We start from the raw sequence: 288,358 nt of genomic DNA, 5'->3' as shown, positions 1-288,358 counted from the left end.
GACAACTTCTAAAACACCCCACAGGACCATCTGTCGATGGTCCTGGTCAGCGATCATTGTGATTGGTCCCTGTGGACCAATCACAGTGAATGAGCTGACTGGGGGGGTAAAGTTCATTTCCCCTGCTCTGCCCGCCGCTAGAAGTCTGGGCACAGCAGGGGAAGATGATGCAGAGAGCTACGGCGGGGACCGCGGCACTTACCAGAACGCTGGAGGAACACGGGTTGGCGGCGGCGGGTAAGTGGAGGCGGCGGCGGCATCTGCATCAGAGGCAGCAGTGAAGCTCTTCACTGCTGCTTCTGGTAGTTTCAAAACTACAACTCCCAGCATGCCCAGACAGCCTTTGGCTGTCTGGGCATGCTGGGAGTTGTAGTTTTGCAACATCTGGAGGGCCGCAGTTTGGAGACCACTGTATAGTGGTCTCCAATCTGTGCTCTTCCAGATGTTGCAAAACTACAACTCCCAGCATGCCCAGACAGTCCAGGCATGCTGTGAGTTGTAGTTCTGTAACATTGGTCCTTCAGATGTTGCCGAACTACAATTCCCAGCATGCCTTGGCAGTCTGGACATGCTGAGAGTTGTAGTTTTGCAACATCTGGAGGACTACGGTTTGGACACCACTACACAGTGGTCTCCAAACTGTTCTCCTCGAGTTGTTGCAAAACTACAACTCTCAGCATGCCCTTCGGCTGCCTTGGCATGCTGGGAGTGGTAGTTTTGCAACAACTGGATGCACACTGGTTGGGAAACATTGTCTGTTTCCTAACTCAGTGTTTCCCTACCTGTGCGCCTCCAGCTGTTGCAAAACTATAACTCCCGGCATGCACAGACAAACCGTACATGCTGGGAGTTGTAGTTTTGCAACAGCTGGAGGTGCACAGGTTGGGAAACACTGAGTTAAGTAACAAACTCTCAGTGTTTTGCAACCAGTGTGCCTCCAGCTGTTGCTTAACTACAGCCCCCCCATGATGGGAGTTGTAGTTTAGTAACAATTGGAGACTACCTTATTATGAACACGCTGCATAAAAAAAATTTACTAACCCATATTTCTTGTTTTTCTTTTCTTCTCATTTCAGATACGTGAATGCGGTGGACTACGTCGGATTCGGTGGACTGCGACGATGACCAGCATTTTTTTCTTTTTATTTCAATAAAATGGTTAACGAGGGCTGTGGGGGAGTGATTTTTTTTAAATAAATTTTTTTTTCAATGTGTCCGTGTTTTTTATAATTGAATTTTCAGGGTTAGTATGGAAGCTGTCTTATAGACGGAATCCATTACTATGCCAAGGCTTAGCGTTAAGCCCCAAAAACAGCTAGCGCTAACCCCCAATTCTTACCCCGGTACCCACCGCCACAGGGGTGCCGGGAAGAGCCGATACTAACAGGCCCGGAGCGTCAAAAATGGCGCTCCTGGGCCTAGGCGGTAACAGGCGTTATTTAGGCTGGGAAGGGCCAGTAACAATGGTCCTCGCCCACCCTGGTAACGTCAGGTTGTTGCTGCTTGGTTGGTATCTGGCTGATACTGAAAATAGTGGGAACCCTATGCGCTTTTTTTTTTTATAAATAAATAAAAAATGGGTGTGGTTCCCTCATTTTTTCAGTATCAGCCAGATACCAACCAAGCAGCAACAGCCTGACGTTACCAGGGTGGGTGAGGACCATTGTTACTGGCCCTGCCCAGCCTAAATAACGCCAGCCTGTTACCGCCTAGGCCCAGGAGCGCCATTTTTGATGCTCCAGGCCTGTTGGTACCGGCTCTTCCCGGCACCCCTGTGGCGGTGTGTACCGGGGTAATATTTGGGGGTTAGCGCTAACTGTTTTGGGGGCCCCGGCTTGGTAATGGATTCTGTCTACTAGACACCTTCCACTACTACTAATTATAAAAAAGACACAACACATTGAAAAACATTTTTTATTAAAAAAAAACACTCCCCCCCCATAGCCCTCGTTAACCCTTTTATTGATATTTTTTTTAAACGCTGTTCATAGTCGCAATCCACCAAACCTGACATAGTCCTCTGCATTCACGTATCTAAATTTCAAAGAAAAAAAAAAAAGTTTAGTACATTTTTTTGTTTCCACACACCAGCAAAAACGCAAGTAAAAAACACAAGAAAAACTGACAAAGCACAGGAAAAAGCTGGCACAGTTTTTCTGGCGTTTTTTATGATGCATAAAAAACCTCAATAGAATCCTGGCCTCAAACCAATAGAACAAAATCCCTGTGTCCACTTTTCCTGTGAGGTAGAGAAGGAGTGTACGGTAGAGCGAGGGGGGCGATTCTATATTTGTACAAGATTTATCATAGGAGTGCACAGCCTTAGTAAATTCTGAGAAAGAGTGTACAATAGACAAGCAGTGTAAAGGGGTAGAACTGTGTCAATTAATGATAAATTGACAAATAATGATAAATTCCCCCCATGGTGTCTGAGCAATAATGTTCCTAATGTTTTAGTGCTTCCTGAATAGCTGATCATGTATGTGATTCATTACAGTGTATGGCAGTGGCCTTTCTTCTTGACTTTATGTTTGCCTACTGCTTGTTCAACATTTAATCTCCAGTTCCCAGCCACCAACTATATCAGAATAATTTTTAGAGTTAGCGACCTGGTATCCCCCTGCATTACAGATCCTTGTAAAAAGGTTGAAGCATGAAAACCACAGGACCACTTAAACAATTCCCCTTTAGGAGTAGTCTAAAGCCAAACTGGTTAGGTGGCACAGTAGGTTAACAGCTATTGGCCATTACAGGGTAATTCTGTTATTCTCTTTGGCAGCTCCTATGAGGAGTTGGTATTGTGGGTTGGTGCACTATGTGGATTCTCTAATGTACATAACTCTTATCCAGATTTTTTTTATTACTAACTGTGCTACTATTGCAGTTTACTGTCTCTTAGTGGTGAAGGCACAACTCATTTTTCACTAGAAGCTTATGAACTCTAGGTATGACCCTACTATCATTAATTTACCAGGACTATAAAAGTTATTGTGTTGCAATGACCCAAAAGACAATGATCTTAAGCTCATGCAGGTGGTAATGATGTGTGTATAAACATTATACACAATTTTTTTGCAGTGACTATACAGTTCCACGTATAAACCTGACACTCTTTGGGGATTCTAAAGGCTATGGACACCTTTTAACAAAATATTTTCATTCTTACTTTGAACTTATGGTGCAAACGCATTTTCTCCATAGGTCTTTATTAAAAATTTTGCTTATGTTTGCTTCTACAGTATCTGGTGTGTTGAATGGTCTCTATTTTTCACAGCCTATATGAGTCTCCCTAGCAGACTGTTTTGTATCTGCTCTCCACTCTCTCTCCAGCCGGAGTGAGGTTTCCTTTCCTCTGTCTACTAGTGCTGCTGCTCAACCTCTCCCTGCTGTTATTTCTAATACTAAGAGACAGCAGAAAGTCCAGTTACACTTATGTAACAGCTAAATGACAGGATATTTAAAAAAAGATACTGTTTAAAAAGTTACTTAATTTGGTATTTAGAAAACCAATCAACATGAAAAAAACTATGCAAAAGTGTCCAAAGCCAGGTTCAGAGGGAAAATAATTCATCATTACGAGAGTAAGAAAACAAAAATGTAATATGAATGCAAACTAAACGTTGGAAGAATAAGCACATCATTATAGGCTCCAAGTTACCAATATAAACTGTGACATCATGTATCTGTTTCATCTCAGTCTGGCATATCAGCATTCATTTGGTAGATTCAGTGTAATGGTTGGCAGTTGTCATTCCAGCTCCATGTATTTATGTGTTTAGCCCATCAATTATCCCACTCATCCATCAGCACTGCTAACAGTAAGCAGGTGTGACTGGACTATAGGCTGCTATTTTAACATCAGCCTCCCATGTGGATATGTAAATATGTCTGAACTGGTGCCTAATGACATATTTCCAGAGCAGGTGTCTAAATAGAGACAGTTCACCAAATTGGAGTTTTAGCAGAGGGTCATAAATGTTTGCTTTTTGTTTCTGAGTCTGGCTTGTATGCCTACAAATCTTTTCTGTAAACATGAATTTTCTCCTTTTAACCCTTATAGAACAGAACCTATTTTAACATTCACTGAAGGTTTTTCTTTTGTGTTTGTGTTTCTGCACTCAGGGAGCCATAACTTTTGATCAATGTAGCTGTTTGTGGTTGTTTTTTGTGGGATGAGTTTTTTTCTTTCAAAAAGATCATTTTGGGGTACACATGCGTATTGTAACTTTTAGTATCTGTTTCCTGAGAGAACATTGTTGTGGTTTATTTATTTATTTGGTTTTTACCATGCAGCTTAGTTAGCATGTTACTTTCTATTCTTTGTTATCACCGTTCGAAGGGACAGTGAATGCAAATCTTAACACATAACATGAAGTCATTACAGTTATTGTCATCCCTGGATTAAAACAGTTAAAGCAGTTAACAAGTACATTGAACATTACAACAAAATAAAACGGGCTTATATCACTTCCCCTCACCTTCATTCACCCATACCCCTTCCCTTTACCTCCTTCGTTGAACTTGATGGACATATATATTTTTTCAACCGTACTAACTATGCAACAATAAAATGTTACTTTTCTTCTGTCAGCCAGTACAATTATGGCAGTACTCTACTTAATAGCACACTTCAGGGAAAAGTTTTTATGGCACTGCATAACAAGAGATGTTTTTTTTTCCTTTAATGTAGCAATATAAGCTTGCTTTGTACTCATTGTGCTTTGTACACTATAAGTACAAAAAAGCAAGGAGGAATATATACATTATTGACTAACATTTATAAATTTTTGCTGGAGGGATAGGGGAAAAAACATTTGCTTATTAAGTGAAATGTGTTAGGGCACGTTCACACATACTGGATCTGCTGCATGTTTTTTGGTGCATATTTTCTGCAGCTGATTTTGCTACCCATTAAATTAATGGGAAGCAAAATCAGCTGCACAAAATATGCAGCAGATCCTGTACGTGTGAACATATCCTTAAAGTGTAAATCCAATACTTCAATCTAATGTGATTTTCAGCTCCAGCGTGGCAAGAAGCAGGCTATGCTGGGCAGTACAGCTGCATAGGCAACCCTACCATGCTCAGCTGAGTTCCTTTCATCAAGAAGAGGGCTGCATATAGTGGGGGATTAAAAAGATATGATTGGCATTATCATCTATTTAAAGGGGTATTCTGGGCAAAAATATTTTATCCCCTATCCAAAGGAGGATAGGTGTCTGATCGTGGGGGGCCCGCAGCCCGACAGCCATCACGCCCCCTCCCATAGACATGAATGGAGGGGGTGTGGCGTGACGTCACGTCCCCAGTCCCGGAAACCTGGAGGTTTTTCCGAAACTGGAGATTCAGCACTCGCATAGAATGTGGGTGCTACAGGGAGATCGACGGGGGTCTCAGCACCGGGCCCCCCCGCGATCAGACACCTTATCCCCTATCTTTTGGATAGGGGATAAAATATTTTTGCCCGGAATACTCCTTTAAGATTTTGTAGTGGCACGTCAGCTGTATATGGCAGTTACCTGCTGCTGATAGCACACATACACCTCCTGTGCTTGTGCCATTGAATGAACATACTACTACACTCTATTGTGTTTATAAGGCAAAATCAGGACACAATGGTACATCAATTTATGAGAAGAGCTTAGAAGAACAACATAAATAATTATTATTAACCCAAATAGAATTAAAATGCTTTGTGTATCTGGAGAATTCATTATTATTTGAGGAAATACACAGAATATTAACTATGTCCGTGCACCATTTTAGTATGAAATGCTGAAAAGATTTTTTTTTTTTTTTTCCAAGATCTCAAAATATCTCGGGCACTGCTAAAAATAAAGTATGGGTTTTTAAATCCTAGAGGGACGGCATCAAAGCTTTATCAAATAAACCTCATCACTTCCTTTGTATCCATGAGGGAAAAGGCAGTGGAAAGCAAACAGAACTGGAAATATTACTTCTTTTTGAATGATATTTGGACAAAGAGGCTCTCTGGAGTCTGAGTGCATAGTCAGTGCTAAAGGGAAGAAACATTTCAACAAAAAATGCATGAAAGGAATTGTGATGTTAAATCAAGCATAATGGCCAATGGTGGAACTTACAATTTTTGCTGAAGTACATGAAAGAAATACATATATATCTAAAAGAACTTCAAGGTGCACACTATTGTACATGAAGATAATAAAAGGGAAAATAATATCCAATGCTTAAACCACACACAGTGGCACTGCAGCTTGTCATGCCATTCTGGAGGGAATAGCAGTAGTAGCATGTTACTAGAATGTTACCTGCCCTGACAACTAAAACTAAAATAAGATTTTTTTGTATTTAGGATATTACAGGAAATATACACATGAGTTAATTTAGAAATACATTTTTATATTCCAGGAACTGTAGTATTATTTTATTTGCAGATGCTGGTAACCACGGATAGTTTTTGAGAAGTAGATACATCTTATAAGTTTTTAAAAAAATGTTCTAGTTATAAATAAATATAAATGTAACAGATAGTCCTCTTTACATTGTTAGACTTGGTTTGCAAAGTGTTTCGACCACAGGTTAGTGTATACTTTTAAAAGAAGTGAGAAAAGAAGAAAGGCGCTCCCTGTGGAGTAAAGCCAGCACGAGGGCGGGGAAAAAGAAATGGAAAAATTTCCGTGCTGATCGCATGTGATTTTAGGATCACAATCCTGTAGTCTGCAGCCTTCCTGAGAGATGTGGAATAAATACAGGACTTCAAAAGACCAGGATTTTCAGCGCTAACCACGGAGAAATGAACAAAGCCCAGGTAAAGGAAAGGAGGTTTAATAGCAACGCGTTTCACCGCATGCATGGCTTCCTGATAAAGCCGCACATGCGGTGAAACGCGTTGCTATTAAACCTCCATTCCTTTACCTGGGCTTTGTTCATTTCTCCGTGGTCAGCACCGAAAATCCTGGTCTTTTGAAGTCCTGTATTTATTTTAAAAGAAGTGGCATTGATCCCAAATAGATTAATATCCATTAAACAGATACCATTATAGCCCATGGGTGTCCCTGTTTGGATGTGTTAAACTAATGCCAAACAGCTGTATCCCTTTTGAAAACAGAGGGCACTTGTAGCATAGTGGGAATACTTTTAAAAAGCTAAAATTGGGAGTGTGCAAGTGTGCGAGTACTTTTGATCCCTAGTGTTATTTTATCTTAAAGGGGTTGTCCTATCATGTGAATTGGCTTTTTCCAGCCACCTTCAAAGGTGGTTGGGAAAGCCGAAAGCAGTCGAAGCAGGGAAGTTACACAATTTGCAAAACTCCTATTGACACTAATGTGAATCATGCAAACAGCGTAGCCCTACGAGCCTCAAAGTTAGAGATCTTATTTCAAGGACTTCAAAGGTATTAGTGTCCCAAATACTTCCTGTACCATGTGCCACACCAGAGAGGCAGCGAAGTAGCATAGTCAACTACAGTATTACATTAACGTTTTTTGATCAAGCTAAAAGGAACACTCTTTTGGCTTCTGTGCATCTAATCAACTCCTATGGAAATGGTAAGAATGTATATTGGGAGCATTATAGACATACACACTAAGGGAGGGTTTATCAAGAACAGCATCTCCGATATTACTCCCCCACCAGCGCACAAAGGCAGACACCTCTATGTAAATCCCTGTGCATCAGGGCTGTCAGTGAGGCCTTCCTGAAATCTCAACCACATTTTACCCATGCAAGCTGGCAGAGGTTTTAAGTATCTCAATGAAGAAATAATCTTGCTCCTTTTGTCTCATTGTTTAATTCTCATTTGTTCTTATTTATTTTAACACATCACTTGATTTACTTGTTTCTCCAGCTGTAAAACACTGCAGAATATGTTGGCAGGAGCTATAGAGAGATTATTCTCATTATTATTATTTAGGTCAACCCTCACCCATTTCTGATGGCATAAGCCAACTTTAATGACATTGTTCTTTCCAGTAAACCACATCCACACATAAAATAACATGAGAAAATTATCCTAGTAAGTCAAAGCAGCAAAGACAGTAAACAGTTGTGAAAGGCAGTATGACTTTGTAATACCCCAATAAAAATATTTTCTTTTTTTTACACCATATAAAACGTACACACCGGTTTACTGTTTCTTGCTAAGACCTTTCGTTCCTGAGATATATGAATATACTAGCTGAGTACCCAGCGTTGCCCGGTTTTTCCTTCCTAATCCTTGTTGGGGAGGAAAATAAACAAAGGAGGAAGCTTTTGACTTCATATGCAGTCCTCATATATTGTTGCTATATCCCAACCTCCTATCCCCTCCTCCTATCTCGACCTCCTGTCCCGACCTCCTATACTGTCCTCCTATCCCGGCCTCCTATCCCGATCTCCTATCCCGTCCTCCTATCCCATCCTCCTATCCTGTCCTCCTATCCCGACCTCCTATCTCGACCTCCTATCCCGTCCTCCTATCCCGTCCTCCTATCCCGTCTCCCTATTTCGACCTCCTATCCCGTCCTCCTATCTCGACCTCCTATCCCGACCTCCTATCCCGTCCTCCAATCTCAAGCTTCTATCCCGACCTCCTATCTCAACCTCCTATCCCGTCCTCCTATCCCAACCTCCTATCCCGACCTCCTATCCCATCCTCCTATCTCGACCTCCTATCCCGACCTCCTATCCAGACCACCTATCCCGTCCTCCTTTCCCGTCCTCATATCTCGACCTCCTATCCCGACCTCCTATCACGACCTCCTATCCAGACCTCCTATCCTGTCCTCCTATCCCGTCCTCCAATCCCGACCTTCTATCCCGACCTCCCACCCGACCTCCTATCCCGACCTCCCATCCCGTCCTCATATCCCGACCCGTAATATGTGTACCAGGTATTGAAATAGCTACAGCCGTACTGAAGTTATGTGGGAAAATACATTTCCCTTTGATTTGCATGGGACTTTAAACAAAAACCCTGACCCTCACAAATGGGGGTAGTTGAGGGTTAAATTAACTATCCTATATTTTAAGTGGACATATAAGTAACATGTGACCAAGTATTATTGAAATATCTCCAGCCGTTTGGAAGTTATGAAGTAACATATATTTCCCATTGACTTGAATGGGACTTTAAACATAAGCCCCGCCCCTGGCAAATGGGGGTGAGTAAGGGTTAAATCACCTATCCTATGTTTGTTGTTGACATATAAGTAACATGTGTGCCAAATTTCATGTTATTATCTTTAGCCGTTTGAAATTTTTTGTGGAACATACACCCATACATACATGCATACATATATACATACATACATATATACATACATACGCACATACATACATACACACATACATACATACACACATACATACACACACACACGTTGAGTTTTATATATATATAGATAGGGGGAGATTTATCAAAACCTGTCCAGAGGAAAAGTTGCTGAGTTGCCCATAGCAACCAATCAGATCGCTTCTTTCATTTTTCAGAGGCCTTTTTAAAAATCAATGAAGCGATCTGATTGGTTGCTATGGGCAACTCAGCAACTTTTCCTCTTTACAGGTTTTGATAAATCTCCCCCATAGAGTCTGACAACACAGGAAACAATTTGTTCTTCCAGGTGGGTCAAATGGGCTTCTATAGGTTAGTTGTTTAAGTATATATATATATATATATATATATATATATATATATATATATATATATATATACACACACACACACACACGCACCTTCTCACCCCCGTCTCTCACCATTTCTTGAATAAAGCCTGGCCAGCAAAATGCGTCAAAGGACTGTCGTGTTGCTTGGGTAAGTCCTGATACACTGTTTGCACCTGTAGTTTATGTTTTGACTTGCACTTTCGTTAATAGCCGGTTACACAGTAGGAATATGAACATTATATTCCCTGTATTTGGGCACCTTTTTTGCTTCTCAAACTCTCTGCTTGCACTTTATTTGTGGGGCTGTTGCACAGTGCTTTGAGTAGTGTGTTTACTACACATGTCGCTTATGTATTACATCTTCATTATTTAGCTTTATTTTGCTGTGTAGCCACAAATTTAGGTGTTTTCCATTAAACATTGTATATTCAATTAAGATTAACGCTATTTTGCATAACTTTGGTTTCCAGTGACAGGGAATCAGATGGGCGTTGTTAGGGGTTATGTGCAGCCAGACATGCTGGCCGCGAGCGCCCTCTGTTCTGTCCCCTGATGCTGGCGGCACCGCTGTCCTCACCTCGGGATGCGGTCTCAGGCGTTCGCCAACCCATAACTTCCTCTGTATGCTGGTGCCCATGGCCGCTTTCTAAGGCACGCGCGCTGGCTCTCGGAGATTTAAAGGCCCAGTACACCCTTAATTGGTTTTGCTAATTAGTGAAGTTATAAGTTCCAGAACTTCCTATATTGCCTTGATGGATCTTTGTGCCATCATTACCTTAGAGAAAGCCTTCATTTGTGTCTGCCTTGCCATGTATCTGGCCTTTGCTACGTTTCCCGACCTTGCTCCTGTGCCGCCTGCCTTCTGATCTCTTGCTACATGACCTGTCCTTGCTACAAGGCCATCAGCCCTGACCTCCTGCCTGTCCCAAGTTGTCTCTTCCTTCCTGTGCCATGTTACACCTTGGCAGCCTATGTGGACGAGTTGTATCAGGGGTAGCGACCTGGATGCTGCCTGCTGCAAGTCCATCCCGCTTTGTGGTGGGCTCTGGGGAAAACCAGTGGCTCCTTAGACGCTGCTCCCTGGTATGGCCCACGTCATCATCCACACAGGTACAGCAGATCCACTTCACCTCAGGCGTAACAGCAAGATCCGGCCATAGATCCCACCAAGGTGCCACTGCCAAGTGTCGAGGATCTCTTCTCAATTGTGGCTCAACAGTCGCAACAGCTGGCTCAACAGGCTCAGCAGCTGAATCAGCTGTCCACCATGATGCAGCAGCTCCTCCTAAATTGTGCAGAGGCTTCGTTACCCAGTGCTCACTACACATGGAACTCTTGTCTGATCAGTTCCCATCTGAGCATGCTAAAGTGGCTTTTGTGGTGAGCCTTCTTTCCGGTAAGGCTCTGGCCTGGGCGACCCCTCTCTGGGTCAAAGGAGACCCTGTGATGTCCAATCTGCAAGCTTTCCTGTCGGAATTCCGCAGTGTCTTCGAGAATTCTATACCCTAGCTTCTGATTTGGACTGCAATCATGTGGCCCTGTGTGCCACCTTCAAGAAGGGACTATCTAGTAGAGTAAAGGATGCCCTGGCCACGCAGGACCCACCATCTTCTCTGTCTGAATTGATTCTGCTGGCTTCCCACATTCATGTGCATTTTGCTGTGAGGCAAGAGGAGCTCCGTCAAGAACGTTAACCTGCCCGTCCATGTTGTCTTCCTCGTTTGGCTCTGGTCTTTCAGCGGCCATCTCTGCCTACTTCTTGCCTGCTTCAGAAGAGCCCATGCAAGTGGATCGAGTTAACCTTTCTCCACAAGAGAGGTCACACCGTCGAGAAGAGAATCTGTGCCTGCACTGTGCCAGCCCAGAGCATTTTCGCAATGACTGCCCTCTTGGGCCTCAGCGGCCATGAAACACACGCACCTAGGGCACTTGGGAGTGGCGTCCCCAGGTGTGCATACTCCCTCTTTTCACTTATACATGCCAGCCCAGCTCTTTTGTGGACCCAGGTTCAGCAGGGAACTTCACAGATGCCTCTCCAGTACATAAATATCATCTTCCAGTCACACAGCTTGCAAGGCCTCTGTACATCTCTACTAACAACGGAGAGTGCCTGAATTCCGCAGTGAGGTTTATTACTGAACCTCTGAAGATGCAAAAAGGCGCTATGCACAAGGAGTGGCTCAAGTTCTATGTGCTTTCTCACTGTTGTACCGCGGTTCTCCTTGGTCTGCCGTGGCTGTAACACCACGTCCCGGTTCTTGATTGGCATTCCGGGGAAGTCTCCCGTTGGGGTCAAGATTGCTGGAACCGCTGTCTGGTGAATATTCAACTGAGGCATCCTATTCCTTGTCCCTCTCTGCTGGATCTGCCAACCATGTATCAAGACTTCGCTGATGTGTTTTGCGAGAAGCAAGCATAGAGTTTTCCTCCACATCGATCCTACGATTGTCCAATTGATCTTCTGCCTGGTTCTTCGCCCCCTTGGGAAAGAATCTATCTTTTGTCGGCTCCTGAGACTCAGGCCATGTCAGAATACATCAGTGTGAATCTTCTGAAGGGCTTCATTCGGAAGTCTACCTCTCCTGCCAGAGCTGTATTTTTATTTGTAGAGAAAAAGGATGCCTTCAGAGCAACCGCCTCTATGCGAAGCTTGAGAAATGCCTCTTCAAGAAGACCAGTCTGCTGTTCCTCGGCTATATTGTCTCCAACCAAGGTCTCCGGATGGACCTTGACAAACTGTCTCGGTCCTAAACTAGCCACAACCTTCGGGCCTGCGGTCTATTCAACGTTTCCTTGGCTTTGCCAACTACTATCAGCAGTTTGTTCCTAACTTCTCTACACCGGTAGCTCAGATTGTGGCACTTACCAAGAAGGGTGCTAATTCTAAGTCCTGGCCATCTGCAGCGGAAAAAGTATTTTCTCGGTTGAAGTCTGCTTTTGCCACCGCACCCATCCTGACGATACCTGACCCTGACAAGCCCTTCTTCCTCGAGGTGGATGCCTCTTCTGTAGGGGCTGGAGCAGTCTTAAACCAGAAATCCTCCAAGGGCAAAACGGTGACCTGTGGATTCTTCTCAAAAACATTTTATCCTGCTGAGAGGAACTATACCATTGGAGATCGCAAACTCTTAGCCATTAAGCTCGCCCTGGAAGAATGGTGTCACCTGTTAGAAGGGTCAGCTCATCCTGTCAATATCTATGCGGACCATAAAAATCTTCTCTATTTACAGTCCGCACAATGTCTGAACCCCCCGGCAGGCCAGATTGTCACTTTTCTTTTCCCGGTTTAATTTCCTCATTCATTTTCTACCGGCGCACAAAGAACCTCAGAGCCGATGCATTCTTCAGAGCCTCCGATGTGGTGGGCCAGGATTCTACGCCTCGTCATATTGTGTCTCCTGATCAACTAATTTCGGCAGCTCTGATTAATTTTCTGCAAGTTCCCCCAGGAAAGACTTTTGTACCAACTCGCCTCAGAGCTAAGGTGTTGAACTGGGGACACTCTTCTCTTCTGGCCAGGCACCCAGGAATTCGAAAGTCTATTTTGCTCATCTCCCGTTATTACTGGTGGCTGAACCTGGAGTGTGATGTTGCTTACTTTGTCCGTTCCTGCGCTTTCTGTGCCTGTGGCAAAACCCCTCTTAACAAGCCGGCGGGTCTTTTACATCCTCTGCCCGTCCCTGAGTGACCTTGGACCCACATAGCAATGGACTTCATCACTGATCTGCCGTCCTTCTCCAGTTGCACAGTCATTTGGGTGGTCGTTGATCGATTCTCTAAGATGGCTCATTTTATTCCACTGCATGGACTTCCCTCGCCTGCATGGTCTACTGCTTAACATTGTCTTTGACAGAGGGGTTCAGTTTATCTCAAAATTTTGTCGGGCCCTCTGTTCTCGCCTTGCACCAAATTAACCCGGTTTCTTACCAACTCCATCTGTCTCCTTCCCTTAGCATTCCGAACTCCTTCCATGTCTCCCTCTTTACGCCATTGGTCCTCAACTGGTTCTCCCCAAAAAATTTTGTTTCTACTCCTGTAACCGGTGCTTCTGACATTTTTGAAGTGAAGGAAATCCTTGCCACCAACACCGTTAAGGGAAGACGCTTTTTCTTGGTGGATTGGAATGGTTTTGGGCCTGGGGAAAGATCCTGGGAGCCGGAAGAGAACATCCTACATCGGGGTCTGGTTCTAAGGTTTTTGCAGCCTAAAAAGAGGGGGAAACCTAAGGGGGGGGTACTGTTAGAGGTTGCACTACGGCCAGACATGCTGGCCACGAGCGCATCCCTGTTCCGTCCCCCAGTGCCGGCGGCGCCGCTGCTGTCTGCACCTCGGGATGCGGTCGCAGGTGTCCGCCGACCTGTAACTCACCCTGCCTTGCTCCTGCTTCCTCTGTATTTTGGTGCCCATGCGCCGGCTCTAAGAAAGTTAAAGTGCCAGTATGCCCTTAATTGGTTTTGCTAATTAGTGAAGTTATAAGTGCCAGCACTTCCTCTATTGCCTTGCTGGATTTTTGTGCCATCGATGCCTTAGAGAAAGCGTTCATTTGTGTCTGCCTTGTCGTGTATTTGGCCTTTGCTACGTTTCCCGACCTTTCTCCTGTGCCGCTTGCCTTCTGACCTCTTGCTACCTGACCTTGCTACAGTGCCGCCAGCCCTGACCTGCTGCCTGTCCTGACTTCGAGTTGTCTTCCTGTGCCATGTTACACCTTGGCAGCCTGTGTGGACAAATCATATCGGGGTAGCGACCTGGGTGCCGCCTGCCACAGCAAGTCCATCCTGCTTTGAAGTGGGCTCTTGTGAAAACCAGTGGCACATTAGACTCCGCTCCCTGGTACAGCCCACGTCTTCATCCACACAGGTACAGCAGATCCACTTCACCTCAGCGGTAACAGGTGTAAACGTAATTTTAATAATTGGAGTGACTATCAGGTCATGGGAGGGATTATACAGTAAGGGAATGTATATTAGGCATACACGCCCCTCAATGTACAACATACAAACTCCTTGATAGTATTATCCTGATCATCACATGATATGCGCTCCCATTATTAAAATTAAGCTCACCCTCATTTAAAATATTCACTGAATTGTCAGACAGCCTATAAACCCTTGTATCTCAGGATTGGGACAGCGTATACATCAACCGTAAACAGATGTGCAATAAGGGCACCCTTAGCTATTTAAAGGAGTAATCCTCCCCTAGACATCTTATCCCCAATCCAAAGCATGAGGGATAAGATGTCTGATGGCGGGGGTACAGCGACGGAGGCTCGTGACATCATGGCCACGCCCCCTCAATTCAAGTCTATGGGAGGGGCGTGCCGGCCATCACTCCCCCTCCCATAGACTTGCATTGAGGGGGCATGCCCGTGACATTACGATCGGAGCGTGACTGAAACATCACTAGCCTCCGCACCGCATTGCCAGTCATCCGGCACCGAGCGAAGTTTTCTCTGTGCACCGGATGTCTGGGGTGCCGCAGCAGAGATCGGGAGGTCCCCAGCGGGGAGACCCCCGTGATCATACATCTTTTCCCCTATACTTTGGATAGGGGATAAGATGTCTAGGGGTGGAGTACCCCTTTAATGATAGCAAAATCTCACTTTTTTGGCTTGGACACATGTCCTCTTTAAGGGAGATGCTACAGTTTTGCAGGAATGGAGATTATGTAAATCCTACAGAAACGATATGTGCTTATACTGTAATGTTTCATTTACCACTGCAGCACAGTACTACCAGGCACACAGATGTACTACCTTTTAACAAATCTAGAAAGATATATTACTTTTGTACAAATCTCGGATTTAAGAACTACCAGCTGAAAAATCTGAAAGACTGAATTCAATTTTTAGCAGCTGATAATCTCCTTGCCCCAAATATGTATGGCCCTTCAGGTTGGAATATTAAATAATATAAGCCTCTTATAACATGACATACAAACTCCAGTTACTAACTACATCCCACCTTTGGCACATTTGAAATATTACATTAACTCTGTCATGTCTTGATCGGCTTATATGTGCTAGCAAGCTAATACACAGCACACCGCTATTTTATTCTGAATGACAATAATGACCATTAATGCTCTGACTGACCAATAGTGTTGGGTATTATCAAGCTCATCTTCTGGTATAGTACATTATTTACTGAATAAAATGCATGCAAAATATTATAATAAAATTATTAAGTCAAACCTAAAGGTTTTTTTTTTACCACGCATTGTAAGAGCATCATCCATCGTTCTGGTAATAAAGATATTGGCAATGAATGCACATTAATTGAAAATATAATTTAAGTGAAAAATGAAGCCAGTTATGTAGTGAGTATAGGCCCCTCATCATCCTTTTCTTAATTTAACAAAAAAGATAAGTCTGTATCTAGCAAAAGGAGCAGTGCCATTATTGTTGCAGTGCATAACAATGAAGGAGTAAGATGACATACTTTCCATTTTCAATATTAAGACACAGTACATGTCACCGGCTTCATTTCACACTAAAGATGCCACTTACCAAGGGTAAGAAGTTCATAAGAAGGACATTTTAAGATCCTGTTATTTGGGGAACTGTCTAAAAAACAGCCATTAGTAGCAAAACAAACTTTTTTTTATAAATTGATCATTGTCCAGATCATAGAATAACACTATACCTGACTTATTAAAAATAAGTGCAAATAAGAAAACTATCAATACAACTGAATATCAGAATCCCATACTCAATGGGTATAGTACAGTAAATAACATTAATAGCATGTGTGATAACATTCATCCTTAACCAACAGTCTTATCATCAGTTAAAGATGCTAAACTACCTAATGATATCTTCATATTAATAAAAAATAAAAAAAAATAGGTAAAGAATCACAAATTGATGTCATATTGGCAAATCAGAAAATTTCATTTTTGGGCAGAACCACTTAGTTGTATACTGTGCCCTCCTGGCTTTGTTTTTGTCTGCAGTGGTGTATAGGCTATGCAACAACAAAGATAAGAGATGTACAGTGCTTGTGCCCTTTGTTCCAGATATTGATAAGGGCTTAAGCAGTTTTGCTTTTTTTTAAACAATAAATACCATTAAACACATTGTCTGCAATGTTTCCCAGTCTTGTGTATTCTTTTACAGAAAAATTTAAACATTCAAAAAGTAAAACAAGACAATAAAGTAACACAAAAACTAGCAAAGATGTATGTTTAAACAAACGCACACATGCACTATTAACAGAACGGTATAGTAAAGCTTTAAGCACAGAAAAACGCAACAATAAACTCATATGTCAGTGGAATCCATGTTGACAGCATGGCATTAAAAATTTAAATGTAATATAGGTCCTAAAGCATTTCCACCCAAGCATAATTAAGTTGTAATTCCATCAAGTTTTAAGACCAAAGTTGAGCCATGTCTACCTGGAAATTACAGATCTGGGAATACAGAATTGCTGACAAAATTCACGACAATAAAAATGAACTCAAACTGTAGTTTCCACCTATAAATAGAGCTCTGGAGAAGCAAATTGTGATGATATTAAGAAAAAAAATTGCTGGCTATATCGAGATACTATGTAGTAGAAGAAGCAATATTATTGCAAATTGGATTAAATCAAAACCTAGTAGTAATAAAATATTATTTTATAAAAATCATTATGAAAGAGAAAACCACAAACCAGACACCCAACCCCAAAACAAAATGCACCAGGAGCTGACAATAGAAAGCACGTCTCCATTTTTCTATTTTTATTTTACAATGACATTTAATTTTGAGAAAAGTTAAAGCATTTAGGAACTACAGCAACTAAGCTACAAAAAAGGAAGACCATCTAAAATTACAGAGTGGAGTCTCTGAGTGCTGTGACACATTCATATAGGTCACCAATGCTCTGATGACACAATAACGGCAGATTTCTGGGGTTAGCCTAGGGCTCTTAGTTCCAGTGAAAGAAAATCTTAATGCTTTCGGAAATCAAGACATTTTGGACAATTACACGCTTCCAATGTTTGGGAGAGGCCCTCTTAAAGGGGTACTCCAGTGGAAAACATTATTATTATTTTTTTTAAATCAACTGGTGACAGAAAGTTAAACAGATTTGTAAATGAATTCTATTAAAAAATCTTAACCCTCCCAGTACTTTTTAGCAGCTGTTTGCTACAGAGGAAATTCTTTTCTTTTTGAATTTATTTTTTGTCTTGTCCATAGTGCGCTCTCTACTGACACCTGGTGCCCATATCAGGAACTGTCCAGAGCAGATCCCTATTGCAAACCTATGCTGCTCTGCACAGTTCATGACACGGACAGAGGTGTCAGCAGAGAGCACTGTGGACAAGACAAAAAAGAAATTAAAAAAGAAAATAATTTTCTCTTTAGCATACAGCTGCTAAAAAGTACTGGAAGGGTAAAGATATTTTAATAGAAATTATTTACAAATCTGTTTTACTTTCTGGCACCAGTTGATTTAAAAAAAAAAAGTTTTCCACCGGAATACCCCTTTAAGTTCCAACATGACTGTGTTCCAGTGCACAAAGTATATTGTGGAAGAACGTAACTGGCCTACAGAGAGTCCTACTCAACTCCATCAGACATCTTTGGGATGAAATAAAATGGAGATTGGGGTCCAGGCCCTCTTATCCTTCATCATTTTGTGACCTCACAATTGCACTTCTGGATGAATGGGTAAAAATTCTCACAGACACATTGCAAAATGTTGTAGAAATTCTTTCCAGAAGAATAAAAGCTGTTATAAAAGTTCTTGTTTGGTGTCTAGATACTTGTATTCATATAGTGTATTGCAATGGTTGCCCCAAATTTCAGTGAAAATATTTTATTCTGCCCCATATCAAAACATCTCCGAATGGTAACCAATCAGATATCAGGATTTGTTTTCAATGTTGTTCGAAAGAAAGAAAACTGCTATAGGAAAAAAAAAATCAGAACACAAAAAAAGACAGTGTGGCTCATACAGGCCAATGCACAGCTTCAGATCAGCCACTGTTAAAGGGGTTCTCCACTGCTCCCTGCTGCACGCGGTGTTCATAAGGTGCGGTGGCAGTGGCTGTGACATCACCCACGCCCCCTCGTGATGTCACGTCGCGCCCCCTCCATTCATGTCTATGGGAGGGGGGGCGGCGGCCGCCACACCCCCTCCCATAGACATGAATGGAGGGGGAGTGACGTGATGTCACGGCCACCACCGCACCCAGTGTTTAGATACATAAATTCTGAACCCCGTGTGCAGCAGGAAGCAGCGGAGCACCCCTTTAAAGGTTAAGCAACTATACACAGATCTAGTAATAACCACCACATATATCATTGTCTTGCTTAGCGTACAGGTATTTTAATAATAAATTATAACTAAAGAAAACCGTACAATTTACAAATGAAAATGCCTGTTCATGTTTTCTATTCTGAAAGTCTAGTCACTCTTTGTCACTGCAATGGGGAGAGTGGGTACTGAAGTGTGAGCCTAGTGGAGGTTTCAATGGCAGAGAGAGTTTATATTGTAATGCAATATTAAATAGTAGAAATTTTAATTAGTCAATAAAGTTCCTGGTGGAAAGCGTAAGAAGCCTCAGAAGGATTGCAGAAGCCTCACCGCACCTGAAGAAGAGATAATTACTATCAATAACCGTGGAGCTGATTAAGGATTTCATTACCATTGTAAAACTTCCAAGAACTTTTTTTTCCACATAAGATGTCTCTTGGTGATCTCAACCTGCCAAACGGTAACTGTGACTATGATATTTGTTTAATCTTGAGGAGGACAAGGAAACTAATTAACTCTTACATGAGAGGTTAAACACAGTTCTATAAAAGCAATGTATCATCAAAAAACTGAACTATTGTTGATATCAGGTTTTCAGATTAAACTTTTTTTTCACTTTTGGTGATGTTTTATTTTTTATGACACTAAACTTCCTAAACTTTTCATTATGGGCACTGAGCCTTATAATAACCAACCATTGCCTGTTAGGTAGATCACTTATCGTAATTCTTCCTCTTATCACAGGAAAGAGTTTAAAGGGGTACTCCATTGCTAGACATCTAATGTCCGATCGCAGGGGTCATGCCATGCCATCTCATGATCGTGATGGCTGTCACAATCCCTTCCATAGACATGAATGGAGGAGGAGTGGCGTGATGTCAGGGGTGTGGCTTGACATCACAACCACGGCCTCCCAAACTCAGCCTTCTGAACATAATGTTCAGAACGTCGTGTGTCTGCACTGACATTGTGGGGGCCCCATCGGCAGGACCCCTGCGATCAGACATCTTATCCCCTATCCTATGGACAGGGGATATGATGTCTAGCAAAGGAGTACCCCGGTGCTTACACATCTTATCCCCTATCCAAAGGATAGGGGATAAGATGCCTGACTGCGGGAGTCCCGCAGCTGGGGACGCTCGCGATCATGCATGCGGCACCCCATTTGTAATCAGTCCCCGGAGCGTGTTCGCTCCGGGTCTGATTACGCTCAACCGCAGAGTCGGCAGCGTGTGACGTCACGCCCCCGCCCCTGTGTGACGTCATGCTCCGCCCCTCAATGCAAGCCTATGGGAGGGGTCATGATAGGTCTCACTGTTCTTACAGTAAAGAACCCCTATCTGTGCTGTGTAGAAACCTTCTTTCCTCTATTCGTAGAGGATGCCCCCTTGTTATAGATACAGTCCTGAGTATAAATGGGTCATGAGAGAGATCTCTGTAAGGCCCCCTGATATATTTATACATAGTTATTAGGTCACCCCTAAGCCTTCTTTTTTCTAAACTAAAGAACCCTAATTCTGATAATCTTTCTGGGTATAGTCTCTGGGAAGAGAACCCAGGGAGAGCGATGGAGGCAAGTGAGGGGACCTCTGTCCCCCATTTTGGATGATCAGATCCCTTTGGCCATGCTGTGGGCAATGCGATCATCAATCAGAAGGCCCGCATTGCCGAAAAAAATTTAATCTGTATTGATAACAGCATCTGAGTGGTTAATGGCGGACATCAGTGTGATCGCTGATGTCCGCCATTACCAGCGGGTCCCTGGCTATTAATAAGAGTTGGGACCTTGCGTGCCTGATGCAAGCACCGGTCCAGTACTCGCATCATGTACAGGACATAAATGTACATCATGGTGCATTAAGTCCCATCGCATCAACACGTACATTTATGTCCATTGTCCTTAAGGGGTTAAAGTTTACGATCTCTTAACCCCTAGATGCCACACAGCGCGTACATGAAGGGCCAAATCCTAAACATACCGACATGCAGTCTAGTGTTTAATGTCTAAAAGCTGTGCTAGTTTCATAGAATGACACAGTCAATGAAGGACATGGGCAGACACAGATTAAATCAGTAGTGTCAATGTCACCGTACAAAGCTATGCAATAATCAATGGAATTCAATGATTGCATATTACAGTGGCTTATGAAAATTTAAAAGTATCAAATAATTTGATTTTTTTTTATACAATATAAATGCCGCTTCCCTAATAAAAATTTCAAAAACCTTTTTTTTTAAATAAATAAGTAACTAAATTTGGTATTGTCAGGTGTAGAATTGATTGAACTATTAAAATATAATGTTCATGATCCCACATGGTGAATGGCAAAAACGTTAAAAAAAAAAAAAAAAGCCAGATTTGCTGATATTTGGTCACCTCATTTATATCAGATAAAAAATGAATAAAAAGTGATTAAAATATCCCATCAAAACAAATGATACAATGATAAATTACAATAGACTCCAATGACAATCTCATAAGCTCCCCTTCTGGACCCACAAACGCATGGGCTCCGCTTCTAAGCCCATAATTGATCTGTGGTGCTCTGTTAGGTACCTCTATGATGGATATACATGTCATATAGCAGAGAGTTAAAGGGGTTCTACGTTTGTAATCAGTCACCGGAGCGTGTTCGCTCTGGGTCTGATTACGGGCGACTACAGGTGTGTGACATCACGCCTCCACCCCCGTGTGACGTCACGCTCCGCCCCTCAATGCAAGCCTACGGGAGGGGGCGTCCTCCCGTAGGCTTGCATATCATGCCCCCTCCCGTAGGCTTGCATTGAGGGGCGGAGCGTGACATCACACGGGGGCGGAGGCGTGATGTCACATGCCGCCGGCCCTGTAGTCGCCCGTAATCAGACCCGGAGCAAACGGGGTGCCGCGTGCATGATCACGGGCGTCCCCAGCTGCGGGACTCCTGCGATCAGGCATCTTATCCCCTATCCTTTGGATAGGGGATAAGATGTGTAAGCACCGGAGAACCCCTTTAAGTACCATTATATTTTCTTGTAGTCTTTCAGTGGTTGACTCTCCCCACTGAACAACCTTGCAGCAATAAAAGGTGAGACAGCCTCACAGAATGCTTCTCGTAAAACAACAGCTGCATGCCCTCTTTAGAAGGTTTATAGGAAAAGCAATAATCTCTAAGGGCCCTTCTGAGCACTAAGGGCCCATTTACATGGCGAACACCTTGTGGGAAGCAGGTGTCATGTGAATGGGCCATTAGCGTATGACCAAATATGGCTTATGCATGCTGCCGGTTTTCTGCATGGCAAATGTGCAGCATTTGCAGTAAAAGCACTGTGGATGAGAAAAGAAAAGCTATTGAAAAATATGAATCCGCAGCATGTCAAGACATGGTGTGGAAATGCTGCAGATTTATTGCACATTCTGCAGCATTTTTTCTAGGTGTGGTGACAAATGTAAGTGTCTGTTTCAAAGTTATGGTTGCCTTATAAATATGCATCATGTAGACTAATGCTAATCCATCACTCATTTATTAATATACATTAAAAGCACCACATCAAGGCAGCACGCAGAGAACATCTTACAAACATGGAAACTGCAAATGATTGATATGTGTTGGCCTTTTGGGCCCTTGGTCATACATTATGTAATCTATTGTCAAGAGAGCAATAATGTACATATAGTGATGACTATATAAACTACAGGAAACCTATCTATACACTGAGAGATATTTGTTAACGTTTGTGTAGAAAAAGTTGAATTTTGATTTAAAAATATCAGCTAGAACACAGAAAATTAATCCCAATAGAATTTTACTTCTTTGATACATTTTTGGCTTTTATTTATCAAAGGGCTTAGACTTTGAAACTAGTCTATAAGAAGTTCAAGAGTTTTCCATTTGTGAATATTTCGCTTTGATTACCACAACTCGACAGACACCATACACAGCTGCTATGTCCATCAATGATCACTCACAGGCCATCGAGAGCAGAGAGCCAACGGCAATCTACTGCACAAGAGCCGAGGTACAGCATGAAGGTCACATTCATTCCAGTAATAGCACTGAATGATGTACATTTCCAATGATGGCATTCAAGAGTAGTATGAAGATTACAGGAAAGGCTTTTCTTTTGCTTAATGTTTTTTTTTAGTTTAAAGGGGTTATTCACCATAAGGTGATTTTAGTACGTACCTGGCAGACAGTAATGGACATGCTTAGGAAAGATCTGCGCTTGTCTTGGGGCTAAATAGCTATGTTGTGAGATTACCATAACACTGTGGCTAGCTTTTTGTGAACTGGTATTTCCTGTTTGACTTTTCTTTTTTTGACTACAAATCCCACAATTCCATTTTCCTCCTTCCCACACATCAGCCACCCCACCCATTGAAACATAAATGAGCTGCATCCATTCAAAGAACCGTCTCCCACCAAGCGATTCCTCCACCCATTGAAGCAGACAGGCTCCCTGTCATCAGCTGACTAGTGAGTCAGGTCTCCTATCCTGACCTCATATCCCGTCCTCATATCCCAACCTCATATTCCATCCTCATATCTCGACCTCCTATCTCGACCTCCTCTCTTTGTGAGATGGGGTGTGGCTTGCCAGCTGGATTGACACATTCACCAGGAGATGCAGAGCGAAGCTTGTGGAGTAAGGTACTGGAAGTCCCATATACTCACATGGGACTTGAAACAAAAACCCATCTTTTACATAAGGGTGTAGGTAAGGGTTAATTTAACTATCATACCTTTTTATTTGACATATAAGTAATATGTGTACCAGGTATTATTGAAATATCTCCAGCCGTACGGAAGTTATGTGGGAACATGCATTTCCCATTGATTTGCATGAGACTTTAAACCAAAAACCCAGACCCTCAAAAATGGGGGTAGTTAAGGGTTAAATTAACTACCCTATATTTTAAGTGGACATATAAGTAGCATGTGACCAAGTATTATCGAAATATCTCCAGCTGTTTGGAAGTTATGCAGTAACAAATATTTCCCATAGACTTGTATGGGACTTTAAACAAAAACCCTGACCCTGGCAAATAGGGGTAAGGGTTAAATCACCTATCCTATGTTTGTTCTTGACATATAAGTAACATGTGGGCCAAGTTTCATGTTAATATCTTCAGCCGTTTGGACGTGATGCTGGAACATACACACAGACACACATACACACACACATTGGCCCTGATTTACTAAGAGTGGAGTGTAGGTTTCTTTGTGGGTTTTAATTCCCTACAATTTATTTTCCACGGTATTTACTAAGGTTTCCCTACATTTTCCACTTTCCCTACACTTTGCTTTTTTTTTTTACACATGCTCTTATCTGTCTGGTTTTCCTCAGCTCAAATCCACCACATTTTATGTGGAAACCTTAGTAAATATGTCATTCTTTTGTGAAAATGTCAGGAATACGCCCCTTTTCTTAGACCATGCCCCCTTTTCCCAGTGGCCACGCTCCTTTTTCGGGGTTTCTTAGCAAAATGGAGAGTTAGTCGGGTTTTTCAATTCTGGCGCAAATTCTGGCGCAGACAGTTTCTAGCGCAATTCGACAGATTCTGGCGCACAACCCGACCAAACGTCGGGTTTGCAATAGTAAATGAGGGCCATTGAGTTTTATATATATATATATATATATATATATATATATATATATATATATATATAGATTAGTCAGGCTGGACGTGTTTCATGACCGCCTTAGGTCCTTTCTTCAGCAGCAGATAATAAAATACTGAAGTATTAGATTGCGAAGGCATCCTGCACCACGGATCAGAGGTACCTGCTAATGGTGAGAAGTGCCGTGCACCATTCTACCTCTACCTTACAGTTCAATATTTAAATGTATTGAGGATGAACTAGCATCATTTTACTGAAAGGATAACATAACTAAAGCTATCTATCGGAGCTTTTCTGTTCACATTACCATTTGTGGCCATATCGGGACATTGCTTCCTAATCAGACTACACCTCACAGCATGCCTTTATAGGTATTACGGGCAATACAGAACTACTCTAAGATGCACTAGCAACTTTACTACTTTAAGGATGTTTTATATTCTAAATATATTTTATTTATGTGGTTAAAGTGAGTCACAAGGGCCCTGTGACTTCACAGAGGGCGTTCTAAATATCTGTCATTTATTGTTTTTATACTAATAAATATACATTTTTAGACTACCGGTATATATCCAGTTGTCCCTTCAGCTCCCTACCATTTGTTTTATAATGTGAGCCTTTACCACTTATGTCCATATGTTTCGGCGCTCAACACTTTTTACCATTTGCATGAACACAGAGCTCTGCCATCCTGTGTTCCTCATATAAAAGTAGCATACATGTAAAGGATATATTACAACCAGATACTGAAAACTCAGCACAGAATTGTGCCATTAGAACTAAAAGTTGCACATCCAAGTTTTGTTGAAACTAAAATGTTTATCTACCATTTTCTGTTCTACTGTTTTTAGACTGGTTTTATAATGCAAACACTAGTTCTCCTTTGAAAACATTTCTGGAGAATGGATTAAAGTATGCAGCAAAAACAAAGTAAATAGCGCTCTAGGACTTAGATGGAAAATGGAAAAAAAAGATACTAGTGGTGTTCAAGGTATATAATGATTCAAGATATTTATTAATTAATATATGTAAAATAAAAGTATTCAAAATTACATGCATATATGTCAGGGCATAACACAGTGTTTACCAAGCATATAAAAATAACAATAACTAAAAGATATCAAGGGAATAAAAATTCAACTCTGTTTAATATTTGTAAGATGTATGTACAGTGAGTGACATAAGTATTGAACACGCCACTATTTTTCTCACTAAATATATTTCCAAAGGTGCTATTGATAAGAAATGTTCACCAGTAGTAGGTTATAACCCAAGTAATCCATATATACAAAAAAAAAAAAGTTAAATAAAAACAAATAAGCTTGGAAATTAGGTTATATGTAATAATATGAAATGACACAAGAAAAAAAAGGATTGGACACATGAAAACATTTTGGATTCTGATTGTCCAGTTGGATATAGAATATAGACTGGATTGTGGCGGAGTGAAAATATAATAAAATAAAACTAAATAAATAAATAAGTGATGACAACAAAATACATAAAAATAGCTTAACCCCTTAAAGGGGTATTGCGCCCCTAGTTATTTTATTTCCTATCCAAAGGATAGGGGAAAAGATGTCAGATCGCTGCGGTGCCGCTGCTGGGGACCCCGGGGATCCCCGCTCCGGCACCGCGCTATCATTACAGCACAGAGCGAGTTCGCTCTGCACGTAATGATGGGCGGTACAGGGGCCGGAGCATCGTTACGTCACGGCTCCGCCCCTCGAGATGTCACGGCCCGCCCCTTTCAATACAAGTATATGGGAGGGGGCGTGGCGGTCATCACGCCCCCTCCCATAGACTTGCATTAAGGGTGACGGGCAGTGATGTCACGAGGGGCGGAGCCATGACGTCACGTTGCTCCGTCCCCCGTATCGCCCGTCATTACACACAGAGCGAACTCGCTCTGTGCTGTAATGATAGCGTGGTGCCGCAGCAGGGATCCCGGGGGTCCCCAGCAGCGGGACCGCGGCGATCTGACATTTTATCCCCTATCCTTTTATTCCCTTAAGGAAAAATCATAACGCTTAAAATTTTGCACCTAAAATTCCATATAATGGCTTATGTTTTGCACCACCATTTCTACTTTGCAATGAAATTAGACATTTTACCAAATTATCCACTGTGAAACAGAAAAAAAAATTATTGTGCGACCAAATTAAAGAAAAAGTGCCATTTTGCCACTTTTGGGGGGCTTCCGTTTCTACGCAGTGCATTTTTCGGTATAAATGACACCTTATCTTTATTCGGTAGGTCCATACGGTTAAAATGATACCCTACTTATATTGGTCTGATTTTGTATTACTTCTAAAGAAAATTCATAACTGCATGCAGGAAAATGTATATGTTTAAAATTGTCATGTTCTGACCCCTATAACATTTTTTATTTTTCTGCATACGGGCCAGTATAAGGGCTCATTTTTTGCGCCGTGATCTGAAGTTTTTATCCGTACCATTTTTATATTGATCTGAATTTTTGATCGCTTTTTATAAATTTTTTCATGATATAAAAAGTGACCAAAAATATGCTATTTTGGACTTTGGGATTTTTTGTGCGTACGCCATTGACTGTGCGGTTTAACCTGTTGGGGACGAAGGGCGTATGCATACGCCCTTGCGTCCTGGTACTTAAGGACGAAGGGCGTATCCATACGCCCGTGGGAATTTCGGCCCCCGCCGCGCCGGGCGGGGACCGGGCCGGGGTGACTGCTGATATCTATCAGCAGGCACCCCGTGCAAATGCCCAGGGGGGTCATTAGACCCCCTCCATGTCAGCGATCGGCGCAAATCGCAAGTGAATTCACACTTGCGATTTGCGCCGATTCCAGGTCATTACGGGTCTATGGTGACCCGGAATAGAAGGGGGATCGCGGGTGTCTAAGACACCCACGATCGCCCTAAAGCGATAGGAGTGAGGTGGCATGGGTGCCACCCCTCCTATCTCTGCTATTGGTGGTCTAGACGCGACCATCAATAGCAGATCTGGGGCGGAGGGGTTTACTTTCGTTTTCCCCGTCCTGCCCTCCCACAATAGGCGGGGCAGAACGGGGAAAACGAAGAGGAGCGGCGCCGGAGTCCACTTACCCCTCCGGAGGCAGCGGAGCGACGGGGATCGGCGGTCGGCGAAGGAGATCTGCGGCGGCGTGCGGCAGAAGAGGACGGCTTCCGGATGCGACGGAAGCCAGTGAGTAGTTGCCTAGCAACATCTAGAGGGCTACAGTCTGAGACCACTATAGTGGTCTCTAGACTGTAGCCCTCCAGATGTTGCAAAACTACAACTCCCAGCATGCCCAGACAGCTGTTTGCTGTGTGGGCATGCTGGAACTTGTAGTTTTGCAACAGCTGGAGGTCTGCAGTTTAGAGACCACTGCACAGTGATCTCTATACTGCCCTCTAGATCTTGCAAAACTACAACTCCCAGCATGCCCACACAGCTGTTTGCTGTCTGGGCATGCTGGGAGTTGTAGTTTTGCAACATCTGGAGGTCCACAGTTTGGAGATCACTGTTCAGTGGTCTCTAAATTGTAGCACTCCAGATGTTGCAAAACTACAAATTCCAGCATGCCCACACAGCAAACAGCTGTCTCGGCATGCTGGGAGTTGTAGTTGCGTACCTCCAGCTGTTGCATAACTACATCTCCCAGCATGCCCTTCTGTGATCAGACATGCTGGGAATTGTAGTTTTGCAACCGCTGGAGGCACACTGGTTGGAAGATACTGAGTTAGGTAACAGAACCCAACTCAGTATTTTCCAACCAGTGTGCCTCCAGCTGTTTCAAAACTACAACTCCCAGCATGTACTGACAGACCGTGCATGCTGGGAGTTGTAGTTTTGCAACAGCTGGAGGCTCACTGGTTGGAAAATACTGAGTTAGGTAACAGAACCTAACTGAAGGTTTTCCAACCAGTGTGCCTCCAGCTGTTGCAAAACTACAACTCCCAGCATGTACTGAAAGACCATGCATGCTGGGAGTTGTAGTTTTGCAACAGCTGGAGGCTCACTGGTTGGAAAATACTGAGTTAGGTAACAGAACCTAACTGAAGGTTTTCCAACCAGTGTGCCTCCAGCTGTTGCAAAACTACAACTCCCAGCATGTACTGACAGACCGTGCATGCTGGGAGTTGTAGTTTTGAAACAGCTGGAGGTTTGCCCCCCCCCCATCTTCGCCGCAGCGCAAATTCCTAGCGGGAAACTCACCGTAACCCGCCAGTGTGAATGTACCCTAAAAACACTACACTACCACCTAATAAAGAGTAAAACACTACATATACACCCCCTTACACTGTCCCCCCCAATAAAAATAAAAAACGTACTGTACAGCAGTGTTTCCAAAACGGAGCCTCCAGCTGTTGCAAAACAACAACTCCCAGCATTTCCGGACAGCCACTGATTGTCCAGGCATGCTGGGAGTTTAGCAACAGCTGGAGGCACCCTGTTTGGGAATCACTGGCGTAGAATACCCCTATGTCCACCCCTGTGCAATCCCTAATTTAGTCCTCAAATGCGCATGTGCTCTCTCACTTTGGAGCCCTGTTGTATTTCAAGGAAACAGTTTAGGGCCACATATGGGGTATTTCCGTACTCGGGAGAAATTGCACTACAAATTTTGGGGGGCTTTTTCTCCTTTTACCCCTTATGAAAAGGAAAAGTTGGGGTCTACACCAGCCTGTTAGTGTAAAAAAAATTTTTTTACACTAACATGCTGGTGTTGCCCTTTACTTTTTATTTTCACAAGAGGTAAAAGGAAAAAAAGACCCCCAAAATTTGTAACGCAATTTCTCCTGAGTACAGAAATACCCCATATGTGGGCATAAAATGCTCTGCGGGCGCATAACAAGGCTCAGGAGTGAGAGCGCACCATGTACATTTGAGGCCTAAATTGGTGATTTGCACAGGGGTGGCTGATTTTACAGCGGTTCTGACCCAAATGCAAAATAATAAATACCCACATGTGACCCCATTTTGGAAACTACACCCCTCACGGAATGTAAAAAGGGGTACAGTGAGCATTTACGCCCCACAGGGGTCTGACAGATTTTTGGAACAGTGGTCTGTGAAAATGAAAATTTTTATTTTTTTATTTGCACAGCCCACTGTTCCAAAGATCTGTCAAATGCCAGTGGGGTGTAAATGCTCACTGCACCCCTTATTACATTCCGTGAGGGGTGTAGTTTCCAAAATGGGGTCACATGTGGGGGGGTCCACTGTTCTGGCACCACGGGGGGCTTTGTAAATGCACATGGCCCCCGACTTCCATTCCAAACAAATGATCTCTCTAAAAGCTCAATGGTGCTCCTTCTCTTCTGAGCATTGTAGTTCGCTCGCAGTGCACTTGACGTCCACATATGGGGTATTTCCATACTCAGAAGAAATGGGGTTACACATTTTGGGGGGCATTTTCTCCTATTACCCTTTGTAAAAAAGTAAAATTTGGGGAAAAACCAACATTTTAGTGGAAAATTTTTTTTTTTTTCATTTACACATCCGACTTTAACAAAAAGTTGTCAAACACCTGTGGGGTGTTAAGGCTCACCGTACCCCTTGTTAAGTTCCTTGAGGGGTGTCGTTTCCATAATAGTGTGCGATGTGGTTTTTTTTGCTGTCCTGGCACCATAGGGGCTTCCTAAATGGGACATGCCCCCCAAAAACCATTTCAGAAAAACTCACTCTCCTAAATCCCATTGTTGCTCCTTCGCTTCTGAGCCCTCTAGTGCACCCGCCGAACACTTGACATACACATATGAGGTATTTTCTTACTCGAGAGAAATTGGGTTACAAATTTTGAGAGGATTTTTTTCCTTTTACCCCTTGTAAAAATTCAAAAACTGGGTCTACAAGAACATGCCAGTGTAAAAAATGAAGATTTTGAATTTTCTCCTTCACTTTGCTGCTATTCCTGTGAAACACCTAAAGGGTTAACACACTTACTGATTGTCATTTTGAATACTTTGAGGGGTGCAGTTTTTATAATGGGGTCATTTATCGGGTATTTCTAACCAGAAGACCCTTCAAATCCACTTCAAACCTGAACTGGTCCCTGAAAAATTCCGATTTTGAAAATTTTGCGAAAAATTGGAAAATTGCTGCTGAACTTTGAAGCCCCCTGATGTCTTCCAAAAGTAAAAACTCGTCAATTTTATGATGCAAACATAAAGTAGATATATTGTATATGTGAATCAATACATAATTTATTTGGAATATCCATATTCCTTATAAGTAGAGAGCTTCAAAGTTAGAAAAATGCTAAATTTTCAAATTTTTCATGAAATTTTTGCATTTTTCACCAAGAAAGGATGCAAGTATCGCCGAAAATTTACCACTAACATAAAGTAGAATATGTCACGAAAAAACATTCTCGGAATCAAATTTATAAGTAAAAGCATTCCAGAGTTATTAATGCTTAAAGTGACAGTTGTCAGATTTGCAAAAAATTCTCCCGTCCTTAGGTTCATAATGGGCTCCGTCCCCAAGGGGTTAATTAACAAAATATTTTTATAGTTCGGACATTTCCACACGTGGTGATACCACATATGTTTATTTTAATTTACACCGTATTTTTTTTTTCTTAAATGGGAAAAGGGGGGCGATTCTTACTTTTTATTTGACTATGCTACAGGGGCTGTAAAGTTAGTGCAGTCCATAATATAGTGTCTGTACCTGTGTGTGACGGTTTTCTCACAATTCTTCTGTGATTTTCACTCCAATATTTATTTTTAAAAGCATACAAAATGACTGTTGTCTCAGATTTTTCCCAGCTTGCAATGTGTCCGAGACCTGACTCACTAGTCAGCTGATGACAGGGAGCCTGTCTGCTTCAATGGGTGGAGGGATCGCTTGGTGGGAGAGAGATCAATCTGCAACTAATGCAACAGCTGGAGGCACCCTGATTGAAAACCACACTGATTTGAGTGGATGCAGCTCATTTATATTTCAATGGGTGGGGTGGCTGATGTGTGGGAGGGAGGAAGATAGAATTGTGGGATTTGTGGTAAAAAAAAAGAAAAGTCAAACAGGAAATACTAGTTCACAAACAGCTAGCCACAATGTTATGGAAATCTCACAGCATAGCCATTTAGCCCCAAGACAAGCGCAGATCCTTCCTAAGAATGTCCATTACTGTCTGCCAGATACGTACTAAAATCACCTTATGCTGGATAACCCCTCTAACTTTTTTCACACTTTTTTCCCCTGTGTTATAGCCCCCCCTAGTGGCTATTACACTGCACACACTGATCTGCTACACACGACATTGACAATGCAAAGATCAGTGTTATCGGTAGTCGATTGCTCGAGCCTGGATTTCAGGCTTGGAGCAATCAATCACCGATCGGACGCGACAGAGGCAGGTAAGGGGACTTCCGCTCGCGTTCTAGCTGATTGGAACATCGCTATTTCACCGCGATGGTCCCGATCAGCCTGACTGAGCAGCCAGGAAGCTTTTAGTTTCACTTTAGATGCAGTGATCAACTTTGAACGCCGTGTCTAAAGGGTTAATAGCATGTGGCACAACGATCGGTGCCGCACGCTATTAGCCCAGGGTCCCGGCTTTCATTAGCCACCGAGACTGGCCCGGTATGACGCAGGGTTACGGCGTGACCGCGTTATATGCCGGGACAGGGCGCAGGGAGTATAGGTACGCCCTGCGTCCTTAAGAGGTTAATCTGTGTAGTCATACAGAGCAATGATTAAAACTGTAGATAGATATGGACTAAAGAAGATTAAAGTGTGTAGCAGAAGATTTTCTTGGGGAATGCTACCCTTCTTCTTTATGTCGTCTTTACAATTTTAATCTTTTTTTTTTTATTAAAAATGACATATGGAAGTAAAGATCTCTTAAATGAAGAAACGTGCCCTTACAGAAAAACAGAGCCATTTTTTTGATAGCCCCAATGTTTACAACTCTCATTCTTGTGTGTCTTTTTTTGTCTTTTAGGATTTAGTCACATGTACAGTATCCTGAAAATATTTCTTGCACAGGATTTGGAGCTACAGATTTTATGCTGCAGATGGGGTATTCCAGGATTTTTTTTTCTTATTTGACTGTGCTACAGGGGCTGCAAAGTTAGTGTAGTTCATAATATAGTGTCTGTATCTCTATTTGATGGCTGGTCTCACAATTCTTATGTGAGCTTTGCGGTGATGTTAATTTTTAGCCGGATACAAAATTAGTGTTCTCTCATGTTGCAGTGTGGCCCGAGACATTACATCACTAGTCAGGTGTTAAAAAGGAAGCCTGTCTGTTTCAATGGGTGAAGCGACTGCTGGGTGGAGGGAGGATCATTCTCCACAGAGCTGCATGGAATTGTAGTTTCATGACCAGCACACATAGCTCAGCTGTACGGCAAGGGTGGGTTGACTGATGTGGACTGATGAAGGACTCACGGCACAGCGATTTAGCCTCAAGACAAGCACAGATCCTTCCTAAGCATGTCCATTACTGTCTGGCAGGTAAGTCCCCTTCAAATCTGCACTTCAGAACTTTTGCATCAGATATGCACAGAATACTGTACGTGTGAATAGACTATTAAACAGTCCTTCATGTTCACCGAAGTTCAATATGCAATTCTAATAAGCTGCATTAGTTTTTCTTAGTTTTTTTTTGATCAGTTAATAACAGAAGTTACATGTTAACATAAGTGGTTTCATCTCCTTGCACTTAGAGGACATACATATATATCGGCTTGTTTATGTTCCATTAAGGAGAAAGCACCTATTATAGCACATCTATATTTTCTGCTAGATCGAAATTTAAAAAATAGTAAACATGAAAAAAACATTAAAAAAGGAAAGGGTAAATACCATGTCCATGGAACCAGACATTACTCTCAAGCCACCAGTTAAGTGGCAATTCATTTAAAATTACCCATAGTGATTCCATATATTCCTGTTATAATTTAAAGACAAGTTTATAATGAATGGCTATTTAGCATGGTTTGAGTTGAATGAGCGCCTTGTGGAGCACTAATTATTGCTGCCACCCTACACTCTCTTCCAGTTTACAGTGCTGTCCATATGTTCATTGGTTAAAAAGTACACCCAAATGACAAAGGAAAGTGCAAGTCACTTTATCATCTGATCTTAACCTTTTTGTAAAGTATCTAAGACAGGCTTAATTGTCAAACAGCTGTTACTGGAAATACATCTTAGATATAAAAACAAGACATGAACTACCGGATGATCACAATGAATTCAGCAGTTGAAATATGTAAAAAAAAAGATTTATGAAATGAACGAACAGAAGACACATTTTCTTGAAAAATGTTAAAGTGGGGAACTCTGGTGGAAAACTTTATTTTTTTTTTTTTATCAACTGGTGCCAGAAAGTTAAACAGATTTGTAAATTACTTAAATTAAAAAAGTATTAATCCTTCCAGTACTTAATAGCTGCTGAATACCACAGAGGAAATGAATTTCTTTTTGGAACACAGAGCTCTCTGCTGACATCACGAGCATAGTGCTCTCTGCTCTCTGCTAACATCTCTGTCCATTTTAAGAACTGTTCAGAGTAGGAGAAAATCCCCATAGCAAACATATGCTGCTCTGGACAGTTCCTAAAATGGACAGAGATGTCAGCAGAGAGCACTGTGCTCGTGATGTCAGCAGAGAGCTCCGTGTTTCAAAAAGAAAATAATTTCCTCTGTAGTATTCAGCAGCTAATAAGTACTGGAAGGATTAAGATTTTTTTATAGAAAGTAATTTACAAATCTGTTTAACTTTCTGGCACCCGTTTATTTAAAAAAAAAAAAAAAAAGGTTTCCACCGGAGTACCGCATTAATTTCATCTACTCAGATTTACAACATCAATGTAAAATTAATGTTGTGTGCCTATCACGTATTATTAAATGATGACACTGCAATAGTAACCCAATATACGTCTAATTATTATTAGTTTTCTAAATATTTTTATTTGAGCCCAAATATTCTATGGTGACTTTCAGACAGTGAGCTTTCTACATTTTTGCCGACACAGGAGGTGGGATACAATTAATAAATAAGTATTCCTTTGTATGATAGCAAAGTAGAGTACATGACCAACTTAACCAACTATAAAAGAGTACATATATTTTCAGAATTTTTTTTCTGAATAAGCTTTCATATCTGTGTATAGAACTTAAAGGGGTACTCCGGCCCAAGACATCTTATCCCCTATCCAAAGGATAGGGGATAAGATGTCAGATCGCCACAGTGCCACTGCTGGGGAGCCCCTGGATCCCCACTGCGGCACTGCGCTATCATTACAGCACAGAGTGAGTTCGCTCTGCATGTAATGACGGGAAATACAGGGGCCGGAGCATTGTGATGTCACGGCTCCGCCCCTCGTGATGTCACGGCCCGCTCCTTTCAATACAAGTCTATGGGAGGGGGCGTGGTGGTCACCACGCCCCCTCCCATAGACTTGCATTAAGGGGATGGGCCGTGATGTCATGAGGGGCGGGGCATGATGTCACGCTGCTCCGTCCCCTGTATCGCCCGTCATTACGCACAGAGCGAACTCGCTCTGTGCTGTAATGATAGCAGGGTGCCGCAGTGGGGATCCCGGGGATCCCCAGCAGCGGGACCGTGGCGATCTGACATCTTATCCCCTATCCTTTGGATAGGGGATAAGATGTCTAGGGGTGGAGTACCACTTTAAATAGTAAGTGCCGTTTAAACAAAAACAAAAAAAATCCTCCTTTGATAGGTCATGTGATTCCTTAAAGGGGTACTCCGGTGGTCAACGTGTTTTTCCGTTTTTGACTTACCCTATTTGTTTTGTTTCATTTCTATTCTCGTTGTTTAGCCTACTCTATTTCCGTTCTTTGTTGTCTTTTTATCCCCTACTTTGTTTTCCTATCTTTGCTTCTGTTTCCTGTTTCTTGTTGTGCTGAAAACTACAAATCCCAGCATGCCACATGCCTTGCTGGTCTGGGGCGGCTCCTTTTTTTTTTTTTTTGTTTGTTTGTTCTGCCCTTTACCCACCCTACTATTTTCCCGGGTCATCCCCCTTATACACAGCACACGAATATAATCAGCCTTGGTTGGGATACACTGTCATACACACACAAAAGGGACTACAACTCCCAGCATGTGTCATTCAGGAGTCTTCAGTCTGTGGTATAACACCAGCATGCTGCCTCTGTAGTCTCCTGGGGGCTGTAGTTCACCACACCTCTGTAGGGCATACACCAGTTTTTCCCAGCAAGGGTGCCTCCAGGTGTTGCAAAACTTACACTCCCAGCATGCCCTGACAGCCTTTGGGCATGCTAGGAGTTGTAGTTTTGCAACAGCTGGAGGCACACTGGTTGGGAAACACTGGTCTAACATGATGTTTATGCTGAATAGGCTAGAACAGTGTTTCCCAACCAGTGTGCCTCCAGCTGTTTCAAATCTACAACTCCCAGCATGCCCAAAGTCTGTCAGGGCATGCTGGGAGTTGTAGTTTTGCAACAGCTGGAGGCACACTGGTTGGGAAACACTAGCATACATGCACATAACAGGGACTACAACTCCCAGCATGTGTCATTCAGGAATCCCCCTCCCCCTTCACATATGGAGATCATTCCCAGTATGAGATTTATTCCCCTGCAGTCCATACATCCCCAGCCCGTGCACCTTCTCATCCTCCCCTTCAGATAACACTTATCTTCTCTGTGTTTCTTCTCCTGTGCAGACCTGCGTCCTTAGAATACAGAGCAGGGGGGAGGGGAGGTGAGGAGCTGTGTACTCAGCTGGATGAGATGAGGGGGTGTGGCTTATTCCTTTCATGCAGACAGAGAAAAAAATTAAAAATAAAAGCTGTGGCATCTTGTCCACAACAGACTCAGAACTGTGGACAACAGTAAAAGAAAACCCTCTGAACTACAGAACTTCCTGCTAAACAAACAGGTAAGAAAAACACATACATGCTGCCAAAACATATAACACATGTATATTGCAAAAAAACTAAACTTACAAAGAAGATGCCATACAGTCAAAAAAATTAACCACCAGAGTACCCCTTTAAAGGTTTTAACATCACTTTATCACTTTACCAAAAGTGACTGCTAACACCAGAAAAAAAGGTACATAAGCTTGGAAACTTCCCTGCAAACTGCCAAGGTGGAACACAGAAAGTGGGGGTGAAGTAAAATATGTTCTTCACCCATACCATTGGGCCTGATACTCAAAATAATACTATACCAGACACAGCAAAGACCCTATAACACAAATGGCATCTCCTTTATGATTTTACACAGCTGTCTGCCTCTCTAAAAGCAACCTTTAAAAAAAAAAAAACTGTAGCTCTTAGGATTTCCCAAAAAGCTTAAAAAAATGTAACTTTAATATATTCACTAAATAAGCAACTGTGGATACTTAACCATCACACCCCTGTATAAGTTTGACAAAGGACCGGTCATCACACCCCCTCCCATAGACTTGCATTGAGGGGCGGGGCATGACATCAAGAGGGGGCGGAGCTGGGGCGGAGCTGGTGCGGAGCTGGGGCGGAGCTGGGACATCACGATACTCCGTCCCCTGCACCGCCCGTCTTCAGCTACAGAGCAATCCCTGTTCTGTGCAGCTGAAAAACGGGAGTGCTGCAGGAGAGATCAATAGGGTCCCCAGCGGCGGGATCCCCGCAATCTAAGATCTTATCCCCTATCCTTTTGATAGGGGATAAAATATTTAGCGCTGGAGTACCCCTTTAAGTCGAAATCAGACCAAAATTAATTTAGTATCCAAACTAGGCAAACAATGAAGAACAGCCTACTTAGCCCTAAGACCTATATTGAGGTCAGGCATTAATATCAACACAAAGGTTTGGCTCTTATTGGCCATATTATTCATTAAGGTGTTTGACAGGGTTGATGTCAAAGCTCTATGGAGGCCACTGGAGTTTCCCCATACTAATATTGTCAGACCATGCCTTTATCGACCTAGGGACAGTCATGCTGGAAAAGAAAATTACTTTCTCATAACTTGCTGTGTGAACCATAATTTTGCATATAAGGCTGCTAGATAGTAAAACATGGTTTATCCCTCAATAATGGTGGGTGTCAACATACGTTTGTCAATACATAGCAACATAGTTCATAAGGTTGAAAAAAGACCAGAGTCCATCAAGTTCAACCTATATCCCTAATGAGTCCCTAACGAGTTGAGTTGATCCAGAGGAAGGCAAAAAAAACGTCATACTAATACATAATACTCCATAGGAAAAAAATGTTAGTTTATATTTTTATCAAATTGTGTAAACCCACTAGCAATGGCAAAGTGACCTCACTTAGATAGAAGACTACAGTAAACAGACTCTTCTCTCTCCCTTGATCAGGCCCACACAACAAACCCAGGATGAAAAAGGAACCAGTTATTCTTTGATGTACTCAAAAACAGTCCTGGTCAGATCAGGAGGAGTACAATACCAAGATGTACTGTGATGTACACTCCTGTTTTTGATTAGCAGAATGTAGTTAAAATGTCTGCTTATATCATGATTCTTTTGAATCCTTTTGTTTGCATTGCAGCAGATATGCGCCTATACATTAATTTCACTGTATTATTGTTTTGCATTGCACAGCAAAACTCCCCAAAAACATTCCCTAACCCAGATTTAGTGCCCACCATCATGAGTTCAGTATTGCAACATCATGGTATCAAACGTGCCAGTGTACTTCAGGTGTGAGCCAGACAAATGTGTACATAAGCAAAGATTTACATAATCAAATATGCAAAAGATTTCATTCCACTTGGTGAATGTAAATGTACGTGAATGTAAATCATGGGGAAAGTGAGGGAGCATAGCACGGGCATGGGAGTTGGGTCCACGTCATAATTAGCAGATGCCCACTGCTATTAGCACCTGACATCTGCCAGGAATGGTGGATATCGAAAATGGCTCCAATGTTGGTCCTTTACCTGTTTAAATGCTGCGATCAATAGTGATAACAGCATTTAAACATTAAATCCTGCTCATCCCTGGGTGTCTAGTGGCCCCATTACCTCCCACCCCCTGCACTGACCTTAAAGGGGTATTCCAGGCAAAACCTTTTTTTATATATATCAACTGGCTCCGGAAAGTTAAACAGATTTGTAAATTACTTCTATTAAAAAATCGTAATCCTTCCAATAGTTATTAGCTTCTGAAGTTTTCTGTCTAACTGCTCAATGATGATGTCACGTCCAGGGAGCTGTGCATGATGGGAGAATATCTCCATAGGAACTGCACAGCTCCCGGGACGTGAGTCATCAGAGAGCAGTTAGACAGAAAACAACAACTCAACTTCAGAAGCTAATAACTATTGGAAGGATTAAGATTTTTTAATAGAAGTGATTTACAAATCTGTTTAATTTTCCGGAGCCAGTTGATATATAAAAAAAAGTTTTGGCCTGGAATACCCCTTTAATGTCTATATTTTAATATTGCCTCTATCCACCATGTCTAAAGCTGCTCATTCCTTTACAGTATTTTGTATGCAGAGCTCTATGGCATGTGATGGCTGCAATATAAATAAAATCACTTCAAAATGTTTAGGGTTGCAAAAGGGGAGACAGAAGCATTAAAAAAAATTATGTAACAGAAGTAATTTGAATTTAAGATAGGACATTATTCTAACAATGAATGTCCAAGATCCTGCCAAAAAATTATAATTAATCAACAAAACTGAATCTAAACAGTGATAAAAAAAAAAAACATAGAAAATATTCATAAGGAAAAGTGAAGGGCTTCATAAAGAATTAGAATGACAATCTGTGGTTTTTAGCATTTACTAACTTAAGCAAATTGAGCATGCTTCTGCAAATTATATGCAAATCAATCCAATCCTTCTGGAAACAAGACCACATATCTTTATTTGCCACTAATAGCTCAGCAGTTTTAAACACTAAATTAGCACTTTTCACACCAGATTACCAATATGTTACAAATGAAGGTTTTATATTGTAAGTTTTACATTTCTTTTATTAACTGAAACAGCTAGTAAGGCTATAGGGCAAATCATTGCATTTCTGTAATTTTGTTCACAGGCTACAGATAATAAAGTTTAAAAGTCCAATCTTCATGTTATGTGATTGGATATACCGTATATACTCGAGTATAAGCCGACCCGAGTATAAGCCGAGACCCCTAATTTCAACCCAAAATCCCAGGAAAAGTTATTGACTCGAGTATAAGCCTAGGGTGGGAAATACCTCATCCCCCCCTGTCATCATCCAGACCCGTCATTAACATCCTCATCATCCCCTTGTCATCATCCCACACATCCCCCCTTCATCATCCCCTTGTCATCATCCCACACATCCCCTTATCATCCCACACATCCCCCCTTCATCATCCCCTTGTCATCATCCCACACATCCCCCCTTCATCATCCCCTTGTCATCATCCCACACATCCCCTTATCCCACACATCCCCCCTTCATCATCCCCTTGTCATCATCCCACACATCCCCTTATCCCACACATCCCCCCTTCATCATCCCCTTGTCATCATCCCACACATCCCCTCTTCATCATCCCCTTGTAATCATCCCACACCCCCCCCCTTCATCATCCCCACCCCCCTTCATCATCCCCACACCCCCCCCCCCCTTCATCATCCTCTTCTCATCATTCGCCCTCAGTGGTCTTCAACCTGCGGACCTCCAGAGGTTTCAAAACTACAACTCCCAGCAAGCCCGGGCAGCCATCGGCTGTCCGGGCTTGCTGGGAGTTGTAGTTTTGAAACCTCCGGAGGTCCGCAGGTTGAAGACCACTGCGGCCTTCAACATGCGGACCTCCAGAGGTTTCAAAACTACAACTCCCAGCAAGCCCGGGCAGCCATCGGCTGTCCGGGCTTGCTGGGAGTTGTAGTTTTGAAACCTCCGGAGGTCCGCAGGTTGAAGACCACTGCGGCCTTCAACATGCGGACCTCCAGAGGTTTCAAAACTACAACTCCCAGCAAGCCCGGGCAGCCATCGGCTGTCCGGGCTTGCTGGGAGTTGTAGTTTTGAAACCTCCGGAGGTCCGCAGGTTGAAGACCACTGCGGCCTTCAACATCATCCAGCCCCCTCTCACCCCCTTTAGTTCTGAGTACTCACCTCCGCTCGGCGCTGGTCCGGTCCTGCAGGGCTGTCCGGTAAGGAGGTGGTCCGGTGAGGAGGTGGTCCGGGCTGCTATCTTCACCGGGGGCGCCTCTTCTCCGCGCTTCCGGCCCGGAATAGAGCCGTTGCCTTGACAGCGACGTATCTGCGTCGTTGTCAAGGCAACGTGACTATTCTGAGGCCGGGCCCGAAGCGCTTAGAAGAGGCCTCCCCGGTGAAGATAGCAGCCCGGACCACCTCCTCACCGGACCACCTCCTTACCGGACAGCCCTGCAGGACCGGACCAGCGCCGAGCGGAGGTGAGTACTCAGAACTAAAGGGGGTGAGAGGGGGCTGGATGATGTTGAAGGCCGCAGTGGTCTTCAACCTGCGGACCTCCGGAGGTTTCAAAACTACAACTCCCAGCAAGCCCGGACAGCCGATGGCTGCCCGGGCTTGCTGGGAGTTGTAGTTTTGAAACCTCTGGAGGTCCGCAGGTTGAAGACCACTGCGGGTGGGGGAGTTCACTCGAGTATAAGCCGAGGGGGGGGTTTTCAGCACGAAAAATCGTGCTGAAAAACTCGGCCTATACTCGAGTATATACGGTACATTACTTATTTTAATAAGCTTTACTGTAAATACAGCAGAGAACAGGATTCCTGCATGATGTGCATATTCCTATGTAACTTCTTTAATTAGTAATCAAATACTGCCATTTTGGATGAAAGGACCCAAAGGGCTATTTGTAATTGCCTGGCTAAATATAAGCTCAAAATAGGATCATTTATATTAAATCTCAAGAGCATCATACTTTTTTTTGTAAATTTAGCAAATTCATGTAAGATAGTTTACCATAGATCACCATCATCACATTGAGGAAATCATCTTAGAAATTAGTATTCCACAAAATGGATTATATATATATATATTATTTATAGATATTAAAAAGTGGGAACTATGTGGATTCCATGGTGGAAGATCTATTTAATGGATTCTACTTAAAACCTTCCACCATGACAATTACTCAATGAACTTATGCCCTAATTTAGAGAAGAGAATTCTAAGAGAAAAGGGGTTTCCAAGAAAATATAAGTTATTCCTCCTTCGCTGTTCTTCCGGTCCTCACTACACTCCTTTTTTCTTCCCCTTTAGGCTATGTTCACATCAGCATTGTGGAGCTCTGTTATAACTGCTGATATCGGAGCTGGGACATAGGTTGTGACAACCGACATCAACAGAACCAGACAGGTCCTATTCCCTTTTAATGGGGTCCATCGGGGGTTCTGTTAGATGACCGATATTTTACAAGATTTTAACGGAGAAAAAAACTGCCATGCCTTTCCCCCCGCTAAAGTCTCACCATTATAATGGAATCAGTGAATGGAGGTCCATAACGGAGCTGCGAACGCTGATGTGAACCCAGTCTTAGGTAACGTTTTGCTCCCTCGGGCGTGAAGTCATAAGAATGAAAAAAAAATTAACCAGAGCAGGGACCTAAAGATTTGACAGCTGGAATTTGTTTCTTTAACGCACAGGGAGGCGGTAAACAACATAATAAAACCTAATTTATGTTCAGGATCCTAATAATTTGGTCAGAGGTTATAACAGTTAAAAAGGCATCTCTAAGTGTGGAATACGCACTTTATTTCTGTGGAAGAATGATAAAGTGCAACATTCAAGGCATGACCTGTAAACAAGCACCGATCTCATGGATCCCCTCTTTATAAAGCCTAAAACAGGGCTTGATAACTGTGTGGGCAAAGCTGCACAAATGCTTGTTAGATAGTTTATGCAGAGCTTCCATCAGTTCTTGGCTGCACATCCCCTATTACATGGAGATTTGCTGCTGCCAAATAATGTTTTTTACCTGTCAAAATTAAGCAATCCACTAACGTACATGCAATTGCCCATTCACTGGCTGATCGCTGGCCCTATTACACAAGGCCATGGGACCTTCAATGGTGAATACTTCAGATACTTTGTTGTAGGAGCTCCAAATGGGGGATCAGATGACTTTTCTTTAGTATATTTTAATAAATCCAGGAAGCAGTGATAATGATTTAAATACTCCCGCAGGGAAAGTGTGATGACCAGATTTAATAAATCTCAATCACTAAAACTTTGAAGGAGAAAATGTGCCTTGTTGGCCACAGCAGGCAGCTTAGATTTACCTCAGCAGTTTAAGAAATTAAAGTTGAGCTCTGATCGCTGAATGTATGCTTTGGTATATTCAGTATAACAAAGCATTATTGTCTGTCAGTAAAAAGCTAAAAGGCATAGTCTAATAGACATAGGTGTCCCAGAAAGAAAGGGAGGGGGGCTCAGCTAGAGAGATATACTACAACACTACAACAAACCCAGAAATAATGTACAAATGGAAGAACACCAAAAATTATTCAATTAATGCAAAATATAACAATCTTTATTAGGAGCACATGATTGACATAGCAAAAAACACAACACAATAATAACAGACACAAATAAATATGATTAAAACCATTTAAAAAGGCCCATGTCGGGCCACACCACACAGATGAGACATGGTATATGTCTCATCCGGACATGGGCTAAAGAAATATGACTCTCCTACCACAAATAAAGTGATTGCAGTACACTATGCCCCCGTCTGACCTATATCACACAAGCACATAATAAAGTGACATATGCAAAATACGCAAAATGAACCTATATACAGAGGTGTCACAATGAACATCAGAGATGACAAGGAATCTCTAGAAATAAATTGCCAAGCAGTCAATAAATGTAAACAGATGAACTAGAGATGCCAGCAAAGGATGCCTAGATAAGGTCAGATAGGAGGCAAGGCCTACACAAGGTGGGAGCAAATATCACCCATACGCCCAGGTCCGAAGAACCTCCACGCGTTCAGTAACTGAGTGACTTCCTCAGGAGTGTGGAGATGTAAACTAACAATGTGTCTTATATACAGAAAGTAAATCACAAAAAATATAGAGAATACCTTGCAGGTGTGACAACGGAGACCATGCCGGGGACGCCATCTTGTAATAATAGACATAGGTGAACTGGAGCCCATTGATGGAGACATAGAACCCTTTCCTGTGTCTAAGTGCCTAGATGACCTTCGTGCTAGTGATTGTGACAAGGAGTGAAAGTTTGGGCAGTTATGGTGGGAAGCTGGCTGTCAGGTACAGCTAGGCCCATGTGGTGACGACATGGGCCAGCTACTGTGCCCATGCATGCAATGATGAATGCATTCTGCAGGAACTTCATTCATCCTGCAGATAATGTACATTATGTGTACTTTGTGTTACATTAATAGAAGCCAAGGAAATTCAAGGCAAACCTAGAACCTTATCTTGTACAGTGAAGGTATATTTTAACGTGACAAAATCTGAATGTTGCTTCCAGAAATCTATCTGGTTGCAGACATTGAAAAACCCCATTTCTAAAATTTCTAGGATAAAAATATTTTTGGGTGTTTTTAACATAAATAATCACATAAAATGTAATGTACAACTTTATCATGGACTAATTTAATAGTTATTAGCAATATAAGAGATACCAATAGAAGATAAAATGATATAAGGCTTGTTCCGCAATTCAGCATGTTTTTATTCCATTTGAATGATTCGGCAAAGAGACAAATAAACTGGCATGAACTTATCCTGTTGATAATTGCCATTTTTGTGATAATCTCAGTTTGATTCAATTCAGTTTTCAGTCAGCTTTTTGGCTGATCAAAAACCATAGTATGAGCTATTGTTTTGCATGCCCAAAAAAATCCTGAGTACAGAGGGCAGGGCCGGATTAACGTAGGGGCAGATGGAGCGGCAGCTCCAGGCCCCTGCGTTAAAATAGGCCCAGCGGCCCGCACAAACGGCCCGCACAGACCGATCAGCGCAACTCCCTACTCTCCCCCCGACTGCAGGGAGTGAAGTTTAAAAATAAAACATTTCCTTTGGGCCCCAGCGCTTCTTCCGACCAGCCCCTGCTGCCCCTTTAAGAGAGGGGGCTGATGGGGCTGGTCATGTGCCAAAGACACTGGAGCTTATTAGTAAATAGTCCCTGCCCGCCCGACCCCTCCCCCGGCTGCTCACCACAGAGCTGAAGAGACGGCAGAGAGAGAAAGACACACTGCCTCACAGCTGTATGGCCTCTGCGGTCTGGATCTTCCCTCCATGTGAGCTCCGTCCAGTCTGACAGTCTCCGACCTGCAGAGGGGCCATCAGTGCGAAGAAGAAGGTCAGAAGGTGACAAGCTCTGTTGATAAGTCCCAGTGGCCGGGCCTGGCTCGGGCAGCATTCAGTCACTAACTGTATACCAGTGACTGTGCTGTGTCCTCTGCCCTATATATATGTATATATAGTAGTATATGCTGTTGGGCCAGCCAGAGAACACAGCACAGTCATTAATATACAGCAGTGTTTCCCAACCAGGGTTCCTCCAGCTGTTGCAAAACTACAATTACCAGTTTGCCATAGTTGTAGTTTTGCAACACCTGGAGGCACCCTGGTTGGGAAACACTGATATACAGTGACATAATACTGCTGGGCTATATACATCAGCTGTGCTGTGCTGTTCCCACTGCCCTGGCTGCTATACATATATATATATATATATATATATATATATGCGTGTATACAGTAGACAGGGCAGTGGGTACAGCATAATTAATGTATATAGTCCAGCAGTATTATGTCACTGTATATCAATGACTGTGCTGTGTTCTCTGCCCTGCCTGGCCCATATTACGTACATAAGATATATATTAGTAACCAGGGCAGTGGGTACAGCAGCACAGTCACGGTATATAGCCCCGCAGTATTATGTCCCTGTACTCGCTTCCCTATACTGCCCGGCCTACACATGGGGACTAAAAAAGTGTAAAAAAATAATAATAAATCACATATATTTACTTTTTTTAACACGTTCCCTAATAAAAGTTTGAATCACCCCCTTTCCTCATTTTTCAAATGAAATAATGTAAAAAAAAAAAAACACTATAAACATATGTGGTATCGCCAGGTGTGCTAATGTCTGAAGTAATAAAATACAATGTTATTTAAGTTACACAGTGAAAGGCAAAAGCGTGAAAAATATCAAAGTCCAGAAGTGCGTATTTTTGGTACAAAAATTAAAACACGGCCAAAATGTGTCATAAAAAAAATGGTCCTGATAAAAACTTCAGATCACAGCACAAAAAAATGAGCCCTCATATCACCCTGTATGCGGAAAAATAAAGGGGTTATAAGGGTGAGAAGAGAGACTATAAAGCATACTTATTTTTGTACAACAAGAATTTTTTTAAAGTAGTTAAATAGAAAAAACCTACCGTATTTATCGGCGTATAACACACACTTTTTAGGCTAAAATTTTTAGCCTAAAGTCTACCTGCGTGTTTTACGCAGATAAGCCGCTGCAGTTCAATGATTTAAAGCGAGCACAAGGATGCTTCTCTCCCCCTGCCTTTCCTGGGGGTCTAGAGCCCTGCTGCCAGCCCTTCTCTCCCCCCTGGCTATCGGTGCCACTGCCCGTTCTCTCCCCCTGGCTATCAGTGCCACTGCCCGTTCTCTCCCCCTGGCTATCAGTGCCACTGCCCATTCTCTCCCCCTGGCTATCAGCGCCACTGCCCGTTCTCTCCCCCTGGCTATCAGCGCCACTGCCCGTTCTCTCCCCCTGGCTATCAGTGCCACTGCCCGTTCTCTCCCCCTGGCTATCAGCGCCACTGCCCGTTCTCTCCCCCTGGCTATCGGTGCCGCTGCCCCATTGCCGGCGCCGATAGCCAGGGGGAGAGCAGCGGCGCCGACAATGAGGCAGCGGCGCCGACAGACGGGGAGAGAAGGGGCAGCGGCACCGGTGCCGCTGCCCCGTTGCCGCTGCCCCGTTGCCTCCCCCATCCCCGGTTGTATAATTACCTGTTGCCGGGGTCGGGTCCGCGCTGCTTTAGGCCTCCGGTGTGCGTCCCCTGCGTCGTTGCTATGCACTGCGAGACACAATGACGTCACTCGTCATTGCGCCGCGCCGTGCAGTGCATAGCAACGACGCAGGGGAAGCACACCGGAGGCCTAAAGCAGCGCGGACCCAACCCCGGCAACAGGTAATTATACAACCAGGGATGGGGGAGGCAACGGGGCAGCAGCACAGGCAATGTCAGGGGGACAGAACAGGCAGCGGCGCCGATAGCCAGGGGGAGAGAAGGGCCGGCAGCAGCGCTCTAGACTCCAGGAAAGGCAGGAAGAGAAGCGGGCAGCGACAGCCTCTCTCCCCCTGCCTTTCCTGGGGGTGTATCGGGGTATACACGCGCACACACGCACCCTCATATTACCATGGATATTTGGGTAAAAAACTTTTTTTACCCAAATATTCTTGGTAAAATGAGGGTGCGTGTTATAGGCCGGTGCGTGGTATAGCCCGATAAATACGGTATATAAATTGTTATCATTTTAATCGTATGGACCTACAGAATAAAGATTAAGAGTCTTTTTATTGAAAAGTGCACTGCATAGAAACGGACGCACCCCAAAAGGTGCTAAATGATATTTTTTTTTAAATTTTGCCCTCCTTGTATACTGGTATTATTAGTGATTGTGGTCTCGATGTACTGGACAGAATTTGCCATCTCACAGCCGATCGGGTCATGTGACGTCTGCAGAAAATGATGCCGGGGCCTCACAAATTCTAGAGCCGCCACTGATTAACAGTAAAAGAGGGCTGTCCCTGCGATGTCCCAGGCCCACAGGCTTACCTACGGCCGTGGTGGTGACGTGGCTGCGTAACCTGCTGACTTGCGTGCCCCACATGACATCAGCGTATGAAACGCCTCCCCCCCCCCCCATTCTGCCAGTGCCTGCCAAGTTTAAAAAACTACTGTGTGTGCTGTAGCTGCCACCTGCCTGAGGTCCCGCCCCCAGCGCACATTACTCTCTACCTCTGCCCCTGGAGTTTCTCCCAAAGGTATCACTAGTCCACCAGGCATGAACTGACTTGCCATTCAGGTGCACAGAAAAGCTAGGTGACAATGTCTCACCCAGCTTTTCCATGCTCCTGAATGGCATTTCTGTTTATAGTAGCTGAGCTATTATAAGAAGATATGCCACTCAGGAGTATGAAAAAGCTAGGTGAAACATTATCACCTAGCTTTTCTGGGTTTGTGAATGGCATATCTGCTTATAATAGCTCAGCTATTATAGACAGCTTTGCCTATAACATATAGTCAAAGCTGTCTATAATAGTTGAACTATGATAAGCAAATATCCCATTCAGGAGCCCAGAAAAGTTAGATGACAATTTCTCACTTAGCTTTTTCATGCACCTGAATGGCATGTCTGCTTATAATAGCTCAGTTGTTATAGACAGCTTTGACTATATGTTATAGGGAAATATGTCTATAATAGCTGAGCTATGATAAGCAGATATGCCATTCAGGAGCATGAAAAAGCTAGGTGAGAAATTGTCACCTAGCTTTTCTGGGCTCCTGAATGGCATATCTGCTTATCATAGCTCAGCTATTATAGATAGATTTTCCTATAACTTTTAGTCAAATCTGTATAGAATAGATGAGCTATGATAAGCAGATATGCCATTCAGGAGCCCAGAAAAGCTAGGTGACAATTTCTCACCTAGCTTTTTTATGCTCCTGAATGGCATATCTGTTTATAATAGCTGAGCTATTATAGACAGCTTTGATTATATGTTATAGGCAAATCAGTCTATAATAGCTGAGCTATTATAAACAGATATGCCATTCAGGAGCATAAAAAAGCTAGATGTGAAGACCTTTTCCTTGTTTCTGAATGACATATCTTCTTATAGCTGTACTACTTAATGCAGTGTTGGGTAATTGCTGCGCAATTGCTCCGAGCGAGATGGAAAATAAAATACAAGAGGACGACGCTGATGAGAGAAGATATTGCCTGTGAGTCCCACTAAGAAATGGCATTACCATTTGGGCACTATAGATAGTATAAATTGTTTAAAGTGCATCTGTCGTACGTTAGTTTCACACTGCCATTGTGCCCCGTCCTTAAAGGGGTGCTCTACTGCTCAGCGTTTGGAACAAACTGTTCTGAACGCTGGAGCAGGAAGCTTGTGACGTCATTGCCTTACCCCCTCATGACGTCACACCCCGACCCCTCAATGCAAGTCTATGGGAGGGGGCGTGGCGTCACGAGCTTCCTGCGCCGGCTCCAGCATGCGGAACAGTTTGTTCCAAACGCTGAGCAGCAGAGCACCCCTTTAAACGGCCATTAGGCCCTTTTTTTTTTCCAGCCTTTAACAGCAGTTTTTTTTAGATGGGGCATAACGTGCAATAACGGGGTCGATGGCTCCCATTTACTATAATGGGGTCCGTCGGGCGCTATTATTTTGTAACAGGACTAGCAGGAGAAGATGGTGCAAGCAGTAATTTTTCTCCCGCTATTCCCCCAGGCTCCCTCGATGGCCGTCATACTGCCGTGTGCTAACGCAGTGTGAAAGAAGCCTTATACATATGAAATTGCTAGCATGGCCATAAAAGATGTTGGTGTATGATACTTTACATATCTTCATAGATGTTGTTTGATCCTTTATTTCACTAAAAAAACAAAAAACATTTTTTAGGGGTGCATTGAGTGTGAAAGAGGTGTGGCTACAGGGCTGCAACACTTCTCCGTGCCTTCTTTGACACATGCATCCCCTATGCGCCGTGAATGGGGATTGTGATGCCTGAGCAGTCTGACAGGTTTGGACTCAGACCAGACATCCTGTGCATGCACCATGAATAGGGATTGTGGTTCACAAGTGGCAACACGTCACTGTCAAGCGAGCCCAGCGTGTTACCCAAAGAAGCACCAGATGTGACGTAAAATCGTAGGTGATACAGTCTGGGGGCATAGCAGACCCTCTACCACACCTCTTTGACACTCTGGGTCCCCATAAAAGTGAGTTGTTTCTTTTTTTTAGCTAAAGAACAGATTCTATAAAGATATGCAAAGTTTCCATAGACTAATATATATCCAGCTATCCTGGTAATTTAATGTGCATAAAACATGTGACAAAACTCCATTGTGTAGCGTTTTCATTTTATATACTTCGATAAAAAGGCCCATCACAATCTTCAGCACCAGGCCCATGATGCTCTTAATCCGGCCCTGACAGAGGGACTGTAAAAAGTAACATGTCTATGTCAGTAGGGGATCAGTTTGCATCAGTTGGCATTCGTATTTTTTTTATACTTTTCAGTTACGTGATTTTCAAACTGATCATGCTCAGAAGAAAGGGAACAGACAAAAACTGATGTAGTCTGATCAAAAAAACTGAAGTAAACTGATACAAACTGTCTAGTTTTCTATAGCTGAATATGCCAACTTTTCAGTTTTTTAAAGGATCAGTTTGCATCAGTTTATCATCCTTTCAAAATATAATCTGTTCAACCACATAAACTAATCATGCCTAACCGGATCACAAAGGATGATGTGGTCCTAGCCTATGAGCTTGTTCACATTGCTGGCATGATCTGCTAAAGGGAGCTCTGTCTCTGAGTTTGTTGAAAGGACAGGAGTTGAGCGGAGAAAAAAATAGTGTTCAGAAAAAAAAAAAAAGGGGGGGGGGGGTGTCAGAGCACAACAGTACCTAGCCTTAGCTTTTTTTTTTTTACTTCGGTTCATCCAATAAAAAAAAAAAAAAACAACTGAAAAAAAATTAATTAATAAATAAATCCCCAAAAAACATATTGCTCCAGGTATTCAAAAATTCTATTTAATCATAAAATGCTTTTAATTTTCTCGGAGCTCAGAATACAATTTTTAAGCAAACAGTTTTTCTAGTTTTCTTTTTCATATGATCAAAGATTATCAGTTTGGAACATGTTTGATTTGAGGTTGAAATGTACAGTGAAGCATAAACCCACCTTGTCATTGAAAGGAGCTTGCTATTATTCGAGAAACTTTATAAACCTCCCCACAGATTTCAAAGAATGCAAAACTAGCATGCTGCAAGTTTAATTGGACTACAGTAACGTAAATGGACAAAAAGAAATATCCAGGCTTAGAAAAAAAACATTTAAATGCAGTACAATTTTATTCTATTACATTATTAGTGCTTAACAAAAGAACATAAGGAACAATGAATATGATATTCTAGAATGCTCTGCTAATTGTGCAATGATAGGCATTATTACATTGTTATCTAAAGAAGTACAAGCCATTAAAGTAAAAATACTATTACGTATTATTTTAGTAAGACTGATTGAATAGTAATTGGGCCATAAAATACCAAACAACTGAAGCAAAACATTTTTGTATCTGACAGTGCCCATTTAAAGGGGTACTCCAGTGGAAAACATTTTTTTTTAATCACAACGTAGCAAGATACGTACACCGGCACCGCCAGACACAATGAGTCTCCTGTCGTAATTAGCAACCTTATGGTATGAAGCACCTGTGTGCATAGACTTTCCCCTCTTCAGGCAATACTAGGTAGTGCTCACGTGTCTGAACAGTTCCATATAAATATAGTAGCTTCACAGAAATGAAGAAAAGAACGGAGCACATACCACGTTTATGATGCTTTCATTATCTTTACATCGGGGTGAGCGGTTCAGGGGCCAGGAGGGTGGACGGGTGCTTGGGGGGAGCCAAGGGCCCAAGCACCCATCCACCCTTCTGACCCCTGCACCGCTCACCCCGATGTGAAGCAATAAAGATAATGAAGGCATCATAAATGAGGTATGTGCTCCGTTCTTTTCTTCATTTCTGTGAAGCTAATATATATATATTTTTTTTTTTAATCAACTGGTGCCAGAAAGTTAAACAGATTTGTAAATTACTTCTATGTTCAAATCTTAACCCTTCCAGCACTTATGCTCCACAGGAAGTTCTTTTTTTTTAAATTTCCTTTCTGTCTGACCACAGCGCTCTCTGCTGACACCTCTGTCCATGTCAGGAACTGTCCAGAAAAGGAGAAAATCCACATAGCAAACCTATCCTTGCTCTGGACAGTTCCTGACATGGACAGAGGTGTCAGCAGAGAGTACTGTGGTCAGACAGAAAATAAATTCAAAAAGAAAAGAACTTCCCTGGGGCATACAGCAGCTAAGTACTGGAAAGAATAAGATTTTTATATAGAAGTAATTTACAAATCCATTTAACTTTCTGGCACCAGTTGATTTAAAAAAAATAAAATTCCACTGAAGTACCCCTTTAAGGCTATGTTCACTTGGTGGATTTTCCAAGCAAAATTCCACAGAAATATTCTGCTCAGAAATTTCCGCTGCAGAAGAGTCCTGTTGAAAGGGACTGCTGCACACGGCATGGCACATATTTCTGCTGCAGAAATCCCAATTTCGGCATCTGCAGAAACAATGAACTTTTTCATTGTTTCTGTGGATTATGCTCATAAATGTGTTGCTGTCTATGGAAACAACTGTTATGTTATGCGCTCCGGCCGCACACGCTGGTTGTAAGTGCATGGCCCTGTTACTCGCTGCCGCCGGCGGGGTTGGAATTTGCATCGCGGGACGTGCCCGCATTCAAGTCCCAGACCGTCACTCACCTGCTGCTTCTACTGCCCCCACTCTGCCTCTCTGCTCCAGGACCCGTGTACATGTTGCATAGGGCGCGTGCTTCCCTCCGTTGTGGTGCGTCAGTCTCAGCAGTTGGCCTGACAAGCGCAGCAACTTACACAATTGTCTACTATGATGCAGCAACTTCTAGCCATACAGCAACAGCAACCGCAGCAGCCACCGCAACCTGCCCCAGTGTCTTCACCTGTTCTGAATCGTCTTCTGGCTCCAAGTTACGCTTACCTCTACCCTCTAAATATGAAAGTGATCACAAGCTGTGTAGGGGCTTTGTTACACAATGCTCCATGCATCTGGAGCTCATGTCAGACCAATTCCCTACGGGACAAGCTAAGGTGGCCTTTGTGGTCAGTCTGCTATCCCAAAAAGCCTTGGCTTGGGCTACTCCTCTTTGGGACCACGGTGACCTGGTTACCTCCAACTTCACTGCATTTTTGCCCGAATTTCACAGCGTCTTTGAGGAACCCGCATGTGCTTCTTCTGCCAAGACAGCTCTCCTTAATCTCTGTCAGGGGAATTCCTCTGATGGTGACTATGCGGTTCAATGCCTCTGAACTGGCATGAAATGATGAGGCCTTGTGTGCAACCTTCAAAAAAGGACTGTCTAGCAGGATAAAAGATGCTCCATCTTCCTTGTCTGAACAGAGAGACAGGAGGAACTTAATTTGGAGAGAGAACCTGCCCGTACAAGGCGGTATCCTCATCTGGCACCTGTGTTCCAACGTCCTCCTCTACATTCCCCTGAGCCTCTTGCCGAAGAGGTTATGCAAGTGGATCGTTCTCCCTTGACACAAGAGGAGTGATCACGACATCGCAGTGGGAATTTGTGTCTGTATTGTGCTAGCCCAGAGCACTTCCTCAAGGACTGCACTGTTTGTCCTCAGCATCTGGGAAATGCTCACACCTAGGGTACGTGGGAGAGGCATTTCTAGGTGTGAATTCTACCTCTCCTCGCTTAAACATTACTGTACAAGTCTTCGCTTCTGCCAAGTCTTCCTTCAGCGCTACAGCATTTTTGGATTGTGGATCTGCAGGTGACTCTATTGATGCTTCTTTGGTCCACAAATATCATCTTCCTGTTACTAGGCTTGCCAAGCTTTTGTTCATGTCCTCAGTTAATGGACAAAATCCGGACTGTATGGTGCACTTCCGCACCGAAACTCTCATCATGCAAGTGGGAGTGTTGCATAAAGAAAATATTGAATTCTATGTACTGCCACACTGTACTTCTGAGCTTCTTCTTGGCCTTCCCTGGCTACGACGTCATTCTCTGCATCTGGATTAGAGATCTGGAGAAATTATTCACTGGGTACAAATCTGTCAACATTTTTGTCTCTTACCAGTTCAGTCTAAAGTTGTTTCTCGTCTTCCTCCTTTTCCTGGCCTGCCGCCACCTTACCAAGATTTTTCTGACCTATTTTGCAAGAAGCAGGCTGAGTCTCTGCCTCCACATCTTCCTCACAACTGCCCTATTGATCTTCTGCCTGGTACCACTCCTCCTCGTGGAAGGATATATCCTCTATCGGTTCCTGAGACCAAAGCCATGGCTGAGTATATCCAGGAGAATCTCCAAAGGGGATTTACGCGTAAATCCTCTTCTCCTGCTGGAGCAGGTTTCTTCTTTGAAGGAAAGAAGGATGTCTCACTCTGTCCATGCATTGACTACAAGAGACTTAACAAAATCACGGTCAAGAATTGTTAACCACTACCTCTTATCTCTGAACTTTTCGACCGTCTCCGTGGAGCCAAGGTCTTCTCCAAGTTGGACTTTCGTGGAGCGTATAACCTCATTCATATCCGCAAGGGAGATGAATGGAAAACGGCCTTCAATACTTGCGATGGACATTTTGAGTATCTCGTAATGCCTTTTGGTCTCTGCAATGCTCCAGCCATTTTTCAAGAGTTTGTCAATGATATCTTCCATGATCTTCTCTACACCTGTGTTGTCGTATACCTAGATGACATCCTGATCTTCTCTACCAACTTAGAGGAGCATCAAACTCATGTTCGTCAGGTTCTTCAGTGTCTACGGAAGAATCATCTCTATGCCAAACTGAAGAAATGCCTGTTCGAGAAATCTAGTCTTTCATTTCTTGGCTACATTGTCTCTCATCAAGACCTGCAGATGGATCCAGATACATTTTCTGCAGTATTGGATTGGCCTCATCCTTCTGGCCTATGTGCTATCCAACGCTTTCTGGGTTTCGCTAACTATTATCATCAATTTATCCCACATTTTTCTTCTTTGGTTGATCCAACTGTGACCCTCACCAAAAAGACTTCTAATCCTAAGTCTTGGCCTCATGAGGCCAAATTGGCCTCCTCCCGTTTGAAGTCTGCATTTGCCTCTGCTCCCGTGCTTACAAGACCTGATCCGGAGAGGCCCTTTGCTTTGGAGGTTGGAGTCGATGCCATTCTCACTCAGAAAAACGCAAAGGGCATGACTGTAACTTGTGGGTTCTTTTCCAAGACCTTCTCTCCTGCTGAGAGGAATTACTCCATTGGAGATCGTGAACTCCTCGCTATTAAGCTTACTTTGGAGGAATGTCGACATTTATTGGAAGGATCAACTCATCCGGTCAGCATCTACTCCGACCACAAGAATCTTCTATACCTTCAGTCTGCTCAGTGTTTGAACCCCCGCCAGGTAAGGTGGTCACTGTTCTTTTCTAGGTTCAACTCTCTCCAGATCCTCTGCTCTCTTCAGGTCCTCTGACATCATAGGTTTGGACTATACCTAGGCATATTATTCCCCCTGATCGATTGATTTCTGACGCTCTTGCAGAGATTCAGCAAGTTCCTCCTAGAAAACCCTGCCAGATTGAGAGGAAAGGTACTAAAATAGGGCAATTCTTATTTGACTGCAAGTCATCCTGGAATACGTAAGACTCTATTTCTTATTTCCCGGCACTACTGGTGGCCCCATCTTGAACATGATGTTTCTGATTTTGTCCGTTCCTTTGATACTTGTGCCCATGACAAAACTCCTCGGCAGAGACCTGCTGGACTCTTACAGCCTTCAGCTTTTACGGAGACTCCCTGGTTCCATATCACTATGGATTTTATCACCGATCTGCCACCATCTCGTAATAACACTGTCATTTGGGTCATTGTAGATCGGTTTTCCAAGATGGCTCATTTCATTCCTCTACCTGGTCTTCATTCTGCCCCACAGCTGGCTAAGTACTTCTTGCTGCATATCTTTTGTCTACATGGTCTTTCTCAGCATATCATTTCGGATCGTGGAGTTCAGCTTGTCTCTAAGTTCTGGCGAGCTCTTTGTACCCATCTGGACATCAATCTGGACTTCTCCTCAGCCTACCACCCTCAGTCCAATAGTCAGGTGGAGAGGGTTAATCAAATTCTTGAGACTTTTCTCCATCATTTTGTTTCAGCTCACCAATTCTCATATAAACATAAGGATTCCGAGTCTACAAGGTCGTCTCCCTCTTTTGTTGTCTAAGGACTCCCTCCCTGTTCTCCTCTTCCACTCCCAATTTTTTTATGGTTGACTGGGAGGGTTACGGTCCTGAGGAGGGATCTTGGGAGCCTGAGGAGAATATCCTGGACCGTGACCTTATCAGGAGTTTTCTGTACCGTAAAAGGAGGGAGAGACAAAAGGGGGGGGGGGGGTACTGTTATGTTATGCGCTCCGGCCGCACACGCTGGCCGTGAGCGCATGCTAAATGTGCAACATTTCTATGCCTAAAAAGCTGTCTTAAAGGGGTACGCCACTGGAAAACATTTTTTTAAATCAACTGGTGCCAGAAAGTTAAACAGATTTGTAAATTACTTTTATTTAAAAATCTTAATCCTTCCAGTACTTATCAGCTGCTATATGCTCCACAGGAAGTTCTTTTCTTTTTGAATTTCCTTTCCGTCTGACCACAGTGCTCTCTGCTGACACCTCTGTCCATTTTAGGAACTGTCCAGAGCAGGATAGATTTGCTAAGGGGATTAGCTCCTACTCTGGACAGTTGCTAAAATGGACAGAGGTGTCAGCAGAGAGCACCGTGGTCAAACAGAAAGGAAATTCAAATAGAAAATAATTTCCTCTGGAACATGCAACAACTGACAAGTACTGGAAGGATTAAGATTTTTGAATAGAAGTAATTTACAAATCTGTTTAACTTTCTGGCACCAGTTGATTTAAAAATTTTTTTTTCCAGTGGCGTACCCCTTTAAGACAGCCTTTTAGGCATAGAAATGTTGCACATTTAGCACACAAAGTTGTGAAGCTGACCTGTAATACCAGATAATAACCCACATATATCTGTGCTCCAGGAGGAATGGAGCAATGTTTTGTTTGTTTGTTTTTCAGCTTGAACAACCAATGTAGGCTTTCTTCACACAGAAAATCGACAGCATTTGATTTTGTGGCTCATTAGTTACTTTAAGCTGTTTTGTGGTGCTTTTCCAAAAAAAATATGTTTTAGAACATATATTTTTGGTTAAATTTTTTGTGCCATTTTTCCATAACAAGTCACTGGGTTCATTCACTCTCACACTAATACAACAGAAAAGCAATGAATATTTACGTGTGCATTTATTAAGCTGGAGGAAACCAGTGGAGGCCTATGGGAGAAAAACACCATCAACTGTGTGATAAAATGCCAAACCTAAAGCTTGCTGCATTTTTAAAACTGCCTCTGATTCAAAAAATCTAACCTAAATGAGAAAAAATGCAACCAAAAAAGCATTGTAGAATCATATTTTTCTGTTGAATTTCAGTTAAAAGTGTCCATGTTGTTTCACCCCCTAAAAAAATAGAAATATCAGCAAAAACTGATTTTGAAGGAAAATGCCATGGGTGACACCAAAACATGTTCACTCTAACAACAAACACAAAACAACATGAATTTGCCACAGAAAAAAAACAAACAGCTCCAAAAACTGTTTTTTTTTTAGTGTGTTTTAAAGGGATTCTCTGGAGGAAAATAATTTTTTTTAAATCAACTGGTGCCAAAAAGTTAAACAGATTTATAAATGACCTGTTAGGAAATCTTAATCCTTCCATTACTTATCAGCTGTTGTATGTTCCACAGAATGTAATTTTCTTTTTGTCTGTACACCTCTGTCCATGTCAGGAACTGTCCAGAGCAGGAGCAAATCCCCATAGCAAACCTCTCCTGCTCTGGACAGTTCCTGACATGGACAGAGGTGTCAGCAGAGAGCACTGTGGTCAGACAGAAAGGAAATTCAAAAAGAAAAGAACTTCCTCTGTAGTATACAGCAGCTGATAAGTACTGGAAGGATTACAATTTTTAAATAGAAGTAATTTACAAATCTGTTTAACTTTTAGTTAGTTTAGGAGTACACCTTTAAGGCTTATATGGAATTTTGAAGTGGTTTTAAACTGCACACCCATGGTGGAGGTCTCAAACAATTTAATGTTTTTGGAGCCATTTCACAGCAGTTTTTTTACTCAGTTTTTGTGCCAACGCCAGGAGTGAATTCAAAAGAAATGGTAACTGTAACAAGAACATACATTTTTTTTCCACCTGAAAAAGAATTGACAACTTCTTTGGTGAGATTCTGTCTATAACCAGTGTGAATTTCTTCCACTAAAATCAATGGAGGATTGTGGAAGCTATTGTTTTTGTGCATGTTGGCATGGTTTTTAGGCTAGGTTTCTACAGAGGTTTTTTCTGGCATTTTTTGGAAAACTACCACTGCAGGTTTTGAGCCAAAGACAGAAGTGTATTCAAAAGAAATGGTAAATATAAAGGAAGGAGTTATACCTCTTCTTGATGGATCCACTTCTGGCTTTGGCTCAAAAACAGCAGTGGCAGTTTTCCAAAAAACACCAGAAAAAACCTGCAGTGGCCTTTCTCTGAAAACCAAAAGCGTGTGAAACCTCCCCCCATCTAATACATAGCATTTTGTGGCAGTATTTTATTTTGTAGCCTTATGTTGGAAATAGGAAATATATATAGAAAGCACTTATCTTTCCTGCTTGATCTATATCTAGCTTTGCTTTGTTTGTTTGTTTTTACAAATTCTCTAATCCTACATATTTCCAGAGTAATAGGCTAAGAACACTCAGCTCTATCCAAACAAGCCATTACTGAGCACTTTATATATATATATATATATATATATATATATATATATATATATATATATATATATATCTTACTAAACCACTTTACCTTTATACTAACTTTAGGAAACGTGCCTTTATTTTAGCTAGGAATGTATATATGAGTAAACAAGCGGATGAGTTGTATGAATCCATGAATCCTATAATTAGTGCTGACAAAGTCAAAGACATTAAGTTGTCACCAATTCCTGCCTTTTTACGAAGAATAAATGTTTACAAAGGAGTCAAGATCTTAAAGCCTTCTCGCAGCCATCCAAATTTGCATGTTTCCACATATTCTTTGAGACATTCAGACTGCTAACAGTCAAATAGCTCTTGCTAAAATTGCCAGCTATACAGGAAGGAAGCGATAAATGAATTTTGTGCGCATAAGCAAGTTGGTATACTGTCTCTCACAACAAAGAAATTAGTATCGCTAATTACATTTATCCCCAGTACTGTTAACTAAAGAACCAGAAGCGTTTTGCCGTAAATTAATTAGGATGTGAGGAATACAAGCGAACACTGGAAAATCTGCTTTTTACGTTTTCGTTCCATTGGGATTACACAGAACTACAGTAGAAAGAGAAAGTAAGTTAATCTTTTAGAATTACCTGGATTTCTGCATTGATTACTGTAAAGCATGGCCAGGTTGTTATGTTCTTCACAAATAAACTAATAATATTAAAGAGAAACTAACACTAGCTGTACTGGGTTATAGTGTGGGGGAATAGCTTTAAAAAGAGGGGTTACTCACATTATTACATGAAGTATTTCTTAAGTTATTGCACTCCTGTGCACATTGGAGCCGGGGAGCTGGCTTATTCAGCTCCCCTGCCTCCGTAATATTCACTGCCCTGCCTGCGCCTCTCATAAGTCTGCTCTCTGGCACCACTGCCTCGCTACACCCGGAAAGCAGTGGCACCTGTGCTCTTCTCAGAGAGCAGAGCGCTCACCCCTAACGGCATGATAGTAAAGAAATTTGCATATTTATGAGAGAGACACGATGGGCAGTGAATATATATCTCAAGGAACTGTTGTAAAAATAAAAAGCACATTGTTGTACATTGTACAGAAAGAGTTTACCGCATGAGTGCTGCCAAACAATAGTTCAGGAAGTGCACCCATGAAGGGGCGTGCAGACTGCATCAATAACGCCACCAAATTAGAGGTGAGTTGCGTTTCTTTGTGATGTACCATTCCCAATCTTCAGCAGACAGCATTATGCATCCATATTCATACAACCAACACTGGAGTCAATGTGATCAGTATAAATATGTATCAGGTTCCCAAAAGCCACGACTGAACTTAGGTCTCCACAAAGAAATATCAAGAAATCAAAAATTACGAAAGGGCGACTGAGCATCCATAAGGATGTTTCTGGAAAAACTTTCTTTTTTTCTAATCTATGACAATTCCTTAAAGATGACTATTATTAAAAAATGTAAGCAGTTTAAATAAAACTCAAAAGTGCAGTTGGTAAAACTTAGAGCATCAACAACACTAAGCAATATATTGTTAAATATAACTTTTTCTATTCATCTATAAAGATTTACAGAATACCTACAGGTGGCAGACTTATATTACATATGTTACTGCCAAAACACTTAGTATGCACTTCACATTATACCTCAAAGTGTTTAACCCCTTAAGGACAAAGCGTTTTTCTGTTTTTGCACTTTAATTTTTTCCTCCTTACCTTTTAAAAATCATAAACCCTTTCAATTTTGCACTTAAAAATCCATATGAGGGCTTATTTTTTGTGCCACCAATTCTTCTTTGTAATGCCATCAGTAATTTTACCCAAAAATCTACGGCAAAATGGAAAAAAAAATCATTGTGCGACAAAATTGAAGAAAAAACACCATCTTGTAAATTTTTGAGGATTCAATTTCTACGCCGTAAATTTTGGGGTAAAAATGACACTAACTTTATTCTGTAGGTCCATACGATTAAAATCATACCTTACTTATATAGGCATGATTTTGTCGTACCTTCTGAAAAAATCATAACTACATGCATGAAAATTTATAAATTTAAAACTGTCCTCTAATTTTTCTGCGTACGGGGTGGTATGAGGGCTAATTTTTTGCGCTGTGATCTGAAGTTTTAATCTGTACCATTTCTGTTTTGATCAGTTAATCACTTTTTATTCCTTCTTTTATGGTATGAAAAGTGACCAAAATACGCTATTTTAGTACGCCATTGATCATGCGGTTTAATTTACAATACATTTTTATAGTTAGGACATTTACACGTGGCTATATCATCTATGTTTACTTTCATTATGGTTATATATTTTTTTATATAGAATTTGGGAAAAGGGGGGGGGATTTAGGGGTTAATATGTGTGTTTTTTTAATTTTTTTTAACTTTATCATTCTGAGCACCGGAGATGCCACAATAGGAGAGGTAAGCCCTCAGGCTACTTCAGTAGTGGATCGCCCCCCCACAATCGCGCTGCGGGGGGGGGGGGGTCAGGGGTGATCCACGCCACTGGACCTCCAGGGACTGGATACAGGCACCTTTAGAAGCCACTGTCAACTTTGACAGCGGCGATCTAAAGGGTTAATAGCCGGCCGTGGCGATCACTGCATGTCGGCTATTAACGCCGGCCCCCAGCTAAAGGAATCAGCTGGGGGCCGACCGGTATGACGCGGGCTCGAGTCGGGAGCCCGCGTCAAACCCTGTTAACGGCCATTGGACGAGCATAGACGTCCATAGTCGTTATCGGGTTAAATAGACTCATATAACAGATTGTGTTGAGGATCTTCACTATTTTTTCTATTTTAAAGTACTGTTTCTTTGTTGTAATACAACGACCTTTATGAGTAATTACCAAAGGGATATCCGAAGGCTGTTCTGTTCTGCCAAAAAGATGTCCAGTTTCTAGTGAATAAAGGTCAGTTGATGGCAATCAAAGAAATAAAAAATGTACTGTTGTATAGCCAGTGCTACAAATTGACATAGTGTCTTCACTACAAAAACCACTACTGTCTTGTCTATAGATAATTGAATATATGCAAGTTGTAGCACTGTAATCATTATAGACATGTATATGTTATGTATGCATCCCAACATTTGAATTGTCTATTAACTATTTGCATAGTTGCAAAATTTTTAAGACAATTGAGTGTACAAAATGGTTAAAAATGTATACACAAAAATATATATTTGCATGCCGTATTTATCGGCGTATAACACGCACCCTCATTTTGACAGGAAAATTTGAGGGGAAAAAAATAAATGTAAAATAAATTACTTGGAAGCTCTGAACTAAATGCCTCATCATCCCCCAAGTTTGATTCCCCCTGCTCCTCAGTTTGGTGTCCCTCCATGCCACATCATTCCTCCCCTTTTATCAGCCCCTCATTTCCCTCCTAGCACATCATCCCCCCTCCTGCTCATTATTTCACCCCCTGCTCATCATTACCCCCCTCTGCTTCATCATCCCCCCTGCTCATCATTAACCCCTCCTGCTCATCATTAACCCCCCCCTCAGCCTCATCATCCCCCCTTGCTCACAATCGCCCCCTCTTTTAAATATTTTTTATAATTCCCTTTCCTGGCCACGCTCCGGCAGGCTCAGGTCAGGCGGCGGGTCTTGTGGGCTGTGGAGATAGTAAAGTATGACGACTGACGTCCCCTGCCACATCAGAGACGTCACTCGTCATTCCCTGCAGCCCTAAAGACCCCCCGCCTAACCGGAGCCTGCCGGTGCACGGCCAGGTAAAGAATTACAAAAAATATTAAAATCAGAAGTGTTGGTCCGCAGGAGCTGCCATTGGTCACTGTTTTAAAGTGGTAGTGGCCGGGCTGCTGATCTTTAACAAGCAGCCGGCGCTGCGGCCACTTTAAATCAGTGACCAGAACATTTATCGGTGTATAACACGCAGGCAGGATTTTTGCCCTAAATTTAAGTTTTAAAAGTGTGTGTTATACGTCGATAAATACAGGACCTGCTTTGAAGTCAGTCTTGGACAAGATTAAAGGGGTATTCTGGGCAAAAATATTTTATCCCCTATCCTTTGGATAGGGGATAAGGTGTCTGATCGCGGGGGTCCCGCTGGTGAGACCCCCGCGATCTCCCTGCAGAATAGAATGCGGGTGCTGAATCTCCAGTTTCAGAAACCTCCAGGTTTCCAGGACTTGGGACGTGACGTCACGCCACGCCCCCTCCATTCATAGACATGAATGGAGGGAGCGTGGCGTGACGTCACGTCCCCAGTCCCGGAAACTCTGAGGTTTCCGAAACTAGAGACGCAGTCCCCGAATAGAATGCGGGTGCTGCAGGGAGATCGCGGGGGGCCTCAGCAGTGGGCCCCACACGATCAGACACCTTATCCCCTATCCTTTGGATAAGGGATACAATGTTTTTGCCCGGAATACCCCTTTAAGTGCTACAAGTAGGTCGAAACGCATCAGCGTTTAGCCTTCTATATTATATCACTTTATTATTTATGTCCATGATTTTTTTTAACACATATCCATAAAAATTTTATATTTTTACTGCTATGAAGATACGCTGGCTGCTGAAAAGAGCTGGAGGCACATGCTCCTTTTCTCTTCAGATTTACTCCTGGGATACCACCTGCTCTCCACACACATTTGTCCAGTAGCTTGGATAGACATGAGCTGAAAAACAAACTTTTATATCATAATAGGGCCGGAAGCCCTGTGCCGCTCATTGTATAGTGGTGGCGTCTGGTAACTGCAATTCGGCTCCCATTCAATTCAATGAAAAACGACTGCAGCTATCCGAAGCTAATCTAATCTAGGCAGGACAGGAATGCTAGCCATATAGTGTAAAGTGCTAAACAGCTGATCGGCGAGGATGCGTGGTGTGGATATGCCATCATTCAAAAAGTCCTGGAAGATCCTTTTAAAGAAGCACTCTGGGAAATTACTTTTTTATACTTATAAAGTGTGGCATAGGCTATTATTAGAGAACAATGGAAAGATTCTTGTGCATGCTTTGTGCTTATCTGTTGCAGTAGGCAAGACAATGACAAAGTGGTTCTGTAATGCTGCCTACATTTCCCATGACTCATCTAGCTGAGGGTGCTGTGTTTGATCTTTGCACCTGATTATCTAATTAAACAGCTAGTGTTGAAGTTCACTGAGGTGAATTCAAAGGTGGGTTAAGGGCAGTTAACATTATGGGCAGTTTTTTTATGCATTTTATTAGTAAAAGTACATTTTTAGAGAATAAGGTGAAGCAACTTGACCTATAATCATAATTTAGTTGTTTTATAAACATTTGAAAACATATTGGAGTATCTGAGCTAGCAAGAGGGAATTGGAAATGGTCAAGATGACATCATCCTGTAGTTCACAGGAAGATAGCTGACCCAGGACAGAACACTTACTCTGACACACATGAAGCCAGGTAACTTTGTGTGAGTTAGGCTTGTGATCACACGACCAAGTTATAATAATAAAACACATTGATGCAGTAGGGATGTTACAAAAAAAAAAAAAGGCAGCTTCTTTAAGGTTGTATTTATTCAATGCATTTTGATCCTTATTTTGGTTAGCAGTTTTAGCCAAACCAGGAGTCAAACAGACACAGAAAAACTATAATGAAAAGATTTGATGGAAAGATCTAATTGAACGTTTTGGATCCACTGGTAGTTTTGGTAAAACTACTGACCAAAATATTCGATTTGGTCATATATCAGTTTAGAATTAGCTGCAAACAGACCTGCTAAGACAACTTATTTGATGGATTTAACTGTGAACAGGACACAGCAGCCAGCACGATATGTGAATACAAGGAGACTAAAAAAAAAAAAAAGGGACGGAGAAATTTTTTTTAATACTGGCCAATGAAGAAAAAATTTTCTGTAACTTAATGTGAACATAGTCTTCAAGTATTTCAAATGTTGACATATTCCAATATGTTATCAGTTTTCTCTTTATTTCAGCATATTTATTTGTTTGAGATCTTGTAATATGAATACAAAAATGATCAAGCAATCCTCCAGATAAACATTTTACACTACTGTCTGGCTTTTTTTTTTTTTTTATCAACTGGGGCCAGAAAGTTAAACAGATTTGTAAATTACTTCTATTAAAAAATATTAACCCTTCCAGTACGTTTTAGCAGCTGTATGCTACAGAGGGAATTCTTTTCTTTTTGAATTTCTTTTTTGTCTTGTCCACAGTGCTCTCTGCTGACACCTCTGTCCATGTCAGGAACTGTCCAGAGCAGCATAGGTTTGCAATGGAGATTTTCTCCTGCTCTGGACAGTTCCTGATACGGGCATCAGGTGTCAGCAGAGAGCACTGTGGACAAGACAAAAAAGAAATTAAAAAAGAAAAGAATTTCCTCTGTAGCATACAGCTGCTAAAAAGTACTGGAAGGGTAAATATTTTTCAATAGAAGTCATTTACAAATCTGTTTAACTTTCTGGCACCAGTTGATTAAAAAAAATAAGGAAAGAGAAGCGGGGGCACTCACGTATCAGTGATCAGGTAACAGGCTTCTTTATTTCAACGGTGCAGGTACAATCGTACAATAGCGGGGCGTCAGGAGATGATAGCTATTTCTTGCCGCTCCCGGCACTTCTTCAGGTCACGTGTGACCTGAAGAAGTGCCGGGAGCGGCACGAAATAGCAATCGTCTCCTGACGCCCCGCTATTGTACGGTTGTACCTGCACCGTTGAAATAAAGAAGCCTGTTACCTGATCACTGATACGTGAGTGCCCCCGCTTCTCTTTCCTTATGTTGTATTAGAAGTTGCTTCTTCTCTGCGGGTAGTAGCACCAAGGTGTGACGGGAAGAGGGCCTGAACCGAACCTAATCGCTAGGCTGTACCGTGGATTGAAGTGCTTAACTACACAGGACCAGCGCCAGCCATCTGCTGCTACTCAGTCTTGTGATTTAAAAAAATGTTTTTACAGGAGTACCCCTTTAACTTTGTGGCTCTAAATTTTTACTAGTCTAGTCCTCAAATGATCTTATTGTATGTACCTTCAAAGGTAATAACCTAACAGACAAATGCAATACATTCTTTGCATCGTACAGTTCTAGAAAAAGACCTATTACACACTAAATACCCATAGACAGTGGTGTCCTGAAGCTCCAAATGACACACTTAGACTCATACTACTTAGATTTAATGAAAGATCATTTATTTTGCTCCCTACAGTACCTCATATGCAACTCATTTTATCACAGTACTTGGCTGGAATCTACAGGACATCTTGAGCAATTTTAGATGACCTTCTTCATATAGCAGGAAAACTTCAGACAAATTTATAAGGTTGTGAAAGACCGGATTTAATTTCTATGTCCCAATGTAGATTACATTTGTGCTACCTAACGTATGGAAATATTATAACTAATCATGAAGAATTCCAAATAGCTCATTATGATCAGCACTTTGGTGATGAATTGGGTACTAATGCATAATGATGGGATACTGAGTGCTTTGCCCCCTAAGAACTCCTATTGTACAGCAAGTGATTTTCTGAAAGTGAATTACTGCTGAAATACTTACCACATAGGAAATTGCTAACACAATTATTCTCTGCCTCAGGAAAATCTAATTCTATTACCTTCAGGAAACAAAGTCAGCTGAATTAAATGACAAAAAATATTACTTTACTTCACAAAGAATCAACAAGGTGTGCTTCCAACTCAAACAGCAAGCTATAAATATGTCGTAATGCAAGAGATTAGCTTATTATCGATTTTCCCCGAACATAACAGTAACAATGACAAAAGTTTACTGGATTGTTCATACCCCTACTAACTATCTAATTTGACTAAATTGAGTAAACTTGATGAAGTAACACAATTGCGCTGCATGCTGGACTATCAGTATTATTTTCCAAATAAAGGCGAGCACAATTCCTGAATACTTTGCAATCAACAAAATAACCCTGAGCAAAATTACCATTTACGATATCGGCTGTCGCTCACACTTATCCCCTACTCTTGTTGCCAGATAAACAAGAGGAATTGCCAGAGTTGAAATGAGGATAGTGACTACACTTTTAACTCTGCATAAACTGAGAAATTGTTAGAAAATACAGTAAAAAAAAGATACTCATACAAAACCTACAAAACCCTTTAGGAACCTTACCCATGTTGTCTTCCATGTTTCAGATATATTGGATTTGTCTCAAGGTCACATTACAGTTTTTACTCCTCTTCATTCCTTGTCAGTATGTTACCCTCACACTGCAGAGACTTTTTCCTTGAATACCGTATTTTTCGCAGTATAAGACGCACTTTTTCTTCCTCAAAACTAGGAGGGAAAAGTTGGTGCATCTTATATGGCGAATACACACCTATTGCGGCGGTCCCTGCGGCCATCAACGGCCGGTACCCACCGCTAACACAAGACATCACCAATCGCGGTGATGCCCTGTATTAACCCTTCAGACACGGCGATCAAAGCTGACCGCCGCGTCTGAAGCCAAGGTGACACTAACCCGACTCAGTCGGGCTGTTCGGGACCTCGCGTTGAAATCGCGTTGTCCCGAACAGCTTACAGGACACCGGGAGGGAACTTACCTGCCTCCTCGGTGTCTGCTCCGTGCCGGGATCCCCTGCATGGCCGGCGCTCTCCTTCGACGCCATCACGTCGTCGCGCGTTCAGCGACATGATGACGGCGACGAAGAGCATCCAGGGAAGATGTCCGGAGCGTCGGGGACACCCCTGGGACGCGGCAACAGCGAAGGAGCGGCATCCAGGGCAGCGGTGACGGGTCCGGAGCGGCGGGGACACGTGAGTATTACCTCCTATACCAGTGGTCTTCAACCTGCGGACCTCCAGATGTTGCAAAACTACAACTCCCAGCATGCCCAGTAGTTTTGCAACATCTGGAGGTCCGCAGGTTGAAAATCACTGTTGGGTGCAGAATCTTTTTTTTCTACATTTTGCACTTTCAAAATTGGGTGCGTCTTATATGCCGGTGCGTCCTATAGGGTGAAAAATACGGTAATCGCAGAAGCTGCTGTAATCACAAGACTTTATTAACTTGGAACTTCTATCTACAGCAGACACACAGTTTGTAATTCTCCATTTGGGTAAGAAATTCAAGTTATTCTGGAAATACAAAAATAGCTATCGCATATTAATTTCTAGCAATTTTATACCCGAAACGAAGGAAGTACATTTAAGAGTGTCATTTTCTGATAATATATTTAAGTAAAGGCAAATATAGTCTCTATCTGCAGATTCCTTGCCGGTCTAGGAAATATTAGTTAAGATGATCCATAGTCCCAATGACATGCTCATCAACTTTACAGTTATAAATCTTATTGAACCTTGTCCAAGGTTAAAATCTGAAATACTTCTAGTATGAAATGAAAAAAAATATCATATGCTTTAGAACTAAAATATAGTCCTAAAATGTACTGTCTATACAAATTGAGAGGAAAAATGTATCGTGCTTAATAAACTGACCTTTACCCTTAAATCTTATCACTATTACCATATGTTATTGCAGGAGAAATAAATCGCTGACTTAGCTGCAAGCAAATAATTATTATGCCTTCAATGAGAAATGAGAGAAAGTTGCTAAGCAGGATATTTGCCCTATAGGCAAACAGTGGAGCTGAGACAGGCTGGCGTGTTCAGATATGGGTTTACTGCACATATTCATGTATCATTCACAGCATGGTCAATAACTGTGTATTCTACATACGTTTAACCCCTTCATAGTAGAAGTATTTAGAATCTTTAATGACCAAATTGTGCTGGTTAACTGACAGTCAACTACCAAGAGAAGAGTGGGTACCACTAGTCAACAGGTATAAAAACAATTATACAAAAAAAAAAAAACAAAGCACCATGTTGAGCCCAAACACCTCACTGCACTTTTGTTTACTGTACCCTGGTCGGTACATTTTCACTAATGTGTTTATTTAACTTTTCACCACTTTTTTTCCCCTAAATGTACTAACTCATTTTTTGTTTTTTACTTCTCATTTCAGATCCGTGTATCCTGTGGATTACTTTAGATTCGGAGGAGTACAATGACCAGCGTTTTTTGGTTTAATGTTAATAAAATGGTTAACGAGGGCTTTTGGTAAAGTGTTTTTTTGGAATAAAATATTTGTTAAACGTGTTTTTTTTATTTTTTTATTTACTTGACAGGCTTAGTAGTGGAAGCCGTCTTATAGACGGAGTCCATCACTAAGACAGGCTTAGCGTTAGCCACAAAAACAGCTAGCGCTAACCTCCAATTATTACCCCAGTACTCACTGCCACAGGGGTGCCAGGAAGAGCTGGTACCAACAGGCCTGGAGCATCAAAAATGGCGCTCCTGGGCCTAGTTGGTAACAGGCTGGCGTTATTTAGGCTGGGGAGGGCCAGTAACAGTGGTCTTCGCCCACCCTGATAACATCAGGCTGTTGCTGCTTGGCTGGTATTTGGCTGAGAATAAAAATAGGGGGGACCCTATTTTAAAAAAACAAACAGGGCTCCCCCTATTTTTATTTTCAGCCAAATACCAACCAGGCAGCAACAGCCTGACGTTACCAGGGTGGGCGGGGACCATTGTTACTATCCCTCCCCAGCCTAAATATTACCAGCCTGTTACAATCTAGGCCCAGGAGCGCCTTTTTGATGCTCCAGGCCTGTTGGTACCGGCTCTTTCCAGCACCCCTGTGGCGGTAGGTATCGGGGTAATAATTGAGGGTAAGCGCTAGCTGTTTTTGGGGTTAACGCTAAGCCCAAGCTTGGTAATGGACTCCGTCTATTAGACAGCTTCCACTACTAAGCCTGTCAAATAAAAAAATAAAAAAAAACACGTTTAAAAAAAATTTATAAAAAAAAAAACACTTCCTCACAAGCCCTTGTTAACCATTTTATTAACATTAAACAGAAAGAAAAAAAAAATGCTGGTCATCGACTCAGTCCATCAAATCCAAAGCAGTCCACAGGATACACGGATCTGAAATGAAAAAAAAATTAAAATCAAGAAAAATAGGTTAATACATTTATTGTCACCCGCCTGAGCATCTTCTGTTCCGCACAACTACAACTCCCAGAATGCCCTTACAGTAAGGACATGCTGGGAGTTGTAGTCATGTGGTGCGGGAGATGTGCAGGTGAGTGACAAGCTTGTCACCTACCCCCTGCTGCAAGACTACAACTCTCAGCATGCCCTTACTGTAAGAGCATGCTGGGAGTTGTAGTTGTGTGGTGTGGGGCTGGTGACAAGCTTGTCACCTGCCCTACAACTACAACTCCCTGCAGGCCCTTATAGTAAGGGCCTGCTGGGAGTTGTAGTAGTGCGTAATGGCTGGGGTGATAAGAAAATCACTGTAATTTTCATATTTTCCGCGAGACCACGTGACACAGGACCCGGTGGTGAAAAATTTAATAAACACATTAGTGAAAATGTACCGACCAGGGTACAGTAAACAAAAGTGCAGTGAGGTGTTTGGGCTCAACATGGTGCTTTGTTTTTTTTGTATTATTGTTTTTATACCTGTTGACTAGTGGTACCCACTCTTCTCTTGTAGTCAGTTAACCAGCACAATTTGGTCATTAAAGATTCTTTGGTCATTAAAGTCCGCGGCGGCGTGGTAAGGAGCCCGGGCTAACATAACACTGCAGCCGCCCAGGACTCCCGCAGCCGAGAGATGTGCAGGAGCCGTCCCTGCCATCTCTCAACATGTACCACAGTGCAGAGGGAAGGCATGCATGGCTCCTACACATCTGCCCACTCGGCTGCGGGAGTCCCGGGCAGCTGCAGAGTTATGCCAGCCCGGGCTCCTTTTAACCTATAACGGAGCCGCTGAGTTTTTAGTCCCTACTGTCCCGCCAGGTCCCGTGATTGGCTGCTCGGTCCTGGCCAATCAAGGGACCCAGCGGGAAATATGAAATTACACTAGGGGATATAGAAACTCTGTGGCATTGAGGTATGTTAAAAGGAGCCTGGGCTGGCATCACCCTGCAGCTGCCCGGGCTCCATCTGATTCTATCCCCGCTACCCTAACTTAATGATGAGGACACTGCTTTACATCCTTGTCTCCCACCCGCCTGCACTGCACATCTCCAGCCTGCTACAAGACTACAACTCCCAGCATGCCCTCACTGTATGGGAATGCTTGGAGTTGTAGTCTCACAACAGGTAGCAGACAGATGGGAGATGTGCAGCACTGGCACGTGGGAGACAAGCGGGGGGATGTAAAGCAGTGTCCCCATCATTAAGTTAGGGTAGCAGGGATAGAATCAGATGGAGCCCGGGGGCGGCTGCAGAGTGAGGCCAGCCTGGGGTCCTTTGTACAGTTGTTATATCATATTTCCCGCTGGAGCCGTGATCATAAATAATAAATATAAAAATTTGCTCTCCAAAGTCGTTTTGTAAGTCAGCACCGGGTTGGCTTACATTTACGCTGTTTTGGAGAGCTTTTGACTTTTTGTGTGACTTTCGTACTTGATAAATCCCTGACCACTGTAAGGTGAAAAATAAAATTTACTTTCGTTGGCTCTTTTGTGGCTCTTTGCTTACAGCCAAAAGTCACACAAAAATAAGCTTGGGTGTTAATGCGACTTTTGTAAGCAAAAAAAGAGCCCTAAATCCCATGATAAATGTCCACCTTAGGCTAAGTTTCTACTTGGTTTTTTTTTGTGGCCCCAAAAAACACAAGAAAAAAACGTCAGAAAAAACGACACAGAATTTAACTGTGTTTGGCATTTTTTCCTTGCATTTTTTCAGGTGTTTTTTTGCCTTTGAGAGGAAATTGCATCTTTGGCCCCTTTGACGTTTTTTCAAAATTTCAAAAAAAAAAAAAAGGATGCAGTAGTGATGGAATAAAAATTATTTAATAAAATTTGTATTTTTTATAACAAAATTTGTATTCATTTTTAATAAAGTGTGTGTGTTTCACTTTTTTTTCTCAATTTTTTTTAGGTAATACTACTACTCCCAGCAGGGAACAGACTGTTCCATGATGGGAGTAGTAGTACCTGTACTAATCGCCCCCAGTCTCACTCCTAACACCCGATGCGATCGTCCATAATATAGCAGAGATGCGGAGTAGCTCTATACAGCGCTCGCATCTCTGCTCTGTACTCCGGCCAGTCAGTGATGTGAATAGAACATCACTCATTCTTATTTTCCGTCCAGAGTGGGGATTGGCCAAATGGTTGCAGCCAGGGAGGTCAGACGTAGCAGAAGGTCAGGGCAGGCAGCAAGGTTCGTAGTCAAGGGCAACGGCAGAAGGTCTGGTAACACTGGTAAGTGCATACACAAAAACGCTTTCACTAGGCACTGAGGCAACATGATCCGGCAAGGACAGGAAGGGGAAGTGGGTTTAAATAAGCCTGGAGCAGATGGAAGCTAATTGCACTGATTGGGCCAGGCACCAATTAGCGGTGCACTGGCCCTTTAAATCTTAGAGAGCCGGCGCGCGCCCTAGAGAGCGGAGCCGCGCGCGCCAGGACGTGACAGCCGGGGAACGGGACAGGTGAGTAGATTGGGATGCAACCCGCGAGCGGGCGCGTCCCGCTACGCGGATCGCATCCCCGCCGGCAGTGACAGTGCAGCGCTCCCGGTCAGCGGGTCTGACCGGGGCGCTGCAGAGAGGAGAACGCCGCGAGCGCTCCGGGGAGGAGCAGGGACCCGGAGCGCTCGGCGTAACAGTACACCAGTGACGACCACTATTTATATATTGAAATAAAGCACAAGTTTCTAATATATTTGCCCAGCTTACCGGAATCACCAGACCTGCCAATCAACCCGATAGAGCACGCAACCTCAAACACGAGGATGCCGCCGGGATCTGCTACTGCTGCATCCAGGAGAAGCGCTGCAGTCCCCCTAACCGGAGCCCACCACCGCTCGCGCTGCTAATCTAGGAGACGGCCGAGTCTCCTGCAGCGTTCTCCCTACCAGGAGAGCCGGAACGTGGACTACGACTCATGCACATCACAAGGTACCATTCACCTACTTGCATAACTGTTGTCTAACATCGCAGTGCAGATAATAATATCGCACAGAGACTCTGATTCATTCATACTTCCGGATCGGGGAGATTTAGACTTGTCACCATACCTGGACATTACCGACATGTTAAAAGTGATCCCTCTAATAGAACACAAAGCACAATATACTGTGCAGTATCCTATCCAGGTTGGACATATTATAGTGTGTGGCCCCATTTTTTTATTTCATCATTTTTTGCCACCATACATTCTATTTATTTTTATCTTGCATATTGTTATCTTGTTACATTAATAAATAACATTTGGTTCAATATTCATGAGCCCTGAGCCCCCCCCCCCCCCAATTTCTTCTTTGCTATTTTTTGACACAGTGGGTATAGGGGCCATTTGGGTAGCTCGGGTCCACAGGTTACTAGCTTAACAAGAGCCTCTCCAATATTTTGAAAGGGTGTCAATAATTTTGTCCAGGCCATTTTTGGAGTTTGATGTGACATTATGTCCAATTTGCTTTTTTCTTCCCTTATTTGGTTTAATTCCAATACACACAAAGGGAATAAACATGTGTATCGCAAATCATGTGTTACTGCAATCCTTTTCTTTCAGAAATACTTCATTTTCTAGAAAAATTTTAGGGGTGCCAACAATCACGGCCATGACTGTAAAATTCTGTCTGGCACCCTGATCTTCTGTCTTCTTTCTAGATGTGCACGATCTCCCTGCTCTGCCAATTACTGGTCGCAGCAGTATTCCATCTTAGCCAATGATTGGTTGAGTGGGCTTCTTCTGCACCGAGCCCTAGTCCAGGAAGAAGACAGAACATCGGGGAACTGAACAGAACTGAATGGGAGCTGCAGGGGACCGGGGCTTGGTCAGTATGGCTTTTTTTCTATTCTTTTCATATTAATATTTTACATATTTATTTTTATATAAGCGCTGGAATACCTCTTTAAAGGGGTACTCAGGTAGAAAACATTTTTTTTAAATCAACTGGTGCCAGAAAGTTAAAGAGATTTGTAAATTACTTCTATTAAAAAAATCTTAATCCTTCCAGTACTTATTAGCTGCTGAATACTACAGAGGAAATTCTTTTCTTTTTGGAACACAGAGTTCTCTGTTGACATCATGACCACAGTGCTCTCTTCTGATATCTCTGTCCATTTTAAGAACTGTCCAGAGTAGGAGAAAATCCCCATAGAAAACATTTGCTGCTCTGGACAGTTCCTAAAATGGACAGAGATGTCAGCAGAGAGCATTGTGGTCATGATGTCAGCAGAGAGCACTGTGTCCAAGAAGAAAATAATTTCCTCTGTAGTATTCAGCATCCAATAAGTACTGGAAAGATTAATATTTTTTTAATATAAGTAATTTACAAATCTGTTTAACTTTCTGGCACCAGTTGATTTAAAAAAAAAAAAAAAAAGTTTTCCACCGGAGTACCCCTTTAACCCCTTAAGGACGCAGCCCTTTTTCACCTTAAGGACTGAGCCCTTTTTCACAATTCTGACCACCGTCGCTTTACGAATTAATAACGCGAAAACGCTTTTACCGAATATTCAGATACTGAGATCGTTTTTTCGTGACATATTCTACTTTATTTTGGTGGTAAATTTTCGGCGTTACTTGCATGCTTTTTTGGTGAAAAATCCCAAAATTTCATGAAAATTTTGAAAATGTTGCATTTTTCTAACTTTGAAGCTCTCTACTTGTAAGGAAAATGGATATTCCCAATCAATTTTATTTTTATTCACAAATACAATGGGGGGAATTTAAAATTATTTGTCTATTGTAGACACAGATCTACCCCTCTTCACTTCTTGTCTATTGTACACTCTTGCTCAGAATTTACTGTATTTATCGGGGTATACCACGCACCGGCCTATAACACGCACCCTCATTTTACCAAGGATATTTGGGTAAAAAACGTTTTTTACCCAAATATCCATGGTAAAATGATGGTGCGTGTGTGCGCGTGTATACCCCGATACATCCCCAGGAAAGGCAGGGGGAGAGAGCCCGTCGCTGCCCGCTTCTCTCCCCCTGCCTTTCCCGGGGTCTAGAGCGCTGCTGCCGGCCCTTCTCTCCCGCTAGCTATCGGCGCCGCTGCCCGTTCTGTCCCCCTGACTATCGGTGCCGGCGCCGATAGCCAGGGGGAGAGAAGGGGCAGCGGCACCGATTGCAGGCGCCGCTGCCCCGTTGCCTCCCCCATCCCCGGTGGCATAATTACCTGGGTCGGGTCCGAGCTGCTGCAGGCCTCCGGCGTGCGTCCCCGGCGTTGTTGCTATGCGCTGCACGGCAACGACGCAGGGGACGACGCAACGACACAGGGGACGCACGCCGGAGGCCTGCAGCAGCGCGGATCCGACCCAGGTAATTATGCCACCGGGGATGGGGGGAGGCAACGGGGCAGCGGCGCCGGCAATGGGTGCCGCTGCCCCTTCTCTCCACCTGGCTATCGGCGCCGGCAATGGGGCGCCGGCACCGATAGTCAGGGGGACAGAACGGGCAGCGGCGCCCATAGCTAGCGGGAGAGAAGGGCCGGCAGCAGCGCTCTAGACCCCAGGGAAGGCAGGGGGAGAGAAGCGGGCAGCAACGGCCTCTCTCCCCCTGCCTTTCCTGGGAGTGTATTGGCGTATAACACGCACATAGACTTTAGGCTAAAAATTTTAGCCTAAAAAGTGCGTGTTATACGCCGATAAATACGGTACTAAGGCTGTGCACTCTTTTGATAAATCTTGTGCAAATATAGAATCGCCTCCCCTCCCCCTTGCTCTACCGTACACTCCTTCTCTACCTCACAGGAAAAGTGGACACAGGGATTTTGTTCTATTGCTTTGAGGCCAGGATTCTATTGAGGTTTTTTATGCATCATAAAAAACGCCATAAAAACTGTCCCAGCTTTTTCCTGCGTTTTGTCAGTTTTTCTTGTGTTTTTTACTTGCGTTTTTGCTTGTGTATGGAAACAAAAAAATGTATTAAACTTTTTTTTTCTTTGAAATTTAGATTTGTGAATGCGGAGGACTATGTCAGATTTGGTGGATTGCGACGATGAACAGCGTTTTTTTTTTTTTTTTAAATATCAATAAAAGGGATAACGAGGGCTGTGGGGGGGGGAGTGTTTTTTTAAGTAAAAAATGTTTTTCAATGTGTTGTGTCTTTTATATTTGAATTTTCAGGCTTAGTAGAGGAAGGCGTCTAGTAGACAGAATCCATTACCAAGCCGGGGCTTAGCGTTAACCCCCAAAACAGCTAGCTCTAACCTCCAAATATTACCCCGGTACCCACCGCCACAGGGGTGCCGGGAAGAGCCGGTACCAACAGGCCCAGAGCGTCAAAAATGGCGCTCCTGGGCCTAGGCAGTAACAGGCTGGCATTATTTAGGCTGGGCAGGGCCAGTAACGATGGTCCGCACCCACCCTGGTAACGTTAAGCTGTTGCTGCTTGGTTGGTATCGGGCTGACACTGAAAAAATGAGGGAACCACACCCTTTTTTTTATTTATTTATTTATAAAAAAAAAAAAAAAAAGCATAGGGTTCCCCCTATTTTCAGTATCAGCCGGATACCAACCAAGTAGCAAAAGCCTGACCTTAACAAGGGGGGGGGGGGGGGGGCGAGGACCATTGTTACTGGCCCTCCCCAGCCTAAATAACGCCAGCCTGTTACCGCCTAGGCCCAGGAGTGCCATTTTTGATGCTCCGGGCCTGTTGGTATCAGCTCTTCCCGGCACCCCTGTGGCGGTGGGTACCGGGGTAATTGGGGGTTAGCGCTAGCTGTTTTTGGGGCTTAACGCTAAGCCCTGGCATAGTAATGGATTCCGTCTATAAGACAGCTTCCACTACTTACCCTGAAAATTTAATTATAAAAAACATGGACACATTGAAAAAAAAAATGTATTTAAAAAAACACTCCCCCACAGCCCTCATTAACCATTTTAATGAAATAAAAAAAAATAAAAAAAAATTAAAAAAAACGCTGGTCATTGTCGCAGTCCACCGAATCCGACGTAGTCCTCCGCATTCACGTATCTGAAATGAGAAGGAAAGAAAAACAAGAAATATGGGTTAGTAAATTTTTTTGCGCTCTCCCCTGGGAAGAGTGCACATAATGCAGTGTGTTCATAATAAGGGAGTCTCCAATTGTTGCTAAACTACAACTCCCATCATGGGGGGCTGTAGTTAAGCAACAGCTGGAGGCACACTGGTTGCAAAACACAGAGTTTGTTACTTAACTCAGTATTTCCCAACCCGTGCACCTCCAGCTATTGCAAAACTACAACTCCCAGCATGTATGGTTTGTCCGTGCATGCTGGGAGTTATAGTTTTGCAACAGCTGGAGGCGCACAGGTAGGGAAACACTGAGTTAGGAAACAGACAATGTTTCCCAACCAGTGTGCCTCCAGTTGTTGCAAAACTACCACTCCCAGCATGCCAAGGCAGCCAAAGGGCATGCTGAGAGTTGTAGTTTTGCAACAACTAGAGGAGAACAGTTTGGAGACCACTGTGTAGTGGTGTCCAAACCGTAGTCCTCCAGATGTTGCAAAACTACAACTCTCTGCATGTCCAGACTGCCAAGGCATGCTGGTAATTGTAGTTCGGCAACATCTGAAGGACCAATGTTACAGAACTACAACTCACAGCATGCCTGGACTGTCTGGGCATGCTGGGAGTTGTAGTTTTGCAACATCTGGAAGAGCACAGATTGGAGACCACTGTACAGTGGTCTCCAAACTGCGGCCCTCCAGATGTTGCAAAACTACAACTCCCAGCATGCCCAGACAGCCAAAGGCTGTCTGGGCATGCTGGGAGTTGTAGTTTTTAAACTACCAGAAGCAGCAGTGAAGAGCTTCACTGCTGCCTCTGATGCAGATGCCGCCGCCGCCTACACTTACCCGCCGCCGCCAACCCGTGTGCCTCCAGCTGTTCGGGAGTGCCGCGGTCCCCGCCGCAGCTCTCGGCATCATCTTCCCCTGCTGTGCCCGGACTTCTAACGGCGGGCAGAGCAGGGGAAATGAACTTTACCCCCCAGTCAGCTCATTCACTGTGATTGGTCCACAGGGACCAATCACAGTGATCACTGACCAGGACCATCGACAGATGATCCTGGGGGTGTTGCAGAAGTTGTCCCCTGCTGGAAACAGCGGGGCTTCTGCCAGTTAACCCATGCGATGCCGCGCATCGCCGGGTTAACTGAATGCCGTTTATAAACGCGGATCGCAGCAGATCTCCAGAATGATTTGCTGCTATCCGCATTTAAATTAAAAAGCCGGTGGTACATGCGGCTACATCGCGCTGCCACCAGCTTCTATATACAGTACACTGTCATAATTCATAATCCCCGCCGGAAGATGGGAGCTCTGATTGGTGGATAGCTATTGACCAATCAGAGCTCTCCTCTCCCGGCGGCGGGGATTATGAATTATGACAGTGTACTGTATATAGAAGCCAGTGACAGCGCGATGTAGCCGCATGTACCGCCGACATCTATAGTTAATAAATGCGGATCGCAGCGGGTCTCTGGATAATGACCCGGTGTGATCTGCACCTAGGCCCCTGGACTACAACTCCCATCATGGGCAGAGCCTGTCCATGATGGGAGTAGTAGTTCAAAATGTCCCCCAGCTGGGGGATGTGCAAGTGCCATCCCTCAGCGTTGCGGTACTACAACTACTCCCATCATGGGACAGACTCTGTCCCATGATGGGAGTAGTAGTCCAAGGGCAGAGGGGCAGATCGCAGCAGATCATTCTCCAGAGAGCTGCTGCGATCCGCATTTATTAACTATAGAAGCCGGCGGCACATGCGTCTACACTGCGCTGCCCGCCGACTCCTATATACAGTTTTTATAAGTCATAATCCTCGCCGGGAGAGGGGAGCTCTGATTGGAGAATAGCTATTGACCAATCAAAGCTCTCCTCTTCCGGCGGCGGGGATTATGAATTATGACAGTGTATACATGAGCCGGTGACAGCGCAGTGTAGCGCTTGTACCGTCGACTTTTACAGTTAATAAATGAGGATCTCAGCGGGTCTCTATAGAATGACCCGTTGCGATCTGCACCTCAGCCCCTGGACTACAACTCCCATCATGGGCAGAGTCTGTCCCATGATGGGAGTTGCAGTCCTTACTGTGCCAAAATACACAGTTTTGGTACGTGTCCTCCGAGGTGGTGTATATTTGCGCAAGAAAATGCCGTTTAATAAAAATTAAAAAAAACGCAGTTAGTTAATTGATTTTAAAGTAGAAAATGCTCTATGGTAGAATTAACCGTAGACAAGGGGATGAAAAGTTCTATCAAAATTTGAGCGAAAAAAAAGACGCAAAAAAACACTTGGGCTTTTTTTTTGCGCAAAAAAATAGACACCAAATAGCTCTATATACAATGATAAATTCCCCCCAATATGTCCACTTTATGTTGGCATCATAAAATTGACATATTTTTGCTTTTTTAAAAAATTAGAGGGCTTCAACGTAGAGCAGCAATTTTCAAAAATTTCATGAAAATTGCTAAATCTGAAGGGACAGATGTTACAGAACTACAACTCCCAGCATGCCTGGGCAGTCCAGGCATGCTAAGAGTTGTAGTTTGGCAACATCTGGAGGGCTACCATTTGGGCACCACTGTAACAGTGGTCTCCAAACTGTGACCCTCCAGATGTTGCAAAACTACAACTCCCAGCATGCCCAGACAGCCTTTGGCTGTCTGGGCATGCTGGGAGTTGCAGTTTGGCCTTTCTAGTGGTTGCCACAGTAAAAAATCACTTTACTTTCACTTTCAATATCCCCCCCCCCCCCCCCCCGCCACCGTAGTTTCCCTACCTGAGCCAGGATCCAGCAGTCTCCAGCGAACATCGGGGATCCCCAGGCATCTTCTCCTGCAGGTACCTGCCTCCATCTTCTGTCCCCCTTGACATCCAGGGGTGGGCAGAACGGGGGGTTGCCATGGAAACCCACTGTCCTGCTCTGACATTGGTCAGAATCAGTTCTGACCAATGGCAGGGGATAGGAGGAGATCCCAGCACTGCGACCTCACTCCTAGCCCTCAGGATGATAGGGGCTGTCCCTACCAGCTTCGATCATCGCTATTTTCTGGGTGATCGGGTCACCAGAGACCTGATCAGCCCGGAATAGCAGAAAATTGCATGTCTGAATTGACATGCGATTTTCTGCGATCGCCGACATGGGGGGGTCTCAGGACCCCCCTGGGCGATGTGCCGGGATGCCTGCTGAATGATTTCAGCAGGCATTCCGGTCCGGTCCCCAACCGGCTAGCGGTGGGGACCGGAATTCCCACGGGCGTATGCATACGCCCCACATCCTTAAGGACTCGGGATGCAGGGCGCATGCATACGCCCGACGTCCTGAACAGGTTAAGGCTTGGTTTGTGGCTACCATACTATTGTTTTTGCTAATTAGAGCATGGTGGAGCTCCATAAATGGGTGTTATATTAAGGTGCAGTTGTTATTGTTCTTAGAAAAGTCAGGTACAGTCCATCCAATCACGATGCTGGTACACCTACTAATGTGTCTGAACTAATGTGTCAGTTCCTTAGCATAGATGGGCCATATCTTGAGCAGTTTAAGTGCCAGTGCTGTGAAAGGCAAACAGAAAGACAAGAGTCCAGTGGGCAAAAGAATTGGATTACTAAAGCAGTGTAAAATATCTGCCATCTCTTCTGGGTGTCTCTCTTAAACAGCTGGTCCCCATACCTGCCACTGCCTATTTCTCCATGTTATTTAGGGGTGCTATGTGTACAATGTAAGAAGTGATGCTCCAGAGTAAAGAACTGTGCAGCCGTGTTTGGGTTCATACACAGTTTGTTGATCAGTATTTTAGCCAAAACCAGGAGTGGAACTGACAAAGAGAAAGGTGGAAACATTTGCACCTTTTCATGTGTTTTGAACTCACTGTTGGTTTTGGCTAAAAAGGCTAACCACATTACTGTGTGTGAACCAGCCATATACGTTTAGTAGGCAAATACGGTAGTTTTTTAGTATTAGGAGAGATAAATACAAATCACAACAGTTCCCATATGTTGCCTATTTTCTTATGATCAGTTGACACGGTCTTGATGGTAAATGTTAGCTTCTTTTTTTGCGGCTGCATTTTCAAATCTCTATCCACCTGTCCCTGAAAGATTCTGCAGCAGATTTTCAAACTTGCTGAATCTGTATTCTGTTACAGAATTGACATATTTTCACCACAGATTTAACCCTTTGCTTCCTGTAAAAATGGAAGCAAATCTATGACAAAATCCACATGTATCATAGTTGCATTTTGACTTGCCTGACCTAAGTGTAGGCTTACTTAAGACAATCTATATATATATATATATATTTTTTTTTTTTATAAAGACAATAATTTGCTAGTTGTATACCTCTAATAAATGCGTGTCCCCCTAGATTATATAACCATTTTATTTTAATATTAATGAAAGTAAAAGGTGAACAGTTTTAAAGGGGTTCTCCGATGCTTAGACATCTTATTCCCTATCCAAAGCATAGCTTAGTCCCCCAACATGTAAAAGTGGGACCACAATTAATAAGAAATATATAGCATATTATATGACATAAATGCTCTATATGGTAATACTCCTTAATCTCACCTTTATGGTCTATTCACATGTACAGTATTCTGTGCAGATTTGATGCGCAGGATTTTCTGCTGCAGATTTCAATGTAAACTGAACACAGCTTGAAATCCTGTGCATCAAATCTGCGCAGAATACTGTACGTGTGAATACTCCCTTAAATATCGGTGATAATGTTAAAAGGGTACACCACCAGAAAAAAAAATTTAATCAACTGGTGCCAGAAAGTGAAACAGATTTGTAAATTACTATTAAAAAATCTTAATCCTTCCAGTTCTTATCGGCTTCTGTGATGCTCCACAAGAAGTTTTATTTCTCTTTGAATTTCCTTTCTGCCTGACCACAGTGCTCTCTGCTGACACCTCTGTCCATTTAAGGAACTGTCCAGAGTAGGAGCGAATCCCCAAGGCAAATCTCTCCTGCTCTGGACAGTTCTTAAAATGGACAGAGATGTCAGCAGAGAGCACTGTGGTCAGGCAGAAAGGAAATAACGTCCTGTGGATCATAACAGCAGCTGATAAGTACAGGAAGGGTTAAGATTGTTTAATAGAATAAATTTACAAAACTGTTTTTTAACTTTCTGGCACCAGTTGATTTAAAAAAAAAAAAAGAGTATCCAGTGGAGTACCCCTTTAAGGGAAGCAATAACAGTCTCATTTTTTTGGTAGATATTTATATATTTACAGAATACAAGCTTATAGTCATCAAATAATGAATTCAAAGAATGGCATCTGAAGAAACAGATCGTGTATTTGGTCCTGTAATGGATGATCGATCAACGCTGCCTTTCTCGAACGATCCACATCTTCTGTTAATATTCATGTACTTTAACAGCTTGTTGAACATGCAGAAAAGATGCTTCTTAAAATTGTCTCCAGCAAAAGTGTAAATGATAGGATTTAAACAGCAATGCAAAAAAGAGATTGTTTGAGATACTTCCATTGCTGTTTTCAGCTTCTCATCATATTCCGGATCATCAAATTTACCCAACAGGTTTAATATGCGTAAAAAGACAACTATGTTATAGGGAGCCCAGAATACGAAGAACACCAGGACAAGTATAAGGATCAGCTTCACTGCATATCTCTTCTGCATACTCTTGCTGCGGTGTAAAGTACTGATAATCTGTGAGTAACAGAACACTAAAATCAGCAGAGGGATAACTAAACCAAAGATATTGACTTGAAAGTATGACAGGAGGGTCCAAAGTGTGGGGTTTCCTGGATAGACAGCTGTACAGTCCGTGAAGCCTTTGTTCGTCTCCGCTCTGACAAATATAAAGTTTGTTGCAGACAACAAAAAAGAGAAAGTCCACACGACAAAGGTAATAAACAGTCCTAGTTTCCTAGTTCTAAATTTGAGTGAAGATACAACATGGACAATGGCTAGATACCGGTCTACACTCAGGACTGTTATCAAGAATATACCGCTAAAAAACCCAATGAAAAACATTGCAGCCAATATCTTGCACATAAAATCGCCAAACACCCATTCATTGAGGAGCTGGTACACGACAAATGGTAATGACACTATAAACATCAAGTCAGAAATAGCCATGTTGAGAAGATAAAGGTCAGTCAAAGAGTTCATCTTCTTAAAATATATTAATACCCACAGGACCAGGGAATTCCCAACAAGTCCACAAGTAAATAAAATGCAGAATAGAGCGGGCTTGAAAATAGAAGATATTGTGTCGGACTTCTTGACATAGTAAACTGAGAACGCCGAATAATCATATTCGTTCACTGTACTGGACAAACTGTTCTCTGTAACATTCATGTTATTTGCTGCAATACAAAAAATAAAAAAGGGGAAAAAAGTCAACTCTCCAATAAGTCAACTGTCCAATAATAATAATAATAATAATAATAATAAAGACATGGACGTATCTCTGTAAGAACATATATACTTACTTTTCAGAGTGGCAAGCAGTTCTAATCCTTTGTTTCTTGGTTAGCACTGTTGAGTGTAGTTATACTACGTTCTAAGAGATAAGATATATATCCTCTTTGCAGTGTGCATGTGTGTGTGTAGATATAGAGACACTTCCTATGAAACTGCCTTAGGGGAGGATATTTTGCAAGTGTCAAAGCTGCACAGCAATAGATATTAAAGGGGTATTCCCGGAAAAACTTTTTATGTATATCAACTGGCTCCAGAAAGTTAAACAGATTTGTAAATTACTTCTATTAAAAAATCTTCATCCTTTCAGTACTTACAGTACTTATGAGCTTCTGAAGTTAAGGTTGTTCTTTTCTGTCTAAATCCTCTCTGATGACACCTGTCTCAGGAAACACCCAGTTTAGAAGAGGTTTGCTATGGGGATTTGCTTCTAAACTGGGTGTTTCCCGACACAGGTGTCATCATAGAGGATTTAGACAGAAAAGAACAACCTTAACTTCAGAAGCTCATAAGTACTGAAAGGATTAAGATTTTTTAATAGAAGTAATTTACAAATCTGTTTAACTTTCTGGAGCCAGTTGATATATATAAAAAAAAGTTTTTTCCTGGAATACCCCTTTAAATTCTGCAAGTGATTTAAAGGGGTATTCCGCCCCTAGACATCTTATCCCCTATCCAAAGTATAGGGGATAAGATGTCAGATCACCGCGGTCCCGCTGCTGTAGACCCCTGGGATCCCCGCTGCGGCACCGCGCTATCATTACTGAGCAAAGCGAGTTCGCTCTGCACGTAATGATGGGCGGTACAGGGGCCGGAGCATCGTTATGTCACGGCTCCGCCCCTCGTGACGTCATGTCCCGTCTCTTTCAATACAAGTCTATGGGAGGGGGCGTGGCGGTCGTCACGCCCCCTCCCATAGACTTGCATTAAGGGGATGGGTCGTGATGTCATGAGGGGCGGAGCCATGACGTCACGCTGCTCCGTCCCCCGTATCGCCCGTCATTACGCACAGAGCGAACTCGCTCTGTGCTGTAATGATAGCGCGGTGCCGCAGCGGGGATTCCGGGGCTCCCCAGCAGCGGGACCGCGGCAATCTAACATCTTATAAGATGTCTAGGGGTGGAGTACCCCTTTAAGAAGTTTAGCTCCTTTTTCACAATTTGAGTTGAGAATCAATGTAAGTAGGAATCAATTGCTATTTTTTGTAACTAATAAAGCACATATGATTATTTACGTTGTGATTTAAAAAGAAAAAATAGAAAAACTACATTTTCTTGGTTTATAAAATAGAGTGAATTTCTCCCTGGCCACTCCATACTTCAACATACATGTTCCTTAGAGAGGCAGCATGGAAAACTAATAACTGTGGACAATGTAACTATTGATTTTCATGGGGTACTGTGGCTGGCACTAATTGTGGGTGTCACTGCTATAGGGATAGAAAGGTTGTCACTGTTATGTAAACATTGTCATTACTATGGGGGCAATGGGGGGTATTTTTCAAAGGATTTATGTGGGGTTTTTTTTCAGGTAACTTTGGCGCAATATTTTGTCGCAGTGTCTTTTTGAGCCAAAGTTTGGTGCATCTTCTCCACTGTCATTTTTACAACTTTCTCAAAATAACACGGTCCTGTGTGTGATTTTAACTTTAGTCAGTAATTCATTATTTGTGCCAATCGATCTTTGGCGCAATTTTGGCGCACATTCCGTTTTTTGGGTGCAAATCCCCGCCAAGAAATTTTGCACATGGAAAACACACTTAGCAATGTCAGAAAATGTAAAAATACATTAAAAAAAATGTTTTTATGAAAGCAGCGACGCCTCCAGGGCTGCTCAATACTATCCTGCGAAATAGTTGTCTCTGAGGAACCTTCACCCTCCGTTGAGCCAGCATTGGACATGGCCACACAGGTTCAGGAAAGGTAAGCACTAAAGCAGTGGTCTCCAACCTGCGGACCTCCAGATGTTGCAAAACTACAACTCCCAGCATGCCCGGACAGCCAACGGCTGTCCGGGCATGCTGGGAATTGTAGTTTTGCAACATCTGGATGTCCGTAGGTTGAAGACCACTGCACTAAAGTAACAAAAAGAAAAAAACTACCCAAGTTTAAAATAAAATCCATTTCACATGGTGGCTATAAACCTCACAAAAGACAATAACTCATGTTGCTTGCTGATATACTGCAGGAGGGACCCCGAAATGGCTGCTCTACAGGGTAAAATACGCGTCCTCTGTGGTGGTAAGTTCTGTGAACAGCTGATTTCAACATTTCAGCCAAAATTAATAACAACTTGCACCAAATGATAAATCTGATGCATGTCCACGAAAACCAAAGTGAAAAAAAAAGGGTGAAAAGAAAAGGTCAACAGGCAAAATTGATAAATACCCCCCAATGTGGCTACCACTGTATAACTTACAGGATAACACTTGGCAATTCTAATACCGTTATACCTGAGGGGGGTCAGTGCATTATTCTATATTTAATATTCTTTTCACTAAGCATTGGAAAAGGCAATACAGTAACCCCCCGACATGCGATGGCCCCGACATATAATAAAATCGACATACGATGCTTTTATATGTCGGGGCCATCGCATTAACTGTTATCCGACAGCGCAAAATGCTTAAGCTGCTGTCGGATAGCAGTTTAAGCATCCCGGGCAGGTTCGCTTACCTATTCCCGCTGCTCCGGGTCCACTTCGCGATCCTCCGGTGTCTTCCGCATCTTCTCCAGGGTCCGGGCCTCGCTTTCCGGCGTCGTTATTACGTCACTACGCACGCCGCGCCGGCGCAGCAGCGTAATAACGTCACCAGAAAGCGAGGCCCGGACCCAGCAGAAGATGCGCAAGACACCGGAGGATCGCGAAGAAGACACCGGGACAGCATCGGGAGCCCCTGGGACAGCATCGGGAGCGGTGAGGACCTGGTCCGGAGCGGCGGGGACAGGTGAGTACAGCTTCCTATACTTTACATTGCACGGATCCCTCAACATACGATGGATTCGAGAAACGATGGGTCGTTTGGAACGAATTACCATCGTATGTTGAGGGACCACTGTATAGACCTCACAAAGAACAAATATAATGTATAAATACTTACAACTTTTACTATTATGTTTTTTTCTGCAAAGTGACATACTAATACAGCTTCAAAGTTACTAGACTTACACTATGGCAGGAATTAAAGAAGTACTCTAGAGGAAAAAAAGTTTTAAAATAAACCGGTGCAAGAAAGTTATACCAATTTGTAATATACTTCTGTTTCAAAATCGTAATCCTTCCTTCCAGTACTTATCAGCTGCTGTACCCCTTTAAGTCCGCATTCAGAAGGTTTTCTGTGGGTGCATATACAGAGTCAAGTAATATAAGATCAGATAATATCAGTGAAAAAGCAATGACGTGCAGACAAACCTGCCATGCTATGTATTACTATCCATTTGCACAATTCTGGCACGGCCATGAAGACCATAAAATAAATGAGATTAAATACTATTATGTGAAAAAAACATAGATGTTTACTGCCTTAAAGTTTCAGGTAAATGCTGGCATACGCAACATATGTGGTCATTTTACAGGGCAAAGGAGATTTCTTATTGAGTGTTCATTTTGCATAACTAGTGGACAATTCAAGATTTATTTCTGTATGTACCCCGGTTATCTAGCATAAATATATAACTAATTCAAGTTATTTTACTACTTTTCTGTTCAGAAAAGTTGTAAAAATAATGCCAAAGCCAACCTTTCTTTGCCATTTTTATGAACTTGGCACATGTGGCATAGGGGACAGATAGATATACCCCAAATTTGTGTAGGTTATTAGTATCAACATAGCCCAGATGGAGAGTAAAGTGTCCCACAGATTTATCATGGGATATAATTCATGCTATTTCTTAGCCGGTTAGAAGCATAGAAGTAAATGGTGTGATATTAGCTGCGATATTTGCAAAACAAACAGAAAATTCTCTGTTCATGGAAACTTAGACAAAGAACAGTAAAAGTACTGTTATTACGGCAAGGCTACCAACCATCTTCCAGTGAAATCTAAAATCATTAGAGGGGAAGAACCTGTCACTTATAGGTAGAGAGCAAAAAGCAATACACTAACTATACTAAAACATAGAAACACAGAAATACAGGAATTGGTGGTGTTCTCTAACCAGAATCAATGAAGTTTAGAGACATTCTCCATTCATTAGGAATCATCATGAGGTCTGAAGTTTTTCCAATAACTACAGACAGAACCTTAAATGTATCTTAACTCTATAATAAAGGGTGTAACTCAGGATCAGTACAAAGTAGGACCTGCAGTATATTTACAATCATATTTTGGGCAGATCTGTAGGTATTAATACACTTTAATATATGCTGACACATTAATAGGAGAATACATTCGGTAATAAGCAATATAAAGCACTCCAACGGAAGGACTGAAATAACTTGTAGAATATGTACTTTGATCTATGGTAAGAGGTTGATGGCAGATAACAGGTGGATATGGGAGTCTAGGATGTAGATTTCAGTCTTGTTCCATATTTTAGAAGATGGATTATGGGTCGCACATTACAGACCAGTGTCAGAAATCTGGGTTTGTGTCCGAGATTTTGGGTCTTCCAGCAGAACAATGACCCCAAACATACGTCAAAAAGCACCAAGAAATGGATGGCAACAAAGCGCTGGAGAGTTCTGAAGTGATCAGCAATGAGTCCAATAAGAGAGACCTGGAGCAGTTTGCAAAGGAAGAGTGGTCCAACATTCCGGCTGAGAGGTGTAAGAAGCTTATTGATGGTTATAGGAAGCGACTGATTTCAGTATTTTTTTTCCAAAGGTGTGAAACCAAATATTAAGTTAAGGGTGCCAATAATTTTGTCCAGCCCATTTTTGGAGTTTGGTGTGACATTATGTCCAATTTGCTTTTTTTCCTCCCTTTTTTGGTTTAGTTCCAATACACACAAAGGGAATAAACATGTGTATAGCAAAACATGTATTACTGCAATCCTTTTCTGTGAGAAATACATCATTTTCTTGGAAAATTTCAGGGGTGCCAACATTTACGGCCATGGCTGTGTTGCAAAGTACAAGCAAATAAAAGTAGCTGTATATGGACATATAGGAGGAGACTTATCAATGTCTGTTTAACTACACACATTTTTAAAACTCACCAGGCCCATGTTATATCTACGTGCGTCTAATTTATCAAAAGTCGCACACGGTGTGATAAATTTGTCACACGGGCACATCTGTGGGATTTTTGCTTCTGTTATGTTGTAGTGAAAAGATTGCTGGTATCGGTTTGCGACATTTGGAGCCCTCTGCAACAAAATTTACAACAATTGTAGAAAAGTCGTACATAATAAATGCACAACCACTGCAAAGTCAAAGGGCAAAATGGTTCAAGGAATCAAGCTTCTCAAAAATCAGAAAGCCATCCATGTGCCAATTTGCGCCTTTTTAAGAAAACGTATTTAAAATGTTTGATACACCCCCCCCCCCATAGGTTTTTCCCAACAGAACAACAATTGCATATTGCAAAGAACATTGCTGCGCAGAGAAAATCCATCAGATCAATATTATTCTATTGACTGTGGGGGGGGGGGGGGGGTTATCACTCAGTAATAACGTATACTATCAATGTAAGACTTGTGATGGGAAAATTGTTTTTACCTATTTAGTGCAGAATAGAATACTGTGTGCATACTCATTTCAGTTGATGTATCATTTATGGGTGGTCTGGCATCTTATCATTTGTGATATGGCTATCCTACTACAAAGGGGGTGGAGCATCATCATTGCACTTGCTTTTCTAAATGCAGCAAGTGATAGATTAGTGACAGATCTTTTTCCCCTAACCCACACTGTAGAGCAGTGTTTCCCAAGTGCGGTCCTCAAGTCCCCCCCAACAGGTCTTATTTTTAGGATTTCCTTAGTCTTTCACAAGTGATAAAATTCTAGTGATGACTGCTGCAATTACCATAACTATATCACCTGTTAAAGACTAAGAAAAGCCTGAAAACCTGACCTGTTGGGGGGGACTAGAGGACCGTGTTTGTAAGCACTGCTAAAGAGTTTTAGTGTATTTCCACAATGCTTTAATCTCCTTGTGATAGGATTCTTTTTAGCTTCTCTTACAAGCAGAAAACAGAGGGAATCAGTGTCAAACTACATCTCATAGCACACACTAGATAATCTACAAAGAGCAGGAAAAGTGTGAGTCTGGGGAGCTGTATACCTCTGCAGCAATGTAGGGACTCGCCTAGTACATTACTGCTATCGAGGCCTCTTGGAAGGAAATACAAAGGAACAATGCAAACAGAGCTTCGTGGGGAGTGGAGGGGTCTGAGAGTTGTCAGCAAGGATTCCATAGGTGATGATGTAATCCTGTACTTTATATCAGCCACGCAGGAAGGACTGATCTCTGTTTTCACAGAAAATCTTGTAATTTACTGGGGATTTATTTTTTACGTTTTCTACTTTCATATTGTGCTGTATATTCTGCTCAGTCAGCTCCATGGACTGGGAAGGGGCGTTCCCAAGCAGGCATGATATCATCTGGAGCCCTGCAGGGGAAAACTTTCCCCCTCTCTCTGCTACACACAGCCAAGAGCAGTTTAGTATGTGACCACACAGACCCCCCCTCAGCTCTGAATTATAACTGAACTATTTAGTTTCTGAGCTCTGCCCAGCAACTGCAAAAGGGAGCAGAAATACCCAGCACAATGTTTAGCACAATATTTAGCACTATGCACTGAAGGTAGGACTGAGCAAGATAAGAAGTATGACCCCTGGTGGGCAAACTTTTAGGGGTTAATTTAATACATAAAATTACAAAATGTTATTATAAAGTATATCAGAAAAGTAATTCAAATATGCTAATCTATAATATATTAAATTTCCTTGATGTGACAGGTGCCATTTAAATTTTTATTGGGGAGGGGCTTTTTCACATTTATTTTACTCTTTATTAAAAAAAAATCTGTCCCCATAGAGGGCTATTTATAGCAATCATTAGATTGCTAATACTGTTCAGTGCTATGCATAGGCATAACAAATATCAGTATTATCGGCTATCTTCTTCTCGGGTCTGCTAGAAGGCAGACCAGAAAAGAAAACTGTGTCCGAAAGCAGGTGAGGGGTCGCATTGCTGGTGAGCGATCAGAGCAGCTGCATTGCAGCACATGCCATGATCAGTATTGATCACGCATCTGAGGGTTGAATGGGGGGCCATCAGCCTGATCACTGATGTCTTGATGTGCTGATAGCAGCCTGGACCCGCCGTGCATGAAAAGAGACTTGAGTGTGAAGTACCGGCACATCAGGATGTACATTTACGTCCAATGTCCTTAAGGGGTTAAAAATCTTAAGCCTGCCTGCTGCTGTATGCTCGAGAGTAAACCTCATAAAAAAAATCCCCATAGCAAACCTCTCCTACTCTGTACAGTTCCTAACATGGACAGAGGAACGATTATGCTCCACCAGTCAAGGTTATTATGCATGTTCATATGTAAACTCTGACACATCTGATGTCATAATATGTTATATGTTACATTTCTTATGTTTATAAAATTCAACAAAAACATTGTGAAACTAACATGGACAGAGGTGTCAGCAGAGAGCACTGTGGTCAGAACTACACAAATGTCTCTGTAGTATACAGCAGCTGATAAGTACTGGAAGGCTTAAGATTTTTAAATAGAAGAAACTTACAAATCTGTTTAACTTTCTGGCACCAGTTGACTTAAGGGTTTTTTGTATTCTGTTACAAAAAATTCTGAAATCTTCACTCATTTTATGTAAAAAATACAAGTAAGTGCATGTTGACTGATGGGAAAGGACAGTTCCCTGATTTATTAATCTGTCTGAGACACAAATGGTCTAATTTTCCCATGACAACCAATAAAAGCCCAGCTTTCATTTTACCAGAGCAATCTGAGAACTGAAAGCTGAGCTGTGATCGGTTACTAAAGGCAAATCAGTTTTAGACTTGTTAATCTGGACCAGTCCATTTGCAATCACTGCTTTAGTTAGTTTACATTCAGTAAACAAATGTCTGCATCTGTGCGGCATGACTAGCAAAGAGCGGCACTCATTTTATATATGAGTTATGTCTAAGCCAGTGATTTGGCGCTAAAGTTTAATTATGGCTTACAATCCTCGCAATATTACAAAGCTCTAAAGTTGAAGTATAAAAATATTTTTGATTCACCAGCTGGCAGGAAACACTAAGCCGCTGGTTAATGTTTCTGCCAAGTTAGCTTAGGGAAAAAAGCTAGTTATAAAATTAATATTGTTACAATCATTTCGCCCTTCATTTTTATACGGTGTTGAAGTATGTCCATTTTAAAACCTCGGATGTTTAATCTTTTATGACTGTGCTTCTGTTACTTTTTATTTTTTTTACTGTTATTACATATACATAAGGACATTTACTGCAGTGTGTTCCACCTGTGTTTTATTATGACTAGCTGATGAGGCCAAGGCATTCATTTTCTAAATGCAAACTATAGCTATAATAGAGGACAGGATGCTGCATCACACTCCCATATATTTCTCTAAGTTCTGGAAAGCATTGCGAGTAGAAGATTCAATAAGGAAACTTTTACAGATATTACAGAGCAAATATTAAAGTACAATGGTACTCATATAAATTTTATATATATATATATATATACTGCTCAAAAAAATAAAGGTAACGCTAAGATAACACATCCTAGATCTGAATGAATGAACTGATCGTATGAAATATTTTCATCTTTACATAGTTGAATGTGCTGACAACAAAATCACACAAAAATTATCAATGGAAATCAAATTTATCAACCCATAGAGGTCTGGATATGGAGTCACACTCAAAATGGAAATCCACACTACAGACTGATCCAACTTTGATGTAATGTACTTAAAACAAGTCAAAATGAGGCTCAGTAGTGTGTGTGGCCTCCACGTGCCCGTATGACCTCCCTACAACACCTGGGCATGCTCCTGGACAGTCTGTGGTGCGTTGGTGGATGGAGCGAGACATGATGTCCCAGATGTGCTCAGGTCTGGAGAATGGGCGGGCCAGTCCATAGCATCAATGCCTTCCTCTTGCAGGAACTGCTGACACACTCCAGCCACATGGGGTCTTGAGCATTGTCTTGCATAAGGAGGAACCCAGGGCCAACCGCACCAGCATATGGTCTCACAAGGGGTCTGAGGATCTCATCTCGGCACCTAATGACAGTCAGGCTACCTCTGGCAAGCACATGGAGGGCTGTGCGGCCCCCAAAGAAATGCCACCCCACACCATTACTGACCCACCGCCAAACCGGTCATGCTGGAGGATGTTGCAGGCAGCAGAACGTTCTCCACGGCGTCTCCAGACTCTGTCACATCTGTCACATGTGCTCAGTGGGAACCTGCTTTCATCTGTGAAGAGCACAGGGGTGAATTTGCCAATCTTGGTGTTCTCTGGCAAATGCCAAACGTCCTGCACGGTGTTGGGCTGTAAGCCCAACCCCCACCTGTGGACATCAGGCACTCATACCACCCTCATGGAGTCTGTTTCTGACCGCTTGAGTGAACACATGCACATTTGTGGCCTGCTGGAGGTCACTTTGCAGGGCTCTGGCAGTGCTCCTCCTTGCACAAAGGCGGAGGTAGCGGTCCTGCTGCTGGGTTGTTGGCCTCCTCCACGCCTCCTGATGTACTGGCCTGTCTCCTGGTAGCGCTCCATGCTCTGGACACTACGCTGACAGACACAGCAAACCTTCTTGCCACAGCTCACATTGATGTGCCATCCTGAATGAGCTGCACTACCTTGAGCCACTTGTGTGGGTTGTAGACTCTGTCTCATGCTATCACTAGAGTGAAATCACCGCCAGCATTCAAAAGTGACCAAAACATCAGCCAGGAAGCATAGAAACTGAGAAGCGGTCTATGGTTACCTCCTGAATAACCACTTCTTTATTGGGGGTGTCTTGCTAATTGCCTATAATTTCCACCTGTTGTCTGTTCCAGTTGCACAACAGCATGAGAAATTGATTGTCAATCAGTGTTGCTTCCTGAGTGGACAGTGTGATTTCACAGAAGTGTGATTGACTTGGAGTTACATTGTGTTGTTTAACTCTGGTACTCCGCCCCAGGATATCTTATTCCCTTATCCAAAGGATAGGGGATAAGATTTCAGATTGCAGGATTCCCGCCGCTGGGGACTCTAGGATCTCAGCTGATACACTCTGCTTTCATTACTGCACAGAGCAAACTCGCTCTGTGCGAAATGACGGGCGATACATGGGCCGGAGCATCGTGACATTATTGTGAGGTCACAACCCTCCCCCTTAATACAAGTCTATGGGAAGGGGTTTGACGGCCACCACGCCCCCTCCCATAGACTTGTATTCAGGGGGCAGGCCGTGACGTCAGGAGGGCCGGAGCCGTAATGTCACGATGCTCCGGCCCCTGTATTGCCCGTCATTACGCACAGAGAGAGTTTGCTCTGTGCAGTAATGAAAGCGGGGTGATGCAGCCAAGATCCCAGGGGTTCCCAGCGGCGGGACCCCCGCGATCTAACATCTTATCCCTTATCCAACCCCTTTAAGTGGTCCCTTTATTTTTTTGAGCAATATATATATATATATATATATATATATACAGTATATTACTGTGAAGGAAAGAAATGAGCAACAACTACTTGAATCCCAGCTCTCGCAGCAGGAGGATTTTTGTAGAGTTTTGCCTCAAATGAAATCAAATGAAAACTGGAACTATTCCAAAGCACTGGGTGCTCATGTATGTCTGCACGATAAATTTACATAGGCTCCATTATAAGAGCAAAACCATGAAAATAACATCACTGACTGATCCATCAAATGATGTAAACATGAATGACTAGTGCATAGGATAGTGTAGATTTATCTGCCTGAGACAAAAATGTGTCTGATTTGTCCATAAAAACCAATCAGAGCTCAGCATTAACTTCTTTATATTGCTCTGTTAAAATAAAAGTTGAACTGTGATTTATTGCTAAGGAAAAATCTGACACATTTTTATCTCAGGCAGATTGATAAATCTAGGCCAATATGGTCTGTTGGGATTCCCTCATGGTGTCAGGCATTTTACTGAACAAAATTACCCTGCACGCTGCACTATTTTGTTCCTGGAGTCTACAACTGAGGCTTATAATGAAACTTCCAATGCAAATGTGAACAGAGCCTATCTCCAGCCATTCACCATGCAAAGCAAATTCACCATTCCAATGTAAAAATTTTGTGAAATTACATTCTGCATTTTTTTTGATTAAGTGACAAATAATAATTGGTGGAGGTTCAGTAGTACGGCATCCATTTTAGGACATTGTCAGTCATCAGTTGTAACTCTGTTCCACGTAAGGCGAAACAGTGCCCCGCCTTCTCCCTCGGACCAATCGCCATAAGCCGCGACTCCCTCCTCCGTCAGGCGAAACAGCGTCCAGCCTCCTCCCTCACACCAATCACCATCATCCTTCAGCCACAACTCCCTCATCCGAAACTCCCTTGTCCAAAAGGCCATCATGCCTCAGATGAGTCTCCCTCAGATTCAACTTCCTGCCACATAGCAGAGCCGACGCTACACAGCATATATAGAAGAGCCGAAACTGTGAAACTTGCATGTGTACTACAGACACTACATGTTCTACAGAGTCTGTATAGCAGAGCCGACACTGAATATCATGCATAGTAGAACCCGTATAGCAGAGAGCAGACACTGACTCTGCTACACGGCAGAAAGGTTTTTTCGTCTGAGGGATGACGGAGTTCCGGATGAGGGAGTTTCAGATGACGGAGGAGAGAGGAGAGAGTTGCGGCTGTTGCCTGACGGAGATTGGTCCGAGGGAGGAGGCGGGACGCTGTTTTGCCTGATGTGGGACAGAGTTACGGCTGACAACTGACAATGTCCTAAAATGGACGCCGTACAGTAGACATTGCTTATCTAAATTTTAGTAAGGTTATTTGCACTGTGCAAATGAAAGTACAAAAATCTTCAGCTCACCTCCCAATGGTCTTGCGCAGATCCTCAGCCTGGCCCAGCTTGATACGTAGTAGTGAAAAAAATATGTTCTGGATCCAGCAATTCCGTAAAATATCAACTTTTATTTGTAATCCAACACGATAAAATCTTGCAAGAAGGCACTCACAACACACCACCTAGCCGGTAAAACACTGCAACAGTGTTGCAGTGTGTTACTGGCTAGGTGGTGTGTTGCGAGTGCCTTCTTGCAAGATTTTATCATGTTGGATTACAAATAAATGTTGATGTTTTACGGAATTGTTGGATCCAGAACATATTTCTTTCATTATTGACACTGTCCCACATAAACTTATCAAAAAACTTCAGTCTTTATACTAGGACTCCCATATTGTTGAATAGACTAGGCAGATATACAAAAATTACCTCAGGGATATCAAAAAATCCTATTTTAATAATACCAAATACAAACCAAAAAGAAACGTATATGGATCGTGTTGTAGATAAATATTTTATTCAACATCATGCAGGCTTGTCAGGTGGTCTGACGAAGCCTGCATGCACAGGTAAAACAGCTGTCACACCTGAGACGTTTTGCAGCGTCCTGCACTAACTCCCTGCACTGGCTGCAAGGGTCCTGTTTGAAGCTACACTGCAATAAAGAGAAGTTATATGCTACAAGTCGTGGTGAGTGCATCTTCATTCTTTTTGGACGTATTTTATTTAACACTAGCTGAGTACCTGACGTTGCCCGGTTTTTCCTTCCTAATCCTTGTTGGGGAGGAAAATCAACAAAGGAGGAAGTACAGGCATGAAGATCGCGCGGAGGGTTGCCGCAATCGGGCCCCCCATGATCAAACATGTTTATCCCATATCCGGAGTACCCCTTTAAATTCACTACAACCATAGAACATAATGATAAAATTGTGGTTGTCTGCAACTGCCATAATACGAGATTACACATAGTATTGCAAGATTTGCAAGAAATATTGCGATACGTAGGAAAATCAGTTTGAATCAATTGTTGTAGACAACATAAAGGGTTGGTCCTGTATGAAAATCTGTTTGTATCCTACTCGTTTGAATGGGGCTTGTAGAAATCTTTGTTCTAGCTCCATTCAGATTCTGATGTGTGAATATACTCTAATAGAGTTCAGAGGGCTCAAAAATAAAAATTTTAAGTTGCAATCCTTTTTATTAGATAACAACATATTGAAATGCCTGGAAAACACAATCAGGTTGCCAAAGATTATGTGAGTAAATCAGCTGTAACAGATGACAATGACCATTAACGCGCTCATTTGTAAAAACCTAGAGCATGGCTAATTGTCACATTAACACCACCACACTCACACTCTGCAGTTCTTAAATGCTTTTATACACCAATATAATGTTAACTGCATTAACCTGTCTCGCTGAGGCATTGCATTTCATTATTTTAACTACATTTATATCAAGTGCTACCAAAATTGTGAACAGTAATTCAAATAATTCACCAGGTTTGCTCTAAACTATAACAAGTCATTTAACAGTGCCCGTGTTTTGGAGAGACAGACACTACTTTTGACCCAAGTCCCTCTGACCCTCCTTGCTTCTTAAAGGGGCACTCCAGCGCTTAGACATCTTATCCCCTATGCAAAGGATAGGGGATAAGATGCCTGATCGCGGGGGTCCGGCCGCTGGGGACCCCCGTGATCTTGCACGCCGCACCCCGTTTAAAATCAGTCCCCCGAAGCGTGTTCGCTCCGGGTCTGATTACTGTCGATCACGGCCCCTCCCATAGGCTTGCATTGAGGGGGCGGAGCGTGACATCACACGGGGCGGAGCCTTGACGTCACAGCGCTCAGGCCCTATGATCAACAGTAATCAGACCGGGAGCGAACACTCTCCGGGGACTGATTTTAAACAGGGTGCGGCGTGCAAGATCACAGGGGTCCCCAGCGGCAAGACCCCTGCGATCAGGCATCTTATCCCCTATCCTTTGGATAGGGGATAAGATGTCTAAGTGCAGGAGTACCCTTTTAAATGTCACACTTTTTGACCAGGGAATTAGATTTACATTAATAAACTCTTTAATGGCTCCAAGATTGAAGAGTCTGGTTCCAAACTATATTAAACTCCAACCTCAAGAATATTATGCCCTCGTCTAATGCAATTTGGGACTTAAATTGTTTGTTATATTCAGATGAATGATGTGATAAACAGTTCAGGCTTATAGAATTACATGTTAAAATGGAATTTACATACAGGTAAAACTAGAAAAAATTGAATATCAAGCAAAAGTTCATTTATTTCAGTAATGCAACTCGTCTGCAGAAGGAAGAAAGAACTGCTCCAAAACCTCCTGGTAGACGGATGCGTTGGCCATTGACCCTGGACTTAATGAAGCACAGTGGACCAACACCAGCAGATGACATGGCTCCCCAAATCATAAATTATATTGGGGATTTGGGGTTTTCATGAGCTGTAAGCCATAATCATCAGAATTATGACAAATCACATCTTGAACTATCTTGCTTTGCATGTAATGAGTCTCTCTCATATATTAGTTTCACCTTTTAACCCCTTAAGGCCTCAGGGTTTTTCAGTTTTTGCATTTTCGCTTTTTCCTCCTTACCTTTTAAAAATCATAACCCTTTCAATTTTTCACCTAAAAATCCATATTATGGCTTATTTTCTGCACCACCAATTCTTCTTTGCAGTGACATTAGTCATTTTACCCAAAAATCCACATCGAAACGCAAAAATAAAATCATTTTGCGACAAAACTGAAGAATAAAACTCCATTTTGTAAATTTTGGGGTAAAAATGACACCTTATCTTTATTCTGTAGGTCCATATGATTAAAATGATACCTACTCATATAGGTTTGATTTTGTCGTACTTCTGGAAAAAATCATCGACTACATGCAGGAAAATGTATACGTTTAAAAATGTCATCTTCTGACCCCTGTAACTTTTTTAATTTTCCGCATATGGGATGGTTTGAGGGCTAATTTTTTGCGGCGTGATCTTAAGTTTTTATCTGTTTTTATAGTTCAGACATTTATGAACGCAGTGATACCACATATGTTTATTTTTATTTACACTATTTTTTTTTATGGGAAAAGGGGGGGGTTACATTTATTAACACTTTTTTTTTCACTTTTTTTGCAGTGTTATAGCTCCCATAGGGGGCTATAACACTGCACACACTGATCTTTTACACTGATCACTGGCATGTATTAACATGCAATTGATCAGTGTTATGGGCACTTGATCGCTCCTGCCTGGATCTCAGGCACGGAGCAGTCATTTGCCAATCGGACACCGAGGAGGCAGGTAGGGATCCTCCCGGTGTCCTGTAAGCTGTTCGGGACACCGCGATTTCATCGCAGTGGTCCCAAACAGCCCGACTGAGCTGCCGGGATACTTTCAGTTTCACTTCAGAAGGGCCGCACCTAAAGGGTTAAAACAGGGCATCACTGCAATTGGTGATGTCCTGTATTAGCCACTGGTCCCGACCGCTGATGGCCGCCGGGACCGAACCAATATGACTCTGAGTCACCGTGTGACCTCGCATTATATAGCGAGAGCTGGTGCAGGACGTAAATATACGTCCTGCATCATTAAGGAGTTAAGTTGCATTACTGAAAGAAATTTACTTGCATAACTCTAATTTTTCGAGTTTCACCTGTACAATGAACCATAGGTATCCCTCTTTGGCTACCCAAAAAGTAGGGAGGTGTGGGTTTTCATTGCTAAAAGCATTACTGTCACTTTAAAAAATTATCACTAGACCTCCACCAATTCTGGAATGGAGCCAAGTGAAGCTTACACCTGAGCATTTCACTCCCCGATCCATCTCGTTGCATATAAAAGGTTCCATAGACTTACAACAGAGATTGTCTTATGCAATGAAACAGCGACATGTGAAATGTTTTTGATGTGACAGTAAGGTTTTAAACAGAAGTTACAATATTTTTCACCATTGTACATCTACATGAACGCAGATATTCATCTGGAATCTGTTCTCTTGATTCAGACCTTGGCTATCCCCGGACTATGCTCCAATTTTATCCTTTGCCTGCCATATCCTTGATCATTCCCATAGTGACAATGTTTGGCTCCTAGGGATCCTAGGGACCATAGCCTGGTAATCCTCTTTGTGAACTGATCTAACAGTTGTCAATTTCACAGTCACCCAAGGACCCAAATGCAGTAGGAGATTGGTATACTGAGCTACACATAGGTCTAGATTTATCAATCTGTTGGAGACAACCAATCACAGGTCGGCTTTCATTTTACCAGAGCTTGTTTAGATATGAAAGCTGAGCTGTGATTGGTTGTTATGGGCACAGTGTTATTTTTTTCCTACAGATTGATAAACTGGGCCATCATTTTTCCAATCACGTTTCCTTCTGAGAGTTCATGTGAGCTATATGAGGACATTATAAAAATATAATACAAAGAATAATTAAACCAAAGAAAATTCACAGTTTGCTGTATGATTTCTATGGCCGACTGGCACAGCAGCCCTATTCTTTCCATCTCCCTAATAAGTTCACACTTTTTCAGACATTTAATTTTTTTATTATTCTAAAGAAAATGCTCAATTGATTATGTTTCAATCAAGTCCCATCTTGAAGCCGACACATCATAATGCATCAGTTCTGAAATGCAATTTCTTCCACTGCTTTCCAAGTCATTTTCCATCCATAGCTAAAAGCGTTTTTTTATATCTTATTTTTCTCTCCAGTAAAGCAAATAATCAAAATATATTGTATTATGCTATTGATGGAAAACAATACTCATAATGCCAATTATAATAAAATTGTGCTTACAATATATTACATATTATTTCTTAAAACAATTGATATTGGCAGAGCAAGAAAGAGGACAATCTCATGAAGTGCACGTAATCTATAATAATTGCTTTGTGAGAAAATGCACAAAAAAATTAAATAAAAAAATTGCAATACCACACCTTTACAGGTTTTAAGCATAAGTCAGCAGAATGTATATAATAGGCTTTTTGTGTAGAAAGCACCAGTAAATTTTACATATCTTACATGTCTATATTGCTAAATTATAGTTACTTCAATCGTAGGTACATACTTAAGTTACATAATAAACAAATGCAAATGTACCTTCAATGAAGTTTGATAGAGTCTGACTTCACAGGTTGACAAGCAGAAATCTTGTTGTTAGATCTCAGTATTGTCACTACTGCGACATTTGTTGCGCTCAAAACTATTCCACAGATGATCAGTAATATAAATGCTGGGGAAATATGTATTAGCTTTTTATGATGTCATCTATATAAAACAGTAGGAGATTTATTTGCAGTGTATACCCACCTCCCCCATCCATCTCATCCCTAACCCGGAGTGCCGGACTGTTTTGTATGATTTATTTAACCCCTTAAGGAACAAGCCCATTTTAACCTTAAGGACCAGGCCAATTTTATTTTTGCGTTTTCGTTTTTCCCTTCTCGCCTTCTAAAATCCCTAACTCCTTTATATTTCCATCTACAGACCCATATAAGGGCTTGTTTTTTGCGTGAACAATTTTACTTTGTAATGAAACCTCTAATTTTATCGTAAAATGTACGGCGAACCCCCCAAAAAAAATTTAGGGAGGGAATTTAAATGAAAAACACAATTTTGCACATTTTGGAGGGTTTTGTTTTCAAACTATACACTTTACGGTAAAAATGACATGTGTTCTTTATTCTGTGGGTCAATACAATTAAAATGATACCCATGGCTAGATACTTTTACATTTTTTAAACACTTATAAAAAATATAAAACTTTTTGTACAAAATCAGTAATCTAAAATCGCCCTATTTTGACCACCTATAATTTTTTCATTTTTCCATAATTAACATTATTTTTTGATAGTTCGGACATTTACCCACGTGGCGATACCAAATATGTTTATAAAAAAAAAATTACGCTTTTTGGGGGTAAAATGGGAAAAACTGACAATTTTCATTTTTATTGGGCATGGGGATTTTTCACTTTTTATATTTACATTTTTCACACTTTTTATGTCCCATAGGGAACTGTCTATAGCAATCCATTGATTGCTAATACTGTTCAGTGCTATGTATAGGACATAGCACTGATCAGTATTATCGGTGATCTTCTACTGTGGTCTGCTCGATCTCAGACAAGAGCAGAAGACCCCGAGAGACAGCCGGAGCCAGGTGAGTGGACCTCCGGCCGCCATACTGGATGAACGGATCGTAGCAGCAGCGCTGCGGGCGCTCCGATCATCCATTCAAAGTACCGCACTGCCGCAGATGCCGTGATCTGTGTTGATCAAGGCATCTGAGGGGTTAATGGCGGACATCCGTGCGATTGCGGATGTCGGCCATTACAGGCGGGTCCCCGGCTGCTGCTAGCAGCCGGAACCTGCCGTGTATGACGCAAGCATCGAAACGGTCATACACAGGACACAAATGTATGTCCTGGTGCGCGAAGTTCTGCCAAACCAGGACGTACATTTATGTCCGCGATCGTTAAGGGTAACTTGCTATTTACCTGCTGTTAAAATTCTTAACCTTCATACAGTCATGGCTGTAAATGTTGGCACCCCTGAATTTTTTCTGGAAAATGAAGTATTTCTCACAGAAAATGATTGTGGTAACACATGTTTGACTATACACATGTTTATTCCCTTTGTGTGTATTGGAATTAAACCAAAAAAGGGAGGAAAAAAAGCAAGTTGGACATAATGTCACATCAAACTCCAAAAATGGGTTGGACAAAATTATTGGCACCCTTAATTTTATATTTGGTTTCACACCCTTTGGAAAAAATAACTTAAATCAGTTGCTTCCTATAACCATCAATACGCTTCTTACACCTCTCAGCCGGAATGTTGGACCACTCTCCCTTTGCAAACTGCTCCAGGTCTCTCTTATTGGAAGGGCGCCTTTTCCCAACAGCAATTTTAAGATCTCTACACAGGTGTTCAATGGGATTTAGATCTGGACTCATTGCTGGCCACTTCAGAACTCTCCAGCGCTTTGTTGTCATCCATTTCTGGGTGCTTTTTGACATATAATTGGGGTCATTGTCCTGCTGGAAGACCCAAAATCTTGGACGCAAACCCAGCTTTTTGACACTGGGCTGTACACTGCGACCCAAAATCCGTTGGCAATCCTCAGATTTCATGATGCCTTGCACACATTGAAGGCACCCAGTGCCAGAGGCAGCAAAACGACCCCAAAACATCATTGAACCTCTACCATATTTCACTGTAGGTACTGTGTTCTTCTTTGTAGGCCTCATTCCATTTTCAGTAGAATGATGTGCTTTACAAAAAGCTCTATCTTGGTCACATCTGTCCACAAGACGTTTTCCCAGAAAGATTTTGGCTTACTCAAGTTAATTTTGGCAAAATGTAGTCTTGTTTTTTTATCTCTATGTGTCAGCAGTGGGGTCCTTCTATTTCTCCTGCCATAGCATTTCATTTAAATGTGGACAAATAGTTTGCGCTGACACTGAAGCTCCTTGAGCCTGCAGGACAGCTTGAATATCTTTGGAACTTGTTTGGGGCTGCTTATCCACCATCCAGACTATCCTGTGTTGACACTTTTCATAAATGGTTCTCTTCTGTCCATGCCCAGGGAGATTAGCTACAGTCCCATGGGTTGCAAACTTCTTGATAATGTTGTGCACTGTGGACAAAGGCAAATCTAGATCTCTTGAGATGGACTTGTAACCTTGAGATTGTTGATATTTTTCCACAATTTTGGTTCTCAAGTCCTCAGACAGTTCTCTTCTCCTCTTTCTATTGTCCATGCTTAGTGTGACACACAGACACACAATGCAAAGACTAAGTGAACTTCTCTCCTTTTTATCTGCTTTCAGACGTGATTTTTATGCTGCCCACACCTGTTACTTGCCCCAGGTGAGTTTAACCCCTTAACGACGAAGGACGTATATTTACGTCCTCAGCAGGCTCCCGCGATATGCCACGGGGTCACGCGGTTACCCCTCGTCATATCGGGTCATATCGGGTCGGTCCCGGCGGCCATCAACGGCCGGGACCCGCGGCTAATACAGGACATCACTGATCGCAGTGATGCCCTGTATTAACCCTTCAGACGCGGCGATCAAAGCTGACCGCCGCGTCTGAAGCGAAAGGGAAAGTATCCCGGCTGCTCAGTGGGGCTGTTCGGGACCACCGCGGTGAAATCGCGGCATCCCGAACAGCTTACAGGGCACCGGGAGGGACCTTACCTGCCTCCTCGTGTGTCCGATCGGCGAATGACTGCTCCATGCCTGAGATCCAGGCAGGTGCAGTCAAGCGCCGATAACACTGATCACAGGCATGTTTATACACGCCAGTGATCTGTGTAAAAGATCAGTGTGTGCAGTGTTATAGGTCCCTATGGGACCTATAACACTGCAAAAAAAAAAAAGTTAAAAAAAAAGTGTTAATAAAGATCATTTAACCCCTTCCCTAATAAAAGTTTGAATCACCCCCCTTTTCCCATAAAAAAAATAAAACTGTGTAAATAAAAATAAACATATGTGGTATTGCCGTTTGCGTAAATGTCAGAACTATAAAAATATATTGTTAATTAAACCACACGGTCAATGGCGTACACATAAAAAAATTCCAAAGTCCAAAAAAGCGTATTTTTGGTCACCTTTTATACCATTAAAAAATTTATAAAAAGTGATCAAAAAGTCAGATCAAAACAAAAAATAGTACCAATAAAAACTTCAAATCACGGTGCAAAAAATGAGTCCTCATACCGCCCTGTATGTGGAAAAATAAAAAAGTTATAGGGGTCAGAAGATGACATTTTTAAAAGTATAAATTTTCCTGCATGTAGTTATGATTTTTTTCCAGAAGTACAACAAAATTAAACCTGTATAAGTAGGGTATCATTTTAACCATATGGACCTACAGAATAATGATAAGGTGTAATTTTTACTGAAATATGCACTGCGTAGAAACGGAAGCCCCCAAAAGTTACAAAATGGCGTTTTTTCGTCGATTTTTGTAGCACAATGATTTTTTTTCCATTTCGCCGTGGATTTTTGGGTAAAATGACTAATGTCACTGCAAAGTAGAATTGGTGATGCAAAAAATAAGCCATAATATGGATTTTTAGGTGGAAAATTGAAAGGGTTATGATTTCCACAATTTTGAAAGGGTGCCAATAATTTTGCCCAGACCATTTTTGGAGTCTGGTGTGACATTATGTCCAATTTGCTTTTTTTCCTTTCTTTTTTTGGTTTAGTTCCAATACATACAAGGGAATAAATGTGTATAGCAAAACATGTGTTACTGCAATGCTTTTCTGTGAGAAAGACTTCATTTTCTTGAAAAATGTCAGAGGTGCCAACATTTACGGCCATGACTGTATGTTTCTAATGTGATTGAAAAAACAGCCTGTTGTTCTGTTCTCTGCCGCAAGTCAAACAGTTAGTTTGGTCTCCTCCCGGCCTGGGGGGAGTCCAAACTTAGGAAGTGCATGCGGGGCATGGTGAGGCACAGCTCTCGCAGGCTTCAGTGACTGCTGCGGAATGCCCACTTTCTCCTGCCACAATGAGCAAGGGGAAAGGTATGATACAGAGCTTTTTAAAGCTCGGAAAACATTTCCGAGGGCAGGAGGGGTGTTAGGAGTAATTAGAGAATATATTCTGAGTTAGTTTAGAAAATATATTTTGATGACAGGTACTCTTTAAAAAAAAAAAAATCTGTAATATTTTTGGAGTTTAAGAATCACAGGATCACAAGAATACCTATACATGTCCCCATTTTACATCTGTGTATTCATGGGTGCTACAGAATAAAAAAGGCCATTTAAATCAGTGCATTTTGTATATGTATTACAGCCCAAGTCCTGGCGCAACAATGGGTCTCATGACCTGAACTGAAGGCATCATAGATATGAGGATGGGACATAAAATAATGCAAAAATCACCCATATTACAGAAACCAGTATACAGTGGAATGAGGACATGCAAGCACTTATGACATGTCTATTTTGGTAAACAAACATAATCACAATTGTTCTTGACCTAAAATATAGGAAAAAAAATAAGGGAAAGGATTTTTAAAGGTAATTTCTCAGTTTTTGATATGGATATTTTTCCCACAATTTTCAAAGTTATATTTTGCACAACTACTACAATGCTAACACTAACCCACTTATGCTGTATGTAGGACCCATTTTGTAAGTAGTTTGCCCACCGTAGTTAGGACCTCCTGTAAATACCTTGTTCCTAATAGGTAAGAAAGATCCTCCTACAGGTAGTTTTCCCTCTGTATATAGGATCCTTCATAGGTAGCTTGCCCCTGTAGGTTGTTTGCTCCCTGTATGTATGATCCAACTGTATGTTGTTTGCCCACCTGTATGCCAAAAGCACTTACACTGCATGCTGTCTAACATGACAATGGAGGAGCATGTGATGATACACATCACTCTGCCTCTAATGTGCCTGCAGTCCTTTCTTGAATGCAGTATAACACTATGGAGAAAGCCGAGTGACGTGTATTCTACATCATTTTATGGATCAGGGAAGTCGCCATGTGCGAACATAGGTCAGAACGGGTGTCACACCTACATTTTTTACAAAAAACGGGGCCTCAGAAAGAGTGCCGAGTATAAGTAAGTGCTGTCGGCTCTTTGGCACATCAGTTAAAAAAAAAAACTGCTAACCTGGGCGCTAGGGCAAAATTCTCACATGCCATGGTGACCTTGCTCCTGGGATTCGTCTAGCACTGATTTATTTTAAATTGAATGAAAAACATGATAACTGGGTGGCACCACTGTCCTTGTCAATGTGTTGCATCCCTGACATTGTCCAATCTTGCTGACAGTGCCAAATTGTGCAGGAATAGACTAAATTCACAATGAAATAGTACTATCAAGTGGCCAATTTATTGTCATGTTTCCAGAAGGAAAAAATGAGGAACTAATTACTGCAGAGTTTTAGGGGAAAAATGCTCCACAGTTGTTATTTCATTACACATTACACAAAAGATTTTCCTCCTTGATGGAAACATCTGGAAGCTCTTTTCTCTACCTTTGAAGCACGATTATCGTAGCTTGGCCATTAAAGCAGAACGCTCATGAAGACATGTCAAAAGTTTTGATCGGTCAGGGTCTCAGTGTCAAAACCCCCATCAATTGCTAGATACAGCCAGAAGAAGCACATGGCTGGGCTCTTATAGGTCAGTGATCTTTGCAGACGACAGGCTCCATTATAGTCTATGGAATCCACCACTTACAAGACAGATTGAGTGCAGAGTTGTGGCATGACTTAACCCGGTATATTTATTGACCAATGTGGGTCTTAGCACTGAGACTCCAATTAATCAAAACCTTTGGCATGTCTGCATGAAATGTCAAAAATGTATTTTAATAACAGTAATACTTTCATCCCTGGTCAGAATCTAAGGCTTCTTAAAGGGGTACTCCACCCCAGACACCTTATCCTCTATCGAAAGGTGAGGGGATAAGATGTCTGATCACGGGGGGTCCCGCCGCTGGGGACCCCCGCGATCTCTGCAGTGCCACCCCACCGTCATCACTACTGAGCACACTGGCTCTGTGCATGATGACGGGGCGATGCAGAGGACGGAGTATAGTGACGTCATGGCTCCGCCCCCATGACAACTAGCCACACACCCTTAATACACATCTATGGGAGGGGGCGTGATGATTGCCACGTCCACTCCCACAGACTTATATTGAGTGGGCGGGATGTGACGTCACATGGGGTGGAGCTGTGACGTCACGATGCTCTGTCCCCTGTATCACTCCGTCATCATGCACAGAGCAAGTATGCTCTGTAGTGATGATGGTGGGGTGGTGCTGCAGAGATCGCGGGGGTCCCCAGCAGCGGGCCACCCACCCCCCCGTTCAGGCATCTTATCTTCTAACCTTTGGATAGGGAATAAGATGTCTGGGGCGGGGTACCGATTTAAAGCTGTCAATAATTGATTAATAGGGATGCTATTTTAATTAGATGGCAGCAGAGAGCAAGCTATTTTTTTCTGGGAAGGAGCTGCACTGCGTATGAAGAAAACAAAAAACGATTAACATTCTGCATTGCCTATATTACACAATCATAATTTGTGAAATTAAAACATTTTTGTAATCTTTAATGACATGCCAACTGGATCAATTTCAGTGTTTTTCCCCATTTCAAGCCACAAATATTTTTTTAGTCCTCGATATATTATATGGTAAAATAAAGGGTGCTATTACATTGTACAAAAAGAAATGGTTATGTTGATGGAAAAATATTGCTCGTACTAAGTTAGAAGAAAAAACAAAAAATACAAATTGGCTACATCTGCAAGAGGTAATATAACCTTCACAGACTAGGATGTAGTTACATAAACAGAAACTATGATGCTTTAGCTATACGTTAAAGGCCGTTTCCACAGAAGTAAAACATGTACTTTTACGTGGTGATAGCAGTTAGAAGAAAATATTACTCACCTCCAATATTATCTTCCTCAATCTAACAGTACATAGAAAGTCTCATGTGGTAATATCCAATACACTATTTTTTTTATTATTATTTATTACCATATTTTTCGCCCTATAAAACGCACCGGCATATAAGACGCACCCAAAATTGAAGGTGCAAAATCTAGAAAAAAAAGATTCTGCACCCAACAGTGATCTTCAACCTGCGGACCTCCAGATGTTGCAAAACTACAACTCCCAGCATGCCCGGTCAGCCGTTGGCTGTCTGGGCATGCTGGGAGTTGTAGTTTTGCAACATCTGAAGGTCGGCAGGTTGAAGACCACTGGTATAGGAGGTAATACTCACGTATCCCCGCCGCTCCGGACCCGTCAACGCTCGTCACCGCTGCCCTGGATGTCGCTCCATCGCTGTCGCCGCGTCCCCGGGGTGTCCCGATGCTCCGGACGTCTTCTTCCCCGGGATCCACGCTCTCCGTCGCCATCATCACGTCGCTACGCACGCCGCTCCTATTGGATGACGGGACGGCGTGCGCGACGACGTGATGACGTCAACGTCGAAGGGGATCCCGGCACGGAGCAGACACCGAGGAGGCAGGTAAGGTCCCTCCCGGTGTCCTGTAAGCTGTTCGGGACGCGGCGATTTCACCGCGGCGGTCCCGAACAGCCCGACTGAGCAGCCGGGTTAGTGTCACTTTGGCTTCAGACGCGGCGGTCAGCTTTGATCGCCGCGTCTGAAGGGTTACTATAGGGCATCACCGCGATCGGTGATGTCCTGTATTAGCCACGGGTCCCGGCCGTTAATGGCTGCAGGGACCGACCGATAGGTGTGTATTCGCCATATAAGACTCCCCCCCCCCCCCCCCCCCCAGTTTTGGGGAAGAAAAAGTGCGTCTTATACGGCGAAAAATACGGTATATCTTCTTTGTTTGTTTATTACTATTATATGACTATTCAAGAGTATAAAGATGTACTGGAGACATCGCAGGCTACAACATTTACTCAAGGAACAAAACGTTTACCATTACAAAATTTTGCATTTCATTTATGCCAAAAAATGTTTTGCCCTTCATGCACAGAACCTAATTTTAACTTTTAAAATGCTGTACTTTTACATAATTTCTTATCTACACCATGAAAGCTTTCTCAATAATTGGAGCAGCTTGCTTTTAGAGGTTTTATTTAAAAAAAAAAAAAAAAAAAGATGGGCAGAAAAAGGCTCTTTTTCTTGCTTTAGCCACTCTATGTTCCAAGTTGGTTTGTTCGCCCAATAACATTTACCCCAAAAATAACAAAAAATCTTCACTAATATACTGCATCATTATTTCTGCAATTTATTATAGTATAACTATACCAACCAAAAGAGAAACTCATGTAACATCTGGTTCTTTTTTTTTTTACATTCATACCTTTTACCATTTTTATTCTCTCTTATTTATCTATGTTCTTATATTACAATTATCAAATATCTCATGAGTTTCACATATATAATTTCATGCTTATATTTTACTGGCAAGTTCTGACCGCACATTTATAGTGCCAAGTGTGCCATTTTGAAAACAACCTTCATCTTTGAAATTTATATGGCCTGGTGCACATCGATGTCGAGCTCCGTTTGAAAAACTTAAACAGGACAGAAGAAATATATAAACACACTAATGGATGCCAGACCATACCCACCAAACCCCAACGATCGTTTCGCTCACAAAGTGCTTCCTCAGGGGGCGTCACGCCCCCTGAGGAAGCACATTGTGAGCAAAACGATCGTTGGGGTTTGGTGGGTATGGTCTGGCATCCATTAGTGTGTTTATATATTTCTTATGTCCTGTTTAACAGTGTGGTGTCTTATGACTCATTGATAGTCTTCTTTGATATTTTTTATACACCCACACTGTCTTAGGCATATATATATTTTTTGCTGTGTTTTGTCAGACCCTCTATCCACTTAGTTCTCTGCTGTATTCTGGTGCCTTACTGCTTTTTCTTTTCTTTTTTTCTAACAATTTTTTTCAGATATATGTTTTTTATGTTGCCTTTTCAAGTGTAATTCAATAAAATTTATATTTTTTATAATTCACCTTGAAATATAGTGGACACCAGATGGAAACCTGAAGGACCCCAAGACCTGTTGGGACCTATTGGTGTCTGTTGTGCAATGGACCATCAATGTCCACTGTTTGTTGCTAGAATGGGTTTGTGACTGAGCTCCCAAACAGAGATGTGTACTTTGCCCAGAACAATTGCAATTCCTTTTTTCCTGGTGGTGAGAACAATTCCCTAGGTAATGAAGCTGATTAACACATTAGTTATTATTATTATGAATAATTATTAGTTGTTATTATTATTAAAGGGGCATTCCGGGCAAAAACATTATACCCCCTATCCAAAGGATAGGGGATAATATGTCTGATCGCGGGGGGGGGGGGGGGGGGGTTAGGGGGCGCGATCAGACATCTTATCTCCTATCCTTTGGATAGGGGATAAGATGTTTTTGCCCGGAATACCCCTTTAATTTAGGCTGGGTTCACACTGGCCTAATACAGACACATTTTATGTCTGTGTTCCTGCCGCAAATCCCTGCCCAACAGCCGCGATAATAAAATGCCTGTATTAGGCTAGTGTGAACTGTTAAACAGACATGCTAGCTATGCCTTTCCTTCACTTAATTTCTACCTTGTTAAAAAGAGATACTTTTAAATCTTTGTCCTTTTAAATACAAATGTCACAAGATGTTTGATGATTCTTCTTTGTTCCGCTCCTCACATGATTCACGGATTACAGCTTTATACAATACAAATCTTATTTCTATTTCATGTATAGGAAAAAAAATGGTCAGCAAAATGCAGAAGGGCTAAAGGTGTGCAAAAGCCAGAAGACTTACTCGTGGCTCCTTATTATACATTTGGAGGCATCATTGCTTTATTGCTCATTCTGGCACAAAATAGGTTTTGCAACAGCTTTTTCTTATTGTGACAGCTTGTCATGTTATCCAATTCAGTGGTGCTGAAGAATATTGCGTCACTGATCTGTACACTGTCACAAAGATTTAGATAAAAGGGTCTATTACTACTAGAGGAGAAATCTAAATAGAGTAGGTTATGGCAAAGTTATATGAGGTCTGAGGTCAAAAGGAGTTTTTTTTTTTTTTTTTTTTAAGGAATCTATCATAAGGTACATGTCTTAGTTCAGGGCACCAGTTTACAGCGCATGCTATGTTTATCTAAAAAGTGAGAGGCACCATTCGACAGCAGACAGACACTTCATTGCATTAAGGAAGCTCGGCTATAATCCATAATTTGGGAAGATGTTCAGTGCATACAAAAGCACCTGCTTATGTATTTCCAATAGCACTGGGGGTAGGCATCCTTAAAGGGGTTATCCAGGAAAAAAAACTTTTTTTTATATATCAACTGGCTCCAGAAAGTTAAACAGATTTGTAAAACTTCTATTAAAAAATCTTAATCCTTTCAGTACTTATAAGCTTCTGAAGTTAAGGTTGTTCTTTTCTGTCTAAGTGTTCTCTGATGACACGTGTCTCGGGAACCGCCCAGTTTAGAAGAGGTTTGCTATGGGGATTTGCTTCTAAACTGGGCGGTTCCTGAGACAGGTGTCATCAGAGAGCACTTAGACAGAAAAGAACAACCTTAACGCCAGAAGCTCATAAGTACCGAAAGGATTAAGATTTTTTAATAGAAGTAATTTACAAATCTAGAAAAAAGAAGGATTTTTTGTCCAGACCTCTTTTGTCCAGACCTCCCAAAATCCTTCTTTTTTCTACATTTGTATATTGCAGCTTGGGTATAGCTGCTTGTCCATTTGACCTCGGGGAATATTTAATTGTGAGCTGCACATAACCTTCCTTTTTCTTTTAATTTACAAATCTGTTTAACTTTCTGGAGCCAGCTGAAATATAAAAAAAAGTTTTTTTCTGGAATACCCCTTTAAAGCAGTGGACAGTCACTGCTGAACCTAGGTAGAGATCTACACAATTAAATTCAGCACATGCAGAGAAGAACATACAAGGGAATACAGCAATGGCTAGACAAAGTACCACATAGGCAAAATACACAGTTATATTCAGTGATTCAGAGGAACATATCTGATTGTATTTAGGGATGTCCCGATACCGATACTAGTATCGATATCGGGGCCGATACTAGCCATTTACATGGTATCGGGGACTCGTTTAATGTCCCCGATACCATGTCCGATACCTGCTGCTGCTCCGCTGCCTCGTTCTCCGGTCCTCCCGTCCGCTTCATAGTCTTCCATGGAGGAGCATGTGACACAACGTCACTCCACCTCCTCCCCTGCGCCCAGCGTAATGCTACGGAGGAAGCGGAGTGACGTGTATGTCACATGTTCCTGCATAGGACGCCATGATGCGGACTGGGAGGACAGAAGAATGGGGCAGTGGAGCGGTAGCACCCGATGGAGGACAGCCGCAGGTGAGCTGTGTGCTGCTCCTAATGTCTAAAGGGGGGCCCTGCTGCTGCTAATGTCTAAAGGAGGGCCCTGCTGCTGCTAATGTCTAAAGGGGGGCCCTGCTGCTGCTAATGTCTAAAGGCGGGCCCTGCTGCTGCTAATGTCTAAAGGCGGGCCCTGCTGTTGCTAATGTCTAAAGGGGGGCCCTGCTGCTGCTAATGTCTAAAGGCGGTCCCTGCTGCTGCTAATGTCTAAAGGGGGGCCCTGCTGCTGCTAATGTCTAAAGGCGGGCCCTGCTGCTGCTAATGTCTAAAGGGGGGCCCTGCTGCTGCTAATGTCTAAAGGGGGGCCCTGCTGCTGCTAATGTCTAAAGGGGGGCCCTGCTGCTGCTAATGTCTAAAGGGGGGCCCTGCTGCTCCTAATATCTAAAGGGGGCCCTGCTGCTCCTAATGCCTAAAGGGGGGCCCTGCTGCTCCTAACGTCTAAAGGGGGGCCCTGCTGCTCTTAATGTCTAAAGGGGGGCCCTGCTGCTCCTAATGTCTAAAGGGGGGCCCTGCTGCTCCTAATGTCTAAAGGGGGGCCCTGCTGCTCCTAATGTCTAAAGGGGGCCCTGCTGCTGCTAATGTCTAAAGGGGGGCCCTGCTGTTGCTAATGTCTAAAGGGGGGCCCTGCTGCTGCTAATGTCTAAAGGGGGGCCCTGCTGCTGCTAATGTCTAAAGGGGGGTCCTGCTGCTTCTAATGTCTAAAGGGGGGCCCTGCTGCTAATGTCTAAAGGGGGGCCCTGCTGCCGCTAATGTCTAAAGGGGGGCCCTGCTGCTGCTAATGTCTAAAGGGGGCCCTGCTGCTGCTAATGTCTAAAGGGGGGCCCTGCTGCTGCTAATGTTTAAAGGGGGCCCTGCTGCTGCTAATGTCTAAAGGGGGCCCTGCTGCTGCTAATGTCTAAGGGGGGCCCTGCTGCTGCTAATGTCTAAAGGGGGCCCTGCTGCTGCTAATGTCTAAGGGGGGCCCTGCTGCTGCTAATGTCTAAAGGGGGGCCCTGCTGAGGCTAATGTCTAAGGGGGGCCCTGCTGCTGCTAATGTCTAAAGGGGGGCCCTGCTGCTGCTAATGTCTAAATGGGGGCCCTGCTGCTGCTAATGTCTAAATGGGAAGCCCCTGTCTATAGGGGGTCTGCTGTCTACAGGGGGGTCTGCAGTCTACAGGGGGGGGAGCTGCTGCTGCTAATGTCTGTAAGGGGATACTACCTACTATTAAAGACAATATTACAGCAGAGTCACCTGCACTAACTTGAATTTATAGGTAGATAGGTCAGGTGACCCGGTTTCTACCGCTGCTCATCATGTGGTCATCGGTCTTGCCGCCAATGCAAATCCCCTGTTGTGCCCAATGAAGAAGAGAGAAATCTTGGCTCATACTACAGCAGCCGCCTCCATTGTACACACGGTAAACAGCGTCAGAAACCGCGTCACCCTGGTGTCAGATTCCCTTTAAAATATAAGTACTCGTACTTGGTATCAGCGAGTACTAGAATTAAAGTATCGGCACTCGTACTCGGTCTTAAAAAAATGGTATCGGGACATCCCTAATTGTATTCATTCCATTTCCTTATCTTCACCATAGAGGATAGGTTTGGTATGCAGATTTGTTCCTGCTCTGAACAGTCCCTGATATGGACAGAGGTGTCAACAGAGAGCACTGTGGACAGACAGAAAGGAAATTCAAAAAGAAAAGAACTTCCTCTGTAGTATACAGCAGCTGACAAGTACTGGAAGGATTAAGATTTTTAAACAGATGTAATTTACAAATCTGTTTAACTTTCCGGTACCAGTTGATTTGAAAAAAAAAACTTCCATGAGAATACTCCTTTAACCCGTTAACGACAATTGACGTAAATGTACGTCACTGTGCCGTGGTGTTTAACGCACCATGATGTACATTTACGCTCCGCCATGACCGTGAGCACCGGACCGGTGCTCGCATCATGAGTGGCAGGTCCTGGCTGCCATCAGCAGCCAGGGACCCACCGATAATGGCAGACATCCGCGACCACGCGGATGTCCGCCATTAACCCCTCAGATACCGTGATCAATACAGATCACAGCATCTGCTCCAGTGCCTGAGGACCCGATCATCCAGCATGGCGGCCGGAGGTCCCCTCACCTGCCTCCGGCCTTCTCCAGGAGTCTTCCTATGCATAGCACTAAACAGTATTAGCAATCAAATGATTGCTATAAAAAGTCCCCTATGGGGACTATTAAAGTGTAAAGAAATTTTTTTTTAAAAGTTTTTAAAAAAAGTTTTAAAAAAAGTGAAAAATTCCCTCCCCCAATAAAAATTGTAATAATCAGTTTTTCCCATTTTACCCCCAAAGAAGCATACAAAAAATGATTAATAAACATATTTGGTATTGCCGCGTGTGTAAAAGTCTGAAATATCAACATATATTGTTAATTATCCCGTACAGTGAATGGCCGAAACATAACAAAAGAAAATTCAAAAATTGCTGCTTTTTTGTCACATTTTATTCCCCAAAAATTTGATGAAAAAAACGTAAGCAAAAGTGGTACTGATAAAAACTATAGATCACGGCTCAAAAAATGAGCCCTCATACCACCCCGTACATGGAAAATGAGAAAGTTGTAGGTGGTCATAATAGGGCAATTTAAAAAATACTAGTTTTGTTAAAATAGTTTGAGATTTTTTTTAAGCAGTACAATTATAGAAAAGCATATAACATGGGTAACATTTTAATCGTATTGACCCACAGAATAGAGAAAAACATGTCATTTTACCATAAAGTGTACAGCGTGAAAACAAAACCTTCCAAAATTTGCTAAATTTGGGTTTTCTTTTCATTTTCCCACATAAATAATATTTTATGGTAAAATAAGTGGTGCCATAACAGAGTAAAATTGGTGATGCTAAAAAAATAAGCCCTCATATGGGTCTGTGCATGGAAATATAAAAGAGTTATGATTTTTAGAAGGCGAGGAGGAAAATGCAAAAATAAAAATTGGCCTGGTCCTTAAGGCCAAAATGGTCCTGGTCCTTAAGGGGTTAAGCATGCATGGGATAAGCATTAGGCTATCTTTCATATAAGATAGGGTGGGGACTACTGATTGCAATCAGAAAATTGGGAAGACTTTGCAATTTGCTTCAGCCTCATGTGGGTTTTTGCCTTTCTCTAGATCAACACAGTAGGGTTTTAGGTTGAACTCAGTGGACTCTTTTTTTAACCTTACAAACTATGTTACTCTTCATTTATTTTTTCCTGTTCATCATTCTATTTCATAGCTATGGCTATGTCAACTCGAAACACCTTTCTCTATGGTGTAACAGGGGGGAGCAAATAAAAAATAAAAAATAACTACCGTATTTATTGGGGTATACCACGCACCGGCCTATAACATGCACCCTCATTTTACCAAGGATATTTGGGTAAAAAAGGTTTTTCACCCAAATATCCTTGGTAAAATGAGGGTGCATGTGTGTGCATGCGTATACCCTGATACACCCCCAGGAAAGGCAGGGGGAGAGAGGCCGTCGCTGCCCGCTTCTCTCCCCCTGCCTTTCCTGGGGTCTAGAGCCCTGCTGCCGCCGCTTCTCTCCCGCTGGCTATCTGCGCCGCTGCCCGTTCTTTCCCCCTGACTATCGGTGCAGATAGCCAGGGGGAGAGAAGCGGCGCCGGCAATGGGGCAGCGGCGCCGATAGTCAGTGGGGAGAGAAGGGGCAGCAGCACCCATTGCCTCCCCCATCCCCGGTTGTATAATTACTCTTTTTTTTTCGCCTTGTGGTCAAACTTACATATTATTTTAATACATTAGGTCAGCTTGGTTACACCAATACCAAATTTTTTTTTTTTTACTTTTTAATTTGACATTTTTTTTTTTTAAATCCTGAATCCCTATAACATTTTTATTTTTCCAGATACTGGGCTGTATTATGGCTCATTTTTTGGGCCATAATCTGCTGTATGCTGTATACCATTTTGGTATTGGTGGACTTTTTGAACACTTTTTACTTGCATTTTTTTCTGGCATATGATGATATTAGGAAATGTAAAATATGTGTAGCTCACTTAGGATAAAAGAAATAATGTGCTTGAGGTTAAAGGTGTTGCCTTCACCCAAAAGGCCTAATGTAATATGTAGAAATTATAAATATAAAATATTTATGTGAACCAGTCCTCAAAAGCACAGGGGAGAGAAAAAGGAAAAGACTAGTGGAGATGGGATCCAAGAAATGGTCTTTATTATATAAAAAGGATATATATGACCAATCGCCTAGCAGGGCCCTTGCTAAAGGCGAATGGAATATACTGGGTAAAAAATAGATATAATAAAAAATACAGAATATAGTAGGATTAAAATGAAATAAATATGATGGGTAAGTAGCACCAAAGAAAATTCATTAATTAAATATCTGCTGCATATATCAGGAGAAAACGTTCTCAGTCCATATAATTCATAGGGATATTTCAATGAAAAATCCACAAGAAATGTCCAGAATGAAAAGTCACAATTAGTTTGGGTGTGTCCGGAGTAACGATATATGGTAGTGAGTGTAGCGACAATAGCTACAATAGGAAATTCATGGACAGGTAATGCAGACAATGTGGTAAACACTGTCAGCGATGAAGATGTCAAGTCTCGGTGCACAGCGCCACTCACCCTCCTTTGGAGTCCTCAGGTCCGGGATGGCACGGCTGAGTCCGGCACTCTGGATATCAATGCCCGCCTGGGTGGTATGCTGGGTGAATGGCTGAATCTCCGGGGGTCCGAGTGTCCTGGGCTGGCACGGGAGGCGTCCGGCCTTGGGGAGGATGATGTCCAGGAGTAACTCTGCCGACCGGGGCTGTGAGAGGATGCAGGTAACAGGTGGTGCGGATTGCACGTATGAATAAGGTGCTAACAGCGGGCGTGCAGCAGTGGTCCCGGAATCGTGGGCATCCAGCTGTTGCAATTGGAATATGGCAGATACAGTCTATTTGAAGTGATATACACTTATGGATAAGGTGCAGATAATGGGCTAGACGCGTTTCAAGGCCGCGGGCCTTTTCTTCAGTAGCTATAGCTGCTATTTGAGCAGTGTACATGTCCCGGGCTTCGGGCAATAGGATTTCCACATTCCTGTGTAATATTTACAAAGAATATACTTTTCTGTTTAGGTATGCTACCCTAGACATTAACTGAAAAAAAAAATAAGTAAAAATAAGAAGCTTTACTATTGGCTGTAAGCAAGTATAGCAAAAAAAAAATACACATGAGATTGCAAGTCTGACCTATTACACATAAGCAGGTTATAAAAAAGATATTCCTCTCAGAAAAGTCATTATCTGTAAAGTGCTGCCACAGCTTTGTTCAGCTCCTCTGGTGGGCCATTAACCTCATGGTCATTAGGAAAATGGCATAATTAATGTTATCTTCACCCTTGAAGTATAAATATTCTGCAGTATTAAGCACTCTTTCAGATCAGAAAACCTGACATAATCAACATATATAATGTAATGATGCAAGCTCAATAATTTGTCTGTCGGAGGTCAGAACATTTTCCACTATTGCACAGAAAGGTCATTATTTGCAAACATACTGGATTACATAAACACATTCACATACACATTCTTCATGAAAGAATATGTTTCCTGGTAATCAGATCAACTATATGTTCCATGCAAAAAGCTCAAACACTAGAGTGTAGTACATGGCAATACCCAGCCATTATCTACTTCTTTTTCCATTATATCACTTCTTACAGTGAATAATACATGATCATGGGACTAATAGTGAGGTACATCTTTTTCTTGCAAGTAATTTACCTGTTGTCTACAAAAATATTTTTACATCTTGAAGAGGTATTGTTTTGGTTAGAATTTCAGATATCCTGTTTGACCTGTTGGGGACAGAGGGCGTACAGGTACGCCCACGAGTTTTGGTACTTAAGGACGGAGGGCGTATCTGTACGCCCTCCGTATTTCCGATCACCACCGCTCGCCGGGCAGCTATCGGACCGGTATGCCTGCTGATATCTATTAGCAGGCATCCCATGACCAGCGATTTGCGGCGATTCCGGGCCAATCGGGTCACTGGTGACCTGATCGCCCGGAAAATAAGAGTGATCGGAGCTGTCAGAGACAGGGGTGCCACCTCCTCCTATCCCCTGCCATTAGTCGGTCAGGACTTACCGACCAATAGCAGTTGGGGGAGGGGGGTTAAAGTTAATTTCCCTCACTCTGCCCACCGACTGAAGTCCAGCAGAGCTGGGGGAACAAGCGTGTTGAGGGTGGGAGCATGGCCGGCTTAGACATCGGGCGGCGGCAGGAGGAGGCAGGACGGAAAGTGCAACAGTGGAGGAGGCTGCAGTGATGATCGCTGGTAAGTGATCTTCACTGTGGCCTTCTAAAAGTTGCAAAACTACAACTCCCAACTCCCACTATAGGTGGTCTCCAAACTGTAGCCCTCACATGTTGCAAAACTACTATTCTCAGCATGCCCAGACAGTCAGGGATGCTGGGCGTGTAGTTCTGCAATATCTGGCTCTTCAGATGTTGCAGAACTACAAATCCCAGCATGCCTGGACAGTCTGGGCATGCTTGGAGTTGTAGTTCTACAACATCTGGAGGACTACAGTTTGGAGACCACTACTTAGCGGTCTCTAAACTGTTGTTCCCCAGTTGTTGCATAACTAGAACTCCTAGCATGCCTTTGCTGTCAGTGCATGCTGGGAGTTGTAGTTTGGCAACAGCTGTACTGGTGCACACTGGTGGGGAACCACTGAGTTAGGAAACAGACTCTAGCTCAGTGATTCCAACCCGTGTGCCTCCAGCTGTTGCAAAATCACAACTCCCAGAATGCACTGACAGACCATACATGCTGGGAGTTGTAGTTTTGCAACAGCTGTAGGCACACTGGTGGGGAACCAGTAGCGCCTCCATGCTCTGGACGCTACGCTGACAGACACAGCAAACCTTCTTGCCACAGCTCACCCTGATGTGCCATCCTGGATGAGCTGCACTACCTGAGCAAATTGTGTGGGTTGCAGACTCCGTCTCATGGAGTGAAAGCACCGCCAGCATTCAAAAGTGACCAAAACATCAGCCAGGAAGCATAGAAACTAAGAAGTGGTCTGTGGTTACTACCTGCAGAACCACTCCTTTATTGGGGGTGTCTTGCTAATTGCCTATAATTTCCACCTGTTGTCTGTTCCATTTGCACAACAGCATGTGAAATTGATTGTCAATCAGTGTTGCTTCCTGAGTGGACAGTGTGATTTCACAGAAGTGTGATTGACTTGGAGTTACCGTACATTGTGTTGTTTAAGTGTTCCTTTTTTTTTTTTAAACAGTGAATGTTCCGGCATAACTTCCGTATGGCTGGAGATATTTCGCTAATACTTGGTCACATGTTATTTATAAGTCAAACACAAATATATAATAGTTAAATTAACCCCTAACCTACCCCCATATGTGAAGGATGGGGTTTTTGTTTTAAGTCCCATGCAAGTATATAGGACATCTGGTGCCTTACTCCACAAGCTCCGCTCGGCATCTCCTCGTGAGTGCATCAGTCCGGCTGGCAAGCCACACCCTCAACGCATTCCATGCCCTATCTTTCAAAGACACACCCACCATTTAAGCCACACCCCTTTTATTTTCAGCTTACAACATCTTTACCACAACGCATCCCTACCTGAGGATGGGATATGAGGATTAGATATGGGGATGGGATATGAGTACAGGATATGAGGAAGAGATATGAGGAAGGGATATGAGGATGGGATATGAGGTCAGGATATGGGGTCGGAATATGAGGATGGGATATCAGGACGGGATATGAGGACAGGATATGGGGTCGGGATATAAGGAAAGGATATGAGGATGGGATATGAGGATGGGATATGAGGTCGGGATATGAGGACGGGATATGAGGACGGGATATGAGGACGGGATATGAGGTAGGGATATGAGGTAGGGATATGAGGTCGGGATTTGTGGACGGCATATAGGGGCGGGATATAGGGACTGGATATAGGGACGGGATATGAGGTCAGGATATGAGGATGGGATATGAAGACAGGATATGAGGAGTGGACTTGGGGTCAGGATATCAGGAGGGGATATGGGGTCAGAATTTAAGGACGGAATATGAGGACAAAAGCTTCCTCCTTTGTTGCTTTTCCTCCCCAACAAAGACATGGTAGCAAAAATGGGGCAGTGCCAGCTACTCAGCTAGTGTATATATATATATATATATATATATATATATAAATACAAAAAATATTGCAGCATAACTCAGAAAAATGTAGTGGGTGCCAAGCATCCCAGGCCCGATCAAGGCCAACCAGATACTAAAACAAAGCAATGGTGCAGCACTTCAATTCCGGTAAAAAAGATTTGTGTATTTATTCACCACATCTCAAAAATACAGCAACGTTTCAGCTCAACAATAGAGCCTTTCTCAAGCTTAGTGACAACTGCCAAGTAAGGGGTTTTTATACCCAATCAAGTGTACACAATCAACAAATAATTAAAACAATCCAAAGTGTATAATCCATAATCAATACAGTACAGTGCATTAATAAAGTGCTCATTCAAAGTATCAAAAAGAGTACTATTATAGTACATAAAGTGTTAGATGATTAAAAACATATACATAGATAAAAATGCTTGAAACTCTAGACTCATAGTTAATGACATAATTAATAATATGCAAAACATCTGTAGTAAATATGATTGTATATCGTAGTCGCATGGAAGAACTCACCCGCTCTGTATGTCTAATGGCGCTGACGGCTTGTGGTGTTCGGCTGTGCGCATGCGCCAACCTCCTGACGCGGCCGGCTCGTACTAACTCGCCGGACGCATGAGTCAGAAAACAAAACAAACGAGTCATGTGCTGAAGCACATGACTTGTATGTCAGCTGACCCGTTACCTCGGATACCTCCGACGCTAACAAGCTGTCACAGATGTCCGGACATCTGTGACAGCTTGTTAGCGTCGGAGGTATCCGAGGTAACGGGTCAGCTGACATACAAGTCATGTGCTTCAGCACATGACTCGTTTGTTTTGTTTTCTGACTCATGCGTCCGGCGAGTTAGTACGAGCCGGCCGCGTCAGGAGGTTGGCGCATGCGCACAGCCGAACACCACAAGCCGTCAGCGCCATTAGACATACAGAGCGGGTGAGTTCTTCCATGCGACTACGATATACAATCATATTTACTACAGATGTTTTGCATATTATTAATTATGTCATTAACTATGAGTCTAGAGTTTCAAGCATTTTTATCTATGTATATGTTTTTAATCATCTAACACTTTATGTACTATAATAGTACTCTTTTTGATACTTTGAATGAGCACTTTATTAATGCACTGTACTGTATTGATTATGGATTATACACTTTGGATTGTTTTAATTATTTGTTGATTGTATACACTTGATTGGGTATAAAAACCCCTTACTTGGCAGTTGTCACTAAGCTTGAGAAAGGCTCTATTGTTGAGCTGAAACGTTGCTGTATTTTTGAGATGTGGTGAATAAATACACAAATCTTTTTTACCGGAATTGGAGTGCTGCACCATTGCTTTGTTTTAGTATATATATATATATATATATATATATATATATATATATATATATATAGATTCTTTTATCCATTTACTTAGAAAGTAAGAATTTTTTAAGCTAACTGTGAGAACTTTGCATGTACAGGCTGCCTGGGAATGATAGAGGTGTGGCTGCAGCAATCGCACTTCTATCACTCTCAGGCACCGTATACATGCTGAGAGTGATAGGAGTGTGATTGCTGCAACTGTATTGTGTGGTTGCCGCTGGTATTAGTGGGAATTCTTGAAGAGGCTGGGTGTGACTAGGTAGGGATTAGGGTGTTGTTAGTGGTGTGACTGAGGGTGTGCTTAGGGGCATGGCAGGGCTATGAGCTCTAGTCCTGTGTCTTTTGGAGACCTAGCAATGCTCCTGACCACAAACATGTTTCATGCATTCTTGCTGCCTTGTCAGCTTTAAAAGTGTGTGGTCCAGTCTAGATCTCTGCACATTGATTGGTATGGCATTCCATATTTATGAAGTAGTATGTTTTTCTCTAAAGGTATTGCTAGGGTAACATTACCAGGTAATAGTTAATGTTCCTCAGTGGTATTGCCCTTAAAGGGGTACTCCCCTGGAAAACATTTTTTTCTAAATCAACTGGTGCCAGACAGTTAAACAGATTTGTAAATTACTTGTATTTAAAAATCTTAATCCTTCCAATACTTATCAGATGCTCCACAGGAAGTTTTTTCCTATTTGAATTTAATTTCTGACACCTCTGTCCATTTTAGGAACTGTCCAGAGTAGAAGCAAATTCCCATAGCAAACCTATCATACTCTGAACAGTTCCTAAAATGGACAAAGATGTCAGCAGAGCGCACTGTGGTCAGGCAGAAAGGAAATTCAAAAAGAAAAGAACTTCCTGTGGAGCATACAGCAGCTGATAAGTACTGGAAGGATTAAGATTTGTAAATGGAAGTCATTTACAAATCTGTAAAACTTTCTGGCACCAGTTGATGTAAAAAAAATGTTTTTCAGGGGAGCACCCCTTTATTGCAGTGGATATCATGCTGTAGGCAGGGTTATATAGGGGCTAGGAAGGGTGAGCCGACATTGTGGTGCCATCTAATCCCACACCTGCCTGTTCTTTCATTTAAAGGGGTACTCCAGGGAAGTAAAGGAAAAAATGCCACAAAGCCTCCACAATACCTTGACTGGGTCCCCTGTGCGGTCTTCTTGCGATTCCACCCACTCCTGTGGACCCTGGTGTCCTCCAGGACTTTTTAATATTTTTTCACCGTTGCTTCTGTCAAAAACTACAACTCCCAGCAGTCAGCGTGGCTGAGCTCTGACTGCTGAACTATTCCTATTGGCCTGAGCCTCTTTGCTCTGCTAGATCGTAACACAGGCATCTGAGGGGAGGGGTTGGGGCTTGCTTTGAGGAGATGCTGCTGCTTTTCTGTTATTAGATCGTTTCACACATTTGGGGCTTTCAGCCAGACACTGTGAAGCCAGACAGGACATAGGTCATGTGGGCTTGTCTTGGAGCACTGAGACTAGCCCCCACCTTTTCAAGACAGAGTGAACCTGATGATGGCGTTTTTGTACCGCTTACTATATGTAAGTGACAGCTGAAGCAGGAAAACCGCTCTATATAGATAATGAATAGGATATAGACAGATAAATAGGTTGGGGAAAAGTACCCCTTTAAGCTTTATGTTTCTTCTTTGTTTCTTGGTCATTTTTCTAAGGCTCATGTTGACTCTGACTGTGAAGAAAGTCAAGTTGAGAGCCAGACATAATTTTTTTTTGTGTGTGTGTGTTTTAACCCCTTAACGACGCAGGACGTATATTTACGTCCTGCACCGGCTCCCGCGATATGAAGCGGGATCGCGCCGCGATCCCGCATCATATCGCGTGGGTCCCGGCGCTAATCAACGGCCGGGACCCGATGTGTGGTATTAACCCTTTAGAAGCGGTGGTCAAAGCTGACCGCCGCTTCTAAAGTGAAACTGAAAGTATCCCAGCTGCTCAGTCGGGCTGTTCGGGACCGCCGCGGTGAAATCGCGGCGTCCCGAACAGCTGATCGGACACCGGGAGGGCTCTTACCTGCCTCCTCGGTGTCCGATCGACGAATGACTGCTCCGTGCCTGAGATCCAGGCAGGAGCAGTCAAGCGCCGATATTGCTGATCACAGGCGTGTTAATACACGCCTGTGATCAGGATGAGAGATCAGTGTGTGCAGTGTTATAGGTCCCTATGGGACCTATAACACTGCAAAAAAAAGTTAAAAAAAAAGTGTTAATAAAGGTCATTTAACCCCTTCCCTAATAAAAGTTTGAATCACCCCCCTTTTCCCATAAGAAAAATAAAACAGTGTAAAAAAATAAATAAATAAACATATGTGGTATCGCCGCGTGCGTAAATGTCCGAACTATAAAAATATATCATTAATTAAGCCGTACGGTCAATGGCGTACGCGCAAAAAAATTCCAAAGTCCAAAAAAGCGTATTTTGGTAACTTTTTATAACATTAAAAAATGAATAAAAAGTGATCAAAAAGTCAGATCAAAACAAAAATCATACCAATAAAAACTTCAGATCACGGCGCAAAAAATGATTCCTCATACCGACCCGTACGTGGAAAAATAAAAAAGTTATAGGGGTCAGAAGATGACATTTTTAAACGTATAAATTTTCCTGCATGTAGTTATGATTTTTTCCAGAAGTGCGACAAAATCAAACCTATATAAGTAGGGTATCATTTTAACCGTATGGACCTACAGAATAATGATAAGGTGTAATTTTTACCGAAATATGCACTGTGTAGAAACGGAAGCCCCCAAAAGTTACAAAATGGCGTTTTTTTCGATTTTGTCGCACAATGATTTTTTTTTCCGTTTCGCCGTGCATTTTTGGGTAAAATGACTAATGTCACTGCAAAGTAGAATTGGCGACGCAAAAAATAAGCCATAATATGGATTTTTAGGTGGAAAATTGAAAGGGTTATGATTTTTAAAAGGTAAGGAGGAAAAAACGAAAGTGCAAAAACAGAAAAACCCTGAGTCCTTAAGGGGTTAACAAGAGTCTTTTCCACACAAAAATTTGATCAAAATGTTTGTCACATACTAAGTTAGAACTTTTCATATGTTTATTTTTATGAAAGTCAATGTTATTTCTACTATATTATGCTACCACCATTATGTTGTACAGGCTGATCAGGGCAGATGTAGAATTCCATGTCACTTCAACAAATCTAGAGCTGCCGCACTGAATGCTGGACACGTGTTTGTTATAAGAATATGGAAACTTAGGCTACAAGTACTATTTTCAAATTCAGGAGTTTAAATTTTAAAAAATAAACATTAGAAAAATAAGGTTTGTTGTTTTTCATATGAATATTAATCTTGAATAGTAATTTGTAATTTGGGGATGTAGTCATGTATGTTTATAAATAGACACATTTACATGTTTCTGTTTGCATAAGAACAAAAGATACATTTTCTTTAACATTACATTGTTGCACAGCTAATACTTAAAGGGGTTCTCCGGTGCTTAGACATCTTATCCCCTATCCAAAGGATAGAGGATAAGATGCCTGATAGCGGGAGTCCCGCTGCTGGGGACCCCCGTGATCTTGCACGCGGCACCCCGTTTGTAATCAGTCCCCGGAGCGTGTTCGCTCCGGGTCTGATTACTGGCGACCACACGGCCGGCGGCGTGTGATGTCACGCATCCGCCCCCGTGTGACGTCACGCTCCGCCCCTCAATGCAAGCCTACGGGAGGGGGTGTGATAGCTGTCGGGCCCCCTCCCGTAGGCTTGCATTGAGGGGCAGAGCGTGACGTCACACGGGGGCGGAGGCGTGACATCACACGCCGCCGGCCTGGTGGTCGCCTGTAATCAGACCCGGAGCGAACACGCTCCGGGGACTCATTACAAACGGGGCGCCGCGTGCAAGATCACGGGGGTCCCCAGCGGCGGGACTCCCGTGATCAGGCATCTTATCCTCTATCCTTTGGATAGGGGATAAGATGTCTAAGCACCGGAGTATCCCTTTAAAAATGATTGTATTCAACACCTCCATATTGTAAACCTCATTTTAGCAGCACCATGTGCACACACAGCATACTGATCAGTGAGCAAGAACCACTTATCTTAAGATTTCATCAGCAAATTTTGAAGTAAAATGGCTTAAAGATGTTAGTATATAAAATCAACTTTGCATAATATCAGTTGATTGCAATAGAACAATGTTATTCCTCATACAGATAACCCATTTTTTTTAGATTATTTCTTAGCACATTCAGATTTATAAAGACCTACTAACATCTAGAGGAGATATTACTGTCTTGAAAAACCTTATACTGTAATTCTAAATGAAATCTATGCATGTATAATAATGCAAAGAGTAAACATGACTGACCAATAAAATGAAACATTGCTATAATACCTATTTTGTTATGACCACTTTGTACTTTTATGCTATGGCCCCACCTTGATGACATATGTAACAGGAAACAAAAAATTGCCAGGCACTCATTCATTATGATGATAATCCAGAGGAGGACTGACCGTTACCCAAAGGAGGAATAAGGAAATCTGGGTGAGGCCATGTTCACACGTCCAGAATTTGAGTGCAGAATTCAGCATTGGAATTCTGCCGGGATTCTGCTGCATTGTGCACAAGGCAGAATTTCCCTTCCATGTCCGTCTTCCGTGTCTGCAGAAAGAATGAACCTGTTGACTCTTTCTGCAGACTCCGTACAGAATGCATAAACAGTGAGACTGCACATTCCTGTGCAGTCCTAGTGACAGCATTTTTTGCCAGCGCTCGCAGTCTGCAGAATGTCTGCAGATTTTTCGTGTAGACATTCCGAGGTTGTGAACATAGCTTTAGGGTGTTTTTTTTTTTTGCATACAAAATACTGTCTACGTTTTAGCATACAGCAAAATTAAATGTACTGTAATGGGAACAATTAAACAGACAAAAAGGCAGTGTGAGCCTACCTTTACATACAAAAGAGTAGCATGTCCAATATACAGGAAGAGGGGGTCCTGCCCCTCGCAACACATCGTCCGTTACTTTCATTTGATTCATTAAACCGGAACTTCGTTTTTATTATTTTTTTTGTCCGTATCGGTTATTTACCATCGAAGATATACCTTCCTTCTGTTTCTACTCCAAGAACATTGCCTAGTGAGCGCCGCTACAAGGTTTCTTTCTCTCCGTTCTCACGGAATACCTTCAGCTTCACATTACCATTCAGAGACCATCTCCGATACGGGATTCTCCTTGGGCAGCTCCTGGCTCCTTACCCTGGAATTGGGTGATATGCGCTATTAGATGTTGTACTCTTTGTACAACATCCCCCGGTTAGCATAACTTTGTTACTTTATTAGCACTGGTTTCCACCGGAGTAATGGCACAAGGTGCGCTCCCTATCTGTCTCTCCCCTTTTTATTTTTTATATGTGCAATATACAGACGTAGCCATAGTTATCTTGAGTGTGTTACACCAACATATCAATTTGTGGTGTTACGATCTCCTAATGCACCAGGGATGAAGATAAGGCCAGTAACTGAGAAGTTTTTTTAATCAACTGGTGCCAGAAATGTAAACAGATTTGTAAAATACGTCTATTAAAAAATGCTAATCCTTCCAGTACATTTTAGGGGCTGTATACTACAGATGAAATGCATTTCTTTTTTGATTTCTATTCTGACCTTTGCTGTCCATTTTAGGAACTGTGCAGAGCAGGAGAAAATCCCCATAGCAAACATTTGCTGCTCTGGACAGTTCCTAAAACGGACAGCAGAGGTCAGCAGAGAGCACTGTGGTCATGACAGAAGAGAAAACCAAAAATAAATGCATTTCCTCTGTAGTATACAGCACCTAAAAAGTACTGGAAGGATTAAGATTTTTTAATAGAAGTAATTTACACATCTGTTTAACTTTCTGGCACCAGTTGATTAAAAAAAAAGTTTTACATAGGAGTACCCCTTTAAACTTAGGTTTTTATTGGTACCACTTTTGCATATATGTGACTTTTTGGTCACTTTTTATTCAGTTTTTTTCAGGAATGTGATGTGACCAAACTCAGCAATTGTAGACTTTTTTATTTTTATATAACATATAAGTAGAATATAAATATAAAATCTCCTCTGCAATCTCCTGTACAGGGACCCTGCTACTTACATGTCCTCAGAGCACAGCAACCCCACCTTACTGCACAAACGCAAGTGATGGCCCACTCAGCCAGCCACCAGCCGCAGCAATGTCCTGCCTTAGGCTGGGTTCACACTACGTTTTTGCCATACTGTTTTCAATCCGTTTTTCTAAAGAAAACCGTATGGCAAAAAAACGGATGGAACAGTATGGAAAAAAGTAAACCGTTTGCGTTTTCAAACAGTATACTGTTTTTAAAAGTGCATATTGTTCCGTCAGTTTTTATAGAAAAAAACCCATACGTTTTTGAAAATTTTGTCCATTTTTAATGGGAGGGGTCTTGGGTGGGGACATTAGGATTCAAATGCGCATGTGCAAAGTAAAAACGTATACATTTTTCCCGTATGGAACCGTATACATGTGCGTTTCCCATTGACGTCCATGTTAAAAAAAAACGTATGCGGTTGCAGTACGGTTTTTAAACCGGAGTCAAAACCGTGGTCGACCACAATTTTGTCTCCGGTTTAAAAACCGTACTGCAACTGCATACGTTTTTTTTTTAACATGGACGTCAATGGGAAACGCACATGTATACGGTTCCATATGGGAAAAACGTATACGTTTTTACTTTGCACATGCGCATTTGAATCCTAATGTCCCCACCCAAGACTCCTCCCATTAAAAATGGACAAAATTTTCAAAAACATATGGGTTTTTTTCTATAAAAACTGACGGAACTATATGCACTTTTAAAAACAGTATGCTGTTTAAAAACGCATACGGTTTACTTTTTTCCATACTGTTCCATCCGTTTTTTTTGCCATACGGTTTTCTTTAGAAAAACGGATTGAAAACAGTATGGCAAAAACGTAGTGTGAACCCAGCCTTAGACGGTAATTAGCTAAGTGGGTTGTCACTTGCATATGTCAAGGAAGGTGAGGGCTGGAGTTCACTGAGGATGTGTAAGTAGCCGGGGTCCCATACAGGAGGTCGCGGGGGGTCCCACCATTTGCCCCTACCCCCACAATCAGACACATTCTCCCTATCCATGGATAGGGGATAAATATCTAAAATGTTCCGTTTCCTGGAACAAATTTGGCAGGAATTAAGGGGGGTTATCATGAATATTACATATTTTATAGTTTTATAGTTCTTTTTAAATCACTATGGGGAAGATTGATCAAAACCTGTCCAGAGGAAAAGTTGCTGAGTTGCCCATAGCAACCAATCAGATTGCTTGTTTTATTTTTCAAATTACTTTTCAAAAATGAAAGAAGCGATCTGATTGGTTGCTATGGGCAACTCAGCAACCTCTCTTCTGCATAGGTTTTGATAAATCTCCCCCTATGACTTTTTAGTCCAGGATGAAGAAATATCCATTTACCAATCTTTTGAAGATGAAGAGACTAGGTCTAAGAGTTAAAGGTCACACAATGTCCTCTATATGTTAAAACCAATTAATTTGTTGATATTATATTATTATTAGTTAATAGATTTACTAAACAATATTATTATAATACATTTAGTAACCAATCAAATTATTGACCATTCCAGGGTTTTCCCCTACACACAAGATATTAAAGGGATTGTTAGGGACCTTTTCATTAATGGCTTATCCTAAGCATAAGTCATCAATATCTGACTGTGGGGGGTCTGACACCCCCATCAGCTCTATGCATTGTTAAAGGTCACACTGGATTACTGTGCCTCAGCTTCCAATTCAATGGCGGCTGAGGCACAGTAACCCAGAATGGTCACTTCAGAATGTACAGAGCTCTCTGCTTTTAGCTTTGGTCACTGTGTATGTGGGCACTGCAGCTCTAGCAAACAACTGATAGGCGGGGGTGCTAGGTGTCCGCCCCTCACAGATTAGATATTGAGGATAGACCATTAATGTAAATGTAATGGAAAACCCCTTTAATCCTGTGTTAACATTTTTACTAAAAACTATTACCACAAAAAGTCAAGGTGTATCCTTAGCCTAAAACAAATGCTGTAATTACACTAAATAAAGTGAAAATAGGTACGATTTTTTTTTTTTTATGTATATACAAGTAGCAAATTGTTTTAAAAGCATATTCTTCCAAGTTTCAATTTAGTATTTAATCAGGCATTTACATAGAATGTGAAGAGAAGAAAAAGTAAAATGAACGCGATCACACACTTGCACTAAATTCTCGAGACTGAATGACTAAATTGATCCCTTCACAGTGTCTTGGATCACAGGGAAATAAACTGCGCTGATAATTGTCAGTACTTAAACTTCAGCTTCATTTATGCAAAAGAGATGAATGGCCGATAATCAGGAACCGTTGTGTCAGAACAATGCAAGGAACGCTCAGCCACCTTCTTTACAGCAAGCAGACAGGGACACTGCACCGAGTTCTGTCTGCTATAACCATTTAGCCGTATTAAAATGCTGTAAACGGCAGACCCAATTCAAGTCAGACTGTCTCTGTTCTATAAATGAGATTGTTTTTCCCCCTACAATGCTGAATTTCCTAGACTGCATTCTACTGTTCTCCAGAGAAATAATGTCAATTGGCATTTTAAAAATGAATTCAGTGACCTACACTGATATGTGTTTCATATGCACAGTATTTGTTGGCAGGTAACAGGGGAAGTTCAGAATCCATCAAGAATATTTGGGCTTTGTAACAGCAAACAAAGGATTTTTGAGATATGTCTTCTAACTCGATAAGAATCTGCTCCTTGGTGGTTAACAGTAACAATAGGTTGATGGCTGCAGTGGACAACATTATTTATCATGTAGAACAGCTGAAATAACCCCCAAACTGTTAAAAGGCATCGGTCATCCTCCCAAAAATAAAGGGCTCAGAGGGAAAGGAGTGCCATTTTTAGTACAGAAAATGCTGGTGGTTTTAGGGTACCATCCCTGAGATACGAGTACAGTTGGAATCTTTTGACAATTGACCCCATTTTGTATACTACATCCCTCAAGTAATTTATTTAAAGGTGTAGTCAACATTTTGACCCTACACCCACAGATGACTTAAAGAGGTTGTCTGGGGAGCAGAAAAGGTATCACCTGAGAAAAGAGGAGATGGCCACCAAGTTGCGAACATCAGGTGTGGGTGAAACAATGGGATGTTGCCAATGCTGCAGCGACAATATTGGACATTATTTGAGGTGGGGTTTTGCCTTCATGTGATTAGCGTCACTTGGTGTCTTCATATCAGAAAGTATACTTCTGAGACATGGCTAAAGAGGAAGTGTGTTGGGGGGCAAAATAAGTAATACCTTTTCTGCTCCACTGACAATCCCTCTAATATGCATAGTCAAAATTTCATCATGTAAGCCTTTTCTGAAAATACATCAGGGACCTGATTATGGAAACTCATTGCAAGGTGTAAGCATAGACAACATTGGTGGTAAAATCATAAATTTTAGGAATCATCAAATTGAGGAATCCACTTGCTATCACCTATCCGCAGAACAGGCAATAAGTAATCGGTAAAGGTCCAACTTTTAGAATCCCACCAATTACCAAAATAGGGTTCCTGAATTTCTCTGAGTAAGCAGAGGTCGAGTATGTCCACTGCCACCTTATTTAGGCTATGTTCACACAACGGAATGTCCACACGGAGAATCTCCATGAGGACATTCCGCAAACTGTGGGGTGCTGGTGTAATATGCCGGCGCTAGGACCGCACAGGAATGCGCCATCAAATGTACATGTTCATTCTTTGTGCAGACACGGAAAATTGAATTTGGAATTTCCAGATGTTCACAGCCCGGAAATTCCACCGCGTGCACAACGCAGCACTATCCTGTTGAATTCAACAGGACTCTGCTGCAGCAGTATCTCCGTGCCGCAAATTCTCACACTTAAACATGGCCATAAACTATAAGGGACTGATAAAGATAGCAGATAAGTAGTGGAGTACAGCACCCAGCTGTCTTGAAAAGTCCCATAGAGTGTGAATGAAATGGTAGTCCAGTATAGATACTGCTTGCTCCATTTACAAAGGGGCACTCAGGACTCCCATTTTCATATTCTGTTGTGGTCACAGTGGTTGCACCCCCACTATTTTTTCTGTGTGTATGTCATACATTGTATTGCTGGAATAACCATGTAAAAAGTCCTTTATTTTTTTGTCACCATATTCTGATGGAAATAACTTTTTACATTTTTTGGGGCAAAAAGCTGGAGTTCTTGACAATTTAGATTTGAACAGCTACTTTTTTTTAATGGGTAAAGGATGTATACTTCTTTTGTACAAATTCTTTTGTAATAAAGACATGAGGTATTGTGAAACTATGCGCCTGGGTCCTGTTTATTTGAGAGGCCTCCACTGTGTTACCCCCTAAAGGGGTACACCGGTGGAATTTTTTATTTTTTTTAAATCAAAATGTGCCAGAAAGTGTAAAAGATTTGTAAATGACATTTATTTAAAAATCTTAACCCGTCCAGTACTACTTTTCAGCTGCTGTATGCTCCAGAGGAAGTTGAGTTGTATTTTCTGTCTGACCACAGTGCTCTCTGTTGACACCTCTGTTCATGTCAGGAACTGTCCAGAGTAGGAACAAATCCCCATAGCAAACATATCCTTCTCTGGACAGTTCCTCACACAGACAGAGGTGGTAGCAGAGAGCACTGTGGTCAGACAGAAAAGTTTTATGGCAAGTGCTCCACTACTAAGAGAGAGTGTAGGGACATTACAAACATGACAACACCAAACATGTACAGATTTTTTCCCCCCCGATCATCATGACGTCATATTGTAGGAAGTACCTTTCCACCCAAACATACTGGTACTTTAAAGAGCAATGTTTTATTCATCCACTAACATTGCTAAAAAAAAAAATGAACTTGACTCAAAACTAATTTGATCTAGTTGGGTGTGCTCTGATCTCCAACCCTTTGTTTACTATACCCTGGAGTACAGTCTTAGTTAATGGAATTGTTTTAAAATGTGTGGACTGCTGTTCTCCTGAATGTATATAAGGTATATTATTTATAGAAGAATATACTGTATAAAGACAAATACATTTTTTTCTTAGGCCATCAGACTGTTTTCCATTCAACATGAAATGAGTCTGATAATATATTCATTTTTTGAGAACTATAACAGAAAAATGTTATCATATTTTGGTGAACATAAACATTAGAAATAATTCACAGCACATCACAAACATACTGTATAATAAGACATCAATATGCACTTACGGAACATTGAGTTCATTTAAATGCCATGCATATTTCTCTTCAGCAGAACCAATCTGTGATACAGAATAATGTTTACATCCATAGCATTGCAGCATTCATGCATCAGATTTTGACATGCTTCTTCATATACTGACACAAACCCTGCTCTACTAGAAACTTATATTTATCAACACAATACAGAACAAAAGGATAAAATTACCATTTATCCACATAACAGACCCTTCTAGTGTCATCATTCAATAAGGTGCTGGAGGACACATGGCAATGACCCAACGTCAGCACTTCCATACACATTTATACAACAAACATAACAGATACAAACAATGACACAAAATAGATTTTTTCTTATTATTGAAAAGGGGGTCAACTCAACACACCATGGCCCTGATTTACTAAGAGTGTTGTGTAGTTTTCTTTTGTGGGTTTTAATTCCCTACAAATTTTTCCCAAGGTATTTACTAATGTTTCCCTAAATTTTGCACTTTTCCCTACATTTTGCTTTTTTTACACATACTCTGATCTGTCTGGTTTTCCTCAGCTCAAATCCACCACATTTTCTGTGGAAACCTTAGTAAATAGGTTGGGTTTTGGTGAAAATGCTGGGGACACGCCCGCTTTTTTGTGGCCATCCCCCCACCCTTTCCACAAAGTTCACGCCTCTTTTTTCGTGTTTTCTCAGTAAAATGGAGAGTTGGTCAGCGTTTTTTCAATTCTGGCGCAAATTCTGGCACAAATTCTGGCACAGACAGAATTTCTGTCTCAATGCGCCAGAATCTGGCACACAATCCCACAAAATATGTCATGTTAAAATAGTAAATAAGGGCCAATATGGATAATAGCATTGGGAAAAATGATAGTGGCCACACAAAACATTAACACTTTGGGCCCAATTTGAACATTTTCCCTTAGGGGTGTACTCATTTGTTGTAAAGTTATTTAAGGGGACACAACCATGAACACTGTTATACAGGCTGTATACTCACTAATTTACATTGTAGTACAGTACCATTAGTGCTGGGCGATTTACCGGTTCATACCGAATACCTTTTTTTTATTCTGTACGATATGAATTTTTTCCTATACCGCAATACCGGTCGGGCCCCTCCCCCCCCCTTCGAGTGAATGAATTATCAGCCGCAGCGCTGTCCCCACATCGGGCAACTAATCATATGTGACCCACGGGTGCTGCTCCCCCCGTCCTCCTGTGACCCGCCATCCGGCTCCTTACATGACAGTGCGCTCAGCCTATCATGTCATGTAAGGAGCCGGCCAGCTGGTCACTGGCCGAGGCGGAACATCGCTGTGACCGGCGATACGCTGACGGCTCTGTGACGTTTCCGACCCCAGGAGGCAGCATGAAGATTGCAGCGGAGAACAGTGGGGCCAATACCGGAACGTAGGAAGGTGAGTCAAAGTTTATTTTGTTTATTTTTGCAGCTCGGGCACAGGAATATGTCAAATTAATCAGTACAGATGTCCTTTATTAATCATTTCCAGCACCGCGGCACGCAACTCTTTCATTTAAAGTGCCGGTGGCTCACAGGAGGACAGGGGGGAGCAGCGTCCGCGGGTCACATATGATTAGTTTCCAGGCGTGGGGGGGGGGTGGAATACCGTTAAATACAGTGGAACCGCCTTAACTAACAAAAATACTGTGATATGCATTTTTGGTCATATCGCCCAGCACTAAGTGCCAATTCTATAGTGGTATCAGATAAATTGAAGATATATTAAAATATGTATAAATATGTGAGGGGTGCACTCACTTATGTAAGATACTGTATGTCTCATTTGGCCAAAAACAGGTCTACACAGAGAAAATAACATTAGCTGCTCAATGGCCCACATGGGCAAGAGTTCTGACCTTACTGAGGTCCCTGTCTCAGTCATCAACTTGCTGACACAGTCATGTATTAGAAGAATATATCAATGCTACAGCTATGTAAACCCATTTTAATGGGGGACCAAGGAACTGTTTGGTTGGAAGATACTGAGAATATAAAAAGTAAGCAAATTATTGATTGTTACTTTGACATATGTTCAGCATACTGACACATTTAAATCCTGGAAAACCCCTTAATCTCAATACAACCAATAAACTTGGAGGCTTCAGGACACCATGCAATTTTTTTTTGTTTTTTTCCCCTCCCACATTCCCTATATTGTAACTTTTAATTTTTTTGCTTCAACATAGCTTTATGAAGTCTTGGTTTATTTAGGCATAAATGGTACTGTCTACATGTTTTCCAGGGTATATTCAAATTAAGAGTGCTTTTACAGAGGTTGAAATACTACAGATTTATAGGGAAAATCAACAGTAAATCTGTGGATCCACAACATAAATTGACATGTTAAAGGAGTACTGCAGGACAGAAAAATGTATTCCCAACCGCTTGGACCCCCATGATCTCCCACATGGTGCACCGGCTCTCTTCCCTAATGGGGTGTGTCGACCACTACAGGAAGCTGTAGCCGACACGCCCCCCAATGCATCTCTATGGGAGAGCCGCAGAGCTACACTTGGGTATCTCTGGCTCTCCCATAGACCTGCATGGAGGGAGGCATTTCAGTCACTTGTGAGAGCCAGGGTGCCGTGCGGGAGATCGGGGGGTCCCAGCGGCCAGACCCCCTGTGATCCCACACTTATCCCCTATCCTTAGGATTTCTATCCTGGAGTACCGTTTTAAGTATGCTGCTATGTTCTGCAATACACTGCAAATTTTCCACAAATAAATCTGCAACATATCCATCTCATATCAAAGTGTTTTTAAACTTTATTAGTTAAAAAAAAACATTCCTTGTTGACATAAAATAAATAACCATATACTGTTTGTTTATAACACATGTGGTTACAGCTAAGATGAAATGTGTGGAGGTAATTTAATTTTATACAGGTCCTGGTAAAAATGTGGTCTGTTTGATTGTTCTTAAACAACAGGCAGAATTGGGGACCCCTGTAAGGTCCTATGTTGTCTCCATGCCCAGATCTGTATATGACTGTGATCAGAATTAATCATAGCACTCAAGTTAATACCTGCCAGAACATGAGCTTTTTTGTGATCCAAGCAAGTGCAGTAAAAGTGGTACTATGTATTGTGTTGATTAGAGATGAGCGAACTTACAGTAAATTCGATTCGTCACAAACTTCTCGGCTCTGCAGTTGATGACTTTTCCTACATAAATTAGTTCAGCCTTCAGGTGCTCCGATGGGCTGGAAAAGGTGGATACAGTCCTAGGAGACTGTTTCCTAGGAATGTATCCACCTTTTTCAGTCCACCAGAGCACCTGAAGGCTGAACTAATTTACGCAGGATAAGTCATCAACTGCCGAGCCGAGAAGTTCGTGACAAATCAAATTTACTGTAAGTTCGCTCATCTCTAGTGTTGATATAAGGCCCCGTGTATGCAGTGTTGTGTGCAAAGTAAAACACAGGCCATGCCCATTTCCCTTATATATGCATACCCTGTTCAAACTATCTAATGGAGTTAACTCATGCAAAGTAATGGTTCAAATTTCTAAAATTCTCTCTCATCTAACCTTAAAAGAACTCTGAGGAGACAACAGCTTCTTTTTATCAAGCTATATATGTGCAACAACCTTTTAAACTAGTTAATCCAATTTTTTGTTACTTTTGATGTATGCTCCCAATAAGGTTTCACGACAAGACACAGTGCATCTTCCAATTACTCAGTAATCTTCTAATACAATTAAAGGTAACATAATTACCAAAGGGAGACATTGCACAATTGTCTACAAGGAATCAATTCTTGGTATTGATAACAAAATACCATTATTCAAGCTAAACATCTAACCATGCCATGAAAAGAATATGTTTACCATTCCACTAAAGGAGACTGTTTACAAAAATTAGCTTTCTGTAAAAATATATATACGGTATATTAGAGTAATCCAACTAACTAGATAATATCAGATTTAAAAAAAGCAAAATACAATGTAAAATACCTGTCTGTAAAAATATTTATATTAGATGTAAGTAAAATTAAGCCATGTTCAGCAGATTAAGAAAAATCTCAACCGAAAAACCTGCATTTACAGGTCGCATAAGCCCGTATATGGTGTACGTGTGTAGGAAAACAATATTGAAGATCTAGGACATGATTCAGGTTTTCAAGTGTCCCTGTCATTTAACAAAACTTTTATCATGTCAACAGTTTTGGTAAATGGCAGTGACACTTTAGGATCTCTACACCATGCTCTATCTGTTGCAATTATTTTTCAGGGTTTGTTGTAGAATTACTCAGCGGAAACCATAGCAATGTTCCATAAACATGGTCAAATCAGTTAAGTAAGAATGCAAATAAAGGGTGCCAATAAAAAATGAGTGGTGTCATTAAAGAGTACTACTTGTCCTGGAAAAAACAGGCACTCAGATGGCTCTGTCATTAAAATGCTACGAATCTTAAAGAGCAAACAGAAAAAATGAAGAAACAAAAGCAAAAAAAATAAATTGTGATGAAAATTGTGGTTAAATTTTAAGCTATATACAATACTATATATATATATATATATATATATATATATATATATATATATATATATAGGTTATTGTAATGCATTATAGCAGAATTCACATTCACTTTTCAGCCACTGAACTGGATGTATTGATGCACCCATGATTTTTTATGATGCACACGGACATTAGAAGAGTAGTTCAATGTAGTAAAAGTTATATTGTCAGATCGCGGGGATCAACTGCTGGAATCCCTTGTGATCTCATGCTCGTCACTATGGCTCTCCCCATGCACGGAGTTGTGTCGACCACCACGCAAAGTCATGGTCAACCCTTTCCTCCATGAATCTCTATGGGAGAGCTGGAGATACACAAGTACAGCATTTCAGCTCTCGTATAGAGATGCATGGAGCATGCGTGCCCACCCCCACGCCGTGCACAAGGAGTGCCAGAACGCCGTGCAGGAGATTGCGGGATCCAAGCGGTTGGACCTCCTGCGATCTGAAATTTATCCCCTATCCTTTGGATAGGGGATGAATTTTAATAAACTGGATAACTCCTTTAACGGCTCAAAATGTAGAACCTGCAATTCACTGTCTGCTTTTACCTTTTTTCTCGACCATTTGGCAACATGTGGCCGAGTGTGATAAAAAGGCCCAAAAGGTATAATAATCTACTCTACAACCATATCTACAGACAATCTACAACCATGGTGAATGATGCAGTGATATGACAGACATCTTTATAGTCATTATATTATGTCATAGGGTCAATTAATGAACTACATCTATGTTATATTATATCTATGCAGATGTAATATTATATCTATGTAATATTATACAGTGCACTTTATTGTACAATTATCAAATTATCTTTATTTTGTGGGTTCATACGATTGTAGCGATACCCAATTCATATAACTTGTGTTTTATTTTACTAGTTTAACCCCTTAACGACCACAGACGTAAATGTACGTCCTGGTCTGGAAGTATTCACGTCCTGTACATGATCACGAGAATTGGAGCAGTGCTAGCATTATGCACTGCAAGTCCTGGCTGCTATCAGCAGCCGGGATCCGCTTGTAATGGCGGACATCAGCGATCACGCTGATGTCCGCAATTAGCCACCATTACAGATCACGGCATCTGCGGCAGTGCGCATGTTTAAATGGATGATCGGTTCACCCGCGGCGCTGCCGCATGGATCCGATCATCTAAAATAGCGGCCGGAGGTCCCCTAACCTGTCTTTGACTGTCTCCAGGGGTCTTCTGCTCTGGTCTGTGATTGAGTAGACCTGAGCAGTAGGTCGCCGATAATACTGATCAGTTCTATGCCCTATGCATAGGAATTAACAGTATTAGCAATCAAATGATTGCTATAGATATAAAACATAAAAAGTGTAAAAAAAAAGTAAAAAATTGTTAAAAAAATAAAAAATAAAAAATTAAGTAGAAAAGTTGTGAAAAATCCCCTCCCTCAATAAAAATGTAAACTGTCCCTTTTTTCCATTTTACCCCCCAAAAAGCGTAAAAAAATAATAATTAATAAACATATTTGGTCTGGCCGCATGCGCAAAAGTCCAAACTATTAAAATATAATGTTAATGATCCCCTACGGTAAACGGCGTAAACTTAAAAAAAAAAGACCAAAATTGCTGCTTTTTTGCCAAATTTTATTTAAAAAAAATGAATAAAAAGTTATTTAAAAGTTTCATATACGCAAATGGGTATTGATTAAAAGTACAGATCACAGTGCAAAAAAATGAGCCCTCATACCACCACGTATACAGAAAAATGAAAAAGTTATAGGTGGTCAAAATAGGGCGATTTTAAACATACATATTTTGTACATAAAGTTTTATATTTTTTAAAAGCAGTACAATAATAAAAAAGTATATAAAGATGGGTATCATTTTAAATGTATTGACCCACAGAATAAAGAAAACAGGTCATATTTTTACCATAATTTGCTAAAATTTGCTAAATTGTGGATTTTATTTAAATTTCCTCCCTACAATAATCTATTTTGGGGTCCGCCGTACATTTTATGGTAAAATGAGTGGTGTCATCACAAAGTACAATTGGTCACGCAAAAATCAAGCCCTCCTATGGGTCTGGGGATGGAAATATAACAGAGTTATGATTTTTAGAAGGCAAGGAGGAAAAAACAAAAACGCAAAAATAAAATTGCCTGGTCCTTAAGGTCAAAATGGGCTTGGTCCTTAAAGGGGTATTCCGGTGGGAAAAAAAATTTTTCAAATCAACTGGCTCCAGAAAGTTCAGATTTGTAAATTACTTCTATTTAAACATATCAACCATTCGTGTACTTATCAGCTGCATAAATTACAAATATACTACAGAGAAATTTGTGAAGTTATTTCCAGTCTGGCCACAGTGCTCTCTGCTGACACCTCTGTCTGTGTCAGGAACTGTCCAGAGAAGGAGAGGTTTTCAATGGGGATTTGCTTCTATTCTGGACAGTTCCTGACATGGACAGAGGTGTCAGCAGAGAGCACTGTGGTCAGACAGGAAAGAACTTCACAAATTCCTCTGTAACATACAGCAGCTGATAAGTACTGGAAGGCTTCAGATTTTTTTATAGAAGTAATTTACAAATCTGTTTAACTTTCTGGCACCAGTTGATTTGAAAACATTTGTTTTTCAACTGTTTGCATCGGAGTTCCCCTTTAAGAGGTTATAATAGTTTAAAAAAGAACATTGGTATGCTTATAATTGCACTCTTCAGACTCCTTTAACTTTTTTTGTATATAAGGCTATTTGTCGGTTAACTTTTTGCGCAATATCTAGTTTTTATTGATACCATTTTTGTTTTTATGGGAATTTTTTGATCACTTTTTATTTTTTTTTCTGGTATATGAAGTGACCATAAATCAGCAATTTTTGATTTTGGTACTTTTTTTTTTTTATAAAAAAAAATGAATTAACATTTAATATTAGTATTTAATATAATTAATATTATATTAATTATATTCTGCACGCTGCGGTTTTTAAATGTTTAATTTTGTTTACATTATTTTATTTGTAAAAATGGGAAAAGGGGAGTGATTCAAACTTTTATTGGGGGGAGGGGGATTTATTCATATTTATTATTTTATTTTTATTTATTTTAGTCCCCTAACATTGGTTAATGCTGTGCTATTGTACAGTAACGATCAGTGTAACCCTCCCTCGGGCTGGAGGCTGAGTAAGGAGCAGATGACACGGAGACAGGTAGGGACCCTTTAGCCATCATGTAAGACCGTCTCGCAGTGGCCCTTATCACCCATAGAAACCAACTGCACATAGGGAATTGTGCGCTTTTGGTCCCCTAATTGGCTTTGAATGCAGGATCTAAAAGGTTAACAGCCTAGCAGCGGCTGCAGGCTATAAGCTGCAGCCCCAGGCTGACGATTCTAGTCGGGGTCCGCACGGTAAGGAGCGGGATGACGTCACAATCCTGCTCCTATGCCGTTTTCCCCCTCCCAGGAAATACGTGGAGGGAAGGGGTTAAATAAATCTGATTAAAGACTTCTTATGTTTTGAGTCAGCTAACCGAGAAAATGAATATCTAATCTTTGGTTTTTATAGCTGTTTGTTAAGCTTTTCATTTCCCAAATTTCCTAAACCCTATATCAGAATATTTGTAAAATGTATAATCAATGTTAAAAGTAGAATATTGTGGAACAGGACCATAATTAGACAGCCAGACAATGCTAGCTATCAATGTGAAAATCTGACAGCAAAGGGTGTTCAAGGGTATTAGAGATAACCTCTAATCTAGTCTATCTTTAGATCAATAGGAAACGTATGAAATGCTTCACCTTCCTCTGCTTTAGCCCTGTAGAAAGCTGCCAGGCAATGAAGCGAGACATTTTCTGATTCCCTATATTCCATGCACAGAGTTTAACATGACTTATTAGGTGAATAATCAGAAATGTCTAAAGCAGCTTTATAGAATTAGAGCAGAGGAATACTGTTTTCATGGTACGACAGTTCACAGAAATGTAGACCAAACTTACAAAGTGAGAGGACTTATTAGGCGTAGCCTGTGGAGAAGTTGCCATGACAGACGCCATTATTTGCAAGTGGTGCGTTTCCACAGTTTTACATCTCACTTCTGTGTATTTGCAGCACAGATGAGGAATATGTCATCAGAACTAATGCAGTCAGCACCTGACCTTTCCGGCGGCATGTATAAAGTTTCATCATGAACTTTATTAGGATGCCTAATGATTTTCTGTCCATGCACTATTGATTTTTTCTGCATAGCCATTTGTTTACAGAGTCCTGCATTGCCTTGTTCATTTTACTGAAACTATCTTTAGAATCTATGGAGTGAAGACTTTTTCAAATTATAAAATTGTTCTCTGTTTGTTACCCTGACCTACAAGACAAAGGGAACACTTAAACAACACAATGTAACTCCAAGTCAATCACACTTCTGTGAAATCACACTGTCTACTCAGGAAGCAACACTGATTGACAATCAATTTCACATGCTGTTGTGCAAATGGAACAGACAACAGGTGGAAATTATAGGCAATAAGCAAGACACCCCCAGTAAAGGAGTGGTTCTGCAGGTGGTGACCACAGACCACTTCTCAGTTCCTATGCTTCCTGGATGATGTTTTGGTCCCTTTTGAATGCTGGAGGTGCTTTCACTCTAGTGGTAGCATGAGATGGAGTCTACAACCCACACAAGTGGCTCAGGTAGTGCAGCTCATCCAGGATGGCACATCAATGCGAGCTGTGGCAAGAAGGTTTGCTGTGTCTGTCAGCGTAGTGTCCAGAGCATGGAGGCACTACCAGGAGACAGGCCAGTACATCAGGAGATGTGGAGAAGGCCGTAGGAGGGCAACAACCCAGCAGCAGGACCACTACCTCTGCCTTTGTGCAAGGAGGAGCAGGATGAGCACTGCCAGAGCCCTGCAAAATGACCTTCAGTAGGCCACAAATGTGCATGTGTCCATTCAAACGGTTAGAAACAGACTCCATGAGGGTGGTATGAAGGCCCGGGGTCCACATGTGGGGGTTGTGCTTACAGCCCAACACCCTGCAGGATGTTTAGCATTTGCCAGAGAACACCAAGATTGGCAAATTCACCACTGGCGCATTGTGCTTTCACAGTTGAAAGCAGGTTCACACTGAGCACATGTGACAGATGTGACAGAGTCTGGAGACACCGTGGAGAACGTTCTGCTGCCTGCAACATTCTCCAGCATTGGCGGTGGGTCAGTAATGGTGTGGGGTGGCATTTTCTTTAGGGGGGCCGCACAGCCCTCCATGTGCTTGCCAGAGGTAGCCTGACTGCCATTAGGTACCGAGATGAGATCCTCAGACCCCTTGTGAGACCATATGCTGGTGCGGTTTGCCCTGGGTTCCTCCTAATGCAAGACAATGCTAGTCCTTATGTGGCTGGAGTGTGTCAGCAGTTTCTGCAAGAGGAAGGCATTGATGCTATGGACTGGATCGCCCGTTCCCCAGACCTGAATCTGATTGAGCACATCTAGGACATCATGTCTCGCTTCATCGACCAAAACCACGTTGCACCACAGACTGTGCAGGAGTTGGCGCCACCTCATCAGGAGCATGCCCAGGCGTTGTAGGGAGGTCATAAGGGCACGTAGAGGCCACACACACTACTAGGCCTCATTGTGACTTGTTTTAAGGACATTACATCAAAGTTAGATAAGCCTGTAGTGTGTTTTTCCACTTTGATTTTGAGTGTGACTCCATATCCAGACCTCAATGGGTTGATAAATTTGATTTCCATTGATAATTTTTGTGTGATTTTGTTGTCAGCACATTCAGCTATGTAAAGATGAAAGTATTTCATACGATTAGTGCATTCATTCAGATCTATGATATGTTATCTTAGTGTTACCTTTATTTTTTTGAGCAGTGTATTTTTGTAGTTACCGCTGACAAAACATAAGTAGACAGTTCCATAGGGGATTCAAATATGTGACAGCCTATAAATGATCACAAAAAAATAAATAAAAATGCTGCAGATGTCTGTATCATTGCTTACCTGTCTGCCAGTCTTAGTCTTGTACTTTCTGGTTGAGCAGTTGCTTAGTACTACATCTCCCTGAATGCATTGCTTTCCCACAGCTCTTCATCCTGCTTACTCCCCTCCCACAACATTCCTGCCAATTCCCTGCCCAGAGCTGTTGCAGAACATCTCATTTCAGAGCAGGCTATGACATAATCAATTAGGTTGCAGAATCCGCTATTCATTCCCTGTCTGCTTTTTTGCCTGTGTAACTGCTTAACAATGCTGCATGCTGTAAATAAACGTAATCCTTCCTAAGTGTGCCATATAAGAGACAGTAGATAATGATGCATCGTCTCGGGAAAGAGAAAGCTGCTGAGACATCACACTGGGAAAAAAAAGACTACACAACTTCCTGCCAGGGGTCAATTATGCATGCTGAAGCCAGTACAATTAGTGACATTATATTTGTAAGTTTCATATCTTGGGGTGATAGATTTATGTAAATACAGTTTTCTGATACTGAAATACCCCTTTAAATGCAATAGCCCCAGGCCTGTATGTGATTTACCTGTTGCCAATCTACATCAGTTGTTGGGTGCATGTGGCATAATTCTTCTTATAAAGCAGTTGCATCCACTCCACTGGAAAAAAAAAATGTTATCAACTGGTGCCAGAAAGTTAAAAAGATTTGTAAATTACTTCTATTAAAAAATCTGAATCCTTCCTGTACTTATCAGCAGCTGTATACTACACAGGAAGTTCTTTTCTTTTAAAATTTCCTTTCTGTCTGAGCACAGTGCTCTCTGCTGACACCTCTGCCCATTTTAGGAACTGTCCAGAGTAGAAGCAAATCCCCATAGCAAACCTATCTTGCTCCGGGTAGTTCCTAAAATCGATGGAGGTGTCAGCAGAGAGCACTGTGCTCAGACAGAAAGGACTTCAAAAAGAAAATAACTTCCTCTGTAGTATACAGCAGCTGATAAGTACTGGAAGGATTAAGATTTTTTTTTAATAGAAGTAATTTACAAATCTGTTTACCTTTCTGGCACCAGTTGATTAAAACATTTTTTTTCCAGGGGAGTACCCCCTATAAAGGGGCTCTGGTACTATTCCAGGCACTGTACCCTTTAAGCTCTGAGATACCTGCATCTTCTAAGATATTAAAAATAAACAAATGATGTCGCTCACATGCATTCTATGACCAAAAATAAAAATTCTGAAACAACTTAAGGAACACAAGGTTCATTGTGACAAGTGCTACATCGTATTAGCATGGAAGCCTAAAGAAATGTAATGTAGTCTTCTTTATTTTGCAAGTGATTATCTGGCCTACTGTAGGTCATCTGTTGCATTACATATCAACATGCTCAATTTGGTTATAAGTAGAAAATAAAATAAAAATCTCTGTTATAACTAGCCTTAGGCAATGGACTCATTAGGAGAACATGTGAGGATCAGACTAGCATACTTATGTAATTCATATGTCAGCTCAAATATCCACTGCAATGATTTCATAAAAACACACACATTCTGTGAAATGCTACGCTACATATATCTATCAGCCATAACTTTAAAACCACTGAAAGGTGAAGAGAATAAAATCGATTTCCTTGTAGCAATGTCACGTATCATGGGGTATACTAGGCATTGCATGGACAGTCAGTGCTTGATGCTGATATGCTAAAAGCAGGAAGAATGGGCAAGTGTAAAATCTGAATGACTGTCAACGACAAAAATGTAGCGGCAGAAAAACTAGAAGAAAGTATCTCTGAAAAGGAAGATCTTGAGGGGTGTTTTCTCTCTGCAGTGGTTAGTACCTACTTTATTTGGTTAGAGAAAGGACAACCAGGCAACTGGCAACCGTAGGCTAAACCATCTGTTCAGAACCCACAGAAAAGCTACTGTAGCAAACACTACTAAAATAGTTAATGCTGGCTCATATAAAGTATCAGGACACGGTGATTTGCAGCTCGCTGCGGCTTCGATGTGTAGCCACAGACTGGCCAAGGTGCCACTTTTGACCTCTAAAAACTGCCAAAGGTGTCTATAAGAGGCAAGTGCACATCAGGACCATAGATGTTCTGGGCAATGTTCTGCTTGGCAACCTTTGGTCCTGGCATTCATGTTCTTTGATAAGAGCCCCCTATTGTACCTACAGTGCCTTGCGTAAGTATTCACCCCCTTGGACTTTTTGCTACTGTTACAAATTTGAATTAAAATATACTATTACCATTTGTTCAACACAACTTGTATAGTACAAAATAGTGCAAAAAGTGCAAAATAACACAAATAATAATGAGAACAAAAAAAGTTGACATCTGTTGGATGCATAAGTATCCCTCCCCCCCTGAATTAATACACTGTACAAGCGCCTTTTACTGCAATTATTGTCTTTTGGGTATGTCTCTACCAGCTTTCACATCTAGAGATGGAAATGTTTATCTATTCTTCTTGGGGGAAAAAGCTGAAGTCGGATTTTTTTGTAGAATTGCACTTTTCATAAATTCTGACCAGTTTCCCTGCACCTGCTAAAAAGAAAAAGCATCCCCACAGCATAATGCTGCCACCATCATGTTTCACCACACATAGCATTTGCACTGAGGCCAAAAAGTTCAGTTTTGGTTCCATCTGCTCAAAGCACCTTTCTTGCACACATTTGCTATGTTTCTTACATGGCTTGTGGCAAACTCCAAACAGGTCTTTCAACAACAGTTTTCTTCTTGCCACTGTTTCATGAAGGCCAGATTTGTGGAGTACACATTTAAAAGTTGACTCGTGGATAGATTCTCCCACCTCAGCTGTAGATCTTTTCAGATCCTCCAGAGTTATTTTAGGCCTCTTAGTTGCTTCTCAAATTAATTTTCTCCTTGCCTGGATTGTCTGTTTGGATGGACAACCTTTTAGTAGGTTGGTTGTTGTGCCAAATTTTTTCCATTTTCTTTTTAAAACTTAACCCTGCTTGGCACTTCTACACATCTTTAACCATGACCTATTTGGGGAGCTTCTTGGCCTTCGTGCTGCTGTTTGTTCAGGAATGCCCTCCAACAAACTCTGAGGCCTTCCCAGAACAGGTGTATTTGTACTGAGATTAAATTGCAGACAGGTGGACCCTATTTACAAACAAGGTGTCTTGCAAATGTGACGTGATTTTCCTAGAATTTCCTTGATTTCCACCTTACTGACCATGTGCTGTAAAAAACATGGATGCCAAACTTTGCAACTTACAGAACTTAAGCAATCCACTACTAATGTCCTGATGCCATATAACAAAGTACACTTTGAGTAACCTTGAGAGGTCTATGTCTTAACGGTCAGGGCTGTTATGTAAGCACATAGGGTACCTTCACAATTAGGCAAGTTGTTTTAATGTCATTGCTGATCAATATATAAGAATCATACTAAGACAAATAATAAAAATAATTCTCCCCTACTTTCTAAATGTATAATCTTATAAGCCTTCTTGCCACACTAGATTCCTCAACAAATCCATCACCACTTCCCCCTACAACTACCTTCGCTGCTCTAGACTTCTAGGGGTCCATTTACACAGCACAGCAGCATGCACAAGTTCGTAAAATTACAAAGGCAGTCCCTACATGACCATACTACAAATGGTAACTCCATATGCCCTCATATGGTAACTCCATGCCAAATTGCAGTCATAAATCAAATGATTTAGATGTGTCAAGTTTTACTACAGTAAAAAATATACATGAATAAAAATACAAAATGCAGGCAGTTGTCCTATAAGGTATAAGACTTGAGACCTGAACTGATCCGTAGTCTTCCAACAAAGTGAACAAAAGATATGTTTATCTCCTGTACCTTGAAACATCTATTTAATCACCACTTTCATATATGCTTCACCAGTCTGACCTAAAACTGGGGTGTTAAAGTAAGGAGCAAAAGCCATGCCCAGCAATTAGGATGTTTTTTCCTGGACAAGTTGGAGCCTTTCATAGATTCTGTCATAGCAGAACTTTCTGAAGCTCAAAAGCCCTGGGAAACATTTATCAAAGCTCCGTAGCTACTGGTGTGGGATAAGAAAAAAAGACAGAATAGCAGTTATCAAAGAAAGGGATACTCACAGGTCAGAAAACCATAAAAGAGGCTTTTACTGATAGCTACTGTCCTAATAGTCTACAGAGACATAGCACAACCGCTTTACAATTTCAACCATCAAAATGTACTAATTAAATGACTAAGATTATCAGTAATTATACAAATAATTATATTGAGTAGATGTGAAAAGAATGCAAACAACTCTAATTCAAATCTACCTTTAGGGTAGGGTCGCACACAGGGAATACGCAGCATATTTCCCATGTGTGAAATGAGTTGCACAGTGGGACTAAGCTGTGTATTCTCCTACGAGAAGACACACTGGGCTATCCAGCAGTTTGGAGTGTTTGGAGGCGGGCAAAGCTTGAAGCTGTGTTCACAAAATGCGCTTTTTTCAGCATTTTTTAAAGTTTAAAGGGGTACTCCACCCCTAGACATCTTATCCCCTATCGAAAGGATAGGGGATAAGATGTCTGATCACGGGGGTCCTGCCGCTGGGGACTCCCGTATTCTACCATGTGGCACCCACCTGTAACGGCTTCCGGAACTGCTGGAGGCCCTCAGGCTAATACCATCCCGACCACGGGGACGTAAGATCGTGATGTCACAACTCTGCCCCCTTGTGATGTCACACCTGCACCCTCAATTCAAGTCTATGGGAGGGGGTGTGAAAACTGTCACACCCCCTCCCATAGACTTGCATTGAGGGGGCGGGTGTGATGTCACACGAGGGCGGAGTCGTGACGTCATGATCTTACATCCCCGTGGTCGGAATGGTATTAGCCTGAGGGCCTCCAGCGGTTCCGGAAGCCGTTACAGGTGGGTGCCGCATGGTAGAATGCGGGGGTCCCCAGCGGCGGGACCCCCACGATCAGACATCTTATCCCCTATCCTTTGGATAGGGGATAAGATGTCTAGGGGTGGAGGAACCCTTTTATGTTTTTCCCCCTGCGATTTTGGCAAAACTGTGGCATATATGGTACTATTGTACTATCATTTGAGTAATCGCAGCAAAATTTTTGGCAAAAAATGCATCAGAAATGCATCATGTGGCATTAGGGTACGTTCACACAAGCGGATCCACAGCGTATTTTACTTTGCGGATCCACCGCTGAAGGACTGATACATGGTGCCTTTACATGTGCCTGCTCGGAGCGGCAATACGCCACTACGAGCAGACACACTGCGATGTACGAGGCATCGCGCATGCGCAGTATACTCTGGGCCTAGCTCGTGGAGCAGGGGGAGCGGCCGCAATGTGTGCGAGTACACTGCACATGCGCGGCGACTCGCACATCACAGCGTTTCTGCTTGTAGCGGCGTATTGCCACTCCTAGCAGGCACATGTAAAGGCACACCATGCAGCAGTCCTTTAGCGGTGGATCAGCTCATGTGAACGTACCCTTAGATTGTGTTCATAGGCTGCTTTTTTTCCACCTTAAGGGTACGTTCAAACGAGCAGATCCACAGTATATTTTACACTGCAGAGCCGCCACTAAAGGACCCCTACAGGGTGCCTTTAGATGTGCTTGCTCGGAGCGGCAATACATCGCTATAGGCGGACACACTGAAGCGGTGTGCGAGTCGCTGCGCATATGCGGTGTGCGAGTAAAAAAACGCGGCCGCTCCCACTGCTCCCTGAGCAAGGCCGAGAGCAGCCGAGATGTGCGAGTATACTGCGCATGTGTGCGGCGACTCGCACATCGCAGTGTGTCTGCTCATAGTGGCAGATTACCTCTCTGAGCAGGCACCTGTAAAGGCAGCATACAGTGGTACTTCAGCGCCGGATCCACAGCGAAATACGCACTGGAGATCTGCTCGTGTGAACGTACCCTAAGAAAAGAACTGTATACTTCTGATCTTATAACCAAGGATATTACTGAGTATACTTAAAGACGTATCATTGATAAGCGAGATAGGTTATGTGGGTAAATGGATAGGTTTGCTGTATGCACCGGGAGATATCCCAATGAAAACTAACACCATTTTGGTTGTATGGCTATGTATGCTTTATAGCTGGAAGATTTCCCAATGCAAACAGACACCACTGGGGTTGTGTTAACAGAGCCTAAGTTGTTTAGGGATGCCTGGAGACTTCCCTGATAATTCGGGGTGGGTAATTTACATACTGGATGCAGCAGAATAAAAACTTAATTTGACACACATGGCGCAGTTATGTTTTCAGCTCTTATTTTATTACCTACACCCTGTTTTCAGAAGTTTCATAGGGAAACTGCTGGTAAAAGGTTTCCTTTAATGGATTTGACACGTCCTATACCAATGTTTTTTTTCAACAACGCTGGTTTTGATGAATTCCCCCCTGTATTTATATATTTTAGTTTAAACCTTGAAAACTTGCATTTATAATTCATTTTCTACACACCTAGAATATGACAGTTTAAGAAAAATATCCACATCTATTTTACATGCAGGAGGAAATTCGTTCAGTTACAAAATCAGTAAAAAAAAAAAACGGAACATATTTAAATAGTAGCAACACTTTGGAAAAGAGATCAGGCAATGATAAAATCTTTCAAACAGATAACCACGATATTTACTTTTCAACTTTTTGTCACGGCATTAAATCATTTCCACTTGAAAGGTTAGTTCTAGCTAGCTAGTCAAAACAAAATCAGTCTAAAACGGAGGAGATAGCAATCTACAAGTTCTCCAATGGAAAATTGTTTAAGCACCAAGAGTGATAAGAATGTGAAGAAATGTACTGCACTTGTTACTTGATACTGCAGCTGAAAAGGTCTTCAGAAAAGTTACAAAATTAAAATGTAAGAATACATGAGAGACAGATGTAGTACAAGTTTCATTTAAGGAATCTTGTGAAATTTTAACTAAGGTAATCCAACGTATAACGCACACTTTTTAGGCTAAAATTTTTAGCCTAAAGTCTACCTGCGTGTTATACGCCGATAAGCTGCTGCAGTTCAATGATTTAAAGCGGGCGCTTTAAATCAATGAACTGCAGCGGCTTTGCAGGTGCAGAGACCACCACCGCTGCCGGCTTCTCTGCCTGTCCTGGGGTCTAGAGCCCTGCTGCCAGCCCTTCTCTTCCCCTGGCTATCGGTACCGCTGCCCGTTCTCTCCCCCTGACTATCGGTGCCGGCGCCCCATTGCCGGCGCCAATAGCCAGGGGGAGAGAAGCGGCGCCAGCAATGGGGCAGCGGCGCCGACAGACAGGGGGAGAGAAGGGGCAGCGGCACCCATTGCAACGGCAACAGGTAATTATACAACCCGGGACGGGGGAGGCAATGGGGCAGCGGCACCTGCCGCTGCCCCTTCTCTCCCCCTGGCTATCGGCGCCACTGCCCCATTGCCGGTGCCGCTTCTCTCCCCCTGGCTATCGGCGCCAGCAATGGGGCGCCGGCACCGATAGTCAGGAGGAGAGAACGGGCAGCGGCGCAGATAGCCAGCGGGAGAGAAGCGGCGGCAGCAGGGCTCTAGACCTCAGGAAAGGCAGGGAGAGAGAAGCGGGCAGCGACGGCCTCTCTCCCCCTGCCTTTCCTGGGGGTGTATCGGGGTATACGCATGCACACACACGCACCCTCATTTTACCAAGGATATTTGGGTAAAAAACTTTTTTTACCCAAATATCCTTGGTAAAATGAGGGTGCGTGTTATAGGCCGGTGCGTGGTATACCCGATAAATACGGTATTTCATCAGATTTTTTATCAACGTTCCAGAGAATCTGTCACCAGGTTTATGCTACCCTTAGGGCAGAATAAACTTGGTGACAGTGACCCTCATTCAGGCACTTTCTTCCTTTATTTTTTGTTGGAATAATCACTGTAAAAATGAGGTTTTTAGCAGGGACTACTAAGTGAGTGCACACCCTGTAATCCTAAATATTCATGTGCTGCTGCTCCAGACCACCCACCCACCAATATATGACAGTTTTCTGTCAACACACAGAAAGCCATCCATCACTGCGAGATACACAGTTTTTGTAAATCAGCAGCTATGGAAACAGAATTGCTCATTATGCCATACTTTCTTGCAACTCCCATGAATATCTGTGGGAAAAACACAACAACAGCATAAAAAAGCCCACTTGGATATTATCACAATTTAAACAATGGAAGCTAATTATGTATAGGAAAAATTCTGTCCACCAAGCAGTGTCAGGGAGACTGCCAAGATGGCATTTCTCCTGGTGCCCTGGCTTGGTTATAAGCTAAACTCTCTCTGAAATGTTTTCATTTATTTTTTATTTATTTTTTTTTTACAATAAATTATACCACATCAATAGATACAATTACATCACATACTACAACTACTATCTTCATTTACCCTCCAACCAGCATCAATTTCTCCACACTTTTTCCCATTTTTCAAGCAAATATCCATGTTTTCCCATATTTTCTAATATCCGGGTCAGAAATGCGTAGATTTGTGCCTTAAATAAACAGTTTATAGTTATAAATTGTTCTATGTCAAATATGAAAATTTGCTGGATCCAGCGCTGTAACTAGTTCCCATTTTCGCTGTTCTTCTATTACCACACCGGACCTGGTGTTCCCAGGACCGGGAGGAACACAGCTGCAGGATCATATCTCATCTGCTATATACTTACAGACGTTGTGCTCTTAGTACAACTTTGCAGGGTGAGTGCGCTTATCCTTTACCTACTTTAATCTGGTATATTTATGTATTTCACTAGGGGCATGTGTCTCTTTTTGTCTTTTTCTTTCTCCTTTTTTGATGAATCTTGACATATCTAATGAGGTGTACTATAACCTGTGTACAATTTTAAAGTGTGCCAACCTATACTTTTCCCACACATAAGGCAAAATGGATGAGAGCACCCGAGGAGATAACGTCCAAAGAAACGTGAAGTTTATTGGCCCATCAATATACAAGGATGCAACGTTTCAACCTTACAATCAGGTTGTTGCATCCTTGTATACTGATGGGCCAATAAACTTCACGTTTCTTTGGACATTTACTCCTGCAGTGCTGTCTTCCATTTTGCCTTCTGTTTCTGGATTATAGCCCTGGTCAGGTTCTGAGGACAGACACCCTCTGACTTATAAGTCCTCTTCATTGTGCGCAATCTACTCCTTGCTGTAGTATACTTTTCACACAGTGATGGCTCTTGAGTGTTTTTAAAGGGGTACTCCACTGGAAAACATTTTAAATCAACTGGTGCCAGAAAGTTAAACAGATTTGTAAACAACTTCTGTAAAAAAAAATCTTAATCCTTCCAGGATCAGCTGCTGTGTACTACAGGAGGAAGTTCTATTATTTTTGAATTTCCTTTCTGCCTGACCACAGTGCTCTCTGCTGACACCTCTGTCCATTTTAGGAACTGTCCAGAGTAGAAGCAAATCCCCATAGTTGAGTTGTTCTTTTCTGTCTGACCACAGTGCTCTCTGCTGACACCTCTGTCCATGTCAGGAACTGTACAGAGCAGGATAGGTTTGCTATGGGAATTTTCTCCTACTCTGGACAGTTCCTGGCATGGACAGAGGTGTCAGCAGAGAGCACTTGTGGGCAGGCAGAAAGGAAATTCAAAAAATAACTTCCTCTGTAGTATACAGCTGATAAGTACTGTAAGGATTAACATTTTTAATAGAAGTAATTTAAAAATCTGTTTAACTTTCTGGCACTTGTTTATTTAAAAGAATATGTTTTCCAGTGGAGCACCCCTTTAATCACCACGTCCATTTGTTCAATATTAATACTACCTAAATCCTTCTCCCATTTCCTCTAAATTTAATGTTAGATGCACTTTCATTCACTTATTTTTAGTGCAGTCCACTGTAAGCCACAGAAGAAAGGATATAATGCACTGCTTCAGTATGTCACAGTACATGTCAGAATTCAATGTTTCCTCAATGACCTGTAGCTCCCCAGTGCCAGCAGCACTAATGTAGCCCCAGACTATGACACTCCAACCACCATGCTTGACTGTAGGCAAGACACCCTTGTCTTTGTACTCCTCACCTGGTTGCCACCACACTCGCTTAACACCATCTGAACCAAATAATTTTCTCATGGTTTTATCAGACCACAGGACATGGTTCCAGTAATCCATGTCCTTAATCTGCTTATCTTCGGCAAACTGTTCACAGGCTTTCTTGTGCTTGATTTTTAGAAGAGGCTTTCTTCTGGGATGACAGCCATGCAGACCAATTTGATGCAGTGTGCAGTGTATGGTCTAAACACTGAGAGGCTGACCCCCTAATCCTTTAACATCTGCAGCAATGCTGGCAGCACTCAAAAGTCATTTTCTCAAAGACAAACTCTGGATATGATGCGGAGCACGTGCACTCAACTTCTTAGGTTGACCGTGGGGAGGTCTACTCTTAATGGAACATGTCCTAATAAACTGTTGCATGGTCTTGCCCACCATGCTCAGGGTCTTGGCAATCTTCTTATAGTCTAGACAAAAATTAATCCTGCTTGTGCAGTGCTAATTATACAGAACACTTACTTCTCTATACAGGTGGCTTACTACCAGCCAACAACAAAGTAGACAAAAAAAGTCCCAAAGTCTCCTTTTTGAGGCTGCAAACTTTCAGATTAAAATTCTCCACAGTGATACAGGTTCCTCACAGCTTTTCTTGCAGACTGACTCACCTAGTTTTAAAGCCCAGTTTCAATCTGTCTTCTGCACCTGTGCAAGCTAAGTTTCACCAGGGATTTAACTATTTTTGCATAAGATATTCACTGCCTGAAACCAGTTGTTTATATATATGACCTTGAGAAAATATAGAGATCCCTGATGACTATTTCTAACACTTTTCTTTCACTAGTGGCTAGAAGTGCTTGCATTATTTTTCTGTTCGTTCATGCACAAGTTATCAATCATGAGACTTTTTTCCACAAGCGAAAGAAGGTTTCCCTTAACGACAATGGACGTAAATGTACGTCATGGTGACGTGGTACTTAGCGCACCATGACGTACATTTACGCGCCGACATGATCGCAAGCACCGGAGCGGTGCTCGCGTCATGCCCGGCAGGTCCCGGCTGATATCAGCAGCCAAGGACCCACCAGTAATGGCGGACATCCGCGATTGCGCGGATGTCCGCCATTAACCTCTCCGATGTCGTGATCAATACAGATCACGGCATCTGCGGCATTGCGGTAGTTTGAATGGACGATCGGATCGCCCGCAGCGCTGCCGCGGGGATCCGATCATCCAGCATGGCGGCCAGAGGTCCTCTCACCTTGCTCCGGCTGTCTCCCGGGTTCTTCTGCTCTGGTCTGAGATCGAGCAGACCAGAGCAGAAGATGACCGATAATACTGAGCAGTGCTGTGTCCTATGCATAGCACTGCACAGTATTAGCAATCAACTGATTGCAATGAATAGTCCCCTATGGGGACATAGAAAGTGTAAAAAAAAAAAGTAAAAAAATGTAAAATAAAAAAATGTGAAAAATCCCCTCCCCCAATAAAAAGTAAAACGTCCGTTTTTCCCCATTTTACCCCCCAAAAAGCGTTAAAAAAATAATGTATACACATATTTGGTATCACCGCATGTGTAAAACTATTAAAATATATTGTTAATTATCCCGTACAGTGAACGGCGTAAACGTAAAAATAAAAAAAGGCCAAAATTGCTGCTTTTTTTGTCACATTTTATTTAAAAAAATGAATAAAAAATGAATAAAAAGTAAAACCTAAGCAAAAGTGGTACCGATAAAAACTACAGGTCATGGCGCAAAAAAAGAGCCCTCATATCGCCCCATATACGGAAAAATGAGAAAGTTATAGGTGGTCAAAATAGGGCAATTTCAAACATACTAATTTTGTTAAAATGGTTTGAGATTTTTTTTTAAGCGGTACAATTATATAAAAGCATATAATCATGGGTATCATTTTAATTGTATTGACCCACAGAATGAAGAAAACATGTAATTTTTACCGGAAAGTGTACAGCGTGAAAACAAAACCTTCCAAAATTTGCTAAATTGCGGTTTTCTTTTCAATTTTCCCACATAAATTATATTTGTTTGTTTGCGCCGTACATTTTATGGTAAAATAAGTGATGTCATTACAAAGTACAATTGGTGACGCAAAAAACAAGTCCTCATATGGGTCTGTGGATGGAAATATAAGAGAGTTATGATTTTTAGAAGGCGAGGAGGAAAAAAACGAAAATGCAAAAATAAAATTGGTCTGGTCCTTAAGACCAAAATGGGCTTGGTCCTTAAGGGGTCAACAATAATGACACGCCTGCTCGAGGAGATAACAGAAAACACTATTTTGATGTTGTTTTTACTACGTACGTCTGACCATGCGATCACATAAAACATCACTTCCTTATTACATAACTATTTTATAAAAGTATGCTACTGATAACTAAGCTCTGGGATATTGAAGGACAGACCTTGGTATGCCTGTGCTATGACTGCAAATAAGATGACTAAATTACTCAGAATAATGGACAGGTCAAGTGGATAAGAATTGAGTATACAAAAAAAAATTAACAATGTAAAAGTGGGTCAGATATGAAGAACAAGGAAACTTAATAGCTAAAAAAAATTCAGGGGGTTAAAGTTAAAGCTCTCCTTGAGGAGATCACCATTACTGGTGTGTGGAGCTTCATAGGCCATTACCACTCCACTGGGCATTCTGGGAAGAGATTATATGCAAACCAACTTAATTACACCACCTTTACAGAATTTTATACAGTGGTCTCTCATGTTACAATAATATTTGCTTCCAGGACAAACATTGTTTGTTGAAACCAAATTTTGAGACTGTAACTCTATGGAAAACTGATAATCGGTTCCAAAATCTCCAAAATGTAATCTGAAAAAATTAAGATTAAAGAAAAATGACAAGACAATCAATACAGATAAAGCATGTCCTTACATATAAAGATACTAAAAGCTATACATCCCTTTATACATGGAGAAGAGGAGCTTCTGCAGGGTACTGTACAATACACACAGTCTACCCGAGATACAACATAGAACTGCCCTTACCTGGTGTCCATAGGAGCAGCTAATCCTGGCATATGTAAAGAGTAGTGCAGTAACCGCACCATACTGCAGGGAGGTGATGTAAGAAAGCAAATCAGTGCATGCACTTCAATAATACAGTGGTTTACCAGAGAAATGCCCACTCTGATTTGTTAGATCTTCCAGCCATTCACACGAGCCACCGATAAGCGATAAGCACTTTTTTTTGGCATTGCATGTTGAGTATGGTTTCAAATTACAATGATTCAGAAAAGACCATTGTATGTTAAAATATTGTAACCTTAGGCTACTGTAGGGCTGGGCGGTATACCGGTTCATACCGAATACCAAACTTTTTGTGCTGCACGACATGAATTTTAACCCATACCGCAATACCGGTTTGGCCCCTCCCTCTCAGGAATGAATGAATCAGCCCAGCGCTGCGCTGTCCCCACATCAGAGAACTAATCCTATGTGACCTGCGATGCGAGCGCTCTTCTGCCCCCCAAAATTAATTATTAGCCCAGCCTAGCACTGTCCCCATCAGGGCACTACTCACATATCACTCGCATGCGCTGCCCTCCTCGTCCTGTTTGTTGCGGGCGCTGGCGCTGACACTCTATACCAGTGGTCTCCAACCTGCAGACCTCCAGATGTTGCAAAACTACAACTCCCAGCATGCCCGGACAGCCGTTGGCTGTCCGGCATGCTGGGAGTTGTAGCTTTGCAACATCTGGAGGTCCGCAGGTTGGAGACCACTGCTCTATACTGTACACTATGCCCGGGCTGCAAAAAATAAACAAAATAAACTTTAACTCACCTCCCGTTGGTCCGGTACCGGCCTCACTTGTTTCCTGGGGACGGGAACGTCGGACATCCATCAGCCTATCACCAGCCACAGCGATGTTCCGCCTCCGCCGGTGATAGGTTGAGCGCACTGTCATGTAAGGAGCTGGCTTCTTACATGACAGTGGGCTCAGCCTATCACCGGCCGAGGCGGAACATTGCTGCGGCCTTGTGATAGGCTGACAGCTCTCCGACGTTCCCGTCCCCAGCGTAAGGTCGACGTAGGTGCGTTAAAGTTTATTTTGTTTACCTTTTGCAGCCCGGGCGTAGGAATACCGCACAGTATAGAGTATCAGCACCTGCGGCCGCAACAATCAGGACGAGGAGGGCAGCACATGCAGGTGAAATGTGAGTATTTACCCCGATGGGGATGTGGGCTGATAAATATGGGGGGGGGGGGGCTAGGAAATACCGTTATATACCGTGGAACCACCAAAAGTTTAAAAAATACCTTGATACACACATTTGGTCATACCACCCAGCCCTAGGCTACTGTATCTTGAGGGATCACTGCACTTTATAGTTTTCAACACTTCTTCCAAGTGTCTATTGTTTTCTTTACACGGAAGCAAGAGGATTCATCAAATTATGCAGATTATCTGCCATTCCCTACTCTTTCTGAAGCAGAACAGCCAACACCTGTTTCTCCTGCATCATCTTATGGAATTCACTGACAAAACTCTAGAGGAAGCAACAGAAAACACAGTCATGGCAACTGGCAATTGTTTTTGTTATTTTTCTTCTCAAAGCTCATCTATTTTAATTCTTCAATCTCTAGGTAATATAGATATGTCACAACACTTTTTCATGTTGTTAAACAAACGCTCTCCAAACTCTAAAGACGTTGTAGAAGTTTTAGAAGCAACTAACATTGATGTTATAGAGATGCGCTAATGATGCATTTTCCATAGTAGTGGCACTATGGACCATATCAGTTGTTTATTTTTCCAGTAGTCTCGGTTGGAAGAAACTGTATTACATGATCTGAGGATTCTAAAAAAAGAAGAGACTACAAAGGAAGATTGACAAGCATGTCAGCTGTGCGCCAAATCAAGCTATGCATCAATAATGTCAATAGGGATATGGTGATCACACAAGAAGTTCTTAAAACTAGTGATTAGGGACTGTATAAACTCATTAATGTAATTTGGGTAAATGTGCATATAAAATGTTTTTGTGGTATACATTCACATCCATTTGCATCAAAAATGTCTGTCAGACAGTAACTGCAAACAACAAAATGTGTTTACAGCTTTGTATGAAGGCCACATTCCTAATTTTTCATTTATTTTTGGTTAAAAAAAAAGTATATAAAACCTCTAAGCCTCTAAAGTTTCTGGAATAATGGCACCATCTAATGGAGGTGGCAGCTACTGTCCCGGGGGAAGGGGCTTTCTGTATTCCTATTGGTTAAAAGCTTCATACCAGGTGGCATAGTTGTCAGTGTAAATTAGCATCCGGAAGCCACAAAAGGGGGGCAGCATAGGAAACCAGAAGGCAGCAGTAGTTATCATGTGATAATATAGTCATCTTGAAAACAGAGGAGCCTTCATGGGAGACTTGTTGGCATCAGAAGGTATCATGGAGTAATAAGTCTTCTCCTGGAAGTTACCTGAGGGTTGAGGCCATAAAGAGCCAAACAGAGGTCCTTTCAGATGCAGCCCTATATGTGATACAACTGTACAATAACTATACAATGGCTTCCTATGATGACGCCTCCTTTGTCTCTCTTCCATTACTTAGAGTTAGAAATCTCACATGTATCTGGTAATGTACAAATAATTCTTATCCAAGATCATTTTAAAATGTGGATGAAATTATATCTATTAGAATGCATGATGAACAGATCTTCCCCTAATTTACAGGTTGAGATTGTAGAGTAATAGCATATGGAGTACTCCCTCTACTTCTGCAGAGAACAGGGCATGATCTATACATGTCAGTGCAATCATACAATGAATATAGCATAGCCTTATCCTTCATCATTTAATTGGAATAAGAAAACTATATCCACAAGGAAACATAAGTATTCTTCAAATATAGTACTATAGATTATAGATCTTGCACGCGGAGAGTTTACACAAGTCATCTCCATTTTATATACCTAGATAAGTAGTGCCTAGATAAGATGTCTGATCGCGGGACCCCTGCGATCAGACATCTAGGGGCGGAGCACCCTTTTAAGGGTGTATTCACAAGAACAAAATTTGCGAATTTGTGAAGCTTCAAATTTCTTTATTTGATAACACACTTGCTGAACTCTGCTAAGATCACAAACAATTATGTGGCTGTAAACTAGATGAATCCATGAAAACCGTACATAACTAACAATCACCTGCTAAGAACAGACGGCTAAAGTGACAGGGATAGATCAAAGTAAAGCCTGTGAGTGTACCAAAAAGCTGGGTGGTATTGGAAGGAGAATACGTCACCATAAAGATCTGTATGGTTGTATAAGTATAATGACTAGGCTCTTCCTTGGATGGGAAAAGGAGGCTCTAATTTTGGGGAAAACTGTACTTTCAGAACTCTGAATAGGTTAGAAACCATAATCTGGAATGTGAGCAGAATACTTTTGCACAGCATTGTACAAAACAGATGTGAAACTTTACTTAGGAACTGTGCACATTCATTCAGGAAATAAAACACTAGCCTCAGTCTCTTAAAAGCAGATGTGTTACCAAGAGAGCGACAAAAACATCTCCTCAAAAGCGCGGCAGTGACAAATCCTAAAAAATACTCACCTCGCAGCAAGAGCCGGTCTGACCACATTGAAAACTATTGAGCTACAGTGGTATCCCTTTTTAAAATAGATTGTTGCCAAAAAGATTTAAACAAAAGATAATGCAGATAGGTCTCTCGGCACCAAGCACTATAAAGCAAATTTGGCAAAAAACTGAATCTAAGTCAGCTATAATATTAACATGCCTATTGATGAAAATACTAAAAGAATACTTTATGCTTCATGATTTGCACAAGAAATAGAAATTAAATATCTGTAGCTCAACACTTGAACAGTTATAAGAATGGAGCATGCATGATCCTTCATCCTATACAAAATTTGGAAGTAAAAGCAGAGGACATTCTCCATTGGTTGCTTAGGAAACCCCATTATTATTGTCTGTTGTGTTCGTTTTGCACACTGCTTGTCACTATAGGCTTCCTGTAGTCAGTAAGAAGGCACAAGGAATACTATACATTCAGTTTACAATTACTTGGCTGTTATGAGCAAGTAAGTGAAGGACCAGAAAAGGGTGAATAAGAAGAAAATTCAGCATGTTAATTTTAACTGGAATCTGTATGCAATTAGAGAATTTACAATATATGTTTGTGCAAAGGTGTTTAGACAACCGCAACTCCAAATCCCCCCCCCCCTTATCCCAAGACCAGTTTATCACCTGAAATCCAGTTGCTAAGAGTCCCCCTACCAAGTAAAAGAGGACATGTCAGCACTGACTGGACACTACAGTTGATTTATTCATATACAGTGACCCCCCGACCTACGATCATTTCAACATGCGATGGCCTCTCAGAAGCCATTGCATGTTGAAGGCAGCATCAACATACGATGCTTTTGTATGTCGGGGCCATCGCATAAACGGCTATCCGGCAGCGCAGACTACTTCAGCCACCGCCGGATAGCCGTTTACGATGCCCTGTGTGGTCCGCTGACGATCACTTACCTGTCCTTGGGGCTCCGGAGCGCCCTCTTCGGGATCCCCTCCATCGTCGGCGCTCTCCATTGTCATCATCACGTCGCTGAGCACGCCGTCCCATCGTCCAATAGGAGCGGCGTGCGTAGTGACGTGATGGCGGCGACGGAGAGCGGCGACGGAGAGCGAGGATGCCGGGGAAGCAGAGGCCTAGCCGGAGTGTCGGGGACACCCCAGGGACGCGGCGACAGTGATGGAAGGCGACATCCAGGGCAGCGGTGACGAGCGGTGACAGTTCGGAGCGGTAGGGACAGGTGAGTACAACTTCCTATACCAGTGGTCTTCAACTTGGGGACCTCCAGATGTTGCAAAACTACAACTCCCAGCATGCCCGGACAGCCAATGGCTGTCCGGGCATACTGGGAGTTGTAGTTTTGCAACATCTGGAGGTCTGCAGGTTGTAAACCACTGTCCTATACTTTACATTGCACAGATCCCTTGATCCACTGTACTGTATTTCCATTTAGAAAATCAGCGCAAGGTAGAGTGTTAAGAAAAGATACCTAGAATGCCAGTATTTATTTACAATAGGCACATCCTCTACAAGAAGCTATATGTATAAATCTTTATAAATTCTTCTGTTCTGTAATAAATAAATAAATTATATTACTTTAGTGTTTACTGATTACACTAGTCAATGCTACTTGTGTTGCAGTTTATTAGCACGTTTCTGTATATCTGATTGATTTTACTTGATTGGAAACAAAATACCTAATGGTGTTGTATCCTTTACAGTAACAAAACAGTACAGTAAGTGGATTCATCACAAATAATGCATAAAAAACATCATCTTAGGTGTAGGTCACCAGGACAATCACACTGGAGCCTCAAGCAGCAGTTTCCCATTATGTATCTCTCCCATTTACCTTAAAACGTTTCATTCCTCACCTTAATATGCCGATAGAACCTTTCCTCTTGTTCCTAATAAAATCACAAAGATTATCTAAAAAAATCAGTTTAAGTGGCTATAGGGAAACTGTACCACAATTCTCACATTCTAATTTTATAATGTCTGCAAGCATGTTTTACATAAATGTTTCTACATATTCTGCTTTAGGGCTCACACAAAAAAAAATTCTGGTATTCTGCTTGAAAAATACAGTGCAGCAGCCTCCCATTGGTCTCAATAGGATTCTGCTGTATCATTCACACTACGGAATTTCCACACTGGATATTCTGCCATTGAAATTCTGTTCCCCTGTTGAAAGAATGGACATTCATTCTTTTTGTGGAATCCGCTCTTAAAAATGCATCGCCACCTATTGACACCGCACATTTCAGGTCCCAGCACCGTTGTTTTGACAGCGCCGGCTCCAGATTGAATCGAAACCCAAAATATCTCCAGGTGATCTGGAGTGTAAATGAGCCCTTATATTTATTCACAAAGTTCACAAAGCAGTAGCTTAAATATTATTCAGGAGGTTTATCATTAATCAGTCCAGGGAACTCTGCTTTATATATCAGCACATACAGGTCGCATTGTGATAAGATCATTATTTAAGGATTACCCATTATTTTCAAAAACTAGTGTCAATTCAGTAACACTAATGTCATTATTTTCATTCTGCCCGCCAACCCCCAAGTAGCACATGATAAATTCATGATCACTTCAAAAAGTTAACTAAACTACAGAATTGCTACACAATTTTAGAAAAAGCATTTAAAGCAAAAGTCACAATGAAAAGTTTCTAAACTGTGGCAAATCAACAAAAATCTGAGTAAAACCAGTGATAAATGTCCCCCTTAGTTGTTTTATCCTTTAGATACTTCACAATTTTCGTAGGCCTTCTTTGGACTATTGTATTCTATTAAGATACTTTTGAAGGTGAGGTCTCCAGAAAAAAAACTAAATAATAAATACCTATTTTGGGAAGTTTTATTTATTCCAATGTATTTGTAATTCTCACTGTGTTTGTTAGCTGCATGAAAGAGAAAAATAAGATTGCAGCAGCATGAACCTTCTGACCTATTCCAGGTGGGTGAGCATCTCCTCCATCACAAGCTAAGTGTAACGTAACCTTGTAAGGCTAAAGACAAAAGAGTAATGAGGACTCCAGAGGATCATCCAATTTGTAGAAGTCTAGTTGCACAGAGATTCTGACAACAGGATGTGAGATCCACCAGATACGTGGACGGCACAAGTCAATTAATCATGTACTAATGCATTCTTGGAAATGTTATTGTGCGATAAAATCACAATCTCCGCTCCTTAACTATTGTCTAACTACAAGGTCCGTCAGGTCTACAGTATCAAAAGGAGTAAAAAAAAAAAAAAAAAAAAAACAGCCACGTGATCCAAGTGAGAATCAGTAAGTACACACATGAAAAGCTGCACTGTTAGGAAAGGTAAAGATTCTATAAATGGAAGTGATGCGCGGAGACTATGAGGCAAAATTCCTTATAGCACAAATAACCATGTGTGTCTGTGACATGTTCAAGCTTTGCAATGGTCTCTTATTGACTAACAATTCCACTTTAATTAAGTCTCATTATTATTTGGGAAACAGTGCCATCTTTTGGCTCTGACCCTAGACCGCAAACAACTGAAGAAAATGCAGCTTTGATGCTTCTAGAGACGCACTCTCAAAAAGAACTGGCAATGCATACAGCTGGATCCGATCAGTCTTTTACACCAAATAAATAGTCAAGACTCAATCATCTCGCCGATGCAATAATACCCAAAGCATTTTAGTCATAACAATAAGAATCACCAATCTTTTTCCTTTTTTTACACTTGGCATGATAACGAACAACTAGTAGCCAGGAGCATGCCACAAGAGCCAGCATTTGTAGTCTTCACATTTAGCATATTCACAGATCAAACAGTAAACAGAGATCACAAGTAAACTGAATATGTCCACTTACACTAGAGAGACAATGTCCCCTCGTTGAACTTCATAATTCCGCATGCTCCATCGGTTTAAGAGCACTACATCTGATTCATATCTCCCACCTGGATTCAATGAAGGCTGAAAACGAAAGAAGACAGCTTTATGTAAAAAATATTCCCCTTGTGTCTTTTCTCCCTCATCCAATCTATCGTCCGCATAAAAATGGAAGAACAAGTATATGTTGCTGAGACGAAGCATCACTGAGTGCGAAAGTGTAAGAAGTACATTGGTTCCAATACAAAGTATACGGCTGGGACTATAAAACTTGAGAGGATAAAAGCAGTCATTTAACTCAACCTAAGCCAAAGCAAGGGCACAAGGAAAAACAAATAGATAAATATTTTGGCTATGTTTCATTTCAAACCTGTAAAAAATGTGACAAAGTTTTGACATATCCTCTTCTCTTTAGGACTCATGACAGAGAAAACCAAATTAAATGTGGAATGCTGCTCCATTGTTCAACTGCACAGCTATAAACCACATGCAACACTGTGATGTACGGTTCTGGCCAATACTGAACATTTACCTCTCCTATAGAAATTGGAATTCACTTTTACTCAAGGTGTAATACATCATGAAACAGATTGTGAAACTAGAACACTTGGATAAACCCCTAAAATCTGAAGTATATTTTCCTTTCTTTTTACCTATGCAAAAGTATCAAAACTTGTGCGGAAGAAAAGTGGACCAGTTGCCTATAACAAATATTTTTCTTCTTTAATTTTCAAAAAGGCCTCAGAAAAATGAAAGAAGCAATCTGATTGGGTTCTATGGGTAACTGGTCAACTTTTCCTCTGCACATGTTCCAACGTCATTGAATCACTAAGTTTAGGGGTATGTTCATACTGCGGAATCTCTGCCCGGAGATATTCCAAGTCGGAGATTCTGCCCCTGAAATTCAACGGTATTAGGACAGCATGGACCAATGGCAATGGTGCCCGTGTAATTCAGCCAAAGGAATGAATATGTTCATTCTTCTTTTTTCCCATGAAATTCCGCAGTTTGAATGTGTCAGCTGAAGACCCATTCACACCAATGCTAGATTAGTACAGAAGCTCTGAGCAGAATTCCTGATCGGAATTTTGCGTGTTGATTTCCTAGACTGAACATACCTTTATGGTGTGAATATCAAGGTAAGGTGTATACAAATGTTTATTTTAGTAAACTACTGTAGAATTTGTACACTGCTCTTAGGCCATGCTAACATAGTAAGGAGTCTATCAATATTTAGCCAAAATCCTGACATAGCCTGTGACATTCTGCCCGAGATGTATTTGCATTCTGCAGGAAATGAACATAGTAGCTGATGGCTGACTTACAAACACACTTGGCAGATCTGCTGCAGAAATGTCAATGCAAATCAAAAACAGTTCCATTTATCTGAATGGGAAAATTTCTGATAAATAGGACAGTTGAAGAAATTTCTGCAACTGATCTGCCACATGAATATTTTGAGCAGCTGATTCTGCTACCCATTAACTTCAATGGGAAGCAAAAATCACCTGAAGAAAATATGCAGCAGATCCTGTACGTGTGAACATACCCTTAGTGAGTGTACTGTATATGCTGCCGATTTTCTGCTGTGTTTATCTTACATATAATTTTACATATAATTTTTTCTGCCTTCATAATACATTGTATGATTAAAATAAAGAGTTTGAGTGGAAAGTACAACTTGTCACACAGAAAATAAGCCCTTATACAACTTTGTCAGTCGAAGAATTACTGGGTCTTAGAATGAAGGGGGAAAAAACGTGAAAAAAATTGCTGGGTCATGAAGGGGTTAAAGCATGGGTCTCAAATTCAAATTATCTGGGGGCCACTGGATGTAGAGGCTGGGCTGCATGCGCTCCTCACATATAATGCCCCCATCATGCCCCCAGTAGGTATGACCCCTATCAGGTAAGGCTCCCCAGTAGGTACACAGGCCCCCATATAGATATGATCCCCAACTGGTATGACTCCCCAGTAGGTACACAGGCCCCCAGATAGATATGACCCCAATCAGGTAGGGCTCCCCAGTAGGTACACAGGCCCCCATATAGATATGACCCCCATCTGGTAGGGCTCCCCAGTAGGTACACAGGCCCCCAGATAGATATGACCCCAATCTGGCAGGGCTCTCCAGTAGGTACACAGGCCCCCAGATAGATATGACCCCCATCAGGTAGAGCTCCCAAGTAGGTATAGAGGCCCCAGATAGATATGATCCCCATCCCTGATGGGGGTAATATCTATCTGGGGGCCTGTCTACCTACTAGGGAAGCCCTCCCTGATGACCAGGTAGGGGTTCCCAATAGGTGTACAGGCCCCCAGATAGATATTACCCCCGGCAGGTAGGGCTCCTATTTAAACAATTATGCCCCCTAAGAAGATACAGTAGGTTAGTCCCTGGTGATAAACAGGTCCTCCCTAATTAGGCAAGTTAAGTTAAAGAGGCACTGTCATTGTTGAAAACTTTTTATATGTTATAGAACTAATGATATGAAGGCTTTTTGCAATATAAATTTATTTTAAAAAATGTCAATTTTCCCCAGAAATGTAATCTAAAATTAGCCACCACTAGGGGTCGTCTGTCTTTAGCCAGACAGACAAGTGTTGATTGTTGATTTTGCAGCTTACCAGATACCGGCCATAAAGCGTGCCGGTATCCAGTATTGGAGATTTTTGCTGCAGGCATACAGTGTATGCGCGGGCACGCACTGCCTGTGAATGAGCACAGGGAGCGCGCACACAGGCAGTGCTGAATAATCCCACCGTCTCCAGCTGCGCCGGCTCCTTCATGACCCCTAAATCCTCCAATAACCCCCCCCCCCCCGTCCTCAACTGTGCTCGCTCCTTCATGTTCACACTGACACCCCCCACGCCCCCCCCCCCGGTCCTCAGCTGCGCTCACTCCTTCATGTTCACTGACACCCCCCTGTAGCTGCTGTGTTAGGGACCTCGGGGGCCTGTAGCTGCTGTGGGGGAACTCGGGTGCCTGTAGCTGCTGTGGGGGAACTCAGTGCCTGTAATTGCTGTGGGGGAACTCAGGTGCCTGTAACTGCTGTGGGGGAACTCTGGTGCCTGTAGCTTCTGTGGGGGAACTCGGGTGCCTGAACCTACTGTGGGAGAACTCCGATGCCTGTACCTACTGTGGGGGAACTCCGATGCCTATACCTACTGTGGGGGAACTCCAATGCCTGTACCTACTGTGGGGGAACTCCGATGCCTGCACCTACTGTGGGGGAACTCCGATGCCTGTACCTACTGTGGGGGAACTCCAATGCCTATACCTACTGTGGGGGAACTCTGATGCCTGTAGCTATTGTGGGGGAACACTGGTGCCTGTAGCTCCTGTGGGGGAACTCTGGTGCCTGCGCATCCGGTGGGGAAACTCCGGTGCCTGTAGCCACTGTGGGGGAACTCGGGTGCCTGTAGCTACTGTGGGGGAACTCGGGTGCCTGTAGCTACTGTGGGGAAAATCGGGTGCCTGTACTTATAGTGGGGGAATTCCCATGCCAGCTAGTGACAGCTATGTTGATTAGCATCCAACTTTACTAGGAAAAGATAAAACAGATAGAAAAAATTTGTATCTATAAAATCCTTGCACTAATTTTATAAAGATCTATTCTTATATTTATACCTTTTATCCTGTGATGAACTCGCCATAATGTCTTAGGAATACTGCAGGCAAGCTACAAACATCTTCCTCTGTGTAACATGTACAGCATGAAATCAGAGAGGAAAGGTTTACAGAGTAGAGTTGTCTGACTGCCCAGGCTTGCTCCTGAGAATCAGAGCAGATGAGTCATCTCTGTGAGGGAGGGAGGGAGACAGACGCGCCCCCTCCAGCCTGCAAAATGAAAAAGTAACTGAGCAACAGCTAAATGCTTATATCTCTGGATATAAAGATCCTAGAGACATAAAACATATATGTACACGATCAGGATTAGGTACCGGGTAACATATCACTTCTTTTTTTTTTTGGGAACTATGACAGGTACGCTTTAAGTTTCACAGCTACAGTACTTACATCTCCCTGCTGCAGCCTAAAACGAGCCTTCTTTGCGGGTATGCGCGCGTTAGGTGACGTCATCACATGTGCCGTGCAGAACATTAGCGTCCCGGCGTCCTGCACTGTGGATGCGATGACGTCACCAATCGCGCGCATCCTCCAGGAAGGCTTGTTATAGGCTGCAGCAGGGAGATATAGGTACAGTAGCAGTGTGTGCCAACATGTGTTAAGTCTTCCAGCATTTAGCGCTGCTTGCCCGAAGCAGGGCTAAATGCCCGAAGAAATCAACTGCCGGCGCCCCTGGGTAATAGGGAACCTTTCTCCTTGTTTTTGCTGCTTTGTCTAATGTCAGAGTAGTGGCAAAGACCCTGACTCTTTGAGTATTACTTGTTTTTGCATTTGTTTTTCTAAAATTATTGTTTGCTGCAGACTACTGAGCGTGTGTATTCAGCAGTCAGCAATGTTCAGGACCTGCTACTCCCCATCCACCAGCCACTAAATAACAGCTTTCCTACCTGGAATAAAAAGTAAACCAGCATAGAAAAGTCGAAACATCAGACAGACACAGACTACATTTGGCCCATTAAAGGTATACTCAGGTGGAAAACAATTTACTTTTTTTAATCAACTGATGCCATGAAGTTAAACAGATTTGTTATTTACTTCTATTAGTCCATGTCAGAAACTGTCCAGAAAAGGAGAAAATCCCCATAGCAAACATATCCTGCTCTGGACAGTTCCTGACATAGACAGAGGTGTCAGCAGAGAGCACTGTGGTCAGAAAGAAAGGAAATTAAAAAAGAAAAGAACTTCCTCTGTAGTATACAGCAGCTGATAAGTACTGGAAGGATTAAGATTTTTAAATAGAAGTAATTTACAAATCTGTTTAACTTTCTGGCACCAGTTGATTAAAAAAAAAAAATGTTTTCTAGAGTACCCCTTTAAGGAAGGAAACAGATTGGCTGCTATGGGCAAATGCTCCACCGATACTTTGCGAAAGGTTTGGTAAATCTCCCCAGAAAATCATCACAGTTAAATAGTATGATCTAGTGAACACTGTGTAAGACATAACCCAAAGGGATTATTATATTGTGGATAACAGGTGTGTTATCTCTAGAGGTTATGTAGGTTTTCAACCTTAGACACTTCCTAGATGTGATAATTTCATTCATATAACTGTAGGTTTCCTGCTTCTTTCCTATCTATTATTTTGTCCATTTCCAACTACAGGTCATGTGTTTAATCTGAAGATTTATTGAGAATTCAGGGATTTGTAGATCTCTAGCTTCATTGTGATTCGGGGAATTACAAATGTATCCCCTCATGCACAATATTGAATGTTTTAAATATGTTATCCAGTAATAGAAAAACACAGCTATTTTTGTTTTCAAAAACAGCTCTGCGTCTGTCCCCAGGTTGGGTGTGGCATTATAACTTGGCTCCATTCACTTCAATGAAACTGAGCTGCAGAACCACACCCAACCTGGAGACAGATGAGGAGCAGTTTTTGAAAGAAAGTAGCTCTGTGTTTCTATTCCTGGATAACCCCTTTAAAGGGTACCTCTCATCAAAAAAACTTTTGATATATTATAGATTAATGTATGCAGAATAACTTTACAATTGAATGTTATTAAAAAATATGCTTCTTTTTATTTCATTTTCCACTTTGAAGAAATGACCACTAGGGGTCTCTCTACCAGTCCTGGCAGCAAGCATTTCAGACTCATGCTGGAGTCCTAAACACTACGAGCTGCCAGTCTGCTTTATTCACAAAGGAGAACACTCAGAGCTGCCAGCCTGCTTTGTTCACAGCCTGTTTGGCTGTGAACAAAGCAGGCTGGCAGCTCTGAGTGTTTAGGACTCCAGCATGAGTCAGAAATGCTTGCTGACAGGACTGATCAGGAAAAATACAATAGAAAGAAGCATATTTTTCATTAACATGCTATTGGAAAGTTATTCAACATTCATTAATCTAAAATATATCAAAAGTTTATTTGGTGAGAGGTACCTTTTAAGGTTGTTTCTCTGATGAAGCTATGTTACTGGGCTATAGAAACTTGTCAGAATTGTAGTAAATATTCTCTAGCCTGTGGCGTAGCTATAGGTCGCAACAGTTGCCATAGCGACCGGGCCCCTTTTGCATGATGGCCGGCCCACCATCATTATTTCCTGCGCCGGACCTAACCTGGGCGGGGACAGCGCAGTGGCACCTTTATGCCCCCTATCCACCTTTGCCGACGTATCAGAGAGTATAGAGGAGGAGGGACAGGGCACGCAAGAGTGCTGTCCAGGAATTCCTCTTCTATTGCACTGTGTGCAGCGCAGCCTTATGAAGTGTCCGGAAAGCGCTACCTTGGCCCGCCCATCGCACCCGCCCGGTATGATTACAACATTACTGACATTAAACCCTCATGGCACAATGTAAATGTCCAGCGCTCTAGGGTGTCATTTTGTGCGCAGCGCCGTACATTTACCATGCTGCTATGGAGTGAGCGCAGCAGGTGAGTTTTTGAGGTGAGTTTTAGAGGTGACTTGCTGATAATGGCGGACATCAGCCCGCTGATGTCTGCCATTAACCCTATAGATGGAGTGATCATTACTGATCACGGCATCTATAGTGAAACATTTTGGCAGTACAGGTTAGAGTGGGCTTAACGGACCCCCGCTGTGCATTTGCGAGGGTCCGTTGAGAGCAAATGGCTGCCAGAGGTACCTAACCAGCATCCGGCGTCTGGGATAGCCGATCTTCTTGTTCTTGTTACAACATCACAGATAGTACTGAACAGTACTATGCTTGTAGTATAAGAGTTCCTTATGGGGACTTAAAAAGTAAATATAACATAAATTGTTAAAAAATAATATAATGGCACCACTCCCCCCCCCCCCCAATAAAAATATAAATCCCCCCTTTTCCCATTTAAAAAAAAAACAAAACATTTGGCATCCAGTGGTATAGGGTTGCAGTTGCGACCAGGCCCATTAGCCTGGTCGCCACTGCCTTAGGGTACGTTTACACAAGCAGAACCACATTTAACGCTGTGGATCCGCCGCTGAAGGACCACTGCATGGTGTCTTTACATGTGTCTGCTCAGAGCGGCAATACGCCGCTACGAGCAGACATACTGAAGCGATGTGCGAGTCGCCGTGCATGCGCACTCGCACACATCGCAGCCGCTCCACCTGCCTCATGAGCTAGGCCGAGAGCTGCCGCGATGTGTGAGTATGCTACGCATGCGCGTGGTAGCTCGCACATCGCAGTGTGTCAGCTCGTAGCGGCGGATTGGTGCTCTGAGCAGGCACATGTAAAGGCACCATGCAACAGTCCTTCAGCGGCTGATCCACAGCATAAAATACGCTGTGGATGCGCGAGAGGGGGAGAGAGAGAGAGGGAGGGGGAGAGGGGGGGAGATAGGGAGAGAGAGATTGCCTACACTATATATCTACCTGCCCTTCTTCCTATACCTACCTTCACTATATTATATAGTGCAGGTAGATATATGTAGCAAGGCAGGTATATACTTACCTGCCCCATATACCTGCATGTCTACAGTATATAGTTACCTGCCTTATATACCTACCTGCACTATATATACCTGCCCCACATACCTACCTACTTGCCTGCACTATGTACCTATCTACCTGCACTACCTACCAGGCAGCCATTACCTACCTACGGGGGGGGCATTACCTACTAAGCAGGAAGCATTACCTAATATCTAAAACTAGGATTCCCTACGTATCTATTTGGATCATCTACCTAATGAGGGAGGGGGATTACCTATCAACCTCACTACCGGGGAGGGGGTTATCTACCTTCCTACTGTGGGATTCCCCTTCCTACCTACTGGGGGCATCTAATTAATTGGACCAAATTATCTACCCAGTTTCACTCAATCCCACTAACCTCCCCCAACACACTTACCTACTCCTTTACGCTATGCAGGGCACCAAGGAAGGCATTATTTGGGGCACTGAGCCTAACTTGTTTTTCTTGCAGATCCTGTGGTGAGAAGTCATGGTTGGAAGAAGTCTTCATGGTGGTCTTAACAAGACAGAAGAAAAGGAAAGAGAACCACCCCACAAAGACAAAGAGGCTCCCATGTGAGTCACTACATATAACTGCACTGTAATCTGTAAAACGGTCTGCCGAGATTGTATAGAGCCAGGGTCACCACTATATAGAGGATATTAGCCTGTGTAATGGTGTGGCAGTAATATTTGTCCCTTTTATACAGGTGTTATTGGTGATACTGGTATGTGTATAGTAGTTTTATTCAGTATCAGTATGGTAGTATTATCCCGTCACTATATGGTGGTCATGATGTGGTGGAATTATTTGTATAGCAGTGATATTGGTCTCTGTATAGTGGTTTTTATTTAAAGGAAAACTGTCACTTGTTTTCTCCCGCACTATCCACAGGTACTGGTGGATAGTGCGGGAGACGCTGATTAAAATTAGCCCTACCTTGTCCGGATCTGCGCCGCCGTTCTCCCCCAATTGTAGTTTTATTATCTGTTGAAATCTTCTTGTAACTGGCACGGGCGGGGCTTCGCCACTTAACTGGCACTGACGTTAGCGCCACTTATGAATATTCATCCCTTCTCCCCCCAGTTAGGAGTGGCAAAGAGAAAGAGAACTGGAGGGAGGGGGGGATGAATATTCATAAGCGGCGCTGACGTCAGTGCCAGTTAAGCGCCGAAGCCCCCGTGCCAGTTACAGGAAGATTTCAACAGATAATAAAACAAAAATTGCAGGAGAACGGCGGCATAGATCCGGACAAGGTAGGGCTCATTTTAATCAGCGTCTCCCGCACTATCCACCAGTACCTGTGGATAGTGCGGGAGAAAAAAAGTGACAGTTTTCCTTTAATAACCATATTATGGTATTAGTCACTGTGTCGTCCTGGTGTGGAGGTATCATTCATGTTTCTAAACCCCTAGTTGTGAAAAATCCTATGTGCGTCCTTGGTGAGCGATGATGCACACACTGTATACGTCGCCATTCTCTTACATTCACAGGCTGGGGGAATGCACAATATTCTGCCTTGCCCCAGATGCTTCCAATCTACGCTAAATCAGTGATTTGACACTGCAGAGAAGACGCCACTTGTGAGTCACTGATCAGTGCTGTAGTTGCTGATACCTTTTTATGGCCAATGTCGGGGGAAGAGGGTCGTCCTGGGCCAGGGGAGGGGGTCGTCAGGACATAGGGGGGCCCTATGGTTTCTAGCTATGCCCCTGTCTCTAGCTCTTCATTTGTATACCCATTTGATTATAGCCTAGTGGCCCACTATAGCAAGACCTCCAACTATAAAACTCTAGTACTCTGTTATGTGATGACATCATCCAACATTATTTTTTTGTCCTTCTGTATGTCAATGTTGGGATTACTGTTCATTAACAGTAATGTCATAGCAAAAATTCTGAATACTTTTGCCCATGCAAAAGATTGGATTCAATATTTTAACTGAGGATTTTACCTGTGGATTTTCACCATTACAAATTGGAAACACATCTGTGACTAATCCCCAGATGAATTTGACATGCTAGGAAGTCAATTTCCACATGGAAAATGTAATTCTCTTTGTTACAACTGTAAAGCGCCATAACTCGTTGTCCATAAATCTAACAGAAAATATACAGTAAAGTCACTACATGTAAACTTACCCTAAGGGCCAATGTAAATAACGGAAATTCCGCTTGCAGCACACTTCCATTGTTTTTTTTTTTGTTTAAAATAAAATTACAAAACATATTCAAAAATTACAAGAAGTTATTATTATCCCATTATCCCTCCTTCCCTACCCTGCCCAGTGGAGGAAAAAATAAAAAGAAACAAGACACTATCAACCATATCAGACATTTCTCAACCATTCTTGCTTCCGAGTTTCACAAATTTATAAAATGTTCGCCTAGGCCAAAAGTTTCCAACACCTTTCAAAGAAACCTCCACTCCGCACTATCGAAAGAGTTAGTCGAATCAAGAGATATGATGGAGCAGAGGCTTTCTTTCCCCCCCCTGTATATTCAGAAAAGTTCTTTCGATGTTAGAAAATAAAGATCTTCTGGGGATGAATCCCATTTGGTCCCCCTCCACTAAATCATTAATTACCATAGCAAGTCTATCTGCCAAAATGTTAGTGAAAATCTTCACAACACAATTCAAAAGGGATATGGGACCTTCGGAGACTACCAAGTACTCATTCTTCTTTAAGATTAAAACAATGTGAGCATGCAACATGCAAAGAGGCAGTCTCCCGTTCACGCAGGATTCCTAAATTTTTTTTATGTACCATAGGGGCAAGTACCTCCATAAACCCTTTTTTAAACCCCAAGGGGGAGACCGTCAGGTCTTAGGGCCGAACCTTCGGCTACACCCTTAATGGCATTCTTAATCTCTCCAATAGTAATTGGGGCATTTAGCCTTAACCTTTCTGCTTCACCTAGTCTCAGGGGTATAATTCACCAAAAGAAGTCTTCCAATTTACCCCATCACATCTATTCCAGCTGCATACAAATTAAAAAAATAGGAACGGAACTGCTCTTCCACCTCGGCCTGAACCTGAATTATTTGCCCATCCCCTCAATAGCTTAAATAACTTTCTTTCCCCTTTGTGCTTTGACTATATCAAAAAGAATGGAAGAAAAAGTGCAGTCCTCAGGTGTTCACCTGGGGATATCTGTGTGTGAAGAGGGTGAGGTTTCGGCATAAAAAGGAGGATGAATGGGGGGGGGGGATGGATAGGAACAGAGTGGGGAGGGAAATTGGAAGAAAAAAAAGAGGGGGGATAGAAAAAGGGCGGAGGAGAAAGGGATAGTGTATGGGGAATGAGAAAATCGATCAGACTCCAGTAAAGTGAAAACCAAATCTAAATGAATGTTTGTGGTGAAAAAATGTGGGGAGGTTCGCTGGGCACTAGGAACCACCCAACTGGTCACCTGTTACAAATAAAAACCACAGTAAACCGCAAAAATCTCCACCTATGCTGCCAAAGGTATGGTTGTCACCAATAAACGATACAGTCAATGTTAGGCTGGGTTCACACTACGTTTTCTCCCATACGGGAGCGCATACGGCAGGGGGAGCTAAAACCTCGCGCTCCCGTATGCCACCGTATGCGCTCCCGTATGTCATTCATTTCAATGAGCCGGCCGGAGTGAAACGTTCAGTCCGGTCGGCTCATTTTTGCGCCGTATGCGCTTTTACAACCGGACCTAAAACCGTGGTTGACCACAGTTTTAGGTCCGGTTGTAAAAGCGCATACGGCGCAAAAATGAGCCGACTGGACCAAACATTTCACTCCGGCCGGCTCATTGAAATGAATGACATATGGGAGCGCATACGGTGACATACGGGAGCACGAGGTTTTAGCTCCCCCCTGCCGTATGCGCTCCCGTATGGGAGAAAACGTAGTGTGAACCCACCCTAAGGCAGACACAAAATATCTCCTGAGCACAGTGTGCTCCCTGCAAACAAAAATGCAATATCACTCAAGCATAGAGGTAAGTTCTCTTGAGCGCTGTGTGCTCCCTGAAAACAAGAAGGTAATATCACTCATGTGTGGAGGTAAGTTCTCCTGAGTGCTGTGCACTCCCGGAAAACAAGAGGGAAATATCACTCCTGTGTGGAGGTAAGTTCTCCTGAGCACTATGCGCTCCCTGAAAACAAGTGGGCAATCTCACTCCTGTGTGGAGGTAAGTTCTCCTGAGCGCCGTGCACTCCCTGTAAATATAATGTAGTTCCTGCTATGTGGATGATACGTTCTCCTGAGCGTTATATGCTCCTTAAAAGGGGTATTCAATATCCATTATACACAGGGTAAATCCTTCTAAGCGCTATGCGCTCCCTGCCAACATGGAATAAAGTCTGATGCCTGCTTTGCGGCAGGACAAAGGCAGCAAAGTAAAAGTTTTATGTGCTTTATAGCATCAATGGGGTAATTTACACTGGGGAACTATGTCCCGCTCACCCGTCTGTCGGTCTTCTTTGAGATCTGCAAGCCGCGGCTCCCCACAGCGAGTTCTTACGCTGATGTTCTATTCATGTTAGCACCGTCCTCCTCGTGCTTCAGAAGGCGCACTCAGAGCGTCCTTGGTGTGTGGCTGTGATGGCTGAGGTCCGGGGCCAGCTGTAACAATGCAGATCGTGCCTTGGCAATGTTCTCAATTATGGGGGTTGCAGTCTAATTAGCCCTAATTAGACTGCAATCCCCATAATTGAGAACATCGCCATGGCACAATTTGCATTGTTACAGCGCGCCCCGGACCTCAGCCATCACATCGATTTTCTCATTCCCCACACACTATCCCCTTTTCCTCTGCCCTTTTTCTATCCCTTTTTTTCTTCCAATTTGCCTCCCCCTCCCCACTCTGTTCCTATCTATCCATGCCCCTTCCCCCTCCTTTTTATGCCCACACCTCACCCTCATCACACACAGATATCCCCAGGAGAGCACCTGAGGACTGCACTTTTTCTTCAATCTTTGATTCAATTTAACCAGTACTTTAGGGTATAAGTTCTTGGCCGTTAACCTTGGTCCACTTCACCCCAAAGAGTTAGTCGTAGAGCTGCACCCACCCTTTTTTCTTTGGCGATATATATCGAAAGAAGTTTGTTAGGTTTCCCACTTTCCACAAAGTATTTTTTCCCCTAAAAGTAACATTTTTTCAGTTCTTCCTGGGCTTCTTTAACTTTATCATACTCCTCCACTCCTGAGTTTGCCAAGTATGTTTTTTTTTGCTTTATCTGACTCCTCAATCAAGCTAAGTTCCTTTTCCCTAAGCTGTCCTTTTTTCCTCACTTTTTTTTTTTTAAATTGAACAGAATCATGCAATAGTTATCTCAGTGGATCCTCTATTAGCGTGAGCATCCTTACTTAATATAGAAAGCCATAGAGTGTTGGGGGAGATTTATCAAAACCCATGTAGAGAGACGTTGACCAATTGCCTATAGCAACCAATCAGATCACCTTTTATTTTTTTTTAATGAAAGAAGCTGATTGGTTGCTATGGGCAACTGTTTTCCTCCATACAGGTTTCGATAAATCTCCCCCATTGAACTTAAGGACCAGGCCCATTTTGGCCTTAAATGGGCACTGTCACCAACATTTTTTTTTGATATGTTGAAGTACTTATGTACTACAACATATCTCTAATATAGTTTCATTTTTTCATTATTAAAATGTTTTTTTTTTTTACATTTTAAAACCCGCCACTAGGGGTCTCCCTCCTAGTGGCCAGCTGCAGCCTGGCGTGATGTGACTCTTGAATTCGGACCGATGCCGGACGGGCCCTAATTCATTCAGCCGGCGCTCGCTCCCTGCCTGTCAATCAGACAGGCGGGAGCGAACGCAGTGAACGCCAGGGCTGTGCGCATTGGCTGCCTAGATTTGAGCCCAGCCCATCCCCGCACCCGGGATGTAAAGTGCAGTGGAGACAGCGCAAGCACACTAGTCATCTGAGGTCTTATTTTACATTTTGAAAATATAAAATAATAAATACATTATAATACTTATAATAATAAATATATAAGTGAGGGCGGAAGGCGGCTTCCAGGAGAGGACAACGCAGCAACACAAGAAGAGCTGATGATGACAACTTTGTAAGTTAGAAAAAATGTTTTAAAAGGCAGGGAGGGGGTTAGGGATAGATTACCAATAGGTATGGACAGAAGAAGAAAAAAAAAAAGATGGTGTGAGCTACTCTTTAAGGACCAGGCCAATTTTATTTTAGCATTTTTGTTTTTTCCTCCTTGCCTTCTAAAAATCATAACTCCCCCCACCGCAAAGCGACCGCCCCCCCCCCCCCGACACGCCGCACCGCGACCGCGTCGCACCCCCCACCGTAGTGCTGGGTGGTATACCGGTATGGATTTTTGCCCATACCGCTATACCGGTCAGGCCCCTCCCCCACTCTCCGAGTCAATAAAAATGTTTTAACTTACCCGTAATGGGGGTGGTCCGGGCCATCCATCCTTCCTGTAGTGTCCGGCAGCATTCCGGGTGGAGGGTGAACCGGTCCGGGCTGTCCTTCTCCGGGGGTCCTCTTCTCCACTCCGGGCAGGCTCCGGCCTAGTACGCTGCATAGACGCCGCTACGCCGTGATGTCTGGTGCGTCGCTGCGCACAGGCGTCACTGTGCAGCGGCATCTATGCTGCGTTACTAGGCCGGAGCCTGCCCGGAGTGGAGAAGATGACCCCCGGAGAAGAAGGACAGCCCGGACCGGAGAAGATGACCCCCGGAGAAGAAGGACAGCCCGGACCGGTTCACCCTCCACCCGGAATGCCGCTGGACACTACAGGAAGGAAGGATGGCCCGGACCACCCTGACAGGTAGGGGGAGAGAAGCGGGTGGTGGCGGCGGTGGCCTATGGCACCGCAAAAGCCACTGCAGTGCATTGATTTAAAGCGCCCGCTTTAAATCAATGATCTGCAGTGGTGTCGCGGGGGGATAAATAGCCGATAACTTATACCGGAATATCGGTATAAGTTATCGACTATCGGCCCTAACCTCCACCGATTATCAGTATCGGCCCTAAAAAAATGATATTGGTCGATCCCTAGTAATGACCACTTATTTTACCATAAAATGTATGGCGCAACCAAAAAATTATTTATGTGGTGTAACGACCCGACTTGGGGATTAGCTCTGGGATCATCCTGGACTACGCCACAGGATGCGTTTCTTCTCAATAAACCAGCAAACAAACGTTTATAATACAAATCTGGCACCTTGCCAGTTTTATTAGACAGGTTGCAGGGAAAGAAATAAACAAAAAGCAGGAACAAAACAAAATCCTAGACCGTCAGGTCACTGACTAAACAGATCAGCTTGTCCTGATTAACAACCGCTGAGCTTCCCTCAGCCGGTTAAACATATGTCACCTGCAACCTTCTACTCACAATTCATGTCACTCTTTGAGCCACTCATAGCTCGGGCTGTGTACTCCTCAGCAGGCTCTGTCTCTTCCCTACAGCCCACATGCTGTCTCCTAGGAAGAGCCCAGATTAGACTGAGTCTCCATCTCACATATACACCTCCCTTCCCTCCTGCCTCATTACTTAAGAAGCAGGTGAGAGCTTCTGCAGGGTGAGCCAAGGAAATACACCCTTTCCTTGCCACACTGCCACAGTGGGAAAATTGAAAAGAAAACCACAATTTAGCAAATGTTGGAAGGTTTTGTTCTCACGTTGTACACTTTACGGTAAAAATTACATGTTTTCTTTATTCTGTGGGTCAATACGTTTAAAATGATACCCAATGTTTTATGCTTTTCTAGACTTGTACCGCTTAAAAAAAATCTCTGACTATTTTAACAAAATTAGTATGTTTGAAATTGTCCTATTTTGACCACCTATAACTCTCTCATTTTTCCATATACGGGGTGGTATGAGGGCTACTTTTTTGTGCCGTGATCTGTAATTTTTATCGGTACCACTTTTGCTTAGGTTTCACTTTTTATACATTTTTTGGGGAATAAAATGTGACAAAAAAGCAGCAATGTTGGACTTTATTTTTTTTACGTTCACCGTACGGGATAATGCCGTTCACCATAAGGGATAATTAACAATATATTTTGATAGTTCAGTCTTTTACGCACACGGCAATACCACATGTTTATTCATTTTATTTTATTTTCCTTTTTGGGGGGTAAAATGTGGATAACGGATTATTTACATTATTATTGGGGAGAGGATTTTTCTAATTTTTGTACTTTTTTTTTTATTTCTTACACTTTAATGGGGGACTATTTATAGCAATCATCTGATTGCTAATACTGTTCAATGCTATGCATAGGGCTCGATCTCAGACCAGAACAGAAGACCCCCTGGAGATGGCCGGAGGCAGGTGTGAGGACCTCCGGCTACCATACTGGATGATTGGATCCCCGTGGCAGCGCTGCGGGCAATCCGATCATCCAAAGTACCGCACTGCTGTGATCTGTACTGATAACGGCAACTGAGGGGTTAATGGCAGACATCCGCGCGATCACGGATGTCCGCCATTACTGGCGGGTCCCTGGCTGCTGATAGCAGTACTCGCGGTCATGGCGGAACGTAAATGTACGTCATGGTGCGTTAAGTACCACGGCACCGTGACGTACATTTACGTCAATTGTCGTTAAGGGGTTAAATAAAACCAGGCCCTTTTGATATCGACATACTCAAATCAAACTTCAGAACCGGAGGGGTATGATCAAACAGAGTCCTTGGATAGCAAATAATACTTTTAACAAATGCCCCTACCTTCTGGTTTCCTGAAAAGAGATCTATCCTGGAGGCAGATATAACAGGTAAAATACATTTTCTCCACATATAATTCTCTACAGAAATCCACCCATAATACTTCAATAAATTTAGCTAAAAGAGGCCTACAGTTTTAGTTTAAAGTCCATTGTTTTTAATGGCATTTTGCTGCTCTGTGCACACGGAAATTCAAATTTTGGATGAAAATGAACATGCGGTTGATATTGTGGTGGCTGCATACGGATTCCATCATGTGCATGGATTTTTAGTATTTTTGTAAAGCATTATTAAACAAGCAGCAAAGTATTATTTCATGCCTTTGTCCTAGTAACCTCTCTGTATAACATTAAATAGCTAGGGAAGCATATGATATTGAGAGACTTACTTTAATGCACAGAGATGAAAATGCATGGTTGTATAAAAAATAATTCAAAAATGCCAATGTATTAACAATAATTTAGTAACAGCATCAATAATGCAGAGTTATAAAGCATCTGCGCTGTCAGATTTACCACATCCTTCTCAGATCATAATAGTTAATGAGCATCAACCGAAACAACAAAACATTTATATATTTTCTATAAAGCAACACTTTAGTTTAACAGTTGATGCTATTTTGCTTATTATGCCGAAATAAACATTTGGTGCGTTGTTAATAACATCTTGTTAGTTGACATCTCAAGGGATAGTGTGTACATTTGAGAATGAGAATAAGAAGTGACATTTTGAATCTTTCTCATGCAGCATAAAAATGAATGCAGTTATTCTGATTCTTTTCACCCTTCTGGACTGGCAGTGATACATACACACAAAAAGAAAATTTATAGAAATGCCAAAACGATAACAGCAGCACAAACCATAAAAGATGACAGGTTTTCATTGTACAGTTTATGCCACCAAAAATCATCAGTGGACACCAAAAAAGTTAGTGTCTTCCAGTACTCCAGAAGTCCTAGAACAAAATGTAGTTACATATTTAAAAATGTCCTGTTCTTTATGACAGAACTTTTAATTTGAAACCCAGCGAGAGACCAGATAATGAGAGCACAACACTGCTGGTAGTCTAAGAGGTTTATTAGAAATCAAACTTTCTGGGATCACACAGAGCTAGCTTAAAGTTAAGACTATTGAGTGCCCCATGGTCATATACTGCATATCAATAAAAGGCTACATGCTGGGTGTACTCCTCTCTCGCTCCTCTCCAACCACCATCTTTCAAGTGTACCACATAAATGACTCCAATATATAAAAGAGCGTGTTTGGAGTAATCTGCTGGGTTGGCTTCTTCTAGCTAGCATAAAATTAATCGCTTTCACATGTGAGGATTCTCAGATCTTTCTCAATTAACTTTTTTTTTTTATTCATTCTCGTAGTTTCACTGCTAAAAAAAAAAGACATCTCTCGCAAAGAAAAACATTCAGTTCTGCATAACACCAAACTAGTTGAAAGGTAAAAAAAAAAAAATGATATGGCAAAAAGCAGGACGTTGAGTGTCAATATTAGGGGGCTCTGACACAAATAGGGATAATCAAAAGCAAACAAGTCCTTTAAGGGTGAAACAGGCAGGATCAGGGTTCTCTTTCTGATCCTAGCTGTTGACACTTATGGAATCCATTCCAACAACATACAGTATATTTTTAGAATCATGTAAATAGGTGTATTCCTTAATTTTAAATGTTATCCCCTATGCGCAGAATAGGTAATAACTAGCAGATGGGTTGGGGTCTGACTGCTGACACCACCACCAATCCAAGGAGGACTTGTCCTCCAAATCAATGGAGTCTATTAGTTTTTTTATGGGGCTTCTGAACACTGCTGAGTTTAGCACTCGGTAAGGTTTGGTAGCCCTATAAAGAATGAAAGAAGCACTGGCCACGCTGCTACATTCATTTGGAGAACATTTTCCTCTGTTCTTTGGATCGTTGGAGTCCCAGCAGACAGAACCCCACCAATCAGCTAGTTATCCCCTATTCTGTGGATGAAGGATACATCTTGATAAGAATACCCCATTAACTTGATTGCCTCCTATTAACAATTCCTTTTTTGTTAAAAGGGTCCCATAAAAATGAAACCATCACAGGATACAAAATTAGGATCCCTATGATCATCCATAGTATGTGAAGTAACAAGGCAGCAATTCCCCCGATTCAAAAGAAATTTCCAGATTTTCCATTGAGATCAATGGAGTGTTTGTGAAACGTACAGACTTGCCAGGTACTCTGAATGAGGTTCCAAATAAGAAACTCGCCACTATTACCACAGAATGCCCTGACTACATCTCTAAAAATATGTTTTCTCTAAACCAACTTCATAATGCCTTTATGACTGCACATTTTTGTTGCTTCCTCCTCACAGTAATAGGGCCATAACTTTCACAATTAAAAGTTGACATAGCCAAAGGCGGCCTTGGGTTTTATTGACTCCCATAAAGGGGTACTCCCCTGGAAAACATTTTTTTTTATCAATTGGTGCCAGAAAGTTAAACAGATTTGTAAATTATTTCTATTTAAAAATCTTAATCCTTCTAGTACTTCATACTACATTTACTACAGCGGAAGTTCTTTTCTTTTAGATTTTCTTTTCTGCCTGACCACAGTGCTCTCTGCTGACACCTCTGTCCATTTTAAGAACTGTCTGTAGCAGGATAGGTTTGCTATAGGGATTTGCTCCTACTCTGTACAGTTCCCAAAATGGACAGAGGTGTCAGCAGAGAGCAATGTGATCAGACTGAAAAGAAAATCAAATATAAAAGAACTTCCTGTTGAGCATACAGCAGCTAATAAGAACTGGAAGGGTTAAGATTTTTAAATAGAAGTAATTTACAAATCTGTTTAACTTTCTGGTACCAGTTGATTTAAATGTATATATATTTTTTTTAAACCAATGTTTTCCAGTGGAGTACCCCTTTAATTTTTTTTAATGTAATGTGAACCCAAAACAATTTGTGTGATAAAATAAAATAAAACAGTTTTGCAACTTTTCGGGGGTTTCTTTTAACACCATTCGCTGCGGTAATACTGACATGTAAATTATTTTTATCTTTATGTTTTATTATGTTCACAAAAAGTAAAATAAATTGACCTTGACCATATTGTGACCACTGTAATTCTTTTATTCCTCCATAATTTTTCTTTTATATTTGAGGTTTTGTTTTTGTCATTTAGTGACCTGTGGCATTTATAGGTACAGTTTTGAGATAGAATGACTTTTTGATTGCTTTTTGATTCCATATTTTTTGGGATGCAAGGTGACAAAAAAATTTCAATTTTGACATTTAGTTTTCACATTTATAACAATAATATTATATTTATAATAATAGTTCAGACATTTATGCACATAAAAGTTTTAAAACCATTCAGCAGGCGGGATAATGCAAATTTGAAATCCTTTATTCCATGATGGCACACTATACAACATTTCAACACAGGTATGGATGTTTATCAAGCACATTTATATACAAATGAAGGAATCCACACTGACCAATTAAGTGACATAATAAAGAAACACCAATCCTATAAAATACATGATTAGTGATATCACAAATAATACAACACCTTAAAGGGTAGCTCCCACCATCCAAATTTTTTATTTTTTTGCTAGCCCGTTAACCCCCCCCCCCCCGCTACGCATACCCCGCTCCCTCATTACACTTGCAGTTACTGCAGAGTCTGGCAGCGGGCGTGCAGGGACAGCGGCGGCAACGAGGCGGCGGTGATGTGCGGGAGGAGTGGCCTCCCAGCCAGTGGCCGGGGAGCCAATGCGCTCGCTCCCGCCTGTCTGATTGACAGGCAGGGAGCGAGTGCAGCCTAACTGAAAAAGGACTGATTGCCACTCCAAAATCAGTCCTTTTTCAGTAGCCGGTTTTTAAATGTAAATTAAACCTTTTTAATGGGAAAAAATAAAATAAAAGTATATTAGAGATATGTTGTAGTACATAAGTACTACAACATATCAAAAAATAAAGTTGGTGACAGTGCCCATTTAAAGGGGTATTCCAGGAAAAAAACTTTTTTATATACATCAACTGGCTCCAGAAAGTTAAACAGATTTGTAAATTACTTCTATTAAAAAATCTTAATCCTTTAAGTACTTATGAGCTTCTGAAGTTAAGGTTTTTCTTTTCTGTCTAAATCCTCTCTGATGACACCTGTCTCGGGAAACGCCCAGTTTAGAAGCAAATCCCCATAGCAAACCTCTTCTAAAATGGGCGTTTCCCGAGACAGGTGTAATCAGAGAGGATTTAGACAGAAAAGAACAACCTTAACTTCAGAAGCTCATAAGTACTGAAAGGATTAAGATTTTTTAATAGAAGTAATTTACAAATCTGTTTAACTTTCTGGAGCCAGTTGATATATATATAAAAAAAGTTTTTCCCTGGAATACCCCTTTAACCCCTTAAGGACGCAGCCCATTTTGGCCTTAAGGACGCAGACAATTTAATTTTAAAATTTTAGTTTTTTCCTCCTCCCCTTCAAAAAATCATAACTCTATTATATTTTCATCCACAGACTAGTATGAGGGTTTGTTTTTTGCGTGACCAGTTGTCCGTTGTAATGCCATCACTCACTTTACCATAAAATGTATGGCACAACAAAAAAAATACTATTTGTGTGGTGAAATTAAAAAGAAAACCGCAATTTTGCTAGTTTTGGAAGGTTTCGTTTTCACGCAATACAATTTACGGTAAAAATGACATGTGTTTCTCAATCTTTGGGTCAATACGATTAAAATGATACCCATGATAACATACTTTTCTATTACTGTTGCGCTTAAAAAAAATAAAAATAAAAAAATGTAAAAATAAAAATTGCAAACTTTTTAACCAAATTAGTACGTAGTACGTTTAAAATCCCCCTATTTTGAAGACCCATAACTTTTAAATTTTTCCGTATAAGCGGTGGTATGAGGGCTCATTTTTTGCGCCGTGATCTGTACTTTTTATTGATACCATATTTGCTTATATAAAACTTTTAATCCATTTTTTATAATTTTTTGGGGGAATAAAATGTTATAAAAAAGCATCTATTTTGGACTTTTTTTTATTTTTACGTGCACACGGTTCACAGTACGGTATTATTAACATTTTATTTTAATAGTTCAGATATTTACGCACGCGGTGGTACCAAATATGTATATAAAATATTTTTTTAACACTTTTTGGGGGTGAAATAGGGAAAATGGGACAATTTACGTTTTTATTGGGGGGAGGGGGATTTTCACATTTTTTTTTAACTTTTTTTACTTTTATTTTTACACTTTAATAGTCCCCATAGGGGACTATTTATAGCAATCACTCGATTGCTAATCCTGTTCAGTCCTATGTATAGGACATAGCACTGATCAGGGTTATCGGTCATTTTCTGCTCTGGTCTGCGGGAAGGCAGGTCAGAGCAGAAGATGCCGGGAAGGCAGCGGAGCCAGGTGAGGGGACCTCCATCTGCAGTGCTGGATGATCGGATCGCCGCAGAAGCACTGCAGATGCTGTGATCTGTATTGATCACGGCATCTGGGGGGTTAATGGCGGACATCCACGGGATCGCGGGTGTCCGCCATTATGGGCGGGTCCCTGGCTGCGATCAGCAGCCGGGACCTGCCATGCACGATCCGAGCATCGCTCCGATGCTCGCGGTTATGCTTAGGACGTGTACGTCCTGGTGCATTAAGTACCACCTCACCAGGACGTACATTTACGGCGCTAGTCGTTAAGGGGTTAAATACTCATATTGGGGAGATCAAAACCTGTCCAGAGGAAAAATTGACCAGTTGCCCATAGTAACCAATCAGATTGCTTCTTTCATTTTTAAAAATACCTCTGCAAAATGAAAGAAGCGATCTGACTGGTTGCTACGGGCAACTTTTCTTCTGCACAGGTTTTGATGAATCTCCCCTATCTTCTTTTGAATAAAAGTACACAGTAAACATTTATCCTTTTTTTTTAGTGCATCAAGTGTACTATCAATCCTCATGTAACCCATACTAAAGACATATGTGCAGAAAATACAACACTTACAGAATGAGATGCGGAGCACACTGCACATGCGCCAGCATTCAGTGGTGCTCACTGAGTGTGCACACCGCGTCACATGGGCTACCCCCCCAGCGGTCACATGACCGCTGCCAGAGAGACCACGGCGCTTCAGGCTGATGAACACACGTGCTGGAGCAGTGAATACCCATAGTCAGCAAATTAGTGCTGGACATTAGCGATATAGTTATCTACATATTCTAGGCTGAGGAACAAGAGCCCATAGTTGTTTACATATATGTAACTAAGAAACTGGAGAGAGGAGCACTTGATTCAAGCCCCAGAAACCAGGGCCCAGGGTCAACAGGAATATACCCCATTCCACAACCTACATTAATACATCTAGGGCATCATACCCCACACCCATCATACAGGATGACCACAGGTTGCAAAATAATTGCCCTTCACAGCCCTCAAGAAATAAGAGAAACTGACAAAAGGTGATGCAGTCACTGCTCCAACATCGCTTAGATCTTCAGAGCCAGTGCAGAAGGTCACAGCATCTCTTCAGCCTCCCAAAATCATCCTACTGCCAGTGACCCATATCTGCAAAGAAGAGAAACATATGACGATTGAAGTTTTTGCACTTAACAATACCAATTAGGTTAATGTTCTTTAAAGGTTAGATTTTCTCTTTTGAAATACAGTGAAACCTCTCCAAAAGACCACCCCCTTATTCAGACCACATTTTTTATGACAGTTTTTAAGGTCACCATACATTATAGATTCTTGAGAGATAGAAACTGTCGCACTCACCATTGTTGAGAAACTTCTTCTTTGTTTAAATATACTTACACAACGGTGCAGGACATAGACATACGGCGATCACGACTGACGATCACGATTTTGTGCAAGTATATTTAAAGAAAAAGTTCCTCAGCAATGGTGAGTGCGACAGTTCCTACTTCTCAAGTCTGTATAGTCTGATTCGCTCTACATTTATTGTCTGCACTACAGACTGTGTTCAGACTAAGGGTTCAGAGTGATAGAGGAACTGCTGGAGGCAGTTACCTGGTGTGGAGCGGTGCCAGATTGCTCTGTATATTTGATACATGATTAGAGAGTGACTTTTTTCTTTTGAGAAGATCAGCCTCACAGAAAACCACTCTTCAAAGCAATTTTAGGTGGTCTTCTCAAAAAGGTTTTACTGTTTGGAAAACAGGGAGATCTTAATTTTTAATTTGGGGGATTTATTAGTCTCCTTTTTAAAAGCATGTTTTCTTACATTTTCAGTATCCCTAGGAGACCTAAACATGCAATCACATGACCAGTACACTGCAATACTTGCATTATAAACTGATTGTCTTCAATGACACTATGGGAGGAGCTAACAGGAGAACTATCATGGCACAAGGGCCTTCAGAATAATGCCAGTGGCTACCGTGACAATTGGCACCTTGCGATTGTGATGGAGTCATTGATTAAATAATTGCCAAGATGTTGCAGTTGCTATTAGCCTCTAGGAGGCTGAAACAACAAACAAAGGTCAAATTGATCCTAGCAGCTGCAGAAGACTGGATAGGGTCCAGTCCAAAGGGAGAGATGTAGAATTAAAAAAAAAAAATGCAGACATCGATGCTCTGTGCATACTCAAGTTTCAAGCCAATCACCTTCTCCACCAAGTACCCTCTTTGAAGAGGATCTGTTCTCATTCACAAAAAGAAGGATCAATCTTACTGTTAGTTTTGTTCGACAGAAGCATATGCTCTCTCTGTCCCAGAAAGTTGACACGGCTTGGGTTGAATGTGCCAATCACAGAAAAAAATAATTACGTTCCACTTATGTCCTAACAACAAGGGCGTCACAGGAACACTAAAAATATAACCTTTCATTTTCCATATTGCTAAGATATGAATTACCATCAAGAAAAAAATATAGGTCAAAAACTGGTGTCTTCAATGGAATCACAACCAGCACAATATAACAATAAATCAATCAGATACACAATCAGGGTGAGTTCATTACATATTCAAAAAATAATAAACCACCATATGGTAAAGAAAATAAAATAAGGTAACAAAGGGTAAGGCAGAGGGTGTGAGAAGCAATTACAAGAAGGGGAGGGAGGGGGGAGAGGAGAGGAGGGAGGTGGTGGAGGAGGAAGAGGACCTAATGGATACGTGGCCCCTACCTATATAGCTATAGTATATATGCCCTGAACTCTACCCCTAAGCCTAGGCGGAGAGAATGCCGTGGTGCAGAGCCCCTCTCTGGAACCTACCTCTAACACAGTCCTGACAACACCCTGATAGAAACGTTGGAAATGGGCCTCTCGGTCTCACTAGAAGGTGGCTATCTATCTCCAGGGGACAGGGAAGGATCATGTCCCTGAGGCCTATTGCCACAGTACGTGTTACCAACCCTCTAACTGTCTTCTCGTAGATTATGCTAGATAGAGTGGCACAGATGTATACCCACCATAAGGAGATCAGTTAATGAGATGCAGAAATCACCATGGGGGTGACCAGCAGATGTATGGTTCATATGATGGTCAAATGGTCGCTATAAATATGCTTGTAGTATAGCTCTAGCTGGCTTAGCAATAGCACTTTACATATGTATAATTAGATCATTGCTAATAAATAGCAGAAAGAGAGAAACATACTGACCCATAATGACACATAATGACATAATAAACATAATGACACAGGTGCAATCTCGTGTGACACAGCGGTATAGAACGTCTTAAAGGGGTACTCCGGCCCTAAGACATCTTATCCCCTATCCAAGGGATAGGGGATAAGATGTTTGACCGAGGGGGTCCCGCCACTGGGGACCCCCGCAATCTTGCATTCAGCACCCACCTCACGTCGCGCTGCCAGCTCAGAATTTGCCGTGTGACGACCACGGGGCCGGAGTATCGTGACAGCAGGGGGCGTGACGGCAAAAGTAAAAAATGCAGCTTTTTTTCTTTTGCCTTTTTGAAGTTTGTAAATGACTTCTCTTTAAAAATATGAATCCTTCCAGTACTTATCAGCTGCTGTATACTACAGAGAACGTTGTGAAGTTCTTTCCAGTCTGACCACAGTGCTCTCTGCTGACACCTCTGCCTATGTCTGGAACTGACCAGAACAGGACCAAAACCTCAGAGCAAACCTCTCATACTCTAGACTGTTCCTGTCACGGTCAGAGGTGGTAGCAGAGAGCACTGTGCTCAGATGGGAAAGAACTACACAACTTTCTCTGTTGTATATAGCAGCTGATAAGTATTAGAAGGCTTAGGATTTTTAACTAGATGTAATTTACAAATCTGTTTAACTTTCTGGCGCCAGTTAATTTAAAAAAATATATATGTGTTTTTCACTATAGTAGTGGTCTCCAACCTGCGAACCTCCAGATGTTGCAAAACTACAACTCCCAGCATGCCCGGACAGCCAACGGCATGCTGGAAGTTGTAGTTTTGCAACATTTGGAGGTCCGCAGGTTGAAGACCACTGCACTATAGCATCCCTTATCCTCTATTCACAGGATAGGGGATAAGTGTCTGATCTAAGGGAGTCCAACCACTGGAACACCCTGCAATCTCCTGTCCGGCACCCTTGTTCTCCCCATACACTGAGCGGGCACTACTCCATGCACGGAGCTGTGTTGACCACCAAATGAAGTGGTGGCCAACACGTCCCCTCCTTGCATCTCTACAGGAGAGTTGGAGATACACTAGCGCTGTATCTCCGGCTCTCCAATAGTAAACACAGCTCTGTGCACGGAGCAGTGCCTGCTCAGTGCATGGGAAGAGCTGGGCAGGAGATAGCGGGGGATATGTTTTTAAAGGGGTACTCCGGTGAAAACCTTTTTTCTTTTAAATCAACTGGCTCTGGAAAGTTAAACATATTTGTAAATTACTTCTATTAAAAAATCTTAATCCTTCCTGTACTTATTAGCTGCTGAATACTACAGAGGAAATTCTTTTCTTTTTGGAATGCTCTCTGATGACATCACGAGCACAGTTCTCTCTGCTGACGTTATTATATTAATAACACTTTATTTATTGTTGTCCTTAGTGGGATTTGAACCCAAGGCCCCAGCACTGCAAGGCAGCAGTGCTAACCACTGAGCCACCATGCTGCCCTTAGCATACATCTGCTATGCACGGTTGCTAAAATGGACAGAGATGTCAGCAGAGAGCACTGTGCTCGTGATGTCATCAGTGTTCCAAAAAGAAAGGAATTTCCTCTGTAGCATTCAGCAGCTAATAAGTACTGGAAGGATTAAGATTTTTTAATAGAAGTAATTTACAAATATGTTTAACTTTCTGGCACCAGTTGATTTAAAAGAAAAAAGGTTTTCACCGGAGTACCCCTTTAAGTATCGGAGTACCCTTTATACTGGGCTCTAGGTAGCAAGACACTGCATAGTTGAATAACCATTACAAATATCAATATATATGAATATGAATATCAATTTCAACTAATACTGTTTTGCCACATTGTGCTAAATTCAGGTCGAAATGCAAAATGCAATACAATCACAGAAAAAGTAAACACATGAGAAGAAATTTACCTGCATTGAAACGCCTTCCACCCTTGCTATGTAAGCAACACGATCAAGGAAAGTCACAGTCACTGGCATTGCCACAAAAAACCCACTGACAAATGCGCGAATATATTTTCTTCCAAAGAACTGTGCCATCATCTACACAAAAAGAAGAACAGTTGAGCTATGCTGTACTCTTCATATATGCATAAGAAAAAAATACATCTATAACCATTTAAGGGCACAGGCCATTTTGGCCTTGAGGACACAGCCAATTTTCAATTTTGCTTTTCAGTTTTCTCTTCTTCACCTTTTAAGGAATTCCACTGAAATATTTAGCTTACACATTTTGTTGCAGTAGAGTCCCATTGAGTTAAAGGGGTATTCCAGGCAAAAACTTTTTTTTTTATATATCAACTGGCTCCGGAATGTTAAACAGATTTGTAAATTACTTCTATTAAAAAATCTTAATCCTTCCAATAGTGATTAGCTTCTGAAGTTAAGTTGCTGTTTTCTGTCTAACTGCTTTCTGATGACTCACGTCCCGGGAGCTGTGCAGTTCCTATGGGGATATTCTCCCATCATGCACAGCTCCTGGGACGTGACATCATCATTGAGCAGTTAGACAGAAAACTTCAGAAGCTAATAACTATTGGAAGGATTAAGATTTTTTAATAGAAGTAATTTACAAATCTGTTTAACTTTCCGGAGCCAGTTGATATATAAAAAAAAGTTTTTGCCTGGAATACCCCTTTAACTCAATGGGACTCTACTGCAACAAAATCAGATTCTGCTGCATTGTCCATCCATGTTTTCTGGGCCGACAGTCTGCACATTTTTTCACATAGCCAAGTGAAGGCTTTTTTCTTTTGGGCGACCCATTGAACTTTGTAATGACATTTTACCGTAAAATGTTTGACAAAACCCAAAAATTGTTTGTGTGGTGCACTTTATGATAAAACTGACACAGTATTTTCATTCTGTGGGTCAACACGATTAAAGGAGTAATCTGCCTCTAGACATTTGATCCCCTATCCAAAAAATATGTCTAATTACGGGGGGTCTGGCTGCTGGTAACCCCCCACGATCTCTGGGCCGGCGCTGCTGCGTTCATTAACACAGAAGCCTGGGACTTCCGTGTTTGTGATGTCACACCGCTACCCCTCCACTCATGTCTGTGGTAGGGGGCATGACAGCTAGTACACAGACATCACGCTTCCTCCCATAGACATGAATGGAGGGGGCGTGGTGTGACATCAGGATGCCCAGGCTTCCATGTTTATGAACACCGCAGCACCGGTCCAGAGATCTCGGGGGGTCCCAAGCGGCCGGACCCCCACGATCAGACTTGTTATCCCATATTCTTTGCATAGGGGGATAACATGTCTACGTACGGGCAGAGTACCCTTTTAAAACATACGTTGCATACGTTTTCCTATTGTACTACTTTAACCCGTAGAGGACACAGGACATATCTATATGCCCTGGCTGCCTGGTACTTGGCGCACCAGGATGTACATGTATGTTTTGAATCTCTACCGGACTATGAAGAGCAGGAGCTGCACTCGCTTCACAGACCGTGGGTCCCGGCTGGTATCCAAAGTGGGAACACCACTAATGGCGAACATTTCGGATCATGCTGAAACCTGCCATTAACCCTTGCATCTGATGTAATGCCAATGAGTCACATTGGAGGCTGGAGGAGGAAGGAACGAGAACGCAAAATAAATACATAAATAAAATAAAATTGCTTGTTATGCGATAACATAGCATTGTTCAGTTTAAAGGGGTACTCCGGTGGAAAACCTTTTTATTTTTTAAATCAACTAGTACCAGAAAGTTAAACAGATTTGTAAATTACTTCAATTAAAAAAAATCTTAATCCTTCCAGTACTTATCAGCTGCTGTATGCTCCACAGGAAGGTCTTTTCTTTTTTAAGTTATTTTCTGTCTGACCACAAAGCTCTCTGCTGACACCTCTGTCTATATCAGGAACTGTCCAGAGCAGCTATGGGGATTTGCTCCTACTCTGGACAGTTCCTGACATGGACAGAGGTGTCAGCAGAGAGCACTGTGGTCAGACAGAAAATAAATTCAAAAAGAAAAGAGCTTCCTATGGAGCATACAGCAGCTGATAAGTACGGGAAGGATTAAGATTTTTAAATAAAAGGAATATACATATTCTGTTTAACTTTCTGGCACCAGGTGATTAAAAAAATAATAATAATAATCCAGCGGAGTACCCCTTTAATCAGTTATCTGCTAGTTGAGTCTGTTGCAAGACTGCACAGGCAACACGAGGAGGACTTCAGCTGCCAGGACAAATGATCACCCCTTTGCTGTCACAAGGCTGCATTCACACCACGTTTGTGCAATACAGTTCCCGTATACGTTTTCTATGTGAAAACCGTATGGAACCATATTGAAAACCGTATGCATTGACTCTCCATTGAAAACCGTATGCCAAAAGATGCATCAGGTTTTGTCCGTTTTGCATCCTGTACGGTTTTGTCAGTTTTTTCCCGTACCCAAAGCCATAGTCTACCATGGTTTTTGGTCCGGGTGAAAAACGGTATTAAACCATATACTTTTTTTTTTTTAACATGGGAGTCAATGGGAACCGTACAGAACTGGATGTGCTTACCGTTCCATCCGGTTTTCACCATACGGTTTTTGACTTTACACAGGTTTTTTTTCTTGGAATTTCAATCAAACAAGTGAAATTCATAATGGAGTGAAAAGTTAAAAACGTATACGTTTTTTTCTTAAAAACGGATGCAACTGGACATCATTTTTTAAAACCGTATACGGTTTTTAACTTTATACACACGTTTTGATACAGTTTAGGCTGGGTTCACACTACGGTTTGTAATTACAGTTCCCGTATACGGCTGGGAGGAGGGGTGGGCGGGGCTTAATCGCGGCGCCCGCACTCAGCCGTATTCGGGAACCGTAGTTAAAGTATGTCTATGAGCCGACCGGAGTAAACCGCAGCCTCCGGTCGGCTGCTTTTTCGGCCGTATGCGGTTTCCCGACCGCAAGCAAAAACGTGGTCGACCTTGTTTTTGCTTGCGGTCGGGAAACCGCATACGGCCGAAAAAGCAGCCGACCGGAGGCTGCGGTTCACTCCGGTCGGCTCATAGACATACTTTAACTACGGTTCCCGAATACGGCTGAGTGCGGGCGCTGCGATTAAGCCCCGCCCACCCCTCCTCCCAGCCATATACGGGAACCGTAATTATAAACCGTAGTGTGAACCAAGCCTTAGTCAGGTTTTGAGGAATCAGTTTTTCATCAAAAACCCGATACGGGAACTGTACTGCAAAAATGTGGTGTGAATGCACCCTAAGACACGCAGCTCCTGTCAGAAACCTCTTTAATGCTGCAATTTCCACATTTAGGAGGTTAATGATGGACATCACCATAATCAGTGATGTTGGTCGTTCACTGTTAGTGGCGGCTTCTTATAGCTTCTGTACAATGCTATGGTGAAGGATTCCAAGATCATGTTCACATTGGGAAATGTCCACAGGAGAGTCCCAACAGAGGTGTGGCGGCAGAACATGCTAGTGCTAGGACTGCTCGGAAATGCTCTGTCTCATAGACGGCAATGCATTTCCATGCATTCTCTGCAGAAACAATAGACATGTGGACACAGGAATTTAAATTTCCACGCCAGATGTTTCCGGCGCGGAAATTCTGTTATGTAAACAGCGCAGCAGAATCCCATTGAAATCGATGGGACATTGCAGCTGTGGAGTCACCATGCAGAATTCTGCACAGAAATTCCCTTGTGTGAACATAGCCTTAGGATCTCTGTCGTTAGTCACATGATGTCTTGTATCTCTATTATTAAACCAGGTAAATGACTAGAAAGGTGAAGGATTCTTAGACTCTGAAAAAATAATAATAATCCTGGATTAATACTTTAAAAGCTTAATAACACATTTCAATTATGGACCACAATTATATTAAAGGGGTTATCCAAGAATATAAAAACAGAGCTAATTTTTTTCAAAAACCACTCACCGTCTGTCTCCAGGTTAGGTGTGGTTCTACAACTCAGTTCCATTGAAGCGAATGGAGCCAAGTTGTAATACCACACCCAACCTGGAGACAGATAGGGAGCTGTTTTTGAAAGAAATTAGCTCTGTTTTTCTATTCCTGGATAACCCCTTTAAGCGTTTTGTTTTTTCTTTGTAAAAATGTTGTCAGTACATATATACTTAATCCTTGCAATTTAAAGTCTGATGACTAAAGAGCTTTTCTGGGCAAATTCTGCTAAGAATGAACATATTTCTTTCAAAAGGAATTTCAGAACCCAGCTAGAAATGTTGCTAATGTTGTAGAAATTCAATGCAACAAATTCTTTGAAACAAAATGTACTTAGCTTGCATGGGCCCTTCTTTCAGCCGTCTATTATTCACGCTCAAATGAAGCATCATTTCAGAAGAATCAAGGTTATAAAAGTAGCGGGAAGCAGGACTCTGAGGGGAAGATTTATCAAAACCTGTGTAAGGCTGGGTTCACACCACGTTTTCTCCCATACGGGAGCACATACGGCAGGGGGGAGCTAAAACCTCGCGCTCCCGTATGCGCTCCCGTATGTAATTCATTTCAATGAGCCGGCCGGAGTGAAACGTTCGGTCGGCTCATTTTTGCGCCGTATGCGCTTTTACATCTTGTACGGTTTTGTCAGTTTTTTTGTAGCCTACCACGGTTTTCGGTCCGGGTGAAAAACTGTATTTAACCGTATATTTTTTTTTTTTTTTTTTTTTTTTATGGGAACCGTACAGAACCATAAGCGATGTCCCGATACCATTTTTTTAAGACCGAGTACGAGTACCGATACTTTAATTCTAGACCGATGACCACATGGTGAGCAGCGGCAGAAACCGGGTCACCTGACCTATCTACATATAGATTCAAGTTAGTGCAGGTGACTTCTGTAAGATTGCCTTTAATAGTAGGTAGTATCCCCTTGCAGACATTAGCAGCAGGGCGCCCCCTTTAGACGGCAGCAGCAGGGCGCCCCCTTTAGACGGCAGCAGCAGGGCGCCCCCTTTAGACGGCAGCAGCAGGGCGCCCCCTTTAGACGGCAGCAGCAGGGCGCCCCCTTTAGACGGCAGCAGCAGGGCGCCCCCTTTAGACGGCAGCAGCAGGGCCCCCGATACCATGTAAATGGCTAGTATCGGCCCCGATACCGATACTAGCATCGGTATCGGGACATCCCTAGTTCTCACCATACGGTTTTTCACTTTGCACAGTTTTTTTTCTTGGAATTTCAATCAAACAAGTGAAACTTTATTCATAATGGAGTGAAAAGTTAAAAACGTATACTTTTTTTCTTAAAAAACGGATGCAACCGGACATCATTTTATAAACCGTATATGTTTTTTAACTGTATACGGGTTAAAATTTGTACACCCGTTTTGATACAGTATAGTCCGGTTTTGAGGAATAAGTTTTTCATCAAAAACCTGATACGGGAACTGTATTGCAAAAACGTGGTGTGAATGCACCCTAAAGGAAAAGTTGCCCATAGCAACCAAACAGATTGGTTGCTATGGGCAACTTTTCCTCTGGACAAGTTTTGACAAATCTCCCCTTGAGTCTTCCGGACGGTCCCTGGCAGCTGGCTATAGGGGTAGATCTACCACTCAAGGCCTCTATAGACCGCCCCCCAGAGGACTTCTGGCCAGTGTTAGAACTAGGAGTAATTTCCCAATTAATCATACACCATTGTAATAAGCAATCCTATCACTGTTAAATGCTGCCCGTCTATCCGATGACAGATTCCCTTTAGGGTAGGATCATGCGTAGAGTGTACAATATGTATTTGACGCAGCAGGAAAACTGCCTAGCAGCGGGAAATATGCAGAGTATTTTGCTATCCGCAAACACACACGGCTTCATGACTACAGCCATGTGTGTGCAGTGAGGTGTGGAGGCGGGCTGCACATCACATGGGTATGCTCAAAACCTCACTGCACACACATGGCTGCGGTGTAGAAGCCCAGTGTGTCTACCTTTAGCAAAATAGGCTGCATATTTCCCACTGCCCAAGTGAAATATGCAGCGTATACACTACGTGTTGTCATATCACCTTTGGCCACCATGTAGGGGCGTAATTTCGCCTGCATATAATGTAGTCTCAGCCCTTGCCACACCAGGAGGAAAGTACTGTATATGACACTCACTGGAAGCTGTGGAGAGAGGGTAGGCGATACCTTCATATCTACTGGCGCAACCCCTCAAAGTCCTGGCTGTGAGGTCCTTATCCTGACAATATACAGGAATCTATTCAGAAAAGAGGATACTCATCAATTCTGGTGTTTATAGTGTGGATAAAAGCTGTAAGCTGTGCAGTTGCTATTGGCAACAGCACCACTGTCTGTCCATGAGGGGCACAATAATATGAGGCATAGGTTGACCCTATGAGCCACAACACAACTCTCTCTCCCTGTATAAGATGCAGGTGCAGAGCCCTGTAACATGTATAGAACAGTCTCTGTCACAGCAGTGCGCATGTCCCCAGCAGCAGCCATGTGCCATTACCTGCCTGTATTCCTGTGTCCCAGGGTCATGTGTCACACCATGTGCACATGGTATAATATTCTAATTTTCACTGGAACCCTTCATATGATCTGTTTTTAAAGAAGATCTGCAGCGCTGGTGCCTAAAAAAAGTTTACCTCATCGCACTGCAGTGTAAAAGACCTTTCCAACAATATGTCTTTAGTCCAACCTGTCCAGTCGTTCTCCTGTTATTGCCTCACGAAGGAGTGAGCAGCTATGCCATCCAGACTACATTTCCCATGATTCCCCTCGCTTAGTTCCTGTTCCCTGCTACACTCCCCCCAGGAAATTATAATAAAGTGCCGCCCATGGAAATGTCCCTTCACTGCTTACATAGCTAGAATCTGCAGTGTCAATGTCGGAGCGTGGAAAAATAGTAACAGCAGCTCACAATGGTAAAAAGACAAAACTGCCCATATATCAATGTTGTCCAACAGGGGTGCCTCCAGCTGTTGCAACACTACAACTCCCAGCATGCCGACAGCCGTATGCTGTCCTAGCATGCTGGGAGTTGCAGTGGTGACTCCAGCTGTTCCAAGACTACTATTTCCAGCATGCCCTGACAGCTTTTTGCTGTTCTTGCATGCTGGGAGTTGAAGTGGTGCCTCCAGCTGTTGCTAAACTACAACTCCCAGCATGCCAGAAAAACAAAAGGCTGTCTCGGCATGCTGGGAGTTGTAGTTTAGGAACAGCTGGAGGCACCCTGGATGGGAAACAATATCAGTGTTTCCCAACCAGGATGCCTCCAGCTCTTTCTAAACTACAACTCCCAGCATGCCCAGACATCCTCTGATATTGTTTCCCAACATGGGTGCCCCCAGGTACTGCTCAACTACAAATCCCAGCATGAAGGAAAAACAATGCTGTCTGGGCATGCTGGGAGTTGTAGTTTAGCAACAGCTGAAGGCACCCTGTTTGGGAAACAATATCAGTGTTTCACAACCAGGGATGCCTCCACTGTACTAAACTACAACTCCCAGCATGCCCAAACAGCCTCTGATATTGTTTCCCAACAAGGGTCCCACTAGCTGTTGCTTAAAGGGGTAGTCCAGTGGTGAAAAACGTATCCCCTATCCTAAGGATAGGGGATAAGTTTGAGATCGCGGGGGGTCCGACCGCTGGGGTCCCCTGTGATCTCTCTGTACGGGGCCCCGGCTCTCTGCCCAGATAGCGGGTGTCGACCCCCGCACGAAGCGGCGACCGACACGCCCCCTCAATACATCTCAATGGCAGAGCCGGGGATTGCCGAAGGCAGCGCTTCGGCTCTGCCATAGAGTTGTATTGAGGGGGCGTGTCGGCCGCCGCTTCGTGCGGAGGTCGACACGCCCCCTTCCCGCGGGCTGTCGGGGCTCCGTACAGGAGATCGCAGGGGGCCCCAGCGGTCGGACCCCCGCGATCTGCAACTTATCCCCTATCCTTAACATAGGGGATAAGTTGTTCACCACTGAGTCACCACTGGACTACTCCTTTAACTACAACTCCCAGCAAGATGGAAAAACAAAAGGCTTGTCTGGGCATGCTGAGAGTTGTAGTTTAGCAACAGCTGATGCACCCTGGTTGGGAAACAGCGGTATATATTTGTGTGTGTAAACATATATAGGAATAAAATATATATATATATATATATATATATATTTAGCTAACTTGTACATATTTATCTAACCCGCTGTCTTCCCTTGTACCCTCTCTGCACCCCCACACCCCTCTCAGTTTCTTTCCACAACCCACTGTCTTCCCTTGTACCCTCTCCGCACCCCCACACCCCTCTCAGTTTCTCTCCACAACCCACTGTCTTCCCTTGTACCCTCTCTGCACCCCCACACACCTCTCAGTTTCTCTCCACAACCCACTGTCTTCCCTTGTACACCCTCTCCGCACCCCCACACCCCTCTCAGTTTCTCTCCACAACCCACTGTCTTCCCTTGTACCCTCTCTGCACCCCCACACACCTCTTAGTTTCTCTCCACAACCCACTGTCTTCCCTTGTACACCCTCTCCGCACCCCCACACACCTCAGTTTCTCTCCACAACCCACTGTCTTCCCTTGTACACCCTCTCCGCACCCCCACACCCCTCTCAGTTTCTCTCCACAACCCACTGTCTTCCCTTGTACCCTCTCTGCACCCCCACACACCTCAGTTTCTCTCCACAACCCACTGTCTTCCCTTGTACACCCTCTCCGCACCCCCACACCCCTCTCAGTTTCTCTCCACAACCCACTGTCTTCCCTTGTACCCTCTCTGCACCCCCACACACCTCTCAGTTTCTCTCCACAACCCACTGTCTTCCCTTGTACCCTCTCTGCACCCCCACACACCTCAGTTTCTCTCCACAACCCACTGTCTTCCCTTGTACACCCTCTCCGCACCCCCACACCCCTCTCAGTTTCTCTCCACAACCCACTGTCTTCCCTTGTACCCTCTCTGCACCCCCACACACCTCTCAGTTTCTCTCCACAACCCCCTCTTTTCTCTTGTACACCCTCTCCGCACCCCCACACCCCTCTCAGTTTCTCTCCACAACCCGCTCTTTTCTCTTGTACACCCTCTCCGCACCCCCACACCCCTCTCAGTTTCTCTCCACAACCCCCTCTTTTCTCTTGTACACCCTCTCCGCACCCCCACACCCCTCTCAGTTTCTCTCCACAACCCGCTCTTTTCTCTTGTACACCCTCTCCGCACCCCCACACCCCTCTCAGTTTCTCTCCACAACCCCCTCTTTTCTCTTGTACACCCTCTCCGCACCCCCACACCCCTCTCAGTTTCTCTCCACAACCCGCTCTTTTCTCTTGTACACCCTCTCCGCACCCCCACACCCCTCTCAGTTTCTCTCCACAACCCACTGTCTTCCCTTGTACCCTCTCCGCACCCCCACACCCCTCTCAGTTTCTCTCCACAACCCACTGTCTTCCCTTGTACCCTCTCTGCACCCCCACACACCTCTCAGTTTCTCTCCACAACCCACTGTCTTCCCTTGTACACCCTCTCCGCACCCCCACACCCCTCTCAGTTTCTCTCCACAACCCACTGTCTTCCCTTGTACCCTCTCTGCACCCCCACACACCTCTCAGTTTCTCTCCACAACCCACTGTCTTCCCTTGTACCCTCTCTGCACCCCCACACACCTCAGTTTCTCTCCACAACCCACTGTCTTCCCTTGTACACCCTCTCCGCACCCCCACACCCCTCTCAGTTTCTCTCCACAACCCACTGTCTTCCCTTGTACACCCTCTCCGCACCCCCACACCCCTCTCAGTTTCTCTCCACAACCCACTGTCTTCCCTTGTACCTTCTCCGCACCCCCACACCCCTCTCAGTTTCTCTCCACAACCCACTGTCTTCCCTTGTACCCTCTCTGCACCCCCACACACCTCTCAGTTTCTCTCCACAACCCACTGTCTTCCCTTGTACCCTCTCTGCACCCCCACACACCTCAGTTTCTCTCCACAACCCACTGTCTTCCCTTGTACACCCTCTCCGCACCCCCACACCCCTCTCAGTTTCTCTCCACAACCCACTGTCTTCCCTTGTACCCTCTCTGCACCCCCACACACCTCAGTTTCTCTCCACAACCCACTGTCTTCCCTTGTACACCCTCTCCGCACCCCCACACCCCTCTCAGTTTCTCTCCACAACCCACTGTCTTCCCTTGTACCCTCTCTGCACCCCCACACACCTCAGTTTCTCTCCACAACCCACTGTCTTCCCTTGTACACCCTCTCCGCACCCCCACACCCCTCTCAGTTTCTCTCCACAACCCACTGTCTTCCCTTGTACCCTCTCTGCACCCCCACACACCTCTCAGTTTCTCTCCACAACCCCCTCTTTTCTCTTGTACACCCTCTCCGCACCCCCACACCCCTCTCAGTTTCTCTCCACAACCCGCTCTTTTCTCTTGTACACCCTCTGCATCTCCACACGTCTGTATTCAACTTTTTTACATAAAATAATCTCCCTCTGCCAGGGGCAGACTGACCGGCTGAGGGCCCGGCCGGGGAAAGGGCCCACCGTCCGGCGCCTGTCATCTACAATCACAAGTTTTTATTTTTAAACAGAAATTCTGTGTCTTGACAAGTTCTGTGTCCCGATCAGCTGATGAAAGTGCTGAGTCAGCAGAGCTGCCAGCACAGATACTGTGACTGCACTGTGATTGGTTGATGGGAGGGTGTGTCTGGGTGAGGAGACCGAGGGGTATGTATGTATGAATAATAAATCTGTGTATGTATCTTGTAAATGTATGTGTTATTGATGTATGTATGGATATTAGATGTGTGTATGACAGATGTGGTGATACACCTGTGCCAGTGTAAGAGATTTTTATGCGCCCCAGAAAATTTTGCGTCAGCTCCTCACCTCAGCCCTCTGAACCATTCCTTGGCTCCGCCTCCATGCAACATTGTCTGGGGCGCATTGCCTCTGCCTGCCAGTGTAGTAAAGAAAACTGTTCCCTGTAGAGAAATGTGTCCAGTCAGCTTATGATAAATGCAGAGTCAGCAAAGCCACTGTGATTGGCTGAGACGCACACACCCACCCCATACTATTGGTTGTTGGAGGGGGTGTGCAGCCTCGCTCAGCTCAGTATTTGGCTCCAGCTTACTGGACACATTTCACTACACCCTGATCTCCACACTCTCACAGCAAGATAAAGCAAACTGTATCCTCTCTATGAGAGCAGAGAGATCAGGACAGAAGCGGAGAACAGGGATGTTGAAAACTGTGTCCCTGCTGCTGCGGCTCATTCTTGCCGCTGCTGTAAAACTGTGAAGCCGATCCCCAGAGCTTTCATTAGCCTAGGGGGATGTAGAAATGTGTGTCCCCGCTGCTGGGTCTCTCCATCCCGATCCCCGCGGCGAGGATGTAGGAAGGTGCGTCCCTAGTGAAGAGGCAGGGGAGACCGCTATCCATCACCGCTCTCCCCTGCCTCTGATTACCACTTCTTCAAATCAGTGTACCCATGCCTCACTGCTTCCTCGTGACGGTGTCGCCCGTGCAAAGGCAGGGGAGAGTGCGATCACCGCTCTCCCCTGCCTCGAGAGGATGTAGAAAATCTGTGGGGAAGCAGTGAGGCACGGGTACACTGATTTGAAGAAGCAGTAATTAAAGGCAGGGAATAGCGATGGATAGCGGTCTCCCTTGTCTCTGCATCCCAAGACACACATTTCTACATCCCCACCGCAGGGATCGGGGATGGAGAGAGCCAGCAGCAGGGACACACATTTCTACATCCCCCAGGCCGATGAGAGCCTAGGCCAGTGGTCTTCAACCTGCGGACCTCCAGATGTTGCAAAAATACAACTCCCAGCATGCTGGGAGTTGTAGTTTTGCAACATCTGGAGGTCCGCAGGTTGAAGTCCACTAGCAGAGGGGATCGGGTTCACAGTTTAACAGCAGCGGTGAGAGCGAGCCACAGCAGCGGGGACACAGTTTTCAACATCACTGTTCTCTGCTTCCGTCCCCCGATCTCTTCATTCTCATAGCGAGGATACAGTTTGCTATATTCCGCTGTGAGAGCGCAGAGATTGGGGTGTAGTGAAATATGACCAGGGAGCTGGCACCAAATACTGATTTAATTTAAAAATCACATGGACCCCTTTGTCATTTGTTAAATTGTTGGCTACATTTTCATGTCCCTGCCCGATCACATAAATCATACCCCAATGATTCCCATCCCTACTGCATCATTTTTTTTTTTTTAAATGGTAACCTACGAAATGTAATCAAAAAGCTAACGCCATCCCTTTTTTTTAGATTGCTAAAGTAAATAAAATGTAAATAAAAACAGCCCGCAAAAACACCATGACATTTTCACGCCCATAGACTTATTTAAATGCTAGATGTCTACAGAATCCGAAGAGGAGAATAGAGAACTTCCAGTCGCAGTACCATCTAGACTACAAAGAACCGACGAGAAGTGGTTAAAAAGCCTCCAATTCTGTAAGTTCACAATATTCTCATCATACAAATGTTTGTTCTTGCCCATTATATGTAACAACCATACTTACTATAAAATCTTTGGGACAGGACAGATCTGCCAAGCCTATCAATGGGTTGAATATTGCCTCAATAAACATAAACATGTTGGGCTTCATTCACTGAGGCTATGTTCATACCTCTGGATTTTCACACTGATTTTCATCTTCTCATCTCAAATCATGAAAGCAAAGTAATTTGGAGCATATACTATTCTGAATTTCTGACGGTCAACCGAGACTGTTTTAAATATAGGCTAAACTGTATGGATTTTATATGGAGCACAGCCGTGTTATTGATCCTGTTAATTATGTTGGACCGTGAATCAATATTATACCAAATTAATTACCGTATTTTTCGTCCTATAGGACGCACCGACGTATAAGACGCACCCAATTTATAGGTGCAAAATCTAAAAAAAAATTAAGATTTTGAACCCAATAGTGGTCTTCAACAGGCGGACCTCCAGATGTTGCAAAACTACAACTCCCAGCATGCCCAGACAGCCAACGGCTGTCCGGGCATGCTGAGAGTTGTAGTTTTGCAACATCTGGAGGTCCACAGATTGAAGACCACTGCATAGGAGGTAATACTCACGTGTCCCCGCCGCTCCGGACCCGTCACCGCTGCCCTGGATGTCGCTCCATCGCTGTCGCCGTGTCCCCGTCGCTCCAGAACGTCTCTGCTGCCGGCCTGGTATCCTTGCTCTCCGTCGCCGCCATCACGTCGTTACGCACGCCGACACACGTACGCGACGACGTGATGACGAGGAAGGAGAGCGCCGGCCATACAGGGGATCCCTGAACGGAGAAGACACCGAGGAGGCAGGTAAGGTCCCTCTCGGTGTCCTGTAAGCACTAACCCGGCTATTCAGTCTGGCTGTTCGGGACCGCCACGGTGAAATTGCGGCCGTCCCGAAAAGCCCGACTGAACAGCCGGGTTAGTGTCACTTTCCCCTCAGACGCGGCAGTCAGCTTTGATCGTCACATCTGAAGGGTTAATACAGGGCATCACCGCGATCGGTGATGTCCTGTATTAGCCGCGGGTCCCGGCCATTGATAGGGGTGTATTCATCCGTATAAGACGCACCAACTTTTTCCCCCCAAGAAAAAGTGCGTCTTATACGGCGAAAAATACGGTAATTTTTTCCTTGGGCTTCAGGAACCTGTGTTCCATGCAGACTGTATACAGTGTTTAGCCTAATAGACACCCACTTCTGCAGCCATCAAAACCACCCCCACTACTTTCTGCACTTTATGTCAATATTTTTACATAAAAATACTTTTCTTGTTCTATTTTTTATAGACAATACCATTGGATGGTCTATTGGGCATATATATCTGATTGCAGTGGGTCAGACCATGGACCCCCTGCTATTTACTACATGGCACAATGGCAGTTGTCTGGAAAGTAAAGTGTTGTATCCCGCAGGAAGCGTAGACTGACACCCACCCTTTTATTTCTGGGGGAGAGCAGGAAATACTGGAAATCTGTATTTCCGGACCTTCAATAAGGGTACATGTAGGTGTTGTGTTGTTAGCCGGTTTCTTGCGGGAGTCAACAAGCTAGCTTCTGGACAACTGTCGTTGGTATGCCATGCAGTGGATCGCGGGGGGAGCCCCACTGTCGGACCCACCATGATCAGACTCTGTTGACCTATACTTTAGATAGAGCATACTGTATAGTTGCAAAATTACAACTCTCAGCATGGCCAGACAGTCCAGGCATGCTGGAAGTTGTAGTTCTGTAACATCTGGCCCTTCAGATGTTGCCGAACTACAACTCCCTGCATGCCTGGGAAATCTGAGCATGCTTGAAGTTGAAGTTTTGCAACATCTGGAGGGCTACAGTTTGGACACCACTACACAGTGGTCTCTAAACTGTTCTCCTCCAGTTGTTGCATAACTACGACTCCGAGCATGCTCTTCGGCTGTCTGGGCATGCTGGGCGTTGTAGTGTTGCAACAACTGGGGGCTCACTGGTTGGGAAACATTGTCTGTTTCCTAACTCAGTGTTTACCAACCCGTGTGCCTCCAGCTGTTTCAAAACTATAACTCTCAGCATGCACTGACTGACCATGCATGCTGGGAGTTGTAGTTTTGCAACAGCTGGAGGCACAGGGGTTGGGAAACACTGAGTTAAGTAACAAACTGTGTTTTGCAACCCGTGTGCCTCCAGCTGTTGCATAACTACAACCCCCAGCATGCACGGACAGCCAAAGGGCATGCTGGAAGTTGTAGTAGTATGCTTCCAGCTGTTGCATAGCTACAAGTCCCAGCATACCCTTCTGCTGTCACTGCATGCTGAGAGTTGTAGTTTTGCAACAGCTGGAGGTTTGCCCCCCCCCCCCCCCCCCCCCCATGTGAATGTACAGGGTACATTGACACGAGTGGGGGTTTACAGCGAGTATCTCACTGCAAGCTAGTTTGAGATGCAGCAAATTTTCCGCTGCAGCTCAAAGTCCCAGCGGCAAACTCGCTGTGAACCCCCGCCCATGTGAATGTACCCTAAAAACTTTACACTACACAAAATAAAGGGTAAAACACTACATATACACATACCCCTACACAGTCCCCTCCCCCCCCCCCAATAAAACTGAAAAACATCTGCTATGGCATGGTTTCCAAAACGGAGCATCCAGCTGCTGCAAAACAACTATTCCCAGTATTGCCAGACAGCCATTGACTGTCCAGGCATGCTGGAAGTTTTACAACAGCTGGAGGCACCCTGTTTGGGAATCACTGTCGTAGAATACCCCTATGTCCACCCCTATGCAAATCACTTATTTAGGCCTAAAATATGCATGGCGCTCTCTCACTTACGCCCTGGCATATTTCAAGGCAACAGTTTAGGGCCACATATGGGGTATTTCTGTACTCGTGAGAAATTGCCTAATAAATTTAGGGGGGCTTTTACCCGTTATGAAAAGGTAAAGTTTGGGTCTACTCCAGCATGTTATTGTAAAAATTTTCAATTTTTTACACTAACTTTCTGGTGTTGCCCCATACTTTTAATTTTCACAAGAGGTAAAAGGATAAAAAAAAAAAAGAAAAAAAAAAAAGAGTATGGAAATACCCCATATGTGGACGTAAAATGCTCTGTGGGTGCACAACAAGGCTCAGGAGTGAGAGCGCCATATACATTTGAGGAGATTTGTACAGGGGTGGCTAATCGTTACAGCGGTTCTGAAATAAGCACAACAAAAAAAACACCCACATCTGATCCCTTTTTGGAAACTACACCCCTTAAGGAACGTAACAAGGGGTAGAGTGAGCCTTAACTACCCACATGAGTGAATTTGTTTGGAATGGAAGTCAGGGGCCATGTGCGTTTACAAAGCCCCCATGGTGCAAGAATGGTGGAACCCCCCACCCACATGTGACCCCATTTTGGAAACCACACCCCTCATAGAATGTCATAAGGGGTACAGTGAGCATTTACACCCCCAGTTGTCTGACAGATTTTTGGAACAGTGGTCCTTGAAAATGAAAAATAAATGTTTTCATTTGCACAGCCCACTGTTCCAAAAGTCTGTCAAACGCCAGTGGGGTGTAAATGCTCACAGCACCCCTTATTACATTCCATGTACATTCCATGAGGGGTGTAGTTTCCATAATGGGTTCACATGTGGAGGGTAGGTCAACTGTTCTGGTAGCATAGGGGCTTTGTAAACGCACATGGCCCCCGACTTCAATTCCAAACAAATTCTCTCTCCAAAAGCTCAATGGCGCTCCTTCTCTTCTGAGCATTGTAGTTCACCCGCAGAGCACTTTACATCCACACATAGGGTATTTCCAGAAATGGGGTTACAAATTTTGGGGTGCATGTTCTCCTATAACATTTTAGTGAAAAATATATATTTTTTAATTTGCACATCCAACTTTAATGAAAAGCGTCAAACACCTGTGGGGTGTTAAGGCTCACTGTTCACCTTGTTACGTGCCGTGAGGAGTGTAGTTTCCAAAATAGTGTGCCATGTGTTTTTTTTTTTTTCCTTTTATGGAACCATAGGGGCTTCCTAAATGCAACATGCCCCCTAAAAACCCTTTCAGCAAAATTTGCTTTAAAAAAGCCAAATGGGACTCCTTCTCTTCTGAGCATTGTAGTGCTCCAGCAGAGCACTTGACATCCACATATGGGGTATTTCCATACTCAGAAGAAATGGGGTTACACATTTTGGGGGGCATTTTATCCTATTACCTCTTGTAAAAATTGTAAAATTAGGGGAAATAACAGCATTTTAGTGAAAGAAAAAAAATGTCATTTACACATCCGACTTTAACGAAAAAGTCGTCAAACACCTGTGGGGTGTTAAGGCTCACTGTACCGCTTGTTAAGTGCCTTGGGTGTAGTTTCCAAAATATTATGCCATGTTTTTTTTTTTTTCTGTTATGGGACCATAGGGGCTTCCTAAACACGACATGCCCCCCAAAAACCATTTAATCAAAATTCACTCTCGAAAAATCCCATTGTCGCTCTTTCGCTTCTGAGCCCTGTAGTGCACCCACAGAGTACTTTACGTTCACATATGAGGTATTTCCTTACTCGAGAGAAATTGGGGGCATTTTCTCCTTGTACCCCTTGTCTACCGTGTGGGATCATAAACATTTATGTTTAATAGTTTGGACATTTACTCACGCAGCGATACCAAATATGTAAAAACTTTTTTGTAAAATTGGAAAATAAGGGTGTTCCTTATATTTTGAAAAAAAAAATTTGCCCCTTCCCGCAAATGGACATAAATGTACGTCCATTTTTTCAGTGACTTGCCACAAATTGACATACATTTATGTCTATTCACGATCACGGCGCCGCAGGTGTGTGTGAACGTTAATCGGCTGCAGGAGCCGGCGATCACTAATTGCTGGGCACCCACCACAACTGTCAGGAGCGGAGCTGTGTTCCAATCCTGACAGTCAATGTGACCGCAGCACCAATCAGGGAGGGAGCGCCCTTTGTTCTCCTTGGGGACTCTGTGATACGATCACAGGGTCCGCATGGTAGCCATGGCAACCAGAGACCTCCAAACAACCTCTGGTCACAAAATAAAGTGAAAAAATAAATAAACAAACAATTGTGAAATAAACAAAAAATATAAATAAAAAATAAATAAACACAATCCCCCATTCCTCATTATGATTTTTTTTTAGCCCCCCCCTCCAAAAATAAAAATTATATACACATATTTGGTAACGCCCTGTCTTACAGTGAATACAATGATCACATTTTTTTTAAATAAAAAAACTCACCAAATGTACTGCTTTATAGTAATGCTGCATCTGTAAAACTAAAATAAAATATACACTGTAAAAACATGTTATAAAAAAAACTCACGAAATATATTTCTTTATGTTAATGCTGCATCTGTAAAACTAAAATAAAAAATGATCAAAATGTTGCATTCACCCCCAAATGTACCAATAAAAATGCCAATTCATCCCGAAAAAATTTGCCATCACACAGCATTCGCAGTATAAAAATAAAAAAATGAGACGACTCTCATAAAAAGCGATGTACAAACATGATTTTTTTAAGTCAGTTTTTATAGTGTAAATATAATAAACTATAAAATAAAGTATATAAATAAGGTATTTCCATAACTGACCTGCAGAATCAAAAATATCATGTCATTTATACTGCACACTGAACACCAAAAAAAAGAAATAAATAATAATCTTGCCAAAATCACTGCTTTTTGTTAATCCTGCCTAACTAAAAATGTTATAAAAATGTCAGATGCATTCCCAATAGTGATGAGTGGCAGGGGCCATATTCAAATTCATGATATTTCACGAATATATGGATAAATATTCGTCCTTTGTTCGCGAAATTCCAATATTCGCTATGTTTGATCCCTTTTTTTTCCATGCGAAAATTTGTAATGAAATTCGCATAGTGCACAAGCATGATTATCTTTCAGCTAAAAGAAGGGAGGGATCAATATCCTCTGAAAGTGCCGATATTCGTGAATATTTGCATAAATATTCAGGCTCCACACCAGCTCACACAGTAAATAATATTGGAGCCTTCTTTAGACCACAAGCTTGAAGCAGGGAGGGATGATAATTATTATTATTTTTTTTTTTTACACAGTACACATCATTGTTGCGATGTATACTGTGAAGAAAAAAACAAAAGGAATATTTGTCATTACGAATATATATGGCTATATTCTAAATATATTCGCAAAATCGTGAAGTGCCGATATTCGTGGTAAAAATTTGCATTTCAAATATTCACGCTCAACAGTAATTCAAAAATTGTACCATTGAAAACTGCAACTTATTCCGCAAAAAGCAAGCCCTCACATAGCTCCATTGGGGAAAAAATAAAAACACTACAGATCTCAGAATAAGGTGACGCTCCCCCCCAAAAAAATTTTGTGATGTAAAAGTGATAAACCAGTGATGGAGAACCTTTTTGAGCCCGAGTGCCCAAACCGTAATGCATGCCAACTTTTTTTCCCTCAAAGTGCCGGCACAGCAATATAAATCAGAATACTGAGGTTTAAGTTTAGAAAAACAACTCATACAGTTGCCATAACTAATTAACATCTTTTGTTCAATCATCAAAAACAGAGTTCAATGATCCAAACTTTATTGAAAAAAACATCAATTCTAGTAAAGAAAACACACTGGGGGTTGGTGGTGCATCACCTAAATAAGCTTTTGTTTTCATTAATGCCATGACTAAGGGCTCTTTAGCCTGAAACGCGTAGGCTCTACGCTCCTCGATATGCTGTTTGTTACTTTTGTACCTCAATAAATAAGTTTTTACCTGCCTTCCTGGTGCTGGACATCTTCCGTTTTCTACTGATTGCACGTGGAAGGGAACGCCACCCTGCCGGTCTGCAGCACAGAAGCCAGGATACGGGGATAGAGCAGTACCTTTGCACTGTTGTCTTTGTTTTCATTAATGTTATATTTTAAAGGAAAACTGGCAGCTTTCTCCCCGCGCACAAATCCAGTGGTACTGGCTGGTAGTGCGGGGGACACTGATCAGTTTTTAGCCTTACCGTGCCCGGATCCGCCGCTGTTTCTGCCGTAATCTTCTATTTTCGCTATATGCAAATGAGGTGCTAATTTGCACCGATCGGGCTAACTGGCACTGTGACATCAGCGTTTCTGGCCGCAGCCCCGCCCAGCTCATCAATATTCCTCCCCTCTCTCTTCATTACAGAGCTGGGAGAAGAGGGAGAGGCAGAGGGAGGTGAGAAATTCTGATGAGCTGGGCGGCGCTGCGGCCAGAAATGCTGACATCACAGTGCCATTTAGCCCGGTCGGGGCCAGTTAGCACCTCATTTGCATATATTGAAAATAGAAGATTACGACAGAACGGCACAGTGGATCTTGGCACGGTAAGGCTCAAACTGACCAGCGTCCCCCGCACTACCAACCATTACCGCTGATTAGTGCGGGGGGGAGAATGCGGACAGTTTTCCTTTAATAGTTCAGACATTTACACATGCAGCGATTCCAAATATGTTTATTTTTTTGTAACATTTTATATAAAAATGGGGGAAAAGAGGTTCGATTTTATTGGGGGGGGGGGGGGGCTTTAAACATTATTTTACATTTTCTTTTTACAAATTTTTTTAGTCCCCATAGGGCAAAGTTTTCCAAATGGTGTGTCTCCAGTTGTTGCAATACTGCTACTCTATGACTATGATCTCCGGGCTCCCTTTTTCTTGGGTAAGGCAAAAACTCTGAGGTTCACTCCAAAACTTCTCTAGGAGGGAGGAACTGGCTCCAATACTCCCTTCAGCAGGAATTTGTTTGAGAGGAATCACTTGGGAGCCTCCCATATTGAGAAAAAATCTGTTTGGGGGGATTTCTCTGAATGCTAGAGCGTAGCCTCTTAAAATCATAGATGCCACCCACGAATCAGAAAATTTTTGAGAAAAGGCTGAGGCAAAAAGGGAAAGACTGGCACTGACTCGTGGAACAGGAAGGTTGGCATCAAAAATCCTTCGATTTTGCACTCCCACTCCTTGTTGCCCATGGAAATGAGACACTTTTTTTCACTGAGGTCTTCTGATATGGGGTTCAGTTGAGGACCAAAATGACTGCCCACCTGAAAAGGGAGTGAACAAAAATGGCTTTTCAACCGGACATCCCCTGTCCACTCTTTGATCCACAACGTCCTTCTAGCAGCTGTAGACATAGCCAAGATCTTGGAATTAAGTCACATAACATCAAGGGGAAAATCCACCAAAAAGTCAGAGACAAGCTTCATGTCAGGCAGGTCATGTAGTATGTCTTCCCTCGGCACCCCATCCTTAAGACTCTTAGTCAGACGACTAAGCCAAACCCAGAGAGCTCTACCCATTGACTGGCAACAGAGGCTTTACACACAGTTGAGGCCGTAAAATAGACTCTCTTAAGTGAACCCCTATGCAATTCTATTCATCTTATCCCTAAGGAGCATGGAATCCTCAGATGGAAAGAGAGACTTTTAGAGAGCCTAGCCACCACCAGATCGACTTTAGGAATGTTTTCCCATGCCTCAGAGTGCCCCAATCAAAGTTATACGTAACCTTAAATCTATACCTCATGTCGGATTTCTTTTCAGAAATCTAACAGGGAAGGAATCTAACAGGGGCTGACTAGACACAGACTGGTTATTGGACTTTGGAAAGTGAAAAAAGAGCTTCTTTTTTTTAGAAAGATCTTGACTTGATTCACCCTCCACCGCTTTACAGCTTAATTAGGGCTGAAACCTTTTGCTTAAGAAGATAATAGTCCTCAGCCATACCAAACTCTGAATCAGAAGAAGCAGAGCAGTCATCCTAATGGCTAGAAATAGAGATGAGCAAACTTACAGTAGATTTGATTCGTCACGAACTTCTCGGCTCGGCAGTTGATGACTTATCCTGCATAAATGAGTTCAGCTTTCAGGTGCTCCCGTGGGCTGGAAAAGGTGGATACAGTCCTAGGAGAATCTTTCCTAGGACTGTATCCACCTTTTCCAGCCCACCGGAGCACCTGAAAGCTGAACTAATTTATGCAGGAAAAGTCATCAACTGCCGAGCCGAGAAGTTCGTGACGAATCGAATTTTCTGTAAGTTCGCTCATCTCTAGCTAGAAACATGTAAAGAAGACATTGAGCAAGCAGAAGGGAGAATAGACTCTTTACTGGTCTTAGACTTATAGGGGGACATTTATCATTGTTCGCTTTGGTAAGCAAGTTCTGAAGTAATATTTTTTTGCTTTAGTTTTCCTTATGTTCTACATATTTATCATACTAACACGGGGTTGATAAATTTGGAGAACATAAGCAAAAGAAAAAAGTCGCAGCTGAGACTTTTGCAAGACTTTTTAAATTTGCTCACATATGGGAGTTTTGTACTCCAAGTTAGGGGTTTGTGACTTTTTTTTTTTTTTTTTACCTACATGCGACTTTCGCAGATCATAAATACCTGACCACTGCAAAGTGACAAACTGAAATTTTCTTAGGTAAGGCTGTTTGTAACTTTTTGCTTACTCACAAAAGTCACACAAAAAAGTGCTTAGGCGCATGTGAGACTTTTTATGCGACTTTTGTAAGCAAAAAAAAAAAGGCTCTATATACCTTGATAAATGTCCTCCCTGGAGAATGGTTATCTCTGAAAAAGCTGTCATCAGCTGTGATTTAAACCACCTGAAGAACTACTTTGCTTTGGTTTGAAATCCCCTGGTAGTAGGAGCAGCAGAGGTGCAGATCCTGCAGATATCCGGGGCATAATCCTCAGGCAGAGGTTTTGAGCACTGAAGGCATTGCCTATGATGCTCCTTTCTTTTCATATAGTAACTGTGATAGAAAAAACAGATACGGGGCACTCACACTGTGACACTTGAACGAAGGTTGTCTGCTGAAGATGGTCTCAGTCCCGGGTGTCCATGGCGGGGAGGTGGCAGGTGTAACGAGGGGAGCCTCAGAGGCCGGCGTCTGAGGCTCTAAAGGGTTAATAGCACGCGGCTCCACGATTGCTGCGGCGCGCTATTAGCCCCGGGTCCCGGCTTCAGATACATGTCCCGTTAAGAAAACCCTTAAAGACGGCCGTTAAAAAATCCCATTCAACTCTATATAGGATTTTTTTGATTATCACCCGTTATAGCCCATTATGAATGGGATTTTTTAACGGCCGTTTTTTATCTCTTAAGGACAGAGGGTGTTCCTGTACGCCCTGCGCCCAGTCCCGGTATATAATGCATCGCCGCGTGCAGAAATGTCCGAATTATAAAAATATATCATTAATTAAACCGCACGGTCAATGGAGTACGCGCAAAAAAATTCCAAAGTTAAAAATAGCGTATTTTTGTCACTTTTTATATCATGAAAAAAGGAATAAAAAGTGATCAAAAAGTCAGATCAATACAAAAATGGTACCGATAAAAACTTCAGATCACGGTGCAAAAAATTAGCCCTCCTACTAGCCCATACGTGGAAAAATAAAAAAGTTATAGGGGTCAGGAGATGACAATTTTTTACGTATAAATTTTCCTGCATGTAGTTAGTTTTTTTTTCAGAAGTACGATAAAATCAAACCTATATACGTAGGGTATCACTTTAACCGGATGGACCTACAGAATAAAGATAAGGTGTCATTTTTACCGAAAAATACACTGCGTAGAAACGGAAGCCCCCCAAAAGTTACAAAATGGCATTTCTTCTTCAATTTTGTCGCACAATGAATTTTTTTCTGTTTATCCATGGATTTTTTGGTAAAATGAGTAATGCCACTGCAAAGTAGAATGGTGGCGCAAAAAATAAGCCATCACATGGAATTTTAGGTGCAAAATTTAAAGCGTTATGATTTTTAGAAGGTGATGAGGAAAAAATGAAAATGCAAAAACTTAAGGGGTTAAGGGTTTTCTTAACGGGACATTGTAACAGGTCTTTAAAACGGAGCACCATATAGTGTGAAAGGAGCCTTAAACACCATGTGCCTAACTGGGGTAACTATTGACAAGACATTCAAGGCCTTACAGGAACTTCCTAGTGCTATGATCACCAATGGTTAACAGGAACAGCAGTTTACAGTAGTCACAACAATTAAAGGGATTATCTGGGCACAGTAAAAGTAATACTACTCATTGCTCTAGGTACTCCACTTAAACCTTCCACTTGTCTTGAAATTATAACTGTGAAGGTGGGGTGTGTACTGCATTTATTGCATGTTAGTAAAACCATGTGATAACCCGTGGCCATACAATGTTACTGCGATATCGGCAGTGGGCATGCAGATGCAGTTTTCTCCACTGGCTTTCTAAGGTTAGTAGGCAACTGTACTTGACAAGGCAACCGGGGCCAGAATATAACATCGTGCCCAACAAGCTTTTTAATGGTGCCTACCTCTACTGTGTATTGTCTGGTTGTTAATTCCTTGCTTCTGTGCGCTTCTGCTGTTTCTCATCCGGAATTTTGCTCCTGATCATGCTTCTGCCTTGTCCTTTGGTTTGTCTGCCCAGAACCTATTGACCTACTCCTTTGACTATTTACTACATGACTGACTACCCTCTCATCTTAAAGAAAGGGAGATACAAGCGTTCCATAATGTAAATACAAACCAAGGAAAAATCTATAAAAAAAAGCAAGGGCTTTTTACCAAAGTAGAATGTGTAACCTCATACACAACAATGGGAAGCGTAGACATAAAACAAAGGTTGGTCTCCGACTGCAGCCGTGGTAGCAGGAATAAAGTAGGATAAACTTCGTAGATAAAAGAAGATATAGTGAGCACTGAAAGGATCCACTAAAGATAGATGCAAGGACAATATAATGGTAAAAAATGCAACACGTTTCACTGCGCAAGCAGTCAGGCTACCTCTGGCAAGCACATGGAATGCCACTCCACATCATTACTAACCCACCGCTAAACCGTTCATGTTGGAGGATGTTGCAGGCAGCAGAATATTCTCCACGGCGTCTCCAGACTTTGTCACGTCTGTCACATGTGCTAAGTGTGAACCTGCTTTTATCTGTGAAGTGGACAGGGCGCCAGTGGCGAATTTGCCAATCTTGGTATTCTCTGGAAAATGCCAAACGTCCTGCATGGTGATGGGCTGTAAGCACAACCCCCACCTGTGGATGTCGGGCCCTCAAACCATCCTCATGGAGTCTGTTTCTGACTGTTTGAGTGGACACATGCACATTTGTGGCCTGCTGGAGGTAAATTTGCAGGGCTCTGACAGTGCTCCTTCTGCTCCTCCTTGCACAAAGGCGGAGGTAGCGGTCCTGCTGCTGGGTTGTTGCCCTCCTACGGCCTCCTCCACATCTCCTAATGTACTGGCCTGTCTCCTAGTAGCATCTCCATGCCCTGGACACTACGCTGAGAGAAACAGCAAACCTTCTTGCCACAGCTCGCATTGATGTGCCATCCTGGATGAGCTACACTACCTGAGCCACTTGTGTGGGTTGTACACTCATGCTTCCACTAGAGTGAAAGCACCTCCAGCATTGAAAAGTGACCAAAACACCAGCCAGGAAGCATAGGAACTGAGAAGTGGTCTGTGCTGTGGTCACCACCTGCAGAAACACTCCTTTATTGGGGGTGTCTTGCTAATTTCCTATAATTTCCACCTGTTGTCTGTTCCTTTTGCACAACAGCATGTGAAATTGATTGTCAATCAGTGTTGCTTCCTGAGTGGATAGTGTGATTTCACAGAAGTGTGATTGACTTGGAGTTACATTATGTTGTTTGTGTTCCCTTTATTTTTTTGAGGAAATATACCAGGATATACCAGAAATTTCTACTTGATGAGCTCCCAACTCTGAGATCAGCTCCAATCTCTAGTACAAGGGGCTCCAAGCCCAATCTAGCCTGGTCATTATAGCTGGACGGGGGCCAGGATTTAGTAAACTGCCGAACAAGCTTTTCATATATGGATTATGTAACTCCCATTGACATTAATGGGAGCTGCATAAACAGAACAGGAATGCAAGCTATGCTGTTTATGTAACTCCTTAGTAACAGAAATAATGTAGCTTGCAGTGTTTTGATGTTTGTGAAACTCCCATAAACTTCTATGCAAATTACTTACACTGCATAAAATAGCCTATTTGACTGTTTTTGGCTTTATGATCACATCCGACCACAAGCAGGCTGGGTAGCCCCTGTTCTTGAAACAGATGGAAGTCTTAGAGAAGGGTCCTCATCTATGAGACATTTATGGTATGTGGATATGCTATAGTGGTCCCTCAACATACGATGGTAATCTGTTCCAAACGGATCATCGTTTGTTGAAACCATTGCATGTTGAGGGATCCGTGCAATGTAAAGTATAGGACAGTGGTCTACAACCTGCGGACCTCCAGATATTGCAAAACTACAACACAGCGCCGACGATGCAGGGGATCCCGAAGAGGACGCGCTGAAGCCCCGAGGATAGGTGAGTGACCATCACCGAAGCTCACGGCTATCCGGCGGCAGCTGAAGCAGTCAGCGCTGCCGGAGAGCCATTTAAGCGATGACCCCGACATAAAAAAGCATCGTATGTTGATGCTGCCTTCAACATGCGATGGCCTCTGAGAGGCCATCGCATGTTGAAATTATCGTATGTCGGGGCCATCGTAGGTCGAGGGGTCACTGTACATTTTGGAGATGGGAATGAATTCTCTTTATTAATTTACTATAATTTACTATATGTGTAAAATCTATTATGCTGAACCACTACATCATTGTACCTTTCACTACTCCGCCATGGGTGTATTGTACCTTTCTTTCACTGACATTTAAAAATAACTAAAAAAAAAAAAAAAAAAATCTAACATACCATTAAAATTTTCATTTCCTGCGTTCCATATTCTAGATGTTGATTCTGTTTTATTCGTGGTTGGATTTTCAGCAACAAGAAACCACAGCGTTTTTTTTTTTCAAGTACTCAGGATAGGTAAGTGCATATCTCTCAAAACAAGTTCTAAACATACTTCAGAGTACACTCGATAAATATCATTAGGTATGCATCACTGTTTCTGTGTGGTAAAAGTGCCTGATGGCTCTAGACAGGCTTATCGCCTGTTTACAGGCAGTGTTTAACCTTTAGTCCCCATAGTTTCAATTTTCCTATCACCTGTCTGTGTGCACTCTGGCGGTTCAGACTTTAATTCCATGTGTCTTATGGAGAATAATGTAATAATGACTAAGATTATAAAGTAACTATAAATAGTAAGGAGTAATGTAGGTTGTTGCTGTGGGAAGAAGCATTCTACTTTCATTCATGTAAGACTACATTCACACTGCTGGCTACCTCCGGGAGTGTGAAGCCCGTTATTTTAGGAACGAGAAAAGCCAGAGAAAAAATAGTGCTTGCAACGTCTTTTTCTACGTCTTTTCTCTCCAAAATTAACGGCGGCTATTGAATTCAATGGGGTCCATCTGGACCCGTTATTTGCCGGTATGCGATAGTGTTGCGATTTATTATATTTTCCCAGGGTACCTCATATGGATGCCAGATTTCAGAAAGCACATATCTCAAGTGAAAGCTGGTTAAAGGGGTATTCCAGGATTTTTTTTTTGACTATGCTAAATGGGGCTGTAAAGTTAGTGTAGTTCATAATATAGTCTGTACCTTTGTTTCATGGTGATCTCACAATTCTTGTGTGATCTTTGCCACACTTTTTTTTTTTTAACAGCATACAAAATGACTGACGTCTCAGGTTTTCCCAGGTTGCAGTGCAGCTTGAGACATTACATCACTAGTTAGGTGATGACAGGGAGTCTGTCTTTGCTTCAATGGGTGGAGCAACCACTGGGTGTGGGGAAGATCATTCTTAAGTGAATTGTAATTTTGCAACAGGTGGAGGTACCCTGGTTAGAAAACACTGGCCAATTGTTCAGAATGGGGCAATGGCAACCCCCTATCCTGCGCTGCCATTGGTCAGAACTCCGTTCTGAGTAATGGCAGGGGATAGGAGGAGATCGCAGCTTTGCGACCTCACTCCTATCCTTTAGGCTGATCGAGGCTGTTGCTGACAACTCCGATCAGCCCTATTTTCCGGGTGATCGGGTGACCAGAGACCCGATCAGCCCGGAATTGGAGAAAATGGCATGTCTGAATTGACATGCGATTTTCTCCGATCGCCGACATGGGGGGGTCTCAGGACCCCCCTGGGCAATGTGCCAGGGTGCCTGCTGAATTATTTCAGCAGGCATCCGGCTCCGGTCCCCAACCGGCTAGCGGTGGGGACCGGATTTCCCACGGGCGTATGGATACGCCCTCGGTCCTTAAGGACTCGGAATGCAGGGCGTATCCATACGCCCTGCGTCCTGAAGAGGGTAAGAACACAGAGCTCTCTGCTGAAATCAGGAGCACAGTGCTCCCTGCTGACATCTCTGTCCATTTTAAGAACTGTCCCGAGTAGGAGAAAATCCTCATAGCAAACATATGCTCCACTGGTCAGTTCCTAAAATGGAAAGAGATGTCAGCAGAGAGCACTGTGCTCGTGATTCAGCAGACAGCTCTGTGTTCCAAAAAGAAAAGAATTCCCTCTGTAGTATTCAGCAGCTAATAAGTACTGGAAGGATTAAGATTTTTTTAATAGAAGAAATTTACAAATCTGTTTAACTTTCTGGCACCAGTTGATAAAAAATCAAAATAAAAAAAGTTTTCCACCATAGTATCCCTTTAACCCCTTAAGGACCAAGGACATACTGGTACGTCCTTGGTCCTGCTCCCGTGATATAACGCAGGGTTACACGGTAACCCCGCATCATATCACAGCGGCCCGGCGTCATAGTGAAGCTGGGACCCGCCGCTAATAGCGCGCAGTGCCGCGCGCTATTAACCCTTTAGCTCAGAGCTAAAAGCGAAAGTGAAAGCTGCCGGTTAACTCAGTGGGCGGCATCCCGAACAGCTACCTGCCTCCTCGCTGTCCCATCGCCGAATGACTGCTCAGTGCCTGAGATCCAGGCATGAGCAGTCATGCGGCAGAATCATCGATCACTGGTTTCCTATGAGAAACCAGTGATCAATGATAAAGATCAGTGTGTGCAGTGTTATAGGTCCCTATGGGAGCTATAACACTGCAAAAAAAAAGTGAATGAATATCATTTAACCCCTTCCCTATTAAAAGTTTGAATCACCCCCCTTTCACAGTGTAAATAAAAATAAACATATACGGTATCACCGCGTGCGGAAATGTCCGAATTATAAAAATATATCATTAATTAAACCGCTCGGTCAATGGCGTGCGCGCAAAAAAATTCCAAAGTCCAAAATAGTGTATTTTTGGTCACTTTTTATATCATTTAAAAATGAATAAAAAGCGATCAATAAGTCCTATCAATGCAAAAATGGTACCGTTAAAAACTTCAGATCACGGCGCAAAAAATGAGCCCTCATACTGCCCCATACACGGAAAAATAAAAAAGTTATAGGGGTCAGAAGATGACAATTTTAAACGTATTAAAATCAAACCTATATCATTTTAATCGTATGGACCTACAGAATAAAGATAAGGTGTAATTTTTACCGAAAAATGTACTACGTAGAAACGGAAGCCCCCAAAAGTTACAAAACTGCGTTTTTTTTTTCAATTTTGTCGCACAATGATTTTTTTTTCCGTTTCACCATAGATTTTGGGGCAAAATGACTGACGTCATTACAAAGTAGAATTGGTGGCGCAAAAAATAAGCAATCATATGGATTTTTAGGTGCAAAATTGAAAGAGTTATGATTTTTTAAAGGCAAGGAGCAAAAAATGAAAATGCAAAAACGGAAAAAAAAAACCGGTCCTTAAGGGGTTAAAGACGCAGGGTTTTTCAGTTGTTTTTCCTCCTTAACTTTTATAAATCATAACCCTTTCAATTTTACACCTAAAAATCCATATTATGGCTTATTTTTTGCGTCACCAACTCTACTTTGCAGTGACATTAGTCATTTTACCCAAAAATTCACGGCAAAACGGGAAAAAAAATCATTGTGCGACAAAATCGAAAAAAAATGCCATTTTGGAACTTGTGGGGGCTTCTGTTTCTACGCAGTGCATATTTCGGTAAAAATGACACCTTATCTTTATTCTGTAGGTCCATACGGTTACAAGGATACCCAGTGTATGTAGATTTTATTTTATTTTATGGCTTAGAAAACTATAACTACATGCACCTAAATTAGTATGTTTAAAATTGTCGCATACAGGGCTGTATGTGGGCTCATGTTTTGCACTCTGATCTAAACTTTTTATCAGTACCATTTTGTTTTGACTTGACTTTTTTGATCGCATGTTATAAATTTTTTTAGGGTATACAGAATTATAAAAAAATACACTATTTCGCACTTTGGATTTTTTTTTTACGTATACGCCATTGACTGTGCAATTTAATTAACATTATATTTTTTATAGTTTGAACATTTATGCATGCGGCGATTTTTACATATATATTTTTTTTGAATGGGAAAAGGGGGGTGATTCAAACTTATATTAGGGAAGGGGTTAAATCACATCTATTAACTTTTTTTTTAAACTTTTTAGTCACCATAGGGGACTGTTACATGCAATTTTCTGATTGCTTACACTGTTCAAAGCTATGCAATAGCATAGCATTGATCAGTGTTATCGGCGCTCTGCTGCTCCAGCCTGCTGAGCAGACATGGAGCAGCAGATCACTGATTGGATGGCGAGGAGGCAGTTAGGGACCCTCCTCCCATCCTCTCAGCTGTTCAAGATGCCCCGATTTCACAGTGGCGGTCCCGAACAGCCCAACTGAGCTTCCAGGAAGGTTTTACTTTCACTTTATAAAAGTTGATCGCTGCATCTAAAGGGTTAATGCCGGACATCACCGGGATCGGTGATGTCCTGCATTAGACACGGGTCCTGGCTGTTGATAGCCGCCGGGACCGACCCCCACGTCATAGCTGAGGAGCAGGCACAGGGCATACAGGTATGCCCTGCATCCTGGAGAGGTTAAAAAAAAAAGCCCATTGATATGAATGGGATCCATTACCTTTTTTCTTCTCTGTTGCTCATTTTTGTAATGGTGATAAGCAACAGAGATGATAAAATGCTGATGTGAACCCAGCCTTACCTGGCTCCATGGCTCCATAATTATTGTGTGACATTTTATGCTGTACTAGCATCCACTATAGATATAAATGCAAGTTGATAAACACTCCAGTTAGTGAGATCTGACACGTTTTGTGTAACATTCACATTTTCTAAGCTTAATACAGGATCTTTTTTTTCCTCTACGAATCTGTTGCAGTCAGGCTGTATAGATTATTTATCAGCATCTTTGAGAAGCATCACTGAGTCACAAAAGATGCAAGGAAGGGAATAGATTTATGAAAAAAGATGTTCATTCTTCTTAATTTAGCACTTCTGGAAACCTTAGATAATGGATTGCATATCAACTGTATATTAAAAGGTACTGGGAAGTAAACGATTTTGAATTCTGAATATATTTAGTACATCAAGAAATATTGTATTTCAATATTTTATTTCAGGAATAGGAATGGCAGGAAGATATATTTTTGGCTTAAAAGTGTCCCTGCCATTAAAAAAAAAAAAAACTTTTCTCATGCTATAGAGTCATGTCAAAAGTTTTAACCGGTCAGGGTCTGAGTGTTCAGACCCCCACTGATCCTTGGAATGAGATTTATGAAGCACACAGCTAAGAAATTCACTTCCTGGCTTGCTGTCTTTTCTATCTCGCTGCAGGAGACGAGCTCCATAAACTTATATTAGAGCTTGTCTTGTTCAGCCAGAAAAGGTATGAGGGTATATTTGAGTGTTATTGTGAAGCTGATTAATTCATTTGTGGTGGGCCAGGGCGTGGTTTTCCCAATAACCACCCGAACGATAGTATCGCTAGTCCTAGTTAGGTAGGGCAAATAAGAGTCCAAGGCCAGGTCAAGGTTAACGGTAGCTTTACTGAGGTAGACAGATTGTACAGTCATTACAGCTAGGCCAGGATCCCAGAGAGGTGACCAGTAACACGGAGGGGACCTTGCAGCTTTCTGGGATTTGCAGTGACTTTGACAGACTTTAGGACAGCCGCGCTGACTATAATAGACTTGACTTGACTGAAGACAGTGACAGCATACAGAGATGACTTGACTTACTGACATGTGGCTGTAGATTAGGCTTGAGGCCTCCAGGTGTTCTGGACACTGGCTCTGAGACGTCTGGACTGGACTTAACCTCAGTAGAGAATGTGGTGGTAGAGAAGATTGTAGTACCTTCCTCCCTTATAAAGGGGGGGGCTGAGCAAGGAGCCCATAGGTCAAGCTGCATGTCACCTGGTTAGCTGGTGCTTTCTGGGTGACAAACATGAGAATTGAACATGTGACCACATTATCATGTGACTAACTCAAAGGTCCTCTAATACATAATACATATAACACTATGGGGGAGACACAGCAGGAGAGCCCCTAGGACACAGGGGGACTCAACCTGACAGGGCCTAAGTACTGTATGGGTCTATATCCCATACTGGGACATCACACATTTGATCATTTTAAATATAAATATCTCCCTGTGTAATAAGTGATGTGTGGCCGACGAATTATGAAAGGTAAGGGCTGCAGAAACAATGTTATCCTTTGTGCGGCTCTGCCTATGCAATGGTTGAGCTGTGTAAAGGCTCATAAAACAAATGCTGATCTATGAGATCAGCAGATTACCTTTAGTACCAAAGCAAGCACCTGAAAACTCTTTTTTTAGGGTGCTCCACAACAATCACATACCCTTGACAGAGCTGGAAAATGAGAAACATTACTAACGGATAAGACTGATGGAAATCCTCACAGACTAAAGCAGCTAGAAATCCAGATGTAACAGATCTCTTCCTGTGAATGAACAACCCTAAAAGGGTACTCTGTTGCCCCAGCGTTTGGGAGTCATGATGTCACTACCATGCCCCCTCATGACATCATGCCACACACCCTCAATGCAAGTCTATGTCAGGGGGCGTGGCGATCTCTCCCTCCCTCCCATAGACTTGAATTGAGGGGGCATGGCATGATATCACGAGGGGGCGTGACCGTGATGTCACGACCCCCGCAGCCAGCACCCCGCATTCTAAATGAACGCTGGGTGCTGCATAGAGATCATGGGGGTCCCTGCTGCAGGACCCACGCGATCAGACCTCTTATCCCCTGTCCTTTGGATAGGGGATAATATATCTAGTAGCGGAGTACCCCTTTAATTCTGCAGGTATATAAAACATGAATACTACTTTAACAATATGCTGCCCAGCAGGACCCTCGGCAATAATGGTCTCAGCAGAGCTCTATGTAGCACTGTGGGACTTCATTGGTGTCAGTCTGTACAAGATGTACAAGGAGATGGTGAATGGCAGAACCGTATGTTTGTGATTGACAACAGATTGAAATAAATCTTTTGGTAATAACTTCAGAGCAGCTGTCCACAGATGGGTGTCTCTGGTTTGGTGGATATCCCTGGATATATTTCAGTGATCTTAAAAGCATAGGTCATTGACTTACATGGTAGCTACCTACAGCAGGCACAAACAAATTGTTTTCCAGTTTTTTTTGCAAAAAATTGTTGGGTATTGACACGTATAGAGGCTCCTGGAGTCTTGGTAGTAGCCTAGTTTTATTTATGCAGAGTGCCTTGTATGTTTTCCTTGTAACTATTAAACTACATAAATAAGTAGGAATAAAATGTATTCACATGTGGTCACAGGTTGTAAAGAACACATAAGGCAGGAACAGTTCCAGTGCATTCCTTACAGTTAACCCAGTAATTCAATTTTAAAGTACTTCTTTCACCATAAATAAATATTTTTAAACTGAATAGTATGTAAAACAAGATTATAGATATGTTTATTCTCTGGGGAAGTTATATGCTTTAAGTGGTGTACTTTTAGAAACATTCTGTTAGAAATGGGATATAAAAAGGTTGCTTTCAGTGGAAGAGTTTATATAGGCTTAACCAACACCCAAAATAAGCAATTTCTTGTGATATTTAACTGTTATTGAAGTATACTGGAAGTTTTGAACAAGCAGCTTGAGATACAGCCACTAGAACAGGCAATCCAATAGCCCAATGGGATCTTAGGACAACAAAATCTGAGCATGCAGGAAACCAGGAATAAAAAGTGAAACAGTGCAACTAGTGTAGCTTTAAGCCATTATAGGGTGAATGAGTGTTCCTAGGACCAATCTTTCCCAATAATAGGCCCAGGTAAAAAGGCCAGTGGTAGGCCAAAGAATTATTAAACGTCAACTGATCCCATCTTTTGTGCAGCCAACAAAATCAACCCTATTGGCGGATTAGGTAGCTGATCGCCAAGGGTCTGACTGCTGGGGGCCCTCGAGACCTCCAGGATGGAACCTTGGTGCTCTTAGTGAGGAGCGCATGTTGTCTGCTGGTAGTCTGCAGCTCCATTGATTTCTATGGGAGCACCAATGATGCCCGAGGGCTGTACTCTGGTCTTTTCAGCTTCCACAGGAATGAATGGAGTGTGTGCCGGATGCTTCTCACTGAGCGCCGGGTCCCGTCCCGGTAATCGCAGTGGGCCCCAGCAGCCGACCCCCCCGCAATCAGCTACTTTTTCGCTATCCTGTGGATAGGGAATAAGTTATTTTTGCCAGAGGTCTCCTTTAAGTTTGCACATTGAGACTAAATTGTAAACCCTTTTTTCTGTATTAGTACATTTGTTAAGTAATCCTAATAAAAGTTAAAATGTATATTTTGCAACTGTTGGGAAACAAGGTCACTTTTTGGCCTTCGGCAAATAAATGTTATATATGATGAAGTTTTATATAATATGAAACCTTCCAGCAGTATGTCAGGGTCTTCTTTTTCATGACATATATGCTATATTCAACATGGAGAATAACAGCAGTTGGACTAGATCTCTACCAGTCATCTTAATCAAATGTGTAAATGTATAAACTCTCCAGAAGCCATATTCTGTTGTTACAGTTAGAGATGAGTGAACTTTTGAAAAATTTGATTTATTTGCGGCAAATCTATATTAAAAATGGCTATTTCTGGCCTACAGAGAGCCTCAATAGGGGTGTAGAACACTTTGCTTTGTTCTAACACGCATATGGAGTGTGCTGGGGTAGTGAAATAATACAGTTATTCAGTATGACATGCAGATTACAGGCATCGCTATTAGAATCACTGCCGCAGAGCGGAACAATAACAGAGCCTGGAGGTGGCATCAGTATAAGGAGAATATATGGTGGCTGAATGACACAGTGTGGAGGTGTTGGCAACATGAGGAGACCATATGTTGGCTGAATGACACAGCGTAGAGCTGTTGGCAGCATGAGGAGACCATATAGTGGCTGGATGACACAGCATGGAGGTGTTGGCAGCATGAGGAGATCATATAGTGGCTGAATGGCACAGCTTGGATGTGGCTGAAGCATGAGGAGACCATATAGTGGCTGAATGACACAGCGTGGAGGTGTTGGCAGCATGAGGAGACCATATAGTGGCTGAATGGCACAGCGTGGAGGTGTTGGCAGCATGAGGAGACCATATAGTGGCTGAATGGCACAGCGTGGAGGTGTTGGCAGCATGAGGAGACCATATAGTGGCTGAATGACATAGTGTGGAGGTGTTGGCAGCATGAGGAGACCATATAGTTGCTGAATGACACAGCTTGGAAGTGACTGCAGCATCAGTAAACCATATATTGTCTGAATGACACAGCCTGGAGGTGGCTGAATCATGAGGAGACCATAAAGTGGCTGAATGGCACAGCCTATAGGTGGCTGAAGCATGAGGAGACCATAAAGTGTCTGAATGACACAGCCTGGAGTTGGCTGAAGCATGAGGAGACCAAATAGTGGCTGAATGCCACAGCTTGGAGTTGGCTGAAGCATGAGGAGACCATATAGTGTCTGAATGGCACAGCCTAGAGTTGGCGGAAGCATGAGGAGACCAGTGAAATTTAAGATTTTTACATTTAAGATTTTAAAATTGAAATTGAGGTTTTTGAAATAGAGATTTTTACTCCCAAGTTTTAGTGTCCCGGGCCCGGGCGTGTGGGTACAAAGGACCAAATCTAACCATATGTCACATGGCAGCACAATGACAGAGCCTGGAGGTGGCATCAGGATGAGGCAACCATATAGTGGCTGAATGACTGCCTGGAGTTTGTGACAGCATGGGGAGACCATATAGTGTCTGAATGGCACAGCCTAGAGTTGGCTGAAGCATGAGGAGACCATATAGTGTCTGAATGGCACAGCCTGGAGGTGGCTGAAGCATGAGGAGACCATATGGTGGCTGAATGGCACAGCTGGAGTTTGTGGCAGCATGAGGAGACCATATAGTGGCTGAATGGCGCAGTCGGGTGGAACTGAAGCATGAGGAGACCATATAGTGGCTGAATGGAACAGCCTGGAGTTGGCTGAAGCATGAGGAGACCATATAGTGGCTGAATGGCACAGCCTGGAGTTGGCTAAACATGAGGATACCATATAGTGGCTGAATGGCACAGCCTGGAGTTTGTGGCAGCATGAGGAGACCATATAGTGTCTGAAAGGCACAGCCTGAAGGTGGCTGAAGCAGGAGGAGACCATATAGTGGATGAATGGCACAGCTTGGAGGTGGTGAAGCATGAAGAGACCATATAGTGGCTTAATGGCACAGCCTGGAGGTGACAGCAGCAGCATCAGGAGTCCTGGAAGTGACCCGGTGATAGAGTGGTATGGTGGGTGGCAATACCAGTACCTGGTGACGAAGGTGGGTGAAAAAAGGTCTGATGCAGAGGAGTGTTTGTAAATCTGTTTTCCAGGACAAACTCTGCTAGTTGAGACCACAAATCAAGTTTGGCTGCCCAGCATTCCAGCGGATCTTCAAGGTGTGCTGGCATGTCAAGGTATGCCACCACCTGCTTGTTCAGGTCCTGCTCAAGGTCTACCTGCTGATGATGAGTTGCTTCACTATGTGGGTGCAGAAAGCTACTCATCAGTGACAGTAGACCCAAGCTGCTGCTGATGGAACTGGTACTGCACCTGCCACCCCACCCCTCCCCAGCAGCTATGGCAGTGAAAGGTGAGCGCAGGGGGGCCCCCGAGTCAGACCTGCGAGAGGATGGACGATGGCGCCGATAGGCATCGGCCAACTGACTACATAGGATGCCTCTGTAGTAGGTCACTTTGTCCTCCCTTTCAGTGGGTGTAAAAAAGGCTCCTATTTTGTGGCGGTAGCGAGGTTCCAATATGGTGGAGATCCAGAAGTCATCCCGCTGCTGAATGGTGACAATTCGGGTGTCACTACACCAGCACGTGAGCATGCATCGTGCCATTTGACTCGGAGGGACTCCCTGCCTCCATCTCCACTTCATACTGCCATGGTGTGTCTGGGTCCTCTGTCTCGCCTTCCTCTTAACCCTCTAGCTACTCTGGCTGCTCCTGCTCCTCCTCTCCTGTGCTACTCAAAGGGCCTGAGCAAACGGAAGGTGTCACGTATGAGCTGCCACTGATTCACATTGAAGTTACACAGGGGAGTACCCCTATCCGCTTTGATCATGAAGAAATCGTTAATGGCTTTTCTTTGTTCGTACAGTCGGTCCAATATATGGAGGGTGGAATTCCAACATGTGGCAACATCACAAATCATATATAATCTTAGAAAATCACCAATAAAGCCCAAGATAAAACTCAAAAATATTTACTGATTATTGCAAAATAATACAGACAATTGTATGTGCTGGGATGGGGGAACTGGGTACAGGTGAATGCCTACACTGGAGGACCTGCCTATCTAGGGAGGAAACTCCTTGTGCTAAGTGTGGATAGGGTAAGGGGAATAAGTAGAACAATACATGCAATTAGTGAGTAGAACCTCTCTTGCCAATGCGTTTCACCCATTGATGGTAAGGGCTCATCAGGGAGTGAGAGGGATCAACAGTGGGATACAAAACATATAATAGAAAATAAAAGATAAATAGATAGTAACATATACAGGGTAATGTTAATGGTGTTAGTGCAGAATCAGTAAATCAGACAGTCTCCTAAGGTACAGACTTGGGTCACAGTCGGTATAGTATTAGAATAGGTAACCAAAGAGGTTAGAGAAAGAAAACCAAAGTTAGATCAAGAACCACATTTCCATAATTGGATATCAATAATGTACAGACAGATGATCCATAAGTTGCAGATAATGACTCAATAGGATTCCTGAAATGTGTTCCTGTCCACTTTTGAAAAAATAAACAGAGAAAGGTATCACAATACATACAATTCTAGGGGATAAAGAACAGAATACACGCTGTCAAAAGGATAGCTTGCTTACCAATTAAGCTAAATTCTTACAGATACAGCGACCCATATTCCTTGGAGTATACAAGGGCTGACAGCTATAGGATCCAGATAGAGACCATATAGTTAAGAACAGTCACCTAAAATAATGCATACAATATTGGTGGAAGGCTGAACCATTCGATATAATAGAAACAATAAAATAATGATGGGATGGACTTGAGACCAACTAACCTACATTACACAGTAGATGAATGGATTGATGAATATATAAGGGATTAACCCAGGATATTGATCATGATAAGGATATTAATCATGAGAAGGATAGGGGCAGTAAACATGAATAGGACTGGACTCTAGACAAGGAATATATTGCAAGAGAGAAAGAAAAATTATTAAATAGTAGAGGGATTTCATTTAAAGTAAAATGAATTATGTAAATGAGAGTGAGTCATTGAGGCCAGAGGGTGTCACAGTCCAAAGACGGTAAATCCATCTGGCCTCCATTTGGAGAAGTTTAGTATCGAAGTCACCACCCCTGGTGTCAATTCTCAATAGCCTGGAAAGAGACGTCAAGGGGGGAAGTGGCATGATGAAGGTACATATGATTAGAAAGGGTAGAGGAAGAGATCCAATAAACCAAATTGGATCTGGTCAATCTGTACCTTCCTCCTCCTCACAAACCCATCCTGCCAACAAGTCACAGTCTTTTTTGGACAGAGGTCTACAGGATCAAACATCTCAGACCTAGTTAACATCTCAGATAATCAAACCGTCAATCTTTCAAACCGTTCATTGACTGAATTTGAGTTGTCTCTTCTTAAAAGGGGCCTGTCTTTTATTCCCACCTCCACACCGAATGCTTTTGAATGGATTAAAGACATTCATCTATTCGGCCGAAAGCTTAAGTGGAAAAATATTTTCAAATTTCAGGATACACGTACCTGCTCAGCTTTAGATCTTTCCCTGATGGACCTAGAAGGTGTTAACGCTTTGAGTTCCTTACTTACAGACAATGAAATGAATCCAGGGAAAGGTCCCTTTACCTCCCTTAAAGCAAAAAATACCCGCCATTAGGTGAGCAGGACTGCATTGACACTTTTGTCAAGGTAGTCTGCCACAATATTGAAGACTTTCTCTCTAGCTTTCATGTTCCTCAGCACAATCTCTCTTATTCGGAGTTTCAGGCTCTGAATTCTGTGAGAATGGACTGCAGAATTATCATTAAGCCTTCAGACAAAGGCGGTAACCTTGTGATTCTCAAACACGATGGCTATGCTGAGATGTGTCAGAAAATACTCAATGACTCTACAACCTATCAGGTCTTGAGCATGAACCCTAATACTAGATACTTCAATTAACTTAAAATGATTCTTACAGAGGCTAGATCCTCTAAACTGATGACAAAGAATTTTCCTTTCTGCTGCCTCCGTCCCCCATTTAGCAACCTTCTATGGATTACCTGAAGTTCACAACGGGCTTTCCCCCCTGAAATGTCATCCAATTGTTTCAGGTGTAAACAATCTCACTCAAAATACTAGCATCTATCTAGACCTTATCCTTCGTCCATTTGTCCTCAGCTTACCCTCCTACATCAGAGACACAACTGACCTTTTGTTAAAAGTAGATGAGATTACTATGGATGAACACCATTGGCTCTGTGCTATTGATGTAGAAGCACTATATAGCTCAATTTCTCACTCTGCTGGTTTGGCTGCTACTGAACATTACCTAAAAAGTAGGAGTGTTCACTTAATCGCACACAATCTTCTTAACGCACAATTTCTTCATGTTTAATAACCACCAACTCAGGGGAATGGCAATGGGGTCCCCAGTGGCCCCCACATATGCCAACATGCTCCTGGGTTGGTGGGAGCAGACTATTGTCTTTGGGGACCACCACTCCAACTATCATGACTCCATTCGTTCATCTCTAGTTACAGTAATATTAGATTTAAAGATACTACACAGTAAGCACAGGTTGTAAGTTTGCTTTTAGTGGAAACTTATCAAAGGTGGCTTGGCTAAAAAAAAAGACCAAAACCCACATCCTTTTACAGGATGTAATGAGTAAAACAGTAAAAGTATTATAATACCAGAAAAATAGGTGTGAATATTTAGGTTCTTAGTCTTTATCAACCACAAGTGCATAACGATATGTAGCATGTATAGGATATGCTTGGCAGTCATAATAATTTGAAAGTGTCCTATAGTTGGCAGGTGAGAATAAATAGATAATGGACCAAACACAACTAATGTATAAAAATATACACAAATCAGTAAGTATATTTGCGTCATCTGTGCATATGGTACATGGGGTAAAGTATGTCATTATATTATTCAGTTGGCTCATTCCTCTAAACCAGTTCCTTACAAACTTGGAGGCATTCCTCACTGGTGAGGCCCTGCTCACTCTTATGAGCCACAAGGTTTAAAAGCAGATCAGACCACACTCATGATGACAGTGACAGGTCCTGCGATGACATCATGGTCGAGTGACCATAAGGTTACAGGTTCTGCAACCGGAATCTGTAGACTACAGGGAAGTTGAGCTACAGAATAAAGTAACAAGCTCATGACACTCTTCCTCCAACATTTAGAATCTTTTGTGTACTTGCTAGTCTGTGAAAGTTGGTTTGGGGGAGAATGTTGGGTAAATAGCGGCTGGCAATGATGGAGAGGATAGGTGAGGAGTATGTAGCTGGGCATTAGGAAAGGTGGTTTGGTAGACAATACTGGAATTGGTGAGGGTGGGAAGAGGACAGTACTGTTACCAGTGGAGGAGGGGTGGGCTTGTAGACAGCACTGCTGCCAGTGGGGAGGGTGGTCATGAAGACAATAGTGCTGCCAATGGGGTAAGAATTGGGCATTGGCATCATACATTTGGCACTGCTGGTGAAGCATTTTATGTTGCACTGTGATATTTGTTTAGTATTGGTGGAGAGGTATGTTCAGCTGGCATTTCATTGACAAAAAATAATACACCAAACTTTATACAGTGGGGCAAAAAAACATTTAGTCAGTCACCATTTGTGCAAGAACTTCCACTTAAAAAGATGAGAGAGGCCTGTAATATTCATCATAGGTATACCTCAACTATGAGAGACATAATGAGAAAAAAAATCCATAAAATCACAATGTCTGATTTTAAAAGAATTTATTTGGAAATTATGGTGGAAAATAAGTATTTGGTCAATAACAAGAGTTCATCTCAATACTTTGTTATATACCCTTTGTTGGCAATGAAAGAGGTAAAACATGTTCTGTAAGTCTTCACAAGGTTTTCACACACTGTTGCTGGTATTTTGACCCATTCCTCAATGCAGATATCCTCTAGAGCAGTTATGTTTTGGGGCTGTGGCTAAGCAACACAGACTTTCAATTCCCTCCAAAGGTTTTCTATCGGGTTGAGATCTGGAGACTGGCTATGTCACTCCAGGACCTTGAAATGCTTCTTACGAAGCCACTACTTCATTGCCCGGGTGGTGTGTTTTGGATCATTGTCATGCTGAAAGATCCAGCCACGTTTCATCTTCAGTGCCCTTGCTGATGGAGGGAGGTTTTCAATCTGTATAACTTTCTGCCACCAGTTGATTTGAAAAAATGTTTTTCCTCTTCAGGGTACATGGCCGCATTCATTCTTTCCTTTACACGGATCAGTCGTCCTGGTCCCTTAGCAGAAAAACAGCCCCAAAGCATGATGTATCCACATCCATGCTTCACAGCAGATATGGTGTTCTTTGGATGCAACTCAGCATTCTTTATCCTCCAAACACAATGAGTTGAGTTTTTACTAAAAAGTTCTACTTTGGTTCCATCTGTACATATGACATTCTCCCAATACTCTTCTGGATCATCCAAATGCTCTCTAGCAATCTTCAGACGGACCCGGACATGTACTGGCTTAAGCAAGGGGACACGTCTGGCACTGCATGATTTGAGTCCCTGGCAGAGAAGTGAGTTACTGATGGTAGCCTTTGTTACTTTGGTCCCAGCTTTCTGCAGGTCATTCACTAGTTCCTCTCGTGTGGTTCTGGGATTTTTGCTCACCATTCTTGTGATCATTTTGACACCACGGGTGAGATCTTGTGTGGAGCCCCAGATCGAGGGAGATTATCAGTTGCCTTGTATGTCTTCCATTTTCTAATAATTGCTCCCACAGTTGATTTTGTCCCACCAAGCTGCTTGCCTTTTGCATATTCAGTTTTCCCAGCCTGGTGCAGGTCTACAATTTTGTTTCTGGTGTCCTTTCACTGCTCTTTGGTCTTGGCTATAGTGGAGTTTGGAGTGTGACTGTTTGAGGTTGTGGACAGGTGTCTTTTATACTGATAACAAGTTCAAACAAGTGCCATTAATACAGCTAACGAGTGGAAGACAGAGGAGACTCTTAAAGAAGAAGTTACAGGTCTGTGAGAGCCAGAAATCTTGCTGGTTTGTAGGTGACCAAATACAAAAATTGTCCACCATAATTTGTAAATAAATTCTTTAAAAATCACAAATTGGGATTTTAGGAATTTTTTTCTCATTATGTCTCTCATACTTGAGGTATACCTATGATGAAAATTACAGGCCTCTCTCATATTTTTAGGTGGGAGAACTTGCACAATTGGTGGCTGACTAAATACTTATTTGCCCCACTGTATGTTTCAATGTAATGGCAATATATTAAGTCATTACAATACTAGAGCAAATTAATAAGGTAATTAAGAATAGCAATGCACAATTGAAAATGGCCATCTATAGCTTGGATGCAAGATGATGTATGGTTGGATATGGAGGCATACATTTTCTGTATGACATCCTATGGCATATTTGCCCACACATGCTGCAGCGCGGTCCATAGACCCTGCACACTCATAGGATCCAAAGCTGTCTTGCCATAATTGCTTAGGTGATAAATCTTGCGTCCAGGGAAAGCCAAGGAAATGTTGCAATCCGGGTAACTTTTGCTTTGTGTAGACTAACATATCCTGCTGAAAAATGCTGATGAGCTGTTAGTGCGCCTTGTATCACTACTAGGGGTGAATGATTGTCATATTCAATGGTTTCCAAGATCATCATACCAGCAAATGGGTCAGTGTGTTGCTCCACAGCAGAATTAATGTGCTTGCCAAGAGGTCTCCAAACTCAAAAAGACAATACGTTTCCAGTCCACGTTTCTCATTAATAGCACCCCCGCCAAAAATGGGACAGTGGCTGGCTGGCAATGGCAGATATTTAATGGGTGCCTTGACACCAGATTTCCTTCTGCTAAGCATTTGGAAAAGTTACTAGCAGAGAAGTGTGTGTAATGAAGGAAACTGTGGAAGCTGCTAAATCTTACTGGCTTGTTCAGAACAGTCTCGACGGCGGGCAATTCATTGAAACCATCATCCTGCTTCTCTCAGCCTCATCTCAAAGTCTGCCAGCTGGGCAACATGTCTTAAAGTGCATTGTAGAAGCATGTCTAGCAGTGGAAAAAGCTATTTGACATGTAACTGCATGCCAAGATTTGCTGCAAAATGAATTTTTTTTCTGGGTACATTATTTTATTTTTGTCAATCTGTGTTTTTCAATAAAAACACAGCATGTGTAGATCTAAATATTTGTACATTTTTATAGTAAATTAATATTAAAATGTGTCCTGTATTGCTTTCATTCAAGCACAGTGCTATCTTTGCGATCTTGTATAGGTTCATATTCACGAGAATAAAAGTAACAGTTATGTATATGTATTAAAAACGGCTCAAACGGCACTGTTTTCTAAACGGAGCCTCCAGCTGTTGCAAAACAACTCCCAGCATGGCCGAACAGGCACTGACTGTCCAGTCATTTTAGTTTTGCAACAGCTGGAGGTACCCTGTTTGGGAAATACTGCCGTAGGGTATTTTTTTTTTGGAGGAGGCAAACGCCATGTTTGCATCCAAGTCCGCCCCTATGCAAATCCCTAATTTAGGCCTCAAATGTGCATGGCGCTCTCTCTCTCTCCTGAGCTTTTTCGTATTTCAAGGAAACCGTTTCGGTCCAGATATGAATATATGTACAGTAACATGCTGGTGTTGCCCCATGCTTTAAATTTTTTCAAGAAGTAAAAGGAGAAAAAGACCCTCAAAATTTGTAACGCAATTGTATGTGGAAGTAAAGTGCTCTGCAGACAATTTATGAAGTGGATTTGAAGGGCCTTCATGTTAGAAATACCCCATAAATTACCCCATTATAAAAACTGCACCCCTCAAAGTATTCAAAATGACATTCAGTAAGTGTGTTAACCCTTTAGGTGTTTCATAGGAATAGGAGCAATGTGAAGGAGAAAATTCTAAATCTTCATTTTTTACTCTTTCATGTTCTTGTAGACCCAGTTTTTGAATTTTTACAAAGGGTAATAGGAGAGAAATCCCCCCAACATGTGTAACCCCATCTCTTCTGAGTATGGAAATACCCCATGTGTGGACGTCAAGTGCACTGCGGGTGAACTACAATGCTCAGAATAGAAGGAGTCACATTTGGCTTTTGGAAAGCAAATTTTGCTGAAATGGTTTTTGGGGTGCATAACGCATTTAGGAAGCCCCTGTGGTGCCAGAACAGCAAAAAAAAAAAAAAAGCCCCACATGGCCCTTAAGGAACGTAACAAGGTGTACAGTGGAAAGTTGGACGAGAAAATAAAAAATTAGATTTTTTTCACTAAAATGCTGGTGTTACCCCAAATTTTTTATTTTCACAAGAGGTAATAGGAGAAAAAGCCTTCCAAAAATGTTAACCCCATTTCTTCTGAGTATGGAAATACCCCATATGTGGATGTAAAGTGCTCTGCGGGCGAACTACAATGCTCAGAAGAGAAGGACGCCATTTAGATTTTGGAGAGAGAATTTGCTTGGAATGGAAGTTGGGGACCATGTGCATGTGACCCCATTTTGGAAACTACACCCCTTATAGAATGTAATAAGGGGTGCAGTGAGCATTTACACCCCACTGGCGTCTGACAGATCTTTGGAACAGTGGGCCAGAGAAATCACGAAAAAACATATCCATTGAGATATTTATTCACATTTCATAGAGAATACATGGTTAAAAATTCAGGACATTAGGTAAAGAACATTGAATACAGGTATACCAATGCAGCTCCAAAAGGTAATGGGTAGGTGACGGGACCTGCTCTTGCCCTAGTTTTAACGCCTTAAGAACGCAGGACGTAAATGTACGTCCTGGTGCGGTGGTACTTAACACACCAGGACGTACATTTACATCCTGTGCATAACCGCGAGCATCGGAGCAATGCCCGTGTCATGCGCGGCTGATCCCGGCTGCTGATCGCAGCCAGGGACCCACCGGCAATGGCTGAAACCCGCGATCTCGCGGGCGTCCGCCATTAACCCCTCAGATGCCGGGATCAATACAGATCCCGGCATCTGCGGCAGTACGCGATTTCAATGAATGATCGGATCGCCCGCAGCGCTGCTGCGGGGATCCGATCATTCAGAACGCCGCACGGAGGTCCCCTCACCTTCCTCCGTCCGGCTCCTGGCGTCTTCTGCTCTGGTCTGAGATCGAGTAGACCAGAGCAGAAGATGACCGATAACACTGATCCGTTCTATGTCCTATACATAGAACAGATCAGTATTAGCAATCATGGTATTGCTATGAATAGTCCCCCATGGGGACTATTTAAGTGTAAAAAAAAATGTAAAAGTAAAAAATCCCCTCCCCCAATAAAAAAGTAAAACGTCCGTTTTTTCCTATTTACCCTCAAAAAGCGTAAAAAATAAATTTCATAAACATATTTGGTATCGCCGCGTGCGTAAATGTCCGAACTATTAAAATAAAATGTTAATGATCCCGTACGGTGAACGGCGTGAACGTAAAAAAAAAAAAAGTCCAAAATTGCTACTTTTTTAATACATTTTATTTAAAAAAATTATAAAAAATGTATTAAAAGTTTTTTATATGCAAATGTGGTATAAAAAAAGTAAAGATCATGGCGCAAAAAATTAGCCCTCATACCGCCGCTTATACGGAAAAATAAAAAAGTTAGATGTCATCAAAATAAAGGGATTATAAACGTACTAATTTGGTTAAAAAGTTTGTGATTTTTTTTAAGCACAACAATAATATAAATGTATGTAATAATGGGTATCATTTTAATCGTATTGACCCTCAGAATAAAGAACACATGTCATTTTTACCGTAAATTTTACGGCGTGAAAATGAAACCTTCCAAAATTAGCAAAATTGCATTTTTCTTTTTCATTTCCCCAAAAAATAGTGTTTTTTGGTTGCACCATACATTTTATGAGTCAAAATGAGTCCTTAAGGGGTTAATGTCCTGCCTATGGCTAGTAGGTCCCCGGTCCTTGTGACCTGGGCCTACACTGGAACCTCCTTGGAGTCCCTAGGCTTGGACAGAAATACAGAGGGTAGGGACTTATGCGTAGGTACAGTATAGCTGAATAGAGAATCTTCCCATATGCTACCCAGATACAAAATATGGGTATCATATGGGAAGATTCTCTATGCAGCTATACTGTACCTGTGCATAAGTCCCTACCCTCTGTATTTCTGTCCGAGCCTAGGAGGTTCCGGTGTAGGCCCAGGTAACAAGGACCGGGGACCTACTATCCATAGGCAAGACATTCAGACTAGGGCAAGAGCAGGTCCGGTCACCTACCCATTACCTTTTGGGGCTGCATTTGTATACCTGCATTCAATGTTCTGTACCTAATGTCCCAAAATGTTAACCATGTATTCTCTATGAAATGTGAATAAATATCTCAATGGATGTGTTTTTTCGTGATTTTTCTGTGAATAACTAAACATATTCCCTCTACCCTAGACTGGTACATCTACATTTAGTACCTCGAGACACCTGTGGGGTGTAAATGCTCACTGCACCCCTTATTACGTTCTGTTAGGGGTGTAGTTTCCAAAATGGGGTCACATGTAGGGGGGGGGGCACTGTTCTTGCACCATGGGGTCTTTGTAAACGCACAGATTCCAGACACATTCTCTCTCTCCAAAAGCCCAATGGCACTCCTTCTCTTCTGAGCATTGTAGTTTGTCCGCAGAGCCCTTTACATCCACATATGAGGTATGTTCTTACTCAGAAAAAATGGTGTTACAAATTTTGGGGGTGCTTTTTTTTTCCTTTTACCCCTTGTGAAAATGAAAAATTTGGGATAACACCAGCATTTTAGTGAAAAAAAAAATTTCATTTTAACTTCCAACTTTAATGAAAATTCCTGTGGGGTGTTAAGGCTCACTATACCCCTTGTTATGTTCCGTGAGGGGTGTAGTTTCCAAAATGGGGTCACATGTGGGTGTTTTTTTTTTTGCAGAACAGAACCGCTGTAACGATCAGCCACCCCTGTGCAAATCACCTCAAATGTACATGGTGCTCTCACTCCTGAGCCTTGTTGTGCGTCTGCAGAGCATTTTACGTACAAATATGGGGTATTTCCGTACAAATTTGGGGGTCTTCTTCTGCAACAATCGCCGACATGGGGGATCTCAGGACGTGGAGTGCCTGCTGATTGATTTCAGCAGGCATCCCGGTCCGGTCCCCAACGGTGCGCAGCGGAGACCGAAATTCCCACGTGCGTACAGGTAAAGTATCGGGGTGTCAGGGCGTACGCCCTGGGTCCCTAAGTGGTTAAAGAGGTACTCCACTGAAAAAAAAATTTTAAATCAACCAGTGCCAGAAAGTTAAACAGATTTGTAAATTACTACTATTTAAAAAACTTAATCCTTCCAGTACTTATTAGCTGCTATATGCTCCAGAGGAAGTTCTTTTCTTTTTGAATTTCCTTTCTGTCTGACCACAGTGCTGCCACCTCTGTCCATGTCAGGAACTGTCCAGAGCAGGATAGGTTTGCTATGGGGATTTTCTCCTGCTCTGGACAGTTCCTAAAATGGACAGAGGTGTCAGCAGAGAGAACTGTGGTCAGACTAAAAAGAAATTTAAAAACAAAATAACTTTCTCTGTATTAAACAGCAGCTAATTACTGGAAGGATTAAGATTTTTAAATAGAAGTAATTTAGAAATCTGTTTAACTTTCTGGCACCAGTTGATTTAAAAAATGTTTTCCAGTGGAGCACCCCTTTAAGGTAAAATCATCCTGTGTCCTTAAGCCACAGTCTCCTGGAGCACCTGAGCATCTTAGTGTCCTATCAAAGCTGACATGATTACATCATTGCATTGCATCACCTCCTTTACTGTGTGGGGCCTATAAGTTGCCCTTTCACTGAGTGGGGCACAAAAAGGGGCATTGTTAGTGTGTGGAAATAAAATGGGGTCCCACTGTGTTAGGTACTAAAATGGTACTATTATTTTAGTGAGGCCTAAATGGGCACTATTAATGTTTTATTCACAAAGGGGGCATTTCTACTGTATGTGGGGCCCAAAATGGGTCATTATTACCATTTTGGTTACTATAGATGGGAAAAGGTGCATAGGAGCCTAAGATTCTTTTGTGGTAAATTCAGTAACAAAAAAGGTCAGTCCTTAAGAAATCTTAATGTGGTCTGGGCTGGATGGAGAAGAAAACTAAAAAAGAACATCTACAATCAGAGAAGACATCACCTGTGAGGCACTGGATACACAGTAACTGTACTGTTATCACTTGTATGGTCTGCAGAACACCTGATTGGGTATCTGTATTCAGGAAAGAAAAGAATGAACAAGTCCTTCTTTCTATTCATTTAAAGTTAAAGGGTACCTTTCATCAAAAAAAAGTTTTGATATATTATAGATTCATTTATGCTGAATAATTTTCCATATCCTAATTTTGCATGCCATTAAAAATATATGCTTCTTTATATTAAATTTTCCACTTTGAAAAAAATACCACTAGGGGACTGCCTACCAGTCCTGGCCACAAGCCCTTTTTATATACTCATGACTCTGCCTTACTGCATGCCCTCATTCATTTTAGTATCTGAGCTCCGATCTTTCTTCTCTCTGCACATGCAGTTGTAATCAGAGAGGAGAAGATTCAGAGCTGCCGGCTGCTGTGTTCACAGCCTCTATGCTGGGTCACGCCCCCTTCCCCCCTCACACTAGAATGGCTGAATGAGCAGCCAAGAAGACAAGAAATCAGGTAGAAAGACGGGGTTTTTTAATGATAAGAAACACAGGGATGGTGCCAGTGAGAGTCAGGGACAGATGGGGGGGATGAGGGAGAGTTTAGATCATGACAGGTACTGTTTAAGATGTAAGCAAAAAAAGCATGTAATAGGAACAAAAGGTGTACAAAAAAAATCTAAAACTGTTTTCACACACCCACACACACACACACACACACATTAGGCTAACATTTCTGCGTTTTCTGCAGCTCAAAAGTCAGCTTTGCAATGGGACTAGGACAATAAAATAGTCATCTTACCATTAGAGGATCTAAAGGGGATTTATAGACAGCAAGATTCTCTTAAGTCAGGATAGCAACAGAATAAATATGCACAGATAAAAATCTGTATGCATCTCAACCTGTTTTTCCCTGATCTTTGGGGAGTGGTCCGTACTTTTTCATTTTCTGGAGATATTTAAGGCGTTTATGACAGATGTGCAGTATGTCAATGATGCCCATTCAATGCAGCTCACACTTCGCTTCACTGTCTTCACAGACAATATAAGAAGGAAGTTCCCCATAGATGTTTTTAGAAATTGGAAAAACATAGCTAGACCATTTAATTATTTAAAATTTAGTACATGTATCAGGATTTAGTACATGTTTCTAAGATTAATACTTAGTAAGTAGCATAGTAGAGTTCTTGGTAAATGGTAAACTATGATGTTTATTATGTAAAAAAACAAAAAACAAAAAAAAAACGTAGAGGTTGTCAAATGTAGAAAGTGCATGTGTCCAAAAAAAAAAGGCCTATGTTTGCCCTTAATAAAATTATTATTAAGATATGTCACACTAATTTTCCAATGTTTTCATTTTAAAAACCTAATATCTAGGTGTTTAATGATTTTTACACCTGCATCTTAAAGCATAAACTGATATGTAGGGTGCCTACATATATTAAATCTGCATACTAGTGCATTAAATGATAAAAGCAATTCACAAAGCAGAGCTGTCAGCAGATTTTTAGGGTATAAAATAAGGGTTATATGGGGCTTTAGGGCTTAAATTGTAAATACCCCTCATTAGCTAATTTAAAAAGATATGCAAATTGGGCTTTGCAGCCCATTGGGCATTTACCTAAACTGCTAGTGTGAAGCATAGTTCGGCCCCTTTACCAGTGAGTCACTCCCCTCACCCAAGTTACCTCCTATACACCCCCAATTGACAGACAATTAGCTGCACTGTAATTCTCTCCTCTTCCTGGTAATCTAGCGTCTGCTGGAAATGCCCAGTGGGCTCCGAAGCCTAATATGTGTATCCTAATAAACTTTAATATCTCTGAGCTGGAGGGTTCAATTACCTAATAAGACGTATGTACGGATACATGGTCAAAAGCCATGCACTGACTTTACACCTTAAACACCAGGTCTACTTTCAATGTTTACAGCACTCAAATAGGAATTGTATTATGTTCATCAAAGCCCAATATGTCTTTGTCAGGGACGAGTTAGGTTTGTTTTATTACTGCATTCCTCTTTGTATCAATCTCTAGATTATCAATGTAGTAGTTTTGGCAGGAAATGTATAAATCAAACAGAACTTTGCTCAGTATACAAATTAATTGAACATTTACTTATCCACTTTCTATAGTCTATTCTTTGTTAAGTTGTTAATTTTATAATGGATGTCTATGTGTTATTATGTATTCTTCTAAGTGAAAATATCAATTAGCATACAGCATAAATATAATGTTGGCAGCATTTCAACTAAACAGCATTCTTTCATCCATTGTGCCTTTAAAATATGTTCTTTCAGAAACAAATGTAAAGTTAGATGATTAATAATGTTCTACTAATCTCATCTTAACAGCACAAATCAGAAACACTTCATTCTTTTGGAAAATAAACATTCAGTTATTGTGACTCTCAACTTCTAAGAGTGCTCTTCTATTTATTTATTTACTTGTTTATTTATTTATTTATTGAATTCACTAGGGGATGTGGGCTGACAAAGGATGTGAACAGATCTGCTGCTGCCAAAACTACAATAATTCTAGCATTTCATAGACTGCCATCCTGAGCCACTTCCTAGATGTGAGAGGAGGAATGATATATTGATCAAGGCCTCTAAAGTGTCGAAGAGGCGTTCCCAAATTACTGAAGTGTTAGGCTAGGTTCAGACTACGGAATCTCCGGGCAGAAAATTTCCGCCCGGAGATTCTGAGTTCCGCCTGCGCCGACTGAATAAGTCGGCGCTAGGACCGCGCGGACACTGTAGTCTCCCATAGACTGCAATGTGTTCCGCAAGGAATTCCACCTGAAGAAAGAGCACCGCCTTTCTTCAGGCGGAAATTTCTAAGCGGATTTACAAAGCGGATTTTCCGCTTCGCAAATTCCGAAGTGTAAATTTGTGAACGGAAAACCATTCACTACACTAGACATTTTAGCAAGCGGAATTTCTGATGGAAATTTTACGACTGAATTTCTGTCTCAACCCTACTATATGCTGTGTCAATTACTGACTGAGGGTAACCCCTCTCGGTTAGTTGCTGTTTTAGATTGTTCGCTTGTTTTTTTATATTCTGAGGGATCGCTGTTGATCCTTTTCAGTCTGGTGAACTGACTAGTATGAATATTACGTTTGATGTGAACAGGGTGGGAACTGTCGTAGTTTAATATTGAGTTCCTTGTAATCGATTTCCTGTAGCCTTCAGATTTTATCCTTTCAGGGATGGCTATGATCCGCATATCAAGGAATTCCAACTCTGTACCTCCGCGGACACTCGTAAACCTCATGTTCATATTGTTGGCTTCATTCAGGTATGTAACAAACTGACCAAAGACATCTTCTGTGCCTTCCCATACAATTAGTATGTCGTCCACATACCGTATATACTCGAGTATAAGCCGAGTTTTTCAGCACGATTTTTCGTGGTGAAAACACCCCCCTCGGCTTATACTCGAGTGAACTCTCCACCCGCAGTGGTCTTCAACCTGCGGACCTCCAGAGGTTTCAAAACTACAACTCCCAGCAAGCCCGGGCAGCCATCGGCGGACAGCCCTGCCGGACCGGACCAGCGCCGAGCGGAGGTGAGTACTCAGAACTAAAGGGGGTGAGAGGGGGCTGGATGATGTTGAAGGCCGCAGTGGTCTTCAACCTGCGGACCTCCGGAGGTTTCAAAACTACAACTCCCAGCAAGCCCGGACAGCCGATGGCTGCCAGGGCTTGCTAGGAGTTGTAGTTTTGAAACCTCTGGAGGTCCGCAGGTTGAAGACCACTGAGGGCGGATGATGAGAAGAGGATGATGAAGGGGGGGGTGTGGGATGATGACAAGGGGATGATGAAGGGGGGGATGTGTGGGATGATGACAAGGGGATGATGAAGCGGGGATGTGTGGGATGATGACAAGGGGATGATGAAGGGGGGGATGTGTGGGATGATGACAAGGGGATGATGAAGGGGGGGATGTGTGGGATGATGACAAGGGGATGATGAAGGGGGGGATGTGTGGGATGATGACAAGGGGATGATGAAGGGGGGGATGTGTGGGATGATGACAAGGGGATGATGAAGGGGGGATGTGTGGGATGATGACAAGGGGATGATGAAGGGGGGGATTTGTGGGATGATGACAAGGGGATGATGAAGGGGGGGATGTGTGGGATGATGACAAGGGGATGATGAAGGGGGGATGTGTGGGATGATGACAAGGGGATGATGACAGGTGATGATGATGAGGGTCTGGATGATGACAGGCGGTGATGATGATGAAGATGTTAATGACGGGTCTGGATGATGACAGGGGGGATGATGTATTTCCCACCCTAGGCTTATACTCGAGTCAATAACTTTTCCTGGGATTTTGGGTTGAAATTAGGGGTCTCGGCTTATACTCGGGTCGGCTTATACTCGAGTATATACGGTACCTTTTGAAACCATTGATATGTTTGATGAAGGGATTATTCACTGAAAAATCATACTTAAGCTCAAACACTACGAGGAAGAGATTAGCGTATGCACAAGAGATGGGCGTGCCCATTGCAGTCCCTGTCTTTTGTCTAAACCATTCCTGGCCAAATTGGAAGGTGTTATGGGACAATATAAACTCCATTGCTTTGCAGATGAATTCTGAAATGTTGGCAGATTTCTCTGTGTGGTCGAGGAATAAATATATTGCCTGTACACCCGCATCTTGAGGGATGCAGGTGTCCAGGCTCTCTACGTCTACCGATGTTAGTCAGTAGGTGTCATGTCAATGTATATTGTTAAAAAAATTCAGCACATCTTTGGAGTCCTTAAGGTATGATGGGATTTCCCTTAAGAGAGGGCACAATGCCCAATCTAGACATTTGTATAAGTACTCGGAACTGATAGGGCTTCCTGGGGGATCGGTCCGTGACTTATGCACTTTAGGGAGTATATACCAAGTGGGTCTTCTAGGACATGTTGGGAATAATCATTCGGTCATTTTCCAATCAGGAATTCCTTTTTTCTTATATCTCCTAAGGAATGTGCACAATTTGTTCAGAATCTTCTCAGTTTGGTCACCAGACAGACTTTCGTATACTTCAATATTTGACAGCTGTAATGAGAGCGGGGTGCCGCAGAGGGGATCCCAGGGCTCCCCAGCAGTGGGACCGCGGCGATCTGACATCTTATCTCCTATCCTTTGGATAGGGGATAAGATGTCTAGGGGCGGAGTACCCCTTTAAGGTTCATTGTTATCGCTCCAAGCTGTTTCATTGGATTCTTGTGATAATTCCACAGGTAATATGATGTCGAAGACCATAGGGCCTCAGTCTTGAAAAGATTACCTCGATTTTCTTAAATTTAAAATTTATATTAGATTCCCAAGTTTAATGTCCCAGTGTTTACTTTGAACTAATACTGTATGAACACAAAACCCAATCTAACAAGGAGTCACATGGCGGCACAATGACAGAGCCTAGAGGAGGCTGCAGCATGAGGAGACCCTAATCTGGCAGAATGACACAGCCTGGAATTGGTGGCAGCATGAGGAAACCATATAGTTGCATAATGACACAGCCTGGAGTTGGCGGCAGCATGAGAACACCATGGGGCCTCACAATCCCTAAGATTAAAAGATCAATTTTCAAATGTAAATTGAATATTTATGGTAGCTAGTGCTACCATAAAATTTTTTAGGTAATCTCCTAGGCTCAATGGCATGAGTAAACCATATAGTGGCTGAATGACACAGCCTGGAGCTGGCGGCAGCATGAGGAGACAATAGGGCTTCACAATTCCTAAGATTATAAGATTAATTTTTTAATTTAAATTGAAGATTTATGGTAGCTAGTGCTACCATAATTTTTTTAGGCAATGTCCCAGGCCCAGCAGCATCAGTAGACCATATAGTGGCTGAATGACACAGCCTGGAGCTGGTGGCAGCATAAGGAGACAATAGGAATTCACAATCCCCAAGATTAAAAAATTAATTTTCAAATTTAAATTGAAGATTTATGGTAGCTAGTGCTACCATAACATTTTTTAGGTAATTTCCCAGGCCCAGCAGCATGAGTAAACCATATAGTGGCTGAAAGACACAGCCTGGAGGTGGTGGAAGCATGAGGAGACCATAAGTTCCTCCCCTGTGTGACTCCATTCGCCAAGGCAAACCATGTGAAGAACAGCCTGACACCACTGTGCCCTGCACACATGTTGTGCTGAAGGGGCACTGAGACTTGACCATGCAGTGCAGGCTGAGGACACGGTGGAGGATGAGGAGGCAGAGTCACACACTGTCACAGGACCAATGGCCTGAGAGCGTGGAGGAGGAAGCGGCGTGACCTGTCCAAGTTGGTGTTATGGCTGTGCACCCAGTGGGCCGTAAAGGACATGTATTGTCCCTGACCTTAGTTAAAGCTCCAGACGTCGGAGTTGCCATGCACTTTGGTACGCACCGACAGGCTCAAGGACTGGCCCACCTGCAAAATTGTGCACAGCTGGTACTGCCTTCTTTGCTAAGAACTGACGGCTTGGGACTCTCCACCTCGGCTCGGCGCAAGCCATCAATTCTCTGAAAGGTGCAGAGTCCACCACTTGAAAAGGGAGGAACAGCAGCACCAGCAACTTGGACAGGAGCACATTCAGCTTCTGCGCCGTTGGATGAGTGGGCGCATACTGTTGGCTATTGGACATGGCTTCGCCAATGGATTGCTGGCAGAATGACTGACTAAAAGTAGGAGGAGCAGGAGCATCTGGAGCGACAGAAAGAGGGTATCACCTTCGGCTTAAGTGGCGGAGCCTTGGCTGGCTGAAAGAGGGAGCGGCGTGCCACTGGGTGATGCAGCAGGCTGGACCACTTCATCGGAGCCACAGTTCTCCCAGGTAGTGATGATCGGCATAGGCCATATTCGAATTTGTGATATTTCTTGAATATATGGACGTCATATATTCTCAAAATTTGCATATTCGTTATATTTGTTTTTTTAGGCGCATATGCGAAAATTTATGCGCATATGCAAAAATCGCTGTGCATATTCGCGAATGTTGAGCCCTCCCTTCTTTATAGGGAACTAATGGGCTAGTGCATTAACTCTGTGATGTTTTGCCTGTTGAAACCAATAGGCCCATTGTGGTCTATGGGGATCTCACGGTATGTAAAACTGTAAGATAAGCAGGAGGGTCTTGGCAGTACAGTGTATGGGAGACCTGTGTGGTGGTTCGAGTCCCAGGGTGGGATGGAGTGTTACAGTGTTGTGGTTAAACTTTACTTTCCTGGAAAAACTGCTGAGTTGCCCACAGCAACCAATCAGATTGCTTCTTTCATTTAGCATAGGCCTTGTGAAAAATGAAAGAAGCGATCTGATTGGTTGCTATGGGCAATTTATCTCCCCCATAGGGGGAGATTCATCAAAACCTGTGCAGAGTAAAGGTTGCCCAGTTGCCCAGTTTTTCAATGAAAAAAATGAAAGAAGCAATCTGGTTGCTATGGGCAACTGCACCACTCTTCCTCTACACTGGTTTTGATGAATCTCCCCCTTTGTTCCTTAACCTCCCATTCATTCATACCCAGGGCCGGACTGGACTACCGGGATACCGGGAAAATTCCCGGTAGGCCACCCGCCCAGTGAGCTGGCAGTGGCCGGCCCGTGCTTGGCTGCCCAATTGCCTCACACTAGCATACAAGGTCCTGACACTTGTATCAGGAACTTGTATGCATAATGCAGCGGCTGCTGAAAGTTATAAGCAGTAGTTTTTAGTGGGGGCGGGAGGAGCGGGCATCCCTGTCACAGGCCGCTTTTGTAAACTCAATCTGCAGTGCAGCCTGTGACAGGGACGGTCGGAGGTCTGTGCAGGAAAGAGATATCGCAGGGGTCTTACCCTCCTCTTCCCCCTCTGCTGATTGGCAGTTTCCCCTGCTCTGCTAGGGTCATATGACACCAAAACATCACATGACCCCAGCAAGCAGGAAGTGCCTGGAGAATACAGGAGCCCAGCAGCGCAGAACGGCTTCTGAGGAAGGTAAACTGGGGGGCACTCTGTGTCCCCCAAACTACCCCCCTCATCATCCCTGTTCACCCTTTTCCACCATCATCCCTCCCCCCTTCCCAGCACAATCCCTGCTCACCTCCCCCCCCCCTTTTCTCACCAGGGGTGCCTCCAGCTGTTGCAAAACTACAACTCCTAGCATGCTGGCAGTTGTAGTTTTGCAACAGCTGGAGGTACCCTGGTTGAGAAACACTATAATAGGACATAGATCAGTGTGTCCTTAACAGGGTGCCTCCAGCTGTTGCAAAACTCCTACTCTCAGCATGCTGGGAGTTGTAGTTTTGCAATAGCTGGAGGCACTCTGGTTGGGAAACACTATAATAGGACATAGATCAGTGTGTCCTTAACAGGGTGCCTACAGATGTTTCAAAACTAATACTCTCAGCATGCTGGGAGTTTTAGTTTTGCAACAGCTGGAGGCACCTTGGTTGGGAAACACTAAAATAGGACATAGATCAGTGTTTCCTTAACAGGGTGCCTCAGCATGTTGGGAGTTGTAGTTTTGCAACAGCTTGAGTCACCCTGGTTAGGAAACATTGATCTATGTCCTATATCAGGGGTACTCAACTGGCGGATCGTGGTATAGATAAGGACTGCGTCCGCCAGTCATTCGGACCATCCGCTGGATCTCCCCTTATTCATTTGTAGCTGTGTCTTTAAGACGCCAATAAAAATGAATAGCCGCAGCCCGGAGCGAGGGAGTGCTGTGTCCCTGCCCTGCGCTTCTTCTATGATGCAGGTGGCACGATTAGCTGCCTGCATCATCTGCTCTGGCCAGGCCTGACTAGAAGAGGCCAGAGCAGCGGAGCAGTGCGGGACCTGGGAGGGCGAGCCTAAACTCTAAGGTAAAAATTTGTGTTCCCCCATCTGTGACTGTCCAGTTATTGTAGAACTACAGCTACCACGATGACCTTCTGTCTATGCATGATGGGAGTTGTAGTTTGCAACAGATGAAGAGTTACAGTGGCAAAGTTCATGTAGGGGCACAGTTTATATTGGGGCACAGTGGCATCATTAATTCTGTCGGCACAATAGCATCATTAATTCTGGGGGCACAGCGGCATCCTTAATTCTGTAGGTACAGTGACATCCTTAATTCTGGGGGCAAGGCGGCATCATTAATTTTGGGGGCACAGTAGCATCATTAATTCTGGGGCACAGTGGCATTCTTGTTTCTGTTGGCACAGTGGCATTCTTAATTCTGTGGGCACAGTAGCAACCTTCATTTTGTGGGGCAAAGTGGCATATTTAACTCTGTTGGCAAAGTGGCTTTCTTAATTGTGTGGGTACAGTAGCATCCTTAATTTTGTGGGGCACAGTGGCATCCTTAATTCTGTAGGCACAGTGGCATTCTTAATTCTGTAGGCACAGTGGCATTCTTATTTCTGTGGGCACAGAAGCATCCTTAATTTTGTGGGGCATTGGGGCATCCTTAATTCTGGGGGGCACAGTGGCATCATTAATTCTGTGGGTACAGTAGCATCATTAATCCTATGGGCGAGTGGCATTATTAATCCTAGGGGCACAGTGGCGTCATTTATTTTGTGGGCACAGGGTCTTCATTTATTGTGGGGGCACAGTGGCGTCATTCATTGTTTTTAGAGACACAGAGGTACAATTAGTCAGCATTAGGGCATAGCATGTGCCAGTAATATTGCAGGGGAATAGTGTGTGGCAGTATTATATTCAGGGTGTACAGTGTGTGGCAGTATTATATTCAGGGGCCCAGTGTGTGGCAGTATTATATTCAGGGGTACAGTGTGTAGCAGTATTATATTCAGGGGTACAGTGTGTGGCAGTATTATATTCAGGAGTACAGTGTGTGGCAGTATTATATTCAGAGGATACAGTGTGTGGCAGTATTCTATTTAGGGTACAGTATGTGGCAATATTATATTCAGGGATACAGTGTGTGGCAGCATTATATTCAGAGGTACAGTCTGTAGCAGTATTATATTCAGGGTGTACAGTGTGTGGCAGTATTATATTCAGGGGTACAGTGTGTGGCAGTATTATATTTAGTGGGTACAGTGTGTAGCAGTATTATATTCAGGGGTACAGTGTGTAGCAGTATTATATTCAGGGTACAGTGTGTGGCAGTATTGTATTCAGGGATACAGTGTGTGGCAGTATTATATTCAGGGGTATAGTGTGTAGCAGTATTATATTCAGGGGCTTAGTGTGTGGCAGTATTATATTCAAAGGATACAGTGTGTGGCAGTATTATATTTAGAGGTACAGTGTGTGTCAGTATTATATTCAGGGGTACAGTGTGTGGCAGTATTATATTCAGGGGTACAGTGTGTAGCAGTATTATATTCAGAGGTACAGTGTGTGGCAGTATTATATTCAGGGGTACAGTGTGTGTGGCAGTATTATATTCAGGGGCCCAGTGTGGGGCAGTATTATATTCAGGGGCCCAGTGTGTGGCAGTAACAGTATGACGGTAATATGTATGCTGGTAATATTCCTCCTTGTATACTGGTATTATGGGTAATATTACTCTCAGAATACAGAATTTGGTCAGTAACATTATGATAGTGATATGTATGATAATAATATTCCTCCTTGTATACTGGTATTATTGAAAATATTGGTCTCAGTATTTAGAATTTGGTCAGGAACAGTATGATAATATATATGGTGATATTATTTCTCCTTGTATACTGGTAATATTGGTCTCAGTATACAGGATTTGGTCAGTAACATTATGATAGTGATATGCATGGTCATAATCCTCCTTTTATACTGGTATTATGGGTAATATTGGTCTCAGTATACAGGATTTGGTCAGTGACATTATGATAGTGATATGTATGGTGATAATATTCCTCCTTGTATACTGGTATTATTGGTAATATTGGTGTCAGTATACAGGATTTGGTTAGTAACATTATGATAGTGATATGTATGGTGATAATATTCCTCCTTGTATACTGGTATTATTGGTAATATTGGTCTCAGAATACAGGATTTTCACATAGCACCTTTCTTTCGTTCGCAATTTTTCACTATAAGAGAGGGTTGTGGCACTTTACTTTTTGAATTTGTGGAAAACTGTGATTAGATCTTGAACACTGACACCATTCATTGTAACATTTGGCAAAGTAGGGTTGTACTCCATACATACCGTATATATATATATATATATATATATATATATATATAGCCACAAAGTGATACGCCTGCACTCTGCGGCCGTTTGCTTGCACAATGACACAGTGCTGTGGGGCTGGTATGCAATAATTTCCAGGGCTGGTTTTCATCCCCAGTCGAGCCCTGTTCATACCCAGCCGTACACATTACATCCAGTTTCAATTAACCCCAATAGCCATATTTGGTACCCCATTAACCTAGTTCCCATGGTTCAAGCACTCAGTTAATTGCCAGTTGACCTAGTTTCCACGGTTCAAAGGATTTCTTAATTACCAATTGACCTACATTTGTCAATCACGAGTAAAAATGTTAAACCACAACACTATAACACTCTGTAACACGGGTTTCCCATACACTGTACTGCCGAGTCCCTCCTGCTTATCTTACAGTTTTACATACCGTGAGATCCCCATAGACCACCATGGGCCTATTGGTTTCAATGGGCAAAAAATCACAGAGTTAATGCACTAGCCCATTAGTTCCCTATACCATTAAAGAAGGGAGGGCTCAATTTTCGCGAATATGCGCATATGCGAAGAGCAGAGAGGGATGATCAGTGAACACTGTGATGTGTACTGTGAACAAAAAAAAGCGAATATTCGTAATTGCGAATATATAGTGCTACATTCGCAAATTCGCGAATATGCGATATTCGCGATTTAAATTTGAATTTTGAATATTCGAGAGCAACACTACTCCCAAGCCGCTTTATGGGGTGCGCAGAATATGTTGATGCAGGGCTGTTGTGCCAACGTTGGGATACTGGCCACGCTTCACCTTCTGCCGACACATCTTGCATGTGGCTATGTTAACCTCCTCCGGATGCTTGATGGAAAACTGCCACACCGCCGAGTAGCTGATTTTCCCACCAACAGTCCGCATTAATTGACGGCTACTGCCACCATCTCCAGGAACCCCTGTTCCACTACCTCCTGGAAAGGTAGGCTGCCGTGAAGCAGGTGGTCTCCCCCGGGCACATTTGGGTCCAGAATTTCCACTTCTGCCACCATGCTGCCAACTTGCTGCCTCAGCTGCTGCCTCACGGGCATCCTGCAACCCTCTTCTCCTGATGATGATGAAGAGCTAGAAAGACTTCTACCACGTGAACAAGGAGGTGATCGACATACCCTCTTGCTACAACGAGAGGCCCGCTAGATCCTGAGGTGCAACGCCCAGAGCCTTGCTGGCTTCAATGATCAAGTAGATCTGTCCCCGTTTCTTAGCTCCATATAATTTTTTGTGCTTTTTTTTTTTACTGTAGCTTTTACAGCCTATCTCTTTAAGAATGTTAATATTATTTATATATGTCTAGATTTTTTCACTATTTTTGTAACGTCTTGTTTACGTGTTACTATGGTTACTCCTTAGAGTCTCATGATTTAAGCATGCAGCGCGTGATGTGAACTTGAGGCCGGAAGAAGCACGGAGTACCGTGCAAAATGGCTGGCATTGCCTCCGATTAGGTCCATGGAAAACTCCCGGTGACTTCAGCCTCCAGGAAGACACCTTGTATGCGGTAAGTGTACGTAATCGCTCCTTACTGGGTTTTTTTTTCATCATAGGTATACCTCAAATATGAGAGACGTAATGAGAAAAAAAAAACATTGTGTGATTTTTAAAGAATTTCTTTGCAAATTATGGTGAAAAATAAGTATTTGGTCAATAACAAAAGTTCATCTTAATACTTTGTTATATACCCTTTGTTGGCAATTACAGAGGTCAAGCGTTTTCTGTAAGTCTTCACAAGGTTTTCATACACTGTTGCTGGTATTTTGGCCCATTCCTCCATGCAGATCTCCTCTAGAGCAGTGATGTTTTGGGTCTGTCACTGGGCAACACAGACTTTCAAATCCCTCCAAGGGTTTTCTATGGGGTTGAGATCTGGAGACTGGCTAGGCCACTGCAGGACCTTGAAATGCTACTTACGAAGCCACTCCTTCGTTGCCCGGGTGCTGTATTTGGTATCATTGTCATGCTGAAAGACCCAGCCACGTTTCATCTTCAATGCCCTTGCTGATGAAAGAGGTTTTCACTCAAAATCCCATGATTCATGGCAGGTGGTTGATCTCCTGAGCCTGTGTGGATGACGACGTGAACCGTGCCAGGGAGCAGAGTCTAAGGTGCCGCTGGTTTTCACCAGAGCCCGCCGAAATGCAGGATGGTCTTGCTGTGGCAGGCGGCACCCAGGTCGCTACCCCTGGCACAATCCGTCCACACAGGTTGCTGGGATGAAGTGTGACACAGGAGGATACAGACAAGATGTGGTCAGGATAACTGATGGACAGGACAGGTTTCACACAGGGTAAGGACACGGAACAAGGATCAGGTACATGGACAACAGGAACAATGAAACACAGAAGCTTTCTCACAGGCACTAGGGCAACAAAGATCCGGCAGGGAGTGATGGGAGGTGCAGATATTTATGACAGAAGGTGCAGGTGAATACACTAATTAAGGGCATACAGGCCCCTTAAATATAAGAGCTCCGGTGCGCGTGTGCCCTAGGAGGCGGGGGCACGCACGCCGGGGCTGAGAACACGGAAGACTAGGGAGGTAAGTGACAAGCTGGAAGTCTAAAGTTTTAGACTGGATCGGCACAAGACAATGATTTTGGCAAAACTGTCCCCAGCATGTGATTTCACCAGTATTCCAGTCTAGTTGAGGAGAATGACGTTGAAGCCAAGGAAGACCAAGAAGAAGCTCTAAAGTACATGTGGCAGCTCATAGAACTCAATTTTTTCCTTATGCAAGTCTCCTACTTGCAGGATGAGAGGTTCAGTGCGGTATAGCACCTCACAGTTCAGATTTTGTCCATTAACAGATGAAATGTACAAGGGCTTAGTAAGACGAGTCACTGGAAGGCAATGTTTCTGAACCAGAGAGGCACCAATGAAGTCGCCAGCGGAACCAGAATCCAAAAAAGCAGAAGCATTGAAAGACATCTTGGCAGGAGAAAAGATCTGTACTGGGATGGTCAAACGAGGATTGGTAATTTTCACATCTAGGGAAGCCACTCTTACTTGTCCAAGATGCAAGCATTCTCCCGGATGTGGAGGACAGTCTTTGAGAAAGTGATTCGGACTGGCACAATATAGGCACAAATTCTCATTGCGTCGATAGGATCTTTCCTGATGCGTTAGGCGAAAACGATCCATCTTAATAGCTTCTTCGGCACGAGGCAAAGAAAATGGTAGAGGTTGGAACACAGGAGCCAGTTGGGGAAATTGCCGTGTTCGGGCAGGTTCTCTTTCCAAATTAAGTTCTTCCTGCCTCTCGGCATGAAACGTACATCAATACAATTGGCTAAATGGATAAATTCACTCAGATTAGTCGGAGGATCTCGTGCAGCGAGAGCATCCTTAATTTTACTGGAGAGTCAATTTTTAACACAAGGCTTCATCGTTCCAAGCCAGTTCAGAAGCTAGAGTGAGGAATTGAACAGTGTAGTCGCCAACAGAGGAATTACCTTGACAAAGAGTCAGAAGAGCCGTCTTGGCAGAGGAGGCTCCCGCGGGTGCTTCAAATACCTTGCATAATTCTACAAGGAAAGCCGGCAGGTTCGAGGAAACCGGATCATTACGATCCCAGAGAGGTGTAGCCCAGGCCAGGGCTTTTCCGGACAAAACACTAAGCACAAACGCCACTTTAGCTCGTTCCGTTGGGAACTGATCCAGCTCCAGATGCATGGAACACTGAGTCACAAAGCCTCTACACATCTTAGGATCTCCATCAAACTTTGAAGGCAAGGATAAGCGAAGCTTGGACCCAGAAGAAATAGCTGACACAAGGGGAGGCTATGGCAGAGGTTTCTGCTGCTGTTGCTGTTGTTGCTGCTGAGTGGCAAGAAGCTGTTGTGCCATAGCAGAAAGTTGATTCAGCTGTTGCGCTTGACGAGCTAACTGCTGTGACTGTTGAGCCTTGACAGTGGAAAATCCGAAACATCTGGCAGAGGCACCCCAGCGGGATCCATGGCTGGATCTTATTGTAAGGATCACGGCAGATGTTGGATCCCCTGAGCCTGTGTGGATGATGACGTGAGCCATGCCAGGGAGCTGAGTCTAAGGTGCCGCTGGTTTTCACCAGAGCCCGCAGCAAAGCAGGATGGTCTTTCTGCAGCAGGCGGCACCCAGGCCGCTACCCCTGGCACGACCCATTTACACAGGTTGCCAGTATGAAGCATGGCAGACAAGATGTGGTCAGGATAACTGATGGACAGAACAGGTGGCACAGTAGCAGGTTGTGTATATATATATATATATATATATATATATATATAAGATGCAGAAAATATAGCAGCACACCCAGTAGTAAAGTGCAAAAATTGGGATTTATTGACCCATATCAAATGCGACGTTTCGACGGCATCCCGCCATCTTTTTCAAGCATGTCGATGGCGGGATGCCGTCGAAACATCGCATTTGATATGGGTCAATAAATCCCAATTTTTGCACTTTACTACTGGGTGTGCTGCTATATTTTCTGCATTTTGGATTATTCGAGCCGTCTGCGATTGGGACTGCTATCCTTGCCTGCACCCCAAGACTCCGTCAGAATACGTGGTTGTGCTGCCTACCCTCTACATACATATATATATATATATATATATATATATATATACATGTATGTATGTATATATATATTTAGTTATTTTTTTAAACATTAGTTTTTTATAAAATTTACTAAGTATAAATAACTGCTAGAAATATCTGACAAAATAATATAACATACAACAAAATGCCAACAAGGCACACAAAGATTATACTCATCTGCTTAATACATGTATTGCATAGAATTGAGAATATGTCAAACAGTGAATAACAGATATATCTTGCAATCATATCACTGACAATAAGAAGAAGTCAACAGCCAGCCAGGAATTATAACAGTACAATGCTGGTCACACATAATTTTTAATACATTATATTTTTATTGCTGATGGCAGGGACTTATATATTAGCCCCAGTTGAAGGAGATATATTGTGTACAAAAACTTTTAGATCGTGTGGGGTCTGACCACTGGGACCCCCATGATCTCCTCTACGGAGCCCCGGTTCTGTCCGAGAATGGGGTGTGGGAGAGTTGGAGATACTCAAAAACTGTCTGGCTCTCCCATAGAGATACATGGAGGTGTGTGTCCACCGTCTCTGCGTGCTGGGATCGACGTGGCACTTTCCTAGGGACTGCCTCAATCTAAAACTTATTCCCTATCCTTTGTATAGGAAATATGTTTTACTGCACTGGAGTACTCCTATAAGTAAAATAACGCATCATGGGAATCAATGATAAATTGACGCACCAACTTTGTGGTGTATGCAATTTATTTCTCATGCAGATTTTATTACATAGAGAAGACAATACATCCTGTGAATAGAAGACTTTTTGAACATATTGCATCCATAACACCAAATAAAGAATGTGTCAGACTGAATAATCATTTGATAGAATCCCCTGAAGGGAATCCTAAATGTTTAAAATCTTTGGGCTTGGAAAGAATTTATAGCTTGAAAAACGATACAGATAGGCATATGTGTTTATTGCAATATGAATCATGCTGGATAGTAATAAAAATAATCCTTCTCCAATATTATAAAGTTTTTTGTATTGTATTGCGCTGGGGCTGGATGGGTTAAATAGGGGAGTGACTTCATATCCCATCAGGCCTTGACAAAGCGTAGGAAGTTATGTGAAATGGCTGTAGGCCAGCTGTGTGCAAAGTACTAAGCCTGAATGTTGTAACACTGCAAATCAATAAACATTGTACCCTGTCAACCCCTTAAGGACCCAGGGGTTTTTCAATTTTCGCACTTTCGTTTTATCTTCCTTACCTTTAAAAAAACATAATGTTTTCAATTTTACACCTAAAAATCCATATGATGGCTTATTTTTTGCACCACCAACTCTACTTTGTAATGGCATCAGTCATTTTACCCAAAAATCTACAGCGAAACTGAAAGAAAATCATTGTTTGACAAAATTGAAGAAAAAACGCCATTTTGTAACTTTTGGGGGCTTCCGTTTCTATGCAGTACATTTTTCAGTAAAAATTACACCTTCGCTTTGTTCTGTAGGTCCATATGATTAAAATGATACCCTACTTATATAGGTTTGATTTTGTCGTACTTCAGGAAAAAATCATAACTACATGCACAAAAATGTATATGTTTAAAATTGTCATCTTGTGACCCCTATAACTTTTTTATATTTCCACATACGGGCAGTATGAAGGCTCATTTTTTGTGCCGTCATCTGAATTTTTTAGCGGTACCATTTTTGTATTGATCTGACTTTTTGATCGCTGTTTATAACTTTTTTATGATATAAAAAGTGACCCAAAATATTTTGGACTTTTTAATTTACAATATATTTTTATAATTCGGACATTTCCGCATGCTACGATACCACCTTTATTTTAATTTTTATTTACACAGTTTGTTTTTATGGGAAAGGAAATTCAAACTTTTATTAGGGAAGGGGTTAAATGATCTTTAACATCTTTTTTTTCACTTTTTTGCCCCATTGGGGGCTATAACACTGCACACACTGATTTTTAAATTGATCATTTTTATCCCATAGGATAACAATGATCAATGATTCTGTCGCTTGACTGCTCATGCCTGAATCTCAGTCACTGAGCAGTCATCCGGAAATCGGACACACAGGGGGCAGGTAGGGGCCCTCCTTGTGTGTTCCAGCTGTTCGGGATGCCGCGATTTCACCGTGGTGGTCCCGAACAGCTGACTGAGCTAGCCAGGAGTAGTTTAGCTTCACTTTACCGCGATCAGTGCCACGCGCTATTAGCCACGGATCCTATTCCCGACCCGTGGCCACGCATTATAGAAAGGGAGTGGACTCAGGGCATATAGGTACACCCTGAGTCCTTAACCTCTTAAGGATGCAAGGCGTATTGATACGCCCCCATTCCCAAGTCCTTAAGGAGTATTTCCTCACTGGGTGGGGACCGGACCGGGATGCCTGTTGAAATCATTCAGCAGGCATCCCATGACAATGCCTGTGGGGGTGCTCCTGAGACCAATCAATTCAGATCGGCGATTTGCGGCGATTCCGGGCTGATCAGGTCTCTGATGACCCGATAGCCCGGAAGATAGGGATGATCATCCTGAAGGATAGGAGTGAGGTGGCAGGGGTGCCACCTCCTCCTATCCCCTGCCATTGGTCGGTTAGGACTAACTGACCAATGGCAGTTGGGGGTGGGGGGGGGGGGGGTGGTTACAGTTGAAATCCCAACTCTGCATGCCCCTGGATATCAGGCAAAGCGGCGGAGAAGATGGCAGCGGGTACCGGAGTCCACGAGGAGGACAAGAGACTGGCAATCGCGGCGGGACCGGTTGCAGGCAGCGGCGGGATCGGTGGCAGTTAGGAGGCGGCGGCTGAGCAGCGGTGGAGGCAGCAGTGAAGATCAGGGATAAGTGGTCTTCACTGCTGTCTTCTAAGAGTTGCCAAACTATAACTCCCAGCATGATGCCCAAGCTGTAGCCCTACAGATGTTGCAAAACTATAACGCCAAGAAAGCCAAGGCATGCTGGGTGTTCTAGTTCTGTAACATCTGGCCCTTCAGATGTTGCAGAACTACAACTCCCAGCATGCCTGGACAGTCTGAGCATGCTTGGAGTTTTAGTTTTGCAACATCTGGAGGGCTACAGTTTTGACACCACAGTGGTCTCCAAACTGTTCTCCTCCAGTTGTTGCATAACTACAATTTCCAAAATGCCCTTCGGCTGTATGGGCATGCTGGGAGCTGTAGTTTTGCAGCAACTGGAGGCACACTGGTTGGGAAACATTGTCTGTTTCCTAACTCAGTGTTTCCCAACCCGTGTGCCTCCAGCTGTTGCAAAACTATAACTCTCAGCATGCACTGACTGACCATGCATGCTGGGAGTTGTAGTTTTGCAACAGCTGGAGGCACAAAAACTTTTTTTATTTTTTTTTAAATCAACTGGTGCCAGAAAGTTAAACAGATTTGTAAATTACTTCTATTAAAAAATCTTAATCCTTCCTGTACTTATTAGCTGCTGAATACTACAGCGGAAATTCTTTTCTTTTAGAAACACAGAACTGTCTCCTGACATCACGAGCACAGTGCTCTCTGCTGACATCTCTGTCCATTTTATGAACTGTTCAGAACAGCATATGTTTGCTATGGGGATTTCCTTTTTACCCTGGACAGTTCCTAAAAATGGACAGAGATGTCAGCAGAGAGCACTGTGCTCGTGATTCAGCAGACAGCTCTATGTTTCAAACGGAAAAGAATTTCCACTGTAGTATTCAGCAGCTAATAAGTACAGGAAGGATTAAGATTTTTTAATAGAAGTAATTTACAAATCTGTTTAACTTTCTGGCACCAGTTGATTTAAAATAAAAAGTTTTTGATTTAAAAAAAAAAAAAAAGTTACTCAACCCCTTAAGGACAATGGACGTACTCATACGCCCCCGTGTCCGAGTCCTTAAGGACCGAGGACGTAGGAGTACGTCCTGTCCATTCCCGGCCCCCCGCCGCTAGCCGGAGGGGAGCCGGTGCTCGATGCCTGCTGAAATCGTTCAGCAGGCATCGCGGCATATCGCCCAGGGGGGTCATTATGCCCCCCCATGTCGGCGATGGCCGCAGATAGCTGGACAATTCAGTCCAGCGATCTGCGGCGATTCCGGGTCAATCGGGTCTCCAGTGACCCGGTGACCCGGAATTACTGGCTGATCGGGGCCGTCTCTGACAGCAGGGGTGAGCAGGGGGGGTGAGGTGGCACTGGTGCCACCTCACGATCGCCCTGATTCGTCGGCCGACCAATCAGGGCACCTGCTGCGGGTGTCACCCCCGCAACCCGCTCCGCCCCTCTTCCGGAGGACGTGAGCGGATGCGGGATGTGCACCCCGGCAGCTGGGGACCCCGATCCCTGGCGTTAATGTTGGGATCGGGGCCCCAGGAGCGACGGCGGCGGCGGCGGGACTGACCTGCGTGGCGTGGATCAGCAGCAGTAGGAGGTGAGTGACAGCCTCCTGCTGTTGCTTAGCAACAGCTCCCAGCATGCAAAAAGGGCATGCTGGGAGCTGTAGTTATGCAACAGGAGGAGGCAGACCACCACAACTCCCAGCATGCCCTTTGGGCATGCTGGGACTTATGGTTTTGCAACAGCTGGAGGCACATTTTTTTTATGGAAAAGTGTACCTTCAGCTGTTGTATAACTAAAACTCCCAGCTTGCACAATCAGCTAGAGTGCATGCTGGGAGTTGTAGTGGTGCATCTGCTGGTTGCATAACTACAACTCCCAGCATGCCCGTTGGCTGTCGGTGACTGCTGAGAGTTATAGTTTTGCAACAGCTGAAGGCACACTGAGTTAAGTAGCAAACCAGTGTGTCTCCAGTTGTTGCATAACTACAATCCCCAGCATCCCCAGCCAAAGTAGTATGCCTCCAGCTGTTGCATAACTACAAGACCCAGCATGCCCTTCCGCTGTCCGTACATGCTGAGGGTTGTAGCTTTTGCAACAGCTGAAGGCACACTGGTTGCAAAACACTGAGTTTGTTACCAAACTCGGTGTTTCACAACCAGTGTGCCTCCAGCTGTTGCAAAACTACAACTCCCAGCATGCACTGATAGACCGTACATGCTGGGAGTTGTAGTTTTGCAACAGCTGGATGTTTCTCCCCCCCAATGTGAACGTACAGGGTACACTCACATGGGCGGAGGATTACAGTAAGTATCCGGCTGCAAGTTTGAGCTGCGGCAAATTTTCTGCCGCAGCTCAAACTGCCAGCGAGAAACTACTGTGAACCCCCGCCCGTGCGACTGTACCCTAAAAACACTACACTACCAAAAAATAAAATAAAAAGTAAAAAACACTACATATACACATACCCCTACACAGCCCCCCTCCCCAATAAAAATGAAAAACGTCTGGTACGCCATTGTTTCCAAAACAGAGCCTCCAGCTGTTGCAAAACAACTACTCCCAGTATTGCCAGATAGCCGTTGACTGTCCAGGCATGCTGGGAGTTTTGCAACAGCTGGAGACACCCTGTTTGGGAATCACTGGCGTAGAATACCCCTATGTCCACCCCTATGCAAGTCCCTAATTTAGGCCTCAAATGCGCATGGCTCTCTCACTTTGGAGCCCTGTCGTATTTCAAGGCAACAGTTTAGGGTCACATACGGGGTATCGCCGTACTCGGGAGAAATTGTGTTACAAATTTTGAGGGGTATTTTATGCTATTACCCTTTTTAAAAATGTAAAATTTTTGGGAAACCAAGCATTTTAGGTAAAAAAAAATTATTTTTTTACATATGCAAAAGTTGTGAATCCCCTGTGGGGTATTAAGGTTTACATTACCCCTTGTTACATTCCCAGAGGGGTCTAGTTTCCAAAATGGTATGCCATGTGTTTTTTTTGCTGTTCTGGCACCATAGGGGCTTCCTAAATGCGGCATGCCCCAGAGCAAAATTTGCTTTCAAAAAGCCAAATGTGACTCCTCCTCTTCTGAGACCTGTAGTGCGCCAGCAGAGCACTTTTCACCCCCATATGGGGTGTTTTCTGAATTGGGAGAAATTGGGCTTCAAATTTTGGGGGGTATTTTCTCCGCTATTACCCTTTTAAAAAATGTAAAAATTTTGGGAAACCAAGCATTTTAGGTAAAATTATTATTTTTTTTTTTACATATGCAAAAGTGGTGAAACACCTGTATGGTATTAAGGTTCACATTACCCCTTGTTACATTCCCCGAGGGGTCTAGTTTCCAAAATGGTATGCCATGTGTTTTTTTTTTTTTTTTTGCTGTTCTGGCACCATAGGGGCTTCCTAAATGCGGCATGCCCCCAGAGCAAAATTTGCTTTCAAAAAGCCAAATGTGACTCCTCTTCTGAGACCTGTAGTGCGCCAGCAGAGCACTTTTCATCCCCATATGGGGTGTTTTCTGACTCGGGAGAAATTGGGCTTCAAATTTTGGGGGGGTAGTTTCTGCTATTATCCTTTTTAAAAATGTAAAATTTTTGGGAAACCAAGCATTTTAGGTAAAAAATTTTTTTTTTTTACATATGCAAAAGTAGTGAATCACCTGTGGGGTATTAAGTTTCACTTTACCCCTTGTTAAGTTCCCCGAGGGGTCTAGTTTCCAAAGTGGTATGCCATGTGTTTTTTTTTTGCTGTCCTGGCACCATATGGGCTTCCTAAAGGTGACATGTCCCCCAAAAACCATTTGTCGCTCCTTCCCTTCTGAGCCCTCTATTGAGCCCGCCGAACAATTAACATAGACATATGAGGTATGTGCTTACTCGAGAGAAATTGGGTTTCAATTCAATACAAGTAAAAATTTTCTCCTTTTTACCCCTTGCAAAAATTCTAAAATTGGGTCTACAAGAACATGCGAGTGTAAAAAATGAAGATTGTGAATTTTCTCCTTCACTTTGCTGCTATTCCTGTGAAACACTTAAAGGGTTAATACACTTATTGAATGTCATTTTGAATACTTTGGGGGGTGTAGTTTTTATAATGGGGTCTTTTATGGGGTATTTCTAATATGAAGACCCTTCAAATCCACTTCAAACCTGACCTGGTCGATGAAAAATAGCGAGTTTGAAAATTTTGTGTAAAATTTCAAAATTGCTGCTGAACTTTGAAGCCCTCTGGTGTCTTCCAAAAGTAAAAACTCATAAATTTTATGATGCAAACATAAAGTAGACATTTTGAATATCCATTTTCCTTACAAGCAGAGAGCTTCAAAGTTAGAAAAATGCTAAATTTTCATTTTTTTCATCAAATTTGGGGATTCTTCACCAAGAAAGGATGCAAGTTACCATAAAATGTTACCACTTAGTTAAAGTAGAATATGTCAAGAAAAAAAAATCTCGGAATCAGAATGATAACTAAAAGCATTCCAGAGTTATTAATGTTTAAAGTGACAGTGGTCAGAATTGCAAAAAACGCTCTGGTCCTTAAGGTGTAAAATGGCCTGGTCCTCAAGGGGTTAAAGGAGTACCCCTTTAAGTAACAAACTCTCAGTGTTTTGCAACCAGTGTGCCTCCAGCTGTTGCATAACTACCACCCCCAGCATGCACGGACAGCCAAAGGGCATGCTGGAAGTTGTAGTAGTATGTCTCAGCTGTGGCATAGATACAAGTCCCAGCATGCCCTTCTGCTGTCCGTGCATGCTGGGGGTTGTAGTTTTTGCAAAAGCTGAAGGTACACTAGTTGCGAAACACTGAGAGTTTGTTACCTAACTTAGTGTTTTGCAACCAGTGCAAACTACAACTCCCAGCATGCCCTTTGGCTGTCCGTACATGCTGGGAGTTGTACTTTTGCAACAGCTGGAGGAACACTGGTTGCAAAACTTTGAGTGAAGTAACAAACTTTCAGTGTTTTGCAACCAGTGTGCCTTCAGCTGTTGCAAGAACTACAACCCCCAGCATGCACAGACAGCAGAAGGGCATTCTGGGACTTGTAGTTTTGCAACAGCCCCCCCATGTGAATGTACAGGATACACTTACAGGGGAAGGGGTTTACAGTGAGTTTCTACCTGCAAGTTTGAGACGCAGCCAATTTTCCGCTGCAGCTCAAACTCCCAGTGGGAAACTCGCTGTGAACCCCACCCGTGTGATTTTACCCTAAAAACACTACACAACATTACACAAAAAAAAGTAAAACACCACATATACACATACTCCTACACATTTACCGCACCCCCCCCCCTCCCCCCAATAAAAATGAAAAAAGCCTGGTACAGTACGGTTTCTGACTGTCCAGGCATGCTGGAAGTTTGGCAATAGCTGGGGGCACCTTGTTTGGGAAACACTGCTGTAGGGTAATTTTGTTATCGGAGGCAAGTGTAATTCTTTCATCCAAGACCGTCCCTATGCAAATCTATTATTTAGGCCTCAAATGCGCATGGCGCTCTCTCACTTCGGAGCCCTGTTGTATTTCAAGGCAACAGTTAAGGACCACATATGGGGTATTTCCGTACTTGGGAGAAATTGCCTGACAAGTTTTGGAGGGCTTTTTCTCCTTATAGCCCTTATGAAAAGGTAAAGTTGAGGTCTGCACCAACATTTTATTGTAAAAAAAATTTTTTTTTTACACTAACATGCTGGTGTTGCCCCATAATTTTCATTTTTACAAGACGTAAAAAGAAAAAAAGATCTCCAAAATGTGAAACACAATTTCTCTTGAGTACGGAATTACCCCATATGTGGATGTAAAGTGCTCTGCGGGCGCACAAGGAGTGAGGCTCAGGAGTACATTTGAGGTGATTTGCACAGGGGTGGCTGATTGTTACAGCGGTTCTGATATAAACGCAAAAAAAAAACCACCCACATGTGACCCCATTTTGAAAACTACACCCCTCAAGGAATGTCACAAGGGGTATAGTGCGCCTTAACACCCCACCGGTGTTTGAGGAATTTTCATTAAAGTTGGACGTGAAAATGAAAATTATATATTTTTTTCACTAAAATGCTGGTGTTATACCAAATTTCTCATTTTCACAAGGGGTAATAGGAAAAAAGCCCCCACAATTTGTAACACCATTTCTTCTGAGTGAGGAAATACCCCATATGTGGATGTAAAGTGCTCTGCAGGCGAACTACAATGCTCAGAATAGAGGGAGAGCCATTGGGCTTTTGGAGAGAGAATGTGTCTGGAATTTAAGGCCATGTGTGTTTACAAAGCCCCCATGGTGCCAGAACAGTGGACCCCACCACCCCACACATGTGACCCCATTTTGGAAACTACACCCCTCATGGAACATGTCATGTAACAAGGGGTGCAGTGAGCATTTATACCCCACAGGTATCTAACAGATTTTTGGAACAGTGGTCCGTGAAAATGAAAAATTGTATTTTTCATTTGCACAGCCCACTATTCTAAAGATCTGTTAAACGCGAGTGGGATGTGAATGCACACTGCACCTCATATTAAATTATGTGAGGAATGTAGTTTCAAAAATTGGGTCACATGTGTGGGGGTCCACTGTTCTGGCACCACGGGGGCTTTGTAAACGCACATGGCCCCTGACTTCCATTCCAAACAAATTCCCTCTCCATAAGCCCAAATGGCGCTCCTTCTCTTCTGAGCATTGTAGTTCGCCTGCAGAACACTTTACATCCACATATGGGGTATTTCCATACTCGAAGAAACAGGGTTAAATGTTTTGGGAGGCTTTTCCTTCTATTACCCTTTGTGAAAATAAAAAATTTGGGTTAACACCAGCATTTTAGTGAAAACAATCTAATTTTTCATTTTAACGTCCAAGTTTACCGATGTGGTGTGTAAAGGCTCACTGTACCCCTCGTTACGTTCCATGTGGGGCTTTTTTTGCTGTTCTGGTACCATAGGGGCTTCCTAAATGTGACATGTCCCCCCAAACCATTTCAGCAAAAGTGTATTTCCGAAAGCCAAATGTGACTCTCTTCTGAGCATTGTAGTTCGCCTGCAGTGCACTTGACGTCCACACATGAGGTATTTCCATACTCAGAAGATATGGGGTTACACATTTGGGGGGGGGGCATTTTTTCCTATTACCCCTTGTAAAAATGTAGAATTTGGGGAAAAAACTGCATTTTAGTGAAAAAAAGAAAATTTTCATTTACATATCCAACTTTAATAAAAAGTAATCAAACACCTGTGGGATGTTAAGGCTCACTGGACCCCTTGTTACGTTCCTTGAGGGGTGTAATTTCCAAAATAGTATGCCATGTGTTTTTTTTTTTTTTTTTTTGCTGTTCTGGCACCATAGGGGCTTCCTAAATGTGATATGCCCCCCCCCCCCCCAAAAAAAAAAAAAAAACATTTCAGAAAAACTCACTCTTCATAATCCCATTGTCACTCCCTTCCTTCTGAGCCCTCTAGTACACCCACAGAGCACTTAACATCCACATATTTCTCTCCTTTTACCCCTTGTAAAAATTTAAAAAATTGGGTCTACAAGAACATGCGAGTATTAAAAAAAATTTAAGATTTTGAATTTTCTCCTTCACATTGGTGCTAATTCAGTGAAACACCTAAAGGGTTAACACACTTTCTGAATGTAATTTTTAATACTTTGAGGGGCGCAGTTTTTATAAGGGGGGTCATTTATTAGGTATTTTTAATATGAAGGCCCCTCAAATCCACTTCAAAACTGAACTGGTCCCTGAAAAATTCCGATTTTGAACATTTTGTGAAAATTGCTGCAGAACTTTGAAGCCCTCTGATGTCTTCCAAAAGTAAAAACATGTCAACTTTATGATAGAAACATAAAGTAGACATATTGTATATGTGAATCAATATATAATTTATTTGGGATGTCCATTTTCCTTATAAGCAGAGATTTTCAAACCTTTCCTCAAATTTTGGAAATTTTCACCAAGAAATGATGCAAGTATCGAAGGAAATTTACCACTATCATAAAGTAGAATATGTCACGAAAAAACAATCTTGGAATCAGAATGAAAAGTAAAAGCATAACAGAGTTATTAATGCTTAAAGTGACAGTGGTCAGATGTGCAAAAAATGCTTGGGTCCTTAAGGTGAAAATAGGCTGTCTTTAAGGGGTTAAATGGTTAAGACAAGCCTGGTGAGTGCCATCTCTTTATTTCTTCTAATTTGGATTGCACCTGTCTACCTTTCATGGAGAGTAGGGCACCCTAGATGGATTAAATTCTATTTCCACTAGTAATGTTTAGTCCTAGTGATCGCAAGGCGGTGCCAGTCAACTTTTCTGCAACGTGGTAATTTATAGTCTATAGGTAACTGACAAAGTGCTTAATTTTGTTCTACATCTCTAACATTTGAGAACTGTTGCCCCTATGTTCCCTATAGCCAGAGTAGCACATCTGAATACCTGATGTTTTAGGAAAAATCTAAACTGAGTCTCTGTAATAGAAAGTTGGCTATACTTTATATCATCCATATCTTCCATTCATTGTTACACACCATCTCTGAGTCAAAAGCCTTTTCAGATGTCATATTGTGTAAGAAAGCCTAATGGTAATTGCTCCACAGTCCATAACAAGACACACTTTTTCTTTTGGTTGTACATGATCGCTGTTGAGTGATATTTTTCATACATCTTTCACAAGAAATAATTGAGTCCCAAATGAGTTTTTCTCAAGCTTTACTTTGCCAAGGTTGACAAATCAGGTCCCAAGTATGAACTGACATTAAATTTTATTATTCCTCTTTCCACTTCAGCGTCTTTTTAATATGAGCCTGTAAGAGCTTTGGGAACAACATTTAAAAATCAACGTAGTATCCTAGCAATCAAGGTGAATGCACTTCGCCTCATGAAAGGACATTACTATGATGACAGCCATGCTTTTAGAAAATGTATTGTTCTCATGAAAGTCGTCTATGTAAACATAGGGTGCCTCATTTCTTCTAGTTGAATGCAGTTTAATGTTAATGTGTGACACACAGAAGGAACATTCCTGAATTCAAGGCTAAAATATAGGTCAACAAAGTGACCTTTGCTGTTTTTTCTGGCAAAGAAAGTTTGTAGATTGAGGTTCTTATGTATTGATTTAACTAGCATTGGTGTGTTGTTATTGTAAACCTAACAAGTAAGGGTGATGTTATTCCCATTAATCATGTTCTTGTTACCCTATTGAAATGATAATACAACCTGGCATGTTAAGCAAGATAGAGGAGAGAAAATCTCTTGTACACAGGAGGTCAAACAAGTGTATACTATGAAACAAAGAGATAAAGGCAAACAGTAGGAAATATTGTCTGGACTGAAAAACACAGCACTCAGAAGGTCCGGGGATTATAATGAGTCTCTGCGGATTCCTGAGCATATGGAGAGATTCTATTGGATCTCTCACCGCTAGCAAATATTTATTCAGATTTACTGCATTTGTTCCCAAAACATGCATCTTATCTGCACCCTAGGTCTCGAGAAAAAACATCATTAAGGCCTTTTAATCCCAGATTAAATAGTACATTTCATTTACCGCCTGTTAGTCAGCATCTGCAAAATATAGACAGTTAAATATTCAAAGCAATTTTGAACTCATCTGCATTTTTGGAGAATTTAATAACATTTTTTTGAGTCAAAAGAAATAAATTGTTACCATAGCTTATGGCATCTCCTTTTTAAAGCACTGAAAAATTAATTTCTGTGACATATCGTCTTAATAAATCACCGCTGTTATATGCCAAAGTCCACTGGCTGAAGAATGGGGTTATAATTCACAGAACAGACCTTTATCATAATCCCTTTGCTTTCAGGAGGTTGTTAAAACCAGGACATGTTTTATGCTTCGTTTTCAAACATTTTGAGGAATCACACCATAAAAATTCAAATGACAAAAACAATCTGATCCCTTAGGAAGGAAGTCCTCTCAGAGTACCAAAATGAAATGTGAAATACCCTCCTGCTATGAGCCATAAAGTACCCTGGAGACACACATTATCCATGCCTTCCAAGTTTGTTTCTTTGAAAGATTATGAAAAATAAAATTTCAGTTATTTTTATTTTTATTTCTTTCTTAATGAGTTTAACTTCAATTTTATTGTTATACACTTTCTTTATAGACAAAAGGATAGGGATTATTGTGATTTGTTGGTAGTATTTAAATGTTTAACTTAGCTTTATAATAAAGATGTTGGCATAGAGAAAGCAATGGTTAAGTACGGATTCAAATATTCTTGGGAAAACATGCTTGAGAAAGGCACGTCAGCCGAAACATTGCATAAGATTTTGTATGGTGGAATAAAACTTCAACTTTTGTGATATTTCTGGACCTCTGATCCTTGATGTGTCAGTGCTTTGTATTTATTGGGTTAAATATAAGCTATGTTGAAAACAAAATTTTTAATTGCATTTTTTATTTATGTTTTTTTTCTCATTGTATTTACAGTACTCTGAGCCCGAAAGAGGGGTAGGCCATGAGTGCAGTACACATGGACAAAAAAATATAACAATCTGCATCTATTTACTGCTCTAGGCCTGAGACCTTGAAAGTAAGGCTATATTCACACGGGGGAATGTCGGCACACAAAAATCTCCAGGCATTTCCCTGACAGTGGAAGACCATTTGGAAATGCGCTGTCTCATAGACGGCAATGCATTTTTGTGCGGAGCCTGTAGAAAGAATACCCATGTCTATTCTTTCTGCGGACACCGGAATTTGAATTTCCATGCCAGATGTTTCCGAGACAAAAATTCTGCTATGTGAGCAGCGCAGCAGAATACCATCATGTGAACATAGCCTAAAAACGGCACTCAGATGTGTCTTCCAGTGTTTTTATACAGCAGCGAGCAAACATACACATTATGAACATGTTCTGGCTCCACCTGAGTCTTTTTCAACAGCCGATAGCATTCATGGAAATGACATCATATAATGAACAAAGCAGGCGCTTTCTAATGATGTCATACTGTAGTCACGGAAACAAGTATAAACAAAACAAAGCAGCATGGCTATGCATAATACAAGAATAAGTAATGGAAGATAACAAATACAGGTTAGAATGTCACAATGAAAAATGAGTTATTGACACAATGCACATCTCACAATGTCATATGTAGAAGATTCGTACAGACAATCATTTCGGCTGCTGGTTCTAAAAGAGAAAAGATAATATAACATGGGTGAGTAGATAAGCAATTAATGGAGTGTCCTATTCAGACTCCTACAGACCAATGTTTCCAAGGTGGACCCAGTATGCCTAGCGAGTCGCAACATAATAAAAGTTATGGAAATGGAGAGGGATAGGAAGAAGGAGGTTTTTACATCTCACGGGTTGAACTGTAAGTTTAAACAATGGTTGCAGAGCAAGCATGGAAAAGTTTTATGTTTATGTGTGGCTAGAAAAACTTGTTTGGGTATTTTCTGCCTGCTTCTAATGTCCACATGTCCAATGCCTATTAATGTTGGTGGCACTTTTATTGCAGATTGTGGGGTAATAGAAAATTCATGGATGAATGGATAAGCCTCTTGTAAGAAGTACCAGTGTCTATGTACCATCTGGTCAATTCTGAAGTTGGGTGGAACTTACAAATGAAGTAAATGCGGGGTTGTTGCAATAAAGGAACTTTTTAGTCATGGAGTCCCTCTGCCTAATCTATTACTTTGGGTAGTTAACCTCTCTGGATAAAGTCCCCCCTCATTTCTAGGATTCTCAGCATCTGAGTATCAGGCACTGTGACTAGCTGTCTCACCCATTGGTATTGGTATTTGAGATTTGCACATTTCATGGCATAGGCATGGCTGCTTGCTTAGTGTAGGATACTCTTTCTATCTGTATCCTTCCTGTATAAGCCAGTGACCAGATTTCCTCTGCCATCTTTACTGACCATGCTGTTTGATGGCTATTTGTAATTGTTAACTTAAGTTCATCCTGTATGCTATTTAATGCATGAAAATCTAACAGTGACCCAAGGGGCCCCATTCAAAGGCCAAAAATATCATCAATAAGTATGTGCCATGTGTCGGCACACTGGCAAAAGAGTTTATTGGTGTATACAAATGTTCCTCAAAATGCACCGTGTAAAAATGTATGTATGGGGGGGGGGGCACAATCATGCGCATCGTTAAGCCACACTGTTTTATATAGAAATCACCCTAAAAAGGAAGTATAGTGGTCCCTCAACATACAATATTAATTGTTTCCAAGATAAGGATAGTATGTTGAGTCCATAACTCTATAATAAACTGGTAATTGGTTTTGGAGCTCCCAAAATGTCAGCCCAAAGAGATAATATAAAGAAATAAGGAAAGATGCACAAAATAGTGAGATAAACTGTCCTATACTGCATGGGGTATTCCAGCACTTAAAAACATATCATCTACACAGAGTCTGATTGGGGAGGGAGGGTCTGACTACTGGGACTCCCCGTGATCTCCAGAATAGGACTTGGCTCTTCATGCTGCATTGAGCAGTGTGATGGCACAATCTCTATGCATTGTCCATGGAAGTGGCAGACCTGAGTACAGCAGCCCCCCCCCCCCCCCCCCCTTCAATCAGACACTAAGTTCATATCCTGTGGTTAGCCAATCAGTTTTTAAATGTTGGAATTCCGCTTTAATAATGACTGCTTAAAGGGGTTCCTATGGAGGAAATTGTTTTTAAATTAACTGGTGCCTGAAAGTTATAAATATTTGTAAATTATATCTATTTAAATGCTATGGATATTTACTCATACGCTGGACCCTTTAATACAGTTGATTTGAGAACTTAACTTAGCCCATTTTCACCTTAAGGACTCAGCCTTTTTTTGCAATTCTGAGCACTGCATCAATAACTCTGGGATGCTTTTACTGTTTATTCTGATTCCAGATAGTTTTTTCGTGACATATTCTACTTTAACATAGTGGTTAATTTTTGATGTTACTTGCATCCTTTCTTGGTGAAAAATCCCCAAATTTCATGAAAATTTTTATAATTTTGCATTTTTCTAAATTTGAAACTCTCTGCTTTTTAGGAAAATGGATATTCCTAATAAATTATATATTGATTCCCAAATACAATATGTCTACTTTATGTTGCCATCATAAAGTTGACATGTTTTTACTTTTTGAATACATTAGAGGGCTTCAAAGCATAGGAGCAATTTTCAAAATTTTCACGAAAATGTCAAAATCTGAATTTTTCAGGGACCAGTTAAGTTCGAAGTGCATTTCACAAGCCTTTTTGTGAGAAATACCCCATAAATTACCCCATTATAGAAACTACATCCATCAAAGTATTCAAAATGACATTCAGAAAGTTTGTTAACTCTTTAGGTGTTTCACAAGAATAGCAGCAAAGTGGATGAGAAAAATCTAAATCTGCATTTTTTACACTAACATGTTCTTGTAGTCCCATTTTTTTCATTTTTAAAAGTGGTGTAAGGAGAAAAAGCCCCCCAAAATTTGTAGCCCAATTTCTCTCAAGTATGGAATCACCACATATGTTGACATAAAGTGCTCTGCGGGCTCACAACATGGCTCAAGAGGGGAAGAACAACTGTGGGATTTTTTAAAACAAATTTTTCTGTCATGGTTTTTGGGGGCCATGTTGAATTTATAAAGCCCCCATGGTGCAACAAAAAAAAAAAAACACATGGCATAATATTTTGGAAACTACACCCCTCAAGGAACATTACAAGGGATATAGTGAGTCTTAACACCTCACAGAGTTTTTGGAATTTGGCTTTATGAAAGAGAATTTTGCTGAAATGTTTTTTTGGGGAGCATGTTGCATTTAGCAAGTCCCCAGGGTGCCAAAACAGCAAAAAAGAAAAAAAAAACACATGGCACATTATTTGGGAAACTACACCCCTCAAGGAATGTAACAAGGGGTATAGTGAGCCTTAACACCTCACAGGTGTTTGACGACTTTGCGTTGAAGTTGGACATGAAAATGGAAAATTCGATTTTTAACACTAAAATGCTGGTGTTACCCACACATTTTCCTTTTTCTCAAGGGATAATAGGAGAAAATGTGGAATTCCTATCGCCCGACGCCCAGGACATGCAGTTCCGGGCGCTGGGCAGGTGAATTTTTCTGGCCCTTAGCCCAGCTTCGAGCAAGCAGGGCCGGACCTGACAAGCGCAGTGGTGTTCAGAGGGGTGTATGGAGCGTGCTCCCGACTCATGCCCGCTCCATACTCTGCAACCCCCAGCTGATTTCAGTAGCCGAGGGCCGCCGCTAATAGCCACATCACCGCGGCTGGCTATTAACCCTTTAGATTGCCGCTGTCAAAGCTGACAGCGGCGTCTAAAGGGACATGTGAATGTTCCCTGGTGGGCTAGTTGGGTGGATCGCCCCCCCGCAGTGTGATCGCAAGGGTGTGATCCACTATAGAGGAAGCTGGAGGGCTTACCTCAGTTCCCTGGCTAGAGACTAGGCTCTATCAATGGAGCGCAGAGCACACAGATCAATGGAGTTCAATAGAACTCTATTGATCTGTATGAGGAATCTAATAATTCCTCCTAAAAGTCTAATAAAATAAAAAATAAAAAAAGTTTTAATAAAAGTTTAAAAGACACACATTAACCCCTTTCATGTTAAAAGTTCAAATCACCCCCTTTTACTATATAAAAACATGTAAACATAATAAAAATAAACATATTTAGCATCGCTGCGTGCGTAATTGTACAAACTATTAAAATAGAACATTATGTACCCCATACGGTAAATTACGTAAATGTAAAAAATAAAAAAACAGAATTGCAATTTTTATCATATCCCAGAAAAAAAATGAGTTAAAAAGCGATTAAAAAGTCAGATCAATACCAAAATTGTACCGATACAAAAAACAGATTATGGTGCAAAAATTAGCCCTCATACAGCCTGGTATGCGAAAAAATTTTTTTTAAAAAAAAGCTACAGGGGTCAAAAAATGGCAATTAAATGGCAACTAAAGTTTTTTTTTTTTAAAACATGAGGGAACCTACACAAATCTGGCATTTCTGTATTGAGGCTGGCCTAAAGTATCAAAACAACATGTTAGCTCAACCACAAGGTAAATGGCAAAGAAAAGAAAACCACCAAATTTGCTAAATTATCTTTTATTTTCTTCTTATATCTTTTTAATTTCTATTTCACTTCACCGATTATATATATATATATTTTTTTGGTTCAGAGAATATGTTATTGAAAAATTAAAAGGTATCATTATAGTAGGTAGTTATGGCTGTTATAGGGCGAGGAGGAAAAAACGAGAGTGTAAAAGCAAAAATTGGCCTTGGCAAGTGGATCATCAGGAGGGACAAGTAGATTTTGCTCCGTTTTATTCCAAGTAGTTTTTTATTAAATTTCCACACCCCTATATTAACCAAATTATTTTAGTTTCACAAGTAGTAAGAGAGAAAAAGCTCTATAAAATTTGTAGCACAATTTCTTCAGAATAAGGAAATATCCCATATATGGTGGGAAAGCACTATGTGGATGCACAACAGGGCTTAGGAGTGAGACAGCACCAATGAGATTTAAGGCCTAAAGTGGTGATTTGCAAGGCAATGGTTGAGGTTCTGACATAAAATAAAAATAAAAAATCCTGGCAAGTTACCACAATTTTAAAACTATACCCCTCAAGGAAGGTAACAAGGGGTACAGTGATTACTTACACCTCACAGGTTTTTTGAACAGTGGGCCGTAAATTGAAAAATGTGATTTTATTACACTAAAATCCCGGGGTTACCCAATTTTTTACATTTTCACAGGGGGTAATGGGAGAAATTGGGTTACAAATTTTGGAGGGCTTTTTCTCCTAAATATGGAAACACATCCACATATGGGGTAACATGCTGGGCGGGTGCCCAGTAAGGCTCAGCAGTCATAGAGGTCTGTTTGCATTTGAGATCTATTGCATATCAGTAGCTGACGGTTACATACATTCAAAGGAGAATACAAAAATGAAGCACCCACATGTGACACCATTACAGAAAGTACCCCCCTGAGGAATGGGTATAGGGGTAAAGAGGACATTTTGAATGCACGGGTGTTTCCTGAATTTATTTTCCAGGAAAGGATGAAGTGTAGCTTTTGAATATTGCAATTTTCAACCTATGCTCTGCTTCATCTTTCTGGGAACAACTAACATGTGACTCCGAATTGTCGCCTGGAAATACGACAGAGCTCATGACCGAGAACTCTTCACATTTGAGGCCAATGTGAAAATTACAAAAAAGGAACACCCACATGTGAGCCTATTACAAACAGTACACCGCCTAGAGAAGGTGTAAAGGGGTGAAGTGGAGATTTGGAACAGACGGGTGTTCCCTAAATTTATTTTCCAATAATAGATGAAGTGTAGTTTTGGGGGAAATGAAAATTGCAATTTTAGTACTGATATGCCAATTATTTTCCCAGAATGATGACCCAGAGTATAGCCAAAAGTAAAAATGATGCCAACCCCAAACCCTATGCTCTTAATCATCCTTCTGGGAATGGGATGTGTGTGGCCGTGCCTATTCTTTTACCTCAAATGCGCACCCCGCTCAGGTGGGGAGAGAGCGCTGCGCATTTGAGGCAACTGCAAACCCCCAATGCTGTTGAAAATTTTGTGCTCCACAGAAGTGTGATGCTCCCTGAAGCAATTTTTAATGTAGAGGCCTGGAATGATCGGGGCAAGTGTCACATTGAGTGGTGGTGTCCTTCCGTATCCCCCTCCTGTGACACACTCTGCATCTTTTCTGGGATCGTCCCTTCTTTCCAGTGTGGGGGACCTCACCTGGAAAGTGTTGGCTGGGGAAGATCTGGGGAACCGAAGTTCTCGAGGTTCTCTGACCCGCTCTTTGGCGGTCACCAAAGATGAGGGCCTTTAGAACTACCTCTTGGAAATGCAGGAATGTCTCTGTGTTGTCAGCGTACTGGGACAGTAAAAAAGAGTTGTGCATGGCAACCTGTACCAAGTAGACCGTAACTTTTTTGTACCATGCCCATGTTTAACGCATTGCATTATATGGCTTGAGGACTTGATCAGACAGATCAACTCCCCCATATACTAATTGTGGCCCAGAGTACAATCAGGCTTGAGGACCAGTATCACAGTGGGCAACGTAACTCTTCTTCCCCCACTGATTAAGACTGTTTGCTAAGTAAATCAATTTATTTTTATTGTAAACACAAATATTGGCTACATAGGTGAACATAGCATTTATAATATAATTTAACCACTTAAGGACGTAGCCCATTTTGGCCTTAAAGGGGTACTCTGCCCCTAGACATCTTATACCCTATCAACGGGTCCCGTAGCTGGGGACCCCCAGGATCTCGGCTGCGGTACCCCGCTGTCATCACTGCACAGAGTTAACTCACACTGTGCGTAATGACGGGTGATACAGGAGCCAGAGCATCATGACGTCACAGCCCAACTTCTCAATACAATGGAGGCCGTCACACCCCCTCCCATAGATTTGCATTAAGAGGGCGGGCCGTGATGTCACGAGCGAGTGTGCTCTGACCAATGATGACAGCGGGGTGCCGCAGCCAAGATCCTGGGGCGATCAGACATCTTATGCCCTTTCCTTTGGATAGAGGATAAGATGTCCTGGGGCGGAGTACCCCCTTTAAGGACACAGCCAATTTTATTTTTGCGTCTTAGTTTTTACCTCCTTGCCTTCTAAAATTCATAAAACTTTTATAGTTCCATTCACAGATCTATAGGAAAGCTTGTTTTTTGCACGACCAATTGTACTTTGTAATGACATCACTCATTTTACCCTAAAATGTATTGTAAAACCACCCAAAAAAATTTGTGTAAAGAAATTTAAAAGAATTTTTTGCGCCATGATTTGTACTTTTTGGGGGACAATTATCAAGGGGTTTAGTCAGGTTTTCTTTACTATAATTGTCGCAAAATTGTCGCAACTGCAACTACATGTGTTTTCGTGAGACAATTAGCGTGAAGAACAAGAAAAGCAAGAAAATTCAAACTTGCTTACGTAGTACATTTTTCAAAATGGATTTGCTTTAGTCAGGTATTTATTAACTGCGACAGTCGCAGCTGCGCAATAAAATGTCGCAACGGCCGTAAAAATTGACTATATTTACTCCAGCTCCAACATGGAGCAGGAAAAGCTACTGCCGCCCGGGCTCCGACATACTTTCTCCCCGCTACCCTCACTTCACTACAGGGACACTGCAGAGATTTACATTCCCCCCTCTCACCTGCCAGCGCCACACAACTGCCATCTGTCTGCTAACTGTTGCAAGACTACAAGTCCCAGCATGCCCTTACAGTGAGGACACGCTGGGAGTTGTAGTCTTGTAGCAGAGGGAGCTGAGCGGCGCAGGCGGGAGACAAGGGGGATGTATATCAGTGTCTCCATCATTATTAAGTGAGGGTAGCGGGGAGGCCGTATGAGGAGCCCGGGTGGCTGCACTGTAATGTCAGCCCGGGCTCCTTATAACATATACCGGCGCCGCAGACTCCAAAATCCCCTGCTGTCATTTCACATTTCCTGCTGGGTCCTGTGATTGGCCAAGACCAGCAGCCAATCACAGGACCCGACCGGAACATTGACATAACATTATGGGATGTAGGAGTCTGTCAGGGGGGGGGTCCGTCAGCAACCCCCTCCCCCCCACGGCTTTCACCTCCGCTGTGCCTGTCCGTAACACCCAAATCCCTCTCCGGCCTTCACCTGCACTGTGCCTGGCCTCCGCTCCCACGTCTTCGGTTGCGCCGGCCAGACGTCCCTCTGTCACTTGCAGGGCACCCGAAGAGAAGGAGCGCTGCGCTGGATGGGTGAGTGTGTGTGTGTGTGTCTGTCTCTCTGTCTGTGTGTGACTGTCTGTGTGTGACTCTGTGTGTGTGTGTGTGACTATGTATGTGTGACTCTGTGTGTGACTGACTCTGTGTGTGTGTGACTGTGTGTGTGACTGTGTGTGACTCTCTGTCTGTGTGTGTGTGTGTGTGTCTGTGAGTGTGTTGTGTGTCTCTCTGACTGTGTGTGTTTGTGTGTGTGTCTCTCTATGTGTCTCTCTTTGCAGGACTACAACTCCCAGCATGCCCTTACTGTAAGGACATGCTCAGAGTTGTAGTTGTGCAGTGCAGGCGAATGACAAGCTAGTCCCCTGCCCCCAGCTTCAGCACTACAACTCCCAGCATGTCCTTATTGTAAGGGCATGCTGGGAGTTGTAGTACTGCAGCTGGGGGCAGGGGACAAGCTTGTCCCTTGCCCACACATCTCCTGCACCACACAACTACAACTCCCAGCATGTCCTTACTGTAAGGGCATGCTGGGAGTTGTAGTCATGCATTGCGGGAGATGTGCGAGCAGGTGATAATAAATGTACTAACCCATTTTTTGTGTTTTTTTTTCTCTTCTCATTTCAGATCCGTGTATCCTGTGGACTCCTTCGGATTCGGTGGACTACTTTGATGGCCAGCGTTTTTCTTTGTTTGATTTTAATAAAATGGTTAACGAGGGCTTGTGGGGGAGTGTTTTTTGTAATACATTTTTTTTTAAACCTGTTGTGTTTTTTCCTTACTTTACTTGACAGGCTTAGTAGTGGAAGCTGTCTTATAGACGGAGTCCATTACTAAGCCGGGCTTAGCGTTAGCCACAAAAACAGCTAGCGCTAACCCCCAATTATTACCCCGGTACCCAACGCCACAGGGGTGCCGGGAAGAGCCGGTACCAACAGCCCCGGAGCGTAAAAAATGGCGCTCCTGGGCCTAGACGGTAACAGGCTGGCGTTATTTAGGCTGGGGAGGGCCAGTAATAATGGTCCTTGCCAACCCTGGTAACGTCAGGCTGTTGCTGTTTGGTTGGTATTTGGTTGGCATAGGGGACCCTATGCAGGTTTTTTTTAAATAAATAATTAAATATTTAAAAAAACGCATAGGGTCCCCCCTATTTTTATTCTCAGCCAAATACCAACCAAACAGTAACAGCCTGACGTTACCAGGGCGGGCGAGGACCATTGTTACTGGCCCTCCCCAGCCTAAATAACGCCAGCCTGTTACCGCCTAGGCCCAGGAGCGCCATTTTTGACACTCCGGGCCTGTTGGTACCGGCTCTTCCCAACACCACTGTGGCCATGGGTACCGGGGTAATAATTGGAGGTTAGCGCTAGCTGTTTTTGTGGCTAACGCTAAGCCCGGCTTAGTAATGGACTTCGTCTATAAGACAGCTTCCACTACTAATCCTGTCAAGTAAAGTTAGAAAAAAACACAACAGGTTTTAAAAAAAATTTATAACAAAAAAACACTCCTCCACAAGCCCTCGTTAACCATTTTATTAATATCGAGGAAAGAAAAACGCTGGTCATCGAAGTAGCCCACCGAATCCGAAGGAGTCCACAGAATACACGGATCTGAAATAAGAAGTAACAAAAAAAAAAATGAGTAAGTACATTTAGGTACAAAAATCAGTGGTAAAAAAATGTAACAAATACACACACACGTGTGTGTGTATATATATATATATATATATATATATATATATATATATATATTGCTGCAAAGTGGTGTTCTGTAGTCATTATTTGGTTTTTGCTTGTGTGTTCAAAAAAAATTGCATTTAAAAGTGATTTATTGGTTTTTGCTCATGTAAGCCAAATTTATCAACCCCCTGTGATAGTATGATAAATATGTCATACATAAGCAAAAAAAATTGCAAGAAAAAAATGACTACAGAACTTGTTTACCAAAGCAACGATGATAAATGTCCCCGTTTATCGGTACCACTTTACCTATATTTGTGCGAAGTTACTTGCTGCATCGCCGTACATTTATAGCGAATGTCTTTAAGGAGTTAATATAAAAAATCTCATTACAAATACTGTTGACACATTTTACATTTCACATTTTTTAGATTTTACTTTTAGAAATGAAGACTACTTTTCTCATTTGTGTGGACCTTTAAGGGCAAGAGAAAGTCGAAGAATGTGAGCAAGGAGCATTAGTAAATGCAAATAGGAAGTAAACAGTAATACAAGAGCTAGGAATAGTATGTTGAGCATTGATCCTTTAACTGAAGAAAAGTCTAATAGTCTATGAAAAGCATTCCTGAGAAGAGAAGTGATGAAATTAATTGAGAAGTGCACTTGAAGAAATAACAAGAGGAATGATGAACATGGAGACTACGTTAGAATAAAACAGACCTATAAAATACTTTTTGAATTGTGAATACATTTCTGGTTACATGAATAAGTATTCATTCATAGTTATACCTTTTTATGACAAAGGGGCATCTAATTATGTTGGGGACAACATAGCACAATGCGAAAGACAATGAAAACAAGACAATCCTCAATATCCCATAACAATGATACGTGCCCTTCTAGATTTTGCCTGAAACTGGTGAACCCAGCTGTGCAAGGAATTGCAGCCTCCCCTATTCACTTGCACAGGCTATGCTTCAGTTCCACTGCACTGTAGGTGGCCAGGTTTTGTCCTGAGCAAAATGAATACAGACCTAAACCAGCATTTAATTATTTTCATTCTCAAGATCATTGGAAATCTCAGAGGTCAAACCTCAGTGCTCATAAGTGGTGGTATATCATAGCAATATTTCATCTCATTATAGGATCCCATTTAAGCATATCAGTTATGTGAAAAGCAGTTTCTGCCCACTCACTGGGCTGAGTAGGCATTTTCTGCCTTAATGAAACATTACATAAACCAGAAAGGAGGTAAATAGGGACCAGATGTCATCAGAACAGTAATGGGAAGGAATCAGGGCAAGTGAGTATGGCACACTAAGACATAAAAAAAAAGTCTCACTGACCAATCAAATCAAAACTGTAAATCAAACATGTTCCCTCAACAGTGGGTGACAATGGCCGTTTATATGTATGAGTATACTCAGAGGGACCCTACGACTAAGCACTTCGGTGCGAAACGCGTCAGGCTCCTGTGTACTGCGTTATGCTGAAATAAAGTTCTGAGTTTTTACCTGCATACTACAGTTCTGTGCCGGACTATCTTCTTTGCTGCTAATTGTGTGAGCCGGAGGCGGTACCGGCGTGTCCGCAGCACGGACTTAGGAGCAGCTGCGGGTGTGGTGAGCGGCAATCCATTGTTGTGCACTCAGAGGGACCGTACACTCAGTACAGTCAGGGGCACACACCTTAGTATTGTCTTAGTACACATGCACGTGTACACTTAGTACAATCAGGGATACACATACATTCAGTACAGTCAGGGACACACACATATATGCTAAGAACAGTCTGGGGCACACGTACTCTCAGTACAGTAAAGGACACACCCACACGCATGCTCAATACAGTCAGAGACACGCATGCACTTAGTACAGTCAAAGACACACATAAACTTAGTACATATGCACACTTACATTTGGTAATGTTTGTATGAAAGATTGGACCTGAAGCAATAAGACTATTTTGTCTTTACCATCTGATCTGATAGTCTTCATAAGACAACAATTGGGGCATGGAACATCTTAGCTATGAGGAGCGATTAAAGGAGTTACAATTGTTTAGTCTTGAGAAGAGACGTTTAATGATAAATGTATATAAGTATATTAATGGCCCATACAAAAAAATATGGAGAAAAACTGTTCCAGGGTAAACCCCCCCAAAGGACGAGGGGGCACTCCCTCCGTCTGGAGAAGAAAAAGTTTAGTCTCAAGGGGTGACACGCCTTCTTTACCATGAGAACTGTGAACTTATGGAACAGTCTACCTCAGGAACTGGTCACAGCAGGAAAAATTAACAGCTTTAAAACAGGATTAGATACATTCCTGGAACAAAATAACATTAATGCTTATGAAGAAATATAAAATCCCATCCCTTCCCCAATATCGCGCCACACCCCTACCCTTCAATTCCCTGGTTGAACTTGATGGACGTATGTCTTTTTTCAGCCGTACTATGTAACTATGTAATTTAAAGCATCAGTTCCAACAAAAAACATTTTTTTAAATATATCACTCAGTACCTAATCCTGACCATGTACATCTAATTTTTATGTGTCTAGCACCTTTATTTATTTTTGATTACACTTTTAATTTAGCTCACTAGTCTGAATTCCTCTCAAAGGTAGGGGGCGTGGCCTCACTGTGCAGGTCTCCGCCCCCTCCCTCAGTATGCTGTCTGCTCACATCTCCCATAGCATTAGCAAAACTACAACTCCCAGCTTGTCCTCACTGACAGTAGCGGGACACAAGCTGACAGTTGGGGGATTTTTCCTCGAGCTGTGAGCCCTGCACTCACAGCTGTCAATCAAGGAAGTGTGTCCATGACGTAGGTGACGACGCATGGACACAGCAGGACTAGTATGTGTACAAGCAGGTGGGGGGGAGGGCAGTTGTTTGACTGGCTTTTTCAGTATAAAATACTGACATTTTTCTAATAAAAACAATTTCAAAACCTATTGTTTTTGCATGCTTTACAACATATCAAACGTTTTTGTATCTGACAGTGCCCATTTAAAGCAATTATGTCCACCTTTCAACACCATTGTATTATCAACATTGAATAATTCTATACAAAATATTGAATAACTTTTTAAATACATTCACGCATTGCATTCATTTCCTTGTTCTGTTTTGAATTTCACACACAAGGAATATTATTTATCTATAATTCAAACTGTTGCACCAACTCATGAGTAGTTATAATAAGAATGGTTGAGCTGTCTGCTTAGAACAATGTCATTTGCAGAGGATATTGATCAAGTGAAAAGAGAATTTAGTTTTGCTTAATCATTTTCTCATTTCACGTCTCAGACTCTAGGACATTTTGGGATGAATTATCTTGTGTGTCTACAATGAACTTTACAATGTTTAATCATAATGACAACTTCACAAATATATTTTTTAAACAGTAAACCAAGATGAATATGGGAACTTAACATTAATTTCTGTTAATGGGGTTATCCAGGAGAAAACTTTTTTATATATATATTAACTGACTCCAGAAAGTTAAACAGATTTGTAAATTACTTTTATTAAAAAAATCTTAATCCTTCCAGTACTTATGAGCTGATGAAGTTGAGTTGTTCTTTTCTGTCTAAGTGCTCTCTGATTACACGTGTCTCGGGAACCACCTAGTTTAGAAGCAAATCCCCATAGCAAACCTCTTCTACTCTGTGCAGTTCCCGAAACAAGCAGAGATGTCAGCAGAGAGCACTGTTGCCAAACAGAAAGCAACAACTCTTCAGCAGCTGATAATTATTGAAAGGATTAAGATTTTTTAATAGAAGTAATTTACAAATCTGTTTAACTTTCTGGAGCCACTTGATATAAAAAAAAGTTTTTTCCTTTATAACCCCTTTAATTTTTTACTTTTGAAATTTTTTTTTAGAAATGCTGGTGAGAATCATCAAAACGTGTGCAGATAAAAAGTCAACCAGTTGCCCATAACTACTAATCATATGGCTTTTTGCATTTTGGAAAAGGCCTCTTAAAAATAAAAATAATGTAGCTGATTGGCCAGTTGATATACAAAATAAAAAAAAAGTTTCTTCCTGGAATACCCCTTTAATTCAACATAGACTGTAGAAAGTATTGCTTCTATGTGTGTGGTAAATCAATTTTTCTCCTAAAAGGCACATAAAATAACTCAACATATTTTATGCCCGCAACTGCCAAGGTGTAACTTTTGTAACTGAAAAGTTAAAGGATTTTTATCTGTTTGTCTGAGCAAGAAAAAGTTAATTAGCAATAATAAATGGTGGTTAATGAATCATGATGGGCTAATGAAAAGTGCCTGAACTGGAACTTATTATTTTTACTGGCCTTGAAACGAGTGCTTAACCCAAACCTCTCTAAATGACTGTACCAATACCTTGAAGGTCATGGCTGCCCCTGCTCTATTCATTAGTGAGTGCATGTATTCAGCACTTATTTCAGTTCCATGGACTGTTGGGTGACACAAAGGGGATTTTTTTTTTTAAACTGTAGCAAGGAATAACAACATCACATTTAAGCAGTTCAATAATCAAAGCGGATGGCCCACACAATCCTGTTATATTGATAACAGTACAAATTTGCACATTTGGCAGAAAGCATCTGTGAAAATACAGGCATAAATGTAACATTGCTTTCATAAATTATAATGTTTATGTCATAAACATTGATTGGAAAGTAGTTATTTAAAATTCTGCAGTTTTTGTGGCATTCCATGTAATCCTTTCATCGTGTCACTCAGGAACTTCTCTTGAAAAATCAGGAGTTAAAAAACACCAGATAAAATGACTACATACATTCATATTTTTGCCATTTCTTCCCACCAAAAGAAATCTATGGGTGATAAAACACCACACATTGAAAACAGGCCAAAGCTGTTTTGGCTCAAAAGATGTAATGGGGGGAGCGTGGCAATTTCTGTTTCCAGTCTCATATTAGCCCTCTTTGCCAGTGAGACTTTTTTCTTTTTCTTTCAAATGTATCTTTATTTTAGTTAAACAAATACACAAAGCCATCAGAATGCTCTGCTTGGGAATACATAAATATACAGTGGGGCAAAAAATTATTTAGTCAGCCACCAATTTTGCAAATTCTCCCACTTAAAAAGATGAGAGAGGCCTGTAATTTTCATCACAGTTATACTTAAACTATGAGAGGCATAATGAGAAAAAAATACATTAAATCACATTGTCTAATTTTTAAAACTTTTTTTTGCAAATTATGGTGGAAAATAAGTATTTGTTCAATAACAACAGTTCATCTCGTACCTCAAAATTCTCACGATACATGGCCCCCTTTATTCTTTCCTTTACACAGATCAGTTGTCATGGTCCCTTAGCAGAAAAAGAGCCGCAGAGCATGATGTTTCCACCCACATGCTTTTCAGTAGGTATGGTGTTCTTTGGATGCAACTCAGCATTCTTTTTCCTCCAAACACGACAAGTTGAGTTTTTACCAAAAAGTTCTACTTTGGTTTCACCTGAACATGTGACATTCTCCCAATACTCTATGTGGTGACCTTTATATATTTTCCTGTTAAACTAATTTGGGCCTAGTTACTGTGAAAGGTCAGCCAAAGCTACACACTTGTTTCTGTAGTGTAATACAGTTTTAAGCATAGTGGAGCGCATAGTCCTCCTCTAATAAGTGTAAACTGTACGTACACCTACGTGGTGTCCTTTATATATTTTCCTCTTAAACTAATTTTGGCTTAGTTACTGTGAAAGGCCAGCAAAAGCTACACACTTGTTTCTGTAGTCTAATACAGTTTTAAGTGTAGTGGAGCGCATAGTCCTTCTCTCATAAGTGTAAACTGTACCTAGTTACTGTGAAAGGCCAGCCAAAGCTACACACTTGTTTTTGTAGCCTTATACAGTTTGTAGTGGAGCATATAGTCCTCCTCTAATAAGTGTAAACTGTACGTACACCTCCGTGGTGTCCTTTATATATTTTCCTCTTAAACTAATTTCGGCCTAGTTACTGTGAAAGGCCAGCCAAAGCTACACCTTTTTTTCTGTAGTGTAATACAGTTTTAAGCATAGTAGAGCACATAGTCCTCCTCTCATAATTGTATACTGTACGTAAACCTACATGGTGTACGATTTTGTTCCTGTTAAATTCAAAAGTGCCTAGTTACTGTGAAAGGCCAGCCAAAACTGCATACCTGCTTTTGTAGCCAAAACAGTTTTAAGCATAGTGAAGCATATTGTCCTCCTCTCATAAGTGTAACATAAACACACTCAGCTGGTGTATAAGTATGTCAGGCAGAGAAGTAGCAGAGAGGACAGAGGAGTAGCAGAGGGCTAAATTAATCAGGCGCAGGCAGAGGTCGCAGCAGACTAGGGGCGAGTGGCAGCAGGTATCAGTTAGCGGTCATGTCTCGACCAGCAACCCATCTGCCGTCATTGATTGGTTAACTCAGTCATCCACTTCATCACAAGTGACATCTGACACCCCCAGTCAACAGTCAGTGAGTTCCTCAGACACAACCCTCAGTTGGTATGGCCCGGGAGCACTCCCTGTCCTCCAATTGCCTCTGTCCTATTGTATTCCCTCCCCCACAGAAGTATTGTATGCTGTGGTATCGTATGCTGTGGGTTCAGCTCCACTATTCAGTGAGGACGATATACTAGAGGACAGTAAGCAGCTACTGTCCAGCCAAGAACTGGAGGAGACATCCCACGCTTCCTCTGCATGCACTGCATCCACAAGTAGTGATGAGGAGAGTGGCGTGGCGTTCAGGCTCCTGAAGCAGACACTGTTGAGGAACCTGAGGAGGACATCAGTGACATGCAGACACAACTCGATGATGACGAAGACTATCGCACTTGGGAGCCGGGTGCAGAAGGGGCTTCATCATCAACAGGAGAAGAGAGTTGCAGGTTGCCCGTGAGGCAGCAGCTGAGCCAGCAAGGTGGTAGCATGGTTTGGAGTCAGCATTGTGGCAGAAGTGGGAAGTCTGGAGCCAAACGAGCCCTGGGTAGACCACCTGCTTTGCGTCAGCCTACCTTCCCGGGAGGTAGTGGAACAGAGAACTGATGGCTTTTGTCAAGTCGAGGTAAAGAGTTCCAAGCCATAATTTCTTTGCAAAAAAAGACAGTATCAGCCCTGCACAATTATGTGGAACAGAAGGTGGGCCAGTCCTTGAGCCTGTTGGTGTGTACCAAAGTGCACGGCAGTGCTGATGTGTGGAGCTGTAACAATGGTCAGGGACAATACATGTCCTTTACGATCCACTGGGTGAATGTGGTTCGTGCACAGCCACAAGAGCAACTTGGACAGGTCACGCCGCTTCTGCTTCCACACTATCAGGCCGTTGGTCCTGCGACAGTGTGGGACTCCACCTCCTCATCCTCCACCGTGTCTTCAGCCTCCACTGCACAGACAAGTCTCAGTGCCTCTCCAGCATGCCATGTGTGCAGGGCACGGCGGTGTCACGCTGTTCTTCACATTGTTTGCCGTGACGAACTGAGTCACACAGGGGAGGAACTGCCAAAAGTTATTCATCAAGAAATTGAATCATGGCTTACTCCACGAAAACTGGAAATGGGAACCATGGTGACCGACAATGGGAAGAACATCTTGTCTGCGCTGCATCAAGAACGCCTGAGCCATGTGCCCTGCATGGCACATGTGTTCATTCTGGTTGTCAAGCGGTTCCTGAAGTTTTTTCCCCATCTGCAAGACATCCTAACAATGGGAAGGAAACTGTGCATGCACTTTGCATCCCCCAACATAGTCTGATCTGCAATGTTTCCACATATTGGAATTCCACCCTCCATATGTTGGACCGACTATACAAACAGAAAAGCCATCACTGATTTCTTGATAATCCAAGTGGATAGGGGGACTCCTATCAATGTCAATCAGTGGCAGCTCATACGTGACACCTGCCGTTATCTCAGGCCCCTTGAGGAAGCCACATTATTAGTCAGTCGCCAGGAATACAGGATGAATGACATCATTCCACTGCTTCATTTCCTACAACACGTGTTGGAAACGATGGCTGGTCAGGGCACTGGAGACGTGGCGCCTACATCTCATGGCCACATGAGCCCTGTGGGGGTTGAACTGGAAGAGGAGGGGAAGGGGACAGTGGACCACAGGCAAGGTTTCATGAAACAGGCAGTTTTTATAGTCATCTGACAGGAGAGGAGGAGCAGGCTGTGGAGCTACCGGGTGATGAGGAAGATGAGACAGAGGACCCAGACAAACCGTGGCCATGTGGTCTCCTCATGCTGCTAGCACATTAAATAAAACGTATTATGTTAATCTATTTGAAATCTTCAATTTAAATTTAAAAAAATATCTTTATTCTTTCCAATTGTGAGGTCCTTTGGTCTCGTTAGGCTGCTACCACCTCCAGGCTGAGTTATTCTGCCACTATATGGTCTCCTCATGCTGCCACCTCTAGGCTTTGTCATTCTGCCACCATATGGCCTCCTCATGATGTTGGCACATTAACCCCTTAAGGACCGGGGGTTTTTCCGTTTTTGCATTTTCGTTTTTTGCTCCTTGCCTTTAAAAAATCATAACTCTTTCAAATTTACACCTAAAAATCCATATGATGGCTTATTTTTTGCGCCACCAATTCTACTTTGTAATGACGTCATTCATTTTGCCCAAAAATCTATGGTGAAGCGGGGAAAAAAATCATTGTGCGACAAAATTGAAAAAAAAAACGCTGTTTTGTAACTTTTGGGGGCTTCCGTTTCTACGTAGTACATTTTTCGGTTTTGTCGGACTTATGGAAAAAATCATAACTACATGCAGGAAAATTAATACGTTTAAAATTGTCATCTTCTGACCCCTATAACTTTTTTATTTTTCCGTGTATGGGGCGGTATGAGGACTAATTTTTTGCGCCGTAATCTGAAGTTTTTAACGGTACCATTTTTGCATTGATAGGACTTATTGATCACTTTTTATTCATTTTTAAATGATATAAAAAGTGACCAAAAATGCACTATTTTGGACTTTGGAATTTTTTTGCGCGCACGCCATTGACCGAGCGGTTTAATTAATGATATATTTTTATAATTCGGACATTTCCGCACGCGGTGATACCACATATGTTTATTTTTATTTTTATTTACACTGTGTTTTTTTTTTATTGGAAAAGGGGGGTGATTCAAACTTTTAATAGGGGAGGAGTTAAATGATCTTTATTCACTTTTTTTTTCACTTTTTTTTTGCAGTGTTATAGGTCCCATAGGGACCTATAACACTGCACACACTGATCTTCTATGTTGATCACTGGTTTCTCATAAGAAACCAGTGATCAACGATTCTGCCGCATGACTGCTCATGCCTGGATCTCAGGCACTGAGCAGTCATTCGGCGATCGGACAGCGAGGAGGCAGGAAGGGGCCCTCCCGCTGTCCTGTCAGCTGTTCGGGATGCCGCAATTAGCCGCGGCTATCCCGAACAGCTTGACTGAGCTAGTCGGGAACTTTCACTTTCACTTTTAGCCGCGCGGCTCAGCTCTGAGCGCGCGGCTAAAGGGTTAATAGCGCGCGGCGCCGCGATCGGCGCTGCGCGCTATTAGAGGCGGGTCCCGGCTTCACTATGACGCCAGGCCCGCTGTGATATGACGCGGGGTTACTGTGTAACCCCGCGTTATATCAGAAGAGCAGGACCAAGGACGTACCGGTACGTCCTTGGTCCTTAAGGGGTTAAATTAATCTTTTATAATATCTCTAATCTTTTAAAATGTGAGGCCCTATGGTCTTGTCAGGCTGCTGCCACCTCTATGCTCTGTCATTGTGCTGCCATGTGATCTCCTTATTATACTGGGTTTTGTGGTCATACAGTATTAGTTCAAAGTAAACACTTCGGGCACCTGGGACATTAAACTTGTGAATCTATTCAAAATCGTCAATTTAAATGTAAAAAATCTATGTAATATTTTCAAGACTGAGGCCCTATGGTCGTCGTCATATATTACCTGTGGAATTACCACAAGAATCCAATGAAACAGGTTGGAGTGATAACAATGAATCATAACTGATTGCAGTTCCACACAGGGTAAGACAGTCGGGGGGGGGGGGGGGTGCTGAGAGGCAGGGGCTAGCTCGCCTCGTGCCGGACCGCCAGCTCAATGCTCACCAGAATGGGTCCTCAAAAAAAAGTTTAAAAGTTTTTAAATAAATTAAAATTAAATAAAAATGTAATTAAAAAAATCTCTTTAATCTCTTCAATTGTGACACCATATGGTCTCCCGAAACTGCTGTCACATCCAGACGCTCTGCGGCAGGGATTTTAATAATCTGCATGTCATACTGAATAACAGTATTACTTACACCCCTATGGAAGCTCTCTGTAGCCCAGAAATCACAGTTTTTAATAGGGATTTGCTGCGAATAAATTCGGACCGAAACAAATTTTTTAGGGAAATTGGGCAAATCGTCTGAATTGAATTTTTGGAAAAACTTGCTTATCTCTAATGGTAGCTTTTGTTAATCTGGTCCCAGCTCTCTGCAGGCCATTCACTAGGTCCCCCCATATTGTTCTGGGATTTTTGCTCTCTTTTGATCATTTTGACACAACAGGGTGAGATCTTGCATGGAGCCCCATATCAAGGCAGATTATCAGTGGTCTTGTGTGTCTTCCATTTTCTAATAATTGCTCCCACAGTTGATTTCTTCACACCAAGCTGCTTACTTATTGCAGATTCAGTCTTCCCAGCCTGGTGCAGGTCTACAATTTTGTTTCTGGTGTCTTTCAGCAGCTCTTTTGGTCTTGGCCATAGTGGAGTTTGGAGTGTGACTGTTTGAGGTTGTGGACAGGTGGTATACTGATAACAAGTTCAAACAGGTGCCATTAATACAGGTAACGAGTTGAGGACAGAGGAGACTCTTAAAGAAGAAGTTACAGGTCTGTGAGAGCCAGAAATCTTGCTTGTTTGTAGGTGACCAAAAAACTTATTTTCCACCATAATTTGCAAATACAAAATTATTTAAAAATCAGACAATGTGGATTTTTTTTTCTCATTATGTCTCTCATAGTTGTGATATACCGATGATGACAATTACAGGCCTCTCATCTTTTTAAGTGGGAGAACTGACTAAATACTTTTTTGCCCCAGTGTACAATTATACATAGATCCTATAAGACCCCTCCCACCCCCCCAACCCACCCTACCACTCCATCACTCTATCTGTCACGATGCCGGCTGGCAGGTAGTGGATCCTCTGTGCCAGAGAGGGATTGGCGTGGAC

General features: G+C 42.4%; 2 protein-coding genes across 4 annotated transcripts; both read right to left on the bottom strand.

The window, feature by feature from the left end:
• Nucleotides 1–81,190: 81,190 nt before the first annotated feature.
• LOC130369121 (C-C chemokine receptor type 4-like) lies at nucleotides 81,191–163,179 on the bottom strand. 2 transcript variants are annotated; one of them, XM_056573913.1, is made up of 3 exons: nucleotides 163,156–163,179; nucleotides 161,179–161,211; nucleotides 81,191–82,399 (listed from the first exon to the last, which is right to left on the bottom strand). In XM_056573913.1, exon 3 carries the CDS (start codon nucleotides 82,389–82,391, stop codon nucleotides 81,330–81,332), a length of 1,062 nt encoding a protein of 353 aa, XP_056429888.1. In that variant the 5' UTR covers nucleotides 82,392–82,399; nucleotides 161,179–161,211; nucleotides 163,156–163,179; the 3' UTR covers nucleotides 81,191–81,329. The 2 variants fall into 2 exon arrangements, with proteins under 2 accessions (XP_056429888.1, XP_056429887.1); XM_056573912.1 differs by lacking the exons at nucleotides 161,179–161,211; nucleotides 163,156–163,179 and adding an exon at nucleotides 82,526–82,631.
• Nucleotides 163,152–196,465, bottom strand: LOC130369124 (mitochondrial inner membrane protease subunit 2-like). Of its 2 annotated transcripts, XM_056573914.1 has the most exons (3): nucleotides 196,121–196,465; nucleotides 189,948–190,079; nucleotides 163,152–163,259 (listed from the first exon to the last, which is right to left on the bottom strand). In XM_056573914.1, the coding sequence occupies exons 1-3, from the start codon at nucleotides 196,154–196,156 to the stop codon at nucleotides 163,152–163,154; spliced, it is 276 nt and encodes a 91-aa protein (XP_056429889.1). In that variant the 5' UTR covers nucleotides 196,157–196,465. The 2 variants fall into 2 exon arrangements, 1 of the variants encoding a protein (XP_056429889.1); XR_008892670.1 differs by lacking the exons at nucleotides 163,152–163,259; nucleotides 196,121–196,465 and adding an exon at nucleotides 183,739–185,993 and having other exon boundaries at nucleotides 189,948–190,081.
• Between the last annotated feature and the right edge of the window lie 91,893 nt (nucleotides 196,466–288,358).

The sequence above is a fragment of the Hyla sarda genome, chromosome 4, assembly GCF_029499605.1.
Source record: "Hyla sarda isolate aHylSar1 chromosome 4, aHylSar1.hap1, whole genome shotgun sequence".
Classification (NCBI taxonomy): domain Eukaryota; kingdom Metazoa; phylum Chordata; class Amphibia; order Anura; family Hylidae; genus Hyla; species Hyla sarda.
The sequence above is the reverse complement of the archived record's forward strand: the minus strand, read 5'-3'. Positions and strand labels throughout refer to the sequence as shown.

Excerpts from the sequence above, each read along its gene's own strand:
- LOC130369121 (XM_056573913.1), bottom strand. The coding sequence starts at position 82,391 with ATGAATGTTACAGAGAACAGTTTGTCCAGTACAGTGAACGAATATGAT.
- LOC130369124 (XM_056573914.1), bottom strand. The coding sequence starts at position 196,156 with ATGAAGGTATCGCCTACCCTCTCTCCACAGCTTCCA. Across the intron at positions 190,080-196,120 it reads CCCTCTCTCCACAGCTTCCA|ATGATGGCACAGTTCTTTGG; the intron begins GTGAGTGTCATA and ends CTTTTTGTGTAG. Across the intron at positions 163,260-189,947 it reads TGGAAGGCGTTTCAATGCAG|CCTTCATTGAATCCAGGTGG; the intron begins GTAAATTTCTTC and ends TTTCGTTTTCAG.